This window comes from Haliotis asinina, chromosome 6 (genome assembly GCF_037392515.1).
Source record: "Haliotis asinina isolate JCU_RB_2024 chromosome 6, JCU_Hal_asi_v2, whole genome shotgun sequence".
Lineage (NCBI taxonomy): Eukaryota > Metazoa > Mollusca > Gastropoda > Lepetellida > Haliotidae > Haliotis > Haliotis asinina.
The window spans coordinates 42,864,781-43,090,980 of NC_090285.1; the positions used below are offsets into that span (position 1 = coordinate 42,864,781).

The 226,200-nt window shown below is 39.6% G+C and overlaps 4 protein-coding genes across 6 annotated transcripts in view; 1 reads left to right on the forward strand and 3 right to left on the reverse strand.

Moving 5' to 3' along the window:
- Positions 1-3,714: 3,714 nt before the first annotated feature.
- Positions 3,715-129,832, reverse strand: LOC137287309 (protein kinase C-binding protein NELL1-like). 2 transcript variants are annotated; one of them, XM_067819546.1, is made up of 12 exons: positions 129,639-129,832; positions 58,386-58,517; positions 30,056-30,206; positions 27,345-27,615; positions 22,190-22,262; positions 18,617-18,699; positions 18,079-18,210; positions 17,237-17,330; positions 13,880-13,959; positions 12,998-13,109; positions 11,065-11,184; positions 3,715-4,224 (listed from the first exon to the last, which is right to left on the reverse strand). In XM_067819546.1, the coding sequence occupies exons 1-12, from the start codon at positions 129,703-129,705 to the stop codon at positions 4,007-4,009; spliced, it is 1,533 nt and encodes a 510-aa protein (XP_067675647.1). In that variant the 5' UTR covers positions 129,706-129,832; the 3' UTR covers positions 3,715-4,006. The 2 variants fall into 2 exon arrangements, with proteins under 2 accessions (XP_067675647.1, XP_067675648.1); XM_067819547.1 differs by lacking the exon at positions 129,639-129,832 and adding an exon at positions 64,263-64,591.
- A 67,276-nt stretch (positions 129,833-197,108) lies between these two features.
- Positions 197,109-200,241, reverse strand: LOC137287891 (uncharacterized). Its single transcript, XM_067820269.1, has 3 exons — positions 200,082-200,241; positions 198,559-198,731; positions 197,109-198,239 (listed from the first exon to the last, which is right to left on the reverse strand). The coding sequence occupies exons 1-3, from the start codon at positions 200,239-200,241 to the stop codon at positions 197,109-197,111; spliced, it is 1,464 nt and encodes a 487-aa protein (XP_067676370.1).
- An 8,400-nt stretch (positions 200,242-208,641) lies between these two features.
- Positions 208,642-219,308, reverse strand: LOC137287427 (uncharacterized). Of its 2 annotated transcripts, none has more exons than XM_067819698.1 (6): positions 219,065-219,151; positions 217,297-217,754; positions 215,545-215,780; positions 211,042-211,209; positions 210,610-210,673; positions 208,642-210,177 (listed from the first exon to the last, which is right to left on the reverse strand). In XM_067819698.1, exons 2-6 carry the CDS (start codon positions 217,664-217,666, stop codon positions 209,099-209,101), a joined length of 1,917 nt encoding a protein of 638 aa, XP_067675799.1. In that variant the 5' UTR covers positions 217,667-217,754; positions 219,065-219,151; the 3' UTR covers positions 208,642-209,098. The 2 variants fall into 2 exon arrangements, with proteins under 2 accessions (XP_067675799.1, XP_067675798.1); XM_067819697.1 differs by having other exon boundaries at positions 208,715-210,177; positions 215,539-215,780; positions 219,065-219,308.
- A 1,576-nt stretch (positions 219,309-220,884) lies between these two features.
- The window catches only part of LOC137287429 (mitochondrial transcription rescue factor 1-like), a 6,011-nt gene continuing 695 nt past the window's right edge, over positions 220,885-226,200 (forward strand). Inside the window, exons 1-4 of the mRNA XM_067819699.1 lie at positions 220,885-221,427; positions 222,343-222,515; positions 224,100-224,172; positions 225,517-226,200. The exon at positions 225,517-226,200 is cut by the window's right edge and continues 695 nt beyond it. Coding sequence (XP_067675800.1) covers positions 221,161-221,427; positions 222,343-222,515; positions 224,100-224,172; positions 225,517-225,693 — 690 coding nt within the window. The 5' untranslated portion in view covers positions 220,885-221,160 and the 3' untranslated portion in view covers positions 225,694-226,200. The remainder of the gene's footprint in view (positions 221,428-222,342; positions 222,516-224,099; positions 224,173-225,516) is intronic.

Here is a 226,200-nt window from a genome sequence, read left to right on the forward strand (position 1 = left end):
CACACAGTTCCTCCCTCTTTAAACAAAACCCCTTCCTCCATGTCACACAATTCCTCCCTCTTTCAACAAAATCCCTTCCTCCTTGTCACACAATTCCTCCCTCTTTCAACAAAATCCCTTCCTCCTCCCTCTTTCAACAAAATCCCTTCCTCCTTGTCACACAGTTCCTCCCTCTTTCAACAAAAATCCCTTCCTCCTTGTCACACAGTTCCTCCCTCTTTCAACAAAAATCTCCCTTTCTTTGTCATACAACTCCTTCTTTAGACAAACACCCCTCTTTCTTTGTGATACAACTCCTCCCTCTTCCAACAAATATCCCTTCCTCCATTCCTGCCATATGATTCCATCAACAAACATCCCTCTTTCCTTGTCATACAATTCCTTTTTCTTTGGAAAAACATCCCATCCTCCTTGTCACTAACCCCTCCTTGCTATTAGCACTACCCTCTTCTTCATACACCCCTCCCTCCTTGTTATGGACCCGCTATAGTACTGACCATATTTTCATAATTTCTACTTGTCCTATGGATACACCACTTCTGTGAAGTTTAGTGAGTGTCCCAGCACCCATTCCATCCACACTCAACAGCCTCATACCTATCACAGCAGACCACCAGTGCACGTGGCCAACATCAGGCTACTATCAACACAGAACTGTAGACCAACATTTACACTGATTAGCTAAATGTAATCACAATTGCCACCAATAGTTACAGTACCTGTCCATCACAGACTTGGCTGTACCCAACCCAGTGCTCACGACCTCTATGCTGATTATCAGAACCAAGTGATAATCTTCAGGCAGGCAGATTCAGAGTTACTGTTTTCAGTGTAATGATCACTTACTCTCCCCAATCAAATAAGGCAAGGGAACAAAATGGTCTAAACATTATCTGTATCGTTTTATATTCATACATATATTTTTGTTTTTTTGAAGCTGTACAGTTCCAGTACAATGAAATGTGTCAATGAGGTTACAAGGTAACATGCTACATTCCAGCTGACATTTCCAACTCGTCTGGGTCACCATTACTGAAACGTCTCAAAGTCATTTACTCCAAGAATTTGCAATGAAAATCACAGCATATACTGATAACTTAGTGAGCTAGCATTTCACCTGATTCCTGTAGTCTTTGCTCCACCTTCATAAACGTTTTCTATCACTACTATCTGCATGAAATTCTGGACATGATGTTGACGTTATGGCCTCAAGAAGTGCTGTTGTGCAGTATTGAGTTGAATTTTATCTTATGACTGCTTCCATGTAGGCATATCCTTGGATTTAAGCCTTACTGAGTATCGATATAATGCCATCTTATGTATATTCCATCTGAAAACACTGAAACCTTCTTAAGCACAGATATGACAACATAGCTATATTTATTATGTACAGAAAAAATTTTCAACGTGTCTAGCTTGTAAATTAAATTTCCAAATGTGCCATAATATCATTCATTATTCCTGATAATGATATCCAAGAGGCCGTTCTGACATGACAATCAATATTATCTATAATTCCTTGTTCTGCCATCCTGTATGGAGCTCTCCATTATACCATACTGAAGAGCACTCCTTTACCATCCTGAAATTTTCTTTTTATTATGCCATCCTTACTGATATGTCTAGTAATTACTGCTGTGTCTAGTAATTCCTCTATGTCAGTCTTAATAGCTAAACTGTCTCCTTGAAAGTTTTCATCAATATTGCAATCCTTAGAGAGGCATGGACATGCAACTGGCATTTTATTATGGTCTAACCATAGAGTGTTTTTGTTTACCTAAATATATCACAAATTCAAATAAAAACAATTTTGTGCTTTACCTGTCCAGTTTCATTATTTGTAAAAATTGTTTGTATCTGATGCAATGTTTGCTTAAGATAAACATCTAACCAAATCAAAATGGCATGAATTCAATTTGGTTCAAGGGAAAATAAGTTTGTAATATAATGTGCAAGAAAACTTAAATAAAATTGAACACTGGAAATGGTTTGAACTTTTGAAACATGGAGAACGAACAGGTGCAAAGCATAAGCATTTCGCGAAACAAACCAAATTTGCATGATTTATACACAGGAGTTAAGCTTGGAGAAAACAGGGCCATGCAGATTAAACAAACAATTGGCTGAACAATAAAACCAATCATGTCATTTTATTCAACTTTTCAAGTAATTTGACATCTCTGGAATTTCAAGTGCGACATTACAGAGACAAATCCACATTTCCTTTCACAACTCAATACCCCGTGTCAAACTAAAGAGTGGAAAATAATAAGTTTTTGTATAATTAACATAATACATATAAATATATTTCCACCAAGAAAACAAAAGAATTAAATAGAATATTTTACCAAAATATTCACATTGACACATTTGCAAATTAGAAAGAGAAAAATATATAGAAAGGTAGCTGAGAAAAATGATTATGTTTTACCTAAAGGACAAGACCAGGTAAGAGGTGTATACACGGCAATGTTATTCTCCAATGTAACTCATGCAGGGAAATCCTACATTTTTGTAGCCACAACCAATGTACTTGACAAAAATTAGATCTGTTCTTTGCTCTAGCATCAAAACTGGACAGAATCGAGGATTGTAGTTAGGAAGCGGGGAAAGCGGAACACTAGTGAGGTATTTTTATGGGATCAGCCAAACAGTGTGGAACAGCCCCGGTCTGGGGTTGTACAAGCAGGATAATGAGGGGTGAGGCAACCCAATCTTGAGGGGAGGGACGCAGACGTTGCCAACATGGGATCAGAGGTCTATCAAAGATGTCTGGCAGTGCCAGCTCAGCATGCTGACCAAACGTTTGGCATAAGCAGGAATTACACCCTATCTCTTTCTTCTTCTACTCATCTATTGAGGTATGTATGTTCCATGATGTGAGAAATTCTCAAAATGTTTGCAACACGTTTGCTCAATTTACACCTACATAAATGTTTCCAAATGACCATCCATTAATTAAGATGCAGTATTTATAATCAGTGTAATTGACCTCGGCTTAGCTTATATCATCTACATACCAAGAGGTGGATAAGGGCAAGAAATGTCGACTACGATCTGTTAAGTGACCCTTTGTGAAAATATCAACTCTCAGAAGTTGAATGAACCTTGTAATGTTTTCTGAGTGCTTGCCATTCACATTACAGTACAAGACGCTATGATCTGCTGCCAGATCACTCCATTTTTCTGATTATCAGCGCACAATAAATATTCTGCTTGAAGCAAATGAAACACCTGTTTACTTATGTTTCCGAATCTCATGTTTAATGCTCAACTCAGTGTTTCGTATTGATCTCCTCAAAGGAGTTGGTGAGATAAGAAGGTTTTATGGCACTCAAACCAATATTCCAGTAACACCACTGAAATCTGACAGAATCAAGAACACCTTGAACAGAATCTAGTTTTAAGCCTGTGTGACTGCAACATTTGCCCAACACCAAAGAGTCATGGAGAAAGTTAATATTGACAATCACATGGACAACTTGTAGTGTTTGAGTTATGCTACACACAATGGACAATTTAAGCGAATTTACCACAGTGTGCATCAATAAAGCATTCCAAGACGTTTGTATGTCAGACTGTTCAAACATGCTATATCTTTGTCTGAAATATATTTTACAGACTGCAAAATGTCATTCAATGCATGCATTGCAACTGCCTTAGGTTTCACATCTACTGGAAAGTGTTGAGAAACGAAAAGAAGAATAAACTCTGTTGTGTAAACTGGAAATGGGATTTATTCTCTGTAAATCTACCCCCAACCCAGACAGAAGGGTAGACAACTCCTACAGTACATCCAGGGGGCGCCACCTTCCTGTCTGGGAGGGGCCATACAGCCAAGACTTCCAGAGGTAGAATAGTCACAATAACTTACCAAAAATGTCTGTACACCTTTGGAATATTTTGTATTCTCCTAGAAAATAGATGGCGGCCATTTCCTTCCAACAACAACTTTGTCTTTTATCAACAATTTTTACACAGTTGTCGACTGATGACATGACATTGGCTATATGTACAGCGTGAGATACAGCGTAAGGCACAACAATATCAACTTCACACAAGTTCCCAGTGAAAAACACCTGCTACCTTCGCACGTATAATCGTCCAATCGGTTGTGACCAGCAGCACACTGACACGTGTACGAGCCAATCGTATTAACACACACTGTGTTGCTAGTGCAATGGTGGCCATTTTTCCCACCCTCGGTAGCACACTCATCGATGTCTGAAAGAGAAGAAAATTTTTAATTAACACAAGCACAAGAATATATGCAGAATGTTTAATGACTTCATTTTATCAAAACAAACAGGCAACAACAAAAATACCTGGTAATGATATGCACACATCCAATTGCATATTCAAATATAATGAACATCAAGTGAGTTGGGCAAAATGTTGATTTGAAACCAAGGGTCACCTGCCTTAAACCATACAAATAGAGAAAAATCCTGTCATTGCAAGGACAACATTGCACATGTTTGGGAGTGAGTGAGCTTAGTTTTATGCAGCTTTTGGCAGTATTCCAGGAATATCAAGGAATGGGCTTCACACATGGTAACCATGTGGGGAATCGAACCCAGGTCTCCAAAGTGATCAGTGAACACTTACGAACGATTAGGTTACACCCCCGCCTCATATGTATCAGAACATATCAGAGAATTCTAACCCAATCTGAAGCTGATGCCAAGGATCAAAAACCTTTCTTGAAGATGAGATAACATGAATTGCATAGCCTTATATAGACATTCCTCCTGTGACCTGTATCTTGAGAACTATAGCTGTTCATTACTCTCCAGCTACAACCATATTTTGTGAGTGTTTTTTTCCCAACTGCCTGTAACTCTATCATTGGCTTGTCATAATCTATCACTTACTTGTATTTGTACAAGATGGTTCAAACAACACAGCAATAACCACTTCTACTGTAAACATTAGTCGATTAACCAATCAAAAACAAGAAGTGCCCAAGTCAACCAATCACAACACCCAATTCATGGTAAGTCTGTTTTAAAGCATGGCTGGATACCAGGTTCAGAACCTTTGAGTTAACAAAGACCAGAGGTTTCCTTGCCAACAAAGATTAAGTATTCAAAGTCATACAATACTGATAAAGATAAGTGCTAAGAAAAGAAACCCTAATGTTGAAAAGAACACAAATGGAGTCAAAAAAGCAGCGATACCTGAAACATGGGTTTCATGTTGTCAAAGTAAGACTCAGGAACAGGAACCCAACAGGGAACTAAAATCATCTGAACTCTTATGTTTAAGCTGATGAGTCTACTGATGGTTTAATTTGTTTTCACAAAGCAATGCTTCTGACTGGTACCATATAACAAGGCTGTCTCTATCACCAAGGACGTGTATAACAAGGATTCCATCTTGGCTCCAACAACCTTCAGTTTAGTTTCTGATGAACATATTATGCCTCTGACTTCTGGTGCCATTCACCTATGTGTGGTATATCATCACAATGTGAACTACTTCACTCGGAACAACCAACAATTGCTCGTAAGCATTCACAAATAACTCACAAAGGACTTGCAAATGTTATGATATGCTTTTTTACTCATAAGAAGCAGAGGGAGTACAAAAATATCTTTTCCATAGTCAGACAAATGACCTTAATGCTGAAGGTATAAAGGGGCTCCTTTTCAGTTATAAAGGCAGGTTTCACCACCTATATATTTAGCTATTAAGGCAGGTCTCATCACCTATATATTCAGCTCATTAAGGCAGGTCTCATCACATATATATTTAGCTATTAAGGCAGGACTCATCACCAATATATTCAGCTACTGAGGCAGGACTCAACACCAACATATTCAACTGTTAAAGCAGGACTTAGCTATCAAGGCAGGATTCATCGCCTATGTATTCAACTATTAAGGTAGGACTCTTTGCCAATATATTCAACTATGAAGCCAGGAATCATTGCCGATATATTCAGCTATCAAGGCAGGACTCATCACCAAAATACTGAGCTATTAAAGTGAGACTGACAAGACTAAACCCAAATTATCTTAAATCAACATATTCACACATCTGTTTAATTTAAGCAGATCAAACTGGTGCTTGACTTACGAAATACAAATTGTTCATTTTTCTCCCTTTTCATTTCCTACCTTGGTGTTAGGCCTACTTTTTGCACACACCCTATGTATTCTGTTTGCTCTATTTCTAATGAAAATTTTTATTTTCTTTGAGTTTGCAAAATCAATGGGCAACTAATTACAACACACTGAACAATATTTCAGTCAAAACATTACAGTCAATAGATAAAAGAAAAAAGTGACCCAGGTCTTCAAACGTTTTAAATTCCCAGCAAACTGGAGACGTAAGATTTTGTACACTAAAGGTGAGGTCCTCAAAACCCATGGCTACACTGGCTATCCTGAAATCCAAGAAGCAAAAGGAATTTGATGTTGGAAGGACATGTATAACACCAATTGTGATAGAGTCCTAATACCGGAACAAGACTTCAAATTCAAAGCTGACTTCATCACTCCATTGGTCCAGACATGGCTTTTTCAATTTCCAGTCAAAATCAAAATGAGTAAATCTCAATATCCAGTTTCAGATTCAAATTCAACTCTGACAATGTCACTCCGTGGTTGCTGCCTAAAATTGTATATTTTTCCATTAAATATACAGAATAGATCTCAATATCTTAATCCAGAGATTTACTGACACTTTACCCCAGAGAAAGGAAATAAATTGTGATGAAAGATTCAATAAAACATCTTGTTGAGGCAAATGATAACCTTTTATGTATGTAATATCTGAGTACTGGGTACTGAGAGGGGCATTAGGTAACATTTGATGTCTGTGACAGCAGAGAAAATTATTACAGTCTATCCCCTCCATACTGCTTCCTACAAATGACAAACTCCATCAATCAAGTACAAATCACTGATCTCTGTCTACAGATTGACAGAATGTGAGGGTCACGATGACTGAACATTCAGACAAAATTCCATATTTTGAGTCAATTCTTCAAAAATGTTTCTGAATTAGCTATAGTCAATGCACATGTGAGTAACATTATGAAACCAGTCAATCTTATACCTAAGATACAGTAATTAAGAGATATCACAAGCATGATTTAATAATTCACTCACATTCTCAGCCCCTTCATTGTTAGCCTCATTGTAATTTACAGAATTTGTACAAGAGTCGAGCCAGTAAATCTATAGAGACCAATAACCCCTTGAACAAGGAAATAGCCTCCCTGTGATAGAGTTCTTCTAATAGCTCAATCTCTAGGGCGTGTTTGGATAGTGTGTTAAAATGCTTTACCAATACTGGCTTCATCGACTCGAATGCAGACTGCACCATGGGCAATAACACTGCTGTCCTTTAAAAACTCTGACTGATAGATATAAAAAAAATTCTGAGAATTATAAATATTTTGATAAAATTCTTCCATTTTGTCTTCAGTGAAATCAATCATGCTTTCCTCGACAGCAACTTTTTTGCAAATGTTGATAAAATAAAAAAAAAAAATAATTATTACTTTTGATAACAAAATATCAAACCATATTTGTGCTTGAATTTACAAAATATTCTGTAGTCATGGGTGTTTCCTTAATTATGGATTAAAACCAAAGCATGTTTTTAATTTGAAGAAGCTTACAAGACTAGATGAAAAAGAGCTGATTATTAAACTTAAAACAGAAATGCTTCAAGAAAATGATTTATGGCAATTGCAACATCTTTAACATTGGATTTATCATTACTTAGATTTTTTCCTTTCGTCTTAATAATCAACATATGTTTTCTCCAGACTGTTGCCTACGGTTACTGCATCTCTCTATGATACAAATCTTTCCAAGATCAAAGGCGAAAGTATATCTTTCACACTAAATAATCTATATTTCCGCATTTTTTACCCTATTTTCAATGATGAACATGTGTACTTTCCAGATCTTTGCTTGCGGTTGCTATCTCTTTGAACAGATACAAATCTCTCCCAAATCCAACCAACACCATAAAACTTTACCTACTCATCCTCAAGCTAAATGAGACAAAGAAAATTAAGGCTGTACAGGAAATGGGCATAAAGCTTACTCAACTCAAATCCTCTCTTATTTTTTGTCGAGACAGAGATAAAATGAACTTGTTCCCCCCTCCTTCAACCGAGCTAACAGGTGGTCCAACTGTAGAGGTAATGCTATTATCACATGGAAGGCAAATGCCTTAGTTCCCTCTATCTTGTCTAAAACACTGCGAGGCGGGGGGACCTGGAGCCCCCTGGGCCCTTGTGAAAGATCACAACTATAAATATTGCGAACGCTGGTAGGTAGCAGACGTATTGCATGATCAGAGGCCAAGCAGCTTCCTGGAATGAAACTTAGACACAAATACCATCGTATAATGTTAAGATAATTCTAAACTTCACCAGATCAGTCAATCTTCCTCACAGAAATATCACAACTTTTCCTGTTTACAGAGCAAATTTGTCATAATAAGCATATGGACGTTTCTCGGTTCTGCTTATACATTCAGCAGACATTTCATTCCGTATCTAATTCACTGCAATTATGGCTTAACACCGATTCCACCCTCTGAGATGGACTCCCACCCTGATCAGTCAATGACCTTTGAAAGGTCTCTATCTAAGCAGTTCCAGACAGCATGGATCTTGTAGACAATGCCCTCAGTTAACTGCAATCCCAACCTATACAAACATGTCGGACATGATGCAGATACCTTCAACTTGCAGAATGCCATCCACTCCCTGACCCCCCTAAACTGCAGAAATCTCCAACACAAATATGCAGCAACCTTTCAGGTATTCCTCCCTCACTAGAAGCAAGTGACACAAGATTGGAGAAGTCTGTTCATTTGTGGTGAGAATTTCAATCTAAACAGGACTCTCAGATCTATTCCTAGTCAATTCAATACAATCTAACATTTGCAGTATCGGATATCAGAGTTGAAGCTTGAAGGATGTTGAGATGCAGGATCTACACAGGTCAACACCCTCAAGGCCAAACCATTCACACGAATGTTTCTCATCAAGAGTAGATGTCTTCAACCGAGTGAGTTTAGTTTCGTGCTGCTTTTAGCAATGTTCCAGGAATTTCAAGGCAGGGGACACAAGAAATGGGCTTCAAACATTGTGCCCATGTGGAGAATCGAACCTGGACCTTTGGCATGACAAGTGAACACCTTAACCAGTAACCTACCCCACAGTCCTTATGTCTTAAAGAACAAAGACACCTTCCATGGTCTCGACAGAGTTGTGATTCATGTCATGTATGAACACTATCTTGATGCAATTACAGAAGTCACTAAACACTACACTACACTACACTACACTACACTACACTACACTACACTACACTACACTACACTACACTACACTACACTACACTACACTACACTACACTACACTACACTAATATGAAAAAAAAGCAAATATGAACTGTTAGGGTGGGTTTTTATTCACAGAAATTTGCCAAAATTGAGGAAATCAACAATATAATTTTGGGGGTTCAAAGCCAATTCAATATGTTTCAAGATGGACTTAAACAGAAAAAAAATCCTCACCCTTTCTGTAATGATATCTAAGAATGTATTCTCAAGAATTAATTAAAGGATACCACAAAACTATAAATAAATGTACCAAAGAAGGAATACATGTTTTTTTCTAGGAATATACAAAAAAACAAACATATTTCAAGGAATATTAAAATAATAATCAGTATATTCCAGAAAGAACTTCTTTAAACAAGTTTTGGTAAAATTGTCAACTGCTGTTCCCTTACAAAATGACGAATTCTGAAGATATTTTCATCAATGTTGCTTTGTTGGTTTGTGTACAGTGACAACATTAATCCACAATCTAGGTCATTTACAGGTAAGTTGTGTAAAATAGCACCTGAGTTGACGACTCTGCGTATCATTATGTGTCACCAATAAGTGTAAAGGTGAGTATACTGTGGCCTTGTACAGATGTGACTCACAGCACACAAGTGAGTATCATATTTTTTGTACTACATGCCACAGGCAAAAGTGAGAGAAGGGTGTTAATTGCCTGAGAGTTAAATTGTTTCAGAACTCGGGGGGTGGAGAAAGAAACAATTTTCCAACATCAATGAAGCTTGACTGGACAACTTAACCCTTCTCTGCTGCAATGTCTACAAGTTAAAGTATGAAATATGTACTTGCATGTGAAACGTTTAGTCTTAGGGTTTTCATACGATCACCTACACATCAATCTCAAAATTCATCAGGTGGGGTGACTGGATGAGAACACAAAACTTATCGAACACGGCAGTCTGACATGGTGACTAAAGGTGTAAAAGGTGAATGTACTGTAACATGGTTTACACACGTTAATCACATTTTCGCTCTTATCAACTCACTTGTGCCCATATAAAACATTTGTGCGCATGTCATCACTACTGTATATACACATAATAAGAGGTTATCCAGTTTTCCTTTTGCAAGTCATATCAGCCCAAGGCTACCATATCAACCCTGGGGCCCTCAGTCCAAGGGCTAATGTGGTATTTTTCAGCTAACATGATTTGTGAAATGAAAACTGTCATATCCTAACCTTTTAATCATTAATCTCCATCATGGGAAGTAACCATGAAATGGCTCTGTCTATTGAAGTTTCAAGTATTTGTGTGTATTCATTCAGTACAAGTTTAGTAGCTGGGTAATACTGCTTATATGGATTTTCAGCACTAGGACCAATATGGCTGATATGCATTTTTGGTCCAGGTGATCAATATGGACATATGCCAACAGCCTGTACTGTAGGTGCAAAATGGTCCATATTATTCAAAGGTATATGAAAGACATATTTTTACCATGCATGCACATATACATCCTGTACCACCATATATGTGTGCTCATGTCAGTACAAGTGTTGTTGTGCTGTATTTGTTTATACATTAACACATGTAATCTATACACTCATATAGTACTCATTACTTGCATGCACATCTTCATCTGCTGCGTTCATCTGCCACAAACCCACATCATCATTATAGTATTATGATAGCACCAGACCGATTTGTGACAGATGGAACCAGCTGGTTGCACACCTACCCTGACAGTAATGTCCATCGCCTTGGAAACCAGGTAAACACTGGCATGCATAGCGGGTGGCAAGGTTGATGCAGCTAGCATTCTTGTGGCAATCATGGCCAAGAGCACAAAAATCTGTCCCTGAAATGGAATTGGTTTGGAATTATTATTGTTAATAGGAAGTCATGAGTTAGTGGACTCCCAGTATTGGGTATAAATTGTCCCAGGTCACAAAACAGACAAATACGAAACTGATGGTTAGGTTCAAGAATCCCAAATATATATTGTGACACTAGCCATTCATGTCTCAGAACAAAATAAATAGGTCTCAGACCACTGACCCATCACTGACACAAATTCTAAGACCACCAGCTAATCCATGTCCCAAAGTCAAACACCACCAAACATGTTCCACAGTCAAAAAGCACCAACTAGTTCATGTTTCAAAGTCAACGACCACCAACCAGTTCATGTTCCAAAGTCTAAGATCACCAACCAGTCCATGTCCTAAAGACTAAGACCACCAACCAGTCCATGTCCTAAAGTCAAAGACCACCAACCAGTCCATGTCCTAAAGTCAAAGACCACCAACCAGTCCATGTTATAAAGTCAAGGACCACCAACCAGTCCATGTCCTAAAGTCAAAGACCACCAACCAGTCCATGTCGCAGAGGATGAAACTACAACTGAAGCTCTTCACAGCAGATCCCTGTATTTGACAAGTTTGTATTTTTCAGTTTTTTATCAATGCAGTAAACAGGGCACTGAAAATGACCTTTAGTTTTGATGGTATGTCTGACGGGAGCACTACGGTCTACATTCTACAAGTCTATTGTAGAAATTATGTCTGTCACTGCCCTACACTATATGGAAGGGAGCCCTGAAACCAAGACAGCAAGCAGAATGCCATACATCGGTTGTAGTATAAGGCTGAATGCAATGGGGGAAGTTTTTGCGGAACTGAACTTTAAAGCAAGCCTGTGTTTCCTGGATGTCAGCCACTGAATTCAGTTAACTATTCCAAACTGAAAACTTCCAACTGTTATGTTTGGAAACTTCTGGGTATTTCAAGCTTCATGTTATGGGGCGTGCCATGCTGCCTGTTTGCTCAAGCTAAGTAAAAGGTAAATAATATCCCAACAGGCAAATTGTTCACAGATTAAAATTCCACTGGCTATTTCCTTCCTATAGTCATTCAACTCCTATCTTGGGAATCCCTACTATGATTATGACCTAACAGTTCCTGAGAATGGCTAGTATGAACTACAGTTGATCGAGATGAGAATGAGTATGAACTAATAGTTAATGGGGATCTAAATAGTTGCTATGATCTAAGAGTGTTGGCTTAGGTTATAGTATGTCTTTGATAAAGGATTGTCAAGCAATAAAGTCTAAAACAACATCTGATTTGTAGACCAGTCAACCAAATGACTTGTACTACCATGAGACCAGTCAACCAAATGACCTTTTCTACGAGACAAGTCAACCAGTTGACTCATAAAGTTTATAGATACTGGTAAACCAAAAATCTAGAAATACAAATAGACAAGATTACAAAGGGCATTAACTGTGACTATATTTCTGCCACTTGGGAAACTCTTGATTGTGTGCTCCACATCAGGACTGTCAGAATGGTAACTTCTTTGTACACCAGATGCAGCACAACCAAGAATCCATGACTTATCATGCCATATCATGACCATGACATAAACATTTGGTCAGCAATGTTCAAGCTACATCATGTCTGGGCCAGAAATTCCACTGGTTGACATCATGAACATCAAGGCAAACATTTCGCATATGATAACCTGTGTCAGTCAAGTCAATGTGCTTAACCACCAGATCCTGTTAGTCGCCTCTTACAATAAGCATTGGTTGCAGAAGACTGATTCTAACACAGATTTGCACCTATGAAATATTACATACAGTATATAACCACTGCCAGCGTGCTCACCTTTACAGACCGGACAGCACTCTCCTGGTATCTGCAGATGCTCAGACTCGGGACAATTCAGCTGTGTACAGCTTGTGGCTGGTTCCTTCCTCTGACACAACATTTTTCCTTTCTGAAAGTACAATACAATACACTGTCAAAGATAAGTACAGATGTGTATATGACTTATATTTCTCTCTTTTTCTAATACATGGTATATGTGGCATGTTTTATTTAATCTTGTAAGTTACATTGTTATATTTCACATGTGTCTGTTCTGATATTTTTTAAAACCGCACTTAGCAGTTTTTTAGCTATATGACAGCAGCCTGTGAATAATTGAGTCTGGACCCGTGATCAACAGTATGACCATCAATCTACACAATAGGGATATTATGACATGTCATATTTCATCTCTTCTTGTATATGTTCAAATTGTCAAAATTACATAATGCCTTTTAAAAACAGTAAAAAGACATAAGTAAAATCGTGAGAGCACAAAAGCCTAAACTGTATTATACATGAATACGTGAATATTTTGCAATGTTTACTCTTCTAGGTCACTTGAAATATCACAAAAGAAGAGCATTTCCTTGAAAATAAAGGTGGTTGATTCCATAAAATGACAGAACTTTGGAGTAGGGGGTACGGGTACAGCTTGTAGTCTACATCAATCTTTTTGACACTGATACCACATTCAGCATTTATTCTTCATACTTTCATGGCAGTGAACAAATATGTATGCAAATAATTTCCTTCTAAGAAACAGATTAAAATATTTGTTGTAACTTTGATGGTGATGACAACAGTTTCATAAATGACAGAAATGTCGTCTCTTCCAAATGGGCCATGTTAGAAAAGTCAGTGTCTATAAACAGGTGGATAATTATCAATGATACTTACATTACAGGTACAATTTACACACACTCTAGGACTGAACTTTTCACCGTGGTCATAATACTTTCCACTGTAAAAACAGTTTGCTGAAAAACAAAAGTTCCTTATTAGGGTAAGGCTAAAACAAGAGAATGTAGCTTATAACAGAGGACTAGTCACTGGTACATTGCTCAAGCCGTCAATTCTTTTTATTCTCATTCAACCACTATCGGTGGTACAAGAGAAGACAGTACATACAATGTCAGATATGCAGTTCTCATTAAAATTAGATTATTTTCCAATGGATGCATGACATAAACAAGTGAGTGAGTGAGTTTAGTTTCAGCAATATTCCAACAATATTACAATGGGTGATCCATACATGAAACAGTACCCATACAAGGACTGAGCTTGGGTTTTTGGTGTGATGAACGATTGCTTTTTCCCACTTGGCTAACCCTCGCCAACCAGAAACCAGTGATTGTGGTTATGTCTCCAGGTTTGTCTGAGTGGTACCATTGCTCATGCATTTCACCAAGGGTTGAACGTCAGTGATCTACAGTCAAGCTTCGTTTATCCGACATTGCCCATTGCACACCAAATTGTCGGATTAATGAGGGTGTTGGATTAAATAAATGTGACTAAGTTACCTTTATTCAATTTGTTACCAAAAAAGATTTGGATAAAGCCGATTGTCAGACAAACAAGATTTGATTGTATATGTCTTCTTGGTAATTGAAATACTGTTCATAGTGACATAAAACCAAATTCACTCTCCATATTCTAATACTCTAGAACTATGTTTCCCTATTTTGTGGAAGCTGCAGTAGGTGAGTTACTTGCTGTCTGTGCTGGCAATTAGGTGCCGGACTCTGTGGGTATGGGTTCAAATCCTGGATGGGACCCAAGCTAACAAAATACTAGAATCTGTACTTAACTAAGACAGTGTAACCCCAAATACAAAAGGTGTTATTTGTGATTGTATTCAGCAATGTTGCAGCTATTTGATTTTCATCTGCAAGCAACAGAATCTGTGCCAGACAATCCAATGGTTTACGTCATAAGGTCTGCATTAATGGCCAAACAGCATGGGTTGCTGAAGGTCAAGGATGTTCATGGACAATTGTAATAGGTTTAACATGTTACATTAGTACAGACATACTTAATTGTGCAGCTTTCAAGTGACCAAGTGACACAGGGCAATCTCCACTGACATCTAACAGAACATAATTATATCAAAAACACATCACTGTTACACAGGAATCCATTCAATTTCTATCAGTGTGAGACATTATTGCACAAAAGCATCAGCAGTTTGTCTTGTATCAACAGTTTGAACTCAAGGGGGAGAGATTAAGGCCCATCTATCTCAGTTCTTGTACACAATATTCTTCCTGTACAATTTCATTAGTGGCCAGCAAGTCCATTTGTCGTAATCCCCTGGGTAATCTCCCTTGCTAGTAGACATTTTGATATGTCACCAGAGAGAAGGTGAGAGTTGCCGTGTCAGACTGATCTCCAGCTGATCAATCAGCCGGTCAGCCGGACTGAAGTGTCTGGCCTAGTAACTTACTTAGCGAACCACAGATTTAGCTTGGTGTGAAACATTACACCACTCAGAACCCGGAGATTAAGCACTGACAGGTAATTGGCCTGCTGCAAACTTGTGAACTATTCTATCATCTGGTTCTGTTAAGAATAAAGTGCACTATCTGAGATCATTTCCATTTCTGTTTTGATTTTCTCCTTTGAAATGATAAAGGTGATGCAGATTCAAATGACATAATGCAACAAAAATAGAAATATTTCTAATTAAAAGAATATTTTCAAATGACAGGTCACCAAGCTTTCATTCTTTCCTCTGATGGCAACAGAGCACACAACTAATGCTTAGCAATACAACTGCATCAAAGAAGTTGATATTTACTTTATATAATAGAGGAATATAAAATATTAATTACAATTCAGTTTTTTAAAGAAAATGTAAACAATCTAAATTTTACAGATAAACATGTGAATAAACAGCCTATTGTATGCTTCCCATATGTAAAAGGCATCGGTAGCTTGGAACTCAAGCTGAAAATGAATATCAAACTATGACTCATATCTATAAAAACTAGACTTTCACCAAACCAGCCCATATATTTCATGGCTCATCCATCAATGTCAAATTCCATTTAAAAGATGAGCTTTTACTAATATGTGTATGACTGTCTATGAGGAATAAAGCTATCCTCCATCTCTCTAGGTGTAGAGATCCTGCGTAATCAATGTCACAAGCACAGGCACCAGACACAGGGAGTCTCATACACCCATCTGTTGATTGTAAAAGCAATTCCTTCTTCCGTGATTCATCTATGTATCTGTCTGTGTTTATTCAAGATATATTGCCTGTTTTCTTGGGGGTTGTCTCTTAGTCAGACAAACCCTATCACTATGGCAGACTTTTCGATCAGGCTCGGCCAGCCAGTTTGCTTCTGCAGAAGAGCTGTGAACTCTCCAAAGGAACAGTTTTTGCGTCATTTCTTTACACACTTCAGACACATTTTAACAGAGAGGTTTTATTGATAAGACATTTTCAACATGTGTCAACAAAAAAATCAGTTTTGCTATCAGGTATTTTCTTTGATGTTTTTATGAGATGTCCTGAGTGGGTTTTTAAGAGCCTATCACTTTACATAGTTTCAATATAGTTCCACATCCATCATATATTTAAAAGAAAGAAGCGGAGGAGACCCAGTTACACCAAAACTAACCGAGACGACGAGTGACAATATGAGTGACTGATATCAAGGAAGAGTTGGAAAAACAGTTGAGGTGAAGCCACACCCTTGTGTTCTCAATATTGCCCTTTTATGACATGAGGAAGGGAAGTTTTAAGCTCTATTTTTTCATCCTAGGCCAAGGTGTCCGTGCAAGCCTAAACATGCAGCTTGTCATGCGCTGAAACACACCCTCAGGATAAAACTGTGAGTGAGTGGTTAGATGAGTTAGCATGCTTTTACTCGGCTTTTAGCAATATTAAAGCAATATCAAAGCAAGGGACACCAGAAATGGGCATTATACCGATGTCAGGAATCAAACATATTTCCTTGATGTGATGAGCAAATGCTTTAACCACTAGGCTACCCCACTGCCCTGTTTTATTTATATCTCATGAAGCAGAGAAATATCTGTGAGAGGCATAAAAGTTGTTGACCAAAAACCTGTTTAATGTGAGCATGATCATGAATGTCTATAAGTTATGGTGTGTTAGCGTCAGGCAGACCTGTGACAGGAACAGTCCTCACATGATCAAGGTCAAACACGGTCCCAACTGACATTTACTTAATCAAACACATACAACAAACATGGTTTGGAAGAGAATCCCTACAATATACTTACTTAAACATACTGGACAGCATTTTTCTTCTCTATAGACAGGATTCTTGCACTCCAATGGAGGGCATTGTAATTTTGTACACGTAATACTTCCATTCTGAAAAACAAAAAAATTAAATGTTATCTTTAAATGCAATGTAATATATTCTCATCATGTCACAATCATGTTTCCATGAACTACAACTCTCATAGTAAGCTACATTTTTCTGATATGTAACAGATATGCTTATGATAACAAGTAAGTGATCATATTGAAGAACAGCAAGGATGGGTAGAGTCCTATATTATTACAGCATCAGTGCTCTTGTGTTAAAGGTGGTACGACTAATCTGGAAGAACAGTTGACATCTACAGTGTGTATGCTTACCCAATACATACACACATGGCATAGAGGTTTTGGGGTGGGGTGGTGGTGGACAAAGAGAAAGGACACCTTGTGTCTATTCATCCTGTACATACAGATGAACTGGGTTTTGAAAGGGGTTGGGATGGACATTGGAAGTGGGTACAACATAAAGTTGGTTTGGGGATTGGGGTAGGATGATTATGAACAAGGAAGGCCGTCTTCTGTCTACTGATAACCTTGCATGAACATGCTTTTGGTGGGGTTGGACAGTTGAAGAACAACCGTAAACATACACCCACTGTAGGGTATTGGAATAATGCTATTGGGGACATGGAGAAAAAAGGCCACCTGTCATGTGCTCACCCTTCACATACACAAGATTAGGCTTTTTTCTGAGAGCGTATGGTGGTAAAACGACCTTAAAAGTACACTCAGTGTAGGGAATTGGAATAAGGCTATTGAGGACACGGGGAAAGAAGGACACCAAGTGTCTACTCACCCTGCACATACACGCTGCACACTTATCTCGCTCCCACTGCTCCCCTTCTTTCCGAATTGTTCCATTGTCAGAACAACTCCGGGCACATTCACACTGCTCCAAACCAGTTAATCTCTCTTCTGCCTGCAGAAGCTGCAATAAAACATCAGTCCTCAAGTTTCAATACATGACCATGGATTTCTACATCTATTACAAATCTTAATTCAAAACCTAAATCAAGAAAAGGCATTATGTCAGTAAAAACCTCTTCCCCATTCTATAACACGTGAGAGTTTTTCTCTTCTCCTTTTGTGAAAGTTCGATAAACACTGCCCATACAATGAAGCCTCGCTAATTTGAATTTGATCAACTCTGTGAGTACTTTGGCAAATCTCGTCTCATGAATAATCAATACCTGATCGCCTACAAGCTCATTTAGCTCCATACTGATAATCTAAAGCAAAACCTTGAGACTCTAGTTCACTCAACACAAAAATAAACTTTCATTACAGTACATCATCACCATGAACTCAACACTATTATCATCCTCTGGACTTACCTTCATTGATATATTTTCATATAAATTATACATTTCTTTAACTTTTTGTTCCAAAGCTTGATACTGAGCACAAGTTGGACAATCTGCAAAGAAACGAGAACTGCATCAGTGTGTTGTGAGATAAATGGTGAGTTAGTGAGACTGTCAATTGCCTCATACAACAATCATGGGTTACTGAAGATCAAGCCTAACAGGAATAGTTCATAAGATCAGATAAAGAGTTGTTGGTCCATATGTCTACTTAACTGTTGGGGATGCTACTGTATGTTCTATTGTTATTTACATAAGTTATTAAATGTGCCATTTAATTCTGGGTCCTCATCAAACATAAGCCATTCTGGAGGCAGCCAATTAATGATGGTGTTTCTGTGTATGACATCGGTAACTGTGTGTCATCTCGTCCTGGTAAATGTAAAGGCTGATGTAAAACACAATCACTCAGTTTATCTCAAATTACAGGTGGACCAACTGTACACACTACTGCAACTTGCTTTGCAGAGTTGTGTCCGTTAAATATGACATGATAGCATGTGGGTTTGAATCCCTGGTTGAATCTTTCTGTGTCAACACCAAACCAGTGATGGTGGGTATCATAAAGAATGAATGAGTGAGTATGACTTTCATGCTGCAATATTCAAGGAATATCACAGCAGTGACACCAGAAATGGACTTCAAACATTGTACCCATGTGGGGATTCGAACCTGGTGTAGCAGGCCATTTCTTCCCTGGTCTAAACTTTCCCCAAAGAGAATCTGGCCTTGGCCAAAATTTCCTCAGGGAAGATTAGTCTTAGAACATTCTCTGCCCTTGCAAAGGTTGGCCTGTTACACCATGTCTTCAGTGTGATGACAAAACGCTCCAATCACTAAGCCACTTCACTAAGTCACTAAGATGTAACTGTAACTGACTGAGGTCTCCATGACTTCAGGCTTGTCTGAAACATGTATCTGACATGCCCTGATACAACTGAAATACTGTTCAATACAGCCTCAAACTGATTCACTTCACATCAGCAGGTCAGTCTTTCACCACTTAGCCTCTTAAAATGGTAAGGAAAAAGTCCATCACTTGCTCTCAAGAAAAACTGAACATATCTGAGAAAAACAGTAGAATTTCTGCAACTTGTATAAACCTAGCAAATGTGCAAGAATACAAGAGGGATAGTGATGGGAGCATATTGATACACCATCAAAGTATTACATGTGAATGCTGTGACCAATGTTCATCCTGGCGGACTATAAATATCTGAGCCTGTATCAGGCAGCAGTCAGTGACTGCATGAATAACAATCAATACCAACGGGTAGACTGACACAACCAGCAAGGTCACCCACACCTTGGCATCCTCATCAGATGGGTTCAGTGTGCTAACCAGGGCACTGGGGAACTAATCTGGCCCTGAATCCACGCCAGTTTCCCCGGAGGCAATAATGTCATGAATTATGGAATAATATGGAAACAAGTCTTCAAGAATACAGGATGAATGAGTGACTGATGTTTACTCTTGTAGTCAGCTATATTCCAGCTCTATCACTGTAGGTTATAAATAACCAAGGCTGCACATAGCAAACAAGTGATAGATTGCATGAATACTGGTTTGTTTGTATGTTGCTTAATGCCCTACTTAGTAATATTCCAGATGTATGATGCCTCTACATACTCGAATCTCGACCATCAATACAGTGATCAAGGTCATGTCACTGCTATCAGGACACACTGACATGTATCAGCCATGAGCCAACTCATGGGCCCTGTTCCTCAAGGCGACTGTAGTGCTTCAACAGTTGTAAGTTTTTTGAATATGGGAGTGACGACTGTCATAGCACTACAATCACTTTGAGGAAAAGGCTCTGGTGATTATACACTTCCACCACTCAAGGGCACTGCTCCAAGAGCTGACAATGATCTGACTATCATTACCCCAAATAACCTAAGCTGCCTGAGAGGCATTAGAAGGTTAAGAGTTACATGAATTATCCCACCAGGTACCCATCTTCTGCTGGGTGAACAGTGGCAATTTTGAACAAACTCACTTGCCTAAGAAGAGACAACATGTATCACATGCCCTTCAACTCTTATGACAACTGTAAACACTACTGCAACTTGCTTTGCAGAGTTGTGTCCGTTAAATATGACATGATAGCATGTGGGTTTGAATCCCTGGTTGAATCTTTCTGTGTCAACACCAAACCAATGATGGTGGGTGTCATAAAGAATTAATGAGTGAGTATGACTTTCAAGGAATATCACAGCAGTGACACCAGAAATGGACTTCAAACATTGTACCCATGTGGGGATTCGAACCTGGTGTAGCAGGCCATTTCTTCCCTGGTCTAAACTTTCCCCAAAGAGAATCTGGCCTTGGCCAAAATTTCCTCAGGGAAGATTAGTCTTAGAACATTCTTTGCCCATGCAAAGTTTGGCCTGTTACACCATGTCTTCAGTGTGATGACAAAACGCTCCAATCACTAAGCCACTTCACTAAGTCACTAAGATGTAACTGTAACTGACTGAGGTCTCCATGACTTCAGGCTTGTCTGAAACATGTATCTGACATGCCCTGATACAACTGAAATACTGTGATGATAATAGACTTCCACCACTCAAGGGTACTGCTCCAAGAGCTGACAATGATCTGACTATCATTACCCCAAATAACCTAATCTGATAAGATGAATTATCCCACCAGGTACCCATCTTCTGCTGGGTGAACAGTGGCAATTTTGAACAAACTCACTTGCCTAAGATGAGACAACATGTATCACATGCCCTTCAACTCTTATGACAACTGTAAACATCTTCTGCTGGGTGAACAGTGGCAATTTTGAACAAACTCACTTGCCTAAGATGAGACAACATGTATCACATGCCCTTCAACTCTTATGACAATAATGGGTTGCTGAAGACCTCTTCTAACCCAAACCTAATTTAAAAAAACATTGTCACTAAGGTTACATGATCCCCCGCCACAAATTATCAAATAAAACTTCATGCTGAAACCTTCAAAGTGTCGCGTTGACTTAGAAAAAGAAGTGAAGGTCACCAAAACTGACTGGGCCCTGCACCATCTGAAGATGAAGCTTTGTGTCAAATATGAAGAAAATCTGGTGACATGTTCTTGAGATATCTCACTTACAAGATAAACATGTAGGTGAATATGCTGAAACCTTCAAAGCGTGGGCGTGACCTTGAAAATGATGTGAAGGTCACCAAAATCAACTGAACCCTATGCCATCCCTACATAAAGCTTGGTGTCAAATATGAAAAATCAATCCAGCGACTGGTTCTTGAGATATCTCGCTGACAAGGGTTAAATGCTAAAGTCCCCTTGTGACCTTGAAATGAAGGTCAAGGTCACCAAACCTGACCTCACCTTTCTCATGCATTGATGAACCTAGGTACCAAATATGCAAAGAATGTAGGCAACCGTTCTTTACTTATTCCATTTCATATGGACAGATGGACGGAGCCTAATACTATATCCCCCGCTTCGCTCTAAATGCATGTCAGGGGATAAACAATTTAAGTAAAGTTTCAACAAAATTCCTAATAAAGTAACTAGAGCTTCCTCACCTGTATTTTGATCCGGACATTGTAATAAATACCCATGAGATTGAGTAACTATTTTTACATCTTGTAAAGCCCCCTGAAATAGACAAGAAAAATACAAATTCACATCATGACACAAATGTGATGTTCTGCAGAAACTGCGATTAAAAAAGTCTTTCTGTAACAAACTTTGGGACTGTTCATATGTTGATGATGACTTTTATGGAGAAGCATGTGAATGACCGCAACAAACATTTATGTACAAAGTAACTGACCCCCCTGCATGTCATGTACAAAATCAATGGCACCCCACTTAACGTGTGACAACACTCACACCCCTAAAACCATGATCACCCCCTAGCTCTGAATTATGAACGGTCCCTTACCAGGAAGCCCAGAAAATAGGGATAAAACATTTATTTGATTAAGACAGATTTCCATAAGTGTAATAATTTCTGAACATGATCATGTCTACTTTCTATGAAATAAAAAAACATATCTTTGTGCTGTTGTTTACTGGCTCTGGATGCGAACCACAGGAATACAGGTAGATAAAAACACACCTTCTACAACTTTTAAAACATTAACCAGAAATATTTTAACAAGATAAATACAGTTATAAACAACTCCAACATAACCATTTGTTCTAATTTTTTGTTCAAACAGTTATCAATTTGATGAAAATATAAATATATTTCAAGATTAAATCCAATTGACTTCCCTTCATTTACTAATCCACCGCAATACATACATTCAGATATAAACACACCTCCCAGAATTCTCCTCTCATAGCAGCTGAAAGCTATTACAAGTTATATACAGACTACTTGGTCAGGAAATCTTCTGCTAAATTAGTCATTAAATCCTCAAATAGACTCCACATCAAATACCACAATGCTTGATTAAGCAAATACCTCAGGTGCAAATACTATTTTCAATTCTCAGTCTCTTATTACCTAATTTAAAGCCATATCAGTGCTTCCTCATTTTTCTAGCATGCCATGAAAAAAGACAGAAATGATATAAACAATGAAGACTATTGAATAAGAAGTATTAATCACCCAGACTGGTGCCAACCATCTTGAAGTGTTTCCTGGGATTCCTACAATAGTTAATTAACCTGTTCCTCACACTATCACCTCCACACACATGACATTGTTTGGCTGCACGTATTAATATGTCTGCAAGCCCTAGAATAACCATCTTTGCCTATCAGTTTCCGCATGTTTGGGCGGAGTGCTTCTAACTCACTATTTACCAAAAATAAAAACATGTTGGCACTTCAATGTAATTTCAAAGTTTAAAAGACTTTGAAATTCTTGGCAATAGAATAGGCAAAAAGTTCTATTCAAAAGAATACTTGGCAGAGAAGATACTGTTCCATTAACCCATTGAAGAATAACTGCATGAATGGATGTACCACTGTCATTCCTCCATGTTCTTCAGTGGCGTGATTAAAGCATGGTCTCTTGTACATCACATAAAGAGGAATCGGTGCCAAAGGTATTCCATAAGTTAGCATTACAAAGGTAAAATCACGTAGCAGTGTCTGTTATTGGGTTAAATACACAGAACAGCTTCTCTTTTAGGTTCCATAAGCATTCTGGACTCTATGATAAAATGTTTTTGGGGGGCTTGCCAAACTGGGCATTATTTGATTTCATGCACTGCAGTGTATGAAATCTGTTTGATATGATTCACTTGAGGAAAGTCATGGCTGTGTCTTGGTAACGTATCAGTAATGTAAATTAGCATTCATACCTCTGACAGCGTTCATGCTACATATCGTTACAGGTCAATTGATGAGCAAAGTTGTACATGCTCTCTGTAATCTGAAGTTACCCTCATCTGCATCAACTTACAAAGCATCCCTTTCAATGAATACATCCCATCAGTTACCTAGGGGCTCCTTTCACAAAGCAACCTTTGCTCAGGTTAACCTAACTCAGACTTAGGTAATCTTAGTGTAATGTTAAAGAATGGAAATAAGGTTAACCTTAATAAAGGTTGCTTTGTGAAAGCAGCCCTAGGTGTTTTACAACCAAGGATGCACCATTGCAGGGAAAGAAGAGTATAGAAAGGGTAGCTATACAAGCTAAATGGCCCGTAACAAGTAAATTCTATTATTAGCAAAAACTAGGAAAGAGGAACAAAGACACTTGGGCAGTCAAAGGGCAGAATATTATATTTAGATAAATAGCATCATGAGCTATTTCTCCACCAAAATGGTTGTCTGTTTATATAGCTGCTGCCATCTGTTCAGTTAAACATTTCTTGCAGCTACTACATTTTCCTAAAGATTCATAAGCGAGATTGTTTGCATTTTGTGAGAGATATTTGATTGTACGATACAGTGAATGTTATTGCATGAATCAACTGACTGTCATCAGATGGTCAGGAGAGTGATTGAAACCTTGGAGTCAGTGAGTGATGGCTTGGATTAAAAACAACCCAGCAGATGGCTTCTGGTTTTGCTTGACTTAATAGAACCTGCTTGGACTGCCCAATGCATAAACTTGTAATCTCCTTAATATCTGTATCAATAACTCTAAAGTCAAGTGTCCTGCAACAGTGGTTAGTATCCAGAAACACCGACAATGCTCTTACTTCAATAATAACACTGACACACTAATACAATTTGGAAATCATTCATAGTTTGGTGGGAGCACCTTACCCACAGAGCCAGATTCACGGACACATTCATGTCAGAACTGGACATCCTTACATATTCCATATATACAAAATTAGATACTTTCTTTCTGTGCAATGAAATGTCAGTCCTGTCACCATTTCAGAACATCCTCCCAAAAAGTCAGTCTAACTATGCTTGGAAAAACAGTCAATTCATTCAGCATTACTTTACCCTCCCTCCAGATGTATATCACCTTATAAGTTGATGATCAAAGCATTACATAAATACATGCTTCACTTTTGCCTGGGTGTCTGATTCTAATGAGTGAGTTTAGTTCTATGTCACACTCAGCAATATTCCAGCTATATGGCGGTGGTCTGTAAATAATCAAGTCTGGACCTGACATTCCAGTGATCCACAGCATGAGTATCGATCTGCGTAATTGGGAACTGATGACATGCGCCAACCACGTCAGCGAGTATGAACGCCCAATCCTGTTAGTCACCTCTCACGACAAGCATAGTCACCTTTTGTGGAAAGCATGGGTTGCTGAAGATGTATTCTACCCCCGGACCTTCACAGGTCTCTGATTAAGATAGAACCTACAATTGGCACCGAGGAATGCAGATTATATTAGTCAAAGACTGAAAGATGTTGTTGTTTAATGCCACACTTGACAATACTGGTGTTTGGAAAATAAACAACAAAATCAGCAATCAAAGCCAAAACCCATGTTAACTCTTGTGGTTCGTTAATATCAACTAAAAATAAGTTGGGTGAGTTTCAGTTTCATGGGTAATTCTCTTATATCATTAGGATTCTATTTTGTAAGCGGGAGTATTTTTTCTCCTTATTCTTGACACAATACAAGCAGGGGATCAGTAAAACCAAATAAAATTGGTATGGCCCAACCAATAAAATAACAGATTCAGGAGCAATGTCTGACAAAAACCTTAAAACTCAATCCTTCAATGAAAATCTAAAGGTCAGGATATGACTTTTGTGGGCAGTGAAAGCCAAACAATAATTCCCTCCATGTTTCATACTTAATCACAATTACAATGCAAATATAATATTTCATATATTGTTCCAAGAAATACCACGCAACCATGACCTTTAGGAAAAAAACAATGAAAGTGTAATGAAATATATAATCAATTTCCATTCAATATCTCTGCTCTACATAGAAGACAGTGTGATATTTAGAAACACAGTAAACTGAGGTATTCGATAATAAAAAGGGTGTGTTCATATCCAGTGTATAAAACAGCTTTAACATAAATCTAAAATATTCTAAAAACAACAGATCTGATTTCATTTATGTGCTGTGTTTTTACAAATCCTTATCACCAATGTTAAAAGGACTCTCTATTATTTTTTTCTGAGCTTGCATAAGATATACAAACTCATTGTTTTCTACAATCACCAAAATGTACAAGCATACTGGCATACTTGCACTAACACATAGAATAGCTTATTCTATTAAATACTTTTCTTTATTGTTTTCTTCAAATGTTATCATCATGTCAACATGTTTTTCAATTACATTATTTTTTAAGATTCATCCCGTGATGAAAATGTACAAGAAGCACTTTGGCAAAACAGAACATCAATGAGAATAGCAATTCACAAATAAAATATAATCAATCTTCTCTCAAGAAAATCATATTTCAGTTTCATGTACAGTAAAGTAACAAAGATATGATAATGATGTTTCATTCCCTCTCAAATGGCAAAAATCCTTTCCACTTGAACTCCTGTGAGAAGGACGACACACTTGGGAGATATAAAACACATCTTGCCCTGACGTAAAATCATAATCGTTTCACGCCCTCTTGACAAGATACTTGGTGCAAAACACTAAACCAAGCATGCCATCTGGTCTATAATTCAATGTGCACATAAATTTTCACGGAGTGCATCGTAACTGTCTCAAATATGATGTCAAGCCGTTGCAAGTTTCAACAAAATCCAATAGAATCATCCATTTGGTGCATGAGTGGCATCCATTTTGTTTTAACGATGATGGTAACTTTTGTCTGGATTGATTTGCGTTAATTTCTTGAATTAACAAGACCAGTTTTCTGTTATCCCTGAGTGGTTTCCTGTGGGTCATTGTTCTTGAACAGTGGTTGATGGCATTGCTATGGCTCTCATCACAGTGTTTTAAGCTAGAAATCCTAAAACCTTCTCAAGGTTCAGACTTGAAGAAATCCAAAGGCTGTATTAACTAACAGTTTCCATTTCCTCTACACCGTGGTGTTCGGACAACCATCTTCTTCAAATTTGATTGTTTCTGTCATTCGTGTTCTGCTGTCCTTCACTCTTCTGGTGCATCATCAAATTGGAATCACGTCAGCCTGTTCTTGTCATGATTCAAAATGTAAGTACACAAAACCACCTCCATTAAAAGTCAAATTTCCTCTTATTGAATCTCCTGTCCTGAATCAACACCAATAACCAGCACTTAACCCAATCTCCCAGGAATGTAACTCCTTCATATGACAAACACAGCACAAATCTGAAAAACAAATCACCAATACTTACCCTAAAAAGTGCATGTTGGCCATTTCTTTGACCAATAAAAAGAGCTAGTTTCCCTGCCGTGAACTCCCGATCCACTGTGTGAATCACTCGCTGATATATTTTGCTACAGTTTACCAGGAGCGTCACATGGGCTCCGCTAATGGATAGGGCTAAGTGATGCCACTGGTTGTCTGCAAGTCTGTATGGGAATGTTTCGACATGTATTTGTTGGTCATGTGTATAGTGGAAACGTATTTCATCTCGTCGTCCACTACTTTCCACTTCTAAAAATCTGAAATACAATGAACATAATAAATTAACACCATGTACATGTGGATATGTTAATGATAGTGAAATATGCAAGAGAGGTTGCTTTGAGTTAGAGTGTAACAAGTGCAGACTGATGAGACATCATGTCTGAGCTGGTATTGCACTTCTGACAATGATAAGCACACCCAGGCACTGTTAAGGGACATAACTTTACAAAGTGACTAGCTGTGTCTCCACATTTTCATGCCTTTCCAAACATGACCTCAGCACATCAGATATATGCCATGAATACTCCTTGTGATATCAAACCTGAGCAACTATTGCAGCATAACACCTGTCAGCAGAGTTTGATTTTTTAACTGGTTTACCTGCTCCAGATTATAGAAAGCACCAGCACTAAGTACAGTTCTAACTAGTCTGCCTAAGATACTCATAACATTAAGCTCCCTTTGTGCAAGCAGACCCTGATTTCAATATTTCCATGATGCCATTACACTGCTGATGTACTGTTGGGTCATGTACTGTTGGGTCAAGTTAGGTAGCCATTTGTAAAAGGACTGGGTTCAATTCTCTTCATCAGTGCAGCATGGAAAACTCATTTCCCGTACCCAAATTACTCCAAAATCAAATTTGTAAAGTTACATGAAAACTATTCTATAATCTTGCTGGGCCAACACTGAATATCAAATTGTTCAGGTAGATAATTCAGTAATTGTAGGCATCTCTTTGTCCTGATGACCTTCATTACCAAGGACACAGGTGCAACAATGTGCATGCTTTACGAACACTCTGCATGCACTTTGCCAACACACACATGTTGTAAGATGAAGTCGCTTCCTACATCAAAGACAAATCCTTCAGATGAACACAACTCCTTGAGAATAATGGCTGAAGTTCTAGTAGATGTGTCAGCTTGTACAATTTAACATATCCTTCATGGTGTTTTTGTATATGTCTAATTATACGTCTAATGTCACAGTTGTGCCAACCGCTTTTCAAAATTTCTGCTTCGGTAACTACTAATTAGATTTACCTTGAGAAATCACTTTTATCTTGACGTCAGAAAAATGCATCATTATGTACATCCTGCCATTATATTTTTTTTCCAGATGAAAAAATTATTAGTCTAGACTCAAGTGGTACAAGAATCAGATTTCCCTCCAAGGCCTTTTAATACACAGCTTGATAAATCTATTTATTTTCACAATATTTTGATACTAAGTTACACTAAAAGAGCTGAAAACAGTTAACACTATTCAGTTGTAAGGTCAAACTAAATAAAATTTAATAAAGTAAACTGAAAGCATTCTTTAATACCAAAAGGTCAAGAATATAGTATGTTCAGACAAACAACATTTTCAATATTTAATTTTCAACAGCCTTTTCTACTTGAACATCAAAGAAATTTCAGATGGTTAACACAATGAAATTTGTGATTTTTAAAAATATTGTAATGGGAAACAAAATAAAAGATAACAATTTAAGATTTGGTAATTGCCAGTGGCTAGGAATATAGTTTCCGCTCAACAGACAAATCCGAATAGGCAAATGACTGGTCCTGTAAGGTAAATTCTTTCATTCACAAGCTAACAATTCATTTCCATGAGCTGTGGTAAGAACTTAAACCCAATGTTGTGTCTTGACATTAAAATTACGGAGCAGAAATAGCCCATAACAGCTGGCAGACAGTACCTAATTGAGACAGGAGTCTTGAACTGGTGGGTAATTAATTCCACCAGAGCTTCATTCAGAGTCTAACAATTACATATCTTCTCTTTCACAAGTGCTAATGAAGAAATGGGTTAATTGCCAGCACAACAGGTAGACCAGATAGTCTGCTCTCTTGCTTCATAGGGGGCGCTGGTGTAGATGTGATAGCGCCCCCTCACAGGTAATCATGGTGCACTATGGGAGATTACTATCAATGATGGTGATAGATCTGTGACGTTATCTTAACTGTGTTTATAAACTTTGTATTTGTTTTCTAAAACATATTTTCTTAAGTATTCAGGATTTATGAACACAGTTTTAATGATCAAAAGGAAATAAAAATGCAGAATTTCAAAGAGGAATTACATGAAGATATTTCAGCAAGAACTATCTTTATGTGTATAAGATAAGGCCCTTCACAACGGTTAGTGTGTCAAGGGATGTGTTTAGTTTACATAGTTTTCTAGTTATTTAATGGTGGCTTCTTGGTGTTCGAGTTTGAACCACACAAATCACTGACTGACACAGATGAATTAGTGTGTATGGTTTTACACCACTTTTAACAACATTCCAGGAACATGACAATGAGGGACACCAGAAATGGAATTCGCACAATGAACCCATCTGAAGAATTGAAGCCAGGCTGTTAGCATGATGAGGGAACAGTTTATAACTAAGCTACTCCACCACCACCTTGGGGCTTTTACATATTTAAACTTTAACACAATAAAACTGAATAAATGTTTACTCACCTGTATATTTCTGAGGAAAATGAAAAAATGCTACCAGAATCCCCTAATTCCTGTCTTACATTGGCTAAAAATGTGATTTCATCATGAGTTTTCAATAAATGAAGTGCTTGTTGTAAAACTGGTTCTGGCACAGCTATGTGGCGAGTGGCACCTGAAACAGAACAGACTCAACATAAGCACCAGGTCATCACTGACAGAATGGAAAACATAGAAAATACTAAACTATGTCCCGTGTAATACCATAATCATGAAACGAGTGAACGGTTTGGTATCTAACAAGTGAAAATAAAAGTTAGATATTGATACCATTCATGAGTTTCATAAATATCTTTTATGCCAGATTTCACAACATTCCAGCAATATCACAGCAGAGGCACAGGATGATGGGTATCACACAGTTTTCTTATGAACAGTTGGTGTCCTTCACATAGCAAGCAAACATTCTGACCATGAGGATACAGCAGTGGTTACTATTAGAGACTGGTTGCATGTTGTTTAACACCACACTCAGCAGTATTCTAGCTATATGGTGGTGGTCAGTAATTAATCAAGTCTGGACAAAACAGTCCAGTGACTGAGAGCATGAGTATACATTGTGTCAACCATGTCAGCAACCCGGACTGCCTGATCTTGTTAGTCGCTTCTTATGACAAACATGGGTTTCTGAAGACCAGGTCTAACCTTCAAGAGTTTGTATCAGTGACAATTCCTATCACCACTGCACCAAGACATACAATCAGCTAGGTATAACAAGTTTTCAGCTCTAATGACAATCATGAATTAGTAAGGAAGGTACTGTTTTCCATGTAAGCTCAAGTGGCTTTCTGTTGAAATGACTGAGAAGCAGCAAAAGATGGTTCTTGCATACTGCACCCGTAGGAAATCAAATTATGTTCTTCAGCAAGTAGAGTCAGTGTTATAACTAATAACAAATCCTTCATGCTAGGTCTTACGAGTCCAGACATTTCCTGTTAATCTACACATATCTCAAGTAGTGAGTTTTGAAGTCATCATATGTGATAGATTAAACAAGCAGCATCAAAACTGAAGACTACATAAGATACTTTGCACGGCCCACACAGAATTAATGTGCATCACGCAACACCTCAATAACATGTTCATCAAGCCTTAAGTCTAAGGCAGTCCACGTAACATCAGTCCATGTATCATTTTATCAGTCCATGTATCAGTTTACCAACACTAAACATGATAAATATGATACAAAAAACAAATTCTGGCAAGTAGATTCAAAAGTGCTTGGCACAGACTGTTCTCCCAAATAATATATTCATAGTTCTCTCAATAACCAAAATGGGAATAGAAGTAAACACAAATATAAACCCTTAGCCTAAGGTTAAATTACATAGAACATCTCTTTACAAGAACTGGATTGCCAATCACCTTGTTCATTTTGTAACTTTACACTCTATGTCCCAGTAATCAATCACTCTTAAACCACTGAGAAAGCCTGCAAGCCTTGGAAGAACAGATAAGGAAGTCATTGCCCCAAGGAACAAAATTGGCGGGTTTTTGATTACATGTAGTACTACTATCCTGACCACTACATTTAACAGGTAAATGATTGATCTATTCTTTTGTTGGTTGTTATCTGCTCTAACAGCTTCAGCTTTGATCATAAACATGAAGGGAATCTGTCATTCTTCTGTCAATTGTCTGCCCAGTGTAACCTCCACAACTTATTTTGGACCTGTCTCATAGTTCAGCCATCAAAGAAGCGTGTAAAAACAACAGTATGATCAAATTTGCTTCTGGCACCAAACTCAAAATGCTTGCAACTATTAGTACCCTGGGAAATCATGTTTGCTTGAGGTAGAAATACCAGGTTCAAATGATCTCAAAATCGTGATCCTTCACGTTAACCTTCAGATTCGACATTTAAATGTTAAGCTCAATAACAAATATAATGATAATCAGTATAATCACTTTTTCCTAGGTAATGGTAACAACCAAAACAAAATATCTTATCTGATACTGTAGCATTAAGAGCCACGCACCAAAACATACTGGTTTAACCAAAACAGAAGTTTCCATAGACAGAGGTTTACAAGAAATAACCTTCCTTGTCATAATACATAACATGGGTTAGTATAGTGGTCAGCACTGACAAGGACAACAACTACAGCAGATCTACAGAATACTACAGAACTTAAATGATTAGACCTGTATCTCATCCAAATGATAGTGGTCAGCACTGACAAGGACAACAACCACAGCAGATCTACAGAATACTACAGAACTTAAATGATTAGACCTGTATCTCATCCAAATGATAGTGGTCAGCACTGACAAGGACATCAACCACAGCAGATCTACAGAATACTACAGAACTTAAATGATTAGACCTGTATCTCATCCAAATGATAGTGGTCAGCACTGACAAGGACATCAACCACAGCAGATCTACAGAATACTACAGAACTTAAATGATTAGACCTGTATCTCATCCAAATGATAGTGGTCAGCACTGACAAGGACATCAACCACAGCAGATCTACAGAATACTACAGAACTTAAATGATTAGACCTGTATCTCATCCAAATGATAGCGGTCAGCACTGACAAGGACATCAACCACAGCAGATCTACAGAATACTACAGAACTTAAATGATTAGACCTGTATCTCATCCAAATGATAGTGGTCAGCACTGACAAGGACATCAACCACAGCAGATCTACAGAATACTACAGAACTTAAATGATTAGACCTGTATCTCATCCAAATGATAGTGGTCAGCACTGACAAGGACATCAACCACAGCAGATCTACAGAATACTACAGAACTTAAATGATTAGACCTGTATCTCATCCAAATGATAGCGGTCAGCACTGACAAGGACATCAACCACAGCAGATCTACAGAATACTACAGAACTTAAATGATTAGACCTGTATCTCATCCAAATGATAGTGGTCAGCACTGACAAGGACATCAACCACAGCAGATCTACAGAATACTACAGAACTTAAATGATTAGACCTGTATCTCATCCAAATGATAGCGGTCAGCACTGACAAGGACATCAACCACAGCAGATCTACAGAATACTACAGAACTTAAATGATTAGACCTGTATCTCATCCAAATGATAGTGGTCAGCACTGACAAGGACATCAACCACAGCAGATCTACAGAATACTACAGAACTTAAATGATTAGACCTGTATCTCATCCAAATGATAGTGGTCAGCACTGACAAGGACAACAACCACAGCAGATCTACAGAATACTACAGAACTTAAATGATTAGACCTGTATCTCATCCAAATGACAGTGGTCAGCACTGACAAGGACAACAACCACAGCAGATCTACAGAATACTACAGAACTTAAATGATTAGACCTGTATCTCATCCAAATGATAGTGGTCAGCACTGACAAGGACATCAACCACAGCAGATCTACAGAATACTACAGAACTTAAATGATTAGACCTGTATCTCATCCAAATGATAGTGGTCAGCACTGACAAGGACATCAACCACAGCAGATCTACAGAATACTACAGAACTTAAATGATTAGACCTGTATCTCATCCAAATGATAGTGGTCAGCACTGACAAGGACATCAACCACAGCAGATCTACAGAATACTACAGAACTTAAATGATTAGACCTGTATCTCATCCAAATGATAGCGGTCAGCACTGACAAGGACATCAACCACAGCAGATCTACAGAATACTACAGAACTTAAATGATTAGACCTGTATCTCATCCAAATGATAGTGGTCAGCACTGACAAGGACATCAACCACAGCAGATCTACAGAATACTACAGAACTTAAATGATTAGACCTGTATCTCATCCAAATGATAGTGGTCAGCACTGACAAGGACATCAACCACAGCAGATCTACAGAATACTACAGAACTTAAATGATTAGACCTGTATCTCATCCAAATGATAGCGGTCAGCACTGACAAGGACATCAACCACAGCAGATCTACAGAATACTACAGAACTTAAATGATTAGACCTGTATCTCATCCAAATGATAGTGGTCAGCACTGACAAGGACATCAACCACAGCAGATCTACAGAATACTACAGAACTTAAATGATTAGACCTATATCTCATCCAAATGATAGTGGTCAGCACTGACAAGGACATCAACCACAGCAGATCTACAGAATACTACAGAACTTAAATGATTAGACCTGTATCTCATCCAAATGATAGTGGTCAGCACTGACAAGGACAACAACCACAGCAGATCTACAGAATACTACAGAACTTAAATGATTAGACCTGTATCTCATCCAAATGATAGCGGTCAGCACAGACAAGGACAACAACCACAGCAGATCTACAGAATACTACAGAACTTAAATGATTAGACCTGTATCTCATCCAAATGATAGCGGTCAGCACTGACAAGGACAACAACCACAGCAGATCTACAGAATACTACAGAACTTAAATGATTAGACCTGTATCTCAACTGAAGGCGTCATTATCAACACGGGTACTACACATCTATACCCATAACAGTACCACAGACATGTTTCTGTACACAGAAGTGTACCCTAAACAACATCAAAATACAGAACATGTCCTGTACCCTACACAGTGGGAAGGTCCATATTCCACAACCCAAAAACCGTATGTAGTTGGCGCCGATCAGCTGATTGCGAGTGTTATTGTGCACTGTGAAATATTTGTTTCTGTGTATAGTTGTGTCTTATATAATGCAATCAAATGCATCTAGTTGACATCTATGACAGTTCCGATCAAGAAAAGTGTATAGTGCAGAATGGAATTGTCCTTTCTGTATTGGCTAGGGTACGTTTCTGTAAAATCTATGCCAAAAGAAACCCTTTCAGCATAACTGTTAGATCATTATTGTCCCTACAGCCTATCCCTCCACACAGGGCTAAAGCCCTAAATGAATCAAATCTATTCCTGGTCTCCTTGTGGCTCCTTTTCAGTTTTAATGGGTTTACTTGTAATCCAAATGGTTGCAATCAAAATTTGGGGCTCCTTTTCAGTTTGAATGGTTCTATACATTCAGAGACAAAACCAGAAAAAATCTAGCCACACAAGAGAAGATAATTATGATCAGGCCCACTATCTTTACACATACAATGTGGTCACTGACAGATGAACATTCAGGCTTTTGCACCAACAACAGTACACTAACTTCTAGACATTCAATACATATAATTCTGATTAGAACAAACAATTCCTTTTAAATGGAAAATGAGCCCCAGTGAGAAATGAGATTTTGAACCTGAGGAAATCTGAGTCTTGCCTTATTTAGAGCTTCAGCATTGAAGAATGGGCTAGGCAGAAGCTCAAATAATGCAGTTCAGGGACTTTGTGGCTACCACATGGTCAAAATCAGTAATGACCTAACCCTGCAAAGGAAGTTAATTATGATCAAGACTGTATCACAGCTCTTTGTCCTTTAACACACAATGTTGTCACATGTAGTCTCTTGTACAATGTACAAACAAGACATAATGCACTTCAAAAGCAGTACAAGTACTGCCTGCAGGAACTGTGGTACTAGGACTCCATGTCTAAACTGTCATTAATAGAAATAAAATGAATAGACACTAACTGAATAAATATTCGAACAGATATCAACAACAGCCAATATACAGAATGTCTGGATGACAATACAAAAATCAATACCATGCAGTGATAAAATTGTACCATGATGTATAAATAAATATCATGCTAACCATCCCCTGGCTGTTATACCTGTCCCATACACTACAACAACTACACAACATTGTCCTATCAGATGGTCTATTATATAATGATGATTGCTTCTACCCAACATAATTAACAGACAGTTTTAATTTACTCCCAAACATAAACATTGCTAATAGTCTGTAATTAGTGCAGACGGAAGTACCTACACACTAACACTGCGTGCAGTTTAAGCTGCAGAGATTCATTTATCTGCTGGTTTGCAGCGCAGAAATTTGCCATATTAGAGCTAACTCCTCCAAAGCTGTGACATGATTTCACTCAGGACATCTGACATCTTTATTAATAAAAATGATTTCTTATGACAGAGGAAGTTCTTAACTTTCATGTCTTCTTGAAACCACAAAATATCTGAAATCTTCAGAAAATGAAAGGCATTTGACTTTCTGAACGTACAGATTTGTCAGAGCTTTGAAAGATGTAATAATCACAAAAAAGCCTTTTTTACCTAGAGCATTTAAACAACCTCTTTGAGCATATGTTTCATGAAACCTGTAATACAAGATGAAACCAGTGCTATTGCAGGAGTGTTCTTCGGACAGATACACCACACGACCTTGTTTAGATCAGGGAATACTTCAAGCATACAAATAAGGCAGTGCATATGTTGGTGTCAACTGTACCAGTGTCTCCTTGGCTCTGTTGCCATACACACACGACTGGGTGGGTGGGTGAGTGAGTGAGTGAGGCGATCTTAGGCTTACGAGAGCTATGTGAAACAGGGCACTGACCCATGCTTGGCGTGAGAGGCAACTAATAGAATTGGGGATCAAACCCGCTGACTTGGTTGACTCATGTCTGTATGAAGCACACGGTTCTATGAATGCAGTTTCTGTATGTAATGACTATGTTAACACTGCATGTAGGCATGACACTGTATGACAGCAGGACATACAAGCAGAACATGTTCCACAGAGTGGGTTCAGCAGCTGGACTGCCAAGACTGTTGGGCTGGCTGTTATCATGTTATGTTCTCTATGAGACTCCTACATCTGGAGGCCTCAGATTACTTGTTTATCACAGGATAAGCTTGCTAAATGTGACAAATAAATTACACTGTGAATGTCCTCCTAGATTATACATGGCTGTCCATCTTTCTGTGGCTCTTTGAACACTGACTTAAAAAACGTGCAATGTCAAGCTCAATGATGTTTCCTATCAGATTTGTGAAAAAGAAGAAAATTTAAAGCAGTTTTTGTAAAGAACACCTTATACTCAAGACCAATGAATCACACCGAGTAAATCATAGGAAACCAATTATTAAAAGCATGTCAACACTCTTAAGATTATGATACTGAACCTTCAATGTCCACTCGTCATGCAAGAGTAAAGGTGAGAATACTTCTGTTGTTATGATTTTATACATCTCACATGTCTACTTTTATCCAGCAGCAAAACCTATTCACAATCTTACTAAGAAATATATCATTTAAGTTGTATTTGAAATTATACTCATTTAAGTCTTTTGAGATTTTACATGAATGAAATTAATTCCAGTAATAAATCACAGTCATGATATTTTCCCCCAACATCTTAAATATTGACAATGAAAATCCAAAATGAAAAATATTTCGGCAAAGCATTGACAATAAATGACACAACAGTGATGGATTCCCAGAACGTGATTCCTAACAAATTCATGAAAGCCGAGCCTACGTCCAACGAAATTCAGAAGCAAATCTAATTTGCCTTAAAGTTACAGCAAGACCTTGCCTTTAACATACTTCCAAACCCACATTACATCAAGTCATATCAGCCTGTACACTTCAGTAAACTACAATAACTGTCTGTAATTCAACCTCCAACAGACTAGACACTTCTTCTTCCTCCAGCACCTGATAAAGTTTCTCTCGTGTCCCCAGCTGAGCAGCAGGTCAAAGTTGGGATGTTTAAAGAGCGAGTTACAGTGATTAACACTAAATTAATGAGCTGCATCAGAGGATGGGGCAGAGGATGGTGTAGACACACTACAGATGGCTGATAACTCTTCTTAGTCAATGGATCAGCGATCCATTTCAGTGTGCACTTAGGAATCATGCTTCCAACTGTTGTGTGAGAATTTGATGATTTTAAGAGCAATTTCAGTGTATCTGGAATCTGGTTAATTGAAAATAAAGCTACAGTGCGTTTCAAAACCTCATTTCAAACCCAGTGCGTGTTTCTGTCTCACCTGTCCTGATGTAGACTACACCTGTTAATTAATATGAATACTGACTTGTCTTTCAAATTGCATTTATTTATTACCACAATGTATTGCATGAAATAGTTCATCTATCTTTCAGGAGAAATCCACATAATTATAGGGTTTTAGTCCACTGATGATAAATAATAAGATCTTCTAATAATAATATTTTCTTTCTCCTCCTGCCTTTAGGGTTTTCTGAGGACAAAAAACTTGTAAAACAAGAAAGAAAACTTGTCTCACCTTAAATGCTATATCTCCTCCATATATTTTCTCACTGTATCAAACAACTTCAAAATAATCTGAAACACTTTTCATGACTATAATATATTTGTTACCAATTACATTAGTCACTGAATTCGGAGCATTTAGTGATCATCTGGGCTCTATATATAGTCAAACAAACTGTACATTCAAAAAGGTAGGACAATTTCAGCAATTCAGCTGTACAAACAAACACATTCTTATCACTCTCTCCATATGAAAATAACTTTCATCTAGCAGGGTTTTTTTTAATGTACTTCTGCACTCATGAACTTCCAGGTCTGAAATACCCCATCATCAAGAGAAATCACACCTTTTTCCAACTAACATCTTGAAAATGTTTTCCATAGAACCAATGATAGACTGATTATCCAAAGCCAGGATGCAAGCGAAAACTGCTATGGGCTTGATGCAATACAGCATCTTGCACTTAGCATGATAATGTTAGGGTAATGACGGCTTCTCGCAGCCCAAACAACATCACTTCAAAGGCCCCAAATGGAAGGCAGCAATTTTAGTATCAAGGGCAGATAACTAATGGCCACTTCCTGTGATATAATGGTATGAGGTATTCTGAAAATAACCACCATGATTTGTATTATGTCAGTGATTGCAACAGTTTCTACAACTCTCCACCAATAAAAGATAAAACATTAACACCAAGGTTTGGCCATTTTAACAGATTTCTGACTAACTTACAAGGGGACTCCCTCCTGAGAGCTATAGGCAAGATTGCCAAATGTCAGCTGATGGGAGAGTCTAAAGGGAACAGGACACAGACCACAAAAGGGATAATCAATGGCCAATACCAATATGGAACAAGATTTCATAAAGATATAAAATAAAAATATACACTACTAACAATAAGTAAGGGAATGAATCATCTCAATGTAATTGTTTAAAAGCACATTTTATAAAACCATGGAGTTGCATCTTAATGCAACATCTGATCACAAAGAAATTTCACACTGGGCACTAAGAGTACCTCAAGCACCTGCACACAGAATCCAAAGCATACCTACAGTGGAACTCATAATCACTAATTCAAATTGGGCTTAGCACACCCCATAATATGTCACAGATACATGTCCTAACTGAAAAGGCAACTGTCCAAAGTTCACCCAATGTTTCGTGAATCCAAAAATGTAATTTCTCAACTGTAGGGCAAGAACCATCAAATGGGAGAAAAAGCGTATCAGTAAGACCCAGCACCTGCTAACATGGCCATGCTTCAGGTTGCACTTAACACTTAAAGTTCACCCAATGTTTCGTGAATCCAAAAATGTAATTTCTCGACTGTGGGGCAAGAACCATCAAATGGGAGAAAAAGTGTATCAGTAAGACCCAGCACCTGCTAACATGGCCATGCTTCAGGTTGCACTTAACACTTAAAGTTCACCCAATGTTTCGTGAATCCAAAAATGTAATTTCTCGACTGTGGGGCAAGAACCATCAAATGGGAGAAAAAGTGTATCAGTAAGACCCAGCACCTGCTAACATGGCCATGCTTCAGGTTGCACTTAACACTTAAAGTTCACCCAATGTTTCGTGAATCCAAAAATGTAATTTCTCGACTGTGGGGCAAGAACCATCAAATGGGAGAAAAAGTGTATCAGTAAGACCCAGCACCTGCTAACATGGCCTTGCTTCAGGTTGCTCCAAGAGGAAGTACACGCAAGATAGACAACAAACCATCACTATGTATATTTCCCAAATAGACACTGACCTATATGCTCATTCCTCATTAATATTTCATACATTTATCATGATTACTACTTCAATATTGTTTCATATGTTTGTATTTTTTCAATAGCACAGGATGAGGTCTCATGAGCTGGTACATATAGAATCAGATCTCATTTGTTAATACAGGTACATATACCTACACAGGAAGACATCTCACTGGTTAATCACAATGTAGCACAAGTTTTTATTTGAAAATACTTACATAGCATGAGATCTCATTAGTTAATCCCATTATAGCATGAGACAACATTGGTTAATACAAATACAGGATGAGATTGCATTGGTTAATCCCATCATAGCATGAGACAACAGGATGAAATCTCATTGGTTAATCCCATTATAGCATGAGACAACATTGGTTAATATAAATACAGGATGAGATTGCACTGGTTAATCCCATCATAGCTGAGACAACAGGATGAGATCTCATTGGTTAATCCCATTATAGCATGAGACAACATTGGTTAAAACAAATACAGGATGAGATCTCATTTTCAGTGGGATTATATATAATTTCACTTGTAAATACCAAGATGAGATGAAATTTTATGGGTGAATATTAGCATCAGGATCAGGTGAGAATACCTGTTCAATCTGTTTTTTTTATTCTGGACATAAGTGGTTTGGGTCCTTATAATGCCATAGATGGCATCACTACAGATCATGACAGCCTGTAGAATGGGTTGGGTTCAATGTAGAACAGCAGTTGTATCACTCACTGAGCCTGAAGGGAGAGCAGAACTTGAAGACGTGACACAAGTGTTGACACAAACACAAATCTATGGTACAACCAAAACTACACGGTACTCGAAAACAAGTGATGTCCTGGTTGCCATGAAAGAGAACATCACTGAAAGTAGCCAGTATCATCCAGACAAGCTAATTCAGACAATTTTGAAAACTCCACCCAGACAAGTTACTTGGTTCAAAATATCCAACGCTGTCATAATGAATATTCCAGTGTGATTTCTGAGTAAGTTTTTGACATGACAGCTCTTTACATATTTGCTGAACAGTCACTAAAGATCAGTGGTAAATATCTAACCTTTAACTCAAAACAAGATTGGCATTCTTACAGATGCATGTAATGACAAGGACAGATCAGCACCACACTCTGCTCAGCCTGAACATCTGCTGTCATTCCCTGAGACAATGTCAGACATAATACAGAAGCAATGTCAGCAATTATACGCATAATGAGAGTAATCTCCAAGTAACCTGGCACTGATGCTAAAAAGACATGTGACAAAGTCCAGCACATACTAACTAGGGCACATGCACTACGAAATCTGTATTGGAAGCTATGAGGTTCTAAGCATGATGATCTTTACCACAAGTACAAAGCTGTGATATTTATCTGGCATCATTAATATTAATTGTCAGTATCCTTAATACTAAACTTCAAAATATTCATTCTATAATTAGGCTACAACGAGATAATTGCATGAAGAACAAATTATGGACTTAGTCATATGTGCTATCTGCATTCATGTGTTAGATGGAGTAAAGACCATATTATTGATATGGTTTCTGGATAGAGTGAATACTTTTGTCCATATATAACTGTCCGTCAGTGCAAGTGTATGTTTCTGAATTAAAGAATACTGGGGAACTAACGATTGCTGTTTTGTCCTGAAATATTGCTAACTACATTAGAAAAAAAGCCTTAGAAATTAGGATGTTGCGAAGATCATTAACCAGTTCAAGAAGTGAATTGTAAGGTACCTCCTGCACACTTCACCATTGAGGTATATCAAATGTATTTACTACATGTTTTAAAAAATGTAATAACTTAAGCAGAATTAAACTCAGGCTCTCTTAGATTACTTAAACTTGAAATGAATGCTGGCAGCTTAGATGGCGCTGGGGCCATCTTTGGTTTCAAGTTGAAAAGGCCCGGATAGAAGATTAGCCTAATAGTACATACATCAATTCATGGAATGACAAAATGGACATGGCTATACATGGCGGTCATTGGTAGTCAAGTGGAATAAGGTGTCATGATCCACTGCTTAAAACCAAATATAACCCTAATTATAAACTGGGGACTGTCAGACCTTAGCTCATATGGTTTTGTGGAAATTGTTAATGTCCCTGATTTGAACAAAAAAGAAACCATCTTGATACACCTCAAGTACTGTGTGACACACAATTAAAAACCATCAAACTACAGTTTTCCATCCACCACAACCATGAATGAAAGACCCACAATGCTCATCCCCAAAAACCAGCACACACCACAGGTAGGCAGGGTAACCTTTTCTGACCCATCCTTTGCAGCATCAAACAAACGAGATGGTGGTGTCTGGGGCTTGGTGATAGAAGCCAGACAAAGGACGAGGTCTCCATTGTGATAACACACTTTGTAGCCTCAATTATTGTATCACCGAGAACCCTTGAGGAACGCCACAGATCTGATTGATGTTAGCAACTTGCCCTTACCTAGCTCTTGTGTGGTAACATGTGGATCAACTGTTAGTCATACTAGATAAAAATACATTTCAAAGGGATATGGGACAAAAACTCAATTTACCTGAATGACTTTTGAAAGCTTAGTCAGCAATATTTCAGCTGTTATACTTGTTCACAGCTCTTATACAAGATTATAAATAAGCCTGTGATTGATACCATGAGCACCTGTCTAAATTAGCAGGTTAAAATGGCATATAAATCATCCGAGTCACACACTATGACAGCCAAATCCTCACCATTCATTTCTCCAAGTATATAATATTGTGATATTTGGTATATCTTCCCTGCTATTCCTTGTATCTAACACATATTTTACTACTTGATTATTTTTGGACAGTTACTCATTAGAGCACAAGGTGGGTTATCCTCTGCCTGGTGTAAAAGAATAGAATAGAGAAAACAGCTGCAGAGAATAACTTTAAGATGATGGATGACTTGTATGTGTAATTCATGTTCAGGCCACTGGTGTACCAGCACTAGACTCACTCACTCAGTGGAAACTGACCAGCAGCGAACCTGAACCAGATGGGTTGCAGCATAATACCAAGTGATAAAAGCAAATAGTCAGCTTTGGCTGTAAGACCATAATCCAGAATATTGACAAATAGTTGGTTGGTTGGTTGTTTAATGTTGCACTCAGTAATATCCCAGCAGAGTTTGGACTAGACAATCCAGTGATCAGCATCACAATCACCAACCTACGCAAATGGGATACGATGACATTGTGTCAAGTCAGCAAGTATGACTACTCGATCCTGTCTGTCGCCTCTTATGACACACACAAAATAAGGAACGAAGCCAAAGTAACTCACTCACTCCCATGATATTCTGATGTTATAAGCAGTATATATCCTCCTTCATGGAAACAAAAAAGATGAAACGTCTAAACAAGAGACATTGTCCCCTTTCTTCAAAATTAGGAATCCTGGAGGACTCAGGAGGCACTTAGCACTTAGAGACAGCTTTTACAAAACACTAAAATGACTCAAGGTGGAACTATCAAGTTAGCTGATAACTGCGCTGTGGAATTTCATTCATAAACTACAGACATTGCACTTGTAACCACAGTTTGACAAGGGCCCAGATAACACCAATGTTCCTTGCTGCTTACACATTCTGCCCCACACAAAAAAATCCACATGGGAAAGGGAAGAGCTATTGGCTGCCATTTATTACAGACTTATAACAGTGGATGAAGACATGGTGCTTACACCTCAGACACATGACCTGTGGAGCAGTCAGAAGTTCGGAAGGCTTATGGAAGGGGATCACATGAACAATTTATCATTCAACACACATGCTGTTAAGATTTTGAAGAAACTTTAAAAAAAGATTATTTCACTGCTAATCTCTCGATGTGTTGAAAATATTTCAGCACTGAGAGCAATAAAGTTGGACTAGCTGTATATGGTATCATGGTGTCTTAAATTTGGGAGCTTCCTGTGTTTCCGAGATTGTTCACACATATGGCATGCATAGGAATAAGCCTCGGCACTTACACTTGTATGTATTTACAGACATATATATTAGCTGACAAACCGCTCTACTTGAAACTGACAGATGTTTGTTAAAAATGTTTTCTGTAAAGTTCATTCTCGGCATCTTTCACACCAATGAATAGATGCTTCAGATGAGTATTTTGTGCAAGTCTTTCGAATCTGTCTCATCATAATTTTCACTTTATATACAGTAATGGTGATAATAAACTCCCCAGGCACTTTTGCAAAATTGTCAAAGAATGGATGAAACTAAACTTTCTTCCAACAGAGATGAAACTGAAGAGTTCTTAATAATCATTTAGCAATTATTTTAGCATTCTACACTGTATTTACTTTCATTAACATTGAGCAGCTCAAGATAATCAACAGAATGGTCAAGAAGATGGGAAAGAGTTAAATACAGTATACTTTCTCTCAAACATTAAGATAACTTTGTACCATTCGTGTTTCCTTTGAACAAAATATTTAAAAAAAGATTTTAATTTCTTTTTACTAAAACGTTATCTTGAAACACTTTTTCATCCATATTTGGAAATAACAGAGTTGATACATTTCACATATTAGCTAACTACTCTTTTTTAATCAGATGAACAAAAAACAAAAGTTCCAGACAACTCCTATATATGAGTCTGCAAATGTAGCATTTTAACTGTGATCAGTGAATTAAGAGACATACACTCAGGGTTAATGAACAAAGAGTAGTCATATGATTTTCATTTCTGAACCTGGAAAGCCTGTTAATCAGTTATATTCATCATTTGTGTAATGTGAAAATTTGTTATCATATGTTACAAGTGTATTTATACAAAAGCACAGAAAATGAAGTGATTATGGATACCCTTATTGCTGATAAATGTGATCAGTAATTGCAATCCACTATCCATCAGACCTCCAAGATTGTCTGAAACATGAGCTACCATACATCCAGACATTTCCTGCTCCGTTGACCTTCACCTTGGTCAAGCCGTCTGCTACGGTAATCAATATATAAAGACCCAACTCCAACTCCTATCATCAAAATTGATTTGCTATCACGCAATAAACATATTGAGGCATTCTTCCTCAGATCTGTGACCCAGCATTAATTGTCATTTGAAATGCGTGAAAAAGTACAGAAATTGATTTGATAGGCCATACTGAAGTTGGCTTGACGGTATGTCAGTAGAACCATACCTGGCACAACCGCGATGCAATCAGGTGAACGCGTGTATTCGCTCAGTGTCGATTGATCCATCATCAAAGTTGCATGGCTGCGTGGTGTGCTACATCAGAGTGTATGTAGAGGAATGACTGCAAACACGCACTGATGCACACAAACTGTAAACACTGTGCCGAGATAAAGTAAAAATATTCTGCTTCAAAGGCAGTGTTTATATGCTTCCACATTTTCGGTATTATTTTGCACTTTCTCGCTATGTTGGGTAAAGACCATGAACCCATCTCTGTAATCTATTAATCAAAGCTGCAGTGCCCTCAATACAGGATAAAACACATTGGGATTTCACATTCAGGAATTGGATCATGGCGGTGGCTTGTGTCTCCAACAGACATGTATACATGGAACAGCGGCAAAATGAGATATTAACCAGGAATATTGGTGAACCATATGAGCCTTTATCATTGATCACTTCTGATCACTCTAAAACATGGTTCATAATCCCGTAAGTCCATCGCATTACATCCTGGTGTTTGGACGCTGTGCATAAACCATTACGATATGTCTAAGTGTATCAGCACTTTTACTTCCTGGTGTTATTAATTTCTGTCAAAATGCCTCTTAATACACTTTCCTAATTCGTAGTGTCTCTACCTCTATATATATACAAATATCCCATGCCAATGTGTCTTTACAATACTGCCTTTGTTCCTGGTGTCCAGATGATACATAAATAATTCCATGTATTTATATGTCTCCCCACACTGCCTGATTTCTTCATGTGAGGGGTGTCAGGATTGTGTATGTACGTTATTAAAAATCATTATGGCATATGATTACATGTTTTTCACATTCCAGCTTAATTCCTGGTGTTTGGATGGTGTAGATTATTCCATATTGATGACGATCAGCACTCTGGCTTACATCCTGGTGTCAGGATGGTATATGTACTTCATTTTTCCACACAAATGCATGTCAGCACTTTATCATACTTCCTGGTGTCTGTTTGATGCATAGAAATAATTTGCCATGACTGACATCAAGGCACTGTATGTAACACCCAATACAAATAAGTATCGACTGACATCATCTGACATCAACATCCACCATCTGATACCAACATGCTATCAACATTCCATAACGCCCAATATGAGTATGAATACATACCAGCTAATAACAATATGACACCAACAAACCAACTGCAAATCCCAGCATGTGCCATTACATACATCTCACCACTTTATACTATCATGACTTCAGTACTACGTACCATCCAATACCAACATGTATAACGATGTCACCAAACTGTAACACCTAATACATGTACATGTGCCATGACGTCACGACACTGAAACACCCAATACCAACAAATGTCCCGATGTCACCACATTTGTAACACACAATATCAACATGTGTCCTGATGTCACCACACAGTAACACAATATCAACATGTGTCCTGATGTCACCACACTGTAACACAATATCAACATGTGTCCTGATGTCACCACATTTGTAACACACAATATCAACATGTGTCCTGATGTCACCACACTGTAACACACAATACCAGCATGTGTCCTGATGTCACCACACTGTAACACAATACCAGCATGTGTCCTGATGTCACCACACTGTAACACAATACCAGCATGTGTCCTGATGTCACCACACTGTAACACAAAACCAACATGTGTCCTGATGTCACCACACTGTAACACAAAACCAACATGTGTCCTGATGTCAACACACTGAAACACACAAAAACAACATGTGTCCTGATGTCAACACACTGAAACACCTAATACCAACATGTGCTCTGATGTCAACACACAGAAACACCCAATACCAACATGTGATTTGATGTCACCACACTGAAACACTCAATACTAACATGTGTCCTGATGTCACCACACTAAAACACCCTATTCTCGCATGTGCCCTGACATCGCCACACTTTAACATCCAATACCAACATGTGCCCTGATGTCACCATACCAAAACCACCACACTGTAATGCCCAATAACAACAGGTGCCCTGAATGACAACACCCACCACCTTATACTACTATAACATCAACACAATGTAACACCTAATACCAACATGTGCCCTGATGTCACCATACCAAAACCACCACACTGTAATGCCCAATAACAACAGGTGCCCTGAATGACAACACCCACCACCTTATACCAACTTAACATCAACACACTGTAACACCCACTGCTAAACTGTTCCCTAACTTACACCCTAAAACCCGACAAAAAGTGATCCTACCCAAGCCATACATGTCCATGTCTTGGCTAGAACACAGACTGAGAGGAGAAGGGCAGTCAGTCAGTCAGTGAGTCCTACCTGCTCCACTGGTGTTGGTATATAAATACATCTGTATCCAGACAGGCTGCTTTTACTGGTGAGGAAGCTACCAGTAGCATTCAGCACCAACCAGTTTCCCAAGTTGATCAGTCTCACAGTCTAGAGATCAACCATCATTAGGAACGCACTGGGCACTCTACAAAACGAGCAGTCACTTTCTATATAGCTTTCTAACAGGTGTACAAGTGATATATAACCACTTCAATATTTGCATATCATCAAAATATATGCATGATACACTGAACTTGTATTCACAACAGCATTATAAACTGACATGAAATATTTTTCAAGTTACAGGGTCCAGTTACACAAGGAAGCACCTGTCCATCTGCATTCCATAAATACATTGCAACACTTGTAAACACAAGGATGAATTGGACTGTGAAACGTAACAGTGATTGGTGGATTTATTTTTTTACAAAGAAGCAATATGGTACAGTTATACAAAAATTGTCATCTGTTATCTCCACATCCAACATTCTAACCTCAAATTCCATAGAGTAAAGTACAGTTCAGATATAGGCGTGTTTCTTGTCATGTTAAATATATGTTTTCTTCCATGGCCAGTCTTCAAAACTTACGTGCCTGAGGCTGTAGGAATATCACCTCCTACATAAATCTTTAAACATTTCAGAGGACTGCTTATTCATACATTTCAGAGGACTGCTTATTCATACAACATTTCAGAGGACTGCTTATTCACATTTGTGTCATCCATACCAAGAAGTCTGAGATTCCATGCCTAACTTGTAGACTAGTTTATGACATGGACCCCAGAATATATCAGAGGATGATCCGGTGACGCCATGCCATACTGTTCCAGGTTTCTGCAGATAAGGTTAGAGGAAGACATATTATTACTGTTTGTACCTCTTCATGTACATGCACTTGTATGCAGATGAGACGTTACATCGCTGTACATTTACTGAGCGCGCTCCATGGCGCTGTTATCTACCATCTAATCACAGTCACACCTACAGGCTAAACAAGTGATATACTCTCGTAATGGAGGTTACTAATTAACACAATGCTGCTGCTGTTGAAAAACGCTGCGCACTCAAGCGCTTGAGTGCATATCATTTGGCATATATATTCTCAAACACACAAGAAATAATTGAGAATTCTTAGACCTTGGGTAAAAAAAAAATGGTTTCTGCATCTGTAACATTTTTGGCGGTGAGCTTTCTGGCAGAAGTCTACCAACAAGCTGGAACAACCTGTTGCTGCTCCGCTATGTTGCTTCTCTCTGACTACAGAGTGGCAGACGGCATAAAAACTTTGCCTTTTTCCCTGTATAAATATATTCCTGTTATCAGCATTCCATGTCGGCAGTCACAATGCACCACCCCAACTGAAGCAGCTCACGGCTCCCGAGTCGCAGACAACAAAATGCCAAGAAGAATGTTAGCTGTGCATTTCCTGAAATTCTTGCCCTATATAATCCACATGTCCTGACGGATGCAGATCTACAAAGGGATAATCGGCTTTATACTACAGGCATTATGGACAGGGTGGTATAGTTATGCAATTGTTAGGACAATGACCTCCATGTTCCTCAAGGATTGTATGATGCCTTTTCGTATGGGCGTGTATCAGTGACACTTATTTTATCACTTTCATCACTGTTTCACCTTGTGAATACTGCTACACCTTAGATAGCATTAGCAGTGTTTTTCCAGGGTTCAGCCTGGTATGGAACATTCTTTCCTTTCATGCTTTCACTAAGACATACTATTTTCCTGCAGATGTATCTCTGTGTAATCAATGGCAGCACGTCCGCTTGTCTTGTTGATGTTGGCTGCAAGTCTGCAGCATTTTCATGTTCAAAAATCTTATCAAAATACAAAATTCCTATCAACACGTTATGGCAGAAGAAATGTTTGCAGGGAATGAATAGGTTTCCAACATCATGTACGTCTTTTAAATCCATACGATGGTACCATCCATGAGAAAACATCTCTCAAATACTTATAATTCTATGATCAACAAATTGGCCTGACTAAAAAGTGCTGTTAACACATTAACCATTGAAAGACAAAACAGACGGCACCAAAATGTTAAAGCTTTTTGACAGCATATATACTGTAAAAATATATCAGGGAACACCACTTAATGTCAGTATTCTTTTTTATGTTCTGATTTCCTCACACACTGCTATTCAAAGCTGGTGATGAAAAATAGAAAATATTAAAGGAGCACTTGAATTTTTCTGTGTTCCTTTATTTATTTCTCTCTATATATTTATTTCTATATAACCATAAAACATTTGATGAAAATCTTCAGGATAGTGGAACATTCTATGGAAAAGACTTGAACACTTAAACATTCCGCAGAACACCTTAGATAGTACACCAGAATAGTAAAACATTCCATGAACCACCTAAGAGTGCAACATTCAATGAAACACATAGAGAACATAGAGACATTTCATGAAACAATTATGGAACAGTGAAACAATCCATGAAACACCTTAACAGTGAAACAGTCCATGAAACACCTAAACAGTAAAACAGTCCATGAAACACCTAAACAGTGAAACAATCCATGAAACACCTAAACAGTAAAACAGTCCATGAAACACCTAGGAGATACTGAAACATGCCTTGAAACACATTGGAAACACAAAAACATTTCATGGAACAGCACTGAAATATTCCATGAAATTGTAAAACATTTCTTGAAACACCTAGGGAACACTGAAACAATTCATGAACAGCTTAGGAACATTGAAAATGTTGGGGATACACCTAAATAGGTAAAACATTCCATGTAACGCTTCATGAATAGTGAAACATTCCAGTTTATCTACTACCACCCAGCCTGTTACAAAAGAACTGCAACACAAATTATCTCTCAAGCAATACAATACACAGACATTCATATTAACAAAACCTGTTAACAGAAGTATTCTATCCTCCAGGGGGCACCCCAGCTCTCTCATCACAGCTACATGTGAACTGTTGATGCAAGTGTGACGGAGGTCTGAGGCCTCAAGGTTCAGACAACACAAAGATAGTTAATTCATATCATGTATAAGTAAAATGTCTGACCTGCCATTATTCTTTCAGGCCCCAAAGGACGTAATCCTTTAAACCAAATGCCTGACCACAGTCGACCTGCTGGACTGAGTTGTTATTCTTCTGTAATGTTTTTTTTAATGCCTAAGGCATTGATGGATATTAATCTTTTAAAATACTTTGAAAGCATTTTGATAACAATAAAAAGGGAATATTTTGTATTAGCTGTTTGTATAAAAATTGTATAAACTAAATTAAACTGAATGTTTCTTTTCATCAGTGCTGACAAAAAAAATATTGATATATTCCATTTTATGACATATGTTGTCGTGTTTTGTATGATCCCTGGGAAACACTGTTTTGTTTAAAGGAGGAATCAGATTAATTGATGAAATAATCCAATCATTAAATATCCATGAATGAAGATACAGAATTCTGCTGTTACATCAGCAGCGACATTGAAGTCTACCTCAACTGCCTCATCAACAGCTACAGAAACCTCAACATCAACTGCAATATGAACCCTAAAGTACATCAACAACTGTATCAACTACGACATCAACATCATCCACAGAATTAACCATTAACTTGCTACATCAATGGATGCACTAACTATTCCGTCTTGACTGACTAGGGCAGAGGCATTGCTCTTCTCCATGTACATGTAGAAGACCCTTACCACGCCGCCTTACATCTCTGGCAGAGCCCCTGGTCAGCGTCCACAGACAAAGACCTTACAAAATAGTTCTGGACATTTTATTAGGAGGCTGGCACATTAAAGGTAAACATAGGTATACCATATGTTTTAAGGTAAACATGGCAAAAGTTGAGGAATTCTACTCTTTACATAAAAAGTCTGGTCCAGCAAGAATGGACCTCACATGGGAGTCTTTAATAAGCCTCCACTATTTTGTCCCTCAGTCGGGTTGAAACAGTCATGACGTCGCTATCTTTCCATTAAGAAAATTCATCAGAAGAACAAGAAAAATACAGAATAAAAGACCAAGCAATGCTGATGGTTGTCTAAAAGCAAGCACGGTGAGGTTACCACCAATTTTAACAATATCCCAGCAATATCACAGCAGGTGACACCATACAATATGCCCATACGGGGAATCAAACCCAGGTTATTCAGCGTGATGAGCAAATGCCTCAAACAGTAGGCTAACCAACCGCTTCAGCAACTGTCATAAAAATGTAACTTTGTGAACCCAAATCCATAATAGAAATTCTACAATAATTTCTATGCTTTTTTTGCACTTTCTAGAGTACAACCACAAACATGAAACATGTAAGCAGTACCCTTCAAAATCACAAATAAACAGGACAACAGGTACAACAACTCTTTAATCCATTAAAATAATTTCTGTAAGCATCCACTTTAAATAACTTTTAAAAATAAAAGCACGATTACTGCATGACTTTTTGGCAAAACGTCCTGACTTGTATTTACCAAATCCAGCAGACAGGTTCATAACTTTATGAAACACAGTGCGCCATCTAATTATATCAGAGCACATTTCCTGCTGCCAGGAAAGTGCTATGTTCATCTTCGTTTGCATTCAGAAATAGATCCCGCTGACGACCTTGTGCATCCAGTGAAATCACTGAGCAGGAGCAGAAGTGGCTGCATTAGAGCAAGGATTCACTAAATATCTATTTTTAGAATGTACCATTCAAACGAGCGCCCATCTGTCGAGACGCTCTACACCTGTAGGTGGAAGTGAAGATAGACCTACTGATTCAGCACTTTTTAAACTCGCATTTAATTAATAAAACCCAATATAAATAAGCATTCACAATCTGTAAGACATTCTGATTAAAATATACATCTGGCGCCACCACAAACAGTTCCTGTGTTGATTCGGCTGGCACTATGTAACACCAGAGAAAAAACAGTTCCATTTGGACGAACAACTTCTTTTCTTGTGTCATATGTGAACACAGAGCCATTATTAAATGTAGTCAGTTCCTGACTACTCTTTGGGAGAGTAGTACCTTTTTGTTTTGTCACATATGGTCTTTCCATCATTGCTGGGCCAAGACTATCCAATGATTGAAATCAAGAACATCAGCCTATGCAATAAGGACATGATGACATGCAAGTCTTCAAGTCTGATTACCAGTTCCGATGACATGTATGGGATGTAGAAGATTAGTTGTGACCAGGACCTAGAGAGGGTTTATATTAAGATATGAAAAAGTTAATTTCATGACATGACTTTCAGATTGATTTCACGTACCTGTATGGGACCTCAAAAGTGGATACCAATATTAATGAAGCTGTAGGTAGGTGATGTGTTTCATGGCATCTAGAATCTCAGTAATTGCCTCTAGGTTCAAGTAGTTCTCGAGTACATCGAGTGAGTGAGTGAGTGAGTGAGTGAGTGAGCATAATAATGCAGTCAGTATCAATCTTGACAGGATCAAACACTATCATGTGACCTGTGACAACAAAAAACAGGACTCCGATGCCAATCTTAACAGCATCAGAAGGACTTGTTAAACTTCACTGCTCATATCATATGTTATTTAAATTATACCAGTAAATTTGCCAATCTCTAGTTCTGAAAGCAACATGTAAATCATCAAGACTGACATTTTTTTTATTTGCTGATAAAAAAGTATTTACCGAATGTTGGATATCCTCTGCAATTCCAAAAAAATCACTTACTATTAGTGACCATGTTGGCAGGTGATGTTAATGTGGAAATGCTAAAGAACAGTTTAAGTGAATAAAAGAGTATAATCATATTCTCCACTTGAATGAGACACTTGTTTTATACAGGGTCTTCCAGTTCAGTTCCTTCTTCATATGAGTCAAAGTTATCTGAACTTTTTTTAATACAGAAATAACACTTATCTCGGGATCCAACACATCAAAATAGAATCCTTAAACATTTTACACTGATTTCTTAATGGACCCAAATTAAATTAACCACTGAATTCAACTTCGATGAAACCTCCTAACCGCCTTAAATATCTCCTAATTAGGCTTATTAAAGGTGATAACAAGGTAGGATCCCCAATTAAAACCCAACCTTGACTCGCAGCACACCTCCCATCACGCAATACAGCGACGACGGCGGCAGCGGGTCGAGTAAGCCTGCATGGGGCCACCTGTAGCGCTGGGTTCTGCCAGACAGTGCGTTGTAGGGGTATTTTAGGCTCTGTCTGCTTAAGTGACTCATGGGCAAGACGGCTGCCATAACATACGCCATATCATAATTCCAGAAAATATGAACGGAGGCTTGTTACACAGTGGAATACATTTCTCACCTGAATTCCTACACTGCTCTTTAATGGGATTCCATAAAATGACTTTACATTTCCTGAGTTGACTCTGTAATGACACTACTTTAATAAATTACACACAGAGTTACTTCTGTTTTCATATTTGTAAAGGGATCATAAAAACTTACATCATCAGGCCTTTTTATCACTGACAGTGAGTGAGTTAAGATTTTTAATCACATCGCGAATATTTCAGCCATATTGTGAATAAAACAAGTTATATATTTGTAAGAAATAAAGTTTTATTACAAAATCTGTCAACAGAGGACAGTAACTCAACTAGAATATGAGGATAGGATGAAAAACAGCCAGCATATACCTTTAAAATCAGAGACAGAGAAAGTTCTACATTAGATGGTAGACAGTTAATATTTTTTAATGAACAGACTAAGGCCACTGTGTACAATATATAGGATTTACTCTTTATACACTGACATTCATATAATCAGATGACTCAAAAAAAGTTCTTAAACAATAAAGGTATTTTGATTTTCAAAAATTCATAGAAAGTTCATAAAATGTGGGATTAAGACAAACATCTTTCAATCATCACATTTATCTATTTAATGAACTCACTGGTTTACTTTCATTTAGTCTTTCCATATACTTCAGTTTTCTTCCATATGATGTACATTTTCTCCATATGTTATACGAAGAACCACTTTCTACCTGATACTATCGGCCAGTCTACTTTCCATGGTGCAAACAAGCCCCAGACAGGCCCAAGGGCAGTATAGGAATTACATGAACCAGCGTACCAGGAATCTCCAAGTAGTACTGGGTACAGCCAGAAATACTGCTTTCTTTGGACAGGCTTCAGAAGAAAACTTGAATTCCACCTGCCTGGTCTATGTCAAAGCTATCCCGCCCTGCCAAGTAAGTCTTCTTACTCTACAACTACTGAACACTGCCATTCACACAGACTAGGTGCCAGTTTAGAACCCCTAGTCTTGAACAATAAGTTCATATTGAACAAATAGTGGCTTGTAAATCAAGTGACACTTCTGTTACTGACATCTTACACCAGATGCTTGTGCTTCATAGCACCTTATATATGGACATCTTACATCAAATATTTGAACTACATTACACCGTGGTTACAGACATCTTACATCAGATGTTTGTGCTACATAACACATGGTTACAACCATCTTACATCAGACCCTTATGCTACACAACACCTTGGGTACAGATGTCTTACATCAGACCTTTGAGCTACATAACACCTTAGATACAGACATTTTATATTAGATCCTTGTGTTACATGACACTTTGGGTCCGGATATCTTGCATCAGGTCTTTGAGCTACAGACCAACTCAGTTACAGACATCTTACATGACATCCCTGTACTACATAACACCTTGGTTACAGACATCTTACATGGCATCCCTGTACTACATAACACCTTGGTTACAGACATCTTACATGAAATCCGTGTGTTACACAACACCCTGGTTACAGACATCGCACAAGAGATCCTACATCATCAAAAACTATGTTTAAGCTGAGAAACCAACAAACTATGTTCAAACTGAATGAATCTCTGAGGATAAAATCAAACCGGAGAATGAAGCAGATTAAAGATTACCTTATTCAAATATAGACTCCTACCACAAGCTTACATAGCTCTGGGAGTTGCATGTGCTGCAAGTAAAATGTTAACTCTTTATTTCAGAAGATTCCACATTGTGCCCCGAGACAGGATGGGTAGTTTCATGTTGTATGTTCAAAGACCACTAATTACATCGCTTGGGGCGCTCACAACATGATGTTTCAGATCATCTCCTTGTCTCAGCCAACCCAATCCAAACCAAAAACATTTCTAATTCTAACCCTCAGTTTGAATCAAAAAAAAAAGATCTAAATGTTTATTTTATAGAACATTCAGAAGATTTTGATAACATATGTTCAGCATTTTATCTCTTTAAATGTTGAGTGATGGTGACTGATATTCCCCAACTTTACGACCAAAACTGATAAGGACAATATTTATCAAATCCTAATATACTTCAACACTAACAATGTCAAGAAAAAGTGGAGGACTCGTGTAATTTCATTTACAGCCAAGAGACGACTGCATGAATAATACAAATTTACTAACATATATAAATTTCAACCCAGTACTCTTTTCTGTTGGTTGGACAGGGACATTTCACAAATTGTTTCCATAGTTTCTTGGCTAAGATATATGTAATCATATATTCACCTGGATGGACTTGAAACTCTGGAATGATAAACCTTCTGTCACATGAGTGTTAACTGTCACTCTGTTAAGAGATTTCTAGGGTTTCTATGTGGACGAGGGCTCCATATGATTCAGAAACTTGCATAATCTTGAAGGTCTTTATGAAAGTAGGAAGCCAAGTGATATGATTCAGTTGGTGAATCACACCATCTTCTATCACAAATTAAATTAGTTATTCACGATGTACTTGATTTGATTATTCATGACATTTTGTTAAAAGGAGCAGTTTTACATGAATTTGAATGATATTTACCTAAGAAAAATTTGAAAAATGGAAACATCCAAGCTATGAATGGTAACAGTCAGGTTTCTTATATATGTATTTCATTTGACAGTAATGTGGTCGTTGATCATTGCTGTGATAGATTAACATTGTCATGTTAAAGATTATATTTTAAAGTTTCACGGAATAGTTCATTAACTAATAATTAGTTACATATGCATGTTATGTTTGGGATTATACTTTCTTTGCAAAGTACTGATTCTTTTGTTGAGTCCCACCTGGGATTCAAACCCACACTCTCAGAGTCAAGCACCTAATTTCCAGTAGGCAGTCAGCCATCTAACCCACTCAGCCACAGCAGCTCCATCAAAAATGCTCACTTGATATTGTATTTGCAACCCAATATTATTTTTTGTTACCTAATAGTTGTGGGAAATGTCATACATAATCAGATCCTTGCAGCCCTTGGGCTAGATTTCAAAGTTCTCTTCATGCTAAGATAGTTGTAAGTTAATGTCAATGTATGGCACTTACAACTATCTTAGCACAAAGAGAGCTTCAAAAATCTAGGCATGTGTCATGTGTTTAGACAAGCAATGGTGGCTGGGACAAAAAACATGGAATTTCCATTGTATCAATCGTGTACATGGGAAGCCAATCAGCCACACTGGAAATGTATTCTGCTCCTGAACTTCCAGTTTCATGCAAATAAAAATTTTATATTTATACGAATTTTGAAATATTTCCTATTTTCAAAATGATCGATTTTGAGAACGTAATTGCAGTGTCAAATTCATCTAATTTTATTTGAAACATGCCTAAAACTTGCTTTATTAATAAAGTATCTTTAATCATAATTATCTTGAAAAATGTTGTCACAATAAATATGTCAGTTTGTTTTAGGTGTAACCGATAGTACTTCTGACATTAACTCGTTTCGGCTGTCAGTCAGTTTTCACTCAATTTTTAAAATAAACAAATTTTGCGGCAGAAAAGTGACAAATTCTGCACAGATTCTGCACGGAAATGCATTTTCTGCAGACCAGACGATTTTCTGCATGGAAAAGATATGTTTTTCTGTAACTCCGGAATAGTGGAATCCAGGAGGGACTGACATATACACTATGATGACAAATGCTGGACATCCATAGAAAACCAGAAGACTAAACCTCAAAAAGAAGAAAAGAACCCTTTGGAGAAACGATCTCCAAGGCAGATAACTCTTTGCCAGTAATAAGGCATACCACAAAGCACAACCTGCATGGTTGCAGTAACATATAATATACAGCTTATTGGCGAGATTCTTTGTCCAAGGTGCCATTGTACAAAGCGCCCTTGGCGCTAAGGTGACCATAACTCTTATACCTTAATATAGACTTAATGCAGTCTCAATGCTAAGGTTGCACTGTACAACGGCACCCTGGAATTAGAACACAGAAGCATGTATGAGTTCATTTGCTTGCAGAACAACCCTCTCTGGTTGTAAGTTTACTGAGTCTGGGTCAAAGCCAATTCATAACATGGACCTTGTTGGCTGATGTGTGGAAGCCTGCCATCACACTAGCTGTAAAACTGAGCCACTGTTCAACCTTGACTGAAGGCTAGGCATAGCTCCAGGAGAAGAGGTCCAGACCCAATCATCATCTCAATAACAGACTAACACTGGATGAGATAGGTTTTGTAGTCCAGTCATTCCAAGATGGAACATTTTCCTGATTCAGTGCCATGACATACATATTCATCACATAAATGATCTACTGGAGTTATGTTATAGAGCAGTTGATGTTGACGTACTCTGCAATATTCCTGGTAATGGCTGCATATATGTAACCAAACTTGGACCAGACAAACAAGTGATTCATACTGTGAGCAACTATCCTCTCCACTGGGGTACGAATCCATTGAGTCCACTAAGGTGCCTCTTATCAACAGTATCAATGCTGAGGTCCAATTCCCACCCAATTCCAATGAGAGCTTTAAAAATGATGTAGCCTTTCATGATCTTGCTCAGCTGATCATAACTAAAAACAAGAATCCCTGTTTAGTACCAACCACCATGACAACCATATGTTACACACAAATACACAATGGACAATGAAAGAACGTGTCTTACCTTCCAATAGAAGTGTTGGTGTGTGATTGGTAAATCCTGAGATGTATTGTAGCCCCGTGATTTCCGTCGCCGTTTCATTGAGAGACTGAATAAGATCAAGCACTTCACGGGGCTCAATCTCTATGCTAAATCCTGCAACAAAAGAGCAACACATTAGAACCATAACATTCACAGATGATCACAGCTGTACCTCCAGTTTTAGGTGTTATGTTCCCACAATCTGAGCATTTGAAGTTTCCAGGGAAAGATACAAAGAACACCTTACCAACATTTGGCCTGGAGTCTGAATGACAGCTTACACATAGGTGAGTTTGCTTAAAAGGATCTTTCAGATATATCATCCTGTGTTACTTGGTGACTAGATAGTGGCACAGGTTTTACACACTGACCACTTCAGTGAAACCTAAGAGCACAGGAATGATGTTATTATAGGATAGGATATTTATATAGCGCACATATCCAGGCAACTAGTGCTTGCTCAAGGTGCTGACATATATTTCCCTCAATCATTGGATGTCAATATCAACGGCCCATCATATTATCAGTCTCTACTCCCTGGGAAGTATTCAACTCCTGCTGCTTCAAGGTGCACTGAGTTACTTGTAGCGGTCTCATCCTATTGAGATACCCACTCACAGCTGGGTGGACTGGGACACATAGTCACAGTACTTTGTCCAAGTTTTACTGTACGTTGCTGTACTTGTAACTAGGTGTTTGCACGCATTCATGTGGCCACCATCTTGGTCATACACCAACGGATTCATGGATTCTTTTAAGTGCACAGGGTTGTGTACTGTACACTAGGGCTTGTGACAACACGGAAAGAGTCTGCATACAATGACTCAAAGGCTTTAACGACCGGTCAAAGGTCAGCTCAATTCCAATACCTCAACCTGGATCACTACTAAACCTGGCACTTTAGCCATTTCACCCACCTATGTGATGTCACAAACCTTGAGACACTATTGTTATTATCATAGGATATATATATAGAAAACGCTCCTGTCCACATTACTAATGCTCAAGGCGCTAGTATATTTTCCCTCAATTATTGGATGTCAATCCAAATGGCACATTATATTTCATTCTCAACTCCCAGGGGAGTAAACAAGCTCTTGCTGCCACAAGACACACCAAGTTTTATTGTGGCATTCTCATCCTGATGAGGTACCCATTCATACTGGTTCTACTGACACACAATCAGGGTTAACCAGGCATGCGGACACTACTGGGCAATATTAATAATGATTGTATCCAATCCAATCTGGACCAGGAAGAGAACTTGTTTGGATTAGACGAGATTCTTCTTGAGGTTCATGACTTACATAACTGGACAATGTCTTGATTGTGAACGACTGTAATTCTATATACTCAGCATTGACTGGAACAATCTGTTATCATTGTATAGCAATACTGACATATGTCCAGCTCATCACAAGACCTACAATGTACTAATATCTTGGAACATATCACGGAGGGAGCAATCTGACGCTTTCATCCATTCCATCCTCATCCAGCAGATAAACTTGGAAACTAGTGCATCTGAGTCTGTCTACAAGAAGAGGTGTAACACCCATAGAGGCGAGTACTTCACCTGGGTGTTCAGTGGGAACGTGAACACAAGATATAACCATGAATTGAATGAAGTTGCATAAAAGGTAAGCAGTAACTTTCACACAATGCTGCTGGAGAATGCAAGAGTGTTCTCACAATACAATATCAGAACATTGCAGATGGGAAATCAAATACAATAAACACAATTCAGGTTATAGCAGTGTATATACTTTATCTATATCTACATGTAAAGACAACTTCACCTCAATGTATACTATTTTGCCTCTGTACAATGATGTAAAATACTTCACCAGTGTATAACAGTGGTGATACTACACTAATGTAGAACAATGATAAATACTTCACCAGTGTAAATTAATGTATATTACTTAGCCAGTGTACAACAATGTACAATATTTTATTCCTGTACAATGTAAAATACTTCACCAGTCTACAACAATGTAAAAACTTCACCAGAGTACAATGTAAAATACTTCACCAGTGTACAACAATGTAAAATACTTCACCAATGTACACTAATGTATATTACTTTACCAGTGTACAAAAAATGTCAAATACGTCACCAGTGTACAACAGTGTTAATACTTCACCAGTGTGCAACAATGTCAAATTCTTTACCCATGTAGAACAATGCATAATATTGACAGCCAAATACTCTATCAGTGTACAATAGTGTACAACAATATAAAATACTTCAGTAGTGTACAAAAAAGTAAATACTTTGCTGGTGTACAATAATGTCAAATACTTCCCCAGTGTACATCAATCTAAAATACTACACCACTTCACAAGTATACTCCCAAATACTCCACTTCATACAACAAATAACAGAGACTATATAATAGATCTATCATGTGATCTCTGCAACCTGAGATAGATCAGAATACACTGTAATTCTAATGAGACAACAAAATGTCATCCTCTTCTACTGAATCCAAATGAAAGATGTTTTACACAGGACCCAGATAAGAAACCACAACAAACCCACAGTGATCCTAATGGGGAAGGTTTCCCTCTTTGATATCCCTGACAATGACAAACATTAATACCACCGTTTAGTCACAGCTGTCAAGTCTGCATTACACCTCACAATGCTTTGAAGCATTTAAAAAATAGAAAATAAATTCCTAAAATCCATGATTAATGACTGAACAGGACATTATTTCGAGGATTGATGCAATTTACTAATCAGATTCCATGTTCACATGAGGTCATTCTCGATGACTAAGCTACAAAAATACATTTTTCCCACAATAAGAACATTTATAACACAGTATGTGAAAAATGTGAGTGGAAACAGTCACGGCATACTTGTTTTTGGTAATGTATCATGGCCTACACTGGAACAATACCTAATGTGCAAAGGCGTGTTAACAGCAACACGCCTACACCTGTTGTTCCTGAAGGTAAATAGGAAGAATGTCATTAAAATACTTATGTATATCTACCTTGCCATTATCACTAAGCCCTTCGTGAAAGAACAACAGCCAACATTTGATCTAAGATGTCCATGTTGTTGGCACACTTCCACAAACGTCGCATGCAAAGTAAACTTTAACGGTATGTCACCCACCAATTGCACACCAAACACCAATGAAAATGATGCATGATTTGACAAATTTGTCAACATGTCTGACATAAAGAATCAAATGTCTTGCTAAACACCTTACAGCTAAGAGACACATGTTTTCCATACAGTTTAAATATAACTCTGATGTAATATCTGGTTGCAAGGAGAACACCCAGAGGTTTATTTTATTCCTACTTGGGATCACTCTTAAACACATTTAACAGAAAGGAGCCGAACAAAACAGATAAATAATCCATTCTAGTTCGGGATTTGGAACAATCATAGCCAAATATCATCCAAACACTTGTCATTCCTGAAGAACTATTGAAGATATATGGAAGTAATCGTTGATTGTAACAATGAATTCATTGTAGAGACAACCTTCCAAGCACCTAATGCTCGTCATAATTAAATTAGAGTCCACAATATAAGGTGAATGAGTCAGTGAGTACAGCTCTACACTACAATATTCCAGCAATATCAAAGCAGAGAACACCAGGAATGGGCTTCACACATTGTAACCATATGAGGAATAGAACCCAACTGATGCCTGAACACTTTAACCAGTAGACTACTCCATCGCCCCTCATAGTGTACAGAGTCCATAATACAGAGAGTTCAGTTAAAGGGTTTCGAAATTTGCAAATAAATGAAGTTGGTATGTGTAAAGTTTGTCTCTATAGTAGACTACTTCCCTACTTCTAAAATGCCTCTGAAATATGTTAAAAAGGATGTACAATAATAATAATGATACACTACAAAGTTAGGAGACAGTGAAAACACCTTTCATTTTTTAAGCAGAAATTGTTTCAGATACCCAAAATATGAACATCTGAAAACAAATACAAATTTCTAAAGAGATTTAATGAAGTTTTGTATAAAAAACAGTTGAATCCCAATGAATGCTGAGGGGATCAGTACCGTCTAGTCCTAAAAAAACACACACACACACACACACACACACACACACACACACACACACACACACACACACACACACACACACACACACACACACACACACACACACACACACACACACACACACACACACACACCTTGAACAGTGACCCCTTGATGTTGTATATCTGCTTGCAATATCTCAGTATCTCTAAGTAAACCCTGACTGCAACATCTCTATGTAAAAAACCCTGTTGCAATATCTCCATGTAAATCCTGACTGCAATATCTCCATTAAAACCTGACTGCTGCAATATCTCCATGTAAAACCTGATTGCAACATCTCTTTGTAAAACCATGTTGCAACGTCTCCATGTAAAACCTGATTTTGCACAGGGAATTAGTACGTTGATATTGGTAATACAGACGATTGTACATGAAATGGTAGTCTACAGATTCATGAGGTTACTCTATATTTCTAACAGAAACGAGACAGTGTTGATGTCATTCAAATCTATAGGGACACCTGTCAGTTTATCTCAATCCATTAATCAATCAATGACTGATCACAAGTGATTACTTAACACTTTTACTCTTTCACTGAAACTTCAGTGTGATCAATTCATCATCATCTGAAACTCTAAAACATACTTTTCTGCCTACAAACATGTCTTGTTTTAATTTTCTGAGCTAATTTACTGATGATATAACTTGTTTCACATGCTAATCATAAACCCTGACTAAAAAACCTCAGCACAATTGTCATTATTGTTAAACATCACTATTTTTACATCACTATGATGCATCTAAAACAAAACATAATCATTCAAAATGGGAAATAATTATTTATTATTGAGGGTTTGGAATGTCAAGGTTATAGAAATACAAGGAATCATATAATAAGACCTATGAGCATTCCATAAGTAAAACGTTTCTCATTTTCCATAAATTATTTCCCAATGCAAGTCCTATACAACATGTAGAATGTAATTAACAAATTGCCTATAAATAATAATGAAGTTCTGTTATATCAACAACCCTAGTCTCTTCAGAAAAACATGAATGAATGAATCTGACAAAAGTTCTTTTTCAAGGCCATCCCATCATCATGTCTAATAATTCCCTCGGTACTATTGTGAACCAAGAGACAGCATCACGGTAGTTCAAAGAGAAGATCAATATTTTCAAGAATTAAAAATCAAAACAATTAACTCTCAAGGTTAATATTCATATAACTAAATCTAACAAAAATCACTGTGAACTAAGAGGGTTCATGATGAAATCAGTTCAAACCACACTGAACGTAATCATGACTTGAAACAGCCAAGAAATCAATGCTGGTGATATTTCTGAAATTTCCTGGTTAATAAATACATTTGTTGGACAAAATTATGCATAGTATAAGCCATATGCTCCCTCAATGTTCCAATTCAATGTTCCTAGTGTAAAACAGAACTGCAAATTATAATCTGCACCTTTTCAAAAACTTCAACCTCAGTTTTTTTAAATATAGAAATAAATATGTTACTGTTTGAGGAAAGACACTAATAAGTCAAACAGCATAGTGTAGAAATGTTAAATTAGAAAAAAAGACATTAAAAATGGAAAAAAGATATTCCTTTTCATCAAGAGATATAAACATAAATCAACCTTTCAATCAGAAAGCATCCATCCATCACACATAAACATATCCTAAGGCACTATCAACAGCAGTATATCAACAGTAAAGCTAATCTAATCTGTAATATCAAAACTGAAAACATAGTAAAATTATTTCATCAAATATCACAAATGAATAATTTAATCAAGTAAAATGTTAAAATTCTTCTAACCTATACAAAGTGCTGTGATGCAAAACAACAGTGTCCGTAGGAGTTCAATCAGCTGTGTCCTCATCAGTCAACTCTGTGCAAGAACTTTGACGGTACTCTCCAAATACACGTTAACTTCCTTCACATATCCATAATCCTTGTACGTAGTCAGCAGTGCTCCTCCGTCCATGCTCCTCGGCGGTCCCGATCAGTCTGTCGTATGATTCACTGTACAACCTAAGGCTTTCTCTCAACTGGCTGTGTTCGCTTGCTCTCTGTTGCAAGCTTCGTTGATGAGACACTCTCAATATAGCTCCCCACACTGTCTAGCAAAGCTCCATGCACTGTCTAGCAAAGGATGAACCTTGGCATAATGCAAACGATGCCTCTCGGCTGGGAATTCCCCTCCACCTCCAGCCTCTTTCTCATCATTCTCTCCCAAAATAGATGTGATGCAAGTTGCCGCAACATGAGGATTTGTGACACTTTGGAAACTGTCACTTGTTGAGAAAGGTTGAGGGGTATGAATGGGGCAAGCGAACTCTGTCAACCCCCATGTGATGGACAGCAGCTCCAAAAATCATAAATCTCTTCCTGGGTTCCCCCCAGTTATTTTTACACCTTACGTAAATTGGCATAAATTGCGTTCCAGATCTGTAGGTTCCCATATGGGGCTGTCATTTGTTTTTTTCGTAGGCTGTTTATTTTACAATATGAATGGGTCAAGGCTGGTGTGGATTACTGGCAAGCATTCCCCATCGCTACTTAATATAACCCTGACGAAACATCAAGTTCTACAAATTCCTGTGGGGAAAAACATCATTGGGACGACACTTCTCTTGAGTCTGCAATTGGATGCAGAACCCATATTGAAGGCAGGCTGGGAATTCATATTCTGTGAATGGACTGCATTCACCATTTCCTCATTCCTCTGTCCATGTGTCGAGATGTGAATGAGCCTCACCAAGCCCTACACCATTGCTAACATCCCTAATAAGAAACATATGTCTATCTAGAGATGCAGCTTATATTTTTTTTTGCTTCCTCTCCAAAAAACATTTTATGCCTTTGAACTCTTCTAATTTATCAATAATGAAAATGATCAACATGAAAAGAGAATTTGATACTACGTATCCTCTGAAGGAACCTGTAAAAATAAAAATGAAATCCTCAGAGGATGTTTGTCCTCTAACAGGATTCATATTTAAACAATGTAATATCTCCTGGCAAAATAAACACACTACAACAAAAACGCCCTCTTTTTTTACATTTGATCTCCATATGTGAAGACAATTACAAATACCCTAACAAGCATTAATAGATAGATATGAGGTATGAAAAAAGAAAATGTGCAGCAAATATTTCCTTTGTCACTTGTTACATAAAAAACAATTTGTGATGAAAAAATTTGATGATTTAAACTGAAAAACTTGCATGGACTTTCCCTCTTAAGAGAAACATTTTAATAAATATTGTACTTTTATCTGCTACTTGCACCATACAATTAATCAAACCATCCCCAAGGGCACAAGTTGGAATATATCCTGGTGGTACTGACTCTACAAAATGAACAATAATTTGGAAAGAGATGTTCTGCATCCATACTGGTTGTGTAGTGACACAAGAGACACTGATGTACATATCACAGAGCAGTATTAATAACAATCACTTTGCAATCACTTTCTCTTGAGAAATGTTCTCTCCAGAACTTTAGTCCTGGACAAAACTATCCACTGACGTCAAATCCTATGAGTCAGGAAATTCCTGAAAACATATGTAATTCCTGACCTGTTTAAAAAAGTGCCAAAGACATTATCAGATTCAATACAAAAGTGCTATTCATACCCCCAAATCATAGCTCCATTTATATTGTACAAGTCATGTACACTGAATTCGTTTAACCTTCAAACAAGGAACAAGTAAGTCAAAACTGTAATGTCAACTATTTCCTTTCAGAGAGAACAAATGGATTCCTGGCATAAGTTAAAAACCACAAGAATGTATTTCCATTATTCATAAACACACCTAATGGTAAAAACTGGTACTTGTAAATGGCCAAGAACAAGAATAACAAAGTGACTGGCTTGATCATGCTTGAGTCAGCAGAGCATGACACCCATTCAGGAGATGAATATGAATGAACTCCATGAAGGTAGACACACCTTGACATTGACTGATTGACAATACGTATCACCAGGGGGCAATGCTCAGGTCATGTGACGGTAGGAGAACCTCCCAAGCAGCTTGTTTGCAACTAAGACAAGATTCCAAAGCATTCTGATCAAACAAAGGACAGCATGTTAGTAGAGGTGTATCAGGTTCCAAGGTGCCAGCTCAATGGACACAGTAATGACTGATAAAGGTGGGCCTCATCATTACGGGAAACATGTTGCCACTGATCAAAAAATACAAGTGATTATCTTAAGATCTGCTGATTAAAGTCAGTTGTAACTATTGTACACTGTGGGACATGTTATTGATAATTCAACTGAAAAAACACAGAATCTGAACCTAAAAATCTTCCATTCATAATTAAATGTCAGTAAGATGATCGATACACCATCCATGGCTTGACTTGAAAGCAGACATCAAGGATTCACTGCAGATGGACATTGCCACAATTGGCTGTCACATCAGACAGAGAATCAATGACCCTCCTTCACACACAATGTACAATGGCCTTGATGGACATGTTAAAAAAGTTGCACAAATGCAAGAAAAAATAAAAAAACATCTGATACTGTATGATAAAAAATACCTGCGAAAGATTATGACCAAATCTCACACAATCTTTGGACCACTGTGAAAATCCATCTATCAAGTTATCCCTTAGAATCCTTCTGGAGGTATGTGTCTGCTTAACCAACCAACAATGAATAACCTTGACAAAGTATGCTACATAATGACCTACTCAAAGACAAATTCACCACATTCCACCCTGGATTAAAAACCACAGGTTGTCTTCTGCAGGCCCAACATCTCACAGTTCTGTTGCCTCCATGAAAACATTCTGTTTGTGCTTCCACCATGACCTATCATATACCCTGTAAAACAAACAACATGGATATGGTGCTTCTGGCCCATCACCATAATCACCACTAATGAGATTTCATCACCACATTCTGATCCATCGAAAGGGACATTACTCTGCAGTCTGTGCTCACCATAATGTTCTGCGTAAGGCTGGTCAGACACTCATGCCCTACAAAAATAATATAGTGGAGGCTGTCTGAACCGTCACTCATCGGGAATGACGAAATAATCCATTTTAGAAAATGTGCCGGAATGGAGAGCTGGTGATAAATGTAAAAGCCACATATGGGACTGAGATTTTATGTCAGTGTTGAGAACTTACCGAAATGGACAGATGCTGGTTTTGACAGCTTCCACTGTACACAGAAACTATTTTTGTATAGCTTGATGTGTTCTATAATAGAATAGAACAATATACATACTTTCACTCCCAGCTCACTATCAGATACACACCTCATGTATTTTTTTTATTTCCCAAAGTACTTACACATGAAGTTAATTGTTCTAAGTGTTTCTTTCCTTGATGAAATACACACTATACATATTTCAACCTTTCATGCTTTATGCCAATCACAACCATTAGATAATGTACGCTGATGCATTTAAAAGTTACCTTGAAAGTAACACGTAAAAAGTGAAACTGCAAAAAAACATTATATACCAAATTCTCCTCATTATTATTTTCTCCATCATTCAAAAAATTCCCATCCAATCATCTCCTTTTCCCGACCGTTATCCAGGTGTGGTAATGGCCTCAGAAGCTTGTAGCTCGTTAACAAGGTGTGGCTAATAACACATATGTTAATTAAGCTTCATTAGGCAATGTGCCAATATGCTAATTACTGTAATATACAGCTGACGACAACCGCGGTGCTTTACGGGAAAGCATGGGTGGATCTAAATGATAAACATACATGATAGTCTTCAAGCATGGTCTATTGTAGAATGATGGAAAATTCAGTGTGTTTAGTCATGGTGATTCAAGAATGTCTGGAAATTATATCTCAGGTTAAAATGTGACGAGGCAATGCATATCACATGTCTATATAAACACAATAATTAACTTTTTCATTAGCCGTCGGGATGACTATGTCCTCAACTCCAGTTGGTGGTCTCAGTGTTTGACATAATGGAAGGAGCAAAAAAGATTTTTAACAAAATGCCAGCTACATTATGGCAGCTAAAAAAAGAAATCAGCTTCACACACAGAGGCGATCAGTGATGAGAAAACCTTTGAGCGCTCTCAAACTCTCAAATGACTGGGAGGAGTCCAGATTATTACCTAGGAATCCCACCCGCATTAACAAACCCTCCTCAGAGAGCTGTTTCAAATGGTAAGACCGAGTGAATTTGGTTTTATGCCTCTTTTAGCAACATACCAGCAGTATGACGGCAGGGGACACCAAAAATGGGCTTCACACTTCATACTCATGTAGGGAATAGAACCCAGGTATTTGGGTAGAAGAGCGAACGCCTTAACCACTAGGCTACACTACCGTCCCTTAAAAGTGAAAAGGTATTAAATAACTGTCACATGGAATATATTCACCATAGCCTTGAATAAAAAAAAACTTTCATATAGATTTTCACTGCAGCTTTCTGAAGATTTACCCATATTGGATATATTAAAGTCAGAAGGATGGTGTGCGTGGTAAAGAAATGCAAATTTGTATGCACAGAATAAGGAATTGTTGTGAATCATTCTCATTAAACAATATACCTCATGAGTAACCATTGGTTATGGTAGTCTCAAAGGAGCATGTGCACTTGTTACCCATCTGACAGTGAAGGGAGAAAATATGGCACCTGTGGTGAACTTATGAAATAAATATCAAGATGCGACTCACAAATCAAATACATTAAAAACTGTGTGGAAGGTTTTATTTTTATGTCTTATACATTTTGCTTGGATGGACACATAGTAAAGGAGATAATTTCTTTGTCTATTGTCTGTGTATGTTAATCTTAGCTTAATAGAAAAGAATATTTCACTACAATTGATTTAATTATCAGCTCAAGATGCAGCAGTGTTGAATATTAAGACTAAATGAATGTACAGTACAAACGTACTGGGTGTTTTTCATGATAAACCTATACTTACTCACTCATTCTCTTGCTCACTCACTCACTCACTCACTGTTTAGCATCAAGTATCATCACACTTGATATTGTGAAGCCTTCCTCAAGCTATCAGTCAGTTAAATGGGGTCTAGACTACTTATATGCCACTCTGACAAGTGTGAAAAATGTCAGTCTGTGACATGAACAAAGAATTCACTAGAATTTGAAAATTTGGCAATAAAGTTCTTAAAGTTTCAGGCAAAACATAAAACAATTAGAATTTGAGAAATTTCAAGAAGAAATTTAAAAATAATGATAAGTTATTTGTGGTGAACCCCAGAAGAAAAACTGTTAACGGATGTCCCATAATGAAGTCTGCCACAGCCACCTTGATGTTGCTGCGCAGTGGTGATGAAGAAGACGCAGTACATGTGCACGTTAGAGACAACACTATGAAGAGATACCAGGAACACAGCAGGTTAATGGCCAAATAACTAAGGAACTGTCTGCTGCTGCAGTGCTGTATGTTGCATCACCACTGTTGAGTCAACAGACAAACTAAGGACCACGCTGGCTACGATGTACGCTCGCCGACATGAGATGACTAGTGGCTTAATATAAAACAACAGTTCTGGCTATTACGAAATCTGAAAATAATTCTGGACATTTGCTAAGCTCTTGCCATGACTGAACTACAAATGGGCATGGCGGAGATGCGTAGTTGAGGATGACAGCTTCTTTTGAAATCTGGACTTGTTCCAGTTTCATCCAACTACACTGCATTTTTTAGATTTGACTCACTTGGACAAATTTGTTTTGAAAGTTAAATTCAAGATAAATGGCCAGTGACATTTTCCTCTGAAGCTGTGATCCACATATTTCTGTTGAAAAATACTTCAGTGTTAATCTCTGCCATTTACGTCTGTCTAAGCCAATCTTTACTTGCTACTGTTGGTATAACCACATCAGTTTTACCACAGCCCTGTACCCTAACCTCAACTAACAACATCAATATAATCACTGCATTATCCCTTAACCTACATCAACAACTATAATATTAACCCTGAGGTTCAGCACTTGACCTCGGCATAACTTAAACCTTAACTGTCACATAATCTCAGCCTTAACCTTAACCTTAACCTTAACAAACTTGGGATGAATACAGGCTAACCTGTAATGACAGACAAACACCTCGCGTAACTACAGCCTTAACCTGTAAACACAGCCAACAAACTTGGAATAACCACAGCCTTCCTTACCTTTTGATCTCATCTAACAAACTTGGTTGAACCACAACCTCAACCTTAAACCTCAGCCAACAGACTTGGGATTGCTACAGCCATAAACTTTAACCTCAGCCAACAAAATTGGCATAACTACCATCTTAACCTTTAACCTACGCCAACAAACCTGGAATAACCACAGCTTTATCCTTCAATCCTCACTCCACACTCACAGGATAAAACAGCCTCAAGCTTTAATTTCAACCAATGAACTTTGCACAATCTTAATCCTAACCTCAGCAAACTACCATAACATGGCCCCAGCCATAATCTTTAACCACAGCTAACAAACTCAGTATAACCACAGCCATAATCTTTAACCACAGTTAACAAACTCAGTATAACCACAGCAATAATCTTTAACCACAGCTAACAAACTCAGTATAACCACAGCCATAATCTTTAACCACAGCTAACAAACTCAGTATAACCACAGCAATAATCTTTAACCACAGCTAACAAACTCAGTATAACCACAGCAATAATCTTTAACCACAGCTAACAAACTCAGTATAACCACACCTTAATCTTTAACCACAGCTAACAAACTCAGTATAACCACAGCCATAATCTTTAACCACAGCTAACAAACTCAGTATAACCACAGCAATAATCTTTAACCACAGCTAACAAACTCAGTATAACCACAGCCATAATCTTTAACCACAGCTAACAAACTCAGTATAACCACACCTTAATCTTTAACCACAGCTAACAAACTCAGTATAACCACAGCCTTAATCTTTAACCACAGCCAACAAACTCAGCATAACCACAGCCTTAATCCCCAAACCACAGCCAACAAGCATAAGCACAGCTATAACCTTTAACCTTCACTAACAACTTTAACATTGCACATCTTTAACCTATAACTTCTCTATGACACTTCTACACGACACATGCTGAAAGCTTTAGACCCACTGAAGTTCCCCAGACAGTGCCTACTAAGCAGTAGGGAAAATAACATGGTTCATCGACTGTCAGACAGACTACCTAAACAAGCAAGTGACTACTTTAGTATTATATGTTCAGAAACACATAGAAATACAGTTTTCACTTTCATTTGTGTAAATAAATGTGTTAGAAGTTTCAATGTTAAGATTTTTATGTAGTAATACAATGATTACATTATAAATGTTGTTACAGAACTTTCTTCAAATCTAGGAGAACACTAACAATTAATCGACAAAGTATTCCTACAACGAAAAATGTTAAGGATGTCCTTCTTTGAATCCAATCCATCCTCTGTAACAATATCAGTTATAGAATGACACAATGGTAAATACTCATTTTCAGTTCACAGTATGTAGTGCCCACACAGATTTCACGCAGCCTTTGTAATATTTTGCTTCCTACCATCATCCCATCAAAAGCATCACATGTCCTTGGTCCATGTTTTCTCAAATGTAAGCATGGATTTTTATGTCATTAATCGTATGCTGGGAGTGGCATTTTGTCCAACACTTGATATCCTGCACTGTGGAACACAATTAATGTCCTACTTTTAAACATTAAACTGAACTTAGAAATAACACATGAAAAACTGCAACTTTCATCTTGCACCATTAATATCAACCCTTAACCCGAGATGATCACATTCCTTCACCCTTAATCTCGGAAACTACAAACACAAAACTCAACTTCAACCTCAACACTAAACCTTTACCTTTACATACATTTTCCCCAAAGCACATTCTGAAACATCTACCTTATCCCATTTCTTCTTCAACCTCAACCTCGAACAAAACCCAAACCAAAAGTCTATGCATATCCAATCTCTTATCCTATTTTCAATCCTTTAACTTAAACCTTATTCTGAACAATGCATATATGTTCTTAACTACAGATATGTTCTCACAGACAATTCGCTCTGTGTCTTCTAAGAATCATGCCAAAGATTTTTTTAATGCATCCCTGTAACTCAGTTTTTCAAAAAACACATGTATCATAAAACATGCAAAAAAATAAATATTTTCGACTAATAAAAGGAATTCTGTTGATGGGGAGGCAACTTCTTTTATCTCCTGCTGTTGCTCTCATATAACAGCCTCACAAAACATAAGATAAACATTAGGCTGGGCTCATTTTTTCACTTAACAAACATTATCCCATTAGGCTTAAATGATACACCTCTCAAAACAGTCACTTCTCATTCTGCTCAATACATGAAATACATGCTGACAAAACATAAAAAAAATCAACAAATGTACCTTTTAATTGTCTTTCATCTTTTTCAATATTATGAAATCTTATACATATAAAAACACTGATGAAGACCAGCCAATCAGAATCTTGGAGGAACCAGAGACTTGGTATCTATTCAACTGCGATAAATTCAACATGGAACTATATAGTGCAGAGCAGGAAAACTGTCTTCAAAAGATACATCACGTGCCAAAAATACTGTTCCAAATTTGCTTTGGATTGAACCCAAGTCATTTGTATCTTTTTCTCCAAAGTCATGTCGGGGTAAGATAGCTTTCTAATGTCCCATATAACAAATATACATGCAAGTTATCGCTGATTACCACAATTATGCCCTGTGTCTCATGTGTTTATATACACATGGCTATTACCGAGTGAAATTTTACACAAACTGTAATAAAGCGTCGACAGTCATATCAGAAACCCTGTAGTGAGCTGATTTTGTTTAGCAATAATGGTTTGTGTATTATGTCTAAATTTACATCCAGACACACATATACAGATCTCATAATAGTCCGGTGGTCGAGGTGTTTGCTTGTCACACATAGTCTGATTTCAGTTTTCCTTATGAATGTAGTTTAAACATTATTATTAAAACTATGCCTTAGGGGAACAGGCTTGGCTTAATGTGCTCTAATAGCAAGATTGATGGAAGTCAGTCAATACCGGGACAGTTTGTAAATTTCAAATTTGATCATGCTTGTCACTGTACCAGTTAATTTTAATGATTATTTCATTAAAACAATTTCTCAGTGTGACAAAAGTCAATAATTACAACATTCTATTCTTGTTTGGAAATGGACTGAGGGCATGAAGTCCAAACAGTGATCTATGGGCCTAACAACAAGGTCCCAAGGTCCCAAAGGAGTCCCATGACTCAAACAAAGTTGAAAGTTTCAAAGGAATCCCATGGTCCAAACAGAATCCCAAGGTCCCAAAGGAGTCCTTTGGTCCCAACACCCCAGTCCCCCAGTCCAAAAAGAATTCCCAGGTCCAAAAGTGTCCCTTGGACCAAACAGAATCACTAGGTCCCAAAGGTTTCCAACTGTCTGAATAGCACACTGGCATGGTCCGAAAGGTCCAAATATCCTTTGGCCCAGCAAAATACCAATGTTTCAACAGTCTTAAAATTGCAACAGATGCTGGACAGTGCATTCATGGATCCCTCTCTTCCGAACCATACATGAAACTTCGGGCTTTGAATTAACTTGGCATTTAAGGTTATTCCCGGTTTAACTTTATAACACTTACGTGAAACGCCAACAAATGATCGTAAATGCCTTACAGTGTGCCCTTAAACTTTCAATTCACTGAATACAACTTCTTGTCTATTTTAGAAGCATATATCATTGCATATCAGTATATCAATCTACTTGCAGGTAGGTCTGTTTACGCCTGTAGACAAAATCTTGATTTATCCTATCAACAGAGCCCATGTATCAGTAAAGCTGTCGTATCATAAAAGTCCACTAAAACTGTGTGAGTATTATTTGATGTCACTTGCCCATGTTTGATTGATGACCATTTGCCAAGGGCCATGAAAGAACAAAAACAACCAACATTGTTTTTCTCTAGGTTTGTTATTTGATGCCACTGTCGGCACTGTTCCAAGAGCATTTTGATACTGAGCATACTGTAAATAATTTAATCTGGAACAGACAAACCAACTGCTGTTGGGATTTAACATACAATCAACAAACTCACTGACCACCCTGTCTATTCAGACACTTGTCACAACCAGCATGAGCTGAAGATCGAGCAGTTGTGACTGTGACTCCTTTCGGATAATTTACTGGGATGTTTTCTATCAGCTTCAATTTTCAAAAACAATACAAAATCTATGTCTCTTTCGTTGTTGGCTATATCATCCTAACTACCATTTCCTGCAGTGTCAAAATATACGCCCTTCTAGCTTTGATTTCAGCATTTGTTTGTTTGTTGTTTAATGCCACACCCAGCAATATTCCAAACATATTTCAGCAGTCTGTAAATATTTTAGTCTGGACCAGACAATCCAGAGATCAACAGCATGATCTATGCAGGTAGGATACAATAACATGTGTCAACCAAGTCAGTGAGTCTGACCACTCAATTCCATTAGTCAATGAACATTGGTAGCTGAGATCAGTTCTAACCAGAATCTTCACAGTTCTTTGAGTTTAGTAGGTGCAAAGTACCACCAGTTTCAAACTGAACTGTTTGACATTTTATCTTAGCAGTATTGTATACTACATACAACATCCCCTATAGGTGCTTCTATTGTTAAAATTGTTGTTGTTGTAGCACCCTGCATATCCTTATATTGTTTTTGTTAATCCATTTTCTATGTATAGACCACTTCCCAATGATCTAATAAAATAAAATGTCCCTATCCATAAAAGTATCTTGCCTTAAAGTCAAACACAGTGGCAATCAGTGGGAAAGGAGACCAAATACAATAGTATAAGACATTGCGGTTTAATGCTGCAAGGGGAGGTAACTCAGCTTCCTTTCAATTACAGTTGTGAAGTCTTAGCACCCATTCTAACCCAGGTGCTAATGGGGTAAACTTCTTCTTGAAAAGAAGAATACCTGAAGAAATAGTATGTGTTTAAATATATTACTGACTGTCCACTAATTATAATATAACAACTGACAGATATCTATTCCAATACAGCGAGTGAGTTTAGTTTTACGCCACTCTTAGCAATATTCAAAGAAATATCACAGTGGGAAACACCAGAAATGCTTCACACACTGTACCTATGTAGGAAATCAAACCAAGGCCTTCAAAGCCTGACAAGTGAATGCTTTATCCACAAGACTACCTCACCACCCCTATTCTAATCTTATATGGGTATTACACTGCTTTGATAGCTGACATAACACACCAACAAGTTTGTGATCTGTGCAGTACACAAGAAAACCTCACAGCACAATCACTATTCAGTCTACATCCACAAACTTGACACTGTCCTCGCCACCCATCCCCACGGCACTAAACACCAATTAACTTCACCTTCTTTCCATGTCATCTGCTTCATTGTTTATAACACAATCAATACAACTTCAGCTGGAACAGTGAAATCAAATATTCATATTCAGCTATGTTCCAAGTGACTTTTGAATCTACGCAAGAAATTTGACTGTCCAAGTGATGATCTCAGGAGCCTCAATGTCTGGAAGCCCCATTAGGGCATGAATGTTTAATTCTTCCAGTCTGTATATACAGGACAAAGGCATTCAACTCTGATGATTTAGAATTATGCTGAATGGAGTCAAATAATTGGTCAATGAAGGTCAATACGTTTCTTTATTCGTTCCCCCATGAAGATCCTGATAAGAACTGCTCTTATACCATGTTGGAGTTTTTATTCTGCATGTCATAGGGTGCCCAGTGGCCCTGACAAAAGCTCATTTTGTAAATCACTGGATTATCTGGTGCAGACACAATGATTGCTGGAATAATACAGCATTAAACAAACATTTTTATGCATTCATTTTCTCTTTCAACATTCCTAAATGCCATTGGAAAAAAGTGATTTTATAATATTTTGCTCTCTGAGTTGATTTGAGTTTCCTTACGGTCACATTTTGAGATGATCACAGTAAGTACATTTAAATCAGAATCAGATCCTGCTAATAATAAAATAAGTACACCAATAAGTGCACAAATATATTTTGATGTCTGACACTAAATATGAACAGAAAAAATAGTATTGTACTGGCCAAAATGATGGGAAACTGTATGAATATACCTGGTATATGTATATTATTTTGTTTAACCCCATTCAGCAATATTCTCTGTAAATACTTCAGTCTAGTCCAGAGAAACTGGTGATTGATATGATGACAACCATCCAACATAATTGGACTAAGCAGACAAGTTTCGATTTACCTAATGCAGGATATAAGATTATTTATACCTAACCAAGCTACAGCCTGTATATTCTCACATCCACATTAATCAGCAAACAAAGACTTTAGTTGGAATATCAACATGTTCATTTTCAAAACTAAAGAAATATTTATTTACTAAAGCCTGAGTCTTTCTGCTGAAGTAAACCATACCAAATGTGCAGCTGTCTGACACAAGACTGAATGGCTCAGTTCTTAGACAGCATGGCAAATGTAATCCACACCTTACAGGGTCAGGTGGACAGCACTTGCACGTAACACCATTACTCCAACATAGAATTCATGCCTAAAAATGTCATTACAGCCGTATTCAACCAAACTCCTTCCTTCCCTCCCCCAACAGGAAGTAGAGGTATTTCCTCCCTACCAAAGATCTTATTAAATTAGATGTATATATGAATGCATTTAGACTTGGATATCTACCAAGCCGATCAACACTCACTTCCTGTTATCCGTAGGGCACGAACAAAGTGATTGCCATATATTCCAATGTTAATCCTTTGCATGCATTCTGCAGGTGCTCTGAACATGTTTCTGCATTTAATACAAGTTGCACATGTAGATATGCGTGTCTGCACCAAAGGTTCTTAGGTTCCTATTAGAGGGGTGTGAATACTTATCTATCATTTCTAATAAGTCTTAATGGGCTGAAATGCAAAGAATCATTGGTTTCCTTGGTAACCAGCCAGTTGCATTTCTTTTGTCATTTTTAAGACCAGGTTAAGTGTGTTGATTGCCAAGAAGCAGCTTACACTCAATACATCTTTTTGTATTGTGTGTACCTTCTCAGAAATATAATCCTAAATTGATAGTCTGATTCGGCAACTTGTTTGTATCTGGTTTTCTTTGACAGGAGGATGTTATGTAATTTTATATCTCAAAAATGGAAATTACACAACAGAGAAAGTAACAGAGACTTATCAATAAATCATACATGGGGGTATGTTGATATTTCTGCTCACTGATTCAAACACCAGTCCAGCCTACAATCATAAAATGTTGAATCAGAAAAGGCATTGCAATTGTTACAATACATTTATTTCTCAAGCAAGGACAGAAACGAAATTTCATATTTCACTATCTATAAGTCAAGTTTTAATATCTAGAAGGAAGGGGTTTGTACTATGCCTAAGACATGCTGACACTTTGTCTTCCAGTTGTTTCAGACTGCACTAGTGATCCAAAGAGGCATTTGAAAGGTGGACTTTGACTTACACTGGCTAGTGAATCTATGCATTTTGTTCCTATTAAGCGTACATTAGCATAACGCTACTTGGGATCATCACTATATGCCTGAGGTATTGCCAATGTGGAATTTTCACCCACTCACTCAATGTGTGGAAAGTTTATCTATGAGTTTATCTATGATGGACAATGTTGATGCAGTTGGTTGGCGCTATATTATCGGCATTATCACCTCTGCCAACGGTGTTGGTGTGCCTGATCCAACTGGTTCAAAAGGTATGCTGAAATAGGAAGTCCTCCACAGCAGAGATTATATTATCATTAACATAATGCATGCAGAAGTTTTGAAAGAAGGTCAAACTTGATGGTGTCAGATCTGGTGAACACCAAAGGTATTCATCAAGTTTAAAGCCAAAGTCATGCACTGTAGCCATAGTGACCAGAGAAGCACAGAGCACAAGGGCATTGCCCTAGTGGAATTATTTGCTTTGTTGTGTTTGTTACAGCACTTTGCCTGATTCCCACACTTGCCCAGTGGATATCACAATACTGGACATTCTCAGCCTGATCTATAGTGGGAAGTCAACCAGCAGAATTTGATTGGACTCCCAGAAAACTGAAGCCAATGTTTGATGTACTCAACAGAGAACACCTACAGACATGGGAGTTGGGTTTCGGGGTAGTAATGATTGTGATTCGAGGCTTGGCAGCACCAAACCCATGACTTGTGTTTCACCAGACTCCACTTCTGCCAGTCATCCCTGATAACATGACCTGCTATAAGTGGAATACTTCTAATAATGGACATTAACCCTATTCACTCACTCACTCACCTAAAGAATATCCTGTTGTGTATTTGTTTGAAATACTGTGTATGTTAATGGAATACATTTAATACACACACATTGTTTAGAGTGTACTGTACATCCAATGCAGTTGTCTATCCGTCATATAATTTCTACTGAAAAAAAACACCAATTTTACCAGATTACCTTAATTAATTGTGCACATTTTCTACAAATACAGGGGCGGTGGGGTAGCCTAGGGGTTAAAGCATTGGTTCGTCACACTGAAGGCCCGTGTTCGATTCTCACAAATGGGTACTATGTGTGAAGCCCATTTCTGGTGTCCCTCGCCGTGATATTGCTGGAACATAGCTAAAACTCACTCAGAAATACAGCAAATGAGCACTGCTAGAACCAAGGCAGCTGATGCAGTGTGAAAAAGCCGTCATTATGAAAAGCAGAAGTATGGACAATGATAGGAGACAAATTATCTGGTACATAAGAACAGCATCTGGAACTACTACTGTCTAATTCATATCAATCATTGTTTAATACTATCACATCTACCCATGTGTGTGTGGGTTTATTTTGTTTGTTTCTTTTTAAAATAAAATGAAAAGCAGACCGACTGCACCAGTAACTTAATTTGGTTACCATGGATATCTCCAGTTTATCCAACTGGGGGAAATTAAACCATATACTGCAAAATAGGGAAAATATGGCTTCCTAAATCCTCTAGACCTTGTTTTTCACTTTATAATACTGATTATTTAATATGAGTGCCCTAAATAACTATAAGACATTTATCTGAAATAAAACCTTGCCTGAAATTAAAGGACAACACTTAGAAGGCACAAACCATCAGAATAACATTAACTTCAGACAAAGTTATTCAGGTTGGCTGCATACTATGAATTATTTCCCTGCACCAGTTATACTATATCCCCAGTCCCAAACAATATTGCTCTATATACTTTCAGAATATTCAAGGTATGTGATAACATTACATATTCACCAGAGCTATCAAGATATCACAGATCATAAGCATTAAACCGACCGAGATTGATAAGAAAACTGAAAACAAAAACTCCAAGAAATACCTATAATAAGGTGAGCTACAGTTTTTAAGCTGAAGTGTATCAGTTCCAAGTGCATTCTTATCACAAAATAGGTCTATTCTTCACGGAAGCTTATAATTGTCAATTATTTACAGAAAATAGACTTTCAATAGTAGAAAGGAGTAACATAAAGCATTATGTATTTTTTATGGCTCCTTGACAGATCTCTTCATTCAAAGTTGTTGCACTGCACATGGGAGATCATCTCTTGGTCTGTTTCGTACGTAACATGTTGTCATTGCTGCTACTGCACTTATGAGACTTCCCGCTAGGCAGAGCGCAGATGCGCTTTTTTTGTAACAGCGTTATTAATCAGCATGGAATGCTGGGTAATGAACAGCAGAAGGCGGAAGAACGTAAAGGTAGGTATCCTTCTGGCAGTTAATGACAGTCTCTCTGTGCTAACTCTGCTACCTACATCGGTCCTGGCAATCCCAGCCATGCTGAACTACAGGCCACAAACCTTCCTTCCTTCACTCATTTAGAACATACAGTTATGATGTGCCACTACAAATGAAAGTGCCATTTGGTAGAAATGCTTGTTCACAAAGTATCAAATTAGAAGTTATATATAGTTTTTTGCAACATTAAATGATATTTTATTTCTTACAAGAGTCATGACAAATATTATAGTGTGACTTACACTGGATAATGCACATTGATACTGTGACCTTGGTATTATGACACACACCATATTGTGACCTAAGCATCATGATATACATTTCCGAAAACCTTAAAACTAATGTGAGTGTGAATTAAATGTGAAAAATTTGGAGCTGTTATAGGTACAATATATTGTGACTGAGGCATTATGACACATGCCATATTGTGACCTAAGTATTATGACAAAACTCACATTGTGACCTTGGTACTATAACATACCTCCTATTGTCACCTAGGTATTATAGCACACTTTATAGTGAGATCTTGGTATGACAGATTTCATATCATGACCTAGTTATCATGACACTCATCTTATTGTGACCTAAATAATGTGACCCAGATATCACAGATATTTATACTATACAGAAATATACCTCCAGTATACGCAAACATATAGAATGAATGCATCCCAAGGGTCACACAATAACATTCACTGTACCAACTTGTAGACAAACACAATACAGGTCCTATAATCACATTAACAGAAAAATCCAACAATACTGAAATTCCATTTCATTATTTTACAAGACTTTGCCAGTAGATACCTATGAAATTAGTAACTGATTGATATTCTGGCCTCGGTGTTATGACACTAGGTGTCATGATAATTATCTTACTGAGACCTAGGTGTTATGACACACATCTTATTGTGACCTAGGTATTACGACAATCGTCTTACTGTCACCTTGGTACAATGACACATATGTTATTGTCAACTATGTATTATGAACAACAACTTTTTGTGAACTAAGTATTATGACACACATCTTATTGTCACCTAGGTATTATGACAATCATCTTATTGTCCCCAAGGTATATAATACTAATTATCTTTGTGACCATGGTAGAATGACACACATCCTATTGCCATCCAGATATTATGACACACACCTTATTGTGACCAAGATATTGTGATCCACATTTCCTTATGACCTTGGAATCATGTGACATATTTAAATGTGAAGACTGTATCAATGGATAAGACCAGCGTATCATGATAATTAGCTGAAACTTGAGACATGCAGGAATAAAGGTGTCATAGACTTGTGGTTGAAGTGTTAACTCATCACATAAAACTTCTGATTTTGATTTCCAACACATGTATAATTAGTAAAGCACATTTCAGGGCAAAGTATCAAACCATATTCCCTACAGTATATGAAGTGTCACTGTGAAGCCAATTCATTTCTGTTAAAATTTATCAGTGCCATGCTGAAATCTATTCCACTCATAGATGCTGACATTATTTCTTTAGAAACTGGAATAAATCCTATTTCATTACCTTTATTAAGCTAAGTCTTGTGGTAAATGTCTACTTGCTGAAATCTAAATACTACTTCCACAAATCATTGCATTCATTTGGCATAGTTTGGCTGCACAATCTGCATATTATTTCCCTGCAACTAATGTTAACACAAGATGAAATGCTATTGTCCTGACAACACCTCTCAATGAACATCTGTTAAAGCAGGCATGGGTTGTCTGCCGACATCATCATCTGTCTCAGATAAACTTCAAACTGACCAATCACTGACCTATAACTGCCTACTTGTCAGCAGCCTGTCTAGAGCTCTACACAATACATTAATATTAGCTACAGACAGGTGCTAAATGGATATGCTGCCAACATTTGGCTGAAGACAACCAAACAAACAAGCTGTTTGCATGAACACACATCGTCATGTTATACTACATTCCTTGGCAATAAAGTTTGTTTATAGTTTAACAGTGCACTCAGCAAAATCACATCTATCTGACACTGACCTGTAAACAATTTGGGACTAGACAAACCAATGATCAACATCATAAGCAAAACTCACCACATTTTGGATACAAGAAATGTACTAGGCAAGTGTACAAGTTGTAAGCTATAGGAATGAAAAGTGGTTATGGATGATCATTCCCCATCTCATGCTTGAAAATTGTATAAGCATCCATACCGAAATGTCGCCATTGTACAATAAAGAAGTTGATCGTGCAAAAACACTTGCCATTCCTTCAAAGGCATGTATCAACTAAGTCAGCAAGTCTGATCACATCATTAGGTGAAACCTTTGACCAGCTTAAGGTGCTGATGACCAACTAGATGTTAAAGCATCAAAGGTGCGGCAGTACAAAAAATGCCCCAAAATAAAGGTGAGTTGGGGGTGTACAATGACATGCATTTTAAAGTGGCATTGTCAATCAATGAGTGTCAGTCAATGTATGAATGTATCATTATACACTGCTTTTAGCAATATTTCAGCAAAATTCAGCAATAAGCTTTACACATTGTACTTATGTGGGGTAAAAAACTGGGGGTTTTGCATGATGAGCGAATGCTGTAACCATTGACCTACCTCACGGCCAATTCCAAGGTAACAGACCTTATATTTTTGGGAACAGGTTAACAAAACAAAGCCTTCAAAACCTCTTGTGCATTCTAAATAAAATTTCTAACATAAAACATATACAGTGTTCTGTATACAAGAGAGTAGTCTTTTTCATGATATTTTTCACGGCAGTAAGTACCACAACTGCAGCACTTCTCAAGACAGAGAGGTAATATTTACAGTCAAGACTAGGGGATTTCAACTATGTGCTCGTGAGAATTCTTCATCATGTTCGAATTGCATTGGTGGGTGTAGTGGATGGACTAATGTGTAATGAGGCTTTTTCCTTGATGTGACGTTTTAGTGTACCTGCATCAATGCACACATGCACACAAATACAAATGCACACACTTTCCCTCCCCCTTAGGAACCCTGCCTCATTCACGCTTATTCATAAAATATCACATTGTGATATTGTGCCTCTTCCTGATGCCGTCGACCACTTGATTACTAACATTCCGCCATTTTATAGTTGAAATACTGCTGACTCCTGCACAAAGCAACACTCTCTCATCTTCATATCCAGGTTACGTTTCCATGCAATGCAGAGATGCAGGGATGAAACATGGTATCATCTAAGGAACCTAAGGTAATCATCCCCTTGTGATGAAAAAGCATGTAGCATCAACATGGGGTATTACTGTTTCATCTTTTACCTAATACATGCTAGACTTTGCACCTTTAAATCCCGACACATTCCTGACAAATGTCATTCCATGTAATACAAGCCTTCTCCCAGTCTGACTAATTCCCTCCAAATAGTTTAACCCTCCCTGCGATTCTTCCTTCCCTCAAGACCTCATCTCTGAGGTCATCAAGTGCATCCAGAGGCACATCCCGGCAGCTATCATAGGCAGATTTTAGGTGTATGATTCTGAAGCGTATCATTTGCTTGCCACTAATATTTTCACAGGTAATAGAGCCTCTGTTTGGAGTTTAGCTAATGTAAGGCCTTTTTTGCCTCTAGTTGCAACATAGAGCTGGTCATGACTCACGCCTCTCAACATGTACGTAATTGCTGTCGGAATACCTTGCAAAAAATCAGCACTGACTTGCTCTAGATGAGCAGGTTGAGAGGGCAGATCCGTCATAAGTCTTTTTATGTTCTTACCAGTTTGGAATAAATCACAAATGGCCCAAAACTGGCCCTGACACCATCAGCACAGCCCAATATGTTGTTTACCTAGATACTCTTATCTTCATGTTTAGAGAACAGGTGGGCCCACAATACACAAAGTTCAATGACACCAATATATACAATCCACTGGGAATTTTAAGTGTCTGTGTTTTGTACTGAGCTTTTTCAATGAAGCAATTACTGCACTGTTTTGTAGAGAATTTATTACCTGACTGTACATTCCTTATAACGCCACACTCAGTTCCTTACCAAACTAGAGACTTTCAGGAATGTATCACATGGCAACATATCTCAATCTGTACTTCTTTGTTGGAATCAAGTTTACTTTATAACATATAAAATGTTACAATTTAGCACACAAGAGATACTAATTTGTATTTCTTTTTTTTTAAATTAAGAAGATAGTGAACCCTGCAAGTTCAGATTTGTGTAGAAGTATTTCTTATGAACTATATGCATTATACCATCACATGGCGAGACTCTGTCAACACTTCACGTCTATTTGTTATCTTAAAAAATTCCATTACTGGAAAAGCTTTCAAATGAAACAGAAAAAGTCTCCAGAAAACAGATCAGTAACTGTGAACCAGGCAATATTGCCTCCTAAATTGTAAACATACAAACACATCCTCTCTTTGCACTACACAACAGATACAATAAGAAAACAGCCTGGAAATGCTCTTCCATGTTCCTAAACGCAAATTAAATCAACAAAGTCAAAAACTGAATTTGGGAAATCTCCCTCGTAATATTTGCTTTATGCTCTAAATGACTTAATGGCTTCTTCAGAATCCTTCAGATTAACATGTTATTGAGACCCACATTCCATTTGTAACTTAACTATTGAGTTAAGGACCACCATCAAAAAGAAAAATTTATTGACAGTATTTTTATATGATAAACAGTCGATAAATTTGCAACCATACTCAGGCCCAAGGTGCTTCTTCAAGAACTAAACAGCTGAAACTCATCATGCCGGTTCACTGGTCTCGGAAAGGACATCCATTCATTGAGGCCAAATACTTAAAACTAATGCAGAATGCATGTTTAACAAACACAATATTTCAAAGATACAAAATCAGGAAGTCTTCACAAAAATTTCTCATTTTCAAGATGACTTAGGAGATCTTTAAGTAAATGTGCACATGAATTTGATGTAGTATTGCCTGAGAAAACAATGATTTGCTGATACCATCAAACACAGACATGACACATCCAGCCTGGACAGGTCAAGTCCTCTGTTTTAGCAGTAACCTTTACTGGTACAGTTTAGTCCTGCTCATCAGATCCATTGCTGGTATGCTAATAAAGACTTTACAAGCTCATGACATGACTGATGGCATGACAAACACGATAGATGCACAGCCCCATCAAGTGTTCACAACAACAAAACACAAATGTACAAGTATTTTGTAATCATGAGCGAGCAGACACGGTTCTGGTATTCTGCGTCTGCTGTAAATGCAAGTTGACATGTGCTGCTGTAGAACATGCAAGAATTACGTGTGTCTGCACTCTTGAACCACAGCAAGCATGTGCATTTTGCTTTTTATCATGTTCCAGGAAGAGCTAAAATGTTCATTTTTATGGCCTTTCTGTGGTTAGTGGGACAAAAAGTTTGACTGATGCGTCATTTATGGGTTTGACGTGTCAGGAAAGCCATACAGTGAGCTTAAAATAGCACTTAACATGTTTCCATTACAGTGAAAACCTGCAGAAGATTGGGGGAAACCGTGTCTATTCAGACTACCGGATCATCATTTTCCAGCATTTTACGCGTAATGTAGTAAACTGCTAGAATTTCAGGATTATAGTGTTATTGTGCTATTTCATCCCCTGTTGAAAGGAGTCTGAGAGCATTCCTCCCGAATCTATGTTTCCGCAATAGATGTTGTTGCTTTTCTACCGGTATACGAGGCAGGTTAGAAGCAACTGTGGAGGAGCCATTCATGGCTGAAGAATTCTCAAAATGTCTGACAAAATAACGCTTTTGCAAAGTCAGCACAAACCACTAGCTAACTATGCTCTATTATTGCAGGCATCATTCTCACTTGAAGAGTAAAAAGTGATTACATAACTCTAGACAGTACTATTCTGGTCCCTTGTCTCATGAAACGTGCCATTTACACTAGAGAGGAAGAACTGTTTTTCAACAGTTTTACAGTTGAAAAATCAACCAACCCATATTCCACTACCTACTACACCACTATAGAGCCTACAGCATTATCCCCCACCTACTGCAATACCATCATACAGCCTACAGCATTATCTCCCACCTACTGCAATACCATCATACAGCCTACAGCATTATCCCCCACCTACTGCAATACCATCATGGAGCCTACAGCATTATCCCCCACCTACTGCAATACCATCATACAGCCTACAGCATTATCCCCCACCTACTGCAATACCATCATAGAGCCTACAGCATTATCCCCCACCTACTGCAATACCATCATAAAGACTACAGAATTATCCCCCACCTACTGCAATACCATCATAAAGACAACAGCAGCATCCCTCACCTACTGTAAACACCATCATGGAGCCTACAGCATTATCCCCCACCTACTGCAAACACCATCATGGAGCCTACAGCATTATCCCCCACCTACTGCAAATACCATCGTAGAGCCTACAGCATTATCCCCCACCTACTGAAATACCATCATAAAGACAACAGCAGCATCCCTCACCTACTGCAATACCATCATAAAGACTACAGAATTATCCCCCACCTACTGCAAATACCATCGTAGAGCCTACAGCATTATCCCCCACCTACTGAAATACCATCATAAAGACAACAGCAGTATCCCCCACCTGCTGCAAATACCATCATAGTGTCTACAGCATTATCCCTCACCTACTGCAATACCATCATAAAGACTACAGAATTATCCCCCACCTACTGCAAATACCATCGTAGAGCCTACAGCATTATCCCCCACCTACTGAAATACCATCATAAAGACAACAGCAGTATCCCCCACCTACTGCAAATACCATCATACAGCCTACAGCATTATCCCTCACATACTGCAAATACCATCATAGTGTCTACAGCATTATCCCCCACCTACTGCAATATCATCATAGAGCCTACGGCATTATTCCCCATCTACTACAATACCATCATAGAGCCTACAGCATCACCACATCATCCCACGCCTACTACAATACCATCATTGTGTCTACAGCATTATCCCCCACCTACTGCAACACTGTCCATGCAACTACCGCAACACTGTCCCAGTGCGGCAGCCAGGATTTCCTTGGATGGGGTCAGTTTGATCCTACCTTTACAAAATATGGGCCACTAACCAAAAGTTACTCGATAGTTTGATGCATTGTTTCAGACCTAAGAACCAATAATCATGTCCTGATAGCTTCTAAAGGTCTTCTTTTTAGCAAAAACTGACATCAATCCTTTGCATCATGATGCATCCCTCGTTTTCATCATCACATCAGATCAGCTGTCACGACACAGTGCAGTACAACCCTACCATTACACCACAAGTAATTGCTGACAATGCAATACTTCAGTCTAACCTGGATCATAAAGCCATACACCAGGCAGAACCTAATGTCTTCAGCCATGACGACCACACCACCTTCTCATTATGCCCAATTCCCTAGTTCCTCTCAGGTTGAGCAACAGAGTCACTGATCCATAACATATGCATATGTGTTACCATAAAGATCTTGTTATGTTTCCCAATACGCCAGTCTTTCACACACCAAGACCAAAATAGTTCAATCAATTACACTAGGCATTTGCCAATAATGGACAGTAGACTGTTAGTTAATTCTATTACAATGAACAACAAACATGTAGCTTCAGCTAAAGCTGTCCAACCTTGGTGTTGGCATCCAAATGACTGACCTAAGTCTGGATGAAAGGAAACAAATTTTGCCATTAATTTTTAATTCTTTTAACAACTGACATACCACATTGGTCAACAGATAGACAGAGTTTCCAACACAATATAACATAGAGGTCCTCCATAATTGCATTTTACAATCCATGTTATTACGTAGACGTTTTTCAGTGATTTCTGGAATATTAAAAGAATACATGTCTGAACAAAGCTTTCATTTATTCCTCTAAATTCCATCAGCTATTGTAAGAATTATATCAAAAAGCACAATTGAATGAATACCTCTACAAAGTACTTTCTATGGAGGACGGTCAAGGATGATGAATATACACTCCTGTAGTTGTTACAGAAATCATTAGAAATTGCATATTTGGGACATCAACCAAAGAATCCTTACACACAGACATCTACTCAGGAATCAATACATACATACTGAAGACATCGACCCAGGAATTCATACACACTGGAGACATCCACCCAGGAATCCATACACACTGGAGACATCCACCCAGGAATCAATACATACTGAAGACATCCACCCAGGAATCCATACATACTGAAGACATCCACCCAGGAATCCATACATACTGGAGACATCAACCCAGGAATTCATACATACTGAAGACATCCACCCAAGAATTCATACACACTGAAGACATCCACCCAGGAATCCAGACATACTGGAGACATCAACCCAGGAATTCATACATATTGAAGACATCCACCCAAGAATTCATACATACTGAAGACATCCATCCAGGAATTCATACATATTGAAGACATCCACCCAAGAATTCATACATACTGAAGACATCCACCCAGGAATCCAGACATACTGGAGACATCAACCCAGGAATTCATACATATTGAAGACATCCACCCAAGAATTCATACACACTGAAGACATCCACCCAGGAATCCAGACATACTGGAGACATCAACCCAGGAATTCATACATACTGAAGACATCCACCCAAGAATTCATACACACTGAAGACATCCACCCAGGAATCCAGACATACTGGAGACATCAACCCAGGAATTCATACATATTGAAGACATCCACCCAAGAATTCATACATACTGAAGACATCCACCCAAGAATTCATACATATTGAAGACATCCACCCAAGAATTCATACATACTGAAGACATCCACCCAAGAATTCATACATATTGAAGACATCCACCCAGGAATCCATACATACTGGAGACATCCACCCAGGAATCCATACATACTGAAGACATCCATCCAGGAATCCATACATACTGAAGACATCCACCCAAGAATTCATACATATTGAAGACATCCACCCAGGAATCCATACATACTGGAGACATCCACCCAGGAATTCATACATACTAGTGACATCCATCCAGGAATTCATACATACTGAAGACATCCACCAGGAATCCATACATACTGGAGACATCCACCCAGGAATCAATACATACTGGAGACATCCACCCAGGAATCAATACATACTGAAGAAACATCCACCCAAGAATCAATACATACTGAAGACATTCACCCAGGAATTCATACATACTGGAGACATCCTCCCAAGAATTCATACATACTGGAGACATCCACCCAAAATTTCATACACACATACTAGTGACATCCACCCAGGAATTCATACATACTGGAGACATCCACCCAAGAATTCATAAATACATACTGAAGACATAGACCCAGGAATCCATACATACTGGAGACATCCATCCACCCAGGAATCCATACATACTGGAGACATCCACCCAGGAATCAATACATACTGAAGACATCCATCCAGGAATCCATACATATTGAAGACATCCACCCAAGAATTCATACACAGATACTAGTGACATCCACCCAGGAATTCATACATACTGAAGACATCCACCCAAGAATTCATACATACATTCTAGTGACATTCACCTAGGAATTAATACATACATACTGGAGACATCCACCCAGAAATTAATTCATACATATATACTGGAGACATCCACCCAGGAATTCATACATACTAGTGACATCCACCCAGGAATTCATACATACTAGTGACATCCACCCAAGAATTCATACATACATACTAGTGACATTCACCTAGGAATTAATACATACATACTGGAGACATCCACCCAGAAATTAATTCATACATATATACTGGAGACATCCACCCAGGAATTCATACATACTAGTGACATCCTCCCAGGAATCCATACATACTGAAGACATCCACCCAGGAATTAATACATACTGGAGACATCCACCCAGGAATTCATACATACTAGTGACATCCACCCTGGAATCCATACATACTAGAGACTTCCACCCAAGAATTCATACATACTGAAGACATCCACCCAGGAATTTATACATACTAGTGACATCCACCCTGGAATTCATACATACTAGTGACATCCACCCAAGAATTCATACATACTGGACACATCCACCCAAAAATTCATACACATATACTAGTGACATCCACCCAGGAAATTCATACATACTGAATAATCCATCCAGGAATTCATACATACTGGAGACATCCTCCCAAGAACTCATAAATACTGGAGACATCCACCCAAGAATTCATAAATACATACTGAAGACAAAGACCCAGGAATCCATACATACTGGAGACATCCATCCACCCAGGAATCCATACATACTGAAGACATCCACCCAGAAATTAATTCATACATATATACTGGAGACATCCACCCAGGAATTCATACATACTAGTGACATCCACCCAGGAATCCATACATACTGAAGACATCCACCCAGGAATTAATACATACTGGAGACATCCACCCAGGAATCCATACATACTGAAGACATCCACCCAGGAATTCATACATACTAGTGACATCCACCCTAGAATCCATACATACTAGAGACTTCCACCCTGAAATCCATACATACTAGAGACTTCCACCCAGGAATCCATACATACTGGAGACTTCCATCCTGAAATCCATACATACTAGAGACTTCCATCCTGAAATCCATACATACCAGAGACTTCCATCCTGATATCCATACATACTAGAGACTTCCATCCTGAAATCCATACATACTAGAGACTTCCATCCTGAAATCCATACATACTAGAGACTTCCATCCTCAAATCCATTCATACTAGAGACTTCCATCCTGAAATCCATACATACTAGAGACTTCCATCCTGAAATCCATACATACTAGAGACTTCCACCTTGAAATCCATACATACTAGAGACTTCCATCCTGAAATCCATACATACTAGAGACTCCCATCCTGAAATCCATACATACTAGAGACTTCCATCCTGAAATCCATACATACTAGAGACTCCCATCCTGAAATCCATACATACTAGAGACTTCCATCCTGAAATCCATACATACTAGAGACTTCCATCCTGAAATCCATACATACTAGAGACTCCCATCCTGAAATCCATACATACTAGAGACTCCCATCCTGAAATCCATACATACTAGAGACTTCCATCCTGAAATCCATACATACTAGAGACTTCCATCCTGAAATCCATACATACTAGAGACTTCCATCCTGAAATGCATACATACTAGAGACTTCCACCTTGAAATCCATACATACTAGAGACTTCCATCCTGAAATCCATACATACTAGAGACTTCCATCCTGAAATCCATACATACTAGTGACATCCATCCTGAAATCCATACATACTAGAGACTTCCATCCTGAAATCCATTCATACTAGAGACTTCCATCCTGAAATCCATACATACTAGAGACTTCCACCCTGAAATCCATTCATACTAGAGACTTCCATCCTGAAATCCATACATACTAGAGACTTCCATCCTGAAATCCATACACACTAGAGACTTCCATCCTGAAATCCATACATACTAGAGACTTCCACCTTGAAATCCATACATACTAGAGACTTCCATCCTGAAATCCATACATACTAGAGACTTCCACCCTGAAATCCATTCATACTAGAGACTTCCACCCTGAAATCCATACATACTAGAGACTTCCATCCTGAAATCCATACATACTAGAGACTTCCATCCTGAAATTCATACATACTAGAGACTTCCACCTTGAAATCCATACATACTAGTGACTTCCATCCTGAAATCCATACATACTAGAGACTTCCATCCTGAAATCCATACATACTAGAGACTTCCACCCTGAAATCCATACATACTAGAGACTTCCATCCTGAAATCCATACATACTAGAGACTTCCATCCTGAAATCCATACATACTAGAGACTTCCATCCTGAAATCCATACATACTATAGACTTCCACCCTGAAATCCATTCATACTAGTGACATCCATCCTGAAATCCATTCATACTAGAGACTTCCATCCTGAAATCCATACATACTAGAGACTTCCACCTTGAAATCCATACATACTAGTGACTTCCATCCTGAAATCCATACATACTAGAGACTTCCATCCTGAAATCCATACATACTAGAGACTTCCACCCTGAAATCCATACATACTAGAGACTTCCATCCTGAAATCCATACATACTAGAGACTTCCATCCTGAAATCCATACATACTAGAGACTTCCACCCTGAAATCCATACATACTAGAGACTTCCACCCTGAAATCCATTCATACTAGTGACATCCATCCTGAAATCCATTCTTACTAGAGACTTCCATCCTGAAATCCATACATACTAGAGACTTCCACCCTGAAATCCATACATACTAGAGACTTCCATCCTGAAATCCATACATACTAGTGACATCCATCCTGAAATCCATACATACTAGAGACTTCCATCCTGAAATCCATACATACTAGAGACTTCCATCCTGAAATCCATACATACTAGAGACTTCCATCCTGAAATCCATACATACTAGAGACTTCCACCCTGAAATCCATACATACTAGAGACTTCCATCCTGAAATCCATTCATACTAGTGACATCCATCCTGAAATCCATACATACTAGAGACTTCCATCCTGAAATCCATACATACTAGTGACATCCATCCTGAAATCCATACATACTAGAGACTTCCATCCTGAAATCCATTCATACTAGAGACTTCCATCCTGAAATCCATACATACTAGAGACTTCCACCCTGAAATCCATACATACTAGAGACTTCCATCCTGAAATCCATACATACTAGAGACTTCCATCCTCAAATCCATACATACTAGAGACTTCCACCCTGAAATCCATACATACTAGAGACTTCCATCCTGAAATCCATTCATACTAGTGACATCCATCCTGAAATCCATACATACTAGAGACTTCCATCCTGAAATCCATACATACTAGAGACTTCCCTCAAGGAAATTTTAGATACTTGAGACTTCAAGCTTGGAGTCCATACATACAACTGTTAGGCGCATGGGAAAACGTTTATTTCAGAAATGCAACAGACAGACACATAACATTATTCAGCTACTCCTAAAGGTGCTGAGTAGGTCATATATTGCCATATATTTAAACATTCTGTGGCTGAAGTTCCCAGGTCTGTGATAAAAACTGTTCTTTACTTCTGCATCATCAAGATAAATGACCAACACATTGTAATATCATAGAAAATCTTCATGACATTTCACCATAATACAGATCAAATGTAACAACCACCCAAAACGAAACACGCTCATTTTCACATGCTTGTTGCAGCATTGACAATGAAATCTATTAGATACAATCATGTTGCTTGTCTTTGATCACCGATGTCTGGACAAATGCAGACCGCAGTTTTAATCAATCACTCTGTCATTACCATGTGATATGTCATGTGATGAGAGAGAGAAAAGCGTAAAGTCAATAACAATCTGTCTCGAGAGACAGTGGACAGGATAAGATAGATGTTGTCGTGTGAGGCTATGCAATATTTACGATGAAAATATCGAAGCAGGATCGCAAGTCAATGAATAAGTCATGATTAACCGATAGCCGGATACCCATGATGCCACAGCTTTGTTCCGACTCTATTATCCAACTTTTAAGTAGAGATTGGTTTGCTGGCGGGGAACCCTGAAGAACATCAATTGCTAGAAATTGGCGGTTATCATCACAGATTTTTTTCTTTGTTAAAGTTGGAAACAGACTTCAGAACTGAAATTCACTTAATGAGATGATTTTTCATGAATACTTTATGAAATGGAAACCAGGCATAAAATTACAGATTAACCTTAATTTACAAACATATTAAGGGCCCTTAACTTCTGTTGAACAGTATATATCAGTCTAACAATTCATGATGTCAGTTTCAAAAGGAACAACGTCTGAGTTAAACACTCACACCATTCACTACAGTGTGAAGACCACCATATATTTCCCATATACATACATATATTTCAAGATTACACTGAAACATAAGTCTGCTTATAGAAAGGAGGTAAAGAATAATTAAGTGTCTGCTGTCATACATTGATCACCATTTGCTGAATGAAAAGTAATCTTTATACCTGGTTACACAATTCCACTACAAGTTCTGTTCTAAATAACTATCCAATAAAAAGTTAACTTGATAATTCAATGGCATTATGACTGGCCAAGCCTCTTTAAGTTCCAAACTATTTAACACCAGTTGCTCACTTGAGGGGAAGAAAGACTGTGTTTATGGATCTGTCATCTGGCTGTGTTATCTGTTATCTATATGACTGTTGTATGTATAAATTGTATTGCTCATGCACCACCATGTTCCATTGTTTAAGACTACATACAAACTGAATTCATACCTTAAACTTTATGCAACAGTAGCCAAACCTCAAGAACCTACCAAACCACACCAAATAACTAGCTAAACTAGTCAAAACCACACTTAGCTAGCCAAACCACACACAACTGGTACAAAGCACACCGAACAACCAGCCAATAATATCTGACAAACAGCACCCCTCTAACTCATAATACTTTAACAATTAGGTTCACATGTAATATACTACATCGTCTGTTTCATATTATCTGCCACAGATATTTCTAAGATAATAACACCATCTTGAACTCACTCATTCATGAAAAGATCCAAAATTAATTCGAGTACCAGCATACAAGCACTCCAATCTTGATTGATAAGAAGCAAGCAATGCGTGATGCCATTCCAGCCCATTCATGAGGACGGGATGGATAACATGTCAGCAGTCTTTATCACCGAGATGTTTTTACGTCTGCTGCATGTTCCCTGGATTATAGGTGGCGTGTGCCTCCACACTTCTTGCATGGTGTGTAAAAAGAGTCTGATTCACTTCTGCCCAATTCCATTCTGGAACAAAGAGATAATGGAATTTTTTCTCCCCTTGGTTCCTGAAGTGTAATAGGATCAAACAGACCTTAGAAAACATTGCTTTGGATGCTCTGGGTATTATTGAGGAAGCATGGAGGTTTTATTTTACGAAAACAGAACGATCCCTGCATATCTTCTTTCACAGCAAGGATAACGTCAGAGGGAAAAAACGTCTGAGGTATTTTTTCTGAGTGATCTTTGCAGGCGTTACAGGTTAAATAAATCTATATCAATTTGTGAACAGTAGGTCAGAATTTCATTTCTTTAACTGTCTTAAAACTCACCACAACCTCACTTCTAGATCCTCATTCATCACCTAACTACACTCACGTTAACCTCCCCTCTAGAACCTCCCACAACCCCAATAAAGATATATAATCCCTATAATCAAAAACACTTCTCTATATCTTCATATCCTTCTCTAGAACCCCTAACTACACTCACCACATCCTCTAGATTCACAGTTGCATACACACCTCCAATCCCACCCACACCACCCTCCCTCCTCACCCTTGATTCCCCTGTGCATTCCCCTAATCCACTCTCCACAACCCAACTGATAGATCTTCATAAAGCCAAACCTTCCTTCCATTTCAGCTTCCAAAGACCCTAACATACAGACCTGACATAGCCCTAACCTCCTCTTCCAAGTCCCCACATCGAGACCCTCACATATCCCCAACCTATCACAACCTCATGGTTTTCTCATTCCAGCCCCTCCAAAAACAAGATGAAAGACAAAATGAACTCATTATCCTTGAGCAGGATTTCTTCACTACATTTTTTATGTTTTGAAATTGGTGCCTTGGTGAAGAGGAAATAAAATGTGAGGTTAACCAGGCAGTCACAAGGATAAAGCCATCGTAACTCCAGACGATCAGCTGTTGCATCCAGTCACAAGACCAGGAGGAGACCCACGAGAGTACATAATACAGGTAATTTGACATGATAATCACCACCACCAATAAAAGTCTTTTTTCTCATTGTCTGCCTCCAACAGAAGAGGTCTTCATCAAATTAAACACTAGGGCCTTTCACCATCTGACCTTTTACCAGGGATAAATATATTTCACCACGAATATATACCTTGTAAGACATCCCCATAAATGCAAAGCTAAGAAGACATTACAGGATCCCATCAAAGGAATAAAAGAAAACCTTGTTCGCTGAGACTAGAAACTTTTTAAAGCCATACTACACAAAACAAATGGGAAAGGACAGTACCACTGTCGATGTGAACTTTATGGCAGTTACACGAGTACAAATCTTTTCAGTAATAATTACAATCATTAATTTCACATGGTAACAGTCTTTGTCTCTCTCAACCAATTGACCTTTCCAAGAAACATTTCTATTTATTTTTTTAGTTTAGTTGCTTTGATCCTTATAAATATGGATCAGTCCAATGCCTTTGAACAGAAATTGAATAACCTCCTTAAATGGATGTATTTTGATGGCTACAGATATGATAGACCATCTCAGACATTTATGAGTTTATCAGTGTTGGATAGGACCCATTTACTTCATTATCTCTGAATACAGTTTTGAATCTGAATATGTATAACTCTAAAAACTAAAGGATATCATTCAATATGCAAGCAAGTACATTTCATACCTGTAAAAAGGCAAAGGTCATTCAAAACACTTTCGCAAGTTTATTTCAAGTTTGTTTTCCTGCAACCAATCTTAGCTCAACGAGTATGATCACCATGATTAAGTTTCAACTACATGTAGAAAAAGTTGGACAGAAGTTGGATAGTTCCTGTATCATGCCAGGGACTCATTCTTTTCCCGAAGTCAGTTTCTACTGGACACTTACCACCAAGTACCACCCCACCTGGCCCCACTTTGTAGGAAATCCCACACCTGTGGAACAATCGGCAAGCACTTGCCACTTCCTTCACTCCTCCATACAGCCCTGGTCAGCTGCTCCCGCGAGCCAGAATGTTACAACTCGGACGATGGATTCCCCAGCTCAAATACACATGTACACAGGAGAAAACATTGCTTTTGAGTCAAGACTGTTTTCTTTTCCCATGATGGCTGTAGAGAGCGGTCACCCATCCTCTGTTACAACTTATCATGATCTCAAGGGCAAGGTACTTCTTTGACACTTGTAATAACATTGTGTTTATAGGCCGAGGTTGCATTATGAATAAATATATCTTGCAGTATGATTGGTTAATCAGTGGTACAAGTGTGTGCACATGAAGACACTGTTGTTGGAGAAAGGTTAAATGTTTCTCAGACTCTCCGCTAACATTACATGAAGTTTCTTTCATGTCCATCTGGCCTCAAGAACAAAGCTGCTTCCACTTCATCAGAGTCCTTGGAGAGCAAAGGTGGTCGGAACTGTCAACACTTGTGGGAAAGCAGTACCAGAATCCACTGATAATGCTTTTGTCCAAAGTGAGCATATGAGACTATTATTCAAAAATGTGGAATATATTTACTTCCCAGTTCAACCAGTTCAACATTACGGTGTGAAATAGGTGCTTCATTATTATCAGCCACCATCATGATATAATCAAAATATTTATATTATCTTCAGTACAAAGTACAACTGTCAAATCAACAATCTGCTCCACAATATCTCATGACATTCATTATTTCCTATTTTGCATAAACTTAATACAAATAGGATTTATAGCATCATAAACATTGGTTGTGGTGAACTACCAAACATTATCAATAGCCTGTTTGATTGGCATGTCAGAAGTCAATGATTTTTACACTCTTCAAAAACAGGCCATTTTTCGCAGAAGTCTTTTTTCGAAGGTTTTATTGTGCTACATTAAGAGCAATTATTTCATGTAATTTCAAAGGTGAGTGGATGTGTTTAGTTTTACACCGCACTCAGCAATATTCCACCTACATGGTGGTGCTCTGTAAATAATCCAGTCTGGACCGGACAATCCGGTGATCAACAGCATGAGCATCGATCTGTGCATTTGGTAAACGATGACATGTGTCAACCAAGTCAGCAAGTCTGACCACCAGATCCCATTAGCCACCTCTTACGACAAGCATAGTTGTCTTTTATGGCAATTATGGGTTGCTGAAGACCTATTCTACCCTGGACCTTCACGGGTCAATTTCAAAGTTGAAAAGGGGAAGATTCCCCGGTCTGTAGAAAAAGATTTTTGCCAACACAACAGCACGCTTTACTGTTGTCTTTCTGCTTGCTTCAGTCCACAAGTTAGCATCACAGTCACTACTTTGTATGGCCAGCCACAGGCAAACTGTAGCGCAAATGGGGTTGCACATATAGAGAATATGAAAAGTCTTCTTATATGTCAGCGAAGTGAGCAAAGGTTGGCAACGTACATCCCTCGCTTTGGATCCAAAAATATTTTTCATATCAAAATAAAATATCGCCACCATCAAAGGTACACTCCCATTTCCTCACTTGGCTGTGCTCTCGCATTTCCTACTCCATGTTTAGTAATTACTCAAGTGAAATATGTTTTATTCAACATTTTAAGCGCCACTCATGGTATTCAGATTGTTCTTCGCCTGCATTACCCCTGCCAGCTACCATTTGAATGGAGTGACAGAACAAGAATAAGCAAAAATTAAAAAGAAATACCATATTGCTTTATTTTATCATGAACCTGTTCGAGTTTATTTGTCTTGTCTGTCCTCATTATTGTTAGAATTTTCGTAACATTTATTGTACATAAAAACACTTCTAGCGTAATGGGTGAATGATGCAGGGGAGATAACTGTAAGTATTCCATATGGAATATTACCCTCTAGTTCCTTCACTCCGTTAACCCGAAGCTGGAAGGGGGAATGGTGGCAAAGAACGGTCTTATCTACCAGGAGTTGTGCTTAAAATGTTGAATAAAAAACATGCGAGTAATTGTTCAACATGGGGCTGGAAATGTGAGAGCACAACCCAGTGAAGAAATGGGTATGTACTTTTGATGGTGGCTATGTTTTATTTTGACATGAAAAATATTTTTCGAACCGAAGCAAGGGAAGTATGTTGCCAACCTTTGCTCACTTCGCTCGCTTGTAAGAAGACTAGTCATTTTCTCTATGCTGCGCAACCCATTTGCGCTACAGTTTGCCTGTGGGCCAGCGCTGGCAGTAAATACTGCTTGTCACCATCACTGCAAAGACTCTTTAAGTCGCTCATCCTGAATTCTTCCCAACTCCACCTGCAAAGCGATGGCCAGTTGTGGAAATGTCTAGGTGTGTTTTGATGTTGACATACACGTCAGTTCACCTAATAGGTGTCCTAATGGGTTTAAATCTGGTTTGAAGAATTGGCAAGTTAGCAGATCATTATGTGTGCTGTATGTGAAACAGTATTGTCATGCTGGAACAGCTCTGTCGGTCCATAATCGGAAGCCTTTTACAAGCAAGAACTTTGTTGCTGTCAAATTCCGGTGAATCACCACTAAATCATATCTTTGTGTGCTGGATATCACACCCCACACCATGACACTAAAATTTGTTGATCTGTCTAATGCAATTAGGGACAAATAGGTTAATTTATCCTTTGGCAAACACGCTGTCTTCCATCTTACCTGTGAAGAAGAAATCATGTTTCTTCAATGAACATGACTCGCCTTCAATTTCTAAGGTTCCAGTTCTGGACTCTACGACACCAGGGCAAGTCTCTTAAAATACGGCAATGCAACAACTGGCCTTCTTGGATGAATCCCCACTTCATGCAATTTGGTTGGAAAGTTTTCTTAAACCAGGGACATGTTGTGCAGTCTGTACTGCTTTGGCAAGACAATCATGCAAATTGACCAAACCAGAAGTAGCAGTCATGGGCTTGGGTGGTAACTCTTGGATGGATGCTTTTCATGCAATCTTGAGCTGAACTCATCTCCAGGAAATGATCCCAATGGTGCTATATGTGGTGCTCTGATGAAAGTTCATATGTTCAACTGCAGACTGAGACTCCCCAGTTCAAGGTGACCTATGGCAGCACTCAGTCATGGCATGATTATTTCTTCTTTTCCAAGCAAAAACAAGTGACAAAATTAAACATAACATTTGCCTTTTTATTCCACATTTTTTTCCGCTTACTTGCACATGCAGTTTGCTCTGAAAGATTTTGTGAATGTCCAAATCTTCAACTGCCTCTAAAACAAGGGAAAGAGTTAAAATTGCCACATTTTTACAATCACACAATTATGGCTTTTTGAAAAGATACAATATCTTTGTATTTTTTGCCACAGCAAAGTCACAGTCCAACATTTTCAAATTCACCTATGCGTTTCTTAATTTTTTTTATGTGTGTATGAAGTTGTCATCCATAAAATATACCTGTCTCATAATCACTAATATTGAATCATTAATACTGTTCAGTATTCTAGTCACACCATGATCAGATCTGAGTAATCTCAATTGGACTTTAGAAAAGCACTTCAGAAAGTGCTCCTGAAGTGAATATTCAGCAATACCTTGGATATTATTAATGGACACCTAATAAACAGTTAAGAGATCCACTGAATCTTTTTATCCTTGAGCTTGTCATTAGTTTAAGTTAATATTTAATACCTATCATCCTATCATCTTAACAGTCTCTCATAAGCCATCAACATAAACATATTCAATGAGAGATTGATCAACTCACTCTATATGGTTTCAGTGTTTTATGACAAGGTCACATGGTGGATTTGCAACAAAATATATCATCAGATGCATCTCAAATAATTACTTTTCTTTCTACTTTCCCACACTAATTAACCAATGTATAATGGACCACAGGACAATAAAAACAGCAGGATTTGCACTCCTTGTCCCAACTTGCTAAGTATAAAACACTTGTGACATCATTAAGTATATCAAGGTTGTATTGATTTGGATTCTCTTTCCTCTGTGATTAATAGTCTCAGCCCTGTGAAATCCTGAATAATTACTGACAATGAAACAATTCATTCAGATTGTAGATGCAATTACTAGGTCAGAGAGTTTCAATGTGATGGACAGGGATCATGGTGGTTCTCCTGTATTGATGGACAGGGGTCATGGTGGTTCTGTATTGATGGACAGGAGTCATGGTGGTTCTCCTGTATTGATGGATAGGGGATCCGATGGTTCTCCTATATTGATGGACAGGGGTCATGGTGTCTCTGCTGTACTGATGGATAAGGGTCACGGTGGGTCTCCTGTATTGATGGACAGGGGTCATGGTGATTCTCCTGAATTGGACAGGGGGCATGGTGGCTCTCCTGTATTGATGGACAGGGATTATGGTGACTCTCCTGTATTGATGGATAGGGCTCTTGGTGGTTCTCCTGTATTGATGGACAAGGGTCATGGTGGCTCTCCTGTATTGATGGACAGGCTCATGGTGGTTCTCCTGTTTTGATGGATAGGAGTCATGTTGGTTCTCCTGTATTGATGGACAGGGGTCACGGTGGCTCTCCTGTATTGATGGACAGGGGTCATGGTGGCTCTCCAGTACTGATGGACAGTTCCCATGGTGGTTCTCCTGTATTGATGGACAGGGGTCATGGTGGCTCTGCTGTATTGATGACGGATCACGATAGCCCTCCTGTGAAGCTGGACTGGGGTCATGGTGGCCCTCCGGTACCAATAGACAGCGCTGATGGTGGACAAGTCATGGTGACTCTCCTGTCTTGAAAGGTGAAAAGTCACACTAGCTCTCATGTCCTGACAAGACACAGTCACAGTAGCTCTCCTGTCTTAAAGGAGACTGTGATTTTTTTCATATAAGCACACAATAGCTACTGTTACCTGCTTCCTATCAGGACATGTCACCATATGTTTCACCTGCTCCAGACTTACTGATACCACAACACTTACAGCTGACGGACATCATCACATACAGAATCTGCCATTATGATCACTTGATTAGTGTTACCAGAGACACAACTCAACACTTCACACAACAATAGAAACACCTGATGGTATTCAGGACAACTAGCTGTTTGTCTGCTCATTTGTTTTCATCACCTGAACTGTAATCCTTAGACATTTATGGAGCATAAACATATTCACAGACAGCTCAAAGCAGTTCTCCTTGTTACCTTTGGCAAGGATTGTTTCAATCACCTACTTTGAAGGTAAACATAATACACTACTGCCACTGTACTGTGATGTCATTTGCGCCAAGACTGCTGAGCTCAGGCAGTAGAGAAGCACATTCCCTTTCACCTCTACCCTTACACTTACACACCCCTGTACTAAGACCTGTACTTTTCCAACCTCAATACTATCCCGTACCCTTCCAATTTCAGGACTAGCTTCTCAATGCAGTCAATACCAGGACCAAATCCTGTCACCTCAATACCAGCCTCGATACCTAATTGTACCCAAGTACTATCCTCTAGCCCTCATGAGCACAGATAGTGACCCTATCTGTGCTTTTACCCATTTCATTTCCATCCCAGTTCCGCACGCTGCAGTACCCTTATAAACTACATTATTTAAACCAACTTTATACCTGAACATACCATCACCCAAAGCAAGGAAGAATAACAATACATGGATGTACAACTTCTCTTTTTGACTGCAATGAGAGTGACATTTCAGTGCAGTAACTGCAATAAATAAGTTGTTCATCCAGATACTGCTATCCTTCCTAAATGCCTCTTGAAGAAGATACCCATACCAACTTTATGCCCTTTCTACAATCAATGTCACACTTTGCCCCCTACCACACAAATTCTACCATTCCCACCCCTTGGCACTTCTGCCACCACCTTGCCTCCCACTGTCACCTGTGCCACCACCTTCCCCTCCCATTGTCACCTGTACCACCACCTTCCCCTCCATTGTCACCCGTGCCATCACATTCCCTTCCATTGTCACCTGTGCCACCACCTTCCCTTCCACTGTCACCTGTGCCATCACCTTCCATTCCATTGTACCTGTACCACCACTTTCCTTGTCTACCAACTCTCCCCACTATCTTGCAACCATCTCTAGACACATGGCCACTGTATCCTCCCTGTTCCCACACCTCTCCAGTACCTACATCACTAGGACCCAAGATGAACCAGTGAGATAAACACAGAAACGTAGGAATGAGAAAACCATCTGACTGATCACCCCCAACAACTGGCCTCCCTGGAGTCTGGCATCATCACTTGTCTGATGGTCATTTAAGCATCGGCTCAACAAATCTTTTATCTGTCAGTTCTTGTTGGAGCTCAAGGTGTGGCCTCGTTCAACATTGAATTTGCAGGTAGTAAAGACAAATGAGTTGTCTGCCCTTGACTCACATCCTGTACAGACTGCCCACACAAACGGTCCACGAAAGTAATGCCAAATAAATTACACATCTGAGAAAGTGAGTACCTGAACGGATGACTAAGTATCTCAAGAGCTCACCCAGCTTGATTGTTTTAGTCAACATCAAAAACACATGTTGGCTAAATTAATGTTCATGTGATCCCAATAGGGTAAGCAAACAAGTGAACGCTGTGTCACAACACAAAACAATATTCCAGAAATGTCATTCTTATAGAATCAAACAGTAGATCTATTCTGACTCAAAATTCAAATAAGGGACAAAACTGCAGAAACTTGTAAAGATCACACATCAAAATTTAACTAGCAACCTCTTACACAGCCTGGTATACCCTTATTCAGTTCACACTACGAACAATGGTAAATACAAACCAACCTTACATGAAAAATCAACCTTTCAGAAGAAAACCAACCTGCTACCTGAACACACCATTATCCAAACCAACTTTGTACCCAAACACATCATTACCCAAACCAACTTGGTACCCAAACACACCATTTGCCAAACCAACTTTATACCTGTACATATCTTTAACTAAACCAACATGATACCTGAACACATCATTACCCGTACCAACCTTGTACCTGAACACACCATTACCAAAACCATCCTGGTATCTGAACACACCTGACTTTTGAACCTGTTTCACCAAGTATTAAAGTGTCTGACCTCCCACTCCCAAACCATCCTTTACACCAGAGGCCTGGTAACAAACATGCCTTATGTTGGAGGACAATAAATTCACTCCACTTTTTGTTGCCACGTTATCTAGTGCTGGCAATGACTGTTGGCAAGAAAGCAAATTAGTTCATTCAGTTCGCAGATAAAGTGTTTACTTCATGTTTTTTGTAAAGATTTGTAAGGATCTCGTAGGATGTAAATTTCTTTTACTGTTTCTTTCAAAAATTTAACTCAATTCATACAGACATTTGTCAACTGACACACTTCCCTGACCTACTTCTTTACAGACAAATGTTTATATCCTTCACATGACCATATCCCAATTTCATGGCCATATACACAAGTTTCAAGATTCAGGAAAAACAACTGTTTACCTTCTCATTACCACCTGGGTGTTTCTGTCTCAAGTTCAAACAATTCTATGTCAGTACAAGTCATTTTCATTACAAATATTGATTTTCTCATAAATCACCTGTTACATGTCACCTTGCAAAGAAGGTAATTACTTTATCATGTTGTTCATCAAGTACGCCTGACAGAGGTGCCATGCCATGCATACTAGCTACATCATAGGCAAATAGGGATATAAAACAACCACAATTCAACATTGGTAGCAATGGATAAAAAAAGAATCGAAGAAAAGAACTATGTCACGACATCTCCTTAACTAAGCAAACCAGTTGGTCTTCTCATGCTGATGATCAATTTGTATTACGTATGACATGCGCTTTTTATTAGCACAAGTAAAGACAAGTCCATTACAGGATAAGGCGATCCAGTGCGGAACTGCCTCATCCCCTGTGATCACAAAAAATACCCGCCCACAATGTGTCCTAACTCCTGAGAATTAGAAGTAACACCAAATTTTGTATTGAAGTAGGGCGTGGTTAAATCTATGATGTTAATTAAGGGAGAAAGTTTTGTTTTACGCCACTTTTAGCAATGTCCCAACAATATTAATATCACAGCAGGGGACATCATGCTCATGTAGGAAATCGAACCCAGGTCCTTAGTACAAGTGAATGAATTAACTACTTGGCTACCCCACTGCCCCAATATAAATAAAGACAAAGTATTAGCTTGGTCAAATTACAGAATAGACCGCTTGCACATTCTGGCGCATGGGTCCCATTTCTCAAAGCACTGGTAGCTCAAAGTTATTCGCCTATGACTATATGCACGCAACTATAGGGATGCTTTGTGGAACAGGACCTTGCTGTGCAATGGTGCTCTGACCAGGTGTTGTTGACATTACTACTTCATCATAGTCTAACCTTTCGACTTTTCCAACAAGAATCAGTACAGAGGTATTATTTTAGTATTCAAGGGCATCACTCATGAAGAAATTATATGCGAAGGCATTCCTGTCAACTCCTATTGCACAACAGAATTTGCTCATTACAAATATTTGACCATCAACACGATGATATCATCCTGGCTTCAACGCAATCCTTAACCATCGCCCAGCTCTCCTGGTCCTACATGGTTGTCCTGAGGCACTGTGTGACCAGTGGTCAGGATAACCTGCTCCACTATCACACCCTCCCACCATCCAACAGCCTCCTACTCATCCCATTGTTGTTTTATCAGGGAAACCATGTCAGTCAAGTAGACCTTCCCACTTCCTACACTCCCCACCCACATCCACTCTCTCCAGCCGACCTTTGCTACCTGCTGCCCAGGTGTGGAAGGGTTCTCCCCAGGTGTCCGGGAAGCTACCTACATCATGGACTAAGCATTTCTGCGAGGGTCAACTAAAAGATTGATAATCAGAAATATTATCGATGGGACAATTACTGATATCAAAATATCTCACATAAACTACTGTGAAGTAATTAAGTTAATATTTAACCTTACAATATACAAAAATAATATATCTCAATGTCATATATACATAAATTGTATAAATGTAATCCTTAGAAACACCAATTCCCAAAGAAAGGTAGTTGTGCTACCTTGAAGAAACTTGCTGCAGTGAGTGAGTGAGTGAGTGAGTGAGTGAGTGAGTGAGTGAGTGAGTGAGTGAGTGAGTGAGTGAATGAATGAATGAGAGTCTTCATGACCCCGCATCAGTACATGGCTCCACATAAACGCTCACTAAGGTTTTCTCCCATAGTATTTGACTCTGGGCACTTGAACTTTCAGTGTTAGGTATGACACAGGTTCTTAACCACATTGATTTATTTCAAGCACAAATTGAATACTAATCCTCAACTTAGCTTAATCTATATTTAAGCTGTGTGTTGTCTTTTATCATGAACGGAAGCAACTGCTTCACATATAGTTAATAATCCCAATTACGGTTATTAATACCCTGTAATATAACTTATCATTCAAGTTAAATAATTGCTAACACTGGTTCTGCAGGAACAATAATCCTACTGAAACTCCATCTTACAACTTGATTGACATCTGGGAGAGAAATGCACTTTACTTATTAACTGTGACAAAACTTCAAACTTCATTAAAATCACAAAACAGATTCCATCTCCGATGCTAGAAAGTTCCTTTTACAAATCATGGTGTTTTAGTGCCTGCTGCTGCTGCTGCTGCTGCTACTACTCCTGCTGCTGCTGCTGCTAATTCTGATTCTACAGTCTGAACAGACCACAATAACCCGCTGACTCATTGGCAGCACTTCAAGAATGTAAAAACAAACTGAAAAAACAAATTAGAATTATGTTAATATTGGACCAACTGCAAACAAACTGAAGAATGTGTTTTGCCTAAGTCAAGAGGTTATGTAATCTGTGCATCACAGTTTTGTGGAGCTGTATGATGGTTGAAGTACACACACTGACAGACTCAGTGAGTCTGGCTCATCATGCATGCTCACTCACTGAAATCCTTCACCTGCCAAAAAGATGTGTTCTATTTCATACAGTTGATAACCCAACCATCAACCCTTATTTCTGTCATGTTAGATATGTAACAAATACTGAGTTAGTGAGTTGGGTTTTGTCTCCTTTGAGCAGAGCTCAAAAGCATCAGGGCCTGTCAGTTTAATGTGAAAGGCAAGTCTGAATCATACACATGTAAAGCCCAACTAATTTCCCTAACCTTTCATTTTCACTTCTTTATCTACTATGTAATTAAAACAAAATAAAAAGTTCAGATCCCTTTGCAAAAGTGAGTAAGTGAGCTAAATTTTACATAGTTTATTTCAGCGACATGATCTCCAAGGACACCAGAAATGGGCTTAACACCTTGTACCAATGTGTGGAATAGAACCTGGGTCTTTGATGCGATGAGTTGACACTTTAACCACTTGGCTACCCCACCACATCCCCCCATTTGGAAAAGAAATTTCCCACAAACATTAACTTTAAGACCTTTTTCTGGGTTGTATCTTGATGTCACACTTGACTCTAGACAACAGAATGGAATAATTATTCAAATTAAATGAATTAGATATAATCAAGCAGCACTCCTTTGCATGAAACAAAACATTTCACTGGATTTCAGAACTGATATAAGAATAGAATTACCACAAAGAGAACATCAGATCAATCCAAACTACAGAAAAATCAGACTCCATCCATTTAAAACCAACAAGAATGATCTGATATACCACTGGAACAAAATCTAAGATCAAGCTGGCCCTTAAAATACATGTATCAACTTCCACAATGAGAACAGTATCATTAGATATTATCTTAATCACAGCTGTTACTAATGGAGCAAGAATCAATGCTCCAACCTGAAATAAGGACATGGCAACCTGTCCCTCCCTCTGCGCTCTTCAGACAGGGAGGCTGATTAGCCGCACGAGATATGTAAGTCAAAACACAATCCACCAGCCACCAGACATAGTGCATCTGCATAGCAGCGCCCACACATGTATTTTAGCTCCGAACTATGCACATACACACAATCCATGACCACTAGTTGATCTACCCCCACGTCTGTTTGTCTGCGAATCTGCACCTCTGTTATGTCTGCATTGCAAGGACATGCACAATAACACAAGCTAGGCGGTGCAGTAAATATTGTCTGCTGCACATGCATGCGCATACAGGCTGGAACAGATGCAGCAAGTGGTTGACCTGACACTGCAGTACACGTTCACAAGGACATTCTTTCAGAAGACACACAGGCGGTTCGTCTGGTTCTGTGGAACGCCCTTTTGAAATTTCAGACAATGTGTATCATAATGTGATTTTATATCGTAACAGTAGCCTGAATCATTCCTTAGCAAATGGATGAACTCACTCTTTATGCAAGCTGCATGTGTCCCTGTGAGATCTGAAGTCTATGTAGATGCGAGATGTATCTTTAGATCTACAGCCAGTTTTTCAATCCTATGTAAACACTGGTTTGCAGTTTCTGCGACATCAAGCTATGGCAGTAGCCTGGAAGTCACACTTATGCACATATACCGCATATTTTATCCCAGAGAGGAATACATCATGTAACTAACACAGTCAGATACACTGGTTTTATTTTTCATGGAATTTGAACACTAGGGGACTTTCAAGTCTTTGAATGGCATTTAGAAGTGATACTCTTACAAAAGAGTTTCATGGATGTCAACATATTTATCATGAGGAACACGTTTTGGTGAATATCCTTATTCCATCATCATGTGAATGAATAACACCTGACTTCTGATGGTGTAAGGATATATTCTGAAATGTTGTGTTCCTCATAATAAAGAAGGTTTAACCCTCTCCCTTCGTGGTACTTTCAATGAAAATATTCAGGAGCGATGTTGTTCAACACATACAGAAGCTCCATTCATGTGACTTCTATGCCTCTACATCTTCTATCAGTAGGTCATTGAGTTCGTGGACTAGCAATGTTGTTTGTTATTTAACACAACACTCAGCAGTATATAGCAGTGATCTATAAATAGTCCAGTTGGGACTGGACAATCTAGTGATCACCAGCATGAACATCCATCTACGCAATTCAGATAAAATGGAATGTGTCAATCAAGTCACTTGATCCTATTCCTGTTCTTCTTCTGACATCATGTTTTGCTGACGACCATTTCTAACCTTGAGGGCCAGCAATATCTAATAACGACTGGGTCCCAATGACAATCTGACAATCCAATGATTTTCCATTTATTTGTATGGATACAAAGACATGCATCAACCATGTCACGTGGCCAAACCACTCACTCCTGTTCATCCCTTCTTATAAGTCCTTTTGATACTAATCTGTAATATTTAAATACATAAAAGTGAAGTATTAGTCTCATACCAACAAGGACAATGCCATCAAAATGTATTCTGATGGCCTTCTCAGTGTGTGGCCTTGGACTGTCTTGTATGTTCGTGTGACTCACCCACTGTCTTCACATTTCAGACAAGGTCTCAAATGATCAGATGGAACTTTCCAAAGCAGTCCTCGCACATCTGGGCCAGTGGTAATGGGCTCGTATCAAACAGACAAGCTTGGCCAACATTATCAGAGGACCATTCAAGTCTGATTAATGTCAACAAGAGTAGTTTATTGTTGACACCTAAAAGTTGCTTTTGATAAAATGTGCAGAAATAACCACTGAGGTGAAACAGTACATTTGTAAATCTGTCTTTAATCAGGTGATATTACTTTATATCACTGGTACCTTCCACAAATCCAACAAATTATAACAATTTTCAATCTAACAGTGTTACCACCACATACAAAAAGAACCAGGGTTGCTTCAGGAGTAAAATTTGACATGTAAATGCAAACAGGATGATATCTGATACAATTCCTTTTTTCAAAATTGCTAGCAAACAAGGATAAGTTGAGCATCATCCTGACTATTGACCCGTACTAGCATGTATGAGTGATGCCCACTGGCCTCAGACATTGTGAGCGTAGGACCCCAGGTTGTCTGCGATCAAGTGTCGTGCTACACCAACCACGTGAGTCTTACAAGCAAGGCGTGTGCAGTTACGAGTGGAATCAACTTCAACGTTACACGCTGCTTGTGCACTAGCCTACATCTGATCCACCTTTCACAAACCAAATGGGTTTACTCATTATTGTGCACCATAAACATGTTTTCAGTGCCTGTCCAACTTATCCTTGTTTGCCAGTAGTATTCTGTGTATCTTTCAGATGAGCAGCTGACTTGCCCTTTCCTGTGTTTGTGATAGGGACCACTTTCCTTTTCACAAACAGCTAACATCACAGTTTGAGCATGATGCTTAAACACATGCATAAGACAGTTTTAAAAGAAAGTTCTAACGATTAATGAAGTGGTTATGCTTGTTTTATTCATTTGCACGCACATATATTCATAGCACCAGATTATTTCATCAGCAGCAGCATTCTAAGATAACAGATTTTCACATGGCAGAAATACTCTTGCATAATCTGGCTCTGTGGGGCACTAATTGACATTGCAACATTACTCAGGTATTCACTAGGAGTGTTCACAGAAGCAAGTACTTTGTAAACATGTACTCTGAATGCATAACAGTACTTATCCTTCCCAGCAGGCCATGCAGTCTACCAACCCAGTTGAGCACCCCACCTGTAAGCCACTATAACAGACAGCTGCCCATCTCGTCCAAATATTGCTGCCACGTCTTCCCTTCTTAATATACATATAAAAACATACACTGTTTTATTATAGCAAAGGTTGAATTACATCGTCTCTGTTCAAATATACATGCACATCTACCGGACACAGGAGTCAACAAATCAACATATCTCCGTACCTCCATTACGACGGAGCTATGGCTGGCTTGCTGATGCTATGTTGATCATCCTGGCTATGTTTGTCTGCCTCACCTCCCTAACTTGTTTGGAAAAGTTCGCTAATAAGCAATTACAATGAGGAATGGACACTTGGAGGTACAGCATTAGCTTCTGTTTTCTTTATATCAAACAGTCTTCATTTAAACCAAACACGAACTGACACCAATAATACACAAAAGCATACTGCTGATAATGACACACTTTCCAAAAGAAACACAACCATTTAACTTGCTTGCTTGCATAATCACTAAGAGAGGAATCTTTAACAAAAAAAACATATCTTTATGAACCCTGAGTGGCACTTGGAGGTTTATGCTTCACTTAAAACATATTATGTATGAATTCACATTCCGAAGAAGAAAGTTCTCTGAAGACAATGTACATCATCACAGATGTACAGAATCTTTCAGTAATTATGTAAAGTTGATATCATGCCATTATGTTACTGTTACAGCTGGGTTGCTGTACTCGTATGTGAACACATAAGCCTCAACCCTTATTGGGGAGTGAAACATTCTTCTTTATTCCACGTGTATGTATATCTGACACAAAAAACACTCACTCTCCTCTCTTTTTCTGGAGTTTTCTCCCTTTTTGTACATCATAAAAAACGGAAAAGTAACATACTTAACCAAGCAAAACCCATGTACTGGTAAGAAAAGTCTTGACGGGTTCACTTACCCGTCACATCACTCTCCCCCTAATGAAAGGATTTGTGATTAACCAAAATTTAATAATAGGTCGGAAGTATGATACCAATCTAACAACAGTGCAGGGCCCTTGCACTAGTGTGAGATAAGTAGGACACTTAAAGCTTTACAGATCAAACATGCTGAATTATCGATGAAATGTTGTGAAATATCTAACTGAATGCAATGGATGTATCAATCGCCTTCATAAAGAATATGTGACACATGTAAGAAACTAAACTATACATATGGAAATTAATTAAGCAACACCAAATTCAAAGACACATAAAAACTTAACAAAGTTTAACGAAGTAATTTTGATGATTGATTATTCAATTTTGATGTATTGACATACAGCATGAGTTTTTCATGGGTTGATATGACGCGCGTGAAGCTTGCACAGCGCACGTGCATTGCTTTAACCTCAACTTTCGAAAAATGCACTTTTTCCCTGGGGTGTTTACAAGCGCAGGTTGTCGATTGCATTCGGTTTTTCATTCATTTCAATGTCATGGCACGTAGGAAATTATCAGAGGCCACTCGTTGGCAAATAATCGGCATGAGGAATGCTGGTATGTCTCTAAGACAAATCGGGACTCAAATCGGACGACATCATTCCATAATTTCAAAACTTTTGAAAAAATACCGGGCCACTAATGAAGTTAAAGACCTGCCTAGACCAGGAAGACCCAGGAAGACCACAGTCCGGGAGGACAGAGCTTTACTGAGACTTGTACGGCGCAGGTCCTTCGACTCGAGCTCTCGGTTGAGACAGGAGTGGCTTCCAGGGAGACCCATCTCGAACAGGACTGTTCGGAATCGTCTGAAAGCTGCAGGATACCGGGCAAGGAGGCCAATCAAGCGACCCAGACTGTCTCCAGCCCATAAGGCAGCCCGACTGGCCTGGTGTAATGACCGTTTGCACTGGAACATTGCCTCTTGGAGGAAGGTCCATTTCTCAGATGAGAGCCGGTTCTTGCTGCACATGGTGGACGGTCGTACTCGGGTCTGGAGGCAGAGGAACACAGCAATGGCTCCACGGAACATCCAGGAGACTGTGGCCTTTGGGGGAGGTTCCGTTATGGTATGGGGGTGCATTTCCATGAACTGCAAGTTGGATATCATTACCATCCGTGGCAACCTTAACGGTGTTCGTTACCAACAGGAGGTTCTTGACAGGGCTGTGGTACCTCATTTTGAGAACCATCCTCTGGCAACGAGACCCATATTTATGGACGACAATGCTAGACCTCACAGGGCGCATGCTGTAAATGATTTTTTGCGGCAAAATGCAATTGACAGAATTCCATGGCCTGCCATGAGCCCTGACCTCAACCCCATTGAACATTTGTGGGACTTTATTGGCCGTCGTGTGAGGCAGAGAGACCCACCAGTCCATAATCTCAACGAATTGACGGCTGCCCTGCATGAGGAGTGGAACAGGATCCCCCAGAATCAGATCCGGAGACTCATCCAAGGAATGAGGAGGCGTCTGGAATCGGTGGTGCGTGCGCAGGGAGGACACACTAGATATTGATGAAAGTCGGTGTGCAGACTCTCAGATGACTGTTCTTTCTTTCCATGTGACATTTGTGTTAATACACCTGACAACAACGTCTGTGGATGAATAGTAAATTGTGTCCATTTTTTCATGAATTTAAGACAGTTTTAAGAATTTGGATTTCGTTGCAATAAAGCAAAGTCTTGATACTTTTTCCCTTTAAGTTGTTTGTCAGAGATCGTCTGTTGAATAAAAAAGTGTCAAACTATATCAACCCGGCATATTTTGATTGTCAGAACACTTCAAAGTTGCTCCAATAGAAAAAATTGGGGTGTTGCTTGATTAATTTCCAGGTGTATATATAGGTGAGATAAACTTCAAGTATGCATACAATGCAATGTCAAGATGATTAATACTGGATATTGAGCAAATATATAGTATAATAATAATACTGTTTAACTGAGTACTAGTAGATAGTGTTTGTTTCGAAGGAAGCAAACCGACTAGAAAAAACAATATATCAAATTGTATACCATACACTGCATAAGTAACCAGAATCATGATAGATGCATAGGTAACTAACAGAGTATAACATGATCAAATATTTACCAAATTTGTTCACAACTGCAGTATTTCACAAGGGTTCATGATCAGTCCCTGTGGTCCAGTGAAACATATACAATGTTGAAATTGGCATTTGAATGCACCATCATTTTCGTGGTAAAGTCAGAATCCATTAAAAAAAATGGTTAAACATATTCAAAATACCATTCATTGGCTTTGTGTTTCCGAAAGGGAAACTGATTCTTCATTATTAGTCATGTGTTTCGAATTCTATTCATGATTCACATTTCAGTGCTGTCTTGAAACAAATGTCACAATGATAACATTAGAACTAGCATGAAAAACAACAATTGAATAACATAACACAATATTTGTACTAACACTGGTAACTAATTTGAAGGAATTATCAAGGTAACACTACAAGTGGCTTCTGGAATTAACAGTTAACGACTATTTCTCTGCTTATTACACACGTTTACTTCCCAAACGATTACTTAGTTCAGCGTTACTGTTTACGCTGGCTTCTTCTATCTGTTCTCAGTTGAGAGTGGATGGAATTCACCATTTTCTGACAGTCAGATGAAAGATCACTATAGGAAATCCAGGAGTTGTAAGATTGGTCAAATGATAACCATTTGACACGGTAATACCACTGTCCATGTTTATATTTCTTGGAAATGATCTTTTCTATCTCATAATACTGAGGATTGTCAGACATGTTCTTGACAGTCTCGGTTGTTTGCGAAGTGTCACACACAGTTCGTCTATCCTCGTTAGGTTGGAGATCATGGGGCGGGATCTCATCACCAGACAAGTTAGCAGGTGGCAGCTGGCCTGAGTTACCCGGAGGTTCGTGGTCATCTGGTTCGTTGGGACGGATGGTGGACTTCTTCAGTCGCTCCACATGCAATCTGTTCCTAATCAGTTTCCCATCACATTTGCAGTGTACATGGACATGGATGTCTGAAAGTTTCTCTGTAATATAGTATGGACCAGACCAAGGCCTGGCCAGTTTTCTTGTTTGGCCTGTGACAATCACTGGTTGGTACACAAACACTGTGTCACCAACCTTGAAATCTGGTAAGTTTACTTTACTTGCAAATTTGTCACACATGGCCTTCTTTCTTTCATTTAGAAGGTCTTCAGCGACTGTCCTAGCATGTTCTAAACCGCTCACTAACTGAGATACATAGTCCGCCGTTGTAAGAGAGCAGTTAGGGCCTAGATCGAGTGTTGTGTCACTGGGGAATCGAGGATGGCGTCCGTGAACAAGGAAGTAGGGAGAATAATTCATTGTGTCAAGGGATGGTGTCGTGTTGTAGGCAAACTGTATGAAAGGTACATGCAAATCCCACTCATCATGCATTTTGTCACAGTATTTGGAAAGTGAAGCTTGGACAGTAGACATGAACCTTTCACTTTGCCCGTTACACCTTGGATGGTAGCTGGTAGTTTGAGTTTTCTTCACTGCCATCAGCTTACAAGTTTCTTTCACAACTTCGGAGAGAAAATTTGAACCACGGTCACTATGTAGATATTTCGGAGCACCATGTCTACATATGATGTTGTACACTAACTTATTTGCCACAGTCACTGCTTTCATGTCAGAAACAGGGAACAATTCAACAAATTTGGTGAAGTAATCTACAAACACTAATAGGTATTTGTTTCCAGTTTGTTTGTTCAGTGTTAGAGGTCCAAGAAAGTCTGTGCTAACTCTCTCAAAAGGAGCAGATGCAGTTATGGGTGTAATCTGGGCTCGCACTGGTTGAGATGGCCGTTTACTTTGATTACAAACATCACATGAAGTCACCCATTTTGTAATATCTGAACACATACGAGGCCAAAAGTATTTCAACCTGGCCTTATTAATTGTTCGATCAATTCCGAAATGACCACCAGCAAGGGGGTCATCATGGATTTCTCTAAGTATCTGTGACTTCATTGAATCTGGGATGGCAAGCTGAATAGATGCCATGCTGTCGTTCCTCGTCCGATTCTCACGGATCCACACATGGAATAGGATATCATTGTGCAGAAAATAAAACCTGGAGGCATTAAAAACATCTTGCCTCCTTTTCTCATTATCAGGAAGAGCACCTTCTTTCAGATACTTGATCATGTCTTGATATTGTGGATCATTGCACTGTTCCAATTGTAGTTTATTGAGCGTACTGTCTGACACTTCTGAACATACCATGTCTGCAGAGTTAGTATATCCAGTTGTCGCCACTAGTGGAATTCCTTTCACAAGACGTTCGGGGTCAGCTTGTCGTGTTTTCAATGTATTGACACAGACCTCATTTGATGCAGTTTGCTCGATTTCCGGCAATGGATGTTGCTGAATCAGGGGCGAGACGGGTGTGGTATCTGGAACGTTACAGGTAAGGATAGAGTGATCATCTTCCTCATTCTTCAGCATCCGAATATGTTCGTCTTGAGATGGCATCCGCATTGCCATGCAATACTCCCGGGCACACAACAACAGTCATATCATATGACATGAGATATGTCACCCATCGTGCAATGCGACCAGTTGGTTCTTTTACAGACAACAACCACTTTAATGCTGAATGATCAACTACTACTGTGAATTGAGCATGTCGAAGGAGATAATCAAAATGTTTTATGGCAAAAATAACCGCTAAACATTCTTTTTCTGTGATAGTGTAGTTTCTCTCGGGTTTGTTCATAGACCTTCCCGCATACGCGATGACTCTTTCCACTCCCTGTTGTTCCTGACATAAAACGGATCCAACAGAAAATGAACTGGCATCTGTGTATAAGACAAAGGGGGCATTGTAGTTTGGATATGCAATTACGGGTGCCGTCATGAGATTCTGCTTTAGACATTCAAATGATTCTTGACACTCTGTAGTCCAGGTGAATGGTGTATCTTTCTTGGTCAGCTGGTTCAAAGGATGAGCAAGTTTTGCATAGTCGCAAATGAATTTTCTGTAATAACCGCTGAGGCCTAAGAATGCCCGAAGATCTTTCAAGGTAGTTGGCTAAGGGTATTCGCGAATAGCAGCTAATTTGTCAGGGTCTGGAGCGATGCCTTGGGGAGTGACGATATGGCCAAGATACTTTATTTTGTGATGACCGAAGAAGCATTTTGATGGAGAGAGTTTCAGGTTTGCAGTCCGCAATCTTTCTAAAACTTCTCTGATATGAGTCATATGTTGTCAGAAGTCCTTGGAATAGATGATGACGTCATCTAAATAGATGAGGCAAGATTTCCATGTCAAGCCTTGCAATACTGTTTCCATCACTCTCTGAAATAAGGCGGGAGAGTTCTTGAGCCCCATAGGAAGCCTAAGAAACCAGAAAAGTCCAAGATGACATTTAAAGGCAGTATACTCTCTCGAGTCCGGGTCGATCATGAGTTGGTAAAACCCACTTTGTAGGTCTAAGGTGGTAAAGAACTTCGGTTGTGCGTGGCCAATACTTTCAAGGCACTCATCAGTGGTTGGCAAAGGATGGGCTAATAGTTCCGTGACAGAGTTCAAATTCCTGTAGTCCACAACAAATCGGTATTGGTTCTTCTGTCTCTTTGTCACAAGAAAGCATGGACTTGCCCAGGGACTCACTGAATCTTCAATAATGTTTTGATCCTTTAAGTCATTGATGCATGTTTCAAGTGCTGCTTTTTGTTGAGGGCCTAATCTGTACGACCGTGATCTAATTGGAGCTTGATCCTGCTTCACTCTGATTTTATGAGTAATAATGTCACATGATCCAACCTTGCCATGAAGAGCAAACACATCAGAGTATTCGTCAATCAAAGATGTGAGGTCCTGTCTTTGATGTTCGGTTATGTCACTGTTGGCAGGGGGAAGATTTACGAACCGAGAGGCTTTATCTGAATCTTTATCACAAGGAGAGATAGGTATAGTTTCATTTGCACCTCTGTTGACACTAAACCCCTGTTCATCTGCACCTTCGTCACCAAGGTAGTACAAGCTGTCATCCTTGCTGAGACACACAAACTTCCCGATGTAACTACCCTTCGAGATTCCAACTGGTTCATCAGACAGGTTCACTAGGCGCTGATATACATGATTGTCATTTACATGACATAACACTTTGGCACATAAAACACCTTCAGGATAAGCACAGTTGCCATTCTCGCTAATGCCTAACACAGTGTTGGGAAGAGGGTTGCCTTTAAGCTTTGCCAAAATAACTATCTCTGAGCGCGGAGGGATAGTTACATTGTCTGCTGCAATAGTCTGTCTTCTGGGGTCAACAGACAGCTTATTCTTGCTAAAATCAAGCAGTGCATTGTGACTTGACAGAAAGTTCAGACCTAGAATAAAATCTGTGTTCAGACTGGGAACGAGGTAAAATTTCACATTGAACATTGTCTGATTGAACCACACCTGTAATGTAACAGTCCCTTGAATTTCTACCTTTTCATCACTTGCCGTAACTATATATGTTTTGTCAGATTTCTGAATTGGTGCAAGATGAAATAACTTCTTGGTAATGGTTTCATATTTGGCAACACAAAAATCCGCATCAGTATCAATGAGGGCATAGTGTTTGTCCTGACCTATTGAAATTGGGACAAAGTTCTTTAAGACAGGTAAGGAAGTCATTGATAGCCTAATGGTATCATTGGTTTCACTGAGTCCACCTAGAGCCCCATTGTTCTGGGTGGACTTTGTTAGTTTTCCTGACTAGTAGTGCACTGACTTTCAAAATGACCATTCTGGTGGCAACGTCAGCAAACAACTTTAGACATGGGCTTTTTCATGTACTTGGGGCAGGTTCTCGCTGTATGGCCAACTTCGAGACACAATTGACAGCTAACTGTGGATGTGGTCACGGTGTTCAGCATGTTTACAGGGCCTTGTTCTGGGGGTTTGGCCTTCAAGGACATGATAAGATCCAGCATGGTTGATAGGGTTTGGTCCTGTTTGTTTACCTGTTCTTCTAACTTTCTCAGTTTAATTGAGCTCTGGTCCTGGGGGTTGCTGTTTCCCCCATAAGCGATGGATTCGGCTGCTATTCTAGCCGATTGGATGGCTGCTTGACATGTTGTGGGTTGTTGTTGGATTACAAATATTCGTAAATGTGGCAAGAGGCCCCTTACAAAAATGCGCATCTTTTCATCGTCTGGTTTAGCCAGTGTGCTGCATTTGTTTTCAATGGCATTTATATAGTCTTCCAGAGGCTCACACTCCCCCATAACCCTTTCAAATAATTGCTTTTCAATTAACCACGGTTGTTGAGAACTCTTGAAATGTGTGATAAACCGATGGTACAATGCTTTTCTATTTTTCTTGTCCTCCTCGGACAGGGTTTTGAACCACTGGACTGCCCTCCCATCCAGCATGAGACGGAAAACATTCGGTGTATCAGTATCCGATAAGCGGGACAGTTGGCGCCATGCCTCGAATTTCTCCAACCAAAGTTCGGGGTCCTCAGAAACATCACCAGTGAAACAATGAGGTTTCAAGTTACCGACCCCAGAAAATGGCTTAGATGGTTTGACAGTTTCAAAGTCATCGTCACTAATTTCTTGATGTTTTGATTTCTTGGGCGGCATGGTTGGCAAAATGGCGGCGAACAAAGATACACAAGGCAATGGAAAGTTTACTCACATAAACAGATGGATTGAATGTCCTTCATACTGCAATTATCGGGATCATTAGCATCTCCACCATATATGTTACAGCTGGGTTGCTGTACTCGTATGTGAACACATAAGCCTCAACCCTTATTGGGGAGTGAAACATTCTTCTTTATTCCACGTGTATGTATATCTGACACAAAAAACACTCACTCTCCTCTCTTTTTCTGGAGTTTTCTCCCTTTTTGTACATCATAAAAAACGGAAAAGTAACATACTTAACCGAGCAAAACCCATGTACTGGTAAGAAAACTCTTGACGGGTTCACTTACCCGTCACATTACTATTGCTTTCATCATTCTGTGTAAAGTGAGCCTGGATGAGAGTATGAATTCCCTTCCAGATCAGAGGGGTATGCAGTACAGTAACATCAAGCGTGTCAAGGTGGCACACACAAATGTTCCAAAAAGAGTCCACAAAAACGAGCCTACGGTATGTCCAAACGAGAGTTAGCTCTTTCTGCATAAAAGAATTCCAATCAGGAGCCTGATCACGAGATGATTCAAGCAAGAGATGTCTAAAGGACACACAATAAGGTCCTAACCAGGACCAGGCCTTGGGGCACAAAACGAGTTTCTTCCAAGAGTCTGCTGAACGGGCACATAAGAAGCAAGAGCCTTCTGAAATGATACAGAAGAAGGTGCCATCAAGTGTTGACACATAGGAGGATAAAAACAGGAGTCTTCTTAGAGGTCACACAAAAAGATGCCGTCAAGAACTAGCATGTTGGCATACAAGAGGGTCCCAACAAGAGCCTTCTGAGAGGACACACAAGAAGGTCCTGCATATTTGTAGGTATGATTCAAAACAACTAGATTCCACGTTGAGCTAATTTTGTGGCTTATTATCCCTACTTTTTGTGAACATGAATACTTACAGTATGGACTGTAGTGATACAATTGACCAATATGCATATGTAAAATCATTGTACACTGAATGTACCTACTCTGAATAAATGGGAAAACCCTGTGGCTTACAGTTTGTTGGTTGGTTGGCTGTTTAGTTGGTAAATTCTGAACTAAACCTATTCCAGCTACATGATGTGAGGCATGTAAATAATTGAGTCTGGACCAATTTCGCAAACTAGTATTGTAAGCAAAGATCCACGCCATCATCAGACCAAACTATCCAGCACAACACCAAGTCTGAACCCCTGAACCATTTGGCTAACAATATCTTGATTGTCTGCTTCAGATCCATTTTAACCTGAAATACCCTGATACCTGAGGCTTACAACTATTTATTTGGTATAATGTCAAACGTGTTGTCGTTAACTTGAACAAAACCAGACTTTCTTTTCATGGCTGAAGTTTCGACACACTCAAGTCAACAGTCATGGCCATCACACCTCAACTCTAATTTTCTTAAAAGACAAATCAGATCACAACCTCTTCCATCCATCCATTCAAAATGTTTGCCTAACATCCAAATCTGTAACACTATAATCTCATTCACTCCGTCACAGTGCAACATCCCGCCTACCTTGAACCTTCTCCAGTTCATATTCTGATCCCCCTGCTATCATTTCCTGAATGAAATGAGTTCTCACCTCTTCGCACACACATTGAGATGTTTTTCATGTAATGGAAAAGTATACCAATATGATAAGACCTGAATTAAGATAACTGTGCACTGGAGATATAAAATGAAAATAGTTCAATTATCAGCTCTGCCGTCAGCAAACAACAGTCAAAGTCAGTTCAATTCGGTGTAAGACTTGGATGAACATACGCCTAGTTTTAACTGAAGGCATGAGACCTATCCTGTCGACCAATAATCACAAATCATGATATATTTTATTACCTTGTCTGTCTGTTAGGTGGGTGAGAGTAGGAGGTGGAGCAAGGTCCATAGAATCTGATAGCATTAGCAGACATGATGAAGAAAGCAGACGCAAAGAGCTGACAGTACAATATACTTACCCTAAGTGTAAACTTCGGGTACAAAATGACTGAACATTCATTCACATAATCACATAAAAAATTGGTACAAAGGACCTCTGAATGTAAAGGAAATGAATAAGTAATAAAGATAAGGGCTTCACCCTGAATGATTTAAGGGGAGATAAGTCATCTCAGTTAGCTCCAAGCAGCACCTGTTAAGTGTATGCAGAAGACAGTGATTATAAGCTACTGTTTGTAACAACAAGGCAGATAATTTTTTATGTGAACACATAGTTCTGCTTTGAAGGGAACCTTGATAGAAAGACATCTATACACATGACTATGAATGAAATGCTAGTCATCATTTTGTATTGTGCAGACATTGACAGATTGTCAAACATACCCTCTTAGTATGAAATGTTTAGTCAGCATATATATGTAATGGATCATCATTAACTAACACTGATGACATCCCTGTCTTTCGGGTTTTCACTAGATCCCTAATTCATATTCATGACTGATGTATGTCACCTGGAGGTTGATGGGTCTCATTATTTCTATTAAATGCAGATTCAGACCAGAGCAGAGTAGATCCCTAATTTACCAAAAAACATCTTATAAATGTTCTATATATTTATTGAAACATTAAAACCTATTCTGAATTGGGTATTAGGCATATAAACTGACCAGCAAAAGAAAGTATACACGGTTTTCAAGAGGTCATTATCACTGACTCAGAGTACCTAGACAAACAAACATAATACTGTGGTGTTAGCAACATCATTAGTCAGCCTGACCTAAAAATCACACGCATCTTACAGAAACATGCAGCAACAAACATGAGTAAGTTCACTGGGGGTCCTGAAAAGTTTTCAAACACAGAGGAAAAGCAGGTACTGAATTACTGACAATAAATGTTCACTTTGGTATCCTCTATGTCCACCCCTTTCATCAGTACACGCACACAGCCTCCTTCTAGCTGAAGACATCAGAAGTCAGACATGGTCACGTGGTATGGGACACCATTTGTCCTGGAGGGCTGTGCAAGCTGCTGTCTATTCTGTGGTGTGTTAGGGCATTTCCACACACGTCTGTCTTGTGCATCCAAGTTGTCCTCAATCGGGAACATGTCTGGAGAATGTGCTGGACACTGTAGAACGTTCAAGTTCATCTCGTCACTGCCAATGAACAGCTCAGGCCCAAAGTAATCTGTGACGTTTGTGTTCAGGGGTCAACACCTGTCCTTTGAAGGCTGTAGGCTCTGATACCTGGCACAGTGCATCGACTGACACGTGGATCTTGGGAATTCACCGCTGATGTCATTACTGTCCAGAAACAGTTTCTCAGGCATAAGGTCCTCAAATACCCGGCTTCAGCTGGCGTTGTTATCCGTGATCTCCCACTTCTTGATGTTGATCTGTGTTTGGCCCATCTGCCTGTAGCGTTGCTGCAGTCTACAGATGGCTACGCAGTGAAGCCAAATGTTTTAGCATCTCTTGTGTGTTTCGACCCTATCTGGACCATGTGATCTTTTTCTTCAAACTGCAAGTGTAACCTGTCTGCACACTAACTTCTACACCCTAAGTACACATGAAACTCTGACAGAGGCCCAACATCATGGTTTATACAATTGACCACTTTGACATTTTATTCACGATGAGCACGTGAGTGATACTGCCGGTATCAAATTGGCAGGCTCGGGCAACATGCTTCCATTGTATAATTACCTACAATAATATTTCTCTAAAATGATAACTTCTGGTATACTCAAAGTTTTAATGAACACTTTTGCTGCGCTCAGGCATGACCAGCTACAACCTGATATATGTTAGACCTCTGAACCAGTCATAAATGAGACACGTTTCCGAAAGTGTGTCAGGGCTTATGGATATAAATTCCAAAATAGTTCCCAAAATTCTTTATTATCTGAAGAACTAAGAAACATGAAATTATGAGAATGAACTTTCTTTCTTAAGTTTTCAACAGTATATGTCACTTATATTTCTAAATATTCAAGTTCTATTATCTTCACTAATACACAAACATGCATTTTCTGATGTTTTAATAAAAATAAGCTTCACATATCTAAACTCTCAAAAAAAAATTCCAAAGTGCCTCAAATTACAAACAATCAAAGATTAATGTCCCAGATTGCTATTATCTACCTAAAATGTAATAAGCTACATATCACATGGTCTTTCATGTGACAGATGTCAGGAAGTTGTCAAACTTGTAATAACTACTATAAAAGGCAATATTACAAGAAACACTATAAAGTTCATAAAAATAAAATGATCACATTGACAGTGATGGAAGACACCTTTTCCCCTTACTTCAAACTCGAACATAAATGGTTCATGAGGCTTAATGAGAAAAAAGTTAAACATCTGAAAATGACAGGCTTATTGTTCTCAGATCAACATAGTCAGATATAAGTGATTGATCTCTATAACTACCTGTCAATCAATCAGCATGACCTATTAGGCAACCATGATCTCCCGTACATATGAAACAATACTGTGGAAGCAACGGTGGCGGAGTGGGTTAGATGGCTGATTTGTGTGCTGACTCCTAGAGTGGGGATTTGAATCCTGGATGGCACCCAAGAAATGTACAAGAATCTGCTTATCGCTGTCAAAGTGTAATCCAAAATATAATTATGTGTTTAAAATAGAAGCAATACTGGCTCTCTGAAGATATTACACAATGATTTTGGATACATATACAAATCATGATGAAATTAAGTGACTAGAGTCAGATCTTGGTCAATATGACAGGTTTGAGTATTCTTCATTTATTTGCTCTTTTCATTAACCAACAATTACAAAAACATCATATGTGCGATCCCCGCCTTTGTGAAGATGTCAGGCATTAGAACAAATCCTAAAATTGGTGCATGATAAAACTAGATTCACCAGAACACACTGTGACAAGAATAGCAACTGCAGATTATAAATGTGATGCATAGCACACACTGCCAAAAACCAGTCTCCAAGAAGTCATCCATGCTACAGGGACACAATCTTTACACTCTGCATCAGGAACGCCCCTGAGAATTGATCAGGAATGAGAGCAAGTATGGTTCAAGTCACTTTTAGCAATATTCCAGCATATATCACAACAGGGGACACCAGAAATAAGCTTCATACATTGTACCCATGCGGAGAATCGAACCTGGGGCTTCAGCATGACGAGCAGATGCTTCAGCCCCCTCATTGATAAGAATGCTCAGACCAATACAAAAACTTATTTTGTAGTTATACAAAAATAAACATAATTTCAAGTGATTCTGCTTCGGAACAAGAAAAGGTACATAGTATCTCAATCTTGCAACAGCAGACTTGGAGGTTGTCATCTTTACATGGCTGATTACAGCCAGCCTCCACTTTCTATAAAATTTCAATGAATAAATAAAATGCTGCTGTATTATTCCTTTCCGAGTTGTTTCATGGTAATCCGTTTTGTATCAAACCATCTCTCTCTGTGATTGGTCAAATAGAACACGTGACCAATTTCAAAGAACGAAAGGTTTCTTTGTAGTATACAAGTGACACATGACACGGCAAAATATTGTGCGTGAAAAGCGAGATAATAAAACCTGTGCAATATATAATACGTTTACAGTATCATTTGCTTTTGTTGTCAGTCAACGGTTTGCCAGACATGATCATGTACCATCCATTAAGATATAGCTGGAATATTTCTGACTATGGCACTGAACACTAATCACTCATAATATCCACCTATTTGGGTAAAATCTTTCTTATTTTAGTACAGTGACTTTAGTTTTATGCCTCTTTCAGCAATATACCAGTAGGGGACACAAAGGAATGAGCTTCATACAATTGTGCTAATGTGCAGAATGGAACACAGGTCTTTGAAGTGATGAGCAAATGCTTTAACCACTAGGCCTCCACAACTCCCCTACATTTGATAATAAAAATGTTTCTTTGCCAAGTTTGAATGAAGGAGCTACAATCTTGAAGAAAATGCCCCATTATTCCTAAGGCTAGATACCTTTGACTCGATTCTAATTAAGAGCTAAGTAAAGATGAAGCTTGGCCCTGAACATGAATTTGGACAGCAGATGGTCTAACTTAGTGTACACATAACAAGGCTAATATCTACATTACCAACACAATCTCTGGACAAGGGTCACTAATGTCTCTATCGATCTGTCATCAACACTTAAAATACTGTCTCCTTTCAGAGTATCAACACTTCAGACTTGAACAAATCAGCTGCCAATATTGGTTAATTACTTCTTGATGATGACTACTCTACTCAGAGTAGACTGCACTGCTGAGAATCAGCCTTCGTTTACCAGCGTCTGATAATGTGGTCTGTAGTGAGTAATAATGTGGTCAGTAGTCAGTAATGACATGGTTAATGTCCACAATATACAGGACACATCTGGACATCTGGAGTCATGATCCTTGATAGGACCATCATCCTGGGACAGACTAGACCAATTAAGAACCCCAAGAAAGCTGACATAAAATTAGAATACGGGAATTAGTGGATGAAGAACTGAATTCGGCATCTTTCATGCAGGCTTGATTCCCAACTACCTTGCACTGTCTGACACTTTCTGAGATTCAATGATGTGGATGTTGAATGAAAATAGCAAGCTTGTCCTTGGACAACTAATGCTAACCAACAGAATCACATACATTAGGTATTACCATTGGTGACCGGGAAACTTTCATAAACTATTATTTACTCAAAATTTGGAAAGTTTTGTAAAAACTACTATTGACACTTTTGAAGAACAATAAAGACTTTTTTCACCTAAATCGTAAGAAATACTGAGTGAGTTAAGATTTACTCCACACTCAGAAATATTCCTGCTATTTGGCAGCGGTCTGTAAATAATCAAGCCTGGACCAGACAATCCAGTGATCAACAGCTTGAGCAATGTTCTGCGCAACTGGGAACCGATGACATGAGTCAACCAAGTCAGTAAGTCTTACCACCCGATCCCGTGAGTCACCTCTTATGATAAGCAGAGGTTACTGAAGGCCAATATTCTAATTTAACCCTCACTGGTCATAACAGATGGTTTCTTCTACAGCTTTGGTTTCTTCCACATTTTTTTCCAAACTCTACTTGAGACCAAGATGAGATGGAGCAATGCATTCTGGTTGATATAATGCAAGTGCATCAGTAAATTAAAGAGGGACTTAGCGTATACAAACTCATGATGAAGAGATTGTGATTCTGGAATTAGTAGGTTTAGTTCAGGCTGCTTATTTCCCTTATATGTTGTGTCAGCAGGATGTAGCAGAAAAGCCCTAAGTGATGCAGATCTCAGATGGCAAACCCACATGCTCTGGTATAGACAAACCTAGCAACAACACTGTGTAAAACAGAATTCAAACCCATAACTGTAGTTTCAAGGCAACTTTGCACAGATGGATCACACCTACCCCTGGGATGCAAGTGACCAATCCTATCTCTTGAATTATAGTAATAATTATAAAATGGTGTTTTGATGAACCTTTCTCAGCCAAAACTGTGTCTTCACATCAAACGCTTTTGGTACTGATTGAATTAAAGTTCCTGAGGGCAGCATTTGAGGGAAAAATCCACATAAAAGAAGTTAATTACACTCTGAACTGTGTACTTGAAAGTTTCACCCATATATTTCTGTATGAGAGTATCTGCATTTTAATCATTTGAAACAACACACAGTTTAAGACAATGGCTGTGTTTGCAGTCCATGAGGCAGCAAAGAGACTGCCGACAATAAACATATTTAAATACTCATGAAAGACTTTATTTCTGATGGTAATCAACAATCAAAAGGGGAAAATAGCCATCACTGACCGCTCATTAATATTTCAAATGGTAAGCAGGCCCAAACAAATAGTGCATTATCACCTTTTATCTGTGAACAGGTTTGACTGTTTATACTGCGACACATCAAAGAGGTGCCGCTCTGTTGAGGATCTTCAGTCTGAGCAACGACATAGATTAGCGTAACAACGCCCCAGTCTGTGCAAGACTGAACTAACGGGGGTCTGGTCGATGTCACAATGATGTTTTAGTTCCTTACCATCGATTTTACCTGAAAACAAGTTCAAGAAGTTCGATTTCATGAAGATTTCTCGTAATTATACAAAATCCCAATAGTTTACCTATTCTCCGATACTCGTGCATAAATCATGCTGATAAACATTCTCACAACCGGAACGACCTGTGTTTCAGTACAAAGACTTCCACGTGATGATGACCCGTTATTTAAAGAGACCGTGAAACATATTAGCATGCATATTTTACAGGATGACGAAATACATTCATGATCCTGTACAAAACCCGACGAATGTTCTTGTTTGACATCACAAGAATCTAAGTTTCAGTGAGATAAGAATCGGCATCCGATGTCATAGGAACCGCTATCGGATAACAGGATGGATAATTTATGTCTTCAATAACCATAAAATGCGCAATGAGCATTGATGAAGAACACGAGACGCACGCGCCACGAGTCGGAATCGATCAAACGGTATTCTCTGTTTTCACGAGCAGAATCGCACATCTTGGCAAACCAGAAAGACGGCGTCCCATGGAGGTCAGCGAAGTACAAACACTACTGTCAATCGCAGACAACTTGGAATCGTGTTTGGTGTCACATCACACGTGAGCGCACGCGCCGTACGCTCGCTTTGAAATCGCAACACACACCCGACTAATATTACTTGATGAAAATCAATAAATATACCGTCATCTGCACGTGCTGAGTATTTCAAATACCTCAGCTGTCTGAGCGCGTTTGGGCTTTAAGTCTGACTGTCTCCGGTAACATTAATGTTATAATTTGAACACGCAGAGATCTGGGCGAGGTTTGTTTATTTAATCAGCATGTTAAGTAACCAAACCCGACGAAGGATTCCCCAAAGCCGGAGAGCATTAATGAATTAAAATTGGAAACCAAAGAGTTATAATTGCCGATAGTTATATCCTTTTTCATGTGTAAATGTGACACTCGCACACAAATGCTCACATGGAACTGATTAGTTGCAAAACAGGGAATTATTTTACCATTTGTGGAATCATGTTCTTAGTTTCATGCCCCGCCCACATCGGCGCGTGAAGACACATTATCACCATGCATTTCCACCCTGATTCCAAATAACGCACGTGCACTTGACAATGGCCCATGTAACAACTCTCACTAGTTCGCTAGAAAAATCGATGATTTGCATTTTTTAATGCGTGCATCCAATAATTATTCAACCTCATTGGCCTGTACTAAGGACACTTTTCTAGGCAAAACATGCCAGACCAACTATTCCATTGCGAATCACCGCTGTCCTTTTCTACATTACTCGACTGTAAAAGTAGTTGAAAAAATCCCGCGAGGTTGTGAATAATTTATTATACTGTCTACTCCATGGTCTGAAGAGAGCAAACACGGTATATAACAATACACCACCATAATTATGTCAAGACTATAGTAGCACAGGTACGTTGTGTTCCAGCCATGTGTCTAATGAACGCTCGAGACACGGGACGCTTGTCCGCAAGACACACACCTCTAGAAATAAATATAGCCCGTCTACATCGAAAAGTCATATCACTGTGAGGGAATGACTGCATTTGTTGTAAAAAGTGATAATCCTTTCCGTCGTTTCGAGAGCCTGGTAGAACGTGATAAGATGATATCAGACATTCGGTTCCGTATTTAGCGAGCACCTGCTATTGCTAGACCTCGGTATTTCTGGTCCGACCTACTGCGTGACACGCCGGAGAATAAACATTAACAGAAAATCGATAGAAGTGTATTTAATCTAAATTATACATACAGCAAAAACTCTGCCTATTTCGTTTGTATGACATTTGTTTTTACAAATCAAGCTGCAAAACATGGGCAAGAGAGAGGGACAGAGAAAAAAACACCTACTGCATATCCCGCAATGAGAGATTTCTAGATCGTATACTGAAGATAGTATACCAATTAGATCATGTTTATCTAGTCCTGAAATCTGCCATAATCTTGACTCCTATTTTGTAGAATCATTATAATTTGGTGTAAACGTGTATAAGGAACAATGTGAAGACTTTAGTGCATTGCACTGTATGTAAACCAATGTGGTTAAATCGAGAGACCGTCGACGAGCTATCACAACATGACCGCATGTTGTACATTTGTTGTCACCTACACCACGGGGCTTATAACAGTATGGGAGTGGCAATATTTAAAACAGTAGCAGTCATTCTTCAAATATCTTGCATCCTCCCATGGTCAGTTCCTACATAAAAATCGTAGAAATAATACGCGACGAGTACTGCAGTATAGATACACGGGCTTGAACCGAACCCGATTCGAACCGCGTTCGCCTTGCACCGATCAGCTGGCTGAGCCACGTTGTCCTTTCTAGATCATCGATGCAATATTTCGCTCTTGTGAGTTAAATCTGACTATGACAGCCACACATGTGGGGAGGAAACATGTTGTCGAAGAGAATGAAATAATATTTTGAACATGACAGATCCACCTGAAAAGCAGAATCATTAATATAACGTAAGGATTATGCCCACATGGAACACCGTGTGCACATGTGAACTGTCAAAATAACGATTGTGTCACTTACCTCGAAAAAAACATCCTATTAGAAAAACAACACTATGAGCGAAGATTTCGTATCTAACTGGTCCCATTCCCGGTGAAACTGCGAAAGCTTAAGTGAATCCTTTACATAAAACATGCTTTCATCCACACGAACCGTAATCCGTATATCAATCCCTCCACGTTATGTTGCGGCGATCGCAATGGGTTAATCCAGTCGGCAAGTGTGGATATAGTTCATGTTGAGGGGAGACAGGATGTTTGCGTCGATACATTGATTTTTCTCCCGCTAGACGATCAACACTGTATGCATCTATTGTAACCTTTTGAATTATCTGTTGGATACAAAAGAAATGTTTTCCATTTAGTATGCAGTCTTTTACGCATAATATTTATATAAATTGCACGTCGATGTGCGTTCTCCCTATAAATAATGTACTCGCCCAACATAACGTAAGCGCCCCCTTTAGGTGGCTGGTGATTTCGCACTGTGCTTTGCGTGGGTAGGTATAGCTGGCTAAAAGCAAGAGATATACGGAGTGAATCACTGTGGACCATTTCTTACATTTTGATTTCAAGAAGGATAAACAAAACTGAATGCCTGCTTATAGGCAACGTATCTTTTATAGCGACAAAGAACGCCCGCATACACAAATCTTAAGAAATCCCAACCCGCCTAAGATAAGGAAATATTCGTTGACCCCACTTTACAGAAGGCCCGAACGTTTTTTACCTGTATTTCATTTAATATTAGAAGCCTTTGAATGAGAACTGTAAGCCCAACGAACGCAATCTTTAAAGAAAAATCAGTTTTGATCTGACCAAAGAATCAGTCTAAGAGTATTGTAATAAATTTCATTCTAAATCGCCTTTGGCTCATCACTTTACACTGCTCTGATTTTAGTATGACCGTAACAGTGTGCGGTTATATAATTAAAAGACAACACCATATTTGCAGTTTGTATCGATACTGTTGCGTTCGTCATTGTACGCATTGTTTCAAGAATGTATTCTTTAGTTATTTTTATGCTGGAATACTGCTAAAAGCGGCGTTAACTCAATAACTTGCCTTGGTTATTTTTTTCTTCTCGCAACTACAATAAATACAACACTGTTCAGGTCAACTGGAATATCGATACAGATGTTAACTTTTGAAATGTTAATTGAACTATTTAATTTATTTTGAAAGAAGACAACGTATTCGAAATAGATTATGAACAGATACAAACTTGTTGCAGCGGAGTTCCTGTCGTCCGAGATGAGGCAAAAGGAGAAGAGGCAAGTTTCCTTTTCAACATTGTTTAACTTTCAAATCCAAAATACCCAAATAGCGACAACATCGGGTTCACCGATATGAACTAGAGTAGCTTGTACGTCATAAGCGGCAACCTTTGGTGAAATTGATGCCTCTATTGTTAATCTGTGTGTCCGGTTTGTAAACAATTGCAGGATGCCTCTCTTACATTATAAAGAACTTCCTGCCGGTATGCGTTCCAAGGTTAGGACGAAGCAGTCGCCCAAGTCACTGTCACAAGCCGACCCATGCTTATTATACTGTTATCGGACCAAGGTCTTTTCTCTTGTGTCGCATGAAGTAAATCACGCTAAAGTTGTTTGGTTTTATGACTGGAAGATGCAGGGCATATTTCTCCTTCTCGTGCTGAGTAAGTTTACTTTTACGCCGCTTTTAGCTATATTTCAGCAATATCACGGCAGGGGATCCCAGAAATGGGCTCAACACATTGTACTCGTGGGGAATCGAACCCTGGTCATGGTTGTGACGAACGACAGCTTTGACCACTTGGCTACCCTAATGGCAAATTAGTATGTCTGTCTTGTATCAGTAGTTACAGAGGTGGTTCTGTGCGTCACTGGTAGTAGTGCTAGGTACAGTGGTAATGATGGCGGTGGTTGTAATCGTACACGGTGTGACATAGCGTCTGCCTGGCGGCCCGCTGCTTGCTAGTCACATGGCGGGCTTACAACTTTATTTTATAGCCGGTCCTGTGTGTCAATACATTTTCCCAAGGATATTTGACCATATCATTGACTACGGGACATATTTCGAATATAGTTTACAGTTGTGGTAGCTAGATGATGTGTGTAGTTCATGATCAATCAAACTGTAACTTCCACAGATCAGCCAACCCATTTATCTAACACTGAATGTGACTGGTCTAGAGAATGCTTTCAGCAAAGGAATATTGTTCTTGTCTGCTTTTCTGATTCAGATGGCAGTGACATTAAACGAATCAACAGTGACCACCGAGTTACGGTTTTATTAAAAAATTTTTACACATGTTTAAGCTTACCTAATTACAAGTAATTCATTAACCACTTTATTTTAACACCATATTTCTATTTGCTATTTTTAATACAGGGTTGGGTACATGTTAATAGGGCCGGCAACACTTTTTAGTTATCAGCCCTGTGGGCTTCCTGTCTTTTTTAGGAGTTTCATACACTGAGTAGTAGCAGCAGTAGTAGCGTAAGTGAATGAGTTTTGGTTTAAGCCGCACTCAGCAGTATTCTAGCTTTATGTCGGCGGTCTGTAAATAATCAAGTCTGGACCAGTCAACCCAGTGATAAACAGCATGAGCATCGATCTACGCAATTGGGATAAGATGACGTTAGTCACCTCTGACGAAAAGCATGTATTACTGAAGATCAGTTCTAACACGGATCTTCACGGTAAGCAGCTGTAGCGGTCTCGGTGGCAACACCGGCAGCAACAGTAGTAATAGCAGTAGTACTGGTGGTGGTAGCAGTTGTAGAGATAGTGAAATATTATTGGCAGTAACAGTATTGCTGGTATGTATTGGCTGAAATAACAGCGACAGTAATAGTAGAATCCGTATAAAATGACTGAATTAATGTTAGCAGGGACAATAGCGCCGGGATCTGATGGCGGAATGTCTGGTGACTGTAAGAGTTGAATCGGAATATAATGTTTGGACTAGTGAGTGATGGTGGTGGTTATTGTAGTAAATAATCGTGTCTGGACCAGACAATCCGGTGCGCATCAGCATAAGCATCGATCTGTGCATTTGGGAACCGAAGACGTGTGCCAGCCACGTCAGCGAGCCTGACCACCCGACTGCGTTAGTCGCCTCTTCCTTTTGTGGCAAGCATGGGTTGCTGAAGACCTATTCTACCCCGCATCTTCTAGGTGCCGTTGGATTAGTAGTGGTAGTATGTCCTTGTAGTATGTCCTTGTCCTTAGTAGAGGTAGCAGTAGTATGTACAGTGGCTAAATTAGTAGCAGTAGTCGACATAATAGCAGAGGTTGTAGTAGTAGACGACAAGTAGTAGCATAGTCGTAGAAGATGCCGATGAACTAGCCGTCGCCGTAGTCGTAGTGGAAAAAACCCCGAAGTATTAGAAGTAGCAGTAGGTGTTTTATTGCTAATGTTAGTAATACTGGCACCGGTGTAAATGGCTGAAGTACTTATAATAGATAATAGCAACCATTCGTAATGGTTGAATATTAGGACGTGTAATAATAGTAGCACTTGTGCTATCATAACAGCAGCATCAGTGTGTAATGGTGTGTGATTAGTTGCAGTACTGGTACATGTTGTGTGAATTTGTATTTTGTTTAATTATAACGCCGGGCCGATAAATGCTCTTGATGATGTTGGAAAGGTGAGGAGTGGTCATTGACACAGTTTCTGTTCATAATATATTCTGTACCCACGGTATCTCCATTCCAGTGTGATAAGGGAAATATTTTAATACACTGGGTGACGGAAGATGTTTTATGCCCCGCCCATTTTGTAATGGAAATATCATTAAGAACACATGCAAATGCTGCAGAACATTTTATGAATCTTCACATAGTTCACAACATAAGTGTGTGTTTTGTTGACAGATTGTGGGAGAACGCGTGCCTCCCACATTCAACATGACAATGAAGCCGGAAGTTTCCCAGCCCCACTCAAACTCGACCCTCTCCCCCCGGCACGCGCAGGGTCGAGCAACTAACAGCTGATCGCGGTAAACTATTCCACACACTCTCGTCCCGTCCCCCCTCACCCTGCGTGTCGCGTGCCGCCCTCCCCCAAGGCTTGCAACGGCCTCCTCGGATAGCCAGCCCAACAGCTGGGAATGACAGTGCGGGAAGCACCACGGCATTTACTGTATGGATTTGGAAGGGAAATCTTACATCTTTTTGACTTGATAAAATATTTTATTTATTTTTTATGACCCGTCAGCAAAATTGGCTCTCTAAAAATATATTTTTATTTGCATTTTTTTCAGCACTGTTAAGAACCAAGTGTTTCAGCAATGATTTCGTTTTTGCACCAATTTCCGACTTTATGAACACGCCCTGCCATTCGTAGCATTAAATGAACAGACACGCTTGGTAGCCTGAGGTAGTCGACATAGCCTCCGGTGTAGGTACAACGTCGCCACATACCTCAAACTGCAGGGTCAGTAACAAAATCTGTACATTTTGTTTCAAAAGCTTGTCACATATCAAAATACAAACAAAAGCGAACACAACCAGTCCTCCCAATCCAACGAAATCCCTAGAAACAACATAATTTTTGTTCATCAGGTCTCAGTGTCAAGTGAGGATATCCTCCACTCACCGGAAAATGAAACGCATTTCCTGATCTTCAACGGTCTTAGAATATTTTTGTCTATGCCAAATAAGCCAAAGTGACCTCGACCCTCTGAAGTTTGAGATAACATATTGCTTCCGCATTGCAAGGTTTCTTTCTGGTCACACGACAGGCACTGGGCTGATGGAGATAAATGGGTCAAATCTCTATTTGTACTTCTGGTGTTAGTATGTATGTACTGTTGGCGGTTTGTGAGCACCAACGAGAGTATATTACCCCTGTGACTGTTAGGACTCACAGTCTAGTATGATATATTCCAACTGGTAAAACAAATCATTGTATTGATGGAATCAGAACTAATTGTGGGGCAGTTGAGGTGACACATTCTCACAAACAGATTCATTCCCTGATTTAGCCACTCATATGCCATATCTCATCTAGAAATGCATGGCCTAGATTACTTCGTCAAACAGCCCCTGAAGCAAATATATCAAAGAAAGCCCACGCAAGTCTAGAAACTGTAGCAAGTCTACATTTCCACAGCTTCAGAAAATGAAGAAAATCTCAGGGCTCCTAGTCATTATACGTTGTTTGTTTTGTTTCTACTATGAACTTTCATTTCTAAAATATGTTAATTTCAGAGACCAGTTGTTAATCTAGGCCTTGATGTATATTTTACCGATACCTGTTTTAAACACTTATTACCCCTTCCCGGATAAAAGATGCCTATATATTAAAATTTAACAACAAAATCGTTGTCAAGTTTTTCATAGTTCTGCCTGAAGAGGTACATATAGTCTCATCTCATCTATATATTTATCTCTTCAGGCAGAGCTATGAAAAACTTGACAACGGTTTTGTTGTTAACGGGTTTTTTTTTTGGTTTTTTTTGTTTGTGTGTGTGTGTGTGTGTGTGTGTGTGTGTGTGTGTGTGTGTGTGTGTGTGTGTGTGTGTGTGTGTGTGTACGTGTACGTGTGTACGTGTACGTGTACGTGTGTACGTGTGTACGTGTGTGTGTGTGTGTATCACTCCTTGAACATCCCGAGGCGGGCGTTGTTCCCTCGAAATACAGCCTTCTCTAAATATCGACAAAGGCTCTGTTTCAGTGAACCGAACTGATCATCAAGTTATGAACATTTAACAAACGTTCCGGCAAATCAAGGATCTCAGAAATGTCCACTTACATAGCGGAAGTGTTTAACAACCGCCTACACAGAACGTGAAAGATTATCTCTCTGGGGTATCAGTTTCACAGGGTCCCCCCCGTAAGGCATGGGGGTTAGACGCGCGTGTGGGGATAATTAAATAGGTGGGGTCGAACAATCTGATACGCTCAGAAATAAAATACGTATTATTGTTTCATGACTGCAACTGTATATTATTTTTATCGCTCTCTTTACTTCGGATATTCCAGGACAGATTAGGCCCCTGGAATATTTAGAGACAAAAAACGACTATGATGGATTAGCATCGGCTGCAAATATAAGAACATGGCGTATACTGTCATAACGCCCTGATCATGTCGATCGTTAGACCCTGTCTGTTTCCAAAGGGGACATAAATCACACTCACTCACTCACTCACTCACTCACTCATTCACCGCAGCTTCATTGAGAATACCATGTATTTCTGTATAGGTGTTCTCCAAACCACAAGCAGTTTAAGACAATAAATATAGCTTCGTTCGAGAAGGACATGTTGAGGAAATACTGCAACGGAAATATAGAACAAACAGCTTTGAAATATTGTTTCACTGCTCATATAGAGCAAGAGTGTGTTCACGTGTTTGTCATGTGGCCCGCCTGAAAAAAGTCTGTTCTATGTCGTTTGAGACAGACCACCCTTGCCTTACTGCTGCTTGCCACACCAGATAATCACTTTAGACTTCAAGACCAGCTTGCCAGGAAGTCCATGCGTCAGTTTGAATATGGTGTAGCCAAATCATCCAACAATTATAGACATATATAACATCATTTCCAACCATCTATGTGTTTTCATATAGTCCGCGAAATAGCAAAACATTTCGATGCACAACACTACTGCATGTATATCTATTCTAAGAAAGCCGAACATCTCCGTGGGATACCCTGCCTAGCGACGCTGTTGGGGCTTACAACGTTGTCAACAGCCAAGTTTAGTCACCATCTGTTGAGAAACTAACACAGATGTGTGAGATTCCCGGCTTGTAATTATATTGTCTACCCTGGTGATACGACAGAGAGCCATTCAGAGGCCATGTTTGTAATACAACAGTACAGCGCATCGCAGCAGCTGAAGAATACTCGACAAGATGATGAAAGATGAAACAGATCGGCCCCCATGGCGGACACCATATCATTCAGATACAGTTGTGTCGGTACACGTGTACTTGAGAGCATTGTGGTTTAAGACTGGTATGGTATGACAAGAATGAACACGTGTGGAGATATAAATGATATTTATTACATTATCGCTATTGTATTATTTTTCACCTTGGCCTTGGGAGGGGTGTACGTGCGTGCGTGCGTGCGTGAGTGAGTGTATTTCTGTCTGGGTTTGAATTGTTCCATGGCTATATGGCTAACTGCATGTCCACATGGTATGTCTTCATACTGGCCATATTGCTGTTTACAGATTACAGAGACAAAGGTGTTATACTGATGAAGATTCCCACCAGACAGAACCTCCTTTCACAAAGCGCTAACATGATCGTAAGTCACAAAGGTAACCCCAGCGCAATGCTTAAGAATAGGAGATAAATTTAGTGAAGGTTGCTTCGTGAAAGGCACCCCAGGGCGTGTGTCGGTGTGTCAGGACCTGCCTCAGAGTCCATGGGCACTTTAAACGTAGCAGCCTTTACTCACAACCGTGATGATGATGTACGAGCCCCCCTCCGCTGCTAAAAGCGGCTTAAAACCACACTCACTCAGTTGTCACGCTAAGTGTGAAAATTAATGTACGGGTCAAGCGCCTGTCTGTGTAACATGTCCACGTGCTTGTCCCAGAGCACCACAAACGACTGTTTGGGTTACAGTTGGACCCTGAATAACATATGTCACTGACTGATACAGGATAAATAGCTGAGATGTCGACTGGGATGTCGACGTATGTGACAACTTGAGCCATTCGGGCCAACCGCTGTGACAAATAATGAAGAAGGAGCAGATTTTCATCCGATTTTCTAATCATGAGCTGTTCACTGGCGAACAGTTGCGGTCACTGGTGACCAAGTACAGCGGAAGCTGTCAAAACCGGCATCTGTCCAGTCCATCAAGTTGTCAAAACCGGCATGAATTCTCACGACACACTGTCTTAACCGGATTATTTTTTCAGTCCCACGGAGAGCCGGTTTAGACAGCTCCGACCTGTGTAGTATTGTTATTATCACTGAAACACACACATGTGCATGTATGTGCATATAGGTGGGAGGGGGTGGCGAGTGGTTATGGTCAATGCCGATTTCATAAATGCATATCATGAATCGTGGTTGTAACGTTCGTTCGTCACGACGAAGGCTCGGGTCCAATCCCAACCTGGGAACAATATGCCCAGCCAATTCTGGTGTCCCCAGCGGTGGTATTGCTGGAAAATTGCTAGAAGCAGATTAATACCATACTCACTCACTCACTCATATATGACAGGGATTCCCAAAATGGGATGTGACTGCTGTGAGTGTAGGAAGACTGGATGGATGCATGAGTGAGTGACAGAGGGCGGGAGAGGCGAGTGTGTATAGTTATTTACCGATTACAATATGTTAATCACTGAAACCATATCAAGATCGGGAATTCCAAAATTAAGACCTTTTTGCACATTTGTGGTCGATTATTTAAGTATCTGCCTAACATGATCTAAACGTAATCACTACCTTATAAAAGGAATTTGCCCCAGACCAGGATCACGTCAACACCCTACTGTGCCAGACTTTCGCGCATTTTGAAGCTGGAACCAGTTGACATGCGCGGCAGCATACCAGAAATGTCTTTGTACCAGTCCATATTATAAGTCCGCACGAAAAATGCCAAAAACCCTTAAATGTTTAATATTTTATTTTTTTGTTTGTTTTTGTATGGACTCGTAGTCTGTAATAGCGACATAACGCTATGTTAATTCAATATAGGTCAAAATGTGTAGGAGGTATTGAGCTAGGGCTGATGCTCACTTCAATGTCGGGAATTTTATCAACAGTTGTCCAAGTTTACCAAACGCCTTATCAAATTTGCCCACGACATGAAGCGTCTTTAAAAGGAATCTGGCGTTGTCACCGGTAACTGTTATATCAACAGACTGTAACGGTCTGTTGACACGCTTCATTATTGGTGTACATTAGGGCCCCAGGATGATGACTTTCCCATTGAAAGGTAGAGACTTTCGGTAAGCTGGATTTGTGGCGCGTTGACCAACGTCCGGTAGCGTTGTGGTGCGATGCGTAGCATACGCTGAGCGTTAACGTGTTGTCACACACTCACAAAGTATTTCACTTTCCCACAGGACAGAAAATTCACAAACATTCTAGTAATGTGTGAAGTAGGCAGAGTGTAATTAAAGAATACCGTTGATAGAATTCCTTCATTCCCCAATAACTGTTCTTACAGGAGATCGTATAGTTCAGTTCTCATGAAGATTCGGGTTAGAATTGATCTTCAGTAACCCATGCATGTTAAAAGTGGAAAGCACCTGCTGATAGAAACTCTTTGACAATGCATAAACCCCAGACTGTTTGTCAAGCTTTCAAAATCTACACAGAGTATTTTCTGGAGAGATACTCTAAATGCTTTTTGCAATTATAATTATACAAATACCTATAGTATGAAGAGGTCCTTGGGGAACCCCTTTTGTATAACAGAAACATAACTATAGATGGCAAATCCTTTTACAGTAAAATATTTCATGAACACAACATTGGTTACTGAACGATGATGGTAACTCTATGACACTTGAGGAATTTGGTCGTAAATTTTATATTATACATTTTACTGAATTTCATAGAATTGTGATTTGATCCTGTTTGGTTGTTCATCCATTTTTCAAACTGATGATACTTTTAATCTAATTCTGTTACTTGCCAAGTGCCTGATATATGAATGCAAGCTGCGAAAGAAATCACCAACCCTTTCACATTTTAAGAAAAAAATTAAGATACTATTATTTGGTAGAGAAAGCTAGATATTGTAAAAAAGCTTTTCTTCTATTTACGTATTCATCTATTTACTCACCCATTTATTTATTTATTTATTTACTAAATAAACTACATTAATTTTAAAACAAAACAAAATAGACACACGCACACACGCACACACGCACACACACACACACACACACACACACACACACAAATACCAATGCTTGTCGTAATAGGCGACTAACGGGTTCGAGTGATCATGCTCGCTGACTTGGGTGTCACCTGTCATCGTATCCTGATGGCGTGGGTCTACGCTCATGCTGTTGATTAATGGGCTTTCTGGTCCAGACTGAATTAATTACGTACCACCGCCATATACCTGGAGTATTGCTGAGTATGGCGTAAAACTAAACTCACCCACTCGTGTATTTCAAATGCAGGTAAAGGTAAACAGATATATCGATTTCGTTTAATATTTCTGTTGTCAAAAAAAAATTTATTCAACTATGTTCCTCGTCAATGTTTTGATCGTAGACAAATTTTGTCACCTTGCCTCGAGCGAATAGTCGAGTTTTACTAGATATCATCTTGCCTTGAGCGAATAGTCATGTTTTACTAGATATCATCTTGCCTTGAGCGAATAGTCATGTTTTACTAGATATCATCTGTAAAGAGAAAGATACTAGTCTTGCTGACGTGTGTCGCTTTCTTAATTTTTGCTATTTGAATAGGAAATACCAGTTTAACAGACACGTGTCTCACTTACTAATAATATCCTTTATTAAAGTGGAGGAAATGGCAGTTTATCATATACTGGTGTCACACGCCTAATATTATCCATTCCAGGGGTCTTTTGTCATCCTTCGAGTCAGTCAAAGTCAGTATTTCAGCCTAACGAGAACACTAGTAACCCTTTGGCAGTATCTAATGTTCACAGCGTATCATGACTCAAAACAAGACATGGAACACCACGCCGTGAATCAAAGTCCCCCTTTAACGTGCCCGTGTAATCCATAATCTGTGAATATTTCAAGACAACCTCTCTATCGTAATAATAAAGTTTCTTGATCATCAAAACCTTGCCTGCCAACGATCCATTAAGTGTTCGTAGTGATATGAACAGTCTCTATTCCAGTCTGTCACAGGCTTATGAATGTCCTGGTGGTATGAATAGTCTTTACTCCACAGTCTGTCACAGGCTTATGAATGTCCTGGTGGTATGAATAGTCTTTACTCCACAGTTTGTCATAGGTTTATGAATGTCCTGGTGGTATGAATAGTCTTTACTCCACAGTCTGTCATAGGCTTATGAATGTCCTGGTGGTATGAATAGTCTTTACTCCACAGTTTGTCATAGGTTTATGAATGTCCTGGTGGTATGAATAGTCTTTACTCCACAGTCTGTCATAGGCTTATGAATGTCCTGGTGGTATGAACAGTCTTTACACCACAGTTTGTCATAGGTTTATGAATGTCCTGGTGGTATGAATAGTCTTTACTCCACAGTCTGTCATAGGCTTATGAATGTCCTGGTGGTATGAACAGTCTTTACACCACAGTTTGTGCCTATACGTAAAGCTTAGGAATGTTATAGTGCTGCTAATGCTTTGAAACTTGGATTCGTGGTATCTCGGGTTGTTTCATTCTCAAGTAGAACTGTAGCAAGTCTAGAAAATCTGGCGTTGTTCCTATGCCAGATATTTCATATTTCATCCCTTGTTCTAAAAAAGGATTCATTCTGAATCATCAATATAAATAGTCTCACACTGGCGCTATAGATCAATAAAACATTGAAGTTTTCAGTATTTCCCTAAAACGTTGTTTCAGTGAGCCATCGTCAAAAAGTCAGTTCCAGACTATGAGAGCAAGAGTTTTGTGCTTGTCTAAGAATGTGTCGCTACGTGCATACGTCATACATAACGTCATTGCTGTGGGTGCATGCTTCCAATCTGAAATATGACAGCCAAATGGCTCGATCTTTTCAAAATATTAATATATACAGCAGTGGTGGATTACGACGGCAGTCTTCTTGACAAAATGAAAGATTCACAGTCTGTTATTCAGAACTATGTTTTTTCAGAATGTTTCCTTCCCATTAGCAATACATTACCATTACTGCACGGAGCATACTTGTTTATGTCTGTTTAATGCTGACGTCCTATCTACAAGTCTAAGTGGATGCACTACTTAGAGAGCAACGAGGTGATGACTCAAATAATATGGATTCGCCCATCATATATGTTAACTGGAATAATGTCAGGGGTCTCTTTATCTGGGGGTTGGCTGGAATTTGTCTCTAAGAAAACATCAATAAAAACCAATACAGTGGAAGCTGCCAAAACCGGCATCTGTCCAATCCAGCAATATGTCAAAACCGGCACAAAATCTCAGTCCCGTCTGTGACTAGAACATTTATCATCAGCTCTACAAACAAAATTTAGCAATTTATTCAGTACAGTCCGAACTAATGTAAAAAAGAATGCTATTTTCTTTGTTGGTTCCTTGAAGTGGTCTGGTTGGTTGGTTTTACCGCCGCAATCAGCAGCATTCGAGCTATATGGCGTCGACTTGTAAATAATCGAGTTGGCACCAGACAACCAAGTGATCAACATCATGAGCATCGTTCTACGGTATTGGTAAGCCTGACCCCGCAGTTCCTTCAGTAACGAACTACTAGAATGACTGTGTTTTATCGTACACGTAATTAGTATATTACAAATTCTGTTACAAAGTTACAGCAACTGTTTTGGCATGGTGCTGTTTTCGCTGTACTCGGCAGTAATCCAGCTGGCGGTTGTCTGTATCTGCAGATAATCGAATCTTGTGACAAACTAGCGGTTTATGAACTACTTGGTTGGCCCTTTGGAACTTGCAGGGCAACACTATAGACTAGACACATTTATGGATGGCAACTTCTATATGGTGCAACGTTTCGGAATAGATCCGTGTGCAGTTGGTTGGTCTGTACTGATCTTTACCTACTGGTCTTTGCTTGGCAGCGGTAAAAGGATATATATAGGAAAAGTTCTTTGCTTGAAAATAGCATAAGGATCTATACTGCATAGAATACAGGATAAAAATGTTCTTATGAAATGTACTTCACGTAAACATTGCGTTTCATGTTGAACAAGCAGGCGGGGTACGACAACATACAATCACCGAGTCTGACCATGCACACGATCAAACTGCGTCAATCTTGACGACCTATTCTAATACTGGCGAAAAATTACGTAAATTGCTCGTGTGTCAGGTCTGGCTCGCTATAGCCGATAGTCTCTAAATCAACGTGTTATGTATCAGGACCTCTCTTTCGATTCGGCTACACTGGAATGTAGCAGTGGTATCAGGCATTGCTTGATATAACCTGCGCCATGTCTGATTACGTTGGTGAAGCTTGGTGGTCGACTATGGGAAATATCCTGTTTGAGTGCAAAGTTACACACTGAAAATAAACATGTGTCACCCCGGCGGTCAGATTGTGTTATTTCATGTGAAAATTACGTCAGCTGTTGAAACTAGTGATTAAGGACCATAAGAATGATCATGAGTGAGTGAGTGAGTGAGTGAGTGTGGTTTTACGCCGCCTTTAGCAATTTTCCAGCAATATCACCGCGGTTGGGCAACAGATATGGACCTTACACATTGTACTCATGTGGGGAATCGAAGCCGCTTTAATCACTCGGCTACTCCTCCTGTGCGATTAAGATAATGGAAGTTAAACACGGTTAAATAGTTTAATAACTAGCAACATGCCCTTCACACGATAAATAAGGATATATGAGGAGGTGCGAACATATCATTTCAGAAGATAGAGGTTAGACTAACGCTTAGTCACTGAAAATGTATAATTTTGAAAGGAACAGTAAATTTACATTTTCATTAAAAATGAGCTACTGTGAGATGACAGACACAGACCCTGAACCCGAGGACATTCTATAGAAACTAGCCTCATTAAGGGGTTTTTGCTTTGCAGATAGTGTTGGGCAAAGTGAAAAGAATATAGGCCCACTGTAATTCTGAGACAGATTACAGAGACGGATATATAGAAGAACTGTTTGTCTTAGTAGTTCAGAGTTCAGTGTTCTCAATTCTTGGGTCCCGTACCTGAGAAGATCTGGGTGTAGTTCTGTACTCTGGCAACAGGTGAGCCTAGTGGTTCAAGTATTCGGTTCAGTTCTACACCTGGGTATAATGTCTGAAGCTCATTCTGGTGTACCCGCTGGACTATTGTAGGAATATTGCTAAAAGCGGCGTAAAACCACACTCACTCACTATATAACTGTGCTTCCATATGATGTGTCGTATCTGGTGAATATACCAAATGTTAGGTTTGGCAGTTTCTTTTCAATATTTCATGTGATTTGCCGAACAAGGGTGAAACCTATTTGTGGGACAATGTTGTGTTTCCTGTTCTACCCTGGATCGTACCTGAAATGACGAGTGTCGCCCTCATACAAATGGATTGGTTGCGTAATTCTAAGTAAAAGGCCACAACAAGACCCCCCGCACCCGGATCTACTGCATAATTACTCCACACGAAACCCTTTATAATCTGGATACTGTCCTCAACATTCTCGAGTCGCAGTCATGTACCCCTTCATTACAAGGGATCGGGTTTATCAACACTGGTGGAGATTATTGATGAGGTATTTGTAGAGTTGGAAGAGGATAAGATGCACCCGAGGAGGGGACAATAGATGGGAGCGTTAATTAGGGGGTTTACACCTGTAATCAGGTAACAACGCACCGGTGCGTCTCCTCTCAGGTGAGATTACATTGTTTAAGGGTCAAACATGCCGCTTGATCCTGCGTATTACAGTAATTCCCCGTTGTCTCCTCTTAACCCCCCTCCCCATTACAGCCTAAACGCTCCCCAGCATCTGACGACCCGCAGACCTGTGATAAACGACCTCAGAAGTCAATTATGAGGAACGGAAACAAGCTTCATTGGACTTAAAGGCCAAAAAATGTATAATTGATTACATATCACCATTTTGGCCTCTTAGCAGCCATGTGGCGATCGCCTGAGGACAAAGAGGTATCACGACAGGGTCGCAGACAGAGAAAACGATCTTAAACACCTTAGACCGCCAAGAGCCCGACAAACATCGTTGATTACCGTGTCCCCAGCGGCCACGGACCCATCACCGCCGTCATCACATGTTTTACCGCATAATGATGGTCGATGCAGATTTACCAGGATATGATTACTTCGCTGCAGGGCCCATCATATGAGCGCCGCCCATACATGATTTTCTTTTTTGAAGATCGAAAGGCAGTGAGCTCCCTACTCCTTAGTTGCCGTGGGTATCGCCATCGACGCCAGACAACCAAACTACAGCAATCACATTTCTTCAGTGAGTGTTTGTGTCTGTAATTGCACAATCATTATACGATCAGTTCTCGGTTCCTTAACGCCATCTTTGCTACAACTGCCCCCGAGTGACCTTAGCCGCAGCTCTGATATCGCGTTGTAGTGCGAAGCCCAGTCTGCATTTTCAGATGCATTAGATTTACATTTGGTCCGCGTGTTTGGGAGGAATGCTCAAACACAGCAATATAAACTTAAGCTGAATCAGCTGACATTGCTCGCACACGCACCGGCACGCGCACGCACGCCATTAGGAAGCTTTCTCCGCAATTCTGCTCAATGCCAATAACGAACTATAGACGAGGCACATACCATTTTAGATCTTAGCACACATAACGCCTCAAAACATAACTTCATACAATTATATCTTTGTTGTTCAACTCCGCACAGATGTTCAAGTTACGTAAGGGTCGTCCGTATATAACCGAGCCTGGAACAGTCACTCGCGTTGCTAAAGCCATGAACACTATACACTTCGGATACCGTGGAATCACCACCTGGTTCCGTTAGTGCTCTCATAAGTCAAGCAAGGGTTGGTGCAGATGAGGTCTTACTCGCGTCTTTACGGGGATCATACTATTCATAAATACGAAAGATATGAATTTGTATACGTTGTGTATGACACATAATATGTAATCGATAATCGGTTTTCGAATGCCAACTTTGCTCTCCTTCATTCTTAGGTTCTGTTCCGAGTTTAGTATTTGCAGCCCTTCTTTAGCAGCAGAACCGTCTGGAAGAAAGAGGAAGTGGGGGCTAAATGGAATCATCTTAATCTGGATTTGTACCGACGTGTGACGACGTATACATTTAGGTTTGAACAGCACAAGCGGCTGTTCCTTCGGCTTGTTAACGATCGGAATGGAGGGAGTCCAGGACAACGAGTGTCCACTGTAGGTGAATGAGATCATGAATATAGGAGGACATATGTTTGTGGTAAGGGGAACAGTACTGATGGTCATCAGTATACAGGAATGGGTAGTGAACAGCACAGGTAGTTGTTCCTTTTATTCGTTTACGATTGGAGTGTCCAGAACACCGAGTGTTCACTTAGGTACATGAAATCATGTATATAGGTAGATATATGCATGTGCTTTGGGTGACAGTACTGATGACCATCAATGTATAGGTATACTATCTCCCAGGATCGTCCAAACACCTGCGAAATCAGGTCGGGGGTTATATGACAAACAATATTGTCTTACCTGAGTTTCCCGAGGACATGTAATGTTATACACTGAGAAACTGTAATTTTAACGTCTTTCATACCGACATTATTTGTTTATCAATGACATATCTATTGGTAGTTTGGCATCTGCACGAACTGAAGGTATGCGTGTTGAATACTTGACAAAATGCCAGATCGTAAGATAAGATAATGCGGTAAAAGTCAATAGGTTCCTTTCAGAGTGTTAGTTGAATCAGATAGTTGAATCAGTTATTAAAGTAATGAAAACATATTTACTGTTGATCATTGTGTACTCAGTTCAGTTCGACGAAGTCCACTGTGGAACGTGTGAGTTCACGACTAGGAAGTAATTAATATATTTTTTCTATTTTGAGATCACGATTCTAAGGACCCTTCAGAACGTAAACTCAGCTATGTCGTCAGAAGAAAAAGGAAAATATAAATATCAGTTAACTAACTCTGATATTTCTCACCGTCGTCGTAACGGCGCGCCCTTTATTCAAGCTATATGGCAACGACATGTAAATGATCGAGCCTAGACCACATGATCCAGTGATCAACGGCAAGTGTCAACCAAGTTAGCAAGACTGACCACCTGATCCCGTTAGTCTCCTTTTACGGCAAGCATTGGTTACAAATTCCAACCTGAATTTTCACGGGTCTTGTTTAGGAAGGTTTCAGTATAGTACAGTGCCAGGTAGACGCACAGACACGTCTACCGCGACGTCAGTGATGCATGAGCATCCGTCCCCATAAACATCGTCACGACATCGCGAACAGACCGGAAATCTCTCATAAATAATGCTGGACTTTTCAAGCACTAGAGCATCTAGCGATCGTGACCGCACAGTCGTAAGAAAGCAGTATTCCGGTTTTTATTTTGATCTACACCGACCGTGACATTGTGCCTCACGTTGACGAGGACGCAAGCTGTGTTAATGTACTGAAGATCAAGGCCTGAATTAATCAGGGTTATATACCTTAACGTGATTATGATGTTTAATGGTGTTTTGTTTCTTCCCATCGAGTGACTCAAACAATGTACTCAGCCACCATGGAGATATTTGATGGTAGTTAAGAGAGGAACGTGTGGTTGGTTATGTGGGTGATCGAGTGGGGTTCAACGCCACTTTGAGCATCATTAGCCGTACATTAGGGCGTGTCTGCATTATGTGGGAGCAAGGACCGAAGTAATGCTGGCCTCAAACGTCTTCCACTTTAGTGCAACCTACATGCACTCTAATGATGCAGATAAACCCAGAACGAGAAAAATCGAACCTAGATTCGAACCAACAATCGCAGGTTCTGCCGTGCCAAAGGGACGCAGTTCTGCAGGGTGGCTCCTTGGACGATTTGGCTACCAGGTCCCCTGTATATTTATTCAGAAGTGTAGAGTAAACTTTTTCATCAAGCAGATGAACCAGTGACTGATATCATGAGCATGGATTTACGTCGTTGTGAGTCGTTGACATCGAGCCAGACCCCAGGGTAAGTCGCGTCTTGCGACGAACAGAGACTGTGTGTACCCCTCGGAGATCGTGATCTTGGTACAGTCGCTTCAATGCCCAGGAGCTTTTTGCTTTCATGTTTAATCGATGCTAAAATAGACATATTATCAAGGTCGTGGCATTTTACTCGATTAATCAAACTAAATCGATTTTATACGTTTATGCACGAAAAAAGTAAACGGAAAATTACCGTGATGGTACGTTTAGAGCAGTTGTGAGTCGGTCACAACGCATACATAATTCTGTAATATTCCTCCTCAACGTCCACGCAGATTCAACAAGGAATTTACATACTGCCTAGGCAGTTCTCCCTGCCGGAAATACCCCGATTATAATCATCATCAGGGACGAGGGAAGGGTTCTGGGCGCTTATGGTGAAAGCGTCCTCATGTGACATTGGCTACCCGTGTTCTATTCTCGGCAGGGGTTCAAACATGTAAAGTCAATTTCTGACATTCATGGAGTATTGGTAAGGGCAGCGAAAACCCACACCCATTCACTCTTATCATCACAACATCACAACTATCACCATTATCATCGTCGTCTTCATCACCATCACCATCACCATCACCATCACCATCGTCGTAGGTAGCACCGTCATCATCATCATTTGAAGCGTTGACGAAACAGACTACAATGGCAATGCTGGAAGGGTGATATTGGTAGGCAAGTCCTGAATTGTACAGGATAAATGGTTTTCTGTTGTGTTTTAATTCAAAAAGCACCAGTTGGTTCCAAAGAAGAACGCTAGATTTTTGGTTGTAAAATTAATTGCTGAAGCTGTTTCCCCCAAACCTCCAATCACGTAAATCGCCATCAGGATACGTAACGGTTGACATGGGAGGGGTCAGCTGAGTTTCTTAGTACTCCTTTAATCTCCCTTCAACGCGAGAAGAAAATTGGCTCTTGCGTGTTAATTTCATTGATATTGTGCTACTCTGCCTGTTGATGGGAATCCGAGTGTTAGCCCCATCAACGCCAAGAAGGCACACACTGTTGTTTGGTTTCTCTACACACACCTTAGCTCATGTATATTTATTGAAAGCAGCGAGACGTGCTAATGCTGGACCTCTTCTCAAGATGGCCGTTCAGGAAGTAGAAAATGCCCCAGTCTTGTTGTGTGTATCAATATGCGAGTTTGTATTTCTACGCCGAGTTACTGACGTTTGCAGCAAATATCGAAACAGTTAACACGTAGCGGAATCCGACCTCGGCACTAACCATCAAATTGCCTGTCTAAAGTTTGCACACAGAACATTCACTTAATATTAACAGGCATTCCTCCGACATTTCGGCAATTAAAGGTTTCCGTTTGACCAGTGGCCTGGGAAATTAAATTTGCGGATGGATTTCGGAGGTAATTGGGCATGTGAACTGGACATTTAGCAGTTGACGTCTATGCCAGACGGTGTGCTGAAGGAATACTTTCAGACATTTTATTGTGCTGTTTTTCTGGTGTGTAAATCTGACGTGTATATGCATAAATATAACACCTCCTGTGCAAGAACAGGTAGATTCGTTCTGACAAAACAAGACTAATGAACAGTTGAACGCTGACGTACAATCGACAGAGAATTATCCACGCCGAAACTGAAGATTTCATTACCCGCATGAATGTCGTTTCTTTGCTCAGTATAATTCATAACGGTAACTGTACGTTAGTGTTAGTTATCAAACAACACAATATTACTGTTGTATAAATTCTCCAACCGTCAAGATATTTGATTTCAATAAAAAGTTGATTACACTCATTAGTGATATTGTTGATGCATTCATTCCTAAAACAGGACCCTGGATTCGAATCCCGGATTATGTTTCTTGGTTTGTCTGTTACGCTGGTAACGCCAGTATTAACTAACGGATAATCACCTAGATTTTCGAAGCTCTTTCAGCGCTAAGATAGTAGTCAGTTAATGTTAATGTATGGCACTTACCACTATCATAGAGCTAAGAGAGCTTCGAAAATATTGGTCCAGTCCTAAAAATCTAGGCCCAGCCTGGGCCTATATTTTCGAAGCTCTCTTAGCGCTAATATTGTCGTAAGTTAATGTTAATATATGGCACTTACGATGCTCTTAGCGCCAAGAGAGCTACGAAAATCTAGGCCCAGGCCTCACTTACAGAAAGCGATCTTAGCGCTACAATGATTGTAACTCCCATTATGAAACACAGGCAGGCAGTCGTAGCGCTAAGATCGCTTGGCCTCTGAGGCTCCTTTCACAAAGCACTAGCAAGGTGATAGTAAGTCACCAAGGTAACCTTAGCGCAATGTGAAAGAATTGGACTTTAGGTTGACCTTAGTAAGGTTGCTTCGTGAAAGGAATCCAAGAAATATATGGATCTGAAACTGAAGTGAACACATCCCCGGCAGGATAGCCTTCTGGTTAAAGCGTTATGATATTTTATTCAAACAGTAATTAGCATCGTCACAAATAAAGAATACTCTCACATACGTTTTATTTAACAGCGGATCTCTGGCCTAGAGAAGAAAAAAAACAGAATACATGTATACAATTAAAAAGATAACAAAGAAGACATTGATTTTTATCTGCAAAGTATATCTCTCATACATAAAACTTGTCTCTTTCGTTTCAGACTTATCACCTCCTACTCGTTGAAGCAGGTAGATTGCACAATGCTTACGAAAGAAAACACATATGATGCACGTCTAACGATACTGCACAAGACAACCATTGTGTTACATTATGTTACATTTTAATGAAACATGGTGACTTTACCGTATTACAGTAATCTGACATCAGTTTTCAAAATTATTTCAATATTCAAACATTGCTGCATTGTCTACTCTGAGGGCGCTGTCTCAGGTCTGTCTCCACACTAAAATATAACAACCGGTTTTGCATTTAGCCGTCATGTCATAAAACAATGGATCTTTGTGCGGCCCTCATTATGCCAGATTAATACCTTTGTGGTTAGTTCTTGTGGGTGGTGCCACGGGGGTGTTATTTTAAAAGACATTAAAATATGGTACTTGTTATTGCCCTGCCAGATGTTCGGCATTCAGGGAATAAACACAGGCCTGGTAGACTCTGAGTGCAGGATCCATGTTAAACTAGGCACTGCTATCGTACTGGTCTACAACTATAAAATCACCCTTAGCAGACGCACTGACACATACATTCATAAAATGCTTCATAAATGCACAAAGCATGTAAACATTAAAAACCCACTGGAAATTTTCTTCTGTATATGATCTTTTCTGTGTTCTTGTCTACCTCTTTCAATCCACAGATAAAAATAACTGTCATAATTAGCTATTTCCACGTTTCCCAAACCTTTTGCAATTGAGACCAAGAGCCAAGATGGTTTTAATCCATTAGTTCCTTACTCCCCTATATGATGCAGATTAATGCTGAATGTACAAAAAAAACACACAAAAAAAACACAACAGAAAAAACAACCAGAGACAGTTGCTATTTGACTCAACTTCGCCAAGTCTATTACTAGCAAAAGCAGTTTTAATGTATATTTTACATCTGGTTATTACGCTGTTGTTCCCGATTGATTGATAACACATCAAAGCCTCTTGACAATCAACCTTGACATGCATAACGCTATTGATTGGCACGGATCGGGTCCACTATGATCAAACAGAGACATTCTATAAATTTATGAATATAACTCCAACTTGCGTGAAGGAATCCTATCAAATTACGCGATGAGCCGTAGTTTAAAGCTGCCGTGAAAAGCATCGCGAAATAGGTTCGTCTCAAAGGACATTTTTTTCAGTGCGTATTAATCTGAAACTAGACACTGCGGCCATTGGCCCGTTGAGTTTGCGGTTGTTCGCCGGAAGTTATAACACTTGGCTTGTGTGTTTCGCTTCGAAAAGTAATTTCATGTATGGTGCAATCGATAAAAGGGTAATGTTTCTTGTTTTCAGGAAACACTGTCATTAGTAGTACTTTTACTGCAATTTCATCCTAAGGTTAAACTGCATCGTTAACATGATTAATGGCTTAGGATTTGAATGCCACACATGGTGGCTGTAGAATCACAGCAAAAGCCAATATGCACGTTTCCGTGATGCCAAAAAACGATAGTCGACAAAACAGGTTTAAGAGACACAAAATATGAAAACAAACGCTAATACCTATGCGTAATACCTATGTAATAATGATAATACCTGTCTTCTGTACAACATACTGAGCGTGAGCGAGAGAGAACCAGAGAGAAAGAGAGAGAGAATGGATATTTGAATGAATGAATACGGTATAATTCCTTGATAAGTTTTCAAGATGGAAAGTGGAAAGTCAATCCTTCCTATTTCAAGGGGCAGTCATAATTCCACGCCTTGTATTGACTATCTGAATGAGATTGGTAGCGTATCTCCGCAGACATTTCATTTAGTGTAAAAGGGTCTGCATGCTGAATAGTATATTATCCCCTCTGCTGCTTGATGCGCACACACATATATTCGCTAGCAGGATATGATGTGGCAAACGAGTGATTTCTTTACATGTGGAAACTTTTCACATATGCTCGAGCGGTAACCAACACCTCTGTCTCAAAACGATATTTTCACATGACGGTGTTTGTGTGTAGCATACAGGCCATGAGACGATGTCCACAAGATGAACATCGATATGTCTTCTGGAATTATTCTTGTCCACTATAAGAGCATGGTCACAAGACAATGTTCAGAACCACTTCGGCGTTCGGATACAAGACTACGCCCAAAAGAATATATTAACAATATGATGTTAACAAGACGAAGTCTGGAAGAAGCCGTTCAAGAGACGATGTGTGAAAGACGATTTTAGAAGCAAATCGATGTTTAGAAGTCGATGACCAGAAGCAACAGACAAAAAAAAAACCCAACCGAGTCCACAAGCACAAATGATGTTCAGAGCATCATGCCTTTAAGACAATGTTGAAAGCAACATTTGACGTACCAGTTTACGTGTCGCTTTTAAGAACTTTTGTTTATTTCTTTTAATTGGAAATATATGTACGCTCAGTATGAAGGGGCGGCCTATCCTCCTATAATGAAGGGGCGGTGGGGGTAGCACGGTAGCAGAGTGGTCGTCACGCTGAAGACCCTGGTTCAATTCCCCACATGGGTACAATGTGTTAAGCCCATTTCTGGTGTCTCCACCTTATGTTGCTAAAATCAGCAGGGATGTGTTCACAAAAACTTTAGATTCTGCTTAGCCGTAGTGTATGGGTTCAACTGATGACAGAAATATGGGTGACGATTTAAGTCAACTGGAATCACGCGAAAACAGCCTAAGCATTTGATCATCATTCTCGTTGGATCTTCCGACAAGCATGCGGTACTGTAACGTGCTCTCGAACGAGGGCGGCATTCATGGCAACTGATATCCGTATTTTGTTAATGACGAATACATACAAAACCATTTCGTAATATAACCTGTTCGGCTAAAGAAATGTTGCACCCAGCACCCTCTTACGTAGCTAGACAAAACAAGAACAGGAGTAAGCACTTCACGGGTATTTTGGGACGAGCCTCTTCATAATCAATCAAACTATACACGTCCGCGAAACAAAATAGTCCACAGAGGTGTGAAGGGTGAAAAAGATTCCTCGCAATGGCGTTAGACTGATGCATCTAGGGGTAAATGAGGTATGAATGGACAATGAAGCTGGGATAAGGTTCCCCTCACCTGGCTCAGAACGCTTGAGAGAGTTAATTTATTCCTTGAGTGAGACCTATTCGTCTTATCACCTCTTTGACACTGATAACAACTGACATAGTCGATGCAAAGCCGATAATAGACTCTTTACACCACTACCGTAGTCTGGCGTTTTAGCGACATGGAAGGGGAGAAGAAATGTGTAGGTTCATCTCTGAATAATAGACTGGCAAGAAAAGGATAATATTTACATGCAAGTTGGATTAAACAATGTTACCGGGCTAAAACATCGAAAACTCTGCAAATACGGAACTGTGATACTATCATACACAGTATCATTGACTAACCATTTTTCATATTTTTGTGTTGACGTACTTGACGCCGGGATTGTTACTTTGAACAGACATGAATTGCAATATGTAGAGAATTTCATATTATTACAGGAACCAGTATTCTCTGCTTAGTGACCCACAAAACTGAAATTCTTAGTGGAACCAACCACCATAAACCAGTACTCTTCGTGCAGGCAAGTACAACAAACTATTATTCGTCGTGTAAGCAAGCACCACAACCCAGTATTCTTGTTGAAGACCAGAACCACAAACCAGTATTCTTGTTGTAGGCAGGCACCACAAACCAGTATTCTTCATATAGGCAAGCATCTAAAACCAGTATTCCTCGTATAGGCAAGCACCACAAACCAATTGTCTTCACGAAGACCAGAACCACAAGCCAGTATTCTTCGTGTAGGCAAACATCACAAACCAGTATACTTTGATTAGGCAAGCTCTACAAACCACTATTCTTAGCGTAGGCAAACACCACAAACCAACATTGGTATTGTAGGCAATCCCAACAAACCAGTATTCGTCTTGTAGACAAGCACCACAAACCAGTATTCTTCTTGTAGGCAACCAACCCCGAAAGGAATTCAATGACCTTCGAATTATGGCTACTAAAATGGCTTCATAATGAATATATGTTCATACTCATAATTATTCATTATTATCCCCTATATATTTGCGTATTGGTTGAAGGTTATCATAGGGAAGATATGCACGTCGCCCAGTCCAACATCACATGAAGAATGACATACTTATTTTGTTAGAACCTCGGACAATTTTTATGCTTTCTGCCCTTACAAAGTTGTATAAGTAATCAAAAACACAGTGCGTTACCATGTAAAACTGTAAACACTCTTCCACACGTTTAGAATAAACACTGTCTTTCCATCCTCATTATAAAAGCCTATATTTACACAAATACGTCAGGACCACGCTTGGCTTCAGCGATATCCTACACAACGAATCCGATCTTTGTTACGATGGTATTCAACTTCCGGTATCCAAAGACAGTATAGGTAGACTGGGGTCGTGCACTTCCGCTCCACGTGCGCCGCAAAGTGCGCAAGAGGAGGTCGGTAGAGGGCGGAAGACGGGTGGGGATAACACACGTCCCCCCTATTGCCACCCACCCCCTACTCCTGTAACGGACGCAACAGGTAACGTAAACAGTAACTCGGGTTCGGTGATTAACGCGTATATAGGCTCCCAGAACATGCGAGGGAGGTATGTACTACCAGACAATGAACTCACCTAGCATTCCTGTTAGGCCAAACTTTTTTCATGGGACGATTCTGTCCCGATTTTGCGTTCTGCATATTGTAAATTGCTGCGGTTCCAAACGTCTGTCCCATAACTTTCATGTCTCGTGCCAAGCTGTCTTATCCTGTGTCATTAAATCGTACATTAAATCTTTCATTCACTTTCTCCTTGTCTCCCGTACGCAACTCACAAATAATTGTATGGCAAATAAGGACTAGATTTGAGAAGGGCGTTTTGATGAACTAATGAAACGGAAAAGTGAGAACAGAACATTTTAGTCTCTCTCCATCTTTCTTTCCCTCTTATTTCATTTATTCTCTCTCCTCTCTCTCTCTCTCTCCCCCCTTCTGTAAACCAGCATACAGTATAGCATTCATAGAGATGGATGCTGCTGCTGTCTTCCTGTATTCAGTATTCTACCCCCACTCCCTACCCCACCCCCAACACCCCCTCTCTCTCTCACTCTCTCTCTCAGTTTGTACACTAACATCACACAGTATAGTCCAGCAGCCATCTCCATGGTGCTGCTGTCTTCCTAGGGACTGTATTTTAGTTATTCCGCTAGTTATGCCGTTATGACTCATAACCGCCACCTTGTACATACACATATCATATACCTGTCTCAGCGAGCTGCAGGGGCTAGCAAATGTGTGTATGTGCTCATGCTTATTTGCAGTTAGGTTCCGCGAGCACTAAAAGATACTACGGAGGGAATTTCGAAACTCTGGCAGAAGAACTTTTTATAATGAATACATCACAAATACACTGTAACAGGTAAGTCCCGATGTCTTCAGACTGGTGTCTTAATGTAACGACTGGGTTTCATAAACAAATATTTGTGATCTCGAACCAGGGTCTTTAGAGCGACGGACGTGTGCCTTAACCACCTGACTACCCACTGCATCTATGTATTGAATATTATTCATTGTCGACTTTAATGACGGCATGAGACAGCTGGGGTTGAGGTGACTTGTGGCTGCATGTTCTACTCCAGACTTAAGCTGTTTTTTGGTACTAGTCCACTGAGATACCATGCCGTAGTTGAGCATGAATACCCCACTCAGACACATTATACTGAGACCTTGTTTTACCCATTAATGCCGAGGGTCAGGCGAGGACAAACAAGTGGTCCAGACTCGATTATTAGCGGAAATATATGTATCTGAAATTTTGCTGAGTGGGGCGTACACTCACTCACTCACTCACTCACTCACTCACTCACTCACTCACTCACTCACTCACTCACTCACTCACTCACTCACTCACTCACTCACTCACTCACTCACTCACTCACTCACTCACTCACTCACTCACTCACTCACTCACTCACTCACTCACTCACTCACTCACTCACTCACTCACTCACTCACTCACTCACTCACTCACTCACTCACTCACTCACTCCATAGTCTGTCATACAGGCCCTGAAACAAATATAGCCAAAGGAGCAAGTCTAGGTCACATTACCACATTTTCACAAAATGAAGAAAGCCTTCTCCCGGCTCAATTTTTATCATATTCTAAAATAATCTAGAAACATTTTTGTTTTTTGTAAAATATGTTGATTTGAGACTGGTGTTTGTCTTGGGTTATTAGGACCCAGTTCTGTCCCGGGCTCCCCAGGGGGTTACAATTTGCTGACGTCCGTGGTGTAAGTGATGCCACCTCCGCCCCTTTCACACACTTGTCCCAACTGTACCGCATCTCTGTATGTTACGTATGCACCATTCTGCCTCGCATCCATCTTAGATGAGAAGTTCCTTTGAAATCGAACACTTGGATCACAGAATGGGGAAAGGTTATGTATTCACATCAACGTTGTGAGCTGAGTTAGTCCCCCCTCCCACCCCCTTTAGCCTCCCAGTGCAGAGGGGCACGCGAAGGATGGCAGTCAGACGAGGTTCATCCTCGGTCGCATCCATCACTGAACGCGTTTCACTTACATTTTAGTTACCTCAAAGCTACGTGGAGGTAGCATGCGTGTACACTGCCATAGTGACGGTTGTCGCATGTAGCAAGCACTCTGTACCTGTTCCGATTCCCATATACCGTAAATACTTCACTGAATGTCTAATTGAATGAGGGCGGACCTCGATCAGTAATGAAGCAATGTACAAATGCCAGACTTACACATTCACCTTTATTTTAGTACTAGGGCAGAAGTAGGCATGTTATTTGGCTTGTTTCAAAGTTTGTAGTTAGTTGTGTATGAACGAGACCGAAATGTTTATGTTTTCTAAAGTGGTATTTAGTCAGAATTTGAAACGAAATTGAAGGGTTTATAACTGGTTCTAAATGACCACTCAAATACTACTAGTCAGTGATATCCTCCATCTTTGTCCACAATTAAGTAGTCACGCCACCTGAAAGCGGACAGGCGCGAATTTCGAAGGCTGGCCACTTTCAACACGGGAATATACATAATATTGAAGTGAGTGGGTGAGTGAGTGTGGTTGTACTGAGCTCTAGTGAGAAATTCACATCCTAAATCTGAGGAAATCTTCACCCGATTCATTTAGGACATGAGGCAGTATGGGACAGACTAGATAGAATTGAGTGAGGGAGCGAGTTTAGCTTTTCACGCTTTTTGCAATATTCCAGCAATATTATGGCGGGGGACAACAGATATAGGCTTCACACATTGTACCAATGTTGGGATGCGAATCCGGGTCTTCGGCGTGACTACCGAACGCATTAACCACCCCACCGCCCCTATATATTTAAGTAGTGAATATCAGTATTAATGTCGTATTACATATGTCTCCAGTATCTCGACTGACAAACCGAAACCCGTCTTGCTGAAAAGCTGCCCACTTCAGTGAGTCAGTTGCATTAACTCTTGTTGTAAAAGTTTATCTTTGGCAATAGTTATGGTAATGTTTGTCTGGACATGATTCGTCATGAAAAGAACAATTTTTGGCATGCCTTCCACTCCGCATGTGAACGGACGAGAGGCATGCGGTTAAAGCGTTCGCTTGATACCGTGATGACCAGGGTTCGATTCCCCACACCCCCTACAGTGTGAAGCTCACTTCCGGTATTCACGCCATGTGTATATTGCTGGAATGAGCTAGAGGTGGACTCACTCTGAGGTGCCAGTACTGACTCCCAACTACCTGGAAGTGAGTGAATGTTGTTTAATGACGCACCAGCTAATTGTGGTTAATCAACTGTATTAAGTTCTGGGTAATTATGTTCTAGAGGACACAGACATGGTTAGAGGTGGTGTGATGCTACTGTCTGAACTAAGGGCTCCATTGCCTCACATTGTCCAATAAACACGTGATATACACTTCAAGCAGATGTGATGTCGGCCTGCACATGGCCAGAGAAACCAGGGACAGAAGCAGGAAATGAAAAACGTCTACCTCAACACTCAGTCGTGTCTTCCTACCGGACATGTGATGCTAAAATGGAAAATATTCCGTCAGAAAACAGCATACATGTTTCGTTTCTTAAATATTCCAGGTGTTTTTGAAATTCTGTCTTCAGTTCCATTTATAGCATAGAAAATTTGGGGTTCACTAACGTAATCTGCCTCACCGTCCTTGAACAATATTGCTTTCCGTTCTGACTAGTCCTTTTTGTAATACCGTAGCTCTGAATGACGCAGGTCCGTACCAGGTTGAAGATCAAGTTCAGCATGTCAGTTCAATCTGATTAGGCCATCATGTTAGTTTAAACAGAGCTGTTTGTTTATATACAAGCAATTCATTTGCAGAGATTACAAATCTAGTATAGGCGCATTACAACTGGGATATATCAACATATACAGAAAAGTGTTTGAATTATTGTTCCATCCGTAGAGTGAATTAACCTATACATCTTGACGAGGAAACTGTTTATCTGGCATGTGTCTGATGATGCATGTTTTGAGGACGTGTTGATTTCATTCATTTTTTGTACTAGTAGGGATTGAGTTAGGATTTTCTTTTCGAGGATGGTTCCTTGTCTGTATGCTGGAGGCTCACTAATCTAATTTATTGTCACTGATCCGTTGCGACTATATAGGCCCCATGTCAGGACACGCGTTGCTTTGATATTTGCATTCTGTCATAATATAAGCTGATTCAGCAGCTGTTCCGGAGAATTGCTGCTACTTTCTGTGTGAACTGTATAAACAAAATATTTGACTGTTTCCCTGCCTCATTCCTTTCAACCAAATATAAAGAATGTAAACACTCAACCGCCTTCTGCACACTTTCGTAGTAACCTATCGTCTGCTCTCACCAGGGCCTCTGGCCTTGACCTCTCACCTTCCTGGTCCTCTTCACCACCAATAAAAGAGGGGAAGATACTGCGCCGAATCACTACTCATCACCCGCATATAGAACACACACAGTCAGGATGAAACCTAATTTTGCCCCTCGTGGTAGATGTCGGTGCGGTCCTTCACACCGAGGAAGATCGGAAACGTCACTGCAGCAGAGCTGGGCGCGCGTTAGCTTCCAATACAGTTTATGCCAACAGGAACTCGTAGATCTCGCCAAGCAGGCTCTCAGCTGACGGTGTGTTAGACAAAAAAGTAGTACCTAGAAACCACCTGCCTGTTCGCGGGCACGTTGTGCCGCTTCCTGCTCTTGGTATTTCATATTGAAAGCTTTGTCAAAGATTCCGACGTCCCATTCCCGTACGCTCGTGCCTAGAGCGAGCCGTCAAAAATAGCCCTTCTAAATGGAAACGTGATAGAGAATTCCTCTACGAGAACGTCGACTATGTATTACGTAATACGAAACACGGAACAAACACGTCTCTTAATTTTTCATTTGGAGGTTATGTCTACAAAACATTGGATTCTGTTAGTAATGGGATTTCTAGACAGTACTGAAGTTCAAATATTGCAACAGTTGATACTGTCTGGTTGCGAGTTTGGCACGCACTGCACGCCACCCGGATCCGGTTTACGGCAGCGAGAGGTGAAGGTCAGGGATATTGGAATGGTTCTTTCATGTTGAACGTTGTCTAAGAACACCAACGGATGCCAGAGATAGATAGCGATATTGAGGTTTCAGAGACCCAACACCCGAACCTCCCCTGCTATGTAGCTGTCTACACACGATAGATGGAATATTCGCCAGGCGGGGGTTTAGTGAGAGCTATGCATTACATCACACTGCGTTTGTTCTTTGACATAGGATAAATGCCACCAAGAAATATTCTGACGAAATTGGATGAGCTTTAGAACGCGCTTCAGCAGGGTACTTTGACATTGTTACTACTTTAAACTCAGTCAAGTTTGGATCGATAGCTGGGCGTAGGTTCGAATCTCAGAATCTAGCAGATCATGATCCCTTTACTTTGACTAATGCTTAGTCCTGGAAAAAAGTAATACTATAATTTTGATAGAAACAAACCAGCCATTTAAACTTAAACGGATCCTCAATGACATTTAATATTTAGAGCATGTGGAAATCTTCACTCTACAGAAGGTGAGGCAGACCATTTTTGGGTATCCGGCTCCTTTTAATGTTTCAGCTCATTGCGTTACTTTGAAATTTCACCCAACATTAAGTTAACACATATTTTAGTGTTCTCTCGGCAAGCCGAATACCTGGGTTAGATTTCTCACATGGGTACAATGTGTTTAATTGTCCCCGGGCGTGACATGGCTGAAAAATTGCTAAAAATGTCTTAAAAACCATACTCACTCGCTATAATTTACATATCCATGATATATTGAGTTGTAAATGAGCAGCTCGGAGCCGTAAGTAGTGTCCCTCGACTTGACGCTGGCGTTGACGTGACGTGACCACTCTATACACACAGGTTCGACTGTCTGAGTCACTTTGCACAAAGAGAGCCTTGTTGTATATAGAACTCATAACGCCCTCTTTCACTGCGGGAGTGGTTGTACATGCGTCAAGGTGCTGAATCCCTTGTGCATTCTTACATCCCCTGACACAACCGGATCCACATATGGTGCTTCAAGTTCCTTATACCCCAGGATTACGATCCTTGGTAGTTCAGCATTGTTATAGGGATTTCAATGAACGCCTTTGATCTGGGTCAGTTTAGAATTTCCTCACACCCTTAACCCATACTTTGAACATCTTATTCACCAGTTGCACTAGTTTGTTTGTGGTGTTAGTTTTACGCCGCATTTGGCAACTCTACAGCTGTATTACGGTTGCATCTACAATGTCCAATCTGGACCAGACAGCTCAATGACTGATATTATGCGCTAACGAAACTTCTTACCACTTCCATTTACAATTTAACGAGGAATTATATAAAGAAATAAATTAATTAAACCATTAGCTTTGTTATGTTCAGGATTAAATACTAGGCTTCTGAATCAACGAGTGAGTATGGTTTTACGTCTAATGTCACAGTGAGGGACACCCTAACTGGTCTTCATATACACGTATGGGGAATCGAACCTTGATTTTCAGTGTGACTAGGTTTCCCCGCTGTCCCTTTGAGAGGACGAGTGAGTGAGAGAGAAAGAGGGAGAGATGGATTTAGCAATATCATTTAACAATGATCCAGCAATATCACGCCTATTTACTTATAGGGAGAATCGAATCCGGGCATTCGACGTGACGAACGAAAGCTTTGACCAGTAGGATCTCGTAACTCCGCCCCATTAAAACGTTCATCTTATCTTACATGCATGCATAAGCATGTATAAATAAATTTTCTCTGTTTTCCACACCAGATGAGGAACACATCAAACCTCACTTGACCAACCACAGAACCACTGGCAGCGGCCTAACGACAATCAAATACTTCAGGAGCTCTACTGGGAATAAGCTGATCCATCTGTAAAGGCCGTTGTCTCACGTGTGTGCACTGTAAGTACGTCGGCTAGACGCCTTTGTAAGAAAACACTGATATCGTCTCTCGAGAGTGTCAAACGGAGAAATCCACATAGACGAATACAGGACATTGTCAAAACAATGTTCGTACTGCCGAGACATAGACTGAAATCTCTGTGGGACGCACAAGTGTTAATCTATTGAAAGCGGGCAATTCCAATCGGTTAAAATACTGCTAAGGACTCCCAAAGGCATTGATGCTTGTCAGAGCATTGATTGATTCCCTTTTTTACAAAGATGTCTGGGAATATACAAATACAAACTTTTCCCAGAAAACAGTAGCGATTACACTAACGTTAACAATATAACCTTAAGACTATGTTAGTTTTCAGAAAATGAAGTAACCGAAACTTGCTGTTTCGTATATACTTTCCCTGGCGGCATGGATAAATCTCTTTTAAGATCTGAATAATCGACTTAAAAGAGCAATATGTACATTTATATTGCGACAACCTCCATCCACGAGGTGAATCATCGTAGCGCTAACATATAGGCATACAATATCCCGGATAACCCATGCAGCCTGTTAGGCGCTAGAAGGTTATAGTCACATGACTTATTCCACCGGGCACCCACTTTCTACTGGTTGAACAGAGGCAGTTTTGAACAAACTCACTTGCCTAAGGTGAGACCACATGTTACGCATGTGCTTCGTCGAAACTCTCAGGAATCAAGCTGTCTGAGCTCATTGTTGCGTAAATGTACTTGACTTGGGACCTCAGCTCCATGCACAGGACCACACACCACCACTAGTCTTGAGATCTTTTGTCGAGACAAATAAAGAGTATGATGAATAGTTTGTGTGTTTGTTGTTTAACAATGCACTCTGCAACATTCCAACCAGATGGCATCTGCATGTAAATAATCGAGTCTGGACCAGACAATCCAGTGATCAACAACATGAACATCGATCAGCACAGTGAGAAAGGATGACATGTGTCAACCAAGTAAGCAAGCTGACCAATCAATCCCAATAGTCGCCTCTGACGACAAGCATGGGTTGCTGAAGATCACCAGATCCCAATAGTTGCCTCTGACGATAGGCATGGGTTGCTGAAGATCACCAGATCCCAATAGTCGCCTCTTACAAGCTTGGGTTGCTAAAGACTACGTCTAGACAATGAAATTCCTGAAAGCCTAAATAACTATTAATAAGCATTTTCGATATGTATCATGCAACTTTTCTGTACAAGTGCCTTTGACTGTTGATTTATCGAGTGCGTATGAATCAATATGATGTTCTTGAGAAACTTTGAAAGAATATTTTCATCTTGAGTGACCAAGAAATGTCATCGTGCAGTCGTTGGCCGAGGATCTAGTAAAGCGCAATTTAGCCAGTCAGGCAGTGTGTCCGTGGCCGGTCATTGACTTTGAAAACCTACCCTCAACCTTTTCCGAAGTGTAACAGAACCAGAGTGTGCACAGAAGTGAATATGTGACGGAAATCACTTATCGTCTGCCGGACGCACGTGCTTTACGTGAAAGACGCGCCCAAAACCTGGGCCTTGATGTCTGCCCCGCCGAGACAGCGACATCGATCCAGTCCAGTCCTAAAATTGGCCCAGCAGATTCAACCGGTTTTTCTCTCAAAGAAAGAGCCTCGTACAAGACGGTAATCCTCAATCACTTACAATTATCCACCTTGGTTGTCAGGGGTTTTGACAGTTCCTTGTAACGTAACACACACAATGGTAGCAGATCGCCGCACGAGACATCCACTCTCCTCCAAGTCGCTGCCATTGATTTCAAACCTATAGTAATGTGTTTTCGCCGAAAGGTGCTCAATCAAAGCGTCCAGGCAGACGGATTTCATCCGTAGGGATTTGGAAGTTTTTAACTTGTTGTCGCGTGTTGAGGGCAGCTCGGCTTTAGTCTGGTGAGGATGGGTCACTCGGGAACGGGGTCAGTCTGAACGGACATGCGATAGACAAAGCCGGCGTGATGGACTCTGTTCCTGCGGGATTTGACGAACGTGTTTGGTGTTATGAAACGTTAGTCGTCGTACTGTGTAGTACGATGTTGAAAGATGTAAACGGTCACGATAACACGATGTCCGATGCGGCGTCAAGCAGAGTCGTGACAGACAAATTGTCTGGCTTTAAGATGTGTTGTCTGTCGTTGTTCAATGTCAGACTTATATTCCAATATTCGCAATATTCCAGCTAGACCACATTGGTCTGTATGTAACTGAGTATGGACCAGACGTTTAACTATGTCATAAGCATTGACATACGCAACTGGTATACGATGACTTATGGTATAACACCAGAGATAGGTTACACTCATTGTACCAATGTGGGGAATCGAACCTGGGTCTTCAGAGTGATGGCCGAACGCTTTAACCATAAGGCTCCGTCCCTGACATTCATGAACCAATACAGTAACCACATGATCTCGCTTGTCGCCTGTTAAAAGCCTACGTTGGTTCAGAAGACAATTCTAACCCCACGAGCTGTCTATTGAGAAGGTACAGCTGCTGAGCTGTCAGTGTAAAGCTTATACAGTTGTACCAGATGTAACGATAAGAGAAACTGTCGTCGCAAATATGATACGAAGTTAGTCTTCGTCGACGCTGCTGTCCACCGCCCTGTGTTTCGAGGGCAGACAAAACAGTCTGGCTTGACTGTAACATTTTACCATACTTATGTAGAACTGTGGCGCTGGTGTTTTATTTTCAAATTTATAATAAACCTTCTCATTTCTAAAGAAACAATTTCAAATACACGTAGGCTTTGCACGTTGGTGTGTAAGGTTTTTACGTCTTCTGGAGGAAACATTTAAACAGTATTTAAAACATTTTATATTAATCATGTGAAGAACTGAACTATGTTGTGCAGGAAAGTAACTCTAGCAACACCGCCACCTGTTTTCAAAACTGAACTAACGTGGTTAGGATCCTTACTTGTGAGCCACACCTTCGTGACAAGTTTTTCTGTAGTGTGTGTCCATGAGATTGTACCCAGCTTAAAATATATTTAGTACTAATTCTCACAGCTGGAGGAAGACAAAGATTTTTCACATTTAATATTGGTGGGGCTCAGTGAGAGAGAAATCTTACCAAATTATCATGTGAGTTGTATGAAAACAAAAGAATTTTTTATCATTTTTTGGTTAAATCTCTGTTAAGTCTAAAAATTCAATCAACGACCTATCAACAGATCGTGTCACAACTAATGGACACAAATCTACAGGGTCATTTACGGCGAATACGAGATTGAGACCACGGTGCAAGCCCAATACCAGATCATGGAGGCAAATCCTTCCAGGTCTTGGTGATGGGCAAAAGGTGTTCGAGCAGATATGTTTTTAACTGGATCATAGGCTTTTATTAAATCTGAAAAAAAAAACCGGTTGTATTGAAGATGAATAGCAGTATATTTTCATTTAAGACCACAATATCTAAATAACTATTTCCACTATAAAAAATGTTTAAATTATTCATCATGCTTGAAACTAAGAAACATTATAAATTTGTAACACTTCCCAGACTGGTACCATAGGTTTTTGACTTGTTTGACTGGCAGGATGTCATTCTGATTGATTGGCTAGTTCTTTTGGTTGGTTATCTGTTTGTTTGGATGGTTGCTTGGGGGGGGGGGGGGGGGGGGGTTGGTTGGTTGGTTGTCCCACAGATAGTTTAATGTTAAAGCCTCTATCAGAACTATTCTAGCTACGGCACGAGGTGACACAGTCAGCCAAGTCACCAAGCCTTGACACCGACCCCCTTGTCGTCTCCCACAGTCCCGTGGGTGTCCATTATAACCACGAGTTCTCCAAGGAGAGCGACCCTCCGACCAAACACACCACCACCCTAGGAGTAAGCTAACACACAAAGACGCACTGTTTTCAATGCACAACCTGAACAACGCGTTCAGACACGCCCTGTGATTCATCGTTGAAACAATGCAAACCTTTGTAAGTATACAAGAAGGTAATTTGACTTTTACTTACCTGTAAACAAACATAATAACATGTCACTGTACACCTGCCATTTTGGAAAATTCCGATGAAATCACAGACAAGTCCTTGCCAGCCAATGAACCATGCTTACACGGTCAGTAAATTACCTATTGTCGAGTCTAATCCTCCGGAGATCCCCACCCGACAAAGCGGAATGATGGTTATTGATAGTAATGGGAGATTTGGCTGATAAACCAAAGTGCCGCTTATCGAAGTCTCGTGTTCTTGTAGCGTGAATGACTTATACGTGAAAAAGGGCATTTGGGAACTGGTCCCCGTAAGCAGTGATTATCTTTCAGTTCCAGGAACACCTTTTAACCACTTAAGTTATCTAGATGGTAGAGAGTGTTACCTAAGTCAAGCTTGACAAAGGCTTGGCACTGAATCGATCTCTTACGATTAGGTAGGATGATGGGTGTATATCTCACGCTGGTTGGAGTTGAATGTGTGTACAGGGCGATGGGGTGGTTGGGTGGGGTTTATAGGTTGTCACACAGGTAAGTTTGGGTGAATGTGTTTTCTACGCCTAAGAGTCAAGTAATGTGTGCGTGGAAAGGTAAAGAGTGAGTGAGTGTGGCTTTACGCCGCTTTTAGAAATATTCCTCCAGTGTCACCAAAAATGAACTTCACACTATATCCATCTGGGGAGTCGAACCTGGGGCTTTGGTGTAACGACTTTAACCACTAGACTAAACCATCGCACGAAAGGTAAAGATAGGGGCTTGGTTGATATGGTGTTACATGGATGAGGTGGAGTAGCGGGGTGGATGTATATTACACGCTGAATGGAACTGGGAGAAAGATGTGGAGTTCAGAAGGTGTTTCACGGGTTAGATGTGGAAGGGGTTGTATAATGCAGGGTGTGTGTGGTTGAGAGGGTGAAGAATTTGAGGAATTACTAAGTGTATATATGTGGCGGTATGTGTGGTGTTAAGGTGCGAACATAAAAGTGGCCATTTTCCTTGAAAGGCGATCGTCATTATAGAGATATTCATTTTAATCAGCGCCCCCATTGGTTGACTTGTCCAAACTCAGTTATGCACAGTATCATTTGAAAATTACTGTATTCTTCGTACGTCAGCAATGACTTAATAACTGACACATGCAACACGCATCAAGTACTAGGCACATTGAAGACGGATCTCAAACCCTCACGAAGGTTACAAAATGAATTCCTGTTTAACCATCTTGTGTATGAGTACATGGCCAGCTACAGTGTCTTATCTTGTTTGTTGCTGTAATGCCGCACTTAGCTATATACCAGCTCCATGTCGACAGTCTGTAAATAATCCAGTCTCGACCATACAATCCAATTATTTACAACATCGATCTACGCAAGTGAGATACAGTGACGCGCTTCAGTCACATCGGCTCTTACGACAAGCAATGGTTTCTGAACACCACTTCTCAGTCTCAGGGTAAAGTGTATAACATCTTAAACTAGTTACAAAGTAACATAAAACCCCTGTTTTAATTCTAACGAATCACATCCCTTACCTGTTGTGTACATACATGCATGCATGCATCCATCCATCAATACATACACGCATACACACAAACATACACACATTCATACACACACACATACATCCATCCATCCATACATACATACATACATACATACATACATACATACATACATACATACATACATACATGTAGTTGGAGGCGACTGTGTGCTGCTATATCAGGTGGTCAGGTTCGCTCACTTGGTTGACGTATATCTTTGAATCCCAGCTCCATACTGACGCTATGGATCACAGGATTGTCTGAATCCAGTCGTTGTCATCGTTTAAATAGCATGCTAAAGTTACAGTGTTCTTAACATAAATCCGACAATCAAAAATAATCAATAAAGTTCATTCAGTATTTTTAACATCCTGTTTGCACCCGTGGCCGCCATTACAAACTGTTCTAGCAGTGCAGCGTGTGCGAAGGTGAAGGTCATTGTTCATTGCGGTCTGTTTGCAGGGACATTTCAGTGCAGGAGACATATTGTTGAAACAATATGGAAATTGAACTTACTTTGTTTGTTGAGTCAGCATTCTCTGCTGATAGTTTACACTGTCTTACACGATTGTCTTTATTTCGGTGTGTTCAAGTAAGTCGAGCATAATGCCGCTAAAATCGAGCTGTTCTAGAAAAGTCCGAAGTGATGCATTCTTTGCCTTGCACATGGTATTCACCTTCTCAATCTGTCTGAAACCCCATTCACCCATGTGAATATACACAATATCAATTCACATGAAGGCTTTACTGCCCTTCTACTGTTTCTTAAACGTGTTCTTTTGGGACTTTCATCTTCTTTGGTTCGGACATTTTTATGACGTGATTCGCAGCTACATCCGATAATGTTATCGATCTTTAATTCTCGCGAGACTCAAACCTATGAATACTAAGTATACGTGTACCCAACATGCAACGCTTCATGGAGCCGCGTGGAATACACTAATCGTCAGCCTTTAAACCAACATGTACATAACATTCTGTAAAGACCCCAAACATGATGCAATTAAAGAAGAATTCTACAATCTTGTGATTTATAGAATATTTATCTTGGGAACCAACACCTTGAGGATTATCATCGTGTGATCGACCTGGAAATGGAAGCACGCCACATCCAAACACGTCTGCTGGGTCACAGTACCACCTAGCGGCAGAAAAAGACTCTAGTATCAGTGTCGCCACCTGAAGGAGAGGGAGCAGACACCGAAAAAGTCGGGAAGATATTTTTAGTTATGTCTCGTTGATCTTGGACTGGAGACAAAAAGCTACGTCGGCGATGATCATCGTTGTAGTTCATTAGTCACTCCATTTAAGACGGGTTTGGTTGGGCTGCATGATGTCCAATTTCTAACACGGGATGAAGAGACGAGAGAAGTAAACATGTTACTTCACGAACGCTTAGTCTCTGAAGTATGTACAATTACGACTGTAACAAATAAACCCATAAAAATTGAAAAGGAGCCCAAGGGAGACCAGATATTCAGAACCTGGGGAAATCTAGACTTGCTTCATTTAGGGTTTATGCGGGGAGGACAAGGCTGTAGGGAAAATACTATGGGGCAGGGATTGTAAGGGGACTAGGGGATTCTAAGCCTGCAGTTAAGGGGGAGAATAGCAACGAAGAAAGGACTTCCTCAGCGTTTACCTCCATTCCACACTGCAACCTAGGCCTTTCTCTTAGTGAACGAACACTTTCACTAGAAGGCCATCTCTGCGTCCCCTACCGTCGAGGTTACCGACATGTGATATCAGTGCAATTTAATTGTCCTAGTGGCTTTAAATATCAATAACCTGTAACAGGAAAAATAATTCTGTCACTTTTCTTAATTTCTTCAACTATAAACAATACAAAGAACATCAACCAGTTTTATGTACGGTTCTCGAAATATGCTGTGACTGTTATGTACAGATTTTCATGTCACCACTCCTTTTAATACCTGCTCACTCACTCACTCACTCACTCACTCACTCACTCACTCACACACTTGAAGCGGTGGAGTAGTCTAGTACTTATAAAATCGCCACGCCGAAGGTCCGGGTTCGATTCCTCACATGGGTACAATGTAGGAACTCCATTTCTGAGGTCCCCCGCTATTGCTAGAATATTGCTAAAATCATGGTAATACTAAAGCTACTCTCTCACTCACATACTCACTCCTCTCATAATAATCGTCAGCTACATCTACAGCGAGTAAGCTGCATTCTACCATATGCAGCACAATGTGTTACATATATTCCGTCTATTTATCGCTGCATCAAATCTGTTCCCTGAAACGCATCGACTGCAGGACTAATAGTCTACATTTCCGTCGAGCTCCCGAGCTTGTTTTAGCGGCGAAGTCTGCCGAATGGACATTCCGAGCATAAATGAGCACGTGCTTACGTCACTAGGGCATAATTAACGTGCAAACTCCCGCCATGTCGAGAGGTTTATTTCTCTGCGAGAGATGACGAGATAACATGTTGCAGGATGGGAGGTATCCCAACCACTGTTCCATTTCTCGAGCTTCAACGATTTCTGTCATTTGTGTGAAGGAATGAAGGTTTGTTATAAACGTGATTGCCTGCTTAACAGGTGCTCGGATTGGTCAGATATCCATGGCAGGTGGAACATGTGTCCATTCAAGGTGAAAGTTAAAAATGCGTTCAGGGAAACAGAAGTTGGTGTTTCATTGTATATTGTTCTGAATATTGCTGAATCTGCTCACGTTCATAACAACTAAGTTGTCACAATACCTACTGTGTACATAGGCTGTATATACCCATAGGCTCTGTACACCCCGATACCTACTGTGTACATAGGCTGTGTACACCCCGATACCTACTGTGTACATAGGCTGTGTACACCCCGATACCTACTGTGTACATAGGCTGTATACACCCCGATACCTACTGTGTATATAGGCTGTATACACCCCGATACCTACTGTGTACATAGGCTGTATACACCCCGATACCTACTGTGTACATAGGCTGTATACACCCCGATACCTACTGTGTACATAGGCTGTATATACCCATAGGCTGTATATACCCCAAGGTCTAACGTGTACCTGACATGTACACACCCCAATGCACACTGTGTACACAACTCGTAGACACCCCAATACCTGCTGTGTACATAGGCTGTATACAGCCCAATACCTAATGTGTACAGAAGCTGTATACACATCAATACCTACTGTGTACATAACTTCTGGACACCCCAATACCTACTGTGTACAGAGGCTGTATACAACCCAGTGCCTACTGTGTACGTGGCCTGTAGACACCCAAATACCTACTGTGTACATACCCTGTAGACACCCCAATACCTACTGTGTCCATACCCTGTAGACACCCAAATACCTACTGTGTACATACCCTGTAGACACCCCAATACCTACTGTGTCCATACCCTGTAGACACCCAAATACCTACTGTGTACATACCCTGTAGACACCCCAATACCTACTGTGTCCATACCCTGTAGACACCCCAATACCTACTGTGTCCATACCCTGTAGACACCCAAATACCTACTGTGTCCATACCCTGTAGACACCCCAATACCTACTGTGTCCATACCCTGTAGACACCCCAATACCTACTGTGTACATACCCTGTAGACACCCCAATACCTACTGTGTACATACCCTGTAGACACCCCAATGCCTACTGTGTACATACCCTGTAGACACCCCAATACCTACTGTGTCCATACCCTGTAGACACCCCAATACCTACTGTGTCCATACCCTGTAGACACCCCAATACCTACTGTGTCCATACCCTGTAGACACCCCAATACCTACTGTGTCCATACCCTGTAGACACCCCAATACCTACTGTGTACATACCCTGTAGACACCCCAATACCTACTGTGTCCATACCCTGTAGACACCCCAATACCTACTGTGTACATACCCTGTAGACACCCCAATACCTACTGTGTACATACCCTGTAGACACCCCAATACCTACTGTGTACATACCCTGTAGACAACCCAATACCTACTGTGTCCATACCCTGTAGACACCCCAATACCTACTGTGTACATACCCTGTAGACACCCCAATACCTACTGTGTACATACCCTGTAGACACCCCAATACCTACTGTGTCCATACCCTGTAGACACCCCAATACCTACTGTGTACATACCCTGTAGACACCCCAATACCTACTGTGTCCATACCCTGTAGACACCCCAATACCTACTGTGTACATACCCTGTAGACACCCCAATACCTACTGTGTACATACCCTGTAGACACCCCAATACCTACTGTGTCCATACCCTGTAGACACCCCAATACCTACTGTGTCCATACCCTGTAGACACCCCAATACCTACTGTGTCCATACCCTGTAGACACCCCAATACCTACTGTGTCCATACCCTGTAGACACCCCAATACCTACTGTGTCCATACCCTGTAGACACCCCAATACCTACTGTGTCCATACCCTGTAGACACCCCAATACCTACTGTGTCCATACCCTGTAGACACCCCAATACCTACTGTGTACATACCCTGTAGACACCCCAATACCTACTGTGTACATACCCTGTAGACACCCCAATACCTACTGTGTACATACCCTGTAGACACCCCAATACCTACTGTGTACATACCCTGTAGACACCCCAATACCTACTGTGTACATACCCTGTAGACACCCCAATACCTACTGTGTCCATACCCTGTAGACACCCCAATACCTACTGTGTCCATACCCTGTAGACACCCCAATACCTACTGTGTCCATACCCTGTAGACACCCCAATACCTACTGTGTCCATACCCTGTAGACACCCCAATACCTACTGTGTCCATACCCTGTAGACACCCCAATACCTACTGTGTACATACCCTGTGGACACCCCAATACCTACTGTGTCCATACCCTGTGGACACCCCAATACCTACTGTGTCCATACCCTGTGGACACCCCAATACCTACTGTGTCCATACCCTGTGGACACCCCAATACCTACTGTGTCCATACCCTGTGGACACCCCAATACCTACTGTGTACATACCCTGTAGACACCCCAATACCTACTGTGTACATACCCTGTAGACACCCCAATACCTACTGTGTACATACCCTGTAGACACCCCAATACCTACTGTGTACATACCCTGTAGACACCCCAATACCTACTGTGTACATACCCTGTAGACACCCCAATACCTACTGTGTACATACCCTGTAGACACCCCAATACCTACTGTGTACATACCCTGTAGACACCCCAATACCTACTGTGTACATACCCTGTAGACACCCCAATACCTACTGTGTACATACCCTGTAGACACCCCAATACCTACTGTGTACATACCCTGTAGACACCCCAATACCTACTGTGTCCATACCCTGTAGACACCCCAATACCTACTGTGTACATACCCTGTAGACACCCCAATACCTACTGTGTACATACCCTGTAGACACCCCAATACGCACTGCATCCTCCATCCCGTCCTACCCTTTCAGTTTCACGCTTGTTGTAATGCCGTGTATGAGGTGTACTGCCTGAACAGAGAGTCCCGACCCTACTGTGTGTCTTGTTAGTCAGTGTATGTGTGAGTTTGGTTTTACGCCGCTTTCAGTAATATTCCAACAATATCACCGTGATGAATGCCAGAAATGGGCTTCGTATATTTTGCCTAGGAGTGACGAGCGAACGATTTAATCATTAGACTACCCCTTCTTGTACAGACAGACACCACACCGAACAAGCGCCGGCATTCTTAATTCTGTATCGCAGGTATGAAATCGTCTGGTCTGTCTCGGTGACCTTCACAGCGTGACCTTGTGGTGTCGTGATGGATGTGGTCTTTTCACATGATGGCGGTTATGTCTGTTGCGCATCACAACTAGCGGAAACTTGTATAATCATGGACGAGCCACGCATTGATTTTAACCCCCCGGGGACCCCTGGGAAGATGAAACGGGCAGCGTGTAAAACACCTCTGACTGAATGTTTTATTCAGTTGTATGCATTTTACTTTCAAACTAATTGTGGAGGAGAATAGTGACCTAAGGTATAGGGATAGGGCATTCATCTTCCCGGCATAACAGACACCAACATTTCCTCCCTCACACACACACACACCACGAACACCACACACACACACCTCGAACACCACACACACACACCACGAACACCACACACACAAGTACCACGAACACCACACACACACACACACGTACCACGAACACCACACACACACACACCTACACACGTACCACGAACACATCTCTCTCTCTCTTTCCCTCTCTCTCTCTCTCACCCTCTCCCTCATACCCACACCCGTCACACGCACATCCACACCCCTCACCTACACAGTCACCACCGTACATGAAAGACACATGTGCACCTCGCCGACACAACCACTCACATCTACCTGTTCTGCCTGTACGAACAGCTTCATTAGCGTTGAAAGATGAATGCGTGAGTTTGGCATCACTCGGATCATCCAGGGCCCCGTTTCACAAAGCTCTCGTAAGCCTAAGATCTCGTAACTTTTCTCGTAGTATCCGTAGCTCCTGTGTTACAACATAGGAGGCACAATGGCTACGAGAAAACTTACGAGATCTTAGGCTTGCGAGAGTTTCGTGAAACGGGCCCTGATTCGTTATGGGTAATGATTATTGCATACTAGTGGTCAATATTATTTTCATCGTCGAGCCACCAAATAACCGGCAACGTCGTTGATGGTACTCAGTTCAAAGGTTCGACCCCCAGCAGTCAGTTTCTGTACTGAGTTCCAGACTCGTGTATTTACAAGACTCGTGTATTTACAGACTGCCTTCATATTTGAGAAATAATAGCGTAAAAGTTGAAAACAAAGAAAAACATATCTAAACCCGTTAACCTTCGCATATAAATCAAACAGGATAGGCCCAGAAGTCAATTTATTATCGCTGTATGAATCCGTGACATGCCGAGCCTTAGATTACTACCCAGCAGGGTTTCCATACAAATGTTCTCTTCAAATGTCCATCAATTTTCACACGTGGAAAGGTGATGACAGGGGGATAGAAAACTGTCCGCTCCTTCGTCAATTACACAGGCTCAAGAAATGGACGGGCGAATGTTAAAATGGACAGAGGAGTGGACACGAGATGTTGATAGGATGATAGGAGGCTTATTACAGAGTTGAGTGAATGACGGCAGTCCAGACGTTGACAACCTCTGATCCACCTGCGTCCACACCTTCACAGATGCCGCATTGTTTAGCGGGGTCCTGATACCACACAACGCTAGGGTCAGGTTGGTCAGTGTGGTTCTGTGGAGATCTGTTAAATCACCTGCCACGCATAGCTCATCAACACTGTTCACTGGTTTTGTCATTATACTAATTTAGTTCTATAAGGACGGACGTTCGCGGTGCTAGGGTCTGAATGGGTGAGGTGAGGCTCAATGAGGGATAACCTCACGAGCGTATTTACTAGCGACGTGTATGCACGTGTGTGTGTGCATGTACTTGTCTACACTTATGCTGGCTCTTTAGAGCCAGCTGATTGATACACAGTCCCTCAGTTTAACGTAGATGATCTCCTTAGACACAGTATCCTGACTCTGAGCTGAATAGTCCACGTTTTATCCCTTAATGACGGGTAGCTTGTAGGCAATTTAAAAACGACCTTTTAACGCATATCTATCTATATGAAGTGGGTATCAGGCCGCCGAGCTTGTCTAACAATCTGACCAAGGACGAGGTGTGATCTGACTGAACTTGTATATGACTATTAAGCTTTACAGTGACACTGTTCATCTGTTATCATAACTTTGTCATGACTACCTTCGGTGAAACAGTGACGGTATTGTCAGGGAACTCACAATGTAAACAACGTCAATTGTAACGTCGCAAGCTCACTTTATGGATGGGCATTTATCAACAATAAATTGTCATGTAATTCCTTCCAGGAAGATTTTGAAGTAAATTTTGTCTATTCTACAGACACAAATGGTTTATGGACTGAAATGTCACAAATTGTTAAAAAAAATCAATTGTATTCTACTGTTATAGAATAGCAGACACTGGTTCCCTATGTTACCATGAGCTGTTTGCAAGTGTACGCGTAAGTTTGCTTGGGACGAACCTCAGGATAATACTGACATTCAAAGTACATAGCATCTTCTTCCTGTTCCCTAGTAGCTGAAGCACACATGGCTCCCGAGACCTGCTCTCTCTGGTAGAAACAATCAACCACTTGCCCAATATCTGTTCAAAAAGCCATCAGTTTCAGAGCACCATTAGGTCGACAGTTAGTACACTGCAACCCTCTCCGCCTGTCTGAGAATGTAATAGCCTTATTCTGGGCACATCATCCCTTTGATGCTATTCGCACAAGCGTACAGCTAGACTTGGCCAACATCTTCAATATCATTCTGCCATGACTCTTCTCGACAATCCTGGACAGAGGAAACCCAGTCACTTCACAAGGACTGGGATCCGTCTACATTTTTAACGACGCAGAAGTTTGCAAACAATAAACCAGTTAATTTCCTTATCCACCATCTGAGAGGTCCCTGCGTGCGCCACACGTGTGAAACACGAGTCGTGTTAGTGATAGCGAATTAAGTCGGTAAGTCTGCCGTAATGTTTGTTTGTAAATAGACACATCAGAGTGAGGATTGCGTCTCGCGTCAGTAATCGCAGGGCAGAGAAATATGGAAATGATAAGTACCAGAATTCCGGTGTTGTCACGTGACAAAAGTAGTGCACAAATTAATCACAATCAATGTATTCATTATCCGCCGTGTGCAAATAGTTCCACACTGTCTTATCCTGACAAATAACGCAACTAATGTACAACTGTCGCTGCGTCACCTTCTTAAAGGCGCATCGTTTGTATAACATTCCTGCAACGATCACAGCTGGGGCTGCTCCCTATATACTTGCGTTCTAATTCACGTCGGGTGAAAGGCAGACCTATGTTAACTTCTCCGTGGAATTCCTTGGTAGAATCCACTCCAGGAACGTTTGTCGTAAAACACGACCAGGTTATGGGGATTGTTTGGTTTGTGTTTGTCTGTTGTTGTTTAATGTCAGACTCCTCTATACTCCAGTTGTATGACATGGGTCTGTAATTGAGTGTGAATCAGACATCAAGTTATTCACATCATGGGCATCCATGTATGCATCTGGCATACGATCACATGTGTTTTTACGCCTCTTTTGGCAATATTCCACGGCTGAGTACTAGGGAAATGTGCTTCACACACTGTAGCCATTTTGGGAATCGAACCCGAATTTTCGACATGGCAAGCGAATGCTTCATCCACTAGGCTACCCCACAGTCCCCCTATGACATATACATGACGTCGAACGGTAGGAAGGTTAAGAAATGCTGAAGCAGTGAAGGGAGAGACACGCTCACACAAGTCTGGCATATGCTCAATCTTTCTCAAGTCTAGATGTTGCCACACGTACAGTTTACTGCACCTGTAAACTTGACTCAAACACGTTGTACATAACATAACGTTCACACAAGGACACGTGTTTGTGACGCAGACATTAATTGGCGTTCACATTGGTGCGCATGTGTATAACAGACATTAACGGACGACCGGAGAAATGCATGTTTATTGTTAGATACTAGATTCATTGTCAGACAATAGTGAAAGTTCACATACCTGCACGTGTGTGTGGCAGATATAATTATGTTCACTCCCGTACATGTACGGGTATAAGCTTTTGTGTACGACATTAATTGACGTACACACATTAAAGAGATAAGGATACACTCATAATCACAAAACAGAGAATTGTGATATGTATTATTGTTGTTGCAGTTGTTTTTGTCATACTTATGATACTAGTCTAATCCTCGCTGTTTCCGGGGTTACCTACTTCCGGGTGTTCACTCTAGCGAGGCTCATTTCCGTTTGAGGCGCGTGTGAGTTACGAGCTTTGTGTTCGAACATCTACATGAGATTTTTCCAGACGGAGGATATTTGATACATCCCGATAGGTAATTAGAGTGGTGGGGAAGAACTCACTGGCCTTAAACGCCATATGTGTACTTGGTATTCGTTGTCGCTGTAGGGCAGTAGGCAAGGCTGTAGGTCTGCCCCGTTTGGTTTGCTTAATTTGTTTTACTCCGCATTCTGCGGAGTCCAGCTGTTTCTGGCGGCGATCTGTAAATCTTGTGTCGGGACGAGACAATCAAGTGATCAACAGCATTAGCATTGGTCTTCGAAATGGGATACGATAAGGGTCGGATACAGCATTTTGAGAAACGGACTATGGACATGATCATATCTGTCAACAAGTCAGCGAGTCAGACCACCCCACCCCACCCCTTCATGTTAGTCTCCTTTTGCGACGATCATGGGTTGCTGAGTCAGACCACCCAAACCCTTCATGTTGGTCTCCTTTTGCGACGAGCATGGGTTGCTGAGTCAGACCACCCCACCCCTTCATGTTGGTCTCCTTTTGCGACGAGCATGGGTTGCTGAGTCAGACCACCCCACCCCTTCATGTTGGTCTCCTTTTGCGACGAACATGGGTTGCTGAGGAAAGATTCTTATCCGAATCTTCATGGCTCGTTTGCCCCGTCACATTGGTTCTATTGCCTACAATTGCAAGGAGAATTTCTTCTCAGCGATGCATAGGTTAAACGGTATGGGACTCGTGAAGGTCTGGGGTAGAATAGGCCTTCAGCAACCCATACTCGCCATAAAAGGCGACTCTATTTGTCGTAAGAGGCGACTAACGGGATCGCGGGTTCAGGCTCGCTGACTTGGTTGACACATGTCATAGGTTCCCAGTTGTGAAGATCGATGCTCATGTTGTTGATGACTGGATTGTCTGGTCCAGACTCGATTATTTACTGACCGTCGCCATATAGCTGTAATATAGCTGAGTGTTTCGTAAAACTAAACTCACTCACTCACTAAACGGTATGGTGTTTATTAGAGGTGTGACGATGCAGAAAATTCATACCTATCGCGATATCTTGGAACGATACGATATGATTCGATGCACATCACGAGGTGCTATCATTAGTTATTTGTTTTAGAAACGTATATATTAATATCAAATAACAGTGTAACAATACTGTAACAACAGTAACAATTTTGAAGTTATCTATACGTATCACGATGCTTTTATCGATATGTTTATCGTCCGATAAAGTATCACGATTATCGATGCTACGATATGTCGTCACGCCTCTACTGTTTATTCAGTATCTACGTTGTCTAATGTTGGTTTTTTGGTTTGTCTTATTCATACCTGATTCATTTCCAAATATGTGAGTCGTCTGGAAAAGATTAATTTAATAAGAAAATTGGAAAAGTCTGTTTGCTAATTGATAATATATTATTAAAAGACGTTTCTGCATTGTACTTGTCAAAGAATTTTTTTGGGTGAAAATTTATTGAAATCAATGGCATGTGTTAATTTGCATTCTGACAATTGACAAATTAATTAAAAAACAATAGAGGGCATTTAAATCGCTGTGGTGGAATTTTCACTTAATACATTCCTTGAGAATATATTATTCAGTTCATTAATCTTCTTTAGAAATTACTCATACCATTGCGGGTGAAATTCGCTAATGTGTCACTTATGTAGACCGAAAGATGTATTTTTTCAAGCGCTATCTCAAACAGTTTTAGAATGCATACCAGTGTTGAACCATAAACCTGGAACAGAAACTTGGTGAGTTGACGGGAGAGGTTTGACCCACTCACAAGTCGGGATTTATCTGTCAGGTTCACAGAACCCCTTCACATGCGTAGGGGATTCGCTTCGCTCATGGTTTATTTTAATCACAGATACGTCAACATGTAAACAAGACTTTTTCTGATAACATTTGAAATACACGTTCCTTATTCCCCTCGAATCTGTTTTGTGTAAACTTTCCTCTGAACTTTCGCCCGACCCCCTCTGTCTTAGCGCAAGGTCTGTCTAGGAGGCGCTGGCAATGCAGGCGGTGACAGGAATAAGCTATTTCAGACACTACACGCATGCGACAAGCGAAGTCTTCGCTGTGGAGATAAAAATCGGCGGCCACGTGCGGTAGATGGGCTAGGTTTTTTTTCTTCTCTTTTCTACTTGATCTCGGAGTGTCAGTGAGGGGAGGTTGTATTTATTTGGCGAAATGAAAAGTTGTGATTTCCCCCTGAAATACCTGAGGGTACAGGACAAACAGTACACGCTGGGAGAAAATGACCTTTGAACTATTTGACCAGTGATGGACGCGCTCGTGTAGGGGGACCACAGGGACAGTTAAAGGGGCTGCATATGTGTTTCAGCTGTCCATCCTTATTCTTGTCGAGCACATTATGCTGTCTATGCGGATTGCTGGGGTAAATCTTTACCCTGGGAGTAATATTTTCATCTGTCATTATTTTAGCGTACACTGGCTGTTCAAAGTACCCAATTAAGATTTACATATAACAACAGTCGATTAGAATCAAGGACGGTTTCGTATCGGTAGGCGGAGCTTTGGGTAGTCACTACCGTAAGGGTTACTCTGTTCGCGCGTTCCGTCGAAATCCGAGGTTCGATTCCCCCACATCGTAAAGTGTGAAGGTTCTGTTACACTATTGTATTACAAATGTATTGCTGTATAACGCTGTATTTGACATAAAACATCATCAATCAATCACTCGAATACCACACCTGTGGGATGAAACGTCTAACACCTATACTTTGACTTTTCACTAACATTAAATTACACGATATTACACCTTCGTGCATTGTCAAAAGAGACTGCCTGATCACAGTTCCACCATTGAAACCCGAGTCCCTTTATCGAGACAGCAAGATTCAAAATCACAGCTCCATCACTGAAACAAAAGTCCCTTTATCGAGACAGCAAGATTCAAGATAACAGCTCCATTGTTGAAACCCAAGTCCCTTTATCGAGACAGCAAGATTCCAAATCACAGCTCCATCACTAAAACCCAAGTCCCTTTATCGAGACAGCAAGATTCAAAATCACAGCTCCATCACTAAAACCCAAGTCCCTTTTATCGAGACAGCAAGATTCAAAATCACAGCTCCATGACTGAAACCCAAGACCTTTTATCGAGGCAGCAAGATTGAAGATCACAGATTCACCTTTGAATGTCCAGTCTACCTTTGTACCGCAGTCATGTTATCGTTACAGCATCATCCAACACCATCGATCCATCTTTGAAACCCTAGTCCTGTTATAGTTACGTGACCCAAAGACCACACCTCATCTTTGAAGCTCAAGTCACCTTTTGGAGAATGTGGTTCAAAGATCACATATCCATGTTTAAAACCCCACCATCTTTACTGGGGCTGCATGAACCAAGACCTCCAATTTTGAACCCCAGATCTGACTAGGTGAAAATTACTTAATCCACTTCATTCGCATTTAGTTGTACATGTCTTGATCACGTTCAGGTCTTTATTCCTTTTACGTAAAGTGACTGGAGCAAACCGTTACGTCCTTAAGTCAATGTTAGTAGATGAGACCTCTCGCATATAAAACCTGTTCTCTGTCTATTGGCGTACAACAAAACTGAGCGTCTATGATTTGGCGCTTCAGACAGAAAGTTGGCATGCACTCGATCTCTGTTACTTAAAGACATATTTTGGTGAAGATAACACAAGTGGGTCCAGCTATTTTTACCCCGAAATATATACCTAGGTGTGTCCTCGAGTCTCAAGGCTACCGAGGTTTATGACAAATGCACGTGTTTGGGTTTATGGCTGTCTCTCCTGCAGTTGCCAAGCACCACAAACGAGACTCATACGTTGACGAAAACGTTGATCGTGATTCCAAAACAAATGTATCCGTCTTTCGCATTTGAAATAGTTATACCCACTCGGTATAGGGAACCGCAATGATACAAGAACCATAACTGAGAGTGTGTCGAGAATGGCGTAAAGGCAAAGGTATTGTACGGACGTTTCAGTCAGTTGTGCTATTTTCACGTAACGAACCGAAATTTCTATAATTACGAGTTCGAATCGTAAAAGTATAAATTTAACTCATTTTCTTTTTTTCTCTACTTTGCCTGCTCATCGCCTATATTTTCGAATTTTCCTTTATATGATTACTGACTTGTTAGAACACTAACATATATATTATAGAAACAGTGTACTTAGTGATGCGATGTGGTATGAGTGGGAGAATTGGTTTTAGCGATTTTACAGTTATATCACGGCAAGGGCCAATTTGCATCCTTGACACAGAAAGGGATAAGCCATGGCTATACGATTACAATGTCTCAATGGCTGTGCTGTTCGTCTTCTGTCCATTTCAAGTGCCACTGGTGTCGCTGTGGGTACATAACAGCTTGTAGAACTAGCAGAGACACGTGAAGATAATTTGGGATAAACTATCATTTACCGATACTGCGAAGAGGAAGGGGTTGTGGAAGGGGGATCCAGGTCGATCTCTGGCCACCCACCCTGTCCGAAGACCCGGGTTCGATTCTCCACATGGTTTCAATGTGTAAAGCTCTGGTTTCCCCCGCCGTAATATTGCTAAGACTAGCGTAAAACTAAACTCACTCACTCACTATGATGTGTGCTCCTTAAAAACACCATTTTGCGCATATAATTACAGCTGCTTCTGGAGCATTGTCACGCTGCATTATGAGTGTGTGTGCGTGTGTGTGTGCGTGCGTGTGTGTGTGTGTGTGTGTGTGTGTGTGTGTTTGTGCCTCTCCATATTAAGAACAATCAATCATCATCAATAGTGGGGTGAAAGGACCCCACTAAATGAACCGACCAAACCTGTGTGTACGGGTGCAGGTTCAAAACAGGTACAGGTGGAACATCCTGAACGGCATCATAGTCGGGGGTACGTATCTCCCTTGTTCGTGACGCTTCCTTCCAGTAGCACGGTCCACAATACTGGCATTCCCTGAGTATTACGTCAAGCTAAACCCGCAACATAATCAGCGTGTTTACATCAGAAAGGGCACTGCCAAGCGTTACACGCCCCCTCGTAATGCAAGGCTGGATAGTTGAGGATCAAAAGAGTGTAAGTCGTCGGGGTAGCGCACAATGGAGGGCAACATCATTCATCAGAAGCACCTGCAAATTACAGATGCGGTGGCTTATTTGTCTTGGAAATAGTCGTGTAAGCCTATGCCAATGTATATAAATTTCTCTAATCACACGTCAGATATGAAGGTTTTCTAAAATATGTAGTTTGTTGACCTTATCAATAACCGGAAGAATATTTCAAAGGGAGATAACTCTGATGGCGTTTCCTTTCGCGTGCATGAAGTTTGTGTTAACCGTACAGGTGGAAGCCAACTAGAATGGCCTCTGACCTGTATGTCTCGTTTCATACGTCATGTGGTGGCACTTCGCTCCACGTAAAATGTTTGAACGCTGATTGCGCAAACTTCTATCTTATGTCTTGCAGGGCACCCCAGGAATGTTCTTCCTTCCCCGCGAGCGCCACCACCCCCGCACGCTGCTTCTGCACGAGACTAGGTGGCATCTGATTGGTCGAAATACTTTTCTCGCTGACAGATTTTAGTAACGTGAGACTTCAACGAGGTTTGTTGCCGGTATACATCTTGTTTTGAGGTGTTTCAAGTGTTCCAGTGGGTATACCACACGCGTCGTGGCTCCCAGAAAGATCTATAAGCTGTTAAACTTTGCAAGTACTCATGACTGTACATCAGCACTGTGGGTTTTTTTGTTTTTTGTTTTATAAAATCTAATGATATGATCACATTTCAAAACAAATGCACACTAGCATTTGTTTGCATGTGTACAAACTGCTTAATATTCCCCTTGTAAAGAAATGTCATGTAAAATATTGGTTTTGTGAAAAAGAGATTGTAAAGGTTCCGGATGCGCCAGAAAACAATGTAGACGAGCAATATTCAGGCTATATCTCAGCTGTCAGTAAATAATCGAGTCTGGCCCAGAACCTCCAGTCATAAATAGCATGAGCATTGAACACAGGCAAACTTAGCGCAAATGGGGTTGCGCAGCATAGAGAATATGACCAGTCTTATATGCGCGCGAAGCGAGCAAAGGTTGGCAACGTACTTCCCTCGCTTCGGTTCGAAAAATATGTTTCATGTCAAAATAAAATATCGCCACCATTAAAGGTATACTTCCGTTTCTTCACTTGGTTGTGCTCTCAGATTTCCAACGCCATGTTGAATAATTAGTCGCGTGAAATATATTTTATTCAACATTTTAAGGGCAACACGTGGTATATCTGCTCGTTCTTCGCCTCCATCCCCCGGCCAGCTTCCGGTTCATAAGAGTGAAGGGACATTTGGGTACTATTCCATATGGAATACTTAAGCGTTACCTCCCCTGTTTCATTCGCCCACTACGACAATAGTGCGTTTATGTATAACAAATATCACGAAAATTCTAACAATAACGACGACAGATAAGACAACAGGTTCATGATATAATTAGGCAATATGGTATTTCTTTCGTATTTCTGCTTATTCTTGTACCTTCACTCCGTTGAACCCGAAGCTTGCGGGGGTAATGGCATTCTCTTCCCACAGGGGTTACTTGTCATATCTTCCTACCAAACCTCTGTTCTAATACGACCCTTTTATGGTGCGAGTGTTCAAGACTCGTGATTTGAGGGAATCAGATTTAGTTGTGCAATCAGCGACCTTGTTTCAAAAGTGATCGTTCGCAAGATCTCGGTAATTTCCGGATGCATCGTGAACACTAGAACCTCTTCCCGAGCGCGATACTCAAATGTTTCTTCTACACAGAACTCATTCATGTCGTATTTGTTTCTCCACATTGTTTGCATTTGTCAAGTTGAATCTAGATCGATGTAATACGTGTTCTGATTGAACAGAAAAAAGGGAGATAAATCTGCTGCCATTTTTAGCCGGTAGGGGATTTTATGAGAACCGCGAAATATGACCGTATTAGAACAGAGGGTCGTAGGAAGATATGACAAGTAAACTCTGTGGGAAGAGAATGGGGTAATGGAGGCGACGAACGATATGAATACAAGTGGCGTTCAAAATATTGAATAAAATATATTTCACGTGAGTAATTATTAAAAATGGGGTTGGAAATCTGAGAGCACAACCACATGAGGAAATGAGTGTGTACCTTGATAGTGGCGATATTTCATTTAGACATGTAAAATATTTTTCGAACCGAAGCGAAGGAAGTACGTAGCCAAACCTTTGCTTCGCTCGCATACGTGTATAAGAAGACTAGTCACATTCTCTATTCTGCGCAAACCCAATTGCGCTAGCGTTTGCCTGTGCTTAACCACTCGATACAGTTTAGAATTAATCTTGGGTGGAGTGGTGTGTGTTGAGAATCACAAGCATTAACATGTCACTACGTCCACGATATGACTTCTGCTTCCTCTGCAAGGTGGTATTTGGCACGCCGGCTCCCCATCCGTAGCAGTGGTGCTGCTAACCATTATTCTTGACATTCATTAACTGTTGCATTGTTTAAATATTAACTGGGAGTGAGTGAGTTAATTCAGTGTTACGCCGCTTTTAGCAATACGCCAGCAACTCTGAGTCACTGTGGCAACATAAATGGCCCTCACACATTGTACCCATGTAGGCAGTCGAACCCAGGTTTTCAACGTGACGAGCGAACTGTTTACCACTAGGCTACCCCAGTGCCCCTATATTAGGTTCTTGAGCGTTTTAACTGGTGACAAACTTCGTGGTGTGGTACAGAGAGCTTCTCTCATGTCAGGTGTCCTCGTATGATGTTAAAGCACCATGGGAATGGTACAGAATATGTCTCTGTCTGTCTGCTATTAACGAACCAGTCATAATACCTAACTGAGTGATATCCCAGTAGACTAGTACGTAAGTCCGGACAAGTAGCCTCACATCCATACAATGTATACTTTCTTCAGAATATGCACAGTATCCAATACCAGGAAATAGAGGACAAACAGAAAGCATACACTTGAAAATCCTCACCTCCGTCGTTACTGTGTATTGTTGGGCGATGAAGTTCGCTCGTCACGTCACGGTTCGACTCCTCACAAGGGTTCAATGTGTGAATCCCATTGCTTGTGTACCCGCCGTGATGATACTGGAATATTGCTAAAAGCGGCATTAAACCAGACTCACTCACTCACTCACTCACTAAGTACTGTGTATTGTAATTTGCGACTACCGTCTTCATTGTGACGTCATGAGATATCAGTGATACCCGCTTAAAATACACCTCCACTGAGATGCTTTGTTTGTTTCATTTCAGCCCCCGCGAAACCCGTATGTAAACTTTCTTTTGCCCGGCAATTAAATAACACAAATGTATGCATGGAATGTTCAAGACATGTAAAATGTATAAATGTTGTACTCATTCACCTAGAATGATTCGTAGACAAAACATTACCCACATTTTGCCAACATTAAATGTGTTAGCTTGGACTGCACACCACATGTAAGTATGAAAGTATGCCACGAAACATACACACCAGTCTCCATAGAGGGGTGATTGCATGCAGACACTCACATCAAAGTCTCGGGCGGGGCGAGACAGGAGTTGGAAATAACCAGAACACATGTAAAAACTACTGCTGATATAAGAACAGCTCTAAACATAGTAATCTCGTTACCAAACGGGCACCTGTTGGCTAGAATCGCTGTGGGGAGCTTGGAGAAAATTGCTGTTGATTGACAGTAAATGTTGTACATTTCCGGAAATGATTTGCAGATCTTAGACGAGAAGAACTTCTCCCGAGTAACTTTGCTAGACCAAATACCAAAATACCTCACCCTGTGCTTGGTGCATTCGTCACCGTTCGCCTTTAAGCGTTACACGTTCCGGAAAGACACGAGTGTTCACGAATGTGCCATGGAACTGAGATCGGAAGATCATGAATGTCCCCTCTTTCCATATATAGGCGGCCGTAGTGGGAGGCATTCCTACTGACCATCCTGCTCTACACCATATCAAACCGGGCGGTGGGGTAGTCTAGTGGTTAAAGCCATCACTTTTCATGCCGAATACCCGTTCGATACCCCACATGGGTACAATATGTGAAGTATATTTCTGGTGTCCCCCTGATCTTGCTGGAACAGCGTTAAACTGATCTAACTCACGCCATATTAAACCCAGATAGCAGCAGTCCTCTCTAACAGGTTACGGGATGTTCGCCATTGGGATATGACGGTACACTATAGCAGCTATGTTGCAATATTATGGTAGCTTAGTGGGTAACACTTACACCCGTAAACCCGTTTCCGGGTTCGATTCCAAATATAGCTTTATCGTGTATTTTACAACTAACTTTGAAGATCTGATGGTCTACTGTGCGTGTAAATGTTTTTTACAACTTGTTTGGGGTCTGATTTTCTACGGTGTGTGTATAAGGATTTACAACAAACTTTGGGGGATCTGATGGTCTGCTGTGTGTGTAAATGGATTTTACAACTAGCTTTGGGGATCTGATCTTCTAACGTGTGTGTCTATGGATTTTACACCTAGCTTTGGGGATTTGATGGTATACTATGTGTGTAAATGGATTTTGAACCTAGCCTTTGGGATCTAATGGTCTACTGTGTGTGTAAATGGATTTTACAACTAGCATTGGGTATCTGATGGTCTACTGTGTGTGTCTATGGATTTTACAACCAGCTTTGGGGATCTGATGATCTACTGTGTGTATAAATGGATTTCACAACTACCATTGGGGATCTGATGATCTACTGTGTGTGTAAATGAATTTTACAACTAGCATTGGGTATCTGATGGTCTACTGTGTGTGTCTATGGATTTTACAACCAGCTTTGGGGATCTGATGATCTACTGTGTGTATAAATGGATTTCACAACTAGCATTGGGGATCTGATGATCTACTGTGTGTGTAAATGAATTTTACAACTAGCTTTGGGGATCTGATGATCTACTCTGTGTGTAAATGAATTTTACAACTAGCATTGGGGATCTGATGGTCTACTCTGTGTGTAAATGAATTTTACAACTAGCATTGGGGATCTGATGATCTACTGTGTGTGTCTATGGATTTTACAACTAGCAATTGTGTACGCTGTGTACTACAAGTAGCAAGTAAACGTGACAAATAACCAACCTTCCCCAATATCTAGTACGTAAACACAGAATCGGCAGAATCATTTACTCTACATGATCCACATCAACAGCTCTTGACACGTGATAGAATGAAAGCAGAAAACGAATGTCGCCTTTCATTTGTTGTAGACTTTAGGTCGTCATAAGAAACCACATTATTGATGACATCTTTTCAAGTATTCTCGCTTGCATAAATATTACGCTCAGAAAATACTATCGTATATTGGAAAAAATGTGGCAATTAAAATTGTGTCATTGTCTCTCTATATGTCCTTCATCTATATGGTTTCGATTTTGTGTGCAGCATATTCTAAACGGTGATGAATGTAACTAGAAAAATATGTTATCTTGTCAAAATTTCAAGCTCCCATAAAATCACTTATTTTCTGCATTGATTGTTATGGTATCAGTTCATATTCATCATTCATTCATTCTTTCATTCATTCATTTTGAGTGGTCCTCTGGTATGTATGTATTATGCATTTTAAATGTACAGAGAGTGAGCGATCGATTCCAACAATATCACGGCGGGGACAACAGCAATGGACTTCACACATTGTACGCATGTGGGGAATTGAATCTGTGTTCTCGGCGTGACCCGCACCACCGCCTGTCTGTCTGAATCTCTAATTTAAGTGACCTATAGAAGCACTTTTGTTCATTGCAGTGTATATCACTGTGGACAAAAACGTTGCTGTAGCACATACACAATGTACATGTGAGTTTAAGTGAGTTTTATATTGATACAATCCATCTGGTGTAGTGAATGCCGACATTTTCTTTGCACCGTCTGTGAGTGGAATCTGCCAAAAGCTCTTCAATAAATAAGTCAAACTTACTTATATACTTGGCTTGACCAATGCAATCGCCCACTCTCAGAATAAGATACGAGTCAGTTCGTGAGACTGCACTGACAGCTTTCATGTCAGCACAACAGTGCCAACCACCTCCACCACTCTTCTGCAAAAAAACACATGATGAACTCCACAGACTGTCACTGGGTTCAATAATATCATTGTCCAGCATGTATTTCACTTCTTCCTGCAGAATGTCCCCTTTCACAGGATTCATTCCATATGGGTGTTGCTTTATAGGCACAGCGTCACCTACATCTATATCATGGCTAACAAAATCAGTTTGACAAGGCACATCAGGAAAAAATGTAAGAGAACACATGAATCAAATCTGACATTTGAACTTTCTGTTCAGGGGATAAATGTGATTGTTTCTTATCACGGTGTGCGAACACGTCAGAAATTTGGTGAAACATTATCACTAAGGTCACTAAATTTCTCATCGCTAACACCATTATCAATGTTGTCAACATGTTCACTATTGTCTTTAGTATGATTAATAACTTGGAAGAGTCGGGCAATGCAATAGACCTTTTTTACGTAATCATGTTTACATGACACACCCTCTTTTGTTTACAACGGACTGGGGTCAGGACGACATAAATCTAACCTTTTTGTCAACAACATATGGACCTTAATATCTAGCCCTCAGTTGCTGATCGGGAATGGGAAGGAAAACTGACACTTTTCTACCACAAATGATGTTTCTTTTCTCTTGTGACTTTCTGTCTGTTTGTTTCATGTTTGCATGTGAAACTTTCAAGTTTTGTCTGGCCAACTCACTTTCTAAAGCTCCCTGCAGCCCTTGATGATAAGCACTAGACTTAATTTGCTTAATATCCATCTGGTACATAGCTTGTTGGAACAAATTAGACATAAAATTTGAGCCCTGATCAGCCTGAAAAACATCTGGCAAACCAACTAAGGTGAAAAATTTGATCAAAGACGTGACAATGACAGAGGCAACAATGTACGAAGTTGATTGCTTCAGGAAATTGGGTAGAGGCACACATGATAGCGACTACTGGTAAACACATATAAGATGATCCACGACCTGACAAATGACCCCAATTTGCATACTTGGGAACGCCCCAAAGAACGATCCACTTGAAACAAGAGGGAGACAGGTTGTCTGATAAACATCGAGAAGTTCATTTTCCCCGTGCGTTTCACGCATGAATTGTTATAGCACACTCGATTTGGGAACAGGTACAATCCCAACGAATTGAATCAACACAATATACTGAGTAAATATGTTTAGGACCACCGATCCATTTCACGAAGCAAATGACATTTTCCTGGGTTTGTTTTAACAAAATTGTTGAATATCTAAAATGCTTGTCAATGCCCCAATCATCTATTTGTCTTCGTCTTAACTAAAGGTTAGCGTGGCATATATCAGTATCTTATGCCTGAAATTGCAGTCTTATCATTCGAAGGAATATGCGGTGTTGATTTCATGTCACGGTTAGCATGTATTGCACGTGCATAATTGTCAAGCTACCTGTAGCAGCCAAGTGTACTCGCCCAATTCGTTGTACCGCCTCTCTTGTCACAAATGCGTTTAGTGCGCAGGATCATCTAATATGTGTCTGGTAGTAGATACTGATTACCAGACTTAGTCTCAGGTAGTGGATAAACACAATCAATAATAACTCTATGGAAAGGTTCCTCAAAAGCTGGTATGGGTTTTAAAGAAGCGGGAGGAAGTTTCCAATAATTTGGCATGCATGACAGGTCTTGCAAAATTCAGCCACATCTTGTCCCAAACTAGGCCAAAAGAAATGTACCCAAATTTTCTCACAAGTTTTGTTTACACCCAGATGACCTGAGATAGGACTTTTATGTGCCAATGAAAGTATGCGTTTTCGAAATAATTTTGGTACCACGATTTGATCATACAATTTCCATTCATCTTCCGCTGGAACATCTGGCTACCTATACTTCCTCATCAGAACACCATCCTGGAAGTAATAACAAACTGGAACCTTGCTAACCTCCTCAAAATAAACAGCCTTACTAGCCAACTTCAACATCCTATGAGGATGATTCTTGTTTACAAGATATAGTAACGCCCACTTTAAGTGAACATCTTAGAAACATACTAGAAAAAGACATTGACATGGAAGAAGTAACTTTGGCGGTTAAAAATTTGAAAAATAACAAAAGTCCTGGAATAGATGGATTTCCAATAGATTTCTTAATTTTTTTTGGAAAGACCTTAACTATTGGATCTATAGATTTACTCAAGATATTCTTAATAAAAATCAAATGTCTTTTACAATGAATAGAGGTGTTATTACATGTATACCAAAGCCAAATAAAAACAGAACTGTTTTAAAAAACTGGAGACCAATAACATTATTGAATTCGTTGTATAAAATAGTGAGCACTTGTATTTCTAATCGTTTCTAACAAAAACCCTTAGACTCTCTTAATCAGGTAATACCTGGTAGAAGTGAAAACACAAGATTACTGTATGACATTAGGTTTGAGACAAAAAGAAGAGACATCCCAGCTCTACTAATTCTGATCGATTTTGAAAAGGCATTTGATACTGTCTCTAAAGATTTTATCAATTTGGTATTGGAAAAGTTTGGTTTCGGTCCCCAAATTATTAGATGGATAAGTATCCTAACCTATAATACAACTTCTTGTGTTATTCAAAATGGACATCTCTCAGAATTCTTTTCAAACGAACGGGGCTGTAGACAAGGGGACCCGTTATCACCATTTCTTTTTCTTTTTGTAGCTGAAATCCTTGGATGCATGATGAGGCAAAATGAAAAGTCAAAGGAATAATAATTGATGATAAAGAGTATAAATTAGGACAATATGCAGATGATACAGAGGTGTTTTAGATGGTACAGAAACATGTCTTTATTCTGCTATTGCTACAATTAATACATTCTATAGGATGTCAGGACTTAAAATAAATATTGATAAGACTAAAGCTATCTGGATAGGATCAAAAGCAGGCTGTAGAGATAAACTATGTCAGGATTTGAATATTGAATGGCAAGAAAATGAATTTAATGTCCTGGGAATTATATTTAATGCTGAATTGAAAGATCTATGGATCATCAATACAAAGACAAAACTGGAGGAAATTAATACATTATTGGCAGTGTGGAGAAAAAGACATCTAACACTTATTGGCAAAATCACTGTTATCAAGACACTAGCTATTTCAAAATTAGTTCATATTTTCAATACTTTACCAAATCCACCCCAAGATTTTGTTACCTCCCTTGACAAAATATTTTTCAAATTCATTTAGAATGACAAAACTGACAAAATCAAGAGAAGTACTTTGAAAAAGGATTATAAGCATGGGGGTTTAAGGATGGTTGATATAACAACCTTCACCAGTCCCTTGAAGCTATCTACTTTGAGACCTTATATAAGAAAATCATCAATATGTAATCCATGCAATTTTCTTTTACATGATATCATGAAATTTGGTGCCAATTTTTGTAATATTGCTCATATTTATAATCGATATTGGAACGATGATTTAAAAGCATGGAATATGTATTGTACAAACACCACTATAAAGGAAAGCAACCTTGATGATATTTTAGCACAGCCACTATGGTTTAATCATAAATTTAAAAACCAAAATCCTTACATCAGACACTGGGCAAATAAAGGACTATTAACCATCAAGGACTTGTGTGATGAAGATGGTTTGATGTCTTTTGAATGTTTGAAAAGTAAATATTTAATAAAAGGGGCAGAGCTAGATCATAGATATGTCTTAAATATTTTATCCGAAGCAGGGAAAAACATAATAACAAATCACAGGTATATACATATCTATGACATGAATCTAAATTCCTATCAAAAGAATTTTAAGAAATCAATACATGGCTCAAGATTATTTTATAATATACTGTCATTTAACAATAATAATACTCATATGTGTCACAAATGGGAAAATATGTTTGATGATTTTGATTGGCCAATGACTTTTTAATCTTACAGACAAGATATTAATGATGTAAAACAGTTTGATTTCCAATTTAAATTTTTACATGGTATCATCTGTACCAAAAATGAACTTTTAAAAATGAACCTTATTCAAAGTGCTTTATGCAGCTTTTGTATGGATGAGGACAAAAGCTTGTGCCATGTTTATTGGGAATGCCGTGAAACTAAAAAGTTTTGGAATGATCTTCAAATTTGGATTAACACTTGATACAAAAATGTAATCTGACAAAATATTTGGTGTATTTTGGTGCCTTAAGTAAAAACCCATTACTTAACCATATCATCATTTCAGCAAAAAGACATATCATATCTATGTCTCATCTTTGAAAGGAATCATTCCAAATTCTAATAACTTTATAAAGACTTTAAAAGATATTTTCACTGTTGAAAGCTTCATTGCCAAACGATAGAATGAAATTTGCAAAGAAATTGTATCCTCTACACCCACTGTTCAAACCTGACCTGTGATGCAGCAACTGCTTTTGTGAAGTCTTTATCTGTTTCCTCTTTTGAAACAATAAATAAATAAATAAATATCATTTGTTCTAGTTAGATATTGATTAATCAGTTAACCAATATATAATAAGTGTATTGATGTACCACTGGGAACATATATTATAGGGCAGCTATATGATGAAATATAGAACACAATAAGTTAAATGTTGGCGAAATATACAATAGGCATTCAATCTGATGTTAGACTCTGCATGATATATCAGATGTGATACTATGTATAACATATATTTGAAAAGACCTATGTGTAATATCTGTAAGATAATACATGATGTATAACACGGTATGGTTGGACCTGACTGTATATACTGTGTCAGGTGTTGTGCTATATACAACATGATATGGGGTGATACTAAGTGCACATGAAGGGTGTAATGCTGTATAACGAAGCAATATATCAGATGTTTTTTGCAATATACAACATGACATATTACAGGAGGCGATATTAACAACATAATTATGTCAGATATAATCGCAATATATAACATATGCTGGCTGTGATGCATTATGATTTATAGAACATGATAGATCAGATGTAATGCAACGTACAATAAGATATGTTTGGACATGATGCAATATGCAGCATGATAGGCCAGATATAGGGATATAGACGTACATGATATGTCATACATGACTCATTTATCTGATGTTTATGCTATGTTTGTAATACATATTAGACGTATTAGATATAACATTGCATATCGCAGGATACTATGGGTATTCGTGACTATGTAGAAGATATGTCGCATGTAACCCCATATACCATTGCATTGTATACAACATGTACAGCAATATTGAGAATGTGGTGTCAATTAAATAAAACAAAAAACAAAAAATCTTCAACATCCTCACCCTGCGCACTGACAGGCTGCTGTATGGAAAGAATCACCACCTCACAAACTATCAAGACTTGTCAAGAAGACCTGAAGAGTTACTACTCTTTGAAGATAAGTCATCAGTCTCTACCTCACACAAAGAATGCTCCATGAATATACCTGACAAATCATAAATGGAATCATTTGGCAAAGAAGACATGGAAATAATGCCTTTCGCCATTGAACAAGTCACTGCACAAGAACAAATAATTCATCCTCCAACTTTTTTGTACCAACTGAAATCTCTGGGGAAACTGTGACGATTAGATTAGCCCCATAAGATCATTACCGATCATCAAAGTGACATCCGGAAGTAGGAGCGAGTCAAGAACCCAACTTTCACCTCCTAATACGACAATATGCTGATGACACACAGACGGCTCCGAAACAAGCCTCAAGGTTGCAACTGAAACACTGAATAGACTTAAAATGAACATAAAAAAAGACAAAAGCAAGAACACCTACACCTGTCTACCTCTTCGTCTGATTGTCAACACTTACCTACATCAAACATCGCCGTGTAACATTCAGTATAACTGTTTCTCACTCTAAAACCAAGACTTTGGTAAGCTGATATTATATTTGTAATATTAATAGATAATATTGAATATTTTAGACTTGTCTGTGTTATATTTTGCCGGTACTGAAGGGTTCACAAGAACCTTCGAAGATGGAGGCCTCAAAATGGTTGACACTGAATAATATTCCATCCATGCTTTTAATTTGTCATCATTGAAATGACACTTAAGGACAACTCCAAAGTTTAATAACACCTTCTCCACAAAAAAATTACACTCACTTGGCTCCAATGCTGTTGACTGCCTATCTGGCAACGAGAATCCTTATTGGAGAGATGTCTTATCTGCTTGGAGATATTTTATGAAAAGCACTCCTTTGACAGTCATGACTTAGACCATGACATGACATTGACAATGACATGATCATCCCATCATTTGTAAACTGGTCATCTCATTATTAGTAAACTGGAGACAACGTTTGGGAAACAGAATTCTGTGCTTAAACCATTAAAGCATTAATAGTGTGTACCAAGATATGGTCTCAAATGTTAAAGGTTCAATGGTATTTTATACTAAATTGATTGAGAACAACACTTCCGCCTGAAGGTAGTAGAGTCTTCGAATACAATCTTTCAGCATGATATAATTTGGAAAGGTGTATTCAACCAGTACAGAAATGTACTGGTTACTGTAAGCTGTTAGATTTCCAAAACGGATGTATTTACAGAATAATTTATACAAAGAAAGAACTATTGAGGATGAAGCTAGTGGATACTGATACATGTAATATCTCCGTAAAATACCTCAGAAGACATATCGCACGTATTCTTTTACTGTGACTTACTTTAAAATGTTTGACAAAATGCAAAAAAAAAAAAAAAAAATCTAAATAGCCACCTCCAGTGTAATGTCTCTTTTTCCAAATTCACAGTCATGTTTGGGGTATATTCAAGCAATAGAATACCAAGTCAAAAGATTCATGTATGTTTCAAATAATAAACAGCATGCACTCTCTTTTCAGAGTTTCTTGGATTACTAAAAGATATATGCACAACCGAAAAGTATATGGCCAGGAAAAACAATAAAAATGTATCTGCTGAGCACTGAGCGTTCTTATAGTATCAACTGATATTTCCAATCTCTTCCCAATGTATTCTCTTTAGCTAACCTTATTTCTTTAAAGGTCACATGCAACCAAAAAATCAAACATAATTAAAACACAATTATCACTTATTCATGACATATTGTATACATTGCTGCTTATAAAAAAAACCAAATAAACAAAATTATAAGCGTACAATCGCGATTTAAAAGTGCAATATTTTGTACTTGGGCTTACCTCCCTCGAAACGAATTCGAAGTCCTCGGGAGACCGAACCCAGTCATAGCGGGCGGGTGTGCACTCAAGTGTAACGACGACTTCCGATTGGCTGGTTCATTTGCTGATACGCTGATCGCTCTCTGTGTGTACAGAAAGATCATCTGTTTGATGGGCATTTTAGAAGTATGGCAAGTCACAAGAATGTAAGATTCTTTATGGATAACAACTTCTTTTATTGTACTTGATGCGTCGTTTCAGTATGGATTCATATACTGTTGTCAAACAAAATCATATACACTGGGAGAAGTTGTTAATCATAAAGAATGTATATAGAGATGCTGGGTTTTATAAATACATGTTCTCTGAATTTGCGTTCGATCCAATAAAAAAATCATCTCAGTAGAGATGGTGAACTACTGCGTGGCTGGAAACGATCAGTCGTCCAAGTACAAAGCAAGACTTGAAACTGCCAAGATTTTGCACCAGTTTCCGTCAGATCCAGTCATCCGAGAAAAATGGATGTAGTTTGTCTGCAACTCACAGACATAAAAACATGTCATGTGTTCAAGCATCACACCAGTCTAATTACATAACGAGGCAGAGACAGGACTCGGGTGCACCAGTCATAAATCAATTTATTTTGTTTATGGCGTATAGCCTGATATGTCGTCAATGATCGAAGCTGTGTATTGCATATTGTCTTTAGCAGACAGGCATATAGGTGTCAATAAACCAGACATTGAGCTTTCTCTGTGATAAAGGCTGCTTACCACAAACAACAAGTTTTTTATGTAACGAGTAGATTATTTACTTGTTTTTGTACACAACCACGATTAGACTACTGCTCACGATCTCATGCTCCAGGCATGCATACTGTTTCGAGCTCCGCGAACCTATTCACTGTGCATGCGTTATAAGCGCAGCGCAGCACAGCTGTTGAAACCACTTTTTTGCCCCTTTTTTTTAGTGAACTCTGATTTCGCTGGCTTTTTATCGCGTTTTTTCAACCTTATATAGGCTGAATTGACATTATTGGTGATTTGTTTCGGTAAGTGCATACCGAAAGGTATCAGAATCTGCAAAGTTGTGTTTTGCGTTGCATGTGACCTTTAAACACAGTTGAAGTAGTGCTGGGAACGAGTCAAGTCACTGTGTGTGTTGGAGCATGACGAGGCACACGTTAATTAGTACAAATGGTAAAGAAAACAAGCGAGTGACCTATCCCTGTTGTAGATTATCCCTGCTTCCGTACATTCAGTGAGTCATTTTAACTGACAGACACAACGAGGAGACATGAAATGCCTAGGGATTATGAGGTGTCATGTCGTGTAACACCAAGTGAGTGAAAACCGTTGAAACTGTGATTTTGTCTGTACGCTCGAGTCTTTCTGCGTTTGTGTATGGTCCCTTTCTACTACCGACTCTACCGTATGTGAGCCGACTGAAGGGTATCAGATGGTCACGCTCAATTACTTGTCTGACTGGAAGATACTTGAAACATTCAGATATTTTATTAACGTCTCATTAAATGCACAGCATCGTAATAAACAAAGATCATTAACAGATACAAATGCGTACACATATAAATACTTAAAATATACATATAAAAACAATGCAAAACGTTTGCATAGTGAATATCATGAGCATATAATATACTGGATGTAAAGGATTAGAAATGGAGTGAGGGAATGAAGACACGCCAATCATTAAAATATATTTTTTTTACCTTATGCTGATGATACAGTTATATTTTCTCAACGTCCTGATGGATTAGCGGCGAAGTTGAATTCACTGACCGAGTAATGCTCAAAGTGGAAACGAAATCAGTATTGCAAAAACAATTAACAGCTTAAGGTGCAAGGTAGGAATACAGACTTCGCATTACACTTAGTCTGTCGTACAGACTCTGAAGTAAATATATCCAAGAAAGCCCACACAAGTCTAGAAATGTGGCAAGTCTAGATTTCCTTAGCTTCTGAAAATGAAGGAAGTCTCAGGGCCCCATTTCATTATATTATTTTTTTTCACTATGAACATTTTTTCAGTAAAATATGTTCATTTCAGAGACTAGCTGTTAGTCTACATTACACTGTATCCTTCCCGTATTTGACACTATGAGATTCCCATTGTTCTTATAGTTCGTGGAAACGTCATTTCAACCTCATGACGTTGAAGTAGTCGAATTCAAACTTGGCATTTTTATGTGCCCTAAATAATTCCTCGGGTCGCTGATCAAAGTCAAACATTTCGAAATCAGCAATATACTTCTCGCGAAGGTTCTCCATGTCTTTAAGTGTCACCATCGAATAGGCTTGCAACAACGCCTCTCGCTTGTTACTTTTTGCCGCCGGTCCGGACCTCTTGAATGCATCCAGCGCCATATTGAGATATTCGGTGACGGTGATGTTATTACTCTGCTCGGGGGTGAGTGGGTACACGTCTATTTTTTCTATTTTCCCCTGTATTTGTAACTGGCGCCATAGTCTCTGATAGCCAGCATGGACACTAATGCACCGACTCCACCCATTCTTTAAAGCAAATGTCCGCACGACAGAGTCTACTATGTAATCTACCTTATACTCAGTGCTCATATCTTTGAATTTGATATCCTTGTCATAAGAACCGGTTCTTTTCAATATGTATTCGGTATCATCTTGGAAGGTGTCAAGTTTACCAATGACGTCATAGTCCACTGCGCAAGGGTCACAGACATATGCAACCGGTCGAAGATGCACGTCATAACTTTTAGAGTTGAGAGTATTTATATATTTGATGTACTCATCAAAAGTCACATCAGATCCACAAATCTCTGTACCATTTTTATAGGATGATCTGAACATTTTAATCGCTTTCCTACCAAGACCCCACATGTACCTGTTTGGTGACATAACCTTATCGATGTATGTTGAAAATACCCTCTTGTATGGGTCCCGAGCAAAGATGAATTTAAAGGTGGTTTCTAGGAGTTCAGACATGTCTGTCGCATGAGCCGGTTCCGTCATGTTGAGTGGAATCCTTGCTTTGTATGCTTTGAAATCCATGTAGGACAACTGGAAAGGGGAGACAACCTTTGGGTCTTTCCGCCTGATCACTTCAAAAGCTCTCCTCCAGAATGTTGAACCTGATTTTGCAACAGGACAATACATCACGCGAGGCGTGTCCAGAAACCAGTGGTGCTTTCGAACTATCTTTGCATTGAGCGGCATCTGGGCATCTGGCTGCTTCTCACAATACTGCGTCAAATGTTCTCTCCTTTTTCTTAAGATCTTCTCATGTTCATCCTTTAAAGAAAATGGGAAAAGACATTCAGCATGGTAATGACTGAAACGGTGAGGCAGATACAGGCATACAGCGAAAGGAACGATCAAATTCAGCTGCTTATTTCAGAATCTTTGTTCGCTATTCGCTAAGAAATTCTGCTTTTTCAAAATGTCAGTAAATGCCAACATATGTAACTGCTTTGGTCAATAATGCCACTGAAACTACGAATTAAGTGTGTTGTAACTTATCTTTAAGTATTCATTAGGTAGTTTATCAAGATACTGGATATTTCCACATGTTCTTGGCAGTTGTCCTAGAGTATATTGAATATCAACTCACCTGATTTCTTATGACAAGTACTCGTTTATTTATCTTGTCTTCAAGCTGGGTTTGAAGATTCTGAATATAATGTTTCACTATGACGTCTCTCCTTTTGACATCCCTGGAAAGGTTAAGGGTCAACTGCAGTTTCTGATGTACCGGCACAGCTACGGGTTTGTTGTCCGCAATATCTGAAACGACATGCATTTCTGTCACAGAATACGACTGGACGCGTCAATTTCACCTAATCAAACCCGTCCCCTTCAGCAGACAATGTTGAAACAGGAGCTACTGCTACTGCGTTTATACCCTGTGGGTTATCCGAGTCAGAATCTAGCTTGTTGTGTAGATTGCTGGGCCAAGCCCGCCTTTATCATTGTTTCTCCACAACGTAAGAACATACCCTTTCAAAATGAAAAAAAACCCCAACAAAATAATGCTAGGGACCGTTTCTAATTTATGGCTTGGGAACAGTGATGATGATTTTGTTACACCCCATCCCCTCAACACGTACACCCCTCCCAAGAACAAAATGGGTAAGAACCCCACCCCTTACCAGTGAGTGGGTAGACCGATGGACCGGGTGGAAACGCTGTCACTTGAGTAGACTATTTGGATACACGTTTTCGATAATATATAAAGTACACACTTGTATAAAAACATATTTTAATGAAGTTATAACTGCATCTAAAATAAATGAATAAAAAGTAAACTATTTTTAAGGCGGGAGGGCTAATGACTGAGTGTTGGTTATGTTGTAAACTTGTGCATAAAAACTTTTTTTGCAAAGTTTTTCAAAATACATGTCGTAAGTAACCATCAGTAGTTATGCGCATTTGTTTGAAATTCACACATATTGAATCAAATGATATCTGCAGACAAAAACAAACGTGTAAAAGTAGTCATGAGTGCTGACAGTCTAGTTTTCTAAATAATATGGGTAACACAAGCAATTTCAAGATAATCACACTGTGTTGGAAAATCAAGGCATATAACAAAATTACAATAGCTGTAAATTTGATTTAAAATCTAACAAGTAGTTACAGTGTGAGGTTTTAAATGAAAACAGTCAGAGCTGTTATAATTTCGTTCAATACGTTTAATTTTCCAACTCTATTCTCTATTATTAAGATTTCATTAAAATTGCATAGAAAATCAGAGGTATATAACGTTAGTATATACCCCCGAATGACTTTAGTTAACCAACCACAAACCAGTATTTATTGAAGTAATGGTAGAATTTCATTTTGAATATCAAACACAGAAGAAAATCATCTGAGAGATGTCGTTTCGTTTCTATTCAAATCATATTTCTTTTACTAAAACGCGTGATTTACGTTTCGAAAAAAACCTAATTATATCTACCATTACATTGCATAATAAAAATGTTTGAATAAATGCACGGTAATTATCAAATGCCAGAAGGTTTTAAAAAAAAGTTGTGAAACACCTTACCAAAATCGTTGTTGAAATCCCTATAAATCAGTGTAATTGTAGATATTCTAATCATTTAAAAGTTTTATAAAGAAAATCATACTTACAAATTCCATGAAGAATCCACATTGTTGGCAAAGCAAAACATCCAAACAGACCACAGAGACTCCACCGCTGACTCCGAATGAACCACATGGCTGTCTGGTGACCAAACAGCGATATAACGCCTGTTGACTCGGCCGGGTTATAACATCCCTGTGACGTCATCCCGTGTGACGTTGTTAGCCAGGAGCTAGTTGTGATATGGTTATGGGCCGGGAAAGCTACTTTCTTAATTATATACTGTGAGTGAGTTAGTTTTAAAGAAGCTTTGAATAACCATCGGCAGTTTTTAGTGTCAGACCTCCACAGACATCTATAACATTTGACCAATTTGGAGTAAATTCATTTCCAGTTTCTGAAAAGGCAGAAAGTCTTTATGTTATCAAATTAATTTAACTTTTTTTCTATAAAATATTTTCATGTCAGAAACTACCTTTAGGGATCCACAGTGAGACTACTACGATTCCTTCCATCGAAGAGTTTGTTAGGCAGTATGCCAGTTAACTCCCATCTTATTTGGGCAAGGGTGTGTACTGTTACAAGTCAAAATAATTTTCAGACGAAACTTTCAAAGCCTAAATCGATGCGCGGATGAGCTATTCCTCCCAATTATTTCCTGAAATAAAATTTATTGTTAAAAAATGCATAGCAACGTTGGAAACTATAACTTGATAAGACTCGTGATAAACAATTGTTGATTAAATATTCCATATATCATCATCATCATCATCATCATCATCATCATCATATATCGTGGTTTGCCTGGTGTGTGTTTTTACTTCCCCGACAGGATTTTTTTTCTTGAGGGAAGCGTTTTTCTTTTTTTCGGTTTGTTTTTGTTTTGTTGTTTTTTTGCATAGACTTTCCACTTGCAGAAACCCGAACTCAACACTTGACTGCCCAAGTTCGCCTCTGTTCCACAAAGCGATGGCAGCTCCGCTACTGTTGTAGGTGTATGTTCCGAGTGTTGGAGTCACGATCCCCTTAGCGTCACAAGCGGCTTGTAGCCAGGGGGCAGGGCTTCTGGCCTCAAGAATATCGTTACATAATGACTGTGTATGGCGATAAAGTACGTGATACCTGTCACACAAAAGTTTCTATTAAACACGCGATTACATCTCTAAAACGTAGTAGGGCCCGGGGTATTGATCTGATCAAAAACTGATACTTGTATTTGATTGATTCCTCCCAATCACTGACAGCCTTATATATCTTCACTTTCATCTTGTTCTTTCATTGCAGCAGAATACCTGCAGGTACATTGCCATAACTACTAACCTGTTTAGAATATGTAGCCAGTGTAATGACAATTGAGAAAGATACAAGCAGCTATTGAAGTTAGTCCTACTTATTAATTGCATATTGTGATACGTTTGCTCATGTTGACACATCTTTTCTGTATGTGTCTCCCCTAACGGAATGAGGTCAGGGGCATATTATTACGTAATTTTCGTGATCGTGTTCTAAAGTATGAAAAGAACAATTATCAGTTCCTTTATGTAATTCCTCATTACTAACTTCACATTTTCAAAATAAATGGGAATGTTACCGGTACACCAAAACACTATTGTACATGACTGTTACATGACTGTTATCCCAAATATGACATGTTGCATTTGACCACTTTCTAACTGGCATTTTGTAATTATAGCTTTCGGTCGTGGGACAGGACCCGTGACCATTTACACCTATCAGAGGGGTACACAAAGTACTCAGTCTAGACGTCCAGTTGTCCGACATTTCAGTGGAAGTCGCGGTAGCTGAGCGGGCTTGGTAGGAGGCTGACTGTGTGCTGGCGATTAGGTGTCTGACTGAGGGTGCGTGTTCGAATCCCTGATGCGGCTCAACCAAAAACGTACTAGAATTTGTACTTTACTAGGAAAGTGTTTGTAGATTCTGCTATTTCAAGACACGATTCTTCCTTTTTTCTGAGACTCTGTGTGTTTATTCTGGCAGCGTTTCTCTGTGTCACAATACAATGACAGTTTGCACTTTGAGGGACAGTTGGGTATGTAGAACCTTTCAGCTCCCCATAATCATACCGCTAAACAAAATAGGTAGAGACAAAATAATAACATTTACAGTGTTATTCCAAATATGATATATGTTATAGCAGTAATTTGTCGAAATAATTTCAGTAATGTCCTTATAAACATATATGAGTTCTTCATAATGTAATACGCAGATATTAAAATAAGAACTTCATGGGTATCTTCAGCTGGTGACTGTTTACTGAAACAGAACCCGTTGGCAAAACAGCAGTGAAAAGTATATGAATGGATCACTGAAACTTAGCGATGACACCGGGTGTTCGTGGGTACCTGCGTCCTGCCCTAGTGCTCTAACTGTAATTAAGGTGAGTTGTTCTCTCCTCAACGAGGACCGCCAAGTACATGAAATCAAGCAGGACGGTCATAAACATGTATTGTTGCCGTATCACAGAGACATACCCCTCTGGGAGGAAAAAGACCTATTGATCTTACTGGGTGCACCGCAGGCGTCTTCCGTGTGTTGGTACACAGGTAAAGCATAGAGAATACGAAAAGTCTTCTTATATCCGCGCGAAACATTAAAGAAGACTGGTAATTTTCTCTATGCTGCGCAACCCATTTGCGCTACAGTTTGCCTGTGGTTGGAACATTATCTCCCACCTATGACTGGGACCATCTGATAAAGCAATATCTATACGTCTGGAATTTCACTTTGTCACGAGGCTCTAGATCTGTGGCAGTATGTACTTACCAGGTTGAGCTGAACTGAACAGTAAGACTTACAAATGCTTGAGAGTTAACAGTTCAGCCTTACTGTTCAGTTCAGTTCAGCTCAACTTGAAGAGGGGGCTAGGATAAGCCCCGAAACGTCGTGAAAATGAACTCAAGAAGTTGCTATCCAGAAAATTTGTCCTGTATTACAATTTTGTCTTTTATCACAATCTTGGTGTTGATTCTATATTCTTGCATTTCAAGGCACGTGTCGAGGTGATGATTTGCACTATTAATTTGAAGTCCGTGAATGTTGACGATATGATGACGTCACAAAAGTCTAAAAATGTGTCTAGGAAAAGCAAGTTGATAGCATGACACAGAAATTTTATGCGACAATTTAACTATTTTGGCAACTACCACTGTTCCTTTTCTTTTCAGATGGACAGCTGGCTTGCCTGTCCATAAGTTCGTGACGGGTGACACCGATGGAACAGGATACGCCCACGTTTTCGGGAACACTTTATATTATCACTATTTCATAGAGATTCATAAACACTTGCTCACGCATCCAGACTGTTTAAGTCATTCCGACATTGTTGAACGTGTTAGTATTACGCCCTGTCTGTTGAACGACAGACTAATGTTTGTCTCTGAATATATACAATTTTGATAGTAACAAACAAACTAATTTTCACGGAAAAGGAACTCAAGGGAAACCAGAGATTCTGCACCCGAGGAAATCTAGACTCGCTTCATGTAAGGCGTTGGCACTGCAGAGAAGGTTTGGCTTTAAGTAAAATAATGTGGTTCAGGGACTGTGAGACAGACTAATTGTACGAGACCACTAACAGAATTAGGAGGCCAAGACCGCTGATCTTTGTGCTGTTTAACAATAACCAAAAGCAAACTAACATATATTTGGTGGATTTACCAAATATGATTCTTTACATTTCTTTAAGACATTTCGATTAGCGTCAAGATACCCTGTACAATCTAACAATATAGATATAGATTGCGACGCTTGGAGGCACTCTGACCTGGGGGATATCAGGAACACCTCGCAAGATAAGGTTGTGACGTAAAGGATATAACACAATGATGTATGGCCCGAGGCGAGATGCGGGAGGTACCGTAAGACCGGGAGCACCATACTGCACAGTGACTTGCATCCTCTGCATAACCAAGTGTTGGATTCTGCTTAGTTTACTAAGTTTATACCTTGATTTAATTCAACAAATGGTGTGAAAATGACATTCCAAATGTTCTGCAACTAAAATATTTAATCACTGTTATGCTTCTTCTAAAATGACTAGATGAACCCGGTAGCCCCGTTTCTTTACTGCCCACTGTGAACGGTGTTGATACTGTTGTGGCTTTGTCGAGCTTCAGACGGCCCTACAGTGTTTTCATCATAGATTTCCGATCCAAATCTGCATCTTCATCTTCTAAGTGAATGCGTTGATATGCAACGACAAATTCACCATGATCCACGTCCCTAGAACACTTGGCGCTAAGATCGCTTTGTACAACCGGACCCAGATATTCATAAATTTAATTACCGTAAGTTTCATGAATACGAGTCGCCCTCAATTACCAGATCACACAGGTGCAGCTGTTTTATGTAATATTTATTTATACCGCCTCACGTACACAAACAATAAATGCATTTCAAACTTTAGGAAATGCAAGAAACATTTTGTATCTTTGAGATAGGTAGAAGTTTACTAGGATCAGATATTAAAGTGCACAAAAACAACTACTCGGAAACTACAAGTATCCCTTTTAAAGTGACTCCCACTCCAATCCCACGTTTACTGAATGAGCTTGTTTTGGAGACGGTACCCAGTACCCACCTCCTTTCACATGACGTAATCATAAGGACATAACTTATTCTAATGTTTCAACTGATTTATCCCTGATGACAAGGGTCTAACTAAATACCGAATAGTCACACGGGTGTCGGCTCTCAGTATATTGTAAACGTTGGCAGCTTGAATATCTGGACACAATGTTTTTGAAAGACTAAAATATGAGTGTACTAAAAAGACAACCCTCGTCTAAATCTAAATCAAACAATCTGAATATGGCCCGCAGATTACGACGGGAAGTCATCCAATAAATATTATACTGTATGACTGCTTACCGAGTATGGACCGTCTCACTATGGCCCGCATGTTTTCACACTTTTTTAATTGATTCTGCTCTGAGCTCCCACTATGGACCCCTCCTTATAATGCTTCCCACTATGGACCGTGACTCCATTACAGCATTGTGAACTACTGAACAAAGAGAACAAACAATAGCATGAACAGTTACAAATTCATGTTACATGTGAACATAAGTCATCAATCACGCAAAAGATAAGCCTCCTTATTATTATTATACCACGGCGGATACAGATTCAAGATCAACAGAACCATGCAAGCCTGACACAACATACTGGCGTTGCTGCGAGCCAGGATGCAAGGGAACCATACAGACCGTAGATGATCGACTAGTGAAGATCGGACCAGACCACAGCCACCCTCCTAGCCCCTACACGTACGACGTTGAAGTCTTCAAGTACAGACTTATGGAGCGTGCATCAAGCGAAACAACACCTATCCCTTAGATCTACGACAACGAGCTATCTACTCTGAGGAAGAATGCAGTAGCAGACGAGCACCTCCAGTACTTCCCTACCTTCGATGCAGTGAGGTCAGCGATGTACCGCCAGCGTCTGAAGAAGATCCCTGGTCTTCCAAAGACGAGATCTGCCATCCAGCTGCAAGACGAATGGACCACAACCATCTCGAAGGCTGGCATTTCAAGTTGAACTCTCTGACATCTTGCCACCCGAACATCTTTGACTTTGTAGCCATGATCAAGCGCGAGCAATCCAAGACTGGGGTTCGACTTGCACAACAACAAGGTCATCAGCGTGAACCCAGCAGGAAGAAGAAGTATGTGGCTGTAGACAACAAGATCCGAAGGGCGAAGGACCAGCTGATCAGCCAAGAATTGGGTGTAATGGAATTTGTGGACAATGTGGCTCACCTTCTAGGTGACCTGAAGTGATCTTGTTTCTGAGTGTGAAAACTGATATCTTCTTGTGTTGCTTGAAATATGGAAATGTATCTGAACTATGAAACTGTTGACAGATTATTACAGATAATTTATTATTAAAATTGTTGATGTATATTTAATTTGTCTTGTTATTTATTATTTGACATGTGATACACCCCTCTCATGTCTCAAATTGGACTCTTCCATTCCCATACTGCCTAATATCTGTTAATCTGTTAATCAATCAACAGTGAAAATCCCATACCACCTAATTACTTACCTGTACCTTATCTAAAACTTTTAGACAGTATGGGAGGACACCTGTCCACATTAACAGAATTTCTTCACCCTAAAAAGTGAGGAGGCCGGATGCCCATCACATGCCGTTATTTAAAAATATCCATGGTATTCCTTATGTGATTGTAACAAAATATCCCAGCAGTGTATTTTTTCTGATGCCTAGATGGTATAGTGACTGATCCAATTTGATCCTATATCTGTGTTTTGTACCTCGATATTTAATTATGTCATGAAAAAATATGATGTCTAAATACACGTAGCAAACCATTTGTTTCATATAAGTCCGAAGGATTGCAAAGCTTTATATTTAGATAGTGTTGAGGGTTGGCCCAGCTGACACAGCAAACATCATACGTACATTTTGGTAGCTATGACCCTGGTTTATTATCTATGATAATAAAAAAACGCACAGTTGATTTATCTGAATTCGTAAACTAAGAACGACTTTGCCATTGGTAGAGAAATCTGAACATTTTCATACGTAAAAAAACCCTGATTATACCCATTTATCCCAGTACACAACAAATACCTATGTGCATTTCTTATGTAACAACCAAGTTCCGTTGGTACCCTCAAACCGGTTTCGGCCCCAAAGTGTTTTCAGGCTGCATGCGACACAGAGATTACATCTTCCTTGCTGTAACTCGCGTTTGATGGTATAAACCTACACGTGTTATTTGCCATCATTCACTTGATGGTCAGTTAATGAATTTATAGCGGGTATAAATAGAGGGAACACTACTAAAATTACTCGACATAGGTTCATATTTGGCGTTTCTCCTGTCTAGAGTAAATACTCAACATTATAAATTAAGGTCTATAGTGGCAAATGTATTGCATTTAGTGATATACTTCACCCAATAAAAATTCATTAACCAGTCGGGTCATTGATTGTGGAGATTTACTGGCCTTTTGAAGTTTTACTTGCCTCGGGCTAGCGAGCCAGTGGCTATTTCGCACACTTGTGTGGCACTATGGATGTTACAAGATAGTGGGTGTAGTTTTATTGATATACAACTGTTGTACATGTGACTTAAAGGGCGTGCAGCGTGCTATGGATGTTACAAGATAGTGGGTGTAGTTTTATTGATGTGCAATTGTTGTACATGTGACTTAAAGGGCGTGCAGCGTGCTATGGATGTTACAAGATAGTGGGTGTAGTTTTATTGATATACAATTGTTGTACATGTGACTTAAAGGGCGTGCAGCGTGCTATGGATGTTACAAGATAGTGGATGTAGTTTTATTGATGTACAATTGTTGTACATGTGACTTAAAGGGCGTGCAGCGTGCTATGGATGTTAGAAGATAGTGGGTGTAGTTTTATTGATATACAATTGTTGTACATGTGACTTAAAGGGCGTGCAGCGTGCTATGGATGTTACAAGATAGTGGGTGTAGTTTTATTGATATACAATTGTTGTACATGTGACTTAAAGGGCGTGCAGCGTGCTATGGATGTTACAAGATAGTGGGTGTAGTTTTATTGATATACAATTGTTGTACATGTGACTTAAAGGGCGTGCAGCGTGCTATGGATGTTACAAGACAGTGGGTGTAGTTTTATTGATATACAATTGTTGTACATGTGACTTAAAGGGCGTGCAGCGTGCTATGGATGTTACAAGATAGTGGATGTAGTTTTATTGATGTACAATTGTTGTACATGTGACTTAAAGGGCGTGCAGCGTGCTATGGATGTTACAAGATAGTGGGTGTAGTTTTATTGATATACAATTGTTGTACATGTGACTTAAAGGGCGTGCAGCGTGCTATGGATGTTAGAAGATAGTGGGTGTAGTTTTATTGATATACAATTGTTGTACATGTGGTTTAAAGGGCGTGCAGCTATCTTGAGTGTGCCTCAGTAAGTATAATGACGTCGTTGGGATTGCTATAAGGATGTAATTACGCCACGGGTGTTGTTTAGTGCATCCGTATAGAAATTACAAAAGTTACAAGAATCGCTGCATTAACTGTTTGGTGGAAGGGTTACACATCAAACGATGCCGCAAGCAACACGTTTTTAAATTCACGTAATGGCGTGTCAGCTTACGGTGGGATCAAAGCATGTAGTGGTGCAGGTCTCAGACGCGTAGTACCATGGGAAAACACACCAGCAGGGGATTGTGTTGGAACACCTACAATATAATCAGGACGAACTAGACTCTGGTCCTACAATCACTGGTATCTGTCCTGCCCATGGGTTGCTTGGTTGGTTGTGTACCGCCGAAATCAACAAGGCTCCAGCTATATGGCGGCGGTTTGTAAATAATCGAGTCTGGATGAGGCAATCCAGTGATACGAAGTATGCCCATCAATGATCAACAGCATGAGCATCAGTCTACGCAATGTGGGATACGATGGCGTGTTAACCAAAACAGCGAGCCTGACCAAACTATCCACATACACTGTCACTGGTGACATGCATGGAATTATTGAAAACTACTACTAACCCGGATGTTGTCTGATTGTTCAGACAGACGCGCGTTAAAGTCGTCTAACACATCAGATAGGTTCTCTGAATTTTTTTACTGAACCATGTTGATAACACTTGTATATGACAAAGCATGGTAGAACTCCATGACGAGACCTAATCTCTTTATTCCATGGCAACACAACACATATGTGTCACAGTATGACTTGAATTCAATTTTAAAATATCAGAGTACCTTCACTGTATGTCTGCGAAGTGATAGGTATTCTTGGATATTGTTCATCAGGTTACCATCTCTCTATCAGATTACCGGGTTGTGGTTAGGGAGTAGCATCTACTGTAATGTTTAAAAACAGCTTCAGTGAAATTCCTGTTTCATTCATGCGTGATCAAAGTTCGAAACGGAGTCCGACATTGGATGATACATCCTTAACATAGCACAGTCTCAAAGATTGGCAACAGAAGTGCCTCTTCCAAAACCAGCATCTGCATGATATGTTTGTTATCATTATTCTTTGTGGTGTTGAACTTCGCATCACAACCTGAAAGCAACACTTTCCTCTAAGCTGGTCTCTAGGTGCTCCTGCAACACCTCGGTTGAGGGGAAGTACCGGCTGAGGCACATCTCGTTAGCAAACCCATCAAACACAGGTGGTGATACTTGATCTGACTCCGAGAATGTCACGTGGAGAACCTTCATGTTCAGGCAGTCAGCATTTGACCACAACAATAAAAGACGCCTCAGTTGGTCTTGGCCAAGCTTCAGTAGAACCTTTTCCAAAAAGGAGCTCACAGATTTCTCAAAGCTTTTGTCTCTGGCATTGTCCGAGTAGGAGTAGGATAATTTCTTTATTACCGATGTAGCTGTCGGTTGTAGAACATTGTAAAAATCAGTAATATCGGATTCAGTGACTGCAATGAAAGTAGAGTTTGAGGAATTCTTGAAAGATCCGCTCATTTGTGTGAGTGGCCAATGTGGTCGACAGTAACAAAACTGGATAGCCATTTCAGTAAGGAATGTTCCAAGACAGTCTGCGGAAGGGAGCTGGGTGCATCCGTAAGGTGCTAAGGCAATTGCAGCCTGCGCCATAGCTGCTGGCGAGTCGTACCCATCACATCTCTCAACCTGGCCCTCCAGGTCCTTTATGACAGCTCTCTCGCTTTCCGATAGTATGCGTCTGAATGAATCCATCACTAGCATATCTGAAGCTTCCCGATCTGTAATTATCACATGTGCACAAGCCCTGGACAACTTCAACGGCCAGTAGCTTGCAAGTATCAAACCATGTGCAAGTACTCTCCCTAGGGCAACAAACAATTCTCGACTCACCAACGGCGACATTTTAGGCACAGTTTCCTCATTCCCAACAAACCAACACTTGTATGCCTTTCTCCAAAACTCAGTGAATATTCTGCTTGTGCACATTTCTTCGATGTCGCCATTTCTTCTATTCTGAACTAACACCAGTAGATCACAGCCCACGACGGATGGGTCGTCCTTGTAGAATTTGATGACGTCATCAACGACCGAGTCTCGCGAGATCATCATGGTGCGAGCTGTCCCGAGGTTCAGCCTCTCCAGTAGAGACAGGGACTGTATCTTGCAGACATCACCTTGGGTACAAATAAATGTACAGTCAGCCACAGTGCGAAACAAGACAGCCATACATATTCTAAACAACGTGAAGAGGAGGAACAGTTAATAAATTTATATAATTTCATAATTATATTATGAGAAAGGAATATCAAAGACAATACTGCTCCACTTTGACGAGGATGATTGTATTGTATGAAAGTGAACTTTCCTGGCTGATAATAGATAATGGGGCTCATATATTAGCACACGATCGCGAGTCTCAGTGCTAGTCTCATGCGTACACATACTATTTCAAAATGGTTAGACAGCCATTCAAGATATGACAGATTAACCATAGTAACAGAAAACAACAGCACGATCTTTAAGATGTTTGAGTTGTATATTGCCTGCTAAGTATCTCGCATGCTACTTCTACACGGAAACAAACGTGGTTTCGTTCAAGCTGTTACCAGGAGAGTCTGAGGTTCCATCTTCGGATGCTGAAGGCTCGGATGACTCCATGGGTTCTTGTTTCTATACAACAGAAATTTAACATAATGATTGATATTTAGGAGAGAACACGCTTGGCATCTGCTCTCCGTCGACGGCGTCAGAAACAGAGTGGTCCGAGGCTTGCCAAAGGAATTTGACGGTTAGGGTCGGCTGATTCGATTGATACACGTCATTGTATCCAACCTACGTAGATCGGTGCTCATGATCTCAATCACTGGATAGTATTGTCACGAATATTTAGACCGCCGTCATATGGATGGAATATTGCCGATTGCGGCTTTAAATCATGCACACGCACATGCATAAAAACATACACTAGCCACAAAGGAGAAAAACAAAGTATTTGTACACCAAGAATAATGATCAGAGTCAATCTATCTGCCACTCACCACCCGACAGAGGGTCTGTGCGACTGGTGACGTCGGGTCCTGGGCCGGGGGAAGTTGGGGCAGGGTTCTGTAATTCAAATGCTTGACTGACACCACGCTGTCAACATGTGGACCAGAGCTATCCATCGTGCTGCTCGTGCCAGTTACAGGGACCTCTTGTCTGTCAGCCTGTGTAAAGAATATTGTACACTGATCTATGATCTATTGCTTTTGTTTCGTGAACGGCTTTCTTTGGTAGCCGGCATGGTATATGAGTTATGTACACCAAATGCTTAGGATCTACATAACATGCAGCAAACGGTCACAAAAGACGTTCTCTAAGGGAAGCGTTTTGACAAATCTCTTCTGCCCATTTCATACCTGGATCTAGATATTATAAGATATGTTAGACTTTGATATTCAGGTTGCCCGGTGGGTTTATTAGTTTGACAGCCATTGTTGTTTTTGAACATGTGCATTTGATAGACAATGTTCAAACTTGCCAGGAAAGCAAGTCGTACCTACTTTTGATTATAATAACGTCATACATAACCCACCGAACCAGTTTACTCTGTGTCACTTTAAGGACTTTTCATGTTAAAGTGCCTACATTTAAACTGCTAGGAATGATGTCGTCATGTTCAACTACCTACACTTACACTCCTAAAAGTGATGTCTTCGTGTTGAACTACCTACACTTACACTCCTGAGAGTGATGTCTTCGTGTTGAACTACCTACACTTACACTCCTGAGAGTGATGTCTTCATGTTGAACTACCTACACTTACACTCCTAAAAGTGATGTCTTCGTGTTGAACTACCTACACTTACACTCCTGAGAGTGATGTCTTCGTGTTGAACTACCTACACTTATACTCCTAAAAGTGATGTCTTCATGTTGAACTACCTACACTTACACTCCTAGAGAGAGTGATGTCTTCGTGTTGAACTACCTACACTTACACTCCTGAGAGTGATGTCTTCGTGTTGAACTACCTACACTTACACTCCTGAGAGTGATGTCTTCGTGTTGAACTACCTACACTTACACTCCTGAGAGTGATGTCTTCGTGTTGAACTACCTACACTTACACTCCTGAGATTGATGTCTTCGTGTTGAACTACCTACACTTACACTCCTGAGAGTGATGTCTTCGTGTTGAACTACCTACACTTACACTCCTAGAGAGAGTGATGTCTTCATGTTGAACTACCTACATTTAAACTGCTAGTAATGTTTTCATGTTGAACTACCTACACTTACACTCCTAGGAATGATGTCTTCATGTTGAACTACCTACATTTAAACTGCTAGTAATGATGTTTTCATGTTGAACTACCTACACTTACACTCCTGAGAGTGATGTCTTCGTGTTGAACTACCTACACTTACACTCCTGAGAGTGATGTCTTCGTGTTGAACTACCTACACTTACACTCCTGAGAGTGATGTCTTCGTGTTGAACTACCTACACTTACACTCCTGAGAGTGATGTCTTCGTGTTGAACTACCTACACTTACACTCCTGAGAGTGATGTCTTCGTGTTGAACTACCTACACTTACACTCCTGAGAGTGATGTCTTCGTGTTGAACTACCTACACTTACACTCCTAGAGAGAGTGATGTCTTCATGTTGAACTACCTACATTTAAACTGCTAGTAATGTTTTCATGTTGAACTACCTACACTTACACTCCTAGGAATGATGTCTTCATGTTGAACTACCTACATTTAAACTGCTAGTAATGATGTTTTCATGTTGAACTACCTACACTTACACTCCTGAGAGTGATGTCTTCGTGTTGAACTACCTACATTTAAACTGCTAGTAATGATGTCTTCATGTTGAACTACCTACATTTAAACTGCTAGTAATGATGTTTTCATGTTGAACTACCTACATTTAAACTGCTAGTAATGATGTTTTCATGTTGAACTACCTACATTTAAACTGCTAGTATTGATGTTTTCATGTTGAACTACCTACACTTACGCTCCTAGGAATGATGTCTTCATGTTGAACTACCTACATTTAAACTGCTAGTAATGATGTTTTCATGTTGAACTACCTACATTTAAACTGCTAGTAATGATGTTTTCATGTTGAACTACCTACATTTAAACTGCTAGTAATGATGTTTTCATGTTGAACTACCTACATTTAAACTGCTAGTAATGATGTTTTCATGTTGAACTACCTACACTTACACTCCTAGGAATGATGTCTTCATGTTGAACTACCTACATTTAAACTGCTAGTAATCAGTGTTTTCATGTTGAACTACCTACACTTACACTCCTAGGAATGATGTCTTCATGTTGAACTACCTACCTTTAAACTGCTAGTAATGATGTTTTCATGTTGAACTACCTACACTTACACTCCTAGGAATGATGTCTTCATGTTGAACTACCTACATTTAAACTGCTAGTAATGATGTTTTCATGTTGAACTACCTACACTTACACTCCTAGGAATGATGTCTTCATGTTGAACTACCTACATTTAAACTGCTAGTAATGATGTTTTCATGTTGAACTACCTACATTTAAACTGCTAGTAATGATGTCTTCATGTTGAACTACCTACATTTAAACTGCTAGTAATGTTTTCATGTTGAACTACCTACATTTAAACTGCTAGTAATGATGTTTTCATGTTGAACTACCTACACATACACTCCTAGGAATGATGTCTTCATGTTGAACTACCTACATTTAAACTGCTAGTAATGATGTTTTCATGTTGAACTACCTACATTTAAACTGCTAGTAATGATGTTTTCATGTTGAACTACCTACATTTAAACTGCTAGTAATGATGTTTTCATGTTGAACTACCTACATTTAAACTGCTAGTATTGATGTTTTCATGTTGAACTACCTACATTTAAACTGCTAGTATTGATGTTTTCATGTTGAACTACCTACACTTACACTCCTAGGAATGATGTCTTCATGTTGAACTACCTACATTTAAACTGCTAGTAATGATGTTTTCATGTTGAACTACCTACATTTAAACTGCTAGTATTGATGTTTTCATGTTGAACTACCTACACTTACGCTCCTAGGAATGATGTCTTCATGTTGAACTACCTACATTTAAACTGCTAGTAATGATGTTTTCATGTTGAACTACCTACACTTACACTCCTAGGAATGATGTCTTCATGTTGAACTACCTACATTTAAACTGCTAGTAATGATGTTTTCATGTTGAACTACCTACATTTAAACTGCTAGTAATGATGTCTTCATGTTGAACTACCTACATTTAAACTGCTAGTAATGTTTTCATGTTGAACTACCTACATTTAAACTGCTAGTAATGATGTTTTCATGTTGAACTACCTACACTTACACTCCTAGGAATGATGTCTTCATGTTGAACTACCTACATTTAAACTGCTAGTAATGATGTTTTCATGTTGAACTACCTACATTTAAACTGCTAGTAATGATGTTTTCATGTTGAACTACCTACATTTAAACTGCTAGTAATGATGTTTTCATGTTGAACTACCTACATTTAAACTGCTAGTATTGATGTTTTCATGTTGAACTACCTACATTTAAACTGCTAGTATTGATGTTTTCATGTTGAACTACCTACACTTACACTCCTAGGAATGATGTCTTCATGTTGAACTACCTACATTTAAACTGCTAGTAATGATGTTTTCATGTTGAACTACCTACATTTAAACTGCTAGTAATGATGTTTTCATGTTGAACTACCTACATTTAAACTGCTAGTATTGATGTTTTCATGTTGAACTACCTACACTTACGCTCCTAGGAATGATGTCTTCATGTTGAACTACCTACATTTAAACTGCTAGTAATGATGTCTTCATGTTGAACTACCTACATTTAAACTGCTAGTAATGATGTTTTCATGTTGAACTACCTACATTTAAACTGCTAGTAATGATGTTTTCATGTTGAACTACCTACATTTAAACTGCTAGTATTGATGTTTTCATGTTGAACTACCTACACTTACGCTCCTAGGAATGATGTCTTCATGTTGAACTACCTACATTTAAACTGCTAGTAATGATGTTTTCATGTTGAACTACCTACATTTAAACTGCTAGTAATGATGTTTTCATGTTGAACTACCTACATTTAAACTGCTAGTAATGATGTTTTCATGTTGAACTACCTACATTTAAACTGCTAGTAATGATGTTTTCATGTTGAACTACCTACATTTAAACTGCTAGTAATGATGTTTTCATGTTGAACTACCTACATTTAAACTGCTAGTAATGATGTTTTCATGTTGAACTACCTACATTTAAACTGCTAGTAATGATGTCTTCATGTTGAACTACCTACATTTAAACTGCTAGTAATGTTTTCATGTTGAACTACCTACATTTAAACTGCTAGTAATGATGTTTTCATGTTGAACTACCTACATTTAAACTGCTAGTAATGATGTTTTCATGTTGAACTACCTACCTTTAAACTGCTAGTAATGATGTTTTCATGTTGAACTACCTACACTTACACTCCTAGGAATGATGACAATGATGCCTTTGTAGTTCATGTCTTTGAGTTCTCTGGGAGTTCCTGACACAACCTTCAGCAGCTTCTTCTGTCTGTCCATCCTATACACTTGAACGTCCCTGCCCTCCAGGTTGGGATAAAGCTTCACCAGGAACTCTCGAAACTCCTCCGCCGTCTGGTTGATGAGGATACAGGAGGGGCGAGGGTAGCCGTTGTTGTAGTCACGGGATGGGTACCCTTCGGAAAGAGAGAAAGAACAAAGGCGCGTAAATGACAAGGCAGGGCATACTGACCAGAGTGAGCAGTAGTGTGGAGGGTTAGGAATTCCTACATGTTTATGGTGTATGATGGGAATTCGCTAGTACTTGACCTAGTGTGTGAAAGAGTGAGTTTAGTGTTACGCCGCTTTTAGCAATATTCCAGCAATATCACAATGGAGGACACCAAAAATGGGCTTCACACATTGTATCCATATAGGGTATCAAACCCGGATCTTCAGCGTGACGTGCGAACGGACTTTAACCACTGAGCTAATCCTACGGCCCTAGTGACAGAACTAAGGCAAAGAGGGAGTTGCGTTTTTGCATAGGCAGTCTTCAAACTACGCCAGTGAAAACACTCTATACACTCTATGCTAGAACATTACATGGTTATTACCCCAGTCAGCGGATCTGTGTATATTTAGAAATATTCATCGCCTACTGTAAACAAACAACAGGGTAAGGGAATTTGCATTTGAAGCTAATTTTGAAACATCACTGCACCCATGAACCAAATGGATGGGCGCTCGCTGGCTCAGAGCAACCATGGCTGAGTCTGACCGGTAAAACACGGGATCTAGCAACGATTCGTTTTTCTCTCGGCAAGTGTAGAAAGGGCGCACTCAGTTCGTATTGATCCAAGCCGACAAGCCACGGTGATAACAAACCCTGTCAAGTTGTAACCCAGAGTTGGTTTTACCATGCAAGTGGTCAAAGTGACCGATACTCTCAACAGACACCGTGTCTCCAACATATGCGGCCATCTGTTCCAGCTCAATCCTTTGTCTTTTTTTGCCTTAAAATTGGATACAGTTGAATAACGGTCTTTTAAAATCGTAGTAAATCCTCTTGTAGTCAAACATTCCACAAGAACGTTTTGTGAAACATGAGGATATGGCGTCCTGTGGTGTGTGTGTGCGCGCGTGTGTGTATGTGTATGTGTGTGTTTGACAGGGCTGTGGTACTGACTCACCCAGGTTACGACGACTGTAACCTAAGACGACGCTCACTTGCTCAAAGATGGTGAAACGAAAGGGATTTGAGGTCTTACTGAAGAATAGTTCGCTCATGTGACAACGATCATGCATGTGTATTAGTCTGTCATACAGCCCCCGAAGCAAGTATATCCAAGAAAATCCACGCAAGTCTAGAAAATATGGCCACTCTAGATTTCCTTAGCTTCTGAAAATGAAGGAAGTCTCAGGGCTCCATTTCATTATATTATTATTTTTTAACTATTGCCTTTTTCAGTAAAATATGTTCATTTCAGAGACCAGCTGTCAGTCTAACGTGTGTATGTATGACTGTATACTAGTCCAGTCTTAATCTGGTTTTATAGTGGTAGCTCGCTGAAACACCGTGCCGTAGTTGAGCATGAATACCCCACTCAGGCACATTATACCGAGCCGACCAGTCCGTGTACCCTTTAATGCCGAACGCCAGGCAACTTGCTCAAACCTATCGTCTGAACCAAAATATGGACACGTACTCACCATATCCCATGCACTGGTACTCTCTTTTAAGGTGAAGATCTCGTTCTACGGTAGAAGTGAAGGAAGGGACGAAAGAAAGGATATCTGGCAGGCAATAAATAAACCGCTCGAAAACCCGACGCTCTCTTGGTCCTTTCTTCGTCCACCCTATCTTGGTAACTGGGTCCCGAATGGGGCCAAAAGAAGACGTGTGTTCCTGGAACTCCTGGGAAACGAGACTTCGCGGGTCTTCACTGACCGCCTGTGCGACAACCAGTTTAGCCTGGGCCGTGGTCAGTTGTCTATGTGTGATTTCAAATCTTCCCGCCACGGACTCTTTGTCCGCTTCCTTCGACGTTGTCCTGCCCACGTGTACAATAAGATCACTCATTCCCGGTGTTAGCTGGCTTATGTTCTTCGTGGTGTGTACTGTTGTAAAGTTGAATGAATTAGCTGTCTGTTAAAGCCGATCCATTTACCTGTATGATAAAACATGATTTGCAAATATGAACTGACACAATTCTATACACAACGAATGCAGATTTAATACCCACTCATATTGGTATATATATACATGGGTTTGGTCAACATACAGTTTTTTATGCACGACGACTTCATGCCACTCATAGTTTTTACACGCACGTCACTGTATCCAAACTGTGTAAATATAACGCCCATGATGTCAGTCACCTGATTGTCTGGTCCAAGCTTGTTTATTCTCAGAACCGTCGCTACACAATACAAATCATGCAAAAATGTAGCAAGTCAGTACAGTGACAAGACGTGAAGGTGTTGTTTTAATTTATGATTCTCCAAAGGCATTTAGAAGTTGGCATAGTAATACATGACAATTTTATGGATAGCAACTCTTGGGTTTATTTTCACGACTGAAGAGTAAGGTTAACTGTTACCTGTAACTGAATTAACAGTTAGCCTTACTGTTCAGTTCAGCTCAACCTGATGAGGGGGCTAGGATAAGCCCCGAAACGTCGTGAAAATAAACCCAAGAATTTGCTATCCATAAAACTGCCATATATTATTATGTTGTTTTAATTGTTTTTGTACGTTTTTTGTTTGTTTGGTGGTGATGGTGGAGGGAGGTGTGTGTTTTGTTTTTTGTTGTTTTTTTTTTTTGTGTGAGAAGAGTATCTTTATCATGCGTCATTTGACAGTTATGTCAACAAGTAAATATATTTGTTTAACAAAAGCGACAAAACCCATACCATGTCTATAAGGTGCGCCAATGGGGACGCACCCTCATAAAAAAACGGAAAGGGCAAGAAAAAAATGCAAAGGGTGGTCAACTGTCCGCATAAAAAAACAAACAAACACACAAGTCAAAATAGGGATTAACAACAAGATACAAAATTCCATCAAGCCTCACAACTCTTCACAATTTGTTTGAAGATTCTGTTTTGGATTTGCGCCTCCATATTTACTCCTATATCTCAACCCACCTTCAGTCCCCGCACCATTCGTTAGATAACATTTCTAACACAGTTATCTTTACATCATTTTAACAGACGTTCGCGTTCTGTAATTACTGCAGTCACCGTTAGAACTGCAGCTTACAACGTGCACTCTGGCGACAAGCGAAAGGCGACATCCACACGTCTCCATTGTGCCTGATGCAAAGCGCAGACTCAGCATATAGACCGAACTCAACACATTCTGCGAGAGATATCTGATTTGAGACACATTGCAGCCACCATGGCCTTCCATGTAAGCAAAACACTGACTACCAGTTGATACAGGATACAGGTACAAAGCGTGATGAACGAACACTTACCCTAATGTCTCACAATTCCAGATTTGGGTTGACATGTTCTACGATATCTGCAATGGAAGTTTGAGCTCTCTGGCCTACATCAATCGCGGCGCGCTAAAAATAACTAGTTGTCATGGTAACGCTCGACTTGGAGATATCGCAGCGATAATAACGAGATCCCAAATCACACAAACAGGCATCGTCAGCTTCCTTCAGCATGTGGGTGTGAACACTGTTGCAAGTGTGAACTGAAGTTAGCCAGCTACTGCCTGTATCAAGATTTTGGATGTCAACAGAGACCAGCTGGCATATGGCCTGTGATGTGAATTGATTAATTATATGTGGCATCACACACGTAAACAGCGTGACCATGCGTGAATATCTAGTTATATTCCAGACTTACTTATACTTTTCAAAGGGCCTGCGGAGATATATATATCTTGGAGACGACTTTTGCGGCTTGTTTCAGATTTCCAGACTTTCTCAAAGTTTGTGCTTGCTTTCGCTACCGTATTGGGCATATTGATATAAGTATGTAAATGGACTTAGATCAGGGATAAACTACAACGTATAGTTTCCCTGCTTAGATGAAAAGCCCTTGTAGTATACATTCCCTATTTTATGATATCACTCATTCATTTTGTGGTGTCGAAAGTTCATGATATGAAATAATTGTTGATATCACAAACCGAGTAACTGATATAAAAAAAATCGATTATTAGATATTCCCTGATGAATTATTGATATGAAAAAATATAATTGCATGTAAATAAACAAATTCGACTAAATTATATCATAACATTCAATTTTTGACAACAAGATGTCATTTTATGATAAAATATGGAATTTGTTATATTATCATTTATTTCATTATATTGACATTTTAAAGATATCCTTAATCAAAGATTGTGATATCCATAATTCATATTGTGATATAAAAAATGAACAACTGATATCATAACATATAACGGCGCCCGATATAGATCCAATAAACCACCTTAACAGATTCACGTTTCTCATTTCCAGTGCTAAATCGTGTACCCAGTTTGAACGCTTAGTCACCGCATATGTATGATTAAATTTTGAAAATAAGAAATAACCCCATATAAATTGATAAGGGAATTCCGAACCTGAGGGAAATCTCATTCACCCGACGAAGGGGCAAGGGAAAGGCCGGGAGGGTTATGAATATAATAAAGAAGAAGTTGACATCCATAACATGTTGTCTTGTTCTGGGGAAATCTAGACTTGCTTCATTTAGGACTTTAGCATTTACGGGATGGGTAGGCAAAAGGAATAATAATACAGTTCGCTGAATGTGATACAGACGATTTGCGTGTATGATAGATATTGCCATGCACAGCCTTCCGGTTGTGGTCGTTCTTGAACTCGTGTTAAGAAGTATTGCGGGCTGTCATAATCTACAAAATCGACGTGTCGGGAATGTGTATGGGGTTTAATCAACTTTTACACCACATATTGGATATTGAAGGGTATGGAAACATTAAGGTTCAATGATGCATGGTCAGATCACTTCGTAAACAGTGAAACTAGTGTGTGAAATAAATATGGACAACTTAAATTTACCTTATTCGTTATTTGGAATTAGAAGAACTCTAGACTTAATACGCCTTGTTAACTTTGCAGTTTTCAGAGATTTATAATTTTCTGAGGAATAAATAATCGTATGTGATTGAAATGATAGAATCATCACGCCTATCTTGCATTTGTCAGAGTTCGTCTTGTGGTAGAAAAGTATTTTTCTGCAGTTTCCACAACTCTGTTTTTAATAACAACGAAGTTGTATTGAAAGATGCTACAGTCCGTTCGACGTTCATTTCATCTTTTACATTTTCACGCACCCGACAACTTCCGGTTCCATGTGTTCTCGTGTATCGGAACGTCTTTTTGGAGTTCCGTTCACTTTTGCCCTATCCCTTTTTCATGACACTTTACATTACTTCGATAGGACATTTTAGAGCTGTTAACGTGTTAGTTCAAGGGGATATAGGCCCTTCATTCTCTATGTTTATGTTAAAGTATTTCACTAACGGTTGAGACAGATTCGGTTTTCGTGTATTGGGTGTAGACTATATAGCTTGTTGCTGCATTTCAGCATGCCATGTACACGTTTATTTATGCACGAGGGGAAAAATATATTCAGCTCTATCGTGAAGCATAGGTCGTTTGTGCCTGTCAGTGTTTACATTTTCGACAACTATACATCACTGCATGAGAGACAGTTGCGTCTGTTTTGGCGACCCTTTCACAGTGGGATTTCACTGAACACCGATCAAACATGGGGTGTATCCAAATTATTGACCCCTTCACATTGTTTATGTAATAGTGTTAGAGGATATACAAGGAAGAGAAGTAAAAGCAAGGTAATTTCGTATGTGTATTTGAATCACAAATTTATGAGAGGTGAAATAATAGACGGTGTAAGGTATACAAGACCGGAGTCGAAATTTGGTTAGGCTTGATTTGTGGATCGCTGAAATTATCATGCTAAATCTTGTATGATATCATGAAGTGCTAGTTTAGATGTACACACAATGCCATGGTTCGCTAATAAAAATGTTCCGAATCTGTGCGTTACACGTAAATAGACTAAATCTATGTTCTGCACTGAGTTAAGTAGCTCAAGATCACTAATGCCGTCAATAGCAAATTGTATTTTACCAAACATCAGGTGAAAAGGTACCAATAGGCATTAGCACCAATCCTCTCATATCTCGTCATCAGCTATTTTAGGTGTCAGTACTTAGTGCACTGCACTGTCATGCATAGTAATATATAATAACCGACTACATTATCCATAGAAGAAGGTGAAGTCATATTTTGTGTGCCCATGATTGAGTAATGATTGGAAATGCCTTCGGTATACAAATATTTTGAAGTGGAATATTAGGCATTATCAATTTGGCTGAATCAATGAATAACATAGTCACTGAGTATACAAAATGAAATTGCATATTTAAAATAGGATTTTCACTGCCCGTCCCTTTCATTTACATGTCAAAGTTATGCAAGTATAAGTGTTGGCATACAGACAGTAAGAACATATTATTTTAGTAAGCAGTGAACTGGAACATTACAGATGTATTACATGAAGTCACAAATATATGAATCAGAGGAATCCTGAACATTGTTGTAGCACAAAGGAGTGATTTGTGGTTGTTTTATGCCACATTCGGCGATATGTGACAATGATTTTAATTTAGCTCAGCGCAGTCTGGAAGACTAGTGATTATAACATGAGTATTGATTAGTGACTTATTATGCCATGTCACATTTAGGCTGACAGCCCCAGTGACAGTGACAGTGACAGCAATGATGATGATGATGATGAAGAAATCGATAGTGAGGATGAGGCTGACTACACTGATCATGGTGGATCTGTGATGAAACTCCATGTCCGCTCTCTCCGAACTGACAGCATTCTCAGCAAAGGAATGAACACAGGACGCGAGTATGACACCATCATTTGTAATTTAGCCATTTATTCCAAGTGTATTTCTGGATTGTATAACAAGGATCCTGTTGGTACCAAATTTTTTAAGACATGTGTCTGTTTAAGAAACGATGTTTTAGCACAATAATAGCTCAGAAAGTTTACTGTTCAAATGATTAAAGAAAAAGTACATTCCATCATGTGTATTTTCGTACGTTTCAAGCACATAACAATGAAGATAAGTCTTTGAATATGTGTATTCACATTTACTTTGATATAATTTTGTGTCCAAAATGTAGATGTGCACTTTGCCCACATTATTGCTATATAATACAATTTTGTACAAAGACGTGTCTGAATGAGTAAAACTGACAACCATCCAGTGTTAGAAATAGATTCAAACTCTCACTAGCCAGTGGGACTAATGACCCAAAAATGTCACTTGCCCTTCAGGCTCCTTACTGGCCTGATTAATTTATGATAATTTGTAGACAATAAAACAGCACATAGGAGAATAGTTACACTGTTCAATTCACAAATTAATTGTTTCAGATTATTAACTCTCAGCCCCTGACACTGATGGGACATACTCTAAGAATACCCATACATTTTCACATTATCTTCACGTTATATTATCTTAAGAACCTCAGTCATCATCACTGGAAGAAGTCTCCACATTATAATTGCCATCACTGTCATAACAGCTGTCACAGTCAGAATCTTGAGCTGCTTGGGTCTCACCACCGTCTCCACCCTCTGCTTCATGTGCATGTAAATATATCTGCTCTCCATGATCCATCTCTGACTCCAGAGATTCCTGGGGCTGGACAGACCTCCTTACCCACCTGGGTTTTGCTTTCAACCAGTGGTGAATCACAGGGGCAATACTCTGACACTTCAGAAATGACCAATGATGTTACTACTTATGATTTAGATAGTTACTTGAAACATAGAGCGTTTGACTGTTTGTTTATGTTTTGGAAGATGATGTTGCCGCTAAAATTGGCTATTCAGGAAACATGATCAGCACCTAAATTATCACAAGTTAGACAGGCCAGACTTGGGTAACTTTTGACAGGCGCAAGCAAAGGTCAACTAGCATTTAGCTAGCGGGCACACAGTTATTTTGAACAATGCAACCATCCTTCATGTTTTAATATTGTGATCCTTGTCACCATTACTAAATGTACCTATGGTACTTTTTCTATGAAAGGAACTATAGTAGGTATTCTTTGATTGCAGTACGAATTGTCTTCTCCTTTTGTTGTTGTGTGCTTTTAGCAGTTTTGCATGAAGATACCTTCTCACGTTGTTACTTGAGGAACAGTATGTTAGCAATAAATTAAACATTTACCTTCAATAAGATGTGTAAAAACATTAGTAAAAGCAAACAAATTTTCCAACCATTTATTTTCTATAGTGAACATGCGCAACCAGTTTATTGACCACTACAATCATGATAAGGAAACTGAGGACCAGAGGAATTCTTGAAATTTAGAAACGTTCAGCTTCTCCAAATACTGTAGTCACAGTTGATAATTATTCATACTGTGATGTTATCACTGATGATATCATTGACAGCCTGCACCATTTTCTTTCCAGGAAAATCGATAAGATGTTTCTTGCTAATCGACTTAGAGTAAATGGCAATGTGCTTCTGAAGAAAAGTAAACAGGTATGTGTAGTTCATTGTAATTTTTGTATATGATGCATTATTAGGTAATGGTGAATAAGGACTTTGCAGTCATCAGATTCTAATAGTGCATCTCAGTCAGTGTAGATGAGAAGAACCAGCTGTTGTGGTATATCTGTGATCAGGATTATCTGTGGAGGTGTATTTGTTATTGTCGAAATGACCTGTGAATATCCAGGTTGGAATTTGCCTTCAGCAACCCATGTTTGTCGTAAGAGGCGACTAATGAGATCGGGTGGCCAGGCCCACTGACTTCATTGACAATCCATTGTATCCCAGCTGTTTAGAAAAAATGCTCATGCTGTTGACCACTGGATTGTCTGGTCCAGACTTGATTATTCACAGATTGACAGGATATAGCTGGAATATTTCCAAGTTTGGAATAGAAGCAAACTCACTCACTGTCAAAATGTCAGTGTGAATGAAGTCTAACAAATGCAAATTTCATGCACTGACTGTAATGTAAAAAGTAATGTAGACATGCTTCAAGGTTGGATGTATTCCTGAGGAGACAGGCAGGTGGCTCCTTGTGTTGTTTCTCCTTCGTGCCAACACTTTAAACAAATAGATAGCATTGTCCTTCTCACCCTAATCTAGGAGTATAGTATCTGGTTTAAGTATCAAAGCATGTAATTTTGTGAGACTGCACAATTTTGAAGAGGAAACTCACAATATGTTGAAGTTAAGTCAGAATTTGTGTAAGTGAAGTCATCAAAATCATATTGACATGAGGATCTTGCTAAGCGACTTAGTGAGAAATCTGAGGGCTGATTCTGCATCATCCCTTTGCTACAGTTTTTCACCTGAGACATTGTGTGATGCCTGACAAAGACACTTTTGATAGGCTAGTCGTTAGGGTATTCGTTCTTCACACATACAATACCATGGTTTGATTCTGTGCAGAGGTCCAGAACAATTGCTGTGTTGACAGATCCAGCTAAATTTTAAGTAGCAAAACACTGACAGTAAATGGCCTTTGTGTCTTTCTGATTGTCGAATTCAAGGTATAAATTGATGATTCCTCTGGCAGATTTTCTTTGACTTACAAACAAGTAGTCAAATCTGAAAGTCCATTACACAGCTACTAACATAGCCTCTTCCCACAATCCACTTTCCGCACCCGCAACACACAGACACTTATATTAGGGCAGTAAGGTAGCCAAGTGGTCAAAGTATTCACTTGTCATGCCAGAGAGCCAGGTTTGATTCCCCTCATTGGAACAATGTGTGAAGCCCATTTCTGGTGTCCCCAACTGTGATATTGCTGGAATACTGCTTAAAGTGGAATAAAACAAAACTCCTTCATTTCATTTCCTTTCATTTCAGTTGGCTGAAGGAGACTGTGTGGACATGATTTTGCAGAATTCAGAAGATGAGACAAAAGTGAAGAGATTGAAGGTGCTGAAGGTTCTGGGTGAAAAGACACGCACTGACAAACATGTTGTTAAAGTTCAAGTGTGGAGGAAGGCATTTGATCCTACCAGCGATGAACATTCCCTTTAGTGGAAGGGAAATGACAGAGATGTGAAGTATTGTACAGGGGTTAAAAAGTCCCATCGCCAGATGCCTAGGACAAGTCAGTTTTCATTTCGAGCAATCAAATAATGGTATCTTACTTGTCCATGGACTACTAGATAATTTCCACTTATGATTTCAAATTGCATATAATCTTGGATTTCATTTCATATCTGCTCATAATGAAGTTATTAAAGATAGTACTATACTAAAGTAGGACTAGTAGAGAGTGAAATTATCAAGCTTTGAAAATAGTCCAGTAAACATTAACATCATGCATTGAATTATAAAATCAGGGCAAGTGGAAAATTAGTCAGGACAAGTTACTGTCTTGAAGTCACTTGAACTGTGGCAAGTGGCTTTTCAAAATATTTTTGAACCCCTGGATGTAGTTAGGGAATAAATGGACTCATAGGTATATATTGAGCCGTTATATTCAGGACAGACTGCTTGCATCTAGGACTAACTGCTTACATCTAGGACTTGTCATTTGCA

Coding starts and splice junctions, on each gene's coding strand:
- LOC137287427 (XM_067819697.1), bottom strand. CDS start 217,666: ATGAGTGATCTTATTGTACACGTGGGCAGGACAACGTCGAAGGAAGCG. Junction 215,781..217,296: donor GTACCAGTGCATGGGATATG/GTGAGTACGTGT, acceptor CTCTTTCCGAAG/GGTACCCATCCCGTGACTAC. Junction 211,210..215,538: donor TCATTCCTAGGAGTGTAAGT/GTAGGTAGTTCA, acceptor TTCTTTACACAG/GCTGACAGACAAGAGGTCCC.
- LOC137287891 (XM_067820269.1), bottom strand. CDS start 200,241: ATGACGTCACAGGGATGTTATAACCCGGCCGAGTCAACAGGCGTTATA. Junction 198,732..200,081: donor GTGGATTCTTCATGGAATTT/GTAAGTATGATT, acceptor ATGTCGTTTCAG/ATATTGCGGACAACAAACCC. Junction 198,240..198,558: donor TACTTGTCATAAGAAATCAG/GTGAGTTGATAT, acceptor TTTTCTTTAAAG/GATGAACATGAGAAGATCTT.
- LOC137287309 (XM_067819546.1), bottom strand. CDS start 129,705: ATGGGACCAGTTAGATACGAAATCTTCGCTCATAGTGTTGTTTTTCTA. Junction 18,700..22,189: donor ATGTCCGGATCAAAATACAG/GTGAGGAAGCTC, acceptor GTTTCTTTGCAG/ATTGTCCAACTTGTGCTCAG. Junction 11,185..12,997: donor GTGCTGTCCGGTCTGTAAAG/GTGAGCACGCTG, acceptor ATTCCATTTCAG/GGACAGATTTTTGTGCTCTT.